Raw genomic sequence first — 288,358 nt, 5'->3', positions numbered from 1 at the left:
ATCCCTTTGGTTCATTGAGATCAGCTGTCCCAGCTGTTTCCCTTCCCAACTTCTTGCCCACCCCCAGCTTGCTTGCTGCAGGGGCAAGTGAGAAACAGATAAGGTCTTCACTCTGTGCAAGCACTGTTCAGCAATAACAACCACTGGTGTGTTATCAGCATTCTTTTAGTCACAAATGCAAAGCACGGCACTATATGGGCTGCTATGAAGACAGTTAACTTTATAACTTCATCTCAGCCACAACCCAGTACAGCAGTAAATCATTACTATCCCTGCTTTCTATGGCTGAAAACAGAGGTTTGCCTCACTGTAGTGGGAGACTGGCTGAGCTGAGGCTGATCCTTGAATTGAGAAAGCACAACCGAATTTTTCAGAAGGATGAGAAGATAATGCCTTTCTATTAAGGTCACAGAGCTTTAGAGGCAAATTTCATACGAGAGCAACCACTCAAAAAAAAAGGAGCACAGCTGTCAAGCAAAGAGTTATTTCCTCACTAAGGTTCTGACTCAGCCATGTATATTAGATGCTTTAAGCATTTGCATACAGTTCTGATAAATTAGGCCTGAGATTTTTTTTTCAGTCACGCTGTAAGCAAATATATCCTTTCCAGAAGATACTTCCTGCCTCATTGTAGTAATGCTATGTGGTGGGTTATACCCTCCACATTTCAATTTAAGTTTACTTATGTGCTGTTAAAACACTGGAGAGAGATGTTTTTCTGATTCCATTTTTCTAAGGTTCCAAACAATGTTTTTTATCTCAATGGCCATATACAGTAGATACAGTATTCTTTATGTTTCATTTTTTTGTCCCTCCCTATTTCTTTAAACCTATGCCTTGGTCAGGCTCTGCAGAAAACAAACGAAAGATGTGCATTAATCTGAGCAGAAAGTGGCTCATGGTCTGAATTAAATGCAAAGATGCAACTAGAATATTTTCAAAGGGTAGAATTGATATGTCATTCTGACTGCAAGATATTATTTGCTTGTTTTTTTCAAAAGGTAAACAGAAGAAGAAAAGTTTAAGTATGAACTGTTTTGTTCTTTCTTGCAAGATTGATAGTTTCTTTTCACAGACGGATTTGTGGTGGTAAGTGGTCCCACTGGTTGTACTAAAGAACCAATTTCATCACGTGCCTCTGCTTTTGTCAGGCTGTTGCTACCTGTTTTGAAAAAGCAATCCCAGATCACATAATTCTGCTCTCTGTGCTGGCACTCAATTCAGCAGGCTCCAGCTCTGGGCTACAACCCTGATTACCAGAGCTCTGGGATGAAATTCACAGAGGATACAGCAGAAGGGATCCTCTTTGATCTCCTAGCTGGACTTTTTGTGTAACACAGAAAAAAACCTCACCTGATAGTTCTTGCATCAGTCCTGGAACCAGTGGAAGAAATGGGGCATGTCTTAAAAGTACGTTCAGCACAAGTCCTAGCTCTGTTAGAAAAAACTCCCTCCTCAGTCAGCGCCCCCTTTGACAGCAGGCTTCCACAGATATTTCCCACAGTAAGTGAAGCTAGACACACAAATGGCAGAGAGGATGGGTCACAAGGGAAAGTGATGACATTTCATGAGAGCTAGACTGACTGTTAGAATCCAATACTGGAAGACATAAAAATAACTTCCTCTGCAAATCCAGCTCTCCTCTTATACAAATGTTCTCCTCCTTATTTTGCATAGAAAGAAATAGTGAATTGTCCTGGTTTTGCAGGGCTAAAATGTATAGACTAAATTTTCTGTTACATTTTATTTCAATTTGTGGCCAGCTGTGGTATGGTGATCAAGGCCATTTGCAGTTAAATCAGGGCAGCTGACCCAGGCTGGTCCACAGGTGTATTCTGTAACATTAACATCAGGTTCACTATAAAAGGGAAAGCTTGGTAGGGAGGGGTGGGTCTATTTGCTATGTTCTCTTTTCAGTTCACTCTTTTCCATTCTCCTCAGCAATTGCTATTCCTAGAGTAACTTGCCACCATTCTGTGGACTAAGTATAATTTTGTTTCTTTTGTATTAGTATTGATATTGTTTTACTTATTTTATTAAATCTGTTTAAATTTTAACCCATGAGTCTCCCTCCTTTTCCCAATTCCTTTTCTCAGTCGGGGAAGGGACATTGGTTGATAGAATAACGGCTTGTTGTTTAGCCCTGGGTGCGGGCTAAACAAAGGCACTAATAAATAAATAAAATCCCATTACTCCTCTTTCATGAAAAAAAGTAGTCATTTGTTATGAAAGAGAAGTATCTTAGGAAATTACAACTGTAGACATAGTTTTGGGATTAAAGTCAAAGCTTCACAGCTCTTCTATCTTACGCCTAAAATAACTTCTGCTTAGTAGTTCATTGAAATGGAAATACACCGAATGCATTTCATCCACTGGAACTGTGGAACGCTTATGCTGATTAACTCATGCTTTGGCTTTTCTTCTCATGGTGCCAAATCTTGACATCTCTTCAGTATTTCCAATTGTATGTACCATCACAAAGTATAGATATTCAGTAAGCCCCACTTCAAACTAGTTTTGAATTTGACTTGTGCTGCTGTTTTGCATGAAGAAAGTTTCCCTTGTGGAGCCTTTATTTTGACAAAAAGAACTTTTATGCGGGCATCTTCTTTCTCTACATTTTCCTTGACACTCTCATTTACCAAAAGAAAGTATCTTGCAAGACCTGGAGCTCTTTCTTCTTTTGGCCTCATGACATTTTGCTTGCATTAATGTTGCCTTTCCACTGAAGATAAACTTGCCTATAATACTGAACCACAGAAGGAATTGTCAGGCGTTTCTTTTTGGAATAACCAAGTATCTGCCATTACAGGCTCTGCATTGATCAGTTGTCAGAGTTCAAGTCCTTCCTCTTTCAGTAGGGCTCTTCACAGATGATTATTGATTTGCTACACTGAACCAAAATAGCTTAAACCACATTACAATACTCTAGAGACCTTGTCTGCTGCGTTGACTTTTATGTAGTGTTCTGGTGACATTCACACTAGAGCTCTTGATTTCTATTCCAGAGGCCTACCTAAAAGTCAGAGTTTGTTTTAAAGGGTAGTCGGCATTTTTGTCTCCCATACTGCTTTCCGCAGCTGTTTAGGAGCACAGTGCTTTTGTCTTATTTAGCATTTCAGCAGCGCCAGGCATGACAGAATGCAGATCCTCAGCCAGCTGCTATACAAATGCAATGGCTGCTGCCAGTTAACACTGCGTTCACTGTCACACAGGTAAAGCTGGTACATGGGCACTTTGCAAAAATCAGGGTCTGTCTCTTTCCATCTCTGAAGCCTCTGCTGAGGTATCATAGGCTCTCTCTACCCTGCTGAGTGAAACAGATGACTGAATATGGAGTGCTAGGCTGCTGACCATCCATGTTTGTCAGGATGGCTCTGGAGCAAAACTGCTGTGGGACACTCCAGAGCATGGACATCCAAAGAGCACTGGGGTACAGCTCCTGATCTGTGGCTATGGGCAAAACCAACAAAACTCATCTCCAGCATTACAACCTAGGTGAGAACAGAAAGCTGTGGGAGAAGAAACCAAGGCCCAGCTCTAGCCCAACACCATGCATAGTGCCCTCTTGGAGGAAGGACCCTCACCTGGACCTGTTTCTTTAACTGCTGTTTGGTCATTAATAAAATGAAAAAATCTGGGCTGATACTTGGATGTCAAGCAATCTGATGAAATGCACTGTATGTCACTGATCCCATCTTCTTTGGTCTATGACAAATTAGTTTTGTTTGGGAGCCACCTGAAGCCAACAAGCTTTGAATCAGACATGAAGGCTCAAGTTAGCCACAGTAATTTGAATATAGAAAAGTTCAGATATGCTATGTGCTAAAGATCTACATCATATAAGGCCACAAGAAGCTGAACTCCATGTAGGAGTAGCCAGTGGAAAGCTGCCCCAGACACCTGGCCCATGTCTCTCCAAATGTCCTAGCCTTTGTAAGCTGACTGGAGACTGAAAAAAATACCAGAATTTTCTTCCAAATCCTGACTCAACAGTTGTGCTGGTAGTAAACTTCCAGAAGAGGGACTTCTTATAGTGACGGTTTTTTAAATGAGAAGCATGTTAAAATAGCTTAGTGCTGTTAAATAACTGAAAAAGTAGAATAGCTGATAAGTTTTTGTAAAAGTGCCATTGCAAGTGGAAGGACTAAACCTTCTCGGTGATGTATTAAGAGCACAGGAGTGGCCAAACTCCACAAGATGAAAGTAAGAAGTTTTGCATGCCGTCTTTAGCAGGACCTACTGCTGGGTCTTCAGGGAACAGGGTGAGAAAGGAAGATTTTTTTTACTGTTCTCAAAGGGACCGAATCTCATCAGAGGTTTTTTTTAAGATCCTGACCTTTCAGAATGTTTGTTAGAAGTCAGTTTAGTTTATTCTGAGAGTTTTTTCCTGGTCATACAAAAGTCAAAATTCCTTTGAAAACTTGCAATAAACTTTCCATGACAGATCTGTCACCACACACAGAAAAGCTGCACTGAAACATGAAGAGTTTACCTGTTCTTGTTAGAGGCTTGCATGTAAATATATAAATTTCTGTATTTTTTTATACAAAAGGAGAGCATATGGTCAGTAAAGAAAAAAAACAAAACTCTTGGTTCTCAAGTGGTTTAACATGTCCCTTTTTTGTGCTGCTTTGTGCTTCATTGCTGCCAGAGTGCTTTATTCTTATTATGTTTATTATTTATGTTCCCATGGCAACCAGGAGCCTTTGTCAAGGAGACAGCCCTGTGTGTCTCCCTTTGAGAAGTGTCTCAGACAGACAGTCCCTACTCCAAGGCACTTATAGGCTACAGAAATCTGCCAGGGAAGATGTGGAAATTAGATGTGTGAATCAAAGGAAACAATGGCGGCTGTGCACCCCATTGTGAAGGCATGCAGGAATGGATGTTCTCTCAGAGGAGGAAAGGAGCAGAGCAGGGAGTTACAGGACCATTAGTGCTGGGGAACTGACGGATGTGGCACAGGAGCCATTCTTCACTGGGATAATCTTTCCTGGTAGGGCAGGCGTCCCACCCCTTGTTCAAATTCAAAGGTGACATGTTGAAAAAAGAGATTGAACTCAAGGAGACAGCAGCACAGCTTTTGGTTACATGTCTGTCTGACTTCCATCAAGTTCATGAAGAAGACAGTTGTAATCCTAAAAACTATGCTATTTCTTGCTGAATGTTTCTTTTGTTGAACATTTCTTAATTTCTAAGATATGACTAAAATTTGGGAACATAAATTATAGTTGTTTACAGAAAGTCTAAAAGTATGTTATGGGGTTTTTTTGTGGATTGAATCTCAACTGGGGGATTTCCAAAAACCACCAGGAGCACAGCAGTTCATATTGGCTTATTTATGTTCATGTAAATAACCCTAATGTGTTGAAAGTCTTCAGGAGTTCAGCTGGGTTCATATAAACCTCTCTTTCTAATATTCATACTACGACTGTGGCTGGCAACCCATAAAAAACATTTGGTATATCAAAACATCCTTACAGACCACTTTTTGCCTACAGTATTAAAACAGCTGTCAAACTAACATCCCCTAAGACAATGTTCATGCTGTAGAGGGACAAAAGTCATTTCAATGGAAAAAATGAACTAGGTTATTTTGGTTTTATTTGATTTCTAGCTTTTTAAAGTTTCATACATCTTAATAAATGAAAACACTTTAGACAAATGCGCTTATTTGCCATTAAAAATCTTTGAGATTCTACAAATAGGGTTAAGGCAAAAACACTGGTAGGAAGTTTTTCACTATTGTGTACTAGCCCCCACTGCACAGCTTACACTGTCTGCCCAGACTGGCTGAGTTCTGCAAATGATGACACTGTGCTGTAGAACTCCTTAACTAGCTCTTTAAATGTCCACAGTCTTTTCTTGCAATTTATAATGCATTAGGAAACAGGTTGCACTAATTTTCTTACCTGGCCCACCTTAACAGGGATCTTTAGCAAGTGGCTTCTTGGGATTTTGAAATAAAGGACAGCTTCTATTACTTATGGGAAAGAGCCAGCCAAAATCTTAGCATTATATCACAATGCATTCCTTCTCCTCCATTTAGTTGTAAATTGCCTTTCCTGTCATCGGATGTCTCTCAAAATACAGTTGCCTAGGAGGAAACTTTACAGCCATATCACAGGAGATACTTATTCTGTATATTTACATTATAAACAGTTGAATCTAGAAGCCCACCACCAAAATGTTGTGTGGTTGCAACATTTCTGGAGGACAATAAAAGTTCTCATTAAAATAAAACACTTGAAGTAGGATAAACTTTCTTCACAAGTACATCAGGGAAACTTCTTGCTCTGGACAGTAAATTGCATAGGTTAAAGCATACCTAAGGCAGTCCTTAGAGTGTCTATTCAACATTTGAGAATATCAGGACATTAAGCTGTCATGTGCCCTGCAGAACTCAGTCGAGTATATTTCCTGCCTGCTCTACCGTGTGGGTATACAGGAAGCCCTCTGGCAGCTCCCATGAGGAACTTATGGGTGTTTGTCAGAATGTGGTTTATACTGGTGTAAGATACCCTCCATCCTATGGGAAGCCAAGGACTATGGGACCAGGGCTTGTGGAAGCACTTTCAGAAAGTCTAGAGGCCAAGGAGAAAGCAGGATCATACAGCCAGCTCATGGCAGTTCAGGATTACTAGACAGTATATCAACACTGTTTCCTGCTGCACTGTGTGCCCACAGGGCAGGGATCAAGCCTGGTAAACAGCTGTGCTCCGAGCTGTCTTCTTTTGCCTACAGTCTCAAGCAGTCTTTACTGGAATTTCACATCCTTGCTTCTGGACAGGGTCAAGTTTTCTTGCCTCCCAGATCTCAAGCCCAAATAACATTTTTTGGCTACTCTTCTTTTCCTGCACTCTTCACTAAGGATCTAGCAGACTGTTCCAGCTCTACTGTGATCCTTGCAGCACGCGTATTGCTGCTTTGATGGTGATGCAATCTCTCTGAGTTAAATGCAGGAGGAAACAACCACCACCAGTGTATTAATGCTGCTTATTGTGTGTGTGGAGGGATCCAGTTAACCAGAAGGCCTCTGCCCTGTTGCTGTAGAAGTGTGATGGAGATAGATAGAAAACATCCTCTGGAAACAAAAATTGAGTCCCTTGCAGCTAGACTGGGAGCACCTTTGTCATGTTGGAAAAGAACTGTTGTGGATCCACATTAGAGGATCTGCATGGAGTGCTTTCCCAGGAGGAGTAGGACTGGGACCTTGTGTTCCAACCTGATATGACGGGGGATAAAACAACTGTAAAATTAATCTCCGAATCTGGCCCTTAGGTAAAATGTGGCATCTTGGAACTGCAAGTGGCATACAGATCAGAGCCTGCTGTACACAGTTGGATATCCGCACTGCCGAAATTAGATTCTTCTCCACTTCTTCCCATATAGCTCACAAACAAGGAGATGAATGGTGACCTTTCACCTGAGAAACACAAATATTTGTAATCTTCAAACAACTACACTTGGGGAATATATGGTAAATTTTGCCCATGTCATCCATTATCATCTGAGTCACAACATATGTAGTTGGTGGGATCTTCAAAACATCCTGAGAAACACAGAGCATAGAAATTCATAGTTCATGCACTGTTTGTGAGAAAGTTCTGTGTTGCATGTTCTTCCTCGCTCAGGGCTGCTGGGTAAGAGTAAAGCTTCATAACTAGAGGCAGGTCAGGGTTCTGCTACCTGAGAACAAGAAATGCCAGTGGGTTTCCATCCAAAAAGCCACCCAAAAGAGGCAGCAAGTCTCATTGAAGGCTCCCATCCTAGGCAGCAAATGAGACATGAAGTATGTCTCTGTATCTTCCTTCTTTATCTTCCTAGTGTAAATCTTTGTCCTTTGAGTAAGAAGCTGCTATTCTGGTAGATCAGGAAAGACATGTGAAAGGAAGCTGATGCTCTGGGATAAACACCTGAGCTGCTGAGGGGTGGGAGATGAAAGGGAGAGGATCTCTCTGTGTTCATGCTTTGCGCCCTATTCTCCTCATCAATATCCACTAATGACTTCTGTTGGACACAAGGTTGATCTGAGTGGACCACTGGTCTGACCAAAGCCAGATGTTCTCTCTGCAGATGAACGGATGTGGGAGTGCTCAGCAAGCAGGCACTGTTCAGAGGAACAGTTCCCTCCTCAACACAACAGGGGATGTGTTGAGGAGGGAAACTTCTGAGTAACATGAGGAGGTGGAAATGGTCTTCAGTGCATTCAGTGCACGGCTGCACTTGAATTGTTGTTCACTTCTTCCTCCCCTATGACCCATGCATGAAGTAAGCTGTCAATCTACAGAGTCACTGGCTCATTCAGTCCTTGTGGATCCAGCCTCTTACACTGAAAGGCACTGACACAGCTTGGGGTGCAGTAAGAAGAGTTTATAAGCTTATGAGCCTTCTCCCCCAAGGATCTGTGCTGCAGTAGAGAAAAGACTGTGCTTAGATACCTCCCGATCATCCACTGTGACGCAGGTGTGAGTGTCCTTGACCACACCACCATGTAATGGTTCTCATTGAAAGAAGAAATGTTGGGGAGGTTTCTTCAGATTGGATGCTGATGTACCTGTTATTCCCAGGCTCACTCTCTCCAGTTTCAGTGAGAGCTATGGAAGGTGTTGGCTACCAATGAACACTGAAAATTTACACAGGAATTTCCAAAAGCCCAGTGGTTATGACCAAAGGGCCACAGTGCAGTTGAATCCTTTCCTGGGAGATGCTGGCTTTTGCTAGCTTATCTGCTCTCTACTCTCTTAAAAGTTCAGCTTTGGAAACTAAGCTGGGAGCAGAACTTCTTCAAAAATGAGTGTCCCCACTGCTCTCTGATTTGTGGTGATGAGTCCCTTGCTTTTAAATATTACAGTCATGAAGATTTTACTGACTTTTATTTCATGCTTAATGTGTAACTGTTACTAGCTAATGGTAAGCTAAACAGGGCCCCATGTAGTGGGATTTCTGCTTGGAGGTGAAATTTAAGGATGCCTTTTGAACTAATAGTTTCAGAATTTTGTTAGCATGTGAATGCCACTCACTATGGCACATTTGGTTTGCTCATCCCAGCAGACTGGAAAATGTGGCAGGAGTGACTTTGAAGAAATTACTTTACTTAAGGTGCAAGGAAAATCCAGCAAGAAGTTAAAGCAATGAAGCTATGATGAAGATCTTGCTGTCATTTCCAGACAATGCAAGATGTTTAGCAGTACCCAAGCTTCTTCCTTGTTACATCTGTAGTAATAATCTTTGTCTGGGCTACAGCACTCAGGAGAGGGTGGCAGGCAACGCGTGTTTCCCCTGCTCTCTTTGGACCTAGTTTCCAATTAAAACAATGTGCTTTGCCGCTTATTCCCACCACATCTGTCTTGACTGCTTGGTTTTAATAAAGGGAGATACAAAGGTAATAATGTGGGGGCATGAATTTGGTCTCTACTGCTGTAACACAGTGACTAGTGCTAACACTTTTCTCTGAATCTCATTTTCTCTCCCCTTTGTGATGCCCACAGCTACGCTCCCGTCTTGTCTGCCCCTCACCTCTCCTTCAGTCTCCTTTCCACACATTACCTCGATATCTCCCTGTAGCTCATTCATGTCCTCTCTTTATCGAGAAATGAGGCTGAGAAAGGAGCAGAGTGGAAGTGGAGAACACCACAGGGCAGATGCTGGACTTAAAATGATTTGACAGTCTCTTCAAAAATAGCAAACAGGTACATTGATGAATGCTTATTAACAAAAGGCAAGATATTCCTTTTTCTTCAGGTATTTTTGTGTTTAGGCCTCAGTGTCCTGAATTTCTTTGCCAGTGTTGCTGTAAATGCACAACTGCAAATTCACAATTTAATTACACTTTAATCACAATTGTAAATGTAAAATTGTGATTTCCAGTGCTGCTGTAAATGTTTCTGATGAAGTGTGTCCTGTAACATTTCTTTCCTCATAGTATTTTAGCTCTATTTGGAGGATCATAATGCTACCTGTGTTTTAGGAGGTACTGTCCATTTTATTACCTGACTAACCTCATGCTTTTTCCAGTTCTCATAGGAACAACTGGATGTCTGTATTAGCTGCCAGGGCAAACCTAGTGGGCTGTGTAATCATCTCCTTCTTTTACATAGAATCACAGAATCAGCCAGGTTGGAAGAGACCTCTGGGATCATCAAGTCCAACCTTTGACCTAACACCACTGTGTCAACTAGACCATGGCACTAAGTGCCACATCCAATCTTTTCTTAAACACCTCCAGGGATGGTGACTCCACCACCTCCCTGGGCAGCCCATTCCAATGCCTAATAACCCTTTCTGTGAAGAAATTTTTCCTGATGTCTAACCGCCCCTGGCACAGCTTGAGGCTATGTCCTCTAGTCCTGTTGCTAGTTGTCTGGGAGAAGAGGCCGACCTCCATCCCACTACAACCTCCTTTCAGGTAGTTGTAGAGAGTGATAAGGTCTCCCCTCAGCCTCCTTTTCTCCAGGCTAAACAATCCCAGTTCCCCAAGCCACTCCTCATAGGACATAACCTCTAGACCCTTCACCAGCTTTGTTGCCCTCCTCTGGACTCACTCCAGCACCTCAATGTCTGTCTTGAAGTGAGGGGCCCAGAAATGGACACTGTACTCAAGGTGTGGCCTCACCAATGCCGGGGACAGTTACTTCCCTAGTCCTGCTGGCCACACTATTCCTGATACAAGCCAGGATGCTGTTGGCCTTCTCCTACGGTTGCTCCTGGCACAACACCCTCCTTGCCTGATTGGCAGGCGAGGGCTTCTGGATGCTGATGGGGCTCGGGGCTGCTGCTCCAGTGTCCCTGAGCGTGGGAACCCCCTGTACAGCCCAATCTAACACTCGTCCCCAGACTCACCTCAGTCGTTGTCATCGCTGCTGCTGCTGTCACTGCCGCCCCACTGACTGACATATGCTTTTAACTGCTTGACTTCCAGTCCAAATTCATTTGCACAACACAGAATCATATTTGTATTCACTGTAAAGAATAGAGCCATTTGACTTTTATCCCATACTTTGTGGGAGCTGGACAGTAGTAGATCTCACCTCCTCTCTGACCTTCTTGAATTTTAGCCTCTTCTCTGTTCTATTTTTTGGCACATCCAAAACAGTGATACAACGGTACACGGCCAGGTACCCAGGGTCTGCAAGGCGAGAGTGGGGAAACTGCAGTACACCTATGCAAGTCTAACTTATATGTGTTGTGCAGTCAGCAGAAAGCAGAGTTAAAAAGTCTACTTTGATTTTTTAAAAATTTTTGGTCTGTTTTCTTTTTTTAAAAAAAATTTTATTAAGGTCAATATGATTCCTAGTGCAACAACAACCCTTTTGAGAGCAAGAGCCTCCATGGCCAGAACTAACCTTCCTCTGAAAATTATGATAAAAATAAAATTGCTAATGATGTTTTGTTTAAACACCCCAAAGGCTCTCATATTTACAAGACGCTTAATAAAGCAATGACTTGTTTTTTTACCAAACAAAATCCAATCAGTTTATTTGTGTGTTAGAGACAATTTCTAGAGAAAAAAGTAAAAATCAATAGAACTAGGGTACCAGCTCATCACAGCCAAATTTACTACAGTGATTGCGTAAGACAGCTTCAGAACAATGGGATATCCCTCCCGGGACAGAGAGGGCTCTTTCTACTTGCACCAGGTATTGTTTTGCCAGCTACCTCAAGTGCAGTTCCTACTAGTCAAAGGTATTTTAAATGCACACGACAAAACCAGGCCTGCTCTAGTGGCTAGTTAAGATTCAGGACTGATCTAATGGTGTCAAATTAGTGATGGCTAGTTGTGAAATTAGGTTTTCACAGTGCTGGTGCCTAGCAGAAATCTTATAGCAGGGGTAAAGGACCTCATGTCAAACTCAATGATTCTATTTTGGCACATAATCAGCTTGCAAAGAAGATATTGCTTACTGCAGAAGCTTGTGGACCAAATATAAGATACAAAGCATATGGTGGAAAAGGTGGAAGGAGAAGAGCATATAGTACTTATCAGCACAGTAGTGAGAAAGTCGTCTTCTGGAGGGGACCTACTGTGATTGTGATCAGAAGACCATTGTATGTCGAGGAGTGAGGGATTCACAATACAGTTAACCTGAGCATTCCCAGGCCTGTGCTATGCTGCTCTGTGCAACACATATAGCGTGGCCTTCATGCTTCTGTTGTGCTGCACAATCCCTTGGCTGCAGAATAAACTCAGCCAGCTCATTGAAACTGCAGGCAGCTCCCATTTGGCGCCAGTGATTACTACACCTGCATGGCCTTGCTTTTTTCTTATAGAGCAGCAAGAAGCTCTCATGAGAACATCCTTTCTGTTTGATGGTATAAATAGTGAATAGAGTGGTTTTTCTGTGACCAAAATTGAGGAAGATCTCCCCACAGATGAGATCAGCACAGCATACCATCAGAAAATCCATCCAGGGTCCATTCGATGCTGTGCAACCGTGGGGTTCCCAGCATCTGAAGTGACGTAAGATTTACTTGCTACCTATATTCCTCATTTTATTCTCTCTTATTAAAGCAGCTATTTTATTAAGCCATTTTTTTTGTCAGACCTTTATTACTGAGATGCAGAAAGAGCCCTGCACCGTCTCACTCTCTTTCACCTTCTTCCCACTTGCCCTCACCTTCGCACTGGTGCAGAACATGCCCAAACCCAGCCTACAGTGGAGCAGGACCCTTGGGTTTGGCTCGCTGTGCCTAAATACTTGGATGGGAGTGAAAGGATGATAAAGATTTGGCGTGCTATAAGGGGTGGTAGTGATACCAGACGGCTCAATTTAGCAACAGTTTAGCAAGAGTAGGCCTCAGAGTAGGCTCTAAAGGCCTGCTGCTCTGTGTTACCTTTACACAGAACAAACTTTCCTGTCAATAATTTTCCTTTTAGCTAGAAAAATAACAATAGGTTCTGAAGCAAACTACATGTGTTGTAGATAGAGTTTGTTTATGGGATTGATAACAAGGTTCTAGTAAATAATGATTCATGCTGTTTACGCTTAGTCCCAGAAAAACAAAGGTCTCTGCTAATTATATAAGGCCAAAAGACAAAACAAAACTGTGAAGAACAACTTTGTGATGTCTAAATTAACTTGATTCATAAGCTCTTGTGTCAGAGGAGAGATAAGTCCAAAACGATATCTTCTTCTTGGGAACACATGTACTTGTAAACAAGAAGGCCTTGACCACACTTGCACAGAAGCACGATTAAAGGGGGATTGTGACCACCAGCGACCCCCAGAGACCACCCAAGACCCCTTCCCCAATTTAGTACGCATGCGTAAAGACATTACGTAATGCATTACATAACGTATTATGTATAAGGTTTTTTTTTGGAATGCGTGGGCTTTTCTCGGAATTGTGTATATAAGGAGCCAGCTTTTGTTCTTAGGTGTGCATGCTAGGAGGAGAGATCCCCCATGCACCCAGCGCTGCAATAAACCAATGTCGGCTTTCTAAACTATCATTTGGTTTGGAGAGTTTTCTTGGTTACTATTTTCCGGTAACAGAATTTGGCACCCCAGATGGGACCAGCTCTCCGGAATCTCCACAGACCAGAGGAATCGTGAGGACTCCAGCACGCACCGGAGTATTTTCGGGGAAGCCTCCTGTAGGTAGATTAGGGTACGGCGACCGGAAAATCTCGGGCTGTAACGGAAGGCAGGCGTGGCGAAAGGAGCAGGATGTGTCATTATCGTGCGAGTTCGTACGGGACAAGATGACTATATAAGGCTGTTGCGCTGTTAAATAAACGCCATTTGTTGCATCCTCACATTGGTGTCAGTGTTCAATGGCCCTGGGGTGCGGATAGCCTCAGGCCAGCCAGCAACCGAACGGAGCTTGCTGCAGACAAGCGGCAACAAGTGGTGACCCCGATGTGATTGCTGGGCTGGCGGACTGCAGGCGGTCGGAGTGAGTTCGTGAACCACGGAAACCTTGATAAAGGTGATTTCGTTACTGGGCGGGGAATTTAAGATTTCTGTGAAATCGAAAGACGTAGCCCAGTGTGTGGACCGTCTCGTTAAAGGTGGGGGCGGTGGCAGGACCGGCTGATTGTTTACAGCCGAATATCTGGGAGCGGTGCTCGATGCAGCTCGCTGAGCGAGCTATGGCAGCGGGTTCTGCCAAAGAATTAAAAACATGGGGAGTTATCTTGTGGCTGCTACGGACTGCGCGGGAGGACTGGGCGACATGGGATGCGGCTCGGACGTGTTTACATGGGGTCTACCCTGACCAAGACAGAAGTGACAGTGGTGAAACTCCTCCAACATATACTCTCTGAGAGAGGAATTAAATATGACGAAGCTGCGTTAAAGCAGTTACTGTTTTGGGCAAAAGATAAAGGACATTTTACAACCTTTAATGATGTCTTTGAAGTGCCTTTATGGGAGAAGATTGGTGACTCTCTCTGGAATGCGGTGTCAAGTGGTGATAAGGAAGCCTTTAAATTGTCTGCTACATGGAGGCTGGTTAGTGAAGCGTTAAAAGGAATAAAAGCAGAGAGAGAAATCACACATACAGCTTTTATGGCTTTAGGACCACAGGCGCCTACTACCCCCTCACTGTTTGCGGGACCAACACCTCCCACGGCCCCGGTGGCTGTACCGGTGGCAGCTCCTTTATCACCGTGGGTACGGACGGCTCCGAAAAAAGCTGAGGAGCGGGGAGTTTGAAAAATAGATACAGATCCATCAGAACCGGTAGTGCGCCCTAAAACACGAACTCGATTTGGACTAATTGATTCAGACGCTGAACAGGAGATTTGGCCGAAACCCCCTCCGAAACCCCCTCCCTCTCATTGATCTCTCTACGGATGAGGCTGAGCAGGAGGACAAGAAGGAGGGTAAACATGCTTTGTACCCACCTTTACCGGATTCGCCATTTACAGAGTCAGCAGTACCAGAGTCACAAGGACTTAAAGGACTGTTACCATCACGAAATGGACACGAACTTGACATGACAGAGCTTGGTAGACGACTGGAAGAATTAAAGACAGAATTGCAGCAGCATCGTTCAGCCAACGCCTCGGGACACGTGACTATGTCTCCCCCAAAAACACCCCTCTGTGTTCGAGACAAGTATTAGGGCCACCTCAACATCCTTTACAACTCCCTACTCCACCTTTAGATCAGGGCCGGGGGGGAGGTTTGCGTCCATCTGGTAATATGGGAGGTGAGGGAAAGGGTCAGCTTCCGCCCGCGTATACGGGGGAAGGGGGGGGAGGTGAGGGAGGAGTGAAATGGAAAGGGGTCATTCGAGATGTGTTATTAGAAGGAGTTGTGATTCCACGGGCATATGCGGTGATTGTGGGTGCGGGTCCTGAGGGAAGAAATATTTGGCAACTGTTAGATTGGAAAATTGTAAAAGAAGCATTACCGCTATAGTTAGCGAAAGACAGCACAGGTGAGGACTTCAGAAAAGTTGTTGCAGGAATGGCAAATAGTAATGCCACCTTAACTGAGCTAATGGATGCTTGTGAGAAAGTAGGAACCACCACATTTCAGATGGAGCATTTAGCAAAAACTTTTGCGGCGGCAATTAAGGTAGTTCATCGTTGTTATACATGCGAACAGGAAGGTCACTTTAAGAAAAACTGCCTTAAGAAGTTGAAGCTGAGTGGGAGAGATAACTCTGTTTTGATGTGTCATTGCTGTGGGAAGCTAGGGCATTTTGTGAAGCTGTGCAGGTCTCAGTATAATGCTCAAGGTCAGCTGATAACAACCAGCTGCAGAATACAGGGAAACTGGAGAAAGAATGTGGGGGGGGAACCGTATGCTGACACAAATGAATCTTCCCAACCAGTTCCAGGCCTATGCAGTTAACTCGCAGCCCAAACCGCAGGGAGCGCAGGACTGGTGTTTCCACACGGGGTTAACCTGTGCGGCTGCCAAGCCTTGGACCTGTGGCAAACAGGGATAATGCTAATGCTGATTGTCAAAAGATCATTGAAGATTTACCTGGAAAAACAGATTTGAATGCTATGATAAAGGCATGTGCAAAAGTGGGTACTGTGGAACATAAGGCTCAAGTTATGGCTGCGGCCGTACTTGGGGCTTAGGTTGTCACAATTGCAGTCTCTATTCCAATTGTTAGCAGGGGACAAAACTTTGACAGCGCCACGACTCACTACTTCAGAGATACAGCAACTGATTACAGAAATAGAAAGCAGGCTACATTCCAAATTTGTACATCGTATTGATTTGAATCAGGAAATACAAATTATCACTTTGTTTGATAGGCAAATTCCGTATGCAATAATTGGTCAATGGAATTCAGAATGATCAGATTCGTTACAGAGCTATTGGCACAGATTATTCATCAAAGGACGGATGCGATGTCGGGAGCTTGTGGCCAGAGATCCCTGCATCACTAACCGTTCCTATTTTGCAGCTCAATATTTTGCGTGGTGTATGGCTAATAGCTTTGCTTTTCAAACAGCTATGGCGAATTTCTCGGGACAGGGTGTTTACCACTTGCCCTCCCATCCTGTTATAAAATTGAGTGTGGAACTTCCAATTGCCACAGGAGTGTGGTGCGCAGACACTCCTGTGGATGGAACTACCATTTTTACGGATGGATCTGGGAACAGAGGCAAGGCGGGCCTTGTCTGGTATTCTGATGGCAAGTGGGAATCTATGGTAATACAACAAAAGGGTTCACCTCAGGTGGTAGAATTACGACCTGTATTAAAAATATTTCAGAATTTTCCCATTCCCTTTAATTTGATTGCTGATTCAGCATATGTAGCTGGCATTATAAAGCAATTGGATAGATCTGTTATAGAGCATATACGTAATCAGTGTGGTTTTGAATTGCTGCGAGCTCTGTGGCAAGAAATTCAAATCCGAACTGCATTGTTTTATGTTTTACATGTAAGAAATCATACTAATTTGCCTGGGTTTATTGCAGAAGGCAATGCTCGAGTGGACTCTGGTTTTTCATCCTAAAACAACAATTTGTACCAGACTGGAAGCAATAGCACAATTGCTTGTCAAAGTGCATAAAAGGATTACAGACGTTACCGGACTAGACTCAGATGGTATCTATTTACCTATCAGAAAGGAATATCTACAGTGGTTAACAAATCAGTCAACTCTTTTTCAAATGGCCTTACAGGACTTTACTGGACAATTGGTAACACATTTGCCAAAATATAAAAAGCTACAGTTTATTTGCAAACAGGATTGGGAAGAAAAACCTATCAGATCAGAGATACCTATGACTGGACTAACTGTTTTTACTGATGCAGGAAAGCGAACACATTCAGCAGTTATTACCTGGCAAGAGGATGGACAATAGAAACATTGTAAATTCTCAGGACAAACTGAGGACTCATTGCAGACACTTGAATTTTTTGCGATATATCAGGTTTTTGTAAAATGGACCAATAAGAAATATGCGACTTTACACTATTTTGCTACAGTTGCATCAAGCAATAAACCTCAGAGAGATACCTTATTTTGTCACCCACATTCGTAGTCATCAATTTGATCAAAATTTGAGCATTGGAAATAATAAAGTAGACACACTTGTATCCTGTATGCAAATATCACCAAATTTATTTGAACAAATACACCTATCCCATCAATTCTTTCATCAATCAGCGAAAATGTTAGCGAAACAATTTCACCTGACCATGGCACAAGCACGTGAATTAGTTACTGCTTGTCCTAGTTGTCAGAAAATTGGCATGGGAATTGGAATAGGGGTAAATCCTCGAGAGTTGAATGCGTTGCAACTGTGGCAAATGGACGTTACTCACATTGCAGAATTTGGAAGGCTCAAATATGTTCATGTATCTGTTGATACGTTTTCACATATAATATGGGCAACAGCACAAACTGGGGAAACAGGTCGTCATGTCAAATGACATTTACTTGCTTGCTTTACAAGTCTTGGGGTTCCACAACAATTTAAGACTGATAATGGACCAGCATACTGTTCATAAATTTTTCGTCAATTTTGTCAACTATGGGGTATTACACGTCACCGGGATTCCTCATTCGCCTACGGGTCAGGCGATTGTGGAACATGCTCATAGTACATTGAAAGAGCTTCTGCAAAAACAAAAGGGGGAGAGGAAACTGAACCTTCTGAGAGACTTGCAAAAGCTGTTTATGTACTTAACCATTTAACTTTAGCGGGAGATAAGGAGCAACCCCCAATAGCAATACATTGGGAGGCAGTTCGACAGGGAGCAAGCTATGTGCAAAACAAAGGCCAAGTGTGGTATAGGGAACCAGGTACTAACGAGTGGTTGGGACCAGGGGAACTATTACTAATGGGTCGAGGTTATGTTTCTGTCTCTACAGGCGCAGGAGTACGGTGGATTGTTTCTAAAAGGATGGTTAGCCACATTATTAGAGGGAATAGTTTATATAGTTGTGATTATAATTATCATAGGGATCTGCATGGTTTGTGTTGAGGCAATCATTGAGAATAGTATATGGAAGTAGTGAGATAATAAATCTAACTACTTCCAAAGGGGGAAATTGATACCGGATGGTTTAACAACGGTTTAGCAAGAGTAGGCCTCAGAGTAGGCTCTAAAAGGCCTGATCTGTGTTACCTTTAAACAGAATTAGCTTTCCTGTCAGTAGTTTTCCTTTCAGCTAGAATAACAGAGAATAACAGTATGTTCTGAAGTAAACTGCATGTTCTGTAGATAGAGTCTGCTTATGGGAATGTTTATAATAGGCATTATCCTACTTGTGTTACCCTGTTTGTTTGCATGTTTGCAGAAAACTGTGCAATGTGGCTCAACAACAGAGAGCAGGTTTTATGGGTAACCAAGGCTGGGATTCTCTGACTGGGCTCTGCGAGACACAGGGAACCAGGTTTAAGTAAGAAACAAAAACACAGAATTAAGATTCTTGGGGAGGGGGAAGGATTCCCAGACGTAGTTCCTGTCAACTACCAATCTCACATTTTACATCGCCCTCTTTATTCTTTAAATCATTTTGCCCGGGGAGACCAAGAGCGTGCCCCAATTGAGCGACATTGGGGTCCAGGGGTGCCAGAAGTGGGCCCCCCAGTCAAGGTTCGGTTCCCTGGGACAGCGGAGTGGGAAACAGGTTGGGAGCTGCTACATCACGGGAGGGGGTATGCCGCCATCAAACGGGATGATGCTATACAGTGGGTCCCTACACGCTGTTTGCGCCCTGATTTAAAACAAAATCCTAACCCGAAGTAATATGTACGCTGTCCGAGCTTTATGTTTTGCAGGAGTACCTGTGGGGGAAGCCGAAACAGCACCAGCCTCGACCTTCAGACGTGAGGAGTCATGACAGTACAGAGAGTCTGGTAAAGCGGCGGGGTGCCAAGAAAGATGAGGAACGGCGGCCATTGCTGAGTGAAACAAAAGCTTTAAACAATGCGCTTATGATTAGCTTGCTTTTGCTTTGCATCTCAGGAGTTGCAGGGGAATCTTACTGGAGAACCTGGGCTCGGGATGTTGTATCCGCCAGCTACGCTTACGCTTTGATACAAGGCTCCAGAATCAGTGATATGCTTTACTTTGCATGACTTGAAGCATGGGGAGGGGGAAATGTAGGTAGATTAGGGTACGGCGACCGGAAAATCTCGGGCTGTAACGGAAGGTAGGCGTGGCGAAAGGAGCAGGATGTGTCATTATCGTGCGAGTTCGTATGGGACAAGACGACTATATAAGGCTGTTGCGCAGTTAAATAAACGCCATTTGTTGCATCCTCACATTGGTGTCAGTGCTCAATGGCTCTGGGGTGCGGATAGCCTCAGGCCAGCCAGCAACCGAACGGAGCTTGCTGCAGACAAGCGGCAACACCTCCGATTCCCTGGTCGGGTGAGTTTCCAAGACAGCTAACAGCTACCTGGGATATTAACGACATTGGTTGTGAGTATTGGTACCGGTATTTTAATTTGGTTGCTTGGTTGCTTACAAATAAGTCATACCTGAATTAAGTGCGTGTTGTTAAGCTATTGGTATTGGTTTGCACAATTGTGATAATCCATACGCTACTACGGGGAAGCACGGAGTCCGGATTTTGTGTTGAATATTGGTTTTGTATATATTTGTATATTCATTGCCGCTTAGCGAAACTGCTTTTGACATTCGGCTTGCAAGTTTCTCTCTGTGTTCTCTGTTCCTTCCCCTTCGGGGAAGGGAAAGGAGGAAAGGGGGGGGGAGCAAGCGGCGTTTGCCGTTTACTGTCTGCCACTGGGTTAACAGCCAGTCCGGCTTTGAACTGTGACAGATTTATTTGTAATTGTGGTAATTGTGGTACTTGTATAACTTTGTTCGGGTATTCGTGTTAATTTTGAAACTTTGTAAAATGGGAAACAAACAGTCTACTGAAGGGGTGGGTTAGAGTCCCACTGAACATGGTACAAGGGGTTTGAGTCCCCAGCATCTTGTTATTTTGTGTTAAGTTGTTGGTTTTTTGTCTGTGTCTGTGTTAAGTCGTTGGTTTTGTGTCTCTGTGTTTTAACACTGCTTTTGTGTTCTGATATTATTTTGAAATGGGTAACAACCCCTTGGTGGAAGGGGGATTCTGAAAAATCTCCTCTAGGATGTATATTGAAACATTGGAAAAAGGGGGGGGGGGGGGAGAGACACTCTCACCCAGAGGCAGCTTATAGAATATTGTAATCACTTTGTATATCCTAGATGATAAGGAGAAATATCCAAAGAACGGGAGTATAAGTTACAACACAATACTGCAATTAATGCTGTTCTGTAGACGAGAGGGAAAGTGGGATGAGATGCCGTATGTGAATTTGTTCTTTGCATTACAGGATGATTATGATGTGCGTAAGGAATGTGGTTTGATTGTAAGCGAAGGTGAAGTATTGGTGTCAGAGGCAGGGAAAAAGAAAGTGCCTAGGCATTGTTGTTCAGCATGCAGCATTGGCAGGCGGTGCAACAAGTATAAGGAGAAAAGAGAGGAGGAGGAGAACGAGAAGGATGTTCAAATGTTAGTTGGACCTAGAAGGAATAATGAACAGAGTGATTCGGATAGTACTGATGGTGAAGCAGGTTTTAGTCCGGTAGCGGGTAGGACTAGGCAGAGAAATGCTAACATACAAGTCCCTCTCAGACAAGCAGCAGGACCAGAGGGGCCAGTTTGAGTAAAAGTGCCGTTTTCTATATCGGATTTAAAATCCTGGAGGGAGATGGCAGGAGTATATAGGGAGGACCCTGAATGGGTAGCAAACTATAATTGAAAATCATGATCCAGATTGGAAAGATTTGCAAATTATCTTGAATAACTTAGTGATTTTCGAGGAAAAACGACTCATTCTGGCCAAGGCCAGAGAGGAGGCTGAACGAGTGCATGTTCAAGCTGCACAAGCAGGATGCATAGATGAACATTTTCCTCCCAATAACCCTAATTGGGACCTCAACGTTCCTGCTCAGAGGTTGTTATTGACCGAATACTAACGATTGATTTTGCATGTTGTTCAGAATGCTGCTCCAAAGTCAAACAATTGGTCTAAATTGTATCAGGTCATTCAGGGAAACAATGAGGATCCCTCCTCTTTCCTTGAAAGACTAACAGAGGCTGCAAGAAAATACACTGATTTGAATCCGGAAAATGATGTAGATGCTGTCTCGTTAATACACATTTTTATGGGACAGTCTAATGCAGATATAAAACGGAAACTGCAAAAAATAGAGGTGGCAGATGCCCGCTTACTAGACAAAATGTTGGAAAATGCCTGGAAAGTGTATAACAACAGAGAAAAGTTAGAGGAAAAAAAAAAAAAAAAAAGGTGTTTAAAAACAACCAGCAACTGGCAGCAGCTATAGCCCAGGAAAATAATAAGGTTAGAGAATGGAATTATTGGGGGAGGGCAAAGGGAAGAAAAATCTTCCCATGAAGTACCAGGTGCTGCAAAGCAATTAGAAAAAAAATCAGTGTGCTTTCTGCAAGCAGAAAGGTCACTGGAAAAAGAGTGTCCACAATTACGTCGGCGAGGCCTTGGGGAAATGCCAAGGAAAGCTGCTAACATGATGACTTTAGATTCAGATTGAGGAGGACCGGGAGAAGAATCGAAACCCTCCCCAACAGAACCCCTGGTTATAGTAAGATTGGAAAATGAGAAAGTAAAATTTTTAGTAGACATGGGAACTACCTATTCAGTATTAAATACATGCAAGGGTAATTCGAGTAATCAAAGCATGCCAATTATTGGTGCCACAAGGCAGAAAGAAGATCGGCCATTTTCCCAGCCTTTAAAATTTGGAATTGGAAAAAGGGTGTTAACCCATTAATTTCTCTACATATCAGATTACCCCATGCCGCTGTTAGGATGAGATATTTTAAGTAAATTGAATGCACAAATTACTTTTACAAAAGGAAAAATCCAAGTCCATATTCCTGAAAATAAAGCTTTGGATGCCCAAGTTTTTATAATACAGAAGGCAGCCGAACTACTGGAGATACCAGAAGAAATTGAAAACGCTATAGCACCTTTCGTATGGGCCTCAGGAACACCAGGACGATCCCGAGCGGCAGAGTCGGTAATCATCCAGTTGAAACCAGATGCCCGACCGGTAAGACGAAAGCAGTATCCAATTAAGCTGGAAGTAAGAAAAGGACTAGAACCACTAATAGAACGATTTCTAAATTTTGGGTTACTAAGAGAATGCCAATCAGAATACAACACTCCGATACTGCCGGTTAAGAAACCTCATTCAGAAGAATATAGATTGGTTCAGGACTTACAAGCGATAAATCAAATCGTGCAGGATGTCCACCCGGTAGTGGCAAACTTGTACACTCTTTTAACCACTCTGAAGGAAACAGATAAATGGTTTACCGTATTAGACCTAAAAGATGCGTTCTTTTGTCTCCCACTGGCAGCTGAGAGTCAGGAACTGTTTGCTTTTGAAAGGGAAAATCCCATGACTGGTAGAAAAACTCAACTGTGCTGGACAGTGTTGCCGCAAGGATTTAAAAATAGTCCTACAATCTTTGGAAATCAATTGGCCAAAGAATTAGAGAACTGGCAGAGGATGCATGAAAACATCACCTTACTGCAGTATGTGGATGATATACTGGTAGCAGCAAGTAACAGGGAGGATTCCATACAGATAACAATGGAACTTCTAAACTTTCTGGGGCTGGCAGGGTACAAGGTCTCCCGGAGAAAGGCACAGATAACCCAGCAAGAAGTAATGTACTTGGGATTCACAATTTCCCAGGGTCAACGTAATCTAGGAACTGAAAGAAAAGAGGCTATCTGCCAAATCCCGGAACCCAAATCAAAGCGGGAGCTTAGAGCATTTCTAGGGATGGCCGGATGGTGCTACCTGTGGATAATGAATTTTGGACTCATTGCCAAACCCTTATATGAAGCTGTACAAGGGAAAGGAAACCTCCTTGTTTGCACTCAGAGGTGCATTTGCAAAACCAAAACAGACTTTAATGAGTGCTCCAGCTCTGGGCCTCCCGAACTTAGAAAAACCATTTGAACTATTTGTACATGAAAGACTGCATATTGCTGTAGGAGTGTTGGCCCCAGAAATTAGAATCACGGAAAAGACCTGTGGGATACTTTTCAAAACAACAAGACAATGTCAGTAAGGGATGGCCAGCATGCCTCTGAGCAGTGGCAGCTACAGTACTACTGATCCAAGAGGCCTGAAAATTGACACTCGGGCAAAAGCTAACTGTGTTTGTGCCCCATGCAGTTACAACTGTTCTAGAACAAAAAGGAGGACACTGGCTGTCACCGAACCGGATGCTGAACTATCAAGCCATCCTTCTGGAACAAGATGATGTGGAGCTGAAAGTAACCAGCATCCTGAATCCAGCAACCTTTCTAACTACAGATCCTGGTAGAAAAAAATAACACATGACTGTTTGCAGGTGATGGAACAAACATACTCCAGCAGAGACCTTTATCAGGAGCAACAAAGAGAAGAAACAATCCAGAAGACTATTGGCAAATAGACTTTTCTGAATTACTGTGACAAAATGGGTATTGGTGTCTTTTAGTAATGATAGATACTTTTTCAGCCTGGTTGGAAGCTTTCCCCTGTCACACCAACAAGGCAAGAGAAGTAGCAAAAATATTGCTTAAAGAAATAATACCGAGATTTGGGGTACCTATGGGACTATCTTCAGACAGGGGCCCACACTTTGTATCAGAAGATGTTCAAAGTTTGGCTAAAGTGTTAGGGGTAAACCTCCGTACCCCATGGAGACCTCAATCAAGTGCAAAAGTAGAAAGAATGAATCAAAGCTTGAATAAACAGATGAGTAAAAATTTGCCAAGAGGCTCAGAAAAAATGGCCAGGTGCTTTACCCTTAGCTTTGCTATGAATCCTAAAACTAAAGAAAAGGTTAATCCTTTTGAAATCATTTATGGTAAAGCCTATCAGGTGACAGAAACAGGAGTTGATCCTGAGATCATGGGGAAACATTATCTGAAAGAATATGTTATCTCTCTAGGAAAGGTTTTGTCCTCCCTCCACAGGTACATCACATTGAGTGCACCATTATCGCTGGACGTGCCTGTGCATCAATACCAACCTGGAGACTGGGTGTGCCTGAGGACATGGTCAGATGAACCGCTAAAAGAGAAGCGGAAAGGACCTTTCCAGATTTTGCTCACCACCTACACATCTATCAAGCTCGAAGGAGTCACTCTGTGGTTACATCGCAGCAGGATCAAACCAGCTTCATCACCAGAATCAGAATGGACTGTAAAACAAGGACCTTTATGTTTAAGATTAACCCGGGGATCACAAGGTTCTGGGTTATCTCCCTTGCAGTGATGTTTGGAAATGCAGAAATTGATACAGATGGAGAGGTCAATACAGACATAAACGAGAACTTAATTCTAACTCTGATACAAGGGTTTGGTAGAATGAACAATCTTACTAGTGTAACAGCATGAATCCCAATTCCTCATTCAGCCAGTCAGCCTATCCCCTGGGGTCACAACTTGAATGGGGATTTCAAAGTTTCCTTTTACCAGGACTGATGGCTTTAGAAAACCGGATGCTAATAGAAAATCTAACGTGGCAAGTAGAATCTTTATCAAGAGCCACTCAAAAGGGATTCCAAATTGTTAACAAACAGATCCAAGCCAATACTAAAATGACTCTGCAAAATAGACTGGCCTTAGACTTGCTATGAGTCAAAGAACAAAGAGTGTGTGGATATCTTAAGTTAGACAAAGAGCACTGCTGCATCCACATCCCAAACATCACTGATAACCTGCAAGAGCAATTGGATAAAATGAAGAGAGTAGCAAAAGACAGCAGGGCAATCAGGGATGCAGCAGAAAATAGTTGGCTCAACAAAATCCTGCAAGAATTAGGTGGATTGTCTTTAAAAGGATGGTTAGCCACATTATTAGAGGGAACAGTTTATGTAATTGTTATTATAGTTATTATAGGGATCTGTGTAGGTTGTGTTAAGAGAATCATTGAGAAAAATATATGAAAGTAGTGAGATAATAAATCTAACTACTTCCAAAGGGCAGAATTGATACCAGGTGGTTCAATTTAGCAACAGTTTAGCAAGAGTAGCCCTCAGAGTAGACTCTAAAAGGCCTGCTGCTCTGTGTTACCTTTACACAGAACAAACTTTCCTGTCAATAATTTTCCTTTTAGCTAGAAAAATAACAATAGGTTCTGAAGCAAACTACATGTGTTGTAGATAGAGTTTGTTTATGGGATTGATAACAAGGTTCTAGTAAATAATGATTCATGCTGTTTACGCTTAGTCCCAGAAAAACAAAGGTCTCTGCTAATTTATATAAGGCCAAAAGACAAAACAAAACTGTAAAAATCAACTTTGTGATGTCTAAATTAACTTGATTCATAAACTCTTGTGTCAGAGGAGAGATAAGTCCAAAACGATATCTTCTTCTTGGGAACACATGTACTTGTAAACAAGAAGGCCTTGACCACACTTGCACAGAAGCACGATTAAAGGGGGATTGCGACGACCAGCGACCCCCAGAGACCACCCAAGACCCCTTCCCCAATTTAGTACGCATGCGTAAAGACATTACATAATGCATTACATAACGTATTATGTATAAGGGTTTTTTTTGGAATGCATGGGCTTTTCTCGAAATTGTGTATATAAGGAGCCAGCTTTTGTTCTTAGGTGTGCATGCTAGGAGGAGAGATCCCCCATGTACCCAGCGCTGCAATAAACCAATGTCGGCTTTCTAAACTATCATTTGGTTTGGAGAGTTTTCTTGGTTACTATTTTCCAGTAACAGTAGGAATGAAGAAAGAAGAATCTGTCAAGTACCATGGTAAGAGGGCTCTGTGAACATGAACCAGGAGGTCAAGCACAGGCAGGTAGAAAAGCTATCGAAAAAAGCAGCTGTCAAGGGTTGCATTGTGTAGACTGGGGATGTGGGTGTTATTCAAAGCCGTGGTTACTGATCCAACATTGGATATGGAGCTGGGATGTCAACCCGGTCTGTTCTGTGCTATTACTCTGCTAGCCTCTGTCAGAGGGAGAGTGGGGGGAAATCCCAGCATTAAATCTTTTAATCTTTTGTCAAAGGCAGAAAAATAAGTGAAACCAGATAAAGTGTTTGCAATGCGCATTATAGCATGGGGCCTTCATTCAACATTATCCCTTGTTCTATTTAGCTGCTGAAAACCTTTTATATGGAAAACCTGTCTGGTAATCCGATAGACAATATTAAAGAGACAGGGTGGAAGGCAAGAAGAAAAGGTCTCTTTAGATGTCTGGCGCTGCTGTTGTCAGTCAGTCATCTGTTTTCCTTCAGACATGCGCACAAAAGTGTAGATAGACAGCAAAGATAAGTGAGATGCTGACTTTAATTTGCATCCTCACTGCTGGAGGTGCAGAGACATTCCATGTGACCAGACACTCTGCAAAGCAAGAGATCAGACTGAAACATTGCTTTTAACTTGCCTTCAGATCACAGCCTTAAATCAGGGATGGAAAAGGTAAAATTACGATGGTTAAAACAAAATGTATCAGAGGTTAAAGGAGAGAATGTGCCATAAGCAGCAGGTGACAGAACTGGAAATCTAAAGATCCTTCACATAACCATGCTAAGGAATGGGAAACATCATCTGATTTCTTCTTCTTGATGGCCTGGTGGTGTGGAGATCTGTGTAGGAAGGGAGGAATGGAAGTGGGGACAAGCTGCTTGCAGAAGTATTTCCCATTTATACATGAGTGAAGGCTCTGTTTTGTCAGGTGGTGGTGACTTTAAAAGTATGTGTAAGACCACTCTTTCAGCTCTTTCTCTTTGTCTGCTGAAACTGCTGAGCACTGCTGAGCTGGAGCTAGGGCTTGTGGACATCTTATTAGATTCTGGGCTCCCAAAAATTAGGGGGAGGCTCTACCACAGCCCTTTAAGTGTCTATTTCCTTCACAGGCTGGGCTAACTGACCTCTGAATGAACAGTGTTCAGGTGGCCTGGTGGTCTCTTCATGCATTTGTCAGCCCAAAACCCACCACATTCTCTCATCAGCTTCTCCTCCCACCTGTTCTGCTCAGTTGCTATTCCAATTCATGCTTTTATAGCAGCACCCACAAGAACCCTTTTAATGCCATTCCCCTAAACCTATGCTGCTCCAGTTTTGGCCCAGCCATCCTGCCTCTAGCTTTTGTTGTTCCTCATAAAGAATTTTATGGAACAGGCTAAGACGGATTTTTGTTGCTATGGAAAATGTAAGCAGGCAGGTCTTTGTACAGCAGGAGCCAAAGGAAGCTTTTGAGAGCAACTTAAATTTCTGCACTACACATCTTTGCAATCCTTACTATTGTTTTTCACAGAGGAGGTAAGAGTGTGTTTCTTCCGTGTAAACTTATATTGTGAGTTCGGAAGGAAATTAAGTGTGCTTATAAATATGCAGCAGCCTGCCTAATGGTGGGCCATACAATAGGTCAAGGATGGAAAGTGGCTTGCTGTATGCAACTTTATTTTGCATTTGATCACAAGTTACCTTCCTCTGTAACTGAGAAACAAAAGCATTTGTCATCTTGTTAGGAGTTACCAGCCTGCCTAGCACAGAGATGATGTGGCAGAGGGAAGGAGCTGCCATATCTGGGATTCTGGAAGTGGTGCCAGATAGATTTGGTCTCTGGCAGTCCCAGGGAGGCAGCAGGACCTAGACCACTAAAAGTCAAAGTGCTGCATAGCATATTCAGGGAGAAAAGGCCCTCAAGGAAAAACTCTCTTCTGCAAGTGGATATATCCATGAAGAACTTTCTCTGTGACTGTTCTAGGAGTCAGACAACTCACAATAGCATTCTCTGCTGCATGCAAGAGAAATGATTTTTGAAGTCAGACAGCAATAATCATATAGGAGGTTTTCCTCGGTCTGCTTCTGATCTCAGTCAAGTCACTTTCTCTCCCAAGGCCCCAGTTTCCTGCTCTATGAACAGAATAAACTGTCAGGTTCCTCTGTGACTTGCTTTCAGCTTTACCAGTATATATCTTATAAAATAGCAATCCCTAGTTGTCCTTCCTTAAGGAATGGATTAGTTGTCTGTTTCATTTGTGGCAGTCCTGTTACTGAGGCAGAGGATTTATTACAGGTGATCATAAGATGCCTGTCAGGACGGAGCTCTCCCAGGTGAAGAGAGAGCCTGGGGTAGAACCAGGAAGAGCTCTAGGACCATTGACTCTTTCTCAAAGGAGCTGCCTCATTGTTTGATAGCCTGTGAGAGGAGAGACTCGGGCTGTGTATTCATTCACTCTTCTCTTTCCATTTCCAGTTTACTCAGGGAAGTGTTTGGCTAGACCACTGTTATGCTGGTGGAAGCTTACTCAGGTAGTCAGGGAATATCTCTCAAAAGCTGTAGACTTAAATGCATTCTTAGAGTGAAACTCGTGCTTTGAATGTGGTGGGCTTTTTAGCAGCTCTTGCGTATTTTTGTTTTTTTCCGTAAGCACACTCTATAATCATCTTTTATTTTTGCTGTCAACCTTGAGCCTATTTTTAGCTCTCTGTATATGCATGCAGGCTCATGATTATTTTAAATGTCACATATAAATGGAGGAGTTATTTTTCCATATCATACTAATCACACAGCTGGTTTCAATCATTCCAGGTTCAAGCTAGCTACGGTCAGCATAGTTAAAAATTCTACCGAGGATGAGTTTATTAAAGAAAGATTCATGGCAACAGTAAAAGCTTTGCCGAGACTACAGATCATGATACCTCCTGTGAATTTTTGTTTATTGGAGTGGAGTCTTCATGTCTATTAATTCTGATTTGGTATGAATTTCCTGTCTGTGCTATTTTCTCATAGCCTATCCCTAATTTTTTCAGCTATCCTGATCTTTCTTTGCAGAATTAGCTTGCTAACTCTTCTAAATTAAAGTCAGGCAGTCTGTGACAGACACAAGGAACATAGTTAGGAGATGTTTAATAGCAGTATTCAATATTCACATATGTGTTTTTTCCCATGTTTTTCTCTCCTTATGAAATTCAATTTTCCATAGCTCCTGAAGCACTCTTCAGCATGATACAGCATAATATAATAGAACTTACTAGATGTAATTAAAAACTCACAAATCTGAAGTCAAACCTGTTGCAGAAAGATTGCCTCACGCTTCTAGAGACTTATTAAACACCCACAACAGCAAGCAGTCTGTTGCTTAGTACAGCCTGCTGGGAGACAGCTCTAATCCTGAGTCTGTGACCACCTCAGACCAAGGCTCTTTAATCTATCAATGACTTAGCTGGCTTTGCTGAGATGCTGAGAGAGGAACCACATCTGTGGGGAGGGTATATGGCTGCCTTTATGAGGATCTGTATCAAAGTAGCTTCATAGCTGGACATGAAGCATGCTAGTATATGCATGCTGGGGGTAAAAGACAGAGAGGGGAGAGAATCAAGATCACTCAATGCTTTTTCTTCTGCTACGGACAATGTGAACAGGTTTGTTGATATTTTTAATAGCCTTTCTGGTAAAGCACTGTCTGCTCCCTGACCACAGAAGCCACAGTACCAGGATTGCTGGTTTTTGCCTTGGAAATTTGAACTTGATGTGAAGAGCCTCTGAATCTGTTTTCCCACCACAAAGAGCCTCACAGGAGGTTAAAAACATGGGTGAGAGGTAAGAGAAAGAACAGTTCACTGCATCCCTTCTCCTCATGCTGTAGAGCTGGGCTCTTCTGGGCAACACACAGGAACCTCCTCTTCTCCCAAAGCTGCTTCTGTTGCCCAGTGTCCTGGGTTATGGCCAGACATATTGAACTAGCCAAATCAGTGGGATCTTCAGAGTGCCCAGACTTGCTATTCAGGACAGCATAAGTTACAGGTGCACCCTTTTGTGAGACGAATAAAACTGATGGGAAAGGATCCACAGGCTGTAAACTACTTAACTTACAGTCTGGAAAGTACTTCATATGGTCTGTGGTGTACTCTAAGATGAGACAAGAGGTAAGTTGATAGCTGTTCAGTATTCTGACTTAGTTCTCCCTAGTGTCTTGCTTGACCTGCTGGTAAATTGGCTTCCTGAAAGAAGATGACAGTAGGAATGAGAAGATGTGGGTCTCCCCTGCATGCTGCCTGAGGCTTAGAACTTAGATAACTTCTAGTAATAACAGTTCTGCTTTTCTCTTTGAACATTTGCCCACATGGGTAGCTGAGGCTTGGTGTAATCAAGCTAACTACAGACACACACCAGTTGGGGGAGAGAGGCAGAAACAGATCCTGCAATGTCAACTGGATGGTTTAGGTAACAGCAAGATTTCCATACTGTTTGAGGATTTCTGACTCAGAGTGGACTGGAGGGAGGTAAGATTTTTTTCATGGCTTCTGGAGGAGATTTGGTCACCCGGATTAAAACACTGAGACAACTGGTAAAATATATGTGTCAGGATGGGTGAGTGGTGGTACTAGGGGTCATATTATGCTCTAGGGTAGAGGGATCTTGGTATACTTCCTGGCGTGTTTGAAGAGGACAGCCTTTGGTGAGAAGCCACTTTGTGTCATGCACAGCTGCATCAAACTCTGATCCCAGGTGCCAGCAATGCAAGTCACATCTGTGGCGAAGCAAGGCCTCAAACCCAGTGTACAAACTCACTACCAGAGCAGGTTTCCTCTCTGCAAGTTTTACCATGTACAGTCAGGGGACTGAGTTTGTTAAGTGCTGTTGGGAGCACGACCACCTCCTCCTGCAGCCCAGGAGTCCCTACTGCCTAGCTGTTGGAGCCCAGCCCAGTGCCCAGGGACCCAGGATCTCTGCCTAGTATAAGGGACAAAATTGCTGCTTTCCTATTTGCACATTTGAATAGCTGAGCACATATCCCAGACATGATACAGACACACACAGAGGACACTGACATGGCTAGTCACACACACTACCACAGACAAGGCACTGCTTTCAACAGCACCCACATGCAGGACACACATAAACACAAAGACAAACAGCCAAGTCTCATGGGCTGGTAGAGACAGAAGTTCACAAGTGCAGGCACACACACACGACACGCTCCAGGTTCACAAGCACACACATGTTCGTAGGTATCCCAAGTACCATCATGGACTCTCTGCGTACTTGGCACTCCTGCCCTGACCCCGGGCCCCCTTACCTGCCCCATGGGTCCTCAACTTGCTGTCTGGTCCAGCTCGGTGCTCGTTGCAGACACACAGCACCCACACACTTGTCCCACAGGCACACCACACTCGCATGTCATGCTCAAATACCAGCATGGACCCTCTGCCGACTTGATACCCCAGCCCAGACCTGCGGCTCCTCTGCTCACCAGCTGGTCCAGCTTGAAGATTGCCAGTGAATACACACCCCCCCCACTATGCACAGCAGGTTTGGGGAAGATACAGACATTTGTCCCCCTCCAGAAGCCGGCACCAGGCACACGGGCTGTGACCAGCTCCAGCCACCAGTGCTGAGCCCCTCACTCACACCAATCCCCCAGAAGCTAGTTTTCAGAATACAGACTGTTCCCACCCCAGTGGTTAAAGACCGCCCTCACTCCAGGTGCTGGCACTGAGACCCCCACCGACTCGCTGCAGTAGCAACACCACAGGCCAAGGCCACCCACACCCCCGGTCTGACTCCAGCAGCTGGTACCTGCTCCTCTCATGCTGGTACCCCTGCAGCTGGCACAGAGTCCCTGCAGCACTCACACACATGGGACAGAGAGTGAGATTATGCAGAGAGGTAGTTAAGAACAGACAGGACAGACTGCAGTGCTCAGGCGTAGGGCTCAGTCAGACAAATGTGCTGACCGGCCACGGTTTACAGGTGACGGGCCCCTTTTTGTACCCCTGTTTGTCTACACCACCTCTTTGCTCCTCCCTGACCCCTCTTCCCCTGCACATTGCCTCCTCGGCTGGCACAGTCCCACTGACCCCCCTCCAACATCCTGGACCCTCAGGTCTGCAGCCTTATCCGTTGCAAAGCTCCAAGTTTGCCTGCGATTTCTTGATAGCCCATCAGCTGCTGTGACCGGTCAGGTTTTTTTTTCTGGTTATTGTCTTCAGCAGCACTAATTGCTCAGATTTTATGACTCTGATTGTCTCCCTTTCCTTATTGTCACTGCTGAGAAAATAAATGTTATAGAATCGTTTTGATTGGAAAGGACTTTTAAGATCATCAAGTCCAACTCTTTACCTAACACTACCAAGTCCACCACTTAACCATGTCCCTAAGCACCACATTTACATGGCTTTTAAACACCTCCAGGGATGGTGACTCCACCACTTCCCTGGGCATCCTGTTCCAATGCTTGATAACCCTTTTGGTGAAGCAGTTTTTCCTGATATCCAATCTAAACCTCCCCTGAGGGCACAACTTGAGGCCTTTTCCTCTCATTCTAACATTCTCACGGTCCACATATCCACACATGACTGTCTCGTTTATAACCTTTTCTACCTAGTCTACCCCCTTCTTTGTTCCTTCCTGCCCCTTCCCCTTGTGTGTCCCTACTGTTTCTGTACAACTCTATTTTAAAAAAAAACCCTCTATATGTTTTTTCTATAAATGATATTATTAAACAAATTCAATCCCACAGCAAAATATGCTTATCTATATTTTAATTCCAATTCAGGGTGGAATAAATTGATATTTGAAAAATTGGTGTTTTTCCAGAGGGTGAAAAGTACATTTTTTAACCTTCTTTTGGTCTTGACATAGACACTTTTTGGTCTTCATAGACACTTGGAAAAGTGATAACTCCACTATGCAGAGACACATACTAAGGAATGATTTACCTTTTTTCTTTTTAATTTTTGGAAGCTCTGACTCTTTTGGCTCACCACAGAATTTCATAAAGCTTGCTAAGTGACTGATTTAAGTCGAAAAGTAATACAGTTGTAGAAAATAATACATTCGTATAGAATGAGCGGAGGGGTTTGCTGAGTATCCTGGTAAAAACATTTGCACCAAAATTGGGCAGATGAGCCCTGATTCATTATAACATGTCTATCTGTGGTTTCACTTTATGAAGAAATATTCAGTAGTTTCTCCTCAGAACTGTTTAAAAAAATGTATCAAGAAAACAGAAGAGATCAGACAGGAGCTTGTAAAAAGTTTGAGTATAACATGATATGACCTGAAAAAGATTGAATCGAAGCACACCCTAGAATGAGCAAGGAGTTAAATTTTTAATTTTCCATAAAGTCATTCCTAAATTTGAGGAAGTATTTTACCGAAAATAAGATGTGACTGCCAGCAAAACATCAATAGAATCTGTGCAAAGGAGGACAATTTGGGGGTTTGTCTTTGAAAAGCATATCCCTGAACTGCACATCAAAACACAGTAGTTCTTACTAAAATCGTATGCATTTTTGTCACAGACAAAATCTCACAGCTATCAGAAAACTCAAGACTTTTCTGTGTAACCTCACTGAAAACACGCAGATGAAAAATATGCAGGAAACAGCAATCAAAGAGAGGAAAACTAATTGTGTATTATCACACCTGACAGACTGATGGCTGAAGAAGGATCCCTCCCTCAACCGGCAGGCATCACTCCCCTTAATGCAGCCCAGGACATTGTTAGCCGCTTTTGTGGCAAGGGCATATTCCTTGTTTATGTTCATCTTCATGTCCACCAGGACCCCCAGGTGGCCAGTCCCTTTCCAGCTTTCCAGCTGGGCAGTCTCCAGCATTTGCTAGTACATAGGGTTGTTCCTCCCCTTGCTGGGGACTTTGCACTTCTCCTTTTTGAACTGCATGATGTTCCTGTCATCCCATTTCTCCATCCTGTTGATGTCCTTCTGGATGCTAGCACAACCCTCTGACATATCAGTCACTCCTCACAGTTTTGTGTCATCAGCAACCTTGCCGAAGGTATACTCTGCCCCATCAACCCAGTCATTAACGAAGATTGGAACGCCATATTGACACCTAGGGTACACTGCTAGTGGCTAGTCTCCAACTAGACCTTGTCCTGCTGAACACTACCCTCTACGTCTGGCCATTCAACCATTCCACCTCATTGTTTCCTCATCCAGCCTATGCTTCATCAGCTTCTCTATGAGGATCTCATGTGAGACAGTGTCAAAAGCCTTAAGGTCAAAAGTCAAGGTAGACAATATCCACTGCTCCCCCCTAGTCTACCAAGCCAGTCTCTCTTCACAGAAGCTTAACAAGCTGGTCAAGCATGACTTCCCCTTAGTTAATCCATGCTTCCTAGAAGTGTCTGGGGGATTTCCCCATAAAGATGCCCTGTAAGCACTATCTTGCTGACATGGAAATGCTGGAGGTGACCTTGCTTAAGCCCTGTTTTGTTGATTTTTGTGATCCCTTCCTGTCACACTGCCTTTTCCTTTTCAACCCTGTCCACCACGCCTTCACAGAGCTGCTGATTACTCTCTCCCTCTCCTGTCATTCCTAGTTTAAAAATCTCCTTGCCCAGTCAGCCATCCTCCTGGCAAAGATACCTTTGCCCCGGTTCAGGAGGCAGATCTCATCTCCCAGAAAGATGCTGATCTGTGGACAGTGTCCCATGGTTTTAGGACCATACCTGTCGTTAACACCACCTCTGCAGCCAGTTGTTGACCTGCATTATCAGTGCCCTTATCCTCTCGCCCTCTCTCCTGATCGGTAGGATTGAAGAGAACACCACTGGGCTCCCTATGGCCTTGAGTACCAGCTACTATGGAACTAGAGTGACAGAGATACCCACATGGAACGAAGATTTGAACATAGCACTTGACTCCCTACACAGCATTTCTTCAAGGTATTTTGGGGCAGTATTTAGAGTGCCTCATGTGACCCCTCTGCGAATCCCATATCTTTATATAGAGGTGCAAGTATAAAACCTGGATTCTTCTGCAAGCAAGGGTGAGAATGTGGTCATTAATTGCACACAATTACCAAGTGAACCCACAGAATGTCATGAGAACTCAAATGACAAGGCTTTAGTTTGGGAAATCACAGGAGCTCTGTATCCAAACACTTTAAATCAACCAAAGCCTTAGGGCAGAAGTCAGCTTCTAAACATATAGTGACTAGGTGTTACCTCCCCCAGTAGAGTCAAACTGCTTCTTTCCAGCTCTCACAGTTTAATAGATAGCTTGTGGAAAACACAGACTTTAAAAATAAATGTCAGCAGAGACTTTTCTTCAGCACAAGACATCTGTATTTTGAATGATCCTTTTATCCTGATTTGTCTTCTTCAGGAATAGCTACAATGACCAGTGTAATAAAAATGTCGCCTATTGGTCTCTGCATTCTCATTTGTCTCTCTCTGTTTATCCCAAAACAGTGCAGACCTTCAGAATGGATCTGGACAACATTTCACCTATCAAAAAATGGCTTCTTCCTTCCCCAAATATTTTTTTTTCTCTGAGCTTTTCCTTTGTTTTTTTTCAGAATGGAAACTGAAGAAAGAAGCAACAAAATTTCCAAAAAAGAAAAACGCCTCTGCTGCTCAAAGCCCCAAATCAAAACACAAATGAAATTTCTGAAGTACTTCATTGAAGAAATTGTTTACGTTTTCCTTAGGGCTTTCAGTACAGAAGGAGCAGTGACAGGTAGGTGGGAATCTTTGTATGGCATACCACATAACAGGTCCTCTGCAAACCTGACACTCTTCAAGTGGTGCCCATTCTCCTTCTCTCTGTCTCTCCCATTCACATGTAGCAGTGTTTTTCTTCCTATGTTTTTCATCCAAATCATGTTTCAGACCTTCCAAATCCATCTGCTTTTTTGCCTCCAGCCACTGACTTACAGAGCGTTACTATTGTGCCATGTGATGTGGACATCATTATGATCTTCAGTAGTTGACTGGCACTAGACCAATTCAATCAGCTTTTGAACTGATTTTATGAAAATGCAACTGATACAGAGAAGTGTATTTAGATTCCCAGATCATGCCTACTTGAAGCCTTGTGTGGAATCTATCTCGTACTGGTGTTCCCAGACCATCTTCTGTCAGCTTACTCAGAACATCCTTTCATGTTAGATATCTGCTTTTTTAATGACATTTAGCTTTGGTTTTAAGGCTTATTCTTTTTCTAGGTGTTTGATTTGTTCTGCCTTTCGTTTTAATGGACAAATGAAAATTACAGAACCCGGTGTCATTGTGCCCTATATTTGTGAGCAGTTAGAGTGTTCTTAGGGATTTCCTTTATGTAAAGGACAATCTTTTCTTCAATTGGTTTTTATTGCCTAATTTCTCCCTGATGAAATGTATCCTTTTTTTTTACTGTTTTGGGGTACTTTTTAGCATTTTTCTCTAAAGGTTAGTCAGCTGACCTGGGAACAAATAACAGATTTATGATTCTGTGGCTGATTCAAAAAAATAGAAGAAAAATCCAGAGTGAGTATAATTGAACATGTGTTTTCTTTTCTAAATGGGAACCCAGACCCATTTAGCTTCAGTCTGTTCTGTACAGATTTTTGATGTTTCATAGAAAATATGGATTATATAAACCCTTCTCTAAAGCAGTTTCTCCTATTAATTGAAGATAGGTCCAAAATACTATCTGTAAAAGAAGAGTGTCTTTTACTTGCACAAAAAATAGCCAGAAGAACATTTTTATTGACTGAAAGCAAAGAATAACTTGGAAAACAGCAACAGAGATAGTCTGATACTTTAAAAAGGTATTTGTTTTTGACAAAAGCATTTGTTAAAATTGACTTGCTTTTTGTCCTTTTTTTTCTAATCACATTCTCTGTTCACTCCTTATGCTTTGCCTAGTTCTAGTTACATTCTGTTCTGTATCTATTTCATATACAGTGGTATCTTTCTGCTGGTATGTGCATATTCACAAAACATTCATTACTCATATGAAGGTGCTTTCCCATGTCTACCCTATACAGTGTGCTTTTCCCCGCAGTTTGGCACATATTTGCAGTAGCCAGTGACTTAGAGAGCCATTTCTGGGGCTTTGCAGCACAGTGAAATTGATGGAGAGCACTGAGTTGGTTTCATGCACTTATCTTGATTCTCAAGGGGCTGAGCAACAAAGTAGCTCCCTTCTTACATGTAGTGAAGCAGTTGTCCAGCCAGAGCTGGAGCCCTCCATAGAGGGAAGAAATTGTTGTGAGATGAGCTGGGTAAAGCACAAGCCTCCCAAGCCCTGAGAAGAGGGAGTAAAGCTGTTGGGGAGACTCCAGTCAATGATCACTTCTCAAGGGAGAAGAAATCTAGAAAATTTCACTGACCAAAGGATCTGTGGTGTCAGTTCCTGGTGAGCAGTGCCAGGGACCCTCTCAACTGTGTGGGCTGGGGCATGTCTTTAGGTTGGGTTTAGACTGGATTTCAGGAAGAGGTGGGTCAGAAAATGGATACTCTGAAATGCTATGTGGAGCCAGTCTATGTGGGAGCATCACTCTTCCACGTCTGGATCAGAGATCAATGGATGGTTCTCACATTGCATCCTGGGACAAGGGTTTCATGTCATGCAGCAGGGAAAATGGGTGAAATCATTGCAACCTTAAGCACACTGCCCACGTCATTTCTACTGTCATGTACTTATGTATGTTTTGGCTTCCTGTCCTTCTTACCACATGAAGTTATTTCACTGACACAGAGTCTTACCCCTTGAGAAGGACAAAAAGTGTCCTTTAAGCAGTGACCTGGCTTAGTATTGATTTCATCAGTGGTTGCCCTTGCTAATATTGCAGCAGTGATGTCTTCCTCTTCTCCATACAGATATTTGGAAAGCATTCAGCCCTGTGTGTCGCTCAAGAAAATCAGGAATATTTAATTCCTACACAGGCAGGTTCAATTAGCAGTGTCCTGAGACATAAATGTATTTTTTTCTATTGTTTGCTCTGGTATTTGATTTATAATTATCCTTTTAATACAACTCATGCTACAGGAATTTGTCTTTTCTCTATTATTCTTAAATATTACATACAACCAATCAGCGATTAAATATTTTTCCTTTCCTTTAACAGATGGCATCAAAATCCTCTTGCTATCTGTTAGAACCAGGTCAGTATCTGTCAGCAAATGGTCTATAACTTCTTTTTTTTTTTTTAACTGGAGGCTTTTTGGCTTCCTCATCACACTGTGCATTACAGATATGCAAACAATCCCACTGTATTAGAAATCTTACTGTAGACATTTATATTTGGAAATGAAAATATTGTCTGATCACTGTAAAGGCAACCCAGAGAGTTAATATGATATGGTAAAACAAAGGAGATATAGAAAGAATGGCTTTTCAATGTCAGAAGGAATATCTGGGGACGAGGAGGCATGAAAAGAGAACTACAGAAATTCATGTTTAGGCAGAAAAAAGACTGAAAATTACAAAAGAGCCGACTGTGTCTATGGCTGAGCAGTTCCAAATGGAAGTAACAGCTAAGAATTATGTCTACTTTTTTACAAGTAATCCCAATGTCATTTTTTTCCGTTTAGTGCTAGGTGTATCTCAGGAAGTTCATTCCTGACAAACACTTGTAAAAGTAATGTTTCACAGAAAGATGATCTGAATGAAAATGCTCACTTCCTTTCCATCCATCCAGCATGGTTCTCATCAGGCATGGGTCTTCCTAGAAAATCAGGTGCTAGAGTGACTGTATAGGAGGGGATGACTTACAAGCAGCGATAGTCTCACTTCTTCCCACTCCCATGATTCTCAGGAGAACTGCCTGCCAGAATCCTTTGTAACCCACATCAGTCACGATAGCATAGTTCTGTGGGAGAGGGAAAACTGAGTTCCTGGGCATGGTACCTCCTTCACTGGCAGACCTGGGTGTGGAAGGGCATACCTGTGTACAGCTTCTTGGTGACAACACAGCCTGCTAATAGATCTCATAGAAGTGGCCTGTTTGATATGGAAAGAGGTTGCTGCAGTTCAGGGTCCACCTGCAGCGACTCAGCTTGCAATTATTAGTATGAATCCCTCAGGTCACAGGGCAGTGAAGATCCTGGAAAGAATGTTAGCAGGCATTTCCATTCCATCCTCCCATTAAAGGTATTCCCCACTGCCTGGTGACTGGGTTGTTGTTTTCCCATCACTGAAGAGCAGGTTCCTATGTTCTTTGCAGAAGATGATTACCACTGTAGTCCAACAGGCCCTTCAGTGAGACATTTAAAGTCTTCCTTGCAACATTAGTGTCCCTGAAAGACCTTGGATCCAACTCACTACCAGTGATGTGAATTTTCTAGGTATATGTGCTTGGCCACAGCTATCCAGAAGTGACTTGATCCTGTCTCTCTCAGACACCCTTTTTGAGATTCTGCCTCTTTACAAAGGGATCTTAAGTGGGTAATCTGAAACAGACACCTGACTTTCAGAGAGCTGCATTTGAACCAATAGAATCTTCACCTTAGGAGATCCATAGCCAGCTACTCTGCAAAGAGCATCAGTATATCTCTATGTTTCATGGAACAGGTTAAACACTGACTTTAAGCTGAAATGACTGTCTCAGCACTTTAACATGGTGTTGTCACAGTATAATACAGTTTATATCCCCATTCCCCTGGCTGATAATTGGTAAATCAATGGAATAATTGCTTACGGATGTTCTCTGCATCTACAAAGAGAAAAAAAAAAAAAAAACTACCCAGAATCTTCAGGTGCATCTCAGAGACATACTTGACCCACTTCAGGCAAATGAGACAGGAATAACCTGCAGTTCCAAGTTGTTTGAAAGGGAACACTGGCTTCTATAATTATCTTCACAAGGAGCACATGGTTTCTGAAGACTTCCCAGAGTTATGAAGGATTATTAAGAAAAGAGATACTAGAATGTATCACAATTCCATGGCAGCTGAAAATACAAATTAAATTACAGAATCACAGAATCACAGAATGTTAGGGATTGCAAGGGACCTCGAAAGATCATCTAGTCCAATCCCCCTGCTGGAGCAGGATTACCTAGATCATATCACACAGGAACGCGTCCAGGCGGGTTTTGAATGTCTCCAGAGAAGGAGACTCCACAACCTCTCTGGGCAGCCTGTTCCAGTGTTCAGTTACCCTCACCGTAAAGAAGTTTTTCCTCATATTTATGTAGAACCTCCTGTGCTCCAGCTTGCACCCATTGCCCCTTGTCCTGTCAATGGATGTCACTGAGAAGAGCCTGGCTCCATCCTCTTGACACTTGCCCTTTACATATTTATAAACATTAATGAGGTCACCCCTCAGTCTCCTCTTCTCTAAGCTAAAGAGACCCAGCTCCCTCAGCCTCTCCTCATAAGGGAAATGTTCCACCCCCTTAATCATCTTTGTGGCTCTGCACTGGACTCTCTCTAGCAGTTCCGTGTCCTTCTTGAACTGAGGGGCCCAGAACTGGACACAATATTCCAGATGCGGCCTCACCAGGGCAAAGTAGAGGGGGAGGAGAACCTCTCTTGAACTGCTAACCACACCCCTTCTAATCCACCCCAGGATGCCATTGGCCTTCTTGGCCACAAGGGCACATTGCTGGCTCATGGTCATCCTGTTGTCCACAAGGACCCCCAGGTCCCTTTCCCCTACGCTGCTCTCCAACAGGTCTGTCCCCAACTTGTACTCATACATGGGGTTGTTCTTGCCCAGATGCAGGACTCTACACTTGCCCTTGTTATATTTCATTAAATTTCTCCCCGCGCAACTCTGCAGCCTGTCCAGGTCTCTCTGAATGGCAGCACAAACTTCTGGTGTGTCAGCTACTTGTCCCAGTTTTGTGTCATCAGCGAACTTGCTGACAGTGCACTCTATTCCCTCATGCAAGTCATTAATGAATATATTGACTAGAACTGGTCCCAGTACCGACCCTTGAGGGACTCCACTAGATACAGGCCTCCAACTGGACTCTGTCCCATTGACCACCACTCTCTGTCTTCTTTCCTTCAGCCAGTTCACAATCCACCTCACTACCTGATCATCCAGACCACATTTCCTTAGTTTAGCTGCGAGGATGCTGTGGGAGACTGTGTCAAACGCTTTACTGAAATCGAGACAGACCACATCCACAGCTTTACCATCATCTATCCATTGGGTTATGTCCTCATAAAAGGTTGGTTAAGCATGACTTCCCCTTGGTGAAGCCATGTTGACTGCCCTTAATGATCCTCCTATCCTTGATGTGCCTAGAGACAGCACCAAGGAAAAGTTGTTCCATTACCTTTCCGGGGATGGAGGTGAGGCTGACCGGTCTATAGTTACCCAGGTCCTCCTTCTTGCCCTTTTTGAAGACTGGAGTGACATTTGCTTTCCTCCAGTCCTCAGGCACCTCTCCCGTTGCCCACGACTTAGCAAAGATGATGGAGAGTGGCCTAGCAATGACTTCCGCCAGCTCCCTGAGCACTCACGGGTGCATCCCATCAGGGCCCATGGATTTATGGATGTTGAATTAAAAGAACTTGGCAACATCATTCCAATACACAACAGTGTTCACAGTGTGACTGTCGCCAATGGGGTGCTGAAGATCATTGGCTAAATTAGTTACCTCTAGTTGTGGACCATACTTGTCCTGGGAGTTGAGAGGTATATCCCTCTACATGTTGATGAATATGAATGAGGTGGTATCTAACACTTGCCACCCTTGTGGTGTCATGGCTTCACTGTGCAGAACAGCACCAAACAAGTTGGAGCAGGAATCACTAGGCACAATTGGCTCAGTGCAGCACCATGGACCAGGTTAAGTTTCATGATAAACCCTCATGCTAGTACCATTTTTCTCCTACCCCTTAGTAGCCCAAGGATGGGTGGCCAATCAAGATTCTTGAAGAAGAGACAATATTACTGATGGCAAGTGATGAAACTCCTTTGAAGCTGGGAGTAGGTAAAATTTGCCACTGTGGCTTTTTAATTTTCTTTGCACCAGATGTTCTATTTTACTGCCTTTATCCAAATGTTATATTTCAGTTAGAGATGCATCTGGTATGCAGGATGCTCTACTACCAGTACCTAGGCCACGGTTTTCTGCAGCATACATTATATACGAACAAAATTAAGCCTAATATGCTAGAAATCATGATAACAAGGAATTATAATACATACACATCTGAATTCCAGCCATTACTGGACTTTTTGCCAAGTCACCAACATGCAAGTAGAATGTATGGTTATGAATAGATGGGACAAAGTTTGTCTCAGACAGAAAAATCCCTAGGGCTAAAGCTTTCTGTGTTAATGAAAGAGAAAGAAGGAAGGGACAAGTGAAAATTTGCAGGCTTGATCTAATAACTGCTGAGTAAGAAGGTGCTCCATTACCAGCAATTCCTACAGTTCTGAAAAAATGAACTTGGAGCCTTTTCCCATGCTCATTCTCAGCATGGGAGAAGACTATAGTTCAGTGGTTACATTTTGTACTTAAGTGTGTCTCTACCATTAACTGTAGCTGCACACCTTCCTCATTATGATGTTTCAGATTAGTTAGATTTCTGAAAATAAGCAGAGTAGAAAACAGGTGTATAAATAGAAACATAGAATCATAGAATTGTTTTGGTTGGAAAGGACCTTTAAGATCATCATGTCCAACCATTAACCTGGCACTGCCAAGTCCACCACTAAACCATGTCCCTAAGCACCACATCTACACATCTTTTAAATACTTCCAGGGATGGTGTTTTAAAAGATGTATAGATGTGGTATTAGGAGTATTCAAATATTGACCTCTACCGAAAGTGCAGCTGATCTGGGTAACAAAAGCTGTCTTACTCTGGACTCTCTGGCAAAACCTCCAAACTTGTTCAAAAACTCAAGCACTGTTCTTGGTGGGAAGATAAGATTTTTTGCTTTCTGTGATTGGGTGTGGGGTGAGGGAAGAATTAAAAAAAAAAAAAAAAGTAGACACTCTCTGAGAATCCAGTGCTCCTTTCCCAGGGAAACCTTGTCTGCGAGCATGCTCAGTTCCTGGGAAACAAGAACAAAACAAAATTATGATGTGCTATTAAGGGGAAAAAATAATCCCAAAAAGAAATGACAGCTCTCTTTATCTAGGGAGGACAAAGGAAAGCAGTGTCCCTGACCGACAGGTGGACTGGCTTTGGGCTGCCATTGAAATTCTTCCTTCTACAAAGGAGGCAATCCTATACTTGAAATGAGATGAAAGAAAGCAAAGCAGTGGAATATTTTTAAAAGGAAGTCACACAAAGCACAACAGTAGCCTTTGCTCAAGAGATGTTTGTGCATCCCTGGGGAAGGGAGAAGGGCTTAGCCACTTGAGCCTGTTTGAAGCAAAAGACTTATTTTATTAGGTGGACAGAAAATGAATATTGCATGTCATGTGGCAAGTAAGGACTGGTGTTTTGCAGTGGTCTTCATAGAACGAGGGAGGGAGGAATGCAGAAGGTAGGCCTACATGTTCCAGCATTTGAAAAAATAAGTTTTCTGAAACTTTGAACCTAAAGTCGTCCTTATGTTAGCTGCAAGACTAAAATGATCAATGATACTAAAAACATGTCCAAAGAGGTACAACCTAGGGAAGTAGAAGTCTTGTATCTTGCCAAGTCTTCTGCCACTGGATTGCTACATGATTTCAGCTGGAGGCAAGTGGGGGGTCACAATGTCTTAAACTTAACTTCTCTTAGATCCTGTTTGCAGACAGGAAATAATCCAGAGAATAATTAATTTTTCTCGAAGTATAGTGCTCCATACTGGACACAGTGCTACAGGTGAAATCTTTTCCCCTCCCCAGTGTGTGTATTCAATATTCCTATTAACAGATCCCAAAAGAGATGCAGCAGCATCCTGCTGCTATTTGTGAGCTTGTTTCACACTCAAAACCCCTAACGCTGTACTAGCCATCTGGCTACCTTTTTTGTAATGACACATTTGTTTTTTTCCCTCAAAATGTATCACTTGTCTTTGTGGCATTTCATGTTGTTGGCCTCAGGCCACCTTTCCAATTTGTAAAGATAATTTTGAATTCTGATCCAGCACTCCTGAGTGTCCCTTTCAGTTCTGTGTCATTTGCAAATCCTATAAGTGCACTTACTCTTCATCTTCCTGGTCATTAATGAAACAATTGGATAACACAAGGCACAGGACAGACTCCCATGGGAATCAGTTTGCATCTCTCTCCACAAATGACAGTGAATCATCAGCAACTATTCTGACTGTCTTCTTAAAAACAAACAGACCACCCCCCAGCCAGCTGTCTGTTCCCTAGATAGCTCATCAGAGCCATAGGTTCATTGTTTGCTAACAAGGAAATAATGTGCAGGTTTACTGAAACTGATATATATTGCACCCAGTGAGCATATTGTACCCTTATAAGCAAGGCCAGCTACTCAATCCTCGACAAATGTCTGCTGCCTGTTCTTGCCTTCTTTTCCTCCACAGTGAACGTCGTTTAGTCCCAAATTCTGTGGTTCCTGGGGTTGAAGTTAGAGTGATTACCCCAGAGCTCTCTAGGATCTCTTTTTCCCTTTTACAAAAGCGGGTGTATACTTGCCCTGCACTTTCATGTTGGCTTTGCCTTTCTTCTACAGTTCTCAGAAACAGTAACCTTTAAGATTACTTTGGCTGTTTCTTTCAGCACTCAAGAATCAGTTTCTTCAGACTTGGCTGACTTTCCCAGTATTTTTATTCTGTTCTTTTCCTTACCCTAGTCAGTGTTTGTCTTGCCTTGTAACATTGGTAACAGTTTTGTGAAGATTAGAGAGAGAAAAAAAAACTAGATTATTTGTTTGTGTCACCCATTGTTTGCTCTCTTTTCCCATGAAGAAAGAGACCTATACTTTGCTTTGAACAGTTCTGTTTTACTTGAAGAATGTTTTCTCATTGCTTTTTTGGTGTCTCATACCTATTCCTCCCTATCCTGGTATTGTAGCTTTTGAGCCTCTAGGGTAACATTTGGAGTATATGTTTGCACTTTTCTCCACAGCTGTGAGTATTTCCATCTGTGGAAAGGAAATTTTATGAAAACTACTCTGCCCCTGAAGATGGAGTACCAGTAAAATCCAGATGTGATGACATATAATGTCAAACTGTGAGGAACTGATGGGGTAAATGCTCAGTATGGTTGGTAAGGTCATAATGGAGTGTCGTGTAGACTAACAGGTCAGATCTCTGAGAGGTAAGACTAGAACACACCCTCACCATTTTGCATTCACTTTGTGTTATTGTATTACTTACTTCCTCCTGATTAGGATGTGGGCTAGTATAATCAGAGAGCGGATGGGAAAAATAAGAGAACTTGGGGAATTTAGAAAGGACACATTTTTCTGATGGTGTTCCTCTTCCAGCATCTTTTTTCTAAGCTACAAACTCAAATCCAGCCAGTTCATTGGGAATAATCACATGTTGTTGCTCTCTGAAGACAGCTGAATATCTTAAATGGCTTGATGGCATAAGCGTTCTATGTATCTCTCTGAATGATATTTGAGGCTAACACATATGGCAGACTGTGGAACTTCGAACATAAATTCCAGCAGAGTAACTTCAAGAAGTTTAGGACTGTGACATTGATGGAGAAGCAATGTCTGCAGTTTGTGAGATGAATTTAAGCAAGTGCAAGACCAGTCTTTTTGGTGGCCCAAAGTTAAAAAGTAAACACCCACACAATGAGAGCGCAGATGGCTTGCAAGTATTGTATGAGAGGACTGGCATTAATTGCAAGGCTGAGCTGGAGAGACAGTCTACGCTTACTCTTCTGCAGGGGTTTCTTACCACATAATTACTCATTACATATCTTACTGGGTGTGGAGTAAATATCCATTGGCTTGGTACCCAGTGGGCAGAGATGTGAGTGATACTACCTGACCGCTACAGTGCTAATTGCATTTGCCAGCAGATGCTACAGGTCCGTTAAACACTAGAAAACTACTTTTTTTCTTAGTGCAGGTGACTGGCACAGCTTCTTGTGCCATGTGCTTCTCTATTTGGGAATGCTGACCTAATGGCCTTGCGCAGCACACACCATGGTGTTGAGCGGGAATGATTACATGTGAGAAGGTTTCTTCAATCAGGTCAATTTCTCTTCATGTGAATAATAATACAGAGGCAGTTGTGGTCATTTTCAGCAGGGTCATGTCTGCTCATCTGCAGAGCTGGTAAACTGACCCTTTCATTTATTGGGGGTAAGTATGGGGATTAGTCCAGATGGCTCTCTTGTGGATTTTTATTGAGATTATGGGCATCAGACATCTGTGTTGAGTAGGCAATAGGCAGCAGATGTGAATATATACTGAGCTGTCTGTTGTGGTGTGGTTTAGTCAGTTTAAGCATGGTTGGAAATTTGTTTTTATTGTAGGAAATTACTTGTTTGAAGAATTAGTTTCTTTGTAGACAAGATGAGAAACTAAATGACACTCCAGTAACAGTCAGTATTTAGTTCTGAAATGAATGTAATTGATCTACAGTTACTACTGAGATCATTAAATTTTATGTTCTCCTGCAATGCTCCTTGCTGTGAAGTAATATTATGCATGGGATACCTTTTGCTGTCATTGCAATTCGTTAGGTATATACAGCATGTTTGCTTGTTAAAATTACTCTTAAGTATGAATTAGAAGAGCCTTCTCCTCTTCTGACAGCATTATTTTGAACATGAAGCCAACTCCTGCTTGTTTAATGGGATTTGGGTTGTGCACACAGGAATGTGGAGCTAGAGTCAAGATGGGAACCCATTCAGCCTTGCCTCAGGTTTCTGTTTAAAGCTTCATGCCTTCTCTCCTAGAAGTTCTTCTCCATTGGAATAGGCAGTCTGCAGTCATGGGGAATCTGTCTATTTCCTCCAGCATGTCTCACCCCTGACAGCTGATGCACTTGCTTTCAGCAAGTTCCAGACTATCTGGTTTTAGTCTGGAGGGTACAATGCAGAAGTATAGCCTGTAACTTCTAACTCTTCCTGTTCAGCGGATAGGCACCTTCTTTTGTCCCTTCTGTCAAAGAAATAGGCAACCTGAGTCTCTGGTACTGACTTTGCCTTTGGGCAGTCATCATGATTTTTCTGCAGTTGTTCTGGGAGAGATAAAGGACAGAATGAAGCAAGACTAAGGAAAACGTTTTTTCCATGCTTACTGCCAATAGGACTCTTTTCTTCCTCCAGTCTACAACCCTGAAGGATTCGTTTTCTTCCTTTTATTCTCCTTTCTTTTTTTTCTATTTCTTCTCCTTTTATTCCATTAATAACCCTTAGTTATAAGAGAAAATTTATGCAGAGGAGCTGCAGTCTCATTCACTCCAGGGCAACTGGATGGGAAAGTGCCAAGAAGGAAAAACAGTTCTTGATGACAATACCATAACAGAAGAAAAAAGAAGTTATTCTGGAAATGTTGCCCTTTCACTGTGTTTCTTTGTAATATCCATGAAGACTATCTTCATTCCAGGTTCCCCAAGGACAAATTTACCAAGTACGCTTCAACAGGAAGAGAAGAAATTGAGAAGTGAATTGCAGAATTACAGAGAGTCCTGCCTTGCAGATTAGGTCCATGTGGGACTATTAGAATGTCTTTAGCATCAAACTAGAGGTGAGGTGTTGTTATTACTGGTGAACAATAAGTCCTATTGGAAGAAAAGTGCAGTTGCCAAGGAGGAAAACCAGTTTCATGAATTTGCACTTAATTGAAAAATATAATTGTTTAGAAAAAAAAATTAAGGGAAAGGGACTTGAAACAATATTTTTAAGCTTTGGGGTTTTTTTGAAGTTTGACTTTAATGTCAAACGGTTGCAAAATAAAAAAAAAGCATTAAAGCTGTTTATTTGCATTAAAGCTGTTTATTTCTTTGTCGGGCTCCCCACACATCAAACTCCCAGCCATCTTTTGCCATAAAGGGTAGAAAAATTAAGAGGAGTGGAATAGTCCTACAGTTCTACCCTGTTTGCATCTGCAACTGAACTAATACAGTGAGAAGGGAGGTTTGCACATCTCTGACTGAGTGCATTACACCAACATACGCAGGCGTCCAGCACTTCCTGCTCGTGTATGCTTTACCTTTCACAATAAGCAGGTTGCCTCCTTGTACACAGTTTGGCACAGAGTTCAGATTATACTGGGCTACTTATATGTAGCATTAAGAAGGCACTTCAGGGCACTGATGTGGTTAGCGAGCGATACTAATGCACAATATGAGTAGAGAATACAACGCTGCAGATGTTTTCTAGGTAAGAAGGTGAAATGGCAGGACTCTAGGGACAGCTTTGGACAGTGATGCAGGAAGTCATGGGGTAAAGAGCTGAGGAAGGGCTTCAAATACCAAGTTCTGAAGAGGACAGGGCTAGAAGAAGCAGCATTTCCTAAGGAATGTGTTGACCTAGTCATAAAAACCTTACTAATTTTACAGCTGTTCATTTATTAGCACTAATGAAATGTATCCATAAATAAGTAAAATTAAAAGGGAGTTTGGGGATATCCTTAGGAAGTTATTAAGAAGAAAGTAACTAAACCACCTCTAACTCAATCCTGTGCTTCAGCTAACATATAGGAAAAAAAATGGCTTCACATCTTTGCCATGAAATGGGATGAAGTATCAGCATTTTGGAAATGGAAGAATTTGAAAACTTTAGACATTTTAGGAATTCGGTTTTGCAGCAGCAGTGGTTATATTTCCTAATGAAAAGTGGTTTTGAATGAAAACAGGTTTCTTTTTATGGCAAATATTTTCTTTTGACAACTTCAGAGATTTTTTTTTCTGCCTTTGCTTGGGGAAGAAATATGTCATCAAAAAATTCCTGATCAGGCACAGTTAAAAAATAGAGAGATTGATTTAGTCTTCTCTTGTATAATATTAAGTTCAAATGTTATCCATGTAAATGTGTCTTTTGAACATTGTGCTTCTCTGATTGACAGCATAAATCACCAGGATTCCTGTGTCCCTTGAAGGAGGAGAAACAGTGAATATGAGAAGTCAACTAGGCAGCGCTTTAGTATCATCACATCGAGACATAGCAAAGAGGCCTGTTTTCCAGCCAAAAGAGTTGGTCCAAAAGAGTGAAGAGTTGACAAACCTTTAATCAGGGAATGATGCACAATCCAGGTTATATAAAGAAGTTGGGATATATTGGATATGCAGTTGAGTCTTTCTGTTTGATTGTGATAATAATGGATAACCACTGCGTCAATTAAACAGCCATAAATCACCAACTTTAAGCTAGACACCGGTAGCAAGAATAGGAAATAACTGATCACAGCTCTGCAACCAGTATCTTATTTGCTGGAAGTGAGTGAAACTAAAGGTATGAAAACAGCTTAGAGCAGGCTGACCCCTCTGTAAAGTGTGCTGTGAAATGCTGTACCAGTTGATGTATTGTGAATGAGAACAGCTGTAAAGCTTTGCAAAAAATGACAAACTGTTTTCCTTTCTCTCATACCACTGCTGGAGTCTTCTCCACATGGGAGAAGGCAGTCTCTGGCCTTTGGATCATTTGCCTTATGAAACATTGTGAGGGCCATTTGTTTTGTTTCTGGTGTTATGTAGCTTTGCTGTTAACTTTCCCTGTTAATGGAGCTGCTTGGAAGAAGAAGAGTATTTTCTTCTCAACAGTAAAGAATTAAATACTGGGTTGTTTTTTTAATAACATCTTGATGAAATTAGTATTTTATTTCCCTGTAAGTTTCCAGAGGGGAATTTCGTTTTGCTCCAGCTTGTGGGGAAAAGAAACTTCTGACTGGCAAGTTTCCTCAGTAAAGAGGACACCGAAAAGCCTCAAATGGCATGAAATATTTACCAAAATAAAGCTGAAATATTTGCCAAAAGAACAAGAACACTTTTGATGTGCAGTGTAGTACTGCACCAAGCACATTCCCTTTTCATATTCTTTCATCTTGTCAGAAAACTCAGAAGGGAATGAGAAGTATTGTGAAAGAATTCTCACTGCCTCTGATAAGCCCCTTTCTACTGAAATGGTTTGGGCCCCAAGAGCAAGGACGGTATTGTAAATACCTTAATTACTCAACTATCCTGGGTGCTCAACTAAACAAAGGAAAGCCTTTGAATTTGGAGAGCGGTAATGGCTGTAAGCTAAGTAGGCTCCTGGATGTTCTCACAAGGCTGGGCCTTGGGATGGGCATGTGCACGGAAACATAGAGATAAGGGAGTTGCAACAGCTGCCTTGGAGGACATGGCCTACATGATCCCTGGACTGAGTTTGTGCAGAAGCAGGGGCCAGTCAGAAGACACAGTGAGGAAGACTACAAGTCTTCATCTGAATACCCCCGACAACCACCAGGGAAGATGACTGCGCATGCAGAGTGGACATTTGCATATCTCATGGCTATGTAAATGAGTTCTCAGAAATCCTATGACTATGTATAACGTTATGGTATATATTCTCTGAAAATTTGTCAAACCGGTGGAGCACTCATGGTGGATAATCCCCAGTGCTGCCCAGCGCTGCAATAAAGAATTCCTGCTTAATAACACTCTATAGTGTTATTGAGTTTTCTTTCGGACTCTTTACCCAGCCGCACCTAGCTTCCCACTTCGGTGAGGAAAGTTAGAATGCAAGGGGGTTCAGAAATTTCCAATTTTTGTATCACTACTTGCTCTAAAATCCAGAAGATTCTTTCATTCTAAAGTCAGCGTTTTTAATGAGTTCAGAGCATTCCAAAGATATTGTTATTTCTGGGATAAATTTGCCAAAGTGAAAGGGCCTGCACTGGGATTTACTTTGTTGAGCCCATGAAGGAATCAGGGGGTAATTACCTACTGCTCCTTCTTGCCTGCATTAAAATTAATGTCTAGAGTGTCATTCTACTCAGGAGTGAAGGAGTTTTTTCTACAGTCCACCTCTTCTTCCTAACAGATCTGCTTTCAGCAGAAGACTCTGCAAGGAGGAAGCCTGAACTGAAGCAATGACAGATGAGGCATAACTTTGAATTGGGGAGCAGACATCCCACTTCACCTGCAGGGCCCCTGTTGAGCATTGCAGCATCCCTGAGATGGCTTATTATCCAGTGCAGCTGGGATTTACAAGGACGAATACCTAACAGAGTCTTTTTGTGTGAGCTAATGTGTGATCCGTTCATTTGGTTCCCTATTAAGCCTGGCACAGGCCCGCTGAGACCAACAGCTTAGAGAGCTCTTTCCTGTGAAATTCTGTGATGGTGAGTCACTGGGGAACCTGGTAGGAACTGGTGGGGACAGCAGTTTCTTACCTTCAGCTGTGCTTCTGGAATATTTTTGTTTAACGTACTTTGATGTAGCAGGTTGTTTCTTTTTGTTTATTAATTTTAAGAAATATATGGCAAGAAGAGTAACCTTGCTGAGTGCTTTCAGAAGCCTCATACTTGAGCAGTTCCAGCTCAGAAATTGAAATTGAAGAAAATACTTGGGTTTGAAGGAAAAAGTACCCATTTAGATTATTGTCCCAGCCTTGGTGGATGGTGACAGACTGACACCTGTACATACCCTTGGAAACAACAGTATTGCAAACAGGAAGGTGTCAGACTTCCCAAGCTGACATGGAAATTATTAAAGCCCTAAAGCCTGTCAGAGCACTGACTCCAGAACCCAAAATTTCTAGCACTGTGCTCACACTCTGCTGTCAACCCAGTGCTGGGGGGCAAGCTAGTGCAGGTGTCAGCAGCAACATGACCTCCTGAAAGACTGACGAGAAGTTGACTAGAAGTTGTTTGTGCTGAATGTCATTCCTACACAGCTTGAGGAGGTCTGTGCTTCAGCAGGCACTGTGGAAAGGAGCTGGGCGACTGTCTGTACTCAAAACATTTTCCTACTACTTCTGCTGTGGGACTGTGCTTCCAAATAAATGATAGCTGCAGTCCCCAGCTCAGTTCACATGGGCCTAAACCAATTTCAGACCAAGGTCAGTGGTTTTTCTGTGTCAGTGAGAATTATCAGTTAGCTTGACACGTTGGGCTAACTGGTCACCACAAACAAACAGTATCTGGACAAGCCCCTCTCAAGTTAGCCCCTTGAGCAGATAAACTCAACAATGCCTTATATCAACTGTTTTATTTTGTTTTGTTTGCAATTTCATTGAAACAGTCTGTTTTCTTTAATTTATCAAGGACTCCACCTTAATGTTTCCAGAGAACAAAGCAGTTAATGTTTGCTCAAGGAAAGGACCTGCCTTCTGCTGCAACTCTGCTTCCCTGTACTGAAAGACAAGGGCAAGCCACAGTGATATTGATGGGAAAAAATGCTGTCAACAAGTAATCTCACTACGGATTATAGACTTATACTTCAACGCCTCTGCTGGATCTGTCTCTGGTACATATAATGCTGTATGGGCTGAAGGATTAATTATATACTGTACAAGATGAACTAAGCAATGGATTTCCTATGAGTGTTTTCTAAGTACCAATTATTATAAAAGCTGGTATTTTAAAATTATTTTTGCAATTATATTTCCCGTGCAGTGACTAATCTGCCTGCTCTGTATCACTATTAAAATAATGTCCAAAAACTGCACTCTTGCATCAGGCATTGGTTGCAATGTTGTTGTTCATCCTTGTTAGTCAAAAAGAGACTGAATTCATGTATGGGAATAAAGAACGGCAGCAAAAGGACCCAAGACCTCTTCATGAAAAGAAACTCCAGCTGCCTGAAGAGGCTGGCCTGGTTAGTACCCAGTGCTAAACTTAGACTAAATAAACTGTTTTCCCTAGCTGTCAGCTGGGAAGGTCCATGCTCTGTAATCCTGTCCACAGCATTATTCTGTGTGGGTTGAGTCACTATGATACCAGACGGTTCAGTTCAGCAATGATTTAGCAAGAGTAGGCCTCAGAGTAGGCTCTAAAAGGCCTGCTCTGTGTTACCTTCACCCAGAACAAGCTTTCCTGTCAATAACTTTCCTTTTAGCTAGAATAATAAAGAATAACAATAGGTTCTGAAGCAAACTACATGTTTTGTAGATAGAGTTTGTTTATGGGATTGATAACAAGGTTCTAGTAGACAATGATTCATGCTGTTTACGCTTAATCTTAGAAAAACAAAGGTCTCTGCTAATTATAAAAGGGCCAAAAGACAAAACAAAATTGTAAAGAACAACTTTGTGTGATGTCTAAAGTAACTTGATTCATAAACTCTTGTGTCAGAGGAGAGATAAGTCCAAAACAATATCTTCTTCTTGAGAACACATGTACTTGTAAACAAGAAGGCCTCGACCACGCTTGTGCACAGAAGCACGATTAAAGGGGGATTGCGACCACCAGCGACCCCCAGAGACCACCCAAGACCCCTTCCCCAATTTAGTACGCATGCGTAAATACATTACGTAATGCATTACATAACATACTAGCATATTCATAAGTTTATTGGAATGGGTGGGCTTTTCTTGGAATTATATGAATATTCATATTTGTGATGTATATAATGAGCAAGCTTTTGTTCTTAAGTGTGCATGCACCCAGCACTGCAATAAACCAATGTCGGCTTTCTAAACTATCATTTGGTTTACAGAGTTTTCTTGGTTACTATTTTCTGGTAACAACTATACCAGGGAAAATTAACAGGAAAAATAGAAGCAAAAGACGGATTTGTGGCAACCCCTGTGTTGAAAACACACAGCTGGCCCAACTCTGGTGTCTTACCCATTCCCTACAGCCCTGGCAGTGGTTACAGCAACACAGTAACCCTGCCGCGAAGAGTAAAAGGCAGACTGAGGAGGCGTGGAGAGGCTGAGCTGTCCCTCTCCATGCTCTTTGAGCCCTAAGGCTATACCATGTAATCTGTGTACATGTCGTTATTTTCCCTGTCTGGTTTTTATTCCTGAAGTTTTCACAGAATCACACAGAATGTTAGGGATTGGAAGGGACCTCGAAAGATCATCTAGTCCAATCCCCCTGCCGGAGCAGGATTACCTAGACCCAGGAACGCGTCCAGGCGGGTTTTGAATGTCTCCAGAGAAGGAGACTCCACAACCTCTCTGGGCAGCCTGTTCCAGTGTTCAGTCACCCTCACCGTAAAGAAGTTTTTCCTCAAATTTAAGTGGAACCTCCTGTGCTCCAGCTTGCACCCATTGCCCCTTGTCCTGTCAATGGATGTCACTGAGAAGAGCCTGGCTCCATCCTCTTGACACTTGCCCTTTACATATTTATAAACATTAATGAGGTCACCCCTCAGTCTCCTCCAAGCTAAAGAGACCCAGCTCCCTCAGCCTCTCCTCAGAAGGGAGATGTTCCACTCCCTTAATCATCTTTGTGGCTCTGCGCTGGACTCTCTCTAGCAGTTCCCTGTCCTTCTTGAACTGAGAGGCCCAGAACTGGACACAATACTCCAGATGCGGCCTCACCAGGGCAGAGTAGAGGGGGAGGAGAACCTCGCTCGACCTGCTGACCACACCCCTTCTAATCCACCCCAGGATGCCATTGGCCTTCTTGGCCACAAGGGCACACTGCTGGCTCATGGTCATCCTGTTGTCCACTAGGACCCCCAGGTCCCTTTCCCCTACGCTGCTCTCCAACAGGTCTGCCCCCAACTTGTACTGGTACATGGGGTTGTTTTTGCCCAGATGCAGGACTCTACACTTGCCCTTGTTATATTTCATTAAATTTCTCCCCGCGCAACTCTCCAGCCTGTCCAGGTCTCTCTGAATGGCTGCGCAGCCTTCCGTTGTGTCAGCCACTCCTCCCAGTTTTGTGTCATCAGCGAACTTGCTGACAGTGCACTCTAATCCCTCATCCAAGTCATTAATGAATATATTGAATAGAACTGGTCCCAGAACCGACCCTTGCGGAACTCCGCTAGACACAGGCCTCCAGCTGGACTCTGTCCCGCTGACCACTACTCTCTAGCTTCTTTCCTTCAGCCAGTTCACAATCCACCTCACTACCCGATCATCCAGACCACACTTCCCCAGTTTAGCTGCGAGGATGCTGTGGGAGACTGTGTCAAACGCTTTACTGAAATCGAGATAGACCACATCCACAGCTTTACCATCATCTATCCACTGGGTAACATCCTCATAAAAGGCTATCAAGTTTGTTGAGCAAGACTTCCCTTTGGTGAAGCCATGCTGAGTGCCCCTAATGATCCCCCTATCCTTGATGTGCCTAGAGACAGCACCAAGAACAAGTTGCTCCATCACCTTTCTGGGGATGGAGGTGAGGCTGACCGGTCTATAGTTACCCGGGTCCTCCTTCCTGCCCTTTTTGAAGACTGGAGTGACATTCGCTTTCCTCCAGTCCTCAGGCACCTCTCCCGTTGCCCACGACTTAGCAAAGATGATGGAGAGTGGCCTAGCGATGACTTCTGCCAGCTCCCTCAGCACCCGCGGGTGCATCCCATCAGGGCCCATGGATTTATGGACATCCAGGTTGCTTAATTGGTCCCTGACCCAGCCCTCATCAACCAAGACAGATTCCTCCTCTATCCTGACTTCTTCTGAGGCCTCAGGGGTCTGGGGCTCCTCAGGACAGCCTCCAACAGTATAGACAGAGGCAAAGAAGGCATTCAGTAACTCCGCCTTCTTTTTATCCTCTGTCTCCAGGACCCCCACCTCATTCATCAGTGGGCCTACATTGCCTCTAGTGTTGGCTTTACCTGCAATGTATTTGAAGAAGCCCTTTCTGTTGTCCTTGACCTCTCTTGCAAGGTTTAATTCCAAGGAGGCCTTAGCTTTCCTAGTTGCCTCCCTACATCCTCTGACAACAGACTTATATTCCTCCCAAGTGGCCAGCCCCTCCTTCCACGATCTGTACACCCTCTTCTTCCACTTGAGTTTGCCCAGCAGTTCCCTGTTCAACCATGCAGGTCTCCTGGTACCCTTCCTTGACTTCCTACTTGTTGGGATGCTCTGATCTTGAGCTCGGAAGAAGCAGTCCTTGAATGCTAACCAACTATCTTGGGCCCCCTTATCTTCTAGTACCTGTCCCATGGGATTTCCCCTAGCAATTGCCTGAAAAGGCCAAAGTTGGCCCTCCTGAAGTTCAGGGTTGTGATTCTGCTAGCTATTCTGTTCCTGCCACATGAGATCCTGAACTCTGCCATCTCATGGTCGCTACAACCAAGGCTGCCCTCAACCTTCACCTCTTCAAGCAGACCCTCCTTGTTAGTGAGGATAAGATCCAGCAGCGCTCCTCTCCTAGTTGGCTCATCCACCATTTGCATCAGAAAGTTATCATCAACGCACTGGAGGAACCTCCTGGACTGAGGATGGCTGGCTGAGTAGGCCTCCCAGCAAATATCAGGGTAGTTGAAATCCCCCACAACAACCAGGCCCTGTAATTGAGAGACTGCTCTCAGCTGCCTGTAGAAGGCCTCATCACCCTCCTCATCCTGATCCGGTGGCCTGTAATAGACACCCACAACAGTATCACCCCTGCCAGCCTGCCCCTTAATTCGCACCCACAAACTCTCAACTCGCTCCTGATCCGCCTCTGGACAGAACTCAATACATTCTAGCTGCTCACTCACATAAAGAGCAACTCCACCACCTCTCCTTAGCGGCCTGTCTTTCCTGAACAGGACATAGCCATCCATGACCACATTCCAGTCATGCGAGGCATCCCACCAAGTCTCTGTAATTGCCACTAGATCATAGCCCCCCGACCGAACATGGATTTCTAACTCCTCCTGCTTATTCCCCATGCTTCACGCATTGGTGTACAGGCATTTCAGGGAGCGAGCTGGGCACACCGATTTCATCCCAGATTCACCCCCTGATTTCACCCCAGGGGGATGGGGGGCCTCCTGGTCTACCTCAACACTAGAACGTTGCCCCAGTGGTGCAAGCCCAGCTACCACCCCATCCCCCTTCGAATCTAGTTTAAAGCTCTCCGAATGAGCCCTGCTAATTCCTGTCCCAGAACCCTTTTGCCCTTACGACATAGACCTTTCCCATGTATCACTGTCACGCCTGTTGTCTTATAAAACCAGCCATTATCAAAGAACCCAAAGCCCTGCCTGTAGCACCAGTCTCGTAGCCAGGCGTTAATAGAGAGAATCCTACTATTCCATCCCACGTCATCACCTGAAAATGGAAGGACGGAGGAGAAAACAACTTGTGCTCCAGACTCTTTCACCAACCGTCCTAGGGCCTTGTAGTCTTTCTTCATCCCCCTCAGACTACGGGATGCAGCTTCTTCCCCACCTGTCTGGAAGATCAGCAGGGGGTAGTAGTCTGTGGCCTTCACCAGGTTGGGGAGTTTCCTGGTGATATCCCTGATTCGGGCTCCAGGCAGGCTGCAGACCTCCCTGTGATGGGGGTCAGCTCTGCATATTGGGCCCTCAGATCCCTTTAGGAAGGAGTCTCCAACCACTAAAACTCTCCTCTTCTTCCTTGTGGAGGAGGTAGCTATACGCCTGTCAGGTTTTTCTGACTGTGGTGGGACCTCTGATATAGGTTGCCTCTCCATATAACCTGATATAGGTTGCTTTCATCTATCATTTCTTCTCACCTGTACTGCTCACCCTCAGCCTATCTGCAAGCTCTGAACACACTTCAGAGTTCTCCATTACATCTGTAACACCTACCCTTGCCTTCCTATCTCCCAAGAAAATTCCTTGTGTGTTTTTCTTCTACCTTTACCAGTATCCGGTTCTTGCTTATTCATCCACTGCTAAGCTTACAAGCTCTTTCCTTTTCTTCTTTTTTCTCCCCAACATTCTGGTGCATCATTCACAATCTTTTTTCCAACAGCTACTTTTCCTTAAATTTCTCTTCCCTTCCTTCCATTCAGTAGGTTCACTCAAAATAAAGTAGCTTTTCCTGTCCTCATGGTGGTTTATCATTCCCGTGACTTGACACAAAAGTTTACTGAATCTTCCCAACTTTCCCAAATGCAGGTTATATAAACACATTGTGGTATATTGGATATGCAGTTTCCCATTCAGGGTTTCCCAGCCTGCCTGTCCAAATTATCTTAAGTTTCTCACCAGGGGATGTCTGACCCCAGTGTTTTTATTTTATAGAAGAATACAAACACTTTGTTCTCATTCAGGTTTTGCTTCTGAGCACGGCATTGTGACTTAGGAGAGGCCTGAACACATCTAGAACAATCAATATCGACATCCTTCAGTAGAGTTCATCAGGGAAATTGTTTGTGAAAGCTCCTTTTGCATGAAAATGGCAAAACAAACTGATTCACTCTACAGCTGCAATTTCAAAGTATCCAAAGGGCTTTGCCCTAGTATCAAAGAACATACTGGGTGCTTCATCTCAGCCAGCAACAATTTTGCAATGAGCTGTGCTCTGCCTGTGTGCAGTCTGGGGTCCTCACACCCAGTTTGTGGTCATGGGATCTGTCACCAGTCACAATTGCTTCTGATTTTCTGCTCAAATCTGGAGTGCTCTCATCACTATGGACAGCCTGGCATGCCTATCTCTTCCATAGCTAGGTGTTTTGTTCATATTATGAAGAACATGGGGGGTGGGAGGAGGTAGTGGGGGGAGGAAAGATCCAAGACAACCCTGGATTAGCAGCTGTAGTATGAGAAGACTTGCTTTCGGAATCGTGCCAGGAGGAATTTGGCAAAGTTCACATGTATCAGAAGGAATGCCTTGATTTTCAGGCCACATCACAAGGACCCTTGTCTTTGTCTAGATCTGCATCACATGGCCAAGAGTTTTATGATTTTACCATCCACATAGATAATATTTCCACCCAGCGTGCTGGCATAGGGATTATGTGAGTGTCTTTTTTTCCTGTAGTCTCTGTGGCTGCGCTTACCTGTGAAGAGAGTTCACGTTCAGTCTTTGTGCAATACAGTCAGCTTTTGGCCACAATATTCTTGCAGCCTGCCTGTTTGTTGTTTCATTTGTTAAGCTGCTGATGGGTATCTGTCTCTCCTAAGAAGGTCCCAGTCTCACAGGAATACAAGCATCCACATTAGCAGGAAGAGAGACAATTCATAGCCAGCATAGAAATGCACTGTGGTCGTAATTTTGGCTGCCACGTCCAATACTCACAGACAGCTTGTTCCTCATCAGAAGCTTACCAGAGCTTCCTCCTATCTTGGGAAGATCACGCTGTCTGTGGCTTAACATCTGCCACTATAGAATGGTTTCCGTCAGCAGAGTTTTCTCCTCAGAAGCTTTTCATTGTCTGCTCGAAAAGAAATTTCAGTGCTAAAAAAAGATTGTCAGTGTTTGTGCTTCAGAGGACATGGGTTAAGGCAAGACCTTACTATTTGATTTCTCATTTGACCATAGCAAGTTACAAAGCCTAAACGTTCACTACTGAAAAGCCTATTGTGACTCAGATGTGACCATTAATTTTGGGGTCCCTGGTGTCTAGAGATGCTGTAGTTCTTGAACAGGAGCAAGACCCATTCCCCATGTTCCATGTCCAAATCATTTGCATACAGGATTGTCTAGCCTTGCTTGCAAACTTCTTTTATTGAATCCTCTCCCCCATCCCACTTGGCAGGGAGTAAGCAAGCTGCTGTGTGGTGCTTGTCTGCCTACCAGGGTTAAACCACATTAGTCAATCTTGTGCAATAGGCAAGAGATTTTTGACTTGATTCTCTGTTCTGCTCTTCAGCCATGCCAGGAGTGGAGTTCAGAACTAGCTGAATCTGTTCACTACAACCTTTCTGAAAGATGACTGGAGACTTCTCTGAGGAAGAAAAAGAAAGATGCTCAAAAAATTAGGCAGCATGCGATGAGGCAAATTCCAACTTTATTCCACAAGGAACAAGTATCTTTTATGCCTAAGCCTTGTGAGGGGAAGCAGAGATCAGAAAAAGACCAGTGAACAGGCCAAAGGAATGGGAAACAGTGCAAAGTGGTCCTGAATCCTAAAAGCTATTAGTTGTTTGCAGCATCCTGTTGAGTGCACTTGTCCTTTGAGTGCCAAGAGTTTCTTGTGTTGTGGGAATGCAATTCCCATTAATACACTGGTGCTCCAAGGTACTGGAAAGAGTACCAGCTGTGAGAATACCAAGCAAAATAATTATTGCAATAGCTTGAAGGTGTCAGGAGTCACCTCCACTGATTGTCACTGACTCACAGATAGAACACTAATGAGCATCCACATCAGGAGAATACCTAAGCTGTGCCAAAGGGAGCAGCAGGGGGTGGAGAGATGGCTGGGGTGGAAGACAGGTGAAAGAGGTGGGAGAGGGATAAGCTGTCTGGTTCAGAAATATGACGCATAACCCTTGAGCCAGTTGATCCATCTCAAATTATTCCTGGGATTTCTGAAGGCAGAACTTGCTTTGTCTGGCGCAAGCTGAGTGAGGAACAATCCTGAACTCACTGCCCTGTACCATACAGCTGAAATATTAGAGAGAATCAGCTAGTGTGTTACTGGAGATCTTAGGGATAATTAATCTTGAAACTCTCAACTCACTGTGACTGTGCTGGCAGACTACAACATAAGCCAAATAAAGCAAATTCCAACTGTGTTTTTTTGTTAATGAATGAAGACGTTTTCACCTAACGTCTATTCAGCTAACTTCTCACAGGCTATGATTTTTCACAGTGGATATTTTTTAAGCAAATCAGGCTTAGTTAAACACAAAGCTCAGCACAGGAACAGATATTGGTGACAGATATTAATCGGTCAACCCTTGGAAAGCAATTAACTGATTTTCCTTGAAACTCCTTAGACATTTCAAGTTTTATTCACAGATAATAGGCTGAAAATATGGTGAGGGGTTTTTTCCCCTTCTGACAATAAAAACCACAGAAACTCCCTTCCTGAAGCACAGAAGTGAATGTATCTTTAACCATGACAGTACAATAGTAGCATCATTGTTGATAGTAGATCACAAAGAGTAGAAAACATTTTCCTGATGGTCTTGTTACTTTCTGAATTTGAAATTTACTGAGGCTAGAGTACACACAATCTAGGACTAAATTCCAGCATTGGCTCTGTTAAATTACTGTGCCTTCTCAAAACTTTACCTATAATTTAGAGGGCTGTTAAACTGTGCAAATGACTGTAGCATTTGATGAGCAGAGTAGTATTTGGCACAGGCGGCATAGGTGTTTCTGTCATTGCAAAATCTCTCTGTGAAAAAATCACCAGATTCAGCTATGCTTTCATATCCATTTGCAAGGTTATCTGTTGCCTGGAGGAATTGAAAAGGACTCAACAAGGGAAAGAATCAAAGAATTCTACAGTTGAGGCTTTAATTCAGCAAGAGTACAGCACAAGGTCCAATGAGGACTGTGATGGACAGTGGGTTTATTTTACAAAGTGATTTTGTCAAACCCGAGTTTTCTTCTCTCCCGCAAAACTCACTGGTCCTTTGAATACTTCATTTCCTCATGGAAAATGCATTCATTCTGTTAGAAATACATTACTCATTGCTTCACCTTAACTACAAAGGCTGCAGATACCTACAAATTACAAACAAAGCACTAATGTGAAATGGTAACTTCATGTTACTATCTATAAAAAATACCTGCAGGCAGTAAAGGTCATTCAGAATAGCATTTCAAAACTATAATTTTCAAAGCTATCTAAGTAATGCTGAAGCTTTTTTCCTGATTCCTCAGCCTGAAAAATCTGTTAAGCTTCATTCAAATCTCAGTCCTGTCATTCAGAGAAAAGGTGTGAAACAAGGTGAAAATTAACCTGAACACCAATGTAAGACAGGGCTGGATTGTCCCTCTTTCTCTACATCTTTAAGTAGGAAGTAGAGTGCTTGCCATGTGAAAGTGTGAGAGGACAAATACAATTTTCTTCTGGTTATGGGAAAAAACGTAGAACAAGGAAATTCAATCAAGAAAAATCTTTTTCACAAAGTAGTAGCTAGACCAGTGTTTTTTTACATGCAGTCCATGGAGGACGAGTTAACAGGCATACCATACACAGTGGTTCCCACTTTTCAGAAGACCAAGTGACTAACCATGGGCAACAGTTTTTCAGTTGTGGGCAAGACTCAGTACTAGTTACTGAATTCCTTCCTCATCTTGGATCATTTTTCACTTTCTGGCTGCAAGAGTCTGAGACCAACACCCTGGAAAGGAAAGGGATCTGTCCATTGTTCTGAGAACTACGTAGATTCAGTGGATTTTGGAGCACAGCTATGAAGACAGGATCTTCTTGAGCATTGTCTCGGCTTCTGTAAAACTATCAGGAGAGGAGTGGGAGAGGCAGCATAGATAAGCCAAGAGTGGGGACTTCGTCAAGCAGTGAACAAAGCAAAGATCTTCTAAACTCGATCCTGTTTGTCTTGGTTCCAAAGCACAGAACGTGGTTTCAGCTCTGATTTTTCCAAGCATAGGGTTTGTCTATAGCTGGGTGCAGGTTATAAGATTAAGCTAGAGCAGATCATGCTCACCTGTTCTGGGCATAGGCTCCTGTCAGTGCTAATCAAAGCCTTCACCATACCTTTCTAAAACAAAAATTAATTACTTTTATCAGATTGTCACCAAAATTGGGAATAAAACCTCTTAACACTAATGTAGTATTAAGAAGCAGGCACACCTTTATTGCAGCGCTGAGGACATGGGGGATATCTCCACCTTACATATCCACCTTAGCATCAAAATTTAAGGGTTTTTATACACTTTTTTTCAGTCAAGTCATTGTTACATAACCTCTATATCAATTGGTTTCACCCATCATACGATCACATCAATATTCCAATCTTACTATAATCATTGGTTAGCTCTCCATCACACGATCACATCAACATTTTAATTTTATTATAATCATTGGTTAGCTCTACTGGCCAATATCCTTAATATTTAAATCAAGATAGGAAGGGTAAGGGGATTTCCAAGTATCATTACTGGTGTTCATTGTATTTAACTAGCATCCATGTTGGTCTCCTAACAAAACAAAAAGTCCAGTAACTCCATTGTATTCAACTAGTGTCCATGACGGTCTCCTAACAAAACAAAAAGTTCAGTAACTTACCTAGTAGGGTTTCTATGGTTACCTGTTTAAAATTTAACAATCCTATAGCTAACTCTATAGATTCTAAAGCAGAACACAGCACTTCTTCTATTATTATACCTATTCTATTAAACTTATCTTATGATTTTAAATTAAATTTCATTTAATTTCAAATATTTATAACAAGACAATTAATATATCCTCCTTTTGATGATGTTAAGACTCTGTAAATAGCTTTTCACCTTTAACTTTTACCCTTACTACAGCTCAGGTGGAGCATTAATGCAGTGCACACTGCAGAAAACCATATAAGTCTGCATACCTCACCCGGGAGAATGTTGTCCCTTCTGTGCCTTCTGCAGCCTGCTTTCTCCTGGCAGGCTCATTCAGATGATTGATTGAAAATGAGTCAGTCTAAAAATATATTGTTTTTAAAATCTTCTTGCAAATTCAAGATTATTTAATAACGCAAATACATCACTGTGAGAAATTTAATTAAAAAAAGAAAAAAGGACAGATTAAACCAATGTCTTTCCTAAATGATATGAAGTGACTCTCAGCCATTATACAATTAAATGATGTCAGCTTTTGCTAACCGTTTTCTTTGGAGGTACAATTAGAAAAAAGACCCCTCCAAAGATAGTTCAGAATCTGCAGAAGATGTTCTCATGTTTGCTGAAATGAAACTCTTTAAACTCCAATTTAAAGCTATAATTTTTAGAGTACCAGAGAACTGATGCCACCCCTTTGTGGGACTGTCACTGCAGAAACCCATTCGCCTTTCAAAAAGGTAAATGCCCCCACCTGAATCACTTTGCACGTGCTTAGAGTGTAGTGATTCATTATATTATCAGAAAGTTGTCTCAGATAGGTGAGATTAGCTGGGGTGTGATGCTGATCTGACCTTGGCAGCATGCTGTGTTGGTTTGCTTTAGAACAGCTTCCTTTACTTCCTTCTTCTGTGGGATGAGAACTGAGAACTGGTACTGTTTGAGACAGAATTGGCTTAGTCTCCAATACTTATCCCAGCATGATCCCAAAGCAATGTTAAATCCCCAGCAAACTTGGGCTGGAGGAGGGGAAGACCAGCAAGCCACGAGGATTTAGTCCATGAGGAAGCAGGGCTGAAAAGGAATTCAGAAAGAGCAGATAGTGGACCTGAAGGCTGCAGGGTGAGAGGTGTTGAGGCAGGAGATGGGATGCTCAGTTGTCTGCTGGAAGTGCTGGGACTGACAGCTCAGAGCAGTGCAGCCAAGAAAAGGCATGTAAGATTGGTATCCCATGAACCTTCACCAAATTTTCTTGCAGAAAGGAAGCTCTGAAAAAGCAATGAAAAATTATAATTCTTTAATTGATTAGAAGCTTACAGCAAGCACTTACCAGCAGCAGACAGTAATAGTTTCCTTCACCCTGTAAACATGTTCATATTTTTAATTCAGTTAATGTTTGGAGAGAGACATGGTATAATACTCTTCTACTAAACTCCACCATGGAATCTGTTAATACCATAGGTCAATCTTAGAAAAGATTCAAGGATTACAAAGTTTAGAGATGGTTTCGGTTTTATATAATTTTACCTTAGTACCATATGCATAACTTTGTAAATTATTTCACACACCTGGAATTAATATTTAACACAAAAATTAAATAGAAATTGATTAATAAGAGGAAAACTTCAGTAACTTACTGTCTATCTGCACCATTAGAAATGCAAGAGCTTTTCTGTTTTCCCACCTCATACTCTATAGCCTGTTAACTCATGATCCTGTCTTTGCTCTGCTGCACTTCAGCTGCATCACTCCTTCTTTATTCTGATATTGTCACCAAATTAAAATAGCGCTGTCATTTCTCGGTATGCATCACATAGTAATGCACAATAAGCATGTGTTTAAAACTCAGTATTGCCTAAGTTTTAGCATGTTTTTCACTCCTGTGCTCATTCAGTTTGTTTTGGTCTCAGCCATATAGTATCCTGAGAGCTGGATGAGACAGCAAATGCTGAATCTTCGCCTTATTCTAATCATACATTTTTCCAGGCAGGTCTCAAAACCAAGAACGTGTTACTGGAAAAATAAGCATGCATCTCGTTTGCTACTGTGAAAGGAGACTTTTCTCCCAGGAACTCCCTATGCCTTGTGGACTTGCTGGGCAATTTTAATAGGTCAAATTCTCTCATAGCCAGCTCTGACAGTTGCTCTCATTTGCAGCTTCTTGTTAGCCCTCCAGCATTCAGGCAGTCTTGCCCTCAGAAAGGGAGGGAGGTTTTGAAAGCTGTGTTTATTGCTGTGGGATTAGTTCCTCTGCTACTCTCATTAGCTGTAATTGTTAGCTTCATGCAGCTGTTTGACAGTGACAAAAACCATGCTTGGCTACAGGTTTTCATCCACAAAACTGTGATTACTATTAAGACCAGACCTGGTCTGTTGGTCTGTGCTAATTTTATCTTTTGCCCAGCCTCCGAAGCAACTGGGTTTTATTTACAGTCCTGGTGAGCTGTAATGCTGCACTTCAAAGTAATGCCTACCTCTAATGTTGTGGCCCTGCTGGGCTCTTTTCTGTGGTGATTGCTATTAAAATAACAGTGCTTGGTAGTGGCTATTACATGTGTGGGTCATTCTAAAAAGTAGAGTAGACACGGTTTGGTTATTGTGTATCACACATTGTGAGCAAACATTGTCTTTCTACTGTGGGGTTTCTATGTGGGAAAGATCTAAGGCAGGGGTTAAAAAAATGGCTATTAGTTCATTTTTTACAGTTTTACGTGTAATGTTATTAGAAAGAAGCCTGTGCTTTTAGTTAAGTCTGAATTTAAGAGACTGTTGGTGAGCTATTGTCAAATAGATTGATAGATCTGGTCTTTGGAGAGATGGCAGGGGAAGCATCGCTAACTGGAGGTTGAGTTTGTCACTTCTTAGTTTAGAGGATGTGTTCACAGAAAATGTGCTGGACTTTAAGGATAGAAGTAGCCTTGTCCTTATCCTCTGCTTATCCCATCTCATATTCCCCTGGAAGACATTAGCTACTCCAAATGAAGAGGTTTGATTTCCCTGCTTCCGTGGGCCCTTTGTACCAAAGAAGACCCAGGCTGCATCTGGTGACTCAGAGGGACATATAATAGTGTATTCTCTTCCTAAAAAGACATTTCCACATCAAGCCTGACCACAAGGCAAGATTAAGAGCACAGAGCTATGAAGAGAACCCCTGCTGTGTGGAGTCAAGTCTCACGTGTGCCACAACCATTCATCTTCTGCCTTAACCTTTCACACAAGCTCATCCTGCTCCACATTGACAAGACACAGCTGGAGTATGTTCACTGGTAACATGTCCTTGGAAGGCAATTTGTCCTTAGCAGTCAGCATGCAAAAGCCAGTAGCCTCCCAGTGCTGTCTGGTCCTCCCTTTTCTTGTCTAGTCACGCTGTCATTTGTACCACATTCTGCCCCATGCACCATCTGCCATAGGATGGCAGGTGTTCAGCCACAGGCCTTGGTTAGGTAACAGCTTCCATTTGGCACAAGAGTATGCTACAGACACATAGCACCCGTGGTCCTGCAGGAATGGGTTTCTCCATAAACATAATGAGTCAGTGAAGGTGGGAATCAGGCTGATCCTCACACAAGTACTTCTGTTCTGCTCATGTAGATATCTGGTGTGATGGCTACCACTTGTGGGGGAACTGTTGTGCATACAGTTTGGAGTTATGTTAAGCACCCAGCAGAGACTGCCTGTCCCAGAGAAGACAATGGGAGATTTTTCAGAACTGTCTTACACCACGCTATTTGTCAGCCAAAGGCATGACGACTTATGTTACATTGACATCTAACAGTACTGCAAGGTACAATAGTGTCCCTGAGCTGGCATCCCAGTTGCTCCAACAGTAATAAAAGGTGCTCCTGCAGAAATTCGGCAGGGCATTCTGAGAGCAGCCGTTGCAACGCATGATGAGAGGGAGAGTTTTCTTCCATGATCAGCAATAAGGACATCACTCCAGCCTCCACTGAGACCATAGTAGGGAGGGCCTTAAGGGAACGTGTGACACATTTTAAACCCTGCTGAAGAAAGGCTCATTTGAGAGGATGAGAGAGTAACATAGTCATGTAAAGAAGATGACTGCTCACATGACCCCAGTGCTACTCAGAGCTGCTTTGAACTTAAAAGACCTGGCTTTGGATGTAGTGCATTTTCTGTTTAGACAAAGTAAAGTTCTAGGATTGGAGGGTTTTGTCAGATCAGTATCTCTTTGAACCCACTGGGAAATGGTCGGGAGAGACCATTCTTTGGTGAATCAATTAAAACTAATTTCCCAGCAGGCAAGTTAGCTTCAGGCTCATTAGTACGGGTAAATTTCTTGTTGGTCTGTCATTTTTCATCACATTTTTACAACACCATCCCAATAGTATGGAAATCCTAGGTATAATTAATTCTCTTGAAGAAGAGAGCTGTTGCTAGATCAGGGAGGTCTTCCTTGGAGAAGCATGAATAGAGTTTCTTCACTGTCACCTGCCAAAGTCCATTGGCAATAGCAAGGAGGTCTGTGAAAGATATAGGCTTGTGTCCAGCAATTAATGAACCAGAGTGATGTTAAATGCCTGCAGAGACTTAGGGTGGACCAGAGCCAGACGTTCTCTGCCAAACAGCAACACACTGGGGAAAAGCTGTTGTGCATTATCTTCAAATACAAGCTGACAGATGTTGCTGTTATTTTTCTTATCTGAACACTCTGTGGTGACTGCACGCAAAAATGCTGTATGAGCCTGGATGAGGAACTCACTCTGGGGACAGAACTGGAGCCAGCCTGTCTGGGAAATACGTTTCTTAAGCCTACCCCTCAGGAGAAGCAAGTGCTAGGCCCTTAGGTGCCCCTAGGCACAAGGAAAGCCCTAGCATTTTTTTCCCAACAGCATGGAAGCTCAGTGAGAGCTCATGTGTCATATCCATGAGCAAGGATTTCAAATCTCCCTTCCTGGTGCTCTGATCCCAGGAAGCTGGAGAAGGTCCCAGGTCCTCACCAAGTATGTTGGCAATCAAAGAGTCAGGATGCTGTTAGGCAGACCATCGAAGGAGGTATGGATGGGTGAGGGAAGGAGGTATGGAAGCAGGAAGCAAAGTATGAAGGTCCTGCAAGCTGTCACTGACCTTTTGTGTTCCAGTGACATTTGGGGAACCTGCTGGTGCAGTGTGAAGTTTCTGGGGTGGTCTCTCAGCACAAATTTGGATATCAGCTTGCAAAGCTGCCAATGAAGGCCAAGCAGAACCATCTGCTCCACTGCCTGAAACTCACTCCTCACCATCTTCTTCTCTGCCTGGGAAAAGCTTCACAACATGCCTGAGATGGCTGGCAAAAAGGACAAGGGAACAAAGAAATTACTAATCTTACGAGCTGGCCACAGTGAGGGTAGGGGTCCCAGCTCTACATCAGCAGAAATGCAGGGAAGGAATGAACCCTGCAATCAATGTGGCAATGGAGATATAGCAGCCATTTAATGCAAAAATGTAGATGGTCAAAAACATTTTCACCTGGAAATGTCTCATCCTTTCACTTTCCAGGTAAAAAGGAGAGAGGTTTGAAAAGGGAAATATGTGGGCTGTAGGCACCTGTGCTTTAGAGAAGGGTATGTGTTGCTTTGCAGTCACTATGCACAGCTGGGAACGGACCTTCTGTGCTGGGCAAGGAAAGCAAACGGGTTTTCTGGCAAAGTTTAGTTGACAGCAGGAAAAAACACATACTGCTTCAGCTCTGGTCAGCGCTTCCGATATGCCCGCACTCAAGCCCTGAGCTTCCCATGCTTATGAAACACTTCCCCTGGTGACTGCAAGTCCATCACTGCTCAACAAACTGGAGCGCTGTCAAGAGTGACTGTGCAGAAAAACTCACAAACTGTAGAAAGAGGGATGAATATTTATCTCAGCCTTGCCTCTCCAGCGCACCTCAAGTGTCCCTCAGGCTCGCTGAGAAGCCATTCCCTGTCTCATCATGTGCCACACCACTATTAGTATGTGTTTGTGCCATTTCTTACAACTTTTGTTTTTATTTAGTCATAAAATCTGGGTAACCTCTTTGGACAGAGGGATTTACAAGCCAGGACAGACAGGGTTTAAGACTTTTACAGTCATCTGTGGAGAAGTGTGTTTTAGCACAGTAACTCACTTTCTCAGTGCGATGCTCTCTTTCTCCTTTCTGGTCTCTTGTTCAGACAATAGTGTTTTGGCACAGGACGATGTGCTGGGAAGCAGGTCCCTACTGGCAGTCCTGTGCTCTTCCCCGACAGCAGCTGGTACCATATCTGAGATCCTGGATGTAGCCCAGCCTGCTTCCATGGGGAATTCGGTCTTAATTGGAGACTTTCAGTCACCTGACTGACATTGGCTACTACTAGCCACTATATTCCTTGGATATTGTTGACATCTGAGCTGCAAGAGTCCTCAGAGAAGGCTGCTTATGTAAAGGACAGTGTGTCTCATTGCGACATCTCAAAGAGGGGTCAGTATCCTAACCTCACCAGTGGGGGAAAATGAGGAGCTCTGTAGGTCTAGCTTCTTCTCAGGCAAGTGAACTCAGTTCCAGTAACTGGGCAGTGTTCTCCCTTGTGCTTTGCATGGGGATGGCTCTCCACCACCTGTTTTTGTGCACCACTGTAGTGTTCCTGCTGAGCTATCCCTCAGAACCTCAGTGAATAAGACAACTTGTGTAGACTGCCTAGGAAATTTCCACTAAAATGTTCTATTTTGACTTTTCTCCCCAGGAACGTAGTGCAGAGCTGTATTAAGCTGACCTAAAAAAACCATGAGCAATCGCCATCTGTCAGCCCGTGATTTTAACTGAGTAGTGAATGTTTTATTTTGTCACTCTTTGTCACAGTCTATTAAGCCAGTCTGGCTCATCTCCGCACTAAAAACGGCTGCCATCTCACAGAGGATGAAGGTGTTTTTTTTTCAGGTAAAAATGAGACATTATTAGGAGACTCCTAATGCTATACTGTAACATGATGTGAAAAACTTCCAAATGCCTTGCATCTCATCCCCATTTAGTACTGTGAAACTCAAGTCTTTATTTAATAATCTAAATAAGAAGGGCTTTCAATCTGTAATCTGATTGTCTGCTAATAGTTGGCAATAGATGTGTTGGAATTTCTTCATGTGTTACTTAGAAAGAAACAGTTGTGGGTTTTGACCCAAGTCTCCCAGATGAGTTTCAGTACCAAGATATTTTTTCAGAGTTAATGTCTATTTATCTATTTATTTGTAAATGCATTCACCTTAAAATGTTCTCATTTGGTCTGAGATTTGCCATGCTTAATCTTCACACGAAAGAGTATTCTTTGTGGCTGAGGCGTGAATATCTGATGAGCGTCTCTGCAGCTGTTGATAAGATAGGGAAACTTGGAAAGGTATTTAATTTTCAAAAGTTTAAAAGCCAGATGCTAGATATTGGGTATGCATAAAATTCACAGCTTATCAGGCTATGAAACTGGAATAGTAAAGAGTCCCATCTCAGTCATGCGTGGGCTTCAGGATGATGGTTTACATAACAATTTGAAGTGATTGTACATATACTTTGGCTATTTTCAGCACCAACAAAGTGAAAATCAAAACAGAATATGAAGTCTTAATACCTTCATTCCATTTCAGTACACATTCTCCCTTCTCATGCAGATTGGCTTTTGCTTGGGTTTAACTTCTTTGACCAGTAGCTGACAAATTGGAAAGATGATGTTCCATTTTGTATAAATTTTAAAATACTTTTTTATTAAAAATTAAATAGAACTGAACTATGTTTTCAGTCAGGCAGTTGTTGCTTGCCGTGGTCTAAACCTTTCATAGCACAGATGAAATATTCACCATAGAAGTTTTAAAGAAGTCCTTTTTTGACTCAAAACACCCTTAGCTGCTGCAGCTTGAGCTTGCCAAATACACTGCTATATCTGACCCGCTAGTATAAAAACAAGGTTTTGGAGGAAAGCAAATCTCATACGAAAAAATTGTTTCCATCCCACAGCACTAGCAGAATTCTGCTTCCCTCTAAATACTGAAGGCTTAAGAAAGCATGGGTGTTTGACGTTACATGCTCCAGCCATTTGTCTTTCTCAGTTGTGCTTTCAGCACCTATTTCAAACCATCTGCAAAATCACCAGAGACAGGCTGTAGCAGAGCTATCTTCAACAAGGATTATCCCAATGCAGTTGTAACCTTGTTTTTCCTGAAGAGAGGAGGGATGGTTGGAGAGGGAGAATTAAAACTCTTGGTTGAGATTTTTTAACTGAGGCTATTGATGCTCACCACAAACTTCCTGGGATGCCAATACACAGGACAGCATTGTGCCAGCATTGTCCAATAGCCTTCATTCAAGTTTCATTTTCAAAGAGAGCTTTAGGAGGCCTAGATTGTCTGTGGTACTTCAGGAAGAAAATGAAATTAAGACATTAAAATGGACTTATTCAGGACAACCAATGGTGAGTATCATTGCACCCAGCTTTTCATTTAGAAGTTTAATATCTGCCCCAAGCCAGTAGTCTGTGCCTCCATTTCTCTCAGTGAAGGCTGAGGACTTGCAGTAGGGCTAATCATTGCATTCCAAGACCATCTGCTGAGAAGTAGATCAATAATGCACCTCCCTAACTGGAGTGATTTTTGACCAGAACCACTCATAATGTGTCTGGTGATTTCTTTTTGTCTTGTTCTCCTCTGCAGAATGTTTTACCTAACAAAGTGTACTTTTAAAGTGGGAAAACTAAGATTGCAACAGCTTAACCACTGGAATTATCCATCTGTGTCTTTTTAATAAGAAGGTAGAAGCTGGTTCCAAAGAGTAATTTTACCTCCATTGCAAAATGAAGCCTGTCAAAACCACCTGCTTTCCTTCTTCGGTATCTGAACCCTCTCCCCTGACCACGCTCGTCTGACATGATTATTCTGGTTCCCTTGAGCTGGCTGTTTCTTAGGGGAACCAGTGAAAAATACTTTCTTGCCCTGTTATCTTCCTCAAACACAGACGTCACCTGGAACTCGGAGTTAATGAAGATCCTGTCCTTGAACTCACAGGCTGCAGTAGCATTAGCATGTGTTGGCCTTAGCAGTGCTGGGCTTACAGTCTGAGTAAGGTATTATGGGATGTAAATAATATGGGTTGGTTCTCTGTGACAGTCCTGTGGCTGCTTCTGTTAGCTAAAAAAACCCCACATCATCATGCAATAGTCCCAAGGAAGAGCTTTCCTAGGGGAAAGGGTATCAGCATTTCTTATAACATATATGGCTTTCTCTTTCTTTTTCTAACATAATCCAATGCTTCTATGCTGAAGGTAACAACTACTGATTTGTCCATGAACAAGTAAAATGAGGCTTAGCAGTACACAACTTGCCACCCAAAGAGTTTTGTATATATCAGAAATTCTGGATCCAGAGATATAGTTGATGTCATTGCAATCAGCTTTTTACCTTTTTGGTTTTAAGGTTCAAACATATTCTCACTATAGTTAGATGCCTATGTTTCTTTCAAAGGAATATTGTTCTGCTCTTCCTAAAGAAAACAAATTCCTAATAGTAAAACTTATTTAAAATCACCTGTAGATGTCAAACCTCATCAGTGTTCTTGACAAATGAAAAAATTAAAATACCCATTCAAATAATATCCATGTTTCTCCTCAATTCTGTTGCCATTCTATTTATATACCAGCATTGTCCTGGTTTGGCCTAAACCAGGCCAATTTTCCTTTCAGTGATTTTGACTTTCAGCTAAGTCTCCTCTAAGTAACTGCACTTTCTGAAACTAACTGCATGTTTTGCAGACAGTGTCTGCTTCCAGGACTGATAACGCTCAAAGTTTGTAGTTATCACTGAGGCACCGGTAGGGATGTTGTGCAGAAAGGCTCTTGCTGTACTTGTTCTTAGAGAAACCAAGGTCACTGCTGAATTCCTCACTGCTTACGAGTGAAGAGCCGAAGGGGGGGTCGCAGCTGCAGGGGGGAGCGGACAGGGCAGGTGACCCAAAATTGACCAACGAAGGTATTCCATCCCATACACGTCATTCTCAGTATAAAGCGGGGGGATCACGAGGGTCTCGCTCTCTTTCTGCTATGGCCGGTGTCCAAGGAGGACTCCGTCTGTTTTCCTGCTGCCCCCGATCCCAATCCGTGCGTTCCTGAATCCAGCTCTCGACCGTCGCTAGGCCCAGCCTGAGCCTTCCCGGAGCCTGCCCTGCAGTGCCGGTGGTGACGTAGCTGACTTCAGGGGAGCTCAGTCTTGGTTTTGTATATATATTTGTATATATTTGATTATTTCTATTATTGTTATTATACTCTTTTTCATTATTATAGTTTATTAAAACTGTTTTAACTTTCCAACCCGGAAGTCTCTCTCCCTTTTCCCTTTCCCTTTCCCTTTGGGGGGAGGGGGGAGGATAACAGAGAGCATCTGCCACAGGTTTAATAGCCGGCCCAGCTTTAAACCGTGACAAGCATTCATACTTTGATTTCCAAGTGTAGCCTGGTAGGAATTTCACAGGAAAGCATTGCAAAAAAATGTATGAAATCACTAGGTTTTTTATTGGCTGTGATTCCATTTTAAAAGAACATCATACCGTTTACCTATATCATGCAGGAAAAACAGCAGGCAAATAACAAATGAAACTCACATTGACAAAGTCTCTACCTGAAATCATCTTCTAGCTGCTTGGAGAGTACTGCATGCATCTGAAAGAAAGGTGGGGACCATTTCTACTACAAAATGCATGGCTAAGTTGAATTTTGCTCTGTGTGTGTGAGAGAGAGAGAAAAAGAGAGAAAATAAGCAATTTTTTAATGACAGTACTGAAACATTTTACTAACTGAGCACATGAAGAAACAGTTATCTTGGTAACATATATTCAGAACAGATACAGACTACTTTCAGATACATAAGACATTACATTGAGGTCACAACAGCAAATTTCTAACTATGCTTATACTAGCACAGTAAGCTTGCCAAAAAGATGTATTCAGCAGATTTGCTATGGTCTTTCTTGACGAAGTGGAGGGACCTAAGCCAACGTACGGTACTAGAAACACAGACAGAGGAACTCCAAAGTGATTTAGCACATGATCTTATTTTTTGTTTGTTTTTTTTTTTTCTTTCAAACACAAGAGTAGCATTCATAATTAATATTGCAGTCTAATTTCATATGGCTTTCTCTAAAGATAAATGTGAGTTCACACGGTCAATGGCAAACTAAATCATTTACCCTCCAAACGTGGAGGCCCTTTGACTTTTTTTTTATTAACCAGTAAGGTCTTGGAGCTGTGAAGGAAAATGGCTGCAGTGTCTAGCCACCAACCTTTCTGTGTAAATAAAAACTAGTTAAAAAAAAAGACCTCATTTACCTGAGATTGAACTGCCTAGTGATGTAAATAAAAAAAAATGGCATGGAAAGACAAAGAGATATTCAGAATCCAAACAACGAACCATGCTTCTCTTTGGTCTTGTTTAAGTGCTTCAACACCTGCTTGACTGCTGATGGGGAAAGGGTCTGAGACAATGCTTCTCACATCCATACATGAGCCAAAGGTGTCTGTATTCCACGTTGCCAGTTCAGAATGGGAAAGGAAATGGATGGGCAGAAGGGAGGGGAGAGTGCCTGCTCTCGAGTCTGTTCTGGATGGCTTAGGCACTTCAGGGACAGCAAAATGACTTGAGAAGAGGTCCAGAACTCACGCAAGCTGCCAAAAGTTACGTGAGGCAAAAACCAAGTAAAACCTGTCCAGTACCTATGGTAGATCTTCTGTCATGTTTCTTTATTAAAAGAAAAGGAAAACTGAAATGGGAACTACCAGTTCACACCTGGCTGAAGTCTCTGCTGTCCAGGGAGGAAGGGCTGCTGTGGATGTGGAGAGCTGAGGTACAGAAGTGATGACATGTCTGGGCTGGGAAGTTCCCACAATGAAAAAGACTCAGCAAACATTATTTAATAAACCACTTTTCCTTTCCCTCCTGCTCTGTGAGCCTGGCATGAGGCTTAACAAACTCAGCACAGAGTTCTCATGGCCCTCTTCAGGGTTTGGATCCAGATGTTCACACAGCTCAGGAGGTCAGCTCACAAAAGTAGTATTTTTCATGCTCTGAACCCAGGGATAGCACTACCTGCTTACAAAATTTGAGCACAGGCCACACAAGATCCTGACTTAGACCAGTCATTCAATGGCACAGATGCTGAGGCATAGTTAGGAAAAATAATACCAAACACTCATCCCTTCTCTCTCTTCTCCCTTTCTTCTCCCTTTTCCTCATCTTCCACACATATGTGCGCACACATGCACATCAAGCTGCCAGGAAGACTGAGAAAACAAACATTTGACAGTACCATTCTGCAAGGAGGACACTAGGCAGAAAATTCTGGCTCTATGACAGGAACAGTATTTGACTGAATGAGGAAGTGAGTCCATGGTGGGAGCTAGGGAAAGGTCAACAAGCAAGTGGTAGAGAAAGGCCAAAGCAAAGCAGAATAAGCTCATCCTCTTTAATTATTTGTTTGTTTGTTTGTTTGTTTGCAGAGTTCTCCAGCACATGGCCATGAGAAAATATGAATGGATGTGTTCCTTGTAGCAGGGGCATGTTTCTGCTGGTTCTGCTTACATATTAGAGGATGCAGGCCACAGAGATTAGTCAGAGCATTTTGAAAGTATTGATGTCGGTGTGTCAATGTGATCTGGGCTAGAAGATTTCACTACCAATAAGTGGCTGAAGCAAAGAGCCAGCCTCTGCTTTTTAGCTTTCAGGGGTGTTGGATTTAGTTCCCTCTGTGGTAGAACATCAAAACCAGATGCTGCCTTTGTGACAGAAGGAGAGTTTTCAGTTCTTTGAGGTTTACTTAAACTGGCTCAAATGACTAGTTGCTGAATTTGCATGGGGTGAGTAGGACCCTAGAAAATGATAAATAGCTCAACACTGCTATGCTATACCCAAGCATTGATTCAGAGATAAAGAGTGCTCTGGGTCATTAAAGTCTTAGGTGGGAGACACTCGTTGTGCTTTGAATGAAAGTTAGGGCAAAAAAACACTGACATTATCTGAAAGAGTAAAAGCTGTCTTTTCTTTCCTCTGGGAAGTCCTTGGCAGCTTGTACTTGAATGAACATGTCTTGTTTGTAGATCTAGCCTGAAATAAGTTGCAACTTTATCAGCTGGTTCTGACCTGTAGATCAGTCAAACTTCCTCAGTCTCCACCTTGGATTCAGTAGAAACTTATGGTTGAAGTTATTTCTGAAGAAGTAAGGACTAGCATATCTGAACAGGAATTGGGTGAGGAGGGCAAAATAAATATATTTCTTCTTTTTCATAATAATTTTCCCTATTATGAGAGATACTGCTAAAAGGTACAAAGTTCACAAGCTTGCTGCCTTAGCCATGGTGTGGATTTCTTCTGCTTACCTGAAAAGCTTATAAATACCTTTTAAAATTTCTTAGTCAGGAAAGTACTGAGATATTTGCCTAAACTCAGTTCCACTGAACTAGTGCATCAAAGAAGTTCCATTGAAGTAAAATGCTTCATTTAGATACATAATGAAGTGTCTCAGATTGCTTTCCTTTTTGTTGTCAGTAGAAAGCATGTAGTTGCTTCCCAATCTCTTCCATGTACTTAGAAAACTTTTGCTGTTCCCATGACAGGGACACACAATGCTAGTTCTGTCAGGCAAACCCTCATCCTCCTACAAGACTCTGAAACTGAGGTGACATGATGCTCTCACTGCAGCAACTACAGAGACCTAGTCAAATGCAAAAACTCCAGGATCAGCTCTTCAGATGACAAGCCAGATACCTGATCATGAGGTTCTGTGTTCAAAATCAGTCTGTTTATGTATGTGAGTCTGTGTCTGTACTCACAAGTCAACATCTCCAGTAGAATTTGACTTATCTTATGCAGTTACTCAGTACCCACAGTGCTGTATTGAGAAGCCCTCTGCACCTGTGTCTGGGAAAGGCAACAAAGATAATAGTGAGAGATTTCCTCCCACCCTACTAGCATCAAGGGATGCCACACACTGTTATAATATTAATTAGCTCCTGCACAGCACTGGAGAAGCAGCCTCACTTTATGCCTTTATAGTAGGTAAAGACTGAAACCTACTTTTTACAGCTGGAGAAGCTGGGTAGGGCAGAAAAATAAGTGACCTCCCCAAGGCAATGCAGTAATTTAGCATGATACATAGCAGGCATAGGATTTCTGGATCTCCAGGGCCATGGCTAACATTCAGGGTACCACACTCTCCCACACACTGCAGGAAGGAGTGGGCAGGACACAGCCACAACAATACACTGGAAACCAAATGTCCATCCTGCAAGTACTGCTGGGAACAGGACAGCTGAATATGGCACTGGGTAGAAAGGGAAAGTTAGTTAATCAGTGCAGCCTATGTACTTGGTCACTGGTTTCAAAGGGGTTGGGGATGTCCTCTACCACAGCACCACACACTCTCCTGTGGTTTCAGCTCTCTGTATGGCAACTGTCTGACCAAATCTGCTCTTTCAAGTTAAGGGTATGGCTAATTCCCAAAGTAACATGACTCTTATTTAGATTCTGAGGCATTTAACTTCTACCAGCTCCTGAGGGCAGATGACTCACTTCTTCCACAGTTCTGAGTGATGTCAGCTGTGTAAATCATGCGTGATTTACCTTCCAAATGATCTCTTATTTATGCCACTGGTGGAATTAAAACAGAAAACCTCTGCTTCCATGGGAGAACTGAGATACCCCTTCCAAGGGCAGATGTGCTCAACAACAAATGGCTAGTGTGAGCCAATCAACAAGAACATTAATGGTAATGACTAATAATTATTATCAATAATAATAAAAAGAGAGTGAAAGAAAATTACAGAGGCCACTGTTCACATTTAGTGAACACTCCTTCCTGCTTTGAATGGAAACGCATGTGATGTTGTTCCTTTTCTATGCTTAATGTACAGTTGCCTTATTTAACATATATAGTACTATGGCTTATAATAAAATTGTGTAGTCTGCAGCTTTTTAATTGTTACATCCATTCAGAGGCATCTACTGGATGTGACTATGTACAAAAAATGAATGGATGAGTCTTGGGGTGGAGGGAACGGAAAGAGGCAGCCTGAAGGCAACAGGAAGTGAAGGGACTCCTAGTGAGCAGTAGAGGGCAGAGGTGGGGAAGGCTGCGTGAAGGATGGCAAGATTGTAAATCCCCATTGGGCAAAAGAGAAATCCTTTGCAGTACTGTTTATGCCCATCTAACAGCCTGCAGCTATTACTTCTTGAACATGTCCTGCAGGGGCCCTGGTAGGTATTTGATGACTGTGTCTAGAATGTTCTCTTCTTCCTCCTCCTCTTCATCTCCACAGCCAGGAGGGATCGCCTTCTTTGGGCGCGTCAGACTTCCTTCAGCATTAGCTTCCAGTGCAGCCTGGGCCTCTGCTTCCTTTTCTTCCTTCTTCTTTATCCCATACTGCAGGGGAGAGATAACACATTGTCAGTCACTCACTGAACAGGATGACTGATGAAGCCAGCCATCACACATGGTGCCTCATATTCTGCAATAGGAAAATCACTGTTAATAGCTTACTTTTGCTCTTTTACACAGACACCCAAATTATCAATCCTAACAACTCTCCCCTAAGCACAGCCCAGTGTATGGACAGCTCTCACAAGACAAGATGGTCAGAGGCACATATCACTCAGAAACAAGCACAGGAGAGAATTTGGGACTATACAGCTGTGAGCCTAGCAAAGACAAAACAAGCTCTGTGTTAGTAAAGTTTTGGGGTGGTATTCTACTGGTGTTGATCCTCCTTTTTTCTGTTAACAAGTCTGATGCTCAAGTCCATCATCCACAATGATTTTGAAATTCCATCTGCAGCATTTTATAGTAAAGATTTACGGATGTGGCAAAACTTCAGGAAAAAAAATTATCAACAAATGAAACAAACAGGACAGGATAGACAGGCAGACTGCAGTGAAAAAGACACAGTTTTAGATATATCCTAAAGAACTTCATCCCTGTTCTCTTGGTATAAGTCACACAGAAAGACCTCTTAGTGAAAATAAACCTTCATGAGAAACTCTGTATTTGCATGCTGAATTCTGCACTTCTGGGGGTCAAGCTGACTCATATTGTCTGAAGAGAAACATCCTTAAGCCTGTGAGTAGAATGTATACCTGAAATGTGCTACTCCCATTGAGAATTACAGGCACGTCACTAAGACTTTACATGAGTAACCAGAATCTCATTGTGTGATTTTATATTCAATATGCTAGTTTCAGTAGAGGAGTAAAGATATGCCTGAGTGAATCAAACTAGAGAGAGAAGTGCTGTAGTATCTCAGCTCCCACAGTGACTAGGACTTTCTTTCCAACTGCTAGTTTGAAGGCATGTCCAAGGAAAAAAATTTCTGCACCACCAATCTTCATCACTCTTCAGCCTTCATACATTTCAGTAATTCTCAGGCTTTGCTGCTATTTCCATAAATGCTTGCACAAAAATTTTGGAGGTTATGGTGATACATGATAAAAAAAATATCAACTCAAACTGTCACATGCAAATCTATAGCAACAAGGATATCTGCAAGCCTCTTTATTAATTACTACCATTTCACTTCAGCTACATTAGGGAGGCATTTGACCTTCATAAGGAAGAGGAAAGGCATTCAGGTTTGCTGTAGCAGCTATTAGCTTCAAAATTATTGCTCTGTAAAAGCCATTCCTTCATTTCTGCCTGAATTTTAATTAAAGTACCAAATGGAATTAAGATTGCTCTCAGTACATGAGAACCATAAGGTAACTAACCAAAACCCAAGCAAAGGCCAGCAAAACATTTTGCATGACTAAGCTTGAAAAGAACTTTGAAAAGAAAACTAGATATGATTTCAAAAACATCATAGAATCATGTTGGTACAAAGTACTCAGTATTTTCTAGTATCAATAGTATGGTACTGCCGAATAGATGTGAAGTAGATGCTCTTTTCATTATTTTCTCTTCTCATTTTTTTCCATCAAGAATAGACCAAATTGTTTACCAGTAAAGCAAAAAATGCATTTCTGCTGTCATGACTTCCTGATTTCAAAGGGCTCTTGGGTTTGACAATAAACTCCTAAATATTTCTGAGCAAAGGCAATGTTTTTCTTCCTTTCTCCATCATCATTAAGACTTAGGATGACAACATGTAAGATTGAAACCAGTAAGTTCAAAAACCCCTAGCTATCCAAATCAATTCTTCCAAGCCAAAATGTTCATTAAGGACATCTGTCTTACAATTTTTATACCTAGTGGATGCTAGTCACACTAGATTTCATGGGAGAGATGTTCAAGACAAATATCTCCGTTCACATTTGAGTCTAAGAAAGCATTTGATCAACTTGTAGTTACAGGGCTGAACGTCACAAAGGAGATCCAACATAGGACCAGCAACCACTACAGGGGGAATGACATACACTGCTAGGCTGTGAACAGTCTACATGGCTGGCTGATACTCGCTCTGCCTCTCAAGTCACAGGTGGATATCGCTAGGTGATTCCCAGTGCAGTTTATCCACAGATTTTATCTTCCTTTGCCAGATAGAGGAGAAGAGCAGCAGTGGAGACAACACAGATCATAGTAACATACAGGTCCCCTGCATGCTTTCAAATCCTCCATCTCAAAACCAGTATCCTCTAATTCATGAACTTGTTGAAGAAACATCCAGGCCACAGGAAACTGTGGAACAAAAATAACCACTCAAGCACTACTGTGTGCTGAGACAGAGGGAAGCTCAAAGATTGTATGAAGGAATCAGCACTGTACTCCTTAGGAAGCCTCTACTGATTGCCCTTAGAGAATTGCACAGTGCTAGACAGACTTTAGCTCTTACAAGATATGGCCAGTCTTATGGGGCAGCTGCAGAATGGGGCAATACATGGCCTGGAAAGAGATTTTTCACTGTAAAAGGGCATTAAGAAAACCCAGATTCTATTGTTCCAGCTTACTGGCACAAATGCCAAGTACAGAAGTTAATTTTTCTTGGTTCCTACCCGTAGCAATGCTACAACATGTAGAAAAAAGCCATTTCCCCCTAGTACATATGTAACACCAAAACACAAATTTATTTTGGACAAAAGCATTCTTCTCTTGGAGAAAGAGACATTGCATCAAAAGCAATTTTTATAAGTAAGGATCAGTTTTGAGTATTCAGTGTTACCATTTAAACTTGGTGGTATTTTGTGATGCTTTACATTAATCAAAATGTAATGTGATGATTCATAAGTGAACAAAATGGCATTTTTCAGATTTGAAATTGTTTCAGAGGAGATCAAATTATAGAAAGGAAAGTCTTAATATGAGTAAAATTTTAGAAAAGCATCTTAGTGTCTTCACATGAAATCTTTTAGGTGAAGTTGACAAATAAGTTTTAAAAATATAACTAATAATAATGAAGCTTTTTCGTCTTCTAGATTTCCTGAGGATGGAAAATACTGCATTACCCCAAAAAAATTGAAGGGTGAGAACAATTTCATTTTTTTTCATGGTTCAACCTCACAAAATTTAATATCAGAGGCTGTATTTGTATCATTATCTGCTCGGCCTTCACTCATGCCTCCATATACTTAATAATGTAGAAATATGGACCTAACCCAGCAAGATACTGAAACATTTTAAGTATGTGAACCACCTTGCTGCTCGTAAAGTCATTACTATGCTGTCACATGAGGATTGTTTTCACCAGGTCATATGGAATGACATACACTGTTTATGTGGCAATGGAAACAGCATATTTTTATTCCCCCATGTCTACTCCCTCCAAGCCCCTGAGTTGGGGACGTTGCAGAATGTGAGAAGAGTTTTCCTACAGGAGATGACAGTACTGAAACCCAGAGCCCTGAGTATTCTGTTCTCAGCACACAGAGCCTGCTTTGATGCGAATCTGGCCCAGCAATGTGCACTGGCTCTTCTTCCACCTCAAATTAGGGATGTCTTGATTTCATTTGTGTATGGACTTTGGCTCTTTTTTGGTTGGTTCATTTTGTTGGTATACTTGTCTTTCTCATCAGTTCATTTATCCTTAGCTTGATGTCCAAGGAATTGCTATGGAGAGGGGGAGAGGAAAAATTCTGGGGAAGCCTTTTAACACATCTGAAAGGAGGACACTATCTTTGCCCCTCAATTTATCTGTTTAAGTCTAAGCTCTGCCATGCACTGTTAGAATTACCCAGACTACCTCAGGCAGATCAGCCATGATGGCCCTAGTTAATCTCAGTGCTTTGTGAGGAGTAATAAACAAAGAATCATTGCCTGTCACGTGGGGAACCATGCAACTTTCCAGCTGTGGCAGAGAACGAAAGGTAAGAGAGAGAGTGCTGGGTGTCTCAGTCCCTGCCACTCCCTGGTGGGGTATGGGTGTGTATCTGAGTCAGACCTTCCCAAGCCATCTCCTTGGGGGGCCATCACAGTTTTTGAGCCAGCTTTCCTGCAGAGATTATTTGTAGACATGGCTTCTGTCTTTTGAGTCCTTTACCTCATCCAAGGCTCCATTTCCCAACAAGTTCCCTGTGGCTGCATGTGCCTTGCTCCTCTCTGCTAGCTCAGGCTTTCAGCTCTGTCAAAATCACAGCACCTCTTCTCTCATCACCTATCTTAGTTCAGGTCTTCCAGTATGTGTTTCAGTCTTATCCCCTCTATCTCTTAGGTGTCTCCCTTGGCAGGCACACAGAGGCCTGCAGTTTTCACCTTGCACCACATGCACAGATCAGATGCAGATGTGGATTTCAAAGGTCTCATCCGATCTTCATCTGCCATCAGCATCTTATGCTGGTGACACTGGAGGAATCTGCCAGTCACTTCCTTCTTCCCCACGGCAACATGGCTGCTTGAGAACTACACACCTGTTTTCCGTTCTGATTAGCTGCAGGATTGCAATACATTCCTATGGAAATGCCCATTGCCCCCAGCATCCAAGAGTAGTGCTGCCCAAATCAATAGATTTGAAAGTTGCTTTTCTGCTGTCCCACAATGGAGACAATGGAAGATAAAGCACTGTTCTCCTGAGCAGATCTGATCTGCACTCAATAAGCCTAGCTACTTTACCTTGATAGGAAGCAACATCACATCTGTCCGATGCTTGCTGCTTGCATAAATGTAAGTCAAAAACAGAGCTCCATCTGGCTCCTGGTTGCAGAGGACACTGTGAATTTGCTGCAAACTCAAATCAAGGGGAATGTTTCCATTGCTCTCAATGGAGGTAGGACCAGACATATTTGGTTAACAGAGAGAGATGGGAAACATGTTTTGGCTTGATCCGCTATGGATGCTGACTCTATGCTGAACGAAAGTGGCCATTCTGCTCACTTCTCATCTGCCTGGACTATGCTAGGTTGTCACAGTCAAAATGGTTCTTTCTTTCCCATTGCTACATTCAAGTGGTGTGAATTACAATTCGTGAACAAATTTACTCCTCTTTAGGAAGCAAGACTCTATGAGAAAGAACAGGCATAGGTATCACACTCACGAATTTTTCAGAATACTCAGCAGAAAACATGTTTTCTTTTGCTCTGTGTTTGCAAATATGTTAATTTGCTTCCTCTTGCATACCCAGCATCCATATTAAACAATGCCTTACTGCATAATGGTCAGCCTCAGCGAGAGGGAATGAGGTTTAGAAAGTTTCAGGAGTGTAAGTAATTAAATTACTGTTGAATAGCAAAGACTTCCATCTTATAATCAGAGAAGAAATGTCGAGAGTAAGCAGAGAATATCTGACTCATGAAGAAGAGCATAGGATCAGAGAATCCAAAAATATTGATTTTAGGTACCTGGAGGTTTGACTTAAATCACCGCACTGACTCATGACCAGAGGGCCCAAGATAAGTACTGTTACATGTACTCATAAGCCTGTGTTAGGTGCTTTGGAAAATCTCTCCCCCAGAACATGACCTGCAGCTTCAATTTGGAAAATCTATTCTATTCTTCAAAGCAGCTGAGACAGGATAAGAAGAGAGAAAAGTTACATATTCCATACTAATAATTACAGTTTAATAACTTACAGAGAAAATTTAGTTTTGCTCCATGATCATCAGGACGGGGTCAAGCTGCAGAAGGTTCTCAAGAGAACAGAGGCTTTTTCCACTGATGCAGAGCAGGTGTGCTCCTAGCCAAAATGGGACATGATTTCTTCTTTTTACAATGTCTGCATTTAGTTTTTTACAAGAAAAACTTCCCAAATGCCAGTGGCAGGGGCTTTGGAAATGCACAAATGCAGTCACGTGTGTAAGTTCAGAAGAATTTATGTAACAGCTATGTATCTGACAGCATAAATAAATCCATAGGATGTATCTGTGTTTATGTGTGCACTTTGCAAGATCAGAATATAGAGTATAAGCTGCTCCTCCTCCCTTCTGCCTCCCGCAATTATTTGCTTTGCCAAATGAAAGTCTGCCTTTTAGTACAAGGCTGGTAAAATTAATTCCCCAGGATGCTGCAGTATTTTAGATTACAGCGAGATATTTTTTTCCATAGCCTCTGTTTACCATATGTGAAAAGATCTTTCTTCTTCTTCTTTTTTTTTTTTTTTTAATTCTTATTTTTGCATTTTCATCTTATTTTGAAAGCTCTAGTCCAGTCAGTGTAGGTTTGGGCTTGTGTTTCTACAAGTACCTAATACAAGTGCTCCAGTGGATGAGAAGTGGTTCATTGCAGGATGAGGAGTCAGCTTTGTCTTACAGTGAAAAGCATGGTAAAGACACAGATAACTGCCGAAAGAAATATTGTTTATTCTCTCCAGGGGTATAGGGAACTCATTGACTGCTCACGAGGCTTAGAAATTATCATCCTGCATTGCTAGGTTTGTGCGTGCTGGGGTTCATCATTTCATTGCCTTTTTGCTCACAAGCACTTTGGCAGACTGGAGGTTGAAGCCAACTGAAATTCAGAGGCTGAACCCTAAACGGCTGATTCATTTCAAGTTCAGCTCTCAGTAGCTAAACTATGTGAGCTCTTTGAGTTTGACCTCTTTGCAAATCTCTGAGAGACCACTAAAAGTAGATCTAAAAAAAAAACACTTTCTGAGTGCTAGTTTTGGTGCATTCATTTGTCTGTGCGTGTGTCAGCCCTTGCTATTATGAACTTCAGGTTGTCCTTGGCATTTTATAGTACACTAAAACGTGCTCTTGAATATGTGGGAGTGTGTTACTAGTAAAGAGAAGTGGCAGGTAACAGAGCGTACCATGGCAGATCAAGAAGGAGCTTTGAAAGCATTCTGGAAGTGATATTGTTGTACATGATTGAAAGTATGCTCCAGCTAAATTTATGTTCCCTGTTGTAGTTTAGCACTGTGAGGGACAGTTGCATTCAGTTGTACTCTTCTATTAGATAGCAGATTTGAGGGAGATGAAAAAGATTAAATTCTATCTAAACAAAGACCACAGATCACAAACATAGTTTAATTGTTACACAAGAAAAAAAAATTCAAAAATATTAGAAGAGAGTCAACTAACAGTCCCAGATATAAAAGGAGTACTCATATCACCACTGCTAAGAATCCTGGGGACTAATCTGGAAGGAAAATAGTCCCCTAGACTGACATTTAGGTATGTATCTGCATTTTTTTTCCCAGCTTTCTGTATGACCTGTACAGGAGAGAATTAATTCTTTCTTTGTGGACAGAGAACTTAAGTAAGATTTACCCTTCTGAAGGGGCTGCAGTGACAGAGTCTGCTCTGAAACACAGTCATTGTTTATAATGATGCCACACTGAAATATAACAGGTTGCTTCCATGCCATTCTTATAAGGTTATTCTGTCCTCAGTAACTCCGCTGGATTGATAGGATGAGTTTGACAGGACATTAAGCTCCCTCAAATTTTTCACTAAGAATTTTTTTCCCTTCAGAAACCTACACCAATGTTTTCAATGTTAACTTTGCTGACAGCACAAGACAATGTAATTCTGCAAAAGTAAGAGCTCAGGAAGGATTAGTTAGCCAATTATCTTTAGTCCTCGCTATGAGACTATTTAATTTTTGTCATCAACTCCTTGGGGATTCTTCTGTGTGGAATAAATCTTGCCATACCCATTGTGGCTAGGATCTAATTAGCACACCCACCCTGACAGTACATCTGTGGAGGCCAAGGCATTGCCACAAACTCAGAGCCAACACTCAGTAAAATCAAAGGTAGTTAATCAATTAGTTTCAAACCGTTGACACACACCTCCCTCTGAAGTACAAAAAGTACTTCTCAATCCTGTTAGCTGGCAACAGAGAGGAGAACTCTGACACCAAAATGCTTTAAAAATGTGAAGAACACTTTTGACACCCAAAAAGAGCAAGTAAGAAAGTATGAGTGCTTATTCACATGCTGTAGCCCTTCACAGGGACATGAAAAAATGAAGGGGAAGTCACTTATCTTCCTCTAGCCCTTTTTGATATGGCAAACTTGGCTCTCCCTTTTGTAATTCAAGGTAGTTTTCTTGTTCCCCAAGAGGCTGTGGAAGTCATGTTTGTAGTGAATGAAAGTTGGTAAGGGAGAATATCTGGTGCAGCCTAACAATCCAACTGAATAGCACGGATGCTGTTACAGTGCTAGAGGGACCCACTCAGGTTATATAGTGCTGCAAGGTTGGGTTGCTATTACAGATTTGGAGAACTGCTGTCACTTGTGAACAGCCACTGCATAATAAAGCTCCCACCATTCCAACAGCCTGCAAACAGCTTGGGCTGACAGCTCAAAACCCTCACTAGAGATGAGGCGCCTGTTTCACATTGCTTCCAGGTGGAATCAGCTGTTGACCTTTTCCCATCTTTGTTTGACTGGCCGTGGTCAGACAACAGATGTTTAGCATTGTCAGTGATAGATGAGCAGGGGCAGATCCCGTGAAGCTCACAACCCACATCAAGCTAAGAGCTGTGTAGCTAAAAGGAGAGACAAACCTTGCTGACTCCTCTGTGCATTACCCATAGGCATGCCTTTGTTTGATGGCAACAAGACAAAGGAGTTTCATTTCACTCCTACCAGCTTCTATTTGCTAAAGTAAGAAAAGGAGTCTTTTCAAGGGAGAATAGTTACTATAATAATTTTCAAAGGGTCTTGAGCTCTTGGTTGTGACCTGCAGTTTTTCTCACCCTCTCTATATATGCAGGACCTCATAGCAATTCAGATGTGAGGGAACAGCTGAATTGTTAACCTGTTGCTGTGTGGAGGCACTCATCCTCCAGATAGTGAGTCAGGACAAGAGTCACAAGCCCATTTTCTTTCTCTCTCGATCTGATTGGGTGCTTCTTTCTGACACAGCAATGAATGGGATCTTTTGCAGTGGCATGTTGGCTTTCTGTTGTGTCCATTTCAAAAAGCAGCAGCTTCTGTAAGTACTCACTTATGGGATAAGTGATACGCAGCCATGCTTATGTTATGCTCCTCAAGCTAGGAAATGAAGGCTGGCTCTCTTTTTATATTGTCTGAGCACTTTGGCATCATTAATGAAACTTCCAGTGCTCTTGCAAAGTCAGGGAGGGGTGAGAGAGGGACCTTGCGATCACACGGAAATTGAGGCTTGGATGATACGAAGTAGCAGGGAGTGTTGGAAGGAAACACATCAGTAATTGAGCCTGCACATGCATGTGACCACGCACATCAAATGCACTCAGCTGATCATCCTGTTCCATGCCGCCAACCACTATTTAGCACTTTCCTGTAAATTTTCCCTTCATAAAATATCTATGCATGACTAACAGAGCCATAAACCAGCCGGAATGCTATCACTTCAGAAATTTCCACCTCTTCAGGCTATTAATGAACAGTTATTCTTCAAATGTAAAAAGAGTAATTAAAAAGAACAACTAAGAATACACCTCACTGAAACACAAACGAGCTTTTTTGGATCAGCTGGGTTTTTTTTCTTGCGGCCAAAGCCTCAGCACATTTGGGTAAAGGCCCCAGATACCCAAATTGCTGCTAAAACCTGGAATCTTCATGTAATAGATTTTGCTGAGAAGCAGGGAGAAAACTCCTTTCAAATCTCAGTGTTTGCTGCCACAAAGGAAGTCCTGCATCTAATAGTAGAGTACTTTAAAAATGGCTACCGTGCAAGTACACACAGAAGAAGATAGCACAGATGCAGTGAGGAAACTCCGATACTGGCGGAAGGAGTATTGTTGCCTCTGAGAAGCACTAGAAAGAAAGGGCTCTCTGTGTGTGAAACAGAGAAGCCAGAAACCAACTCAGCCCAACCTAGAGACAGGGCAGGATGTGCGAAAAGGACAAGTAGAAATGATGCTCTGTGTCTAAGCTGGCTGAGTTGCAGGACTGATAGGAGATGTTGTGTCACGCCCACTGATGGGCAGCTCCTGGCACCATGTCAACAGGTAAAGCAGGTATATTACCCTGTGATTACCTTTCAGATCTTGCTTAGCAGGTGCTGAGGTGTGTGTTCTGGCACTTGTTGCTCTTGATCTGATGTGCTTTGAGGGTGGAAATACTCCTTCTGCAGGATTTCTACCAAAGGGGCTTACAGAGTGTGTGAGGATAGGTAGTTTGCACATTGGCAAAAAAATTGTGCGCAGATTTTTAAGCTGGGCACAAGGTTCTAATTCTGGAGTTCTTTCAAGGACAGTGGGAAACATGGTGTGCATTTTCTTGCTGATAGAAAATTTCCCTCTTATTTATATATTCACACATTCTGGGCATCCTTACTGGTAACAGCTTGCCTGTCACTTTCCTATTGTGGCAGGTTCCCCAGCCCCAGTTCGTGCTCTTGTCCGACTTGGTTCTCTCCCCAGAAAGAAACCAACCCCTCCCACAGTTGTGTCAGGAGAAAAAAGCAGGAACCTTAGAGACACACAGTCTCTGATTGTCTGAAAACAGAACAACTCACTGACAGCATGATCATAGCTGGTTCTAAAAGCACCCGCTTGCTCTCTAGATTACCTATCTACATTCCATCACACACCTGCTTCCCAGCGCAGAACAGCAAGCCTGAGGACACTGTGTTATTATTCAGTAATGCTGTATGGAAATGTTACTTGCCTGGCTGTTCAGGCTTATGTTTGGAAAATGACTTTCCTGGGATGGTAACTTCATCACCCTTTATCAGAGCAGGTTTGGGGCTCCCAAGAGAAGAAGGTGCCAGCTGGTGCTGGAGGAGGGACAGCAATGCTGCAGACAATGAAGAACACAGGAAGCAGGAAGCTACTTTGTTTCAATGAATTTAGTTAGAAGACATTAACAATATTTTTCCCACTTTGCCCTGTCGCTTTTCCTGCTGGGATATTGTCTGGAAACTATATTCAAAACAAAAAGCAAAAACTCCAGACACTAGAGCAATTCCCCTCTGCACCATGCTTTAAAAACACAGGGTATTTCTACAGCACAAAGGATAAAGCCTGGGAAGCCACACTGTACTGGGTTTACATGTCCAAGTGCTGGCAGCAGGATTCTACAGGGGTGGCCTCTGTGAGAAGAGGCCAGGGGCTGCTCTGTGCCGGATACAGCCAGTTCCAGCTCTAAAGGGAGACATGGACTGAAAACTGGTAGTTAGTTTACGGCCATGATTAAGAGGAACTAAGGTGATTATTTAGCAACATGTTCTCCCATTTGGGTCACTCCTCCCCACAAAGTCTTTGCAATGAATCTGGTAATAGAAAAAGAGGCTCCCGATGAGCACCTTGCTCAGTTTGACAGCTACAAGTTAAGCATCTGTTCTGAGCTTTTCTAGTCACTGAGGAGAGACATATACTGTGGACAGCAACACATCCTGTCCCAAGGCAGGCACCTAGGATATCATTCTTTGAGGTATGCATTTCTCCCTGTTGAGTACTGAGGAAGAACTGACCACCAGCTCAGGTGGACACAATGAACAGTTTGATAGCTAAAGCTCGATAAGGCAAACCCACTTCATGAACTTGATTATCCCTAAAATGATAGCAAAATATTCCCAGGGCTCCCTCCTCAGACGAATTAATTTCTGTCTCACTCAGAACCCTGTAGGTTCCCGTTGTGAAGTTCTTTAATTTTTTAAAAATAGATACTGAATTACCCATTCTTATTCTGACCAATTCACTAAAATTAGAAAGCAGCAAGGTTCCTCTTCCTTTTCCTCCTTTGCTCTCTCTCAATCTCCCTTCCCTTAGGTGTAATCAATTCCTTCTGCAGAAATGGAAACAGCCTGGAAATATATTTGAGTTCTGCTGACGAAAACTGGCAATAGCTGTGAGATTCACCGTAGCATGTCCCAGCTAGTTCCAATGTATACTATGTCACAAACTATCATTTCACAGCTAACAGGAGCACAAAGGAAAAAAAAAAGTGCCTTTTAAAACAAAGGCCAAACTACCTTCATTCAGTGCTGATGAATATACTTCTTGGCTTACACACACATGGATTCAATTTAGATGTAGTTTCAGGATAGTCTTCCTGCAATTCTCATTTCCTTATAAAAACACTTTTTGTTGCATGCCAGATCTTAGCTCTTTTTCAATGTGGGGCCTATCCCTTTGAGGAACTAAAGATCAGCTTCACTAGGTCCCGTTCTTGCCGTCTTTGGGAAAAGGAAGATACGTCTCCCCTTACTAATAGGAAAGACCTTCTACAGACTTAATGGCTTCCCAGTCAGGATGATAATACTCGCTACCTGCCACTCAATTGAAAGATCATGCACAAAATTACTACTTCAGCTGGGGAATGTGCAGCAGGAATAGAAGAGCTCTTGAGATGTCAAGCCTGATGGCCCACCTCACTATCCCTGTTTCCCTCAGTGACCTGTGGACCTTTTTCAGTGATGCTGCTAAGCTGGAGAGTTCCTGCAGGGAAAAGTTCAGGGAACAACCTTTGGCTGTTTTTCTCTGCACATCCTGAGCCACAGTGCAGTAGGGTCATCTCCCAGCAGCTCTTTTCTTGGGTACTGGTCTGCCACGACTACTGTCCTGCAATCTGACGCCCTCCCAGATTGAGTCCTTGAAGGGAGCTAGTGGGTCTTAAGCTTTAAATGGTTGCAGGGTACTTCAATCTCATTGGCCAGTCAGAGTTCTGGAGAACATTTTCAGTTTCTGGAGAGAACCGAGATTTTGCTATGAAGAATAAGGTTTCATGAAGTGTCACTTTATGACAGTCTGAAGAAATTATGCCAGTAGTTGTGCGTTGCGACAATCTGTTAAACTGAACATTGTATGTTTCTTGCAGCAGAGATGGGGAAATAGCAGGGAGGGGTACAAGACTGGAAGAGAAAGGAGCCTTGCACAGAGTGTATGGAGATCCATAGTTGGTGGAGTCAAGTGCAGAAGGATAGAGCATAATGCTGTGTAAATATCTCATCCCCATAGTATTTTGCTGGTATGTAGAAAACTACAGCAACTTTGTTTGTCCTCCAGCCGATACCTTAAACTTTCCACAGCCCTACCCCAGTGTCCCAAGATCTTCCCAGCCCTGGCACTCCTCTAGCAACAGCTTCCTTCATTGCAGAAGATCAAAAACATAACATGTTCTTCTGCTGGGGTTTGAGCAGAATAGTTGTGCTGTGGTTTGAACAATCAACCCTATTCAGGCTCTTTCCTTTCTGTCTTCCAGTGTGACACAAGGCCCAGACATATCACCTAGAGTCAGAATGAATCAGGATGAATTTTGAAGTAGAAAATATGGATTTGTGGTAGAGTCATTTCTGTACCCACCAAAAGTGGAACTGCTTTTGTCTTTGAGTTTGTTCCTAAACAAACTCAAACAGATTTTGAGCAAAACTTGATGGCTGAAATTAAGTCTGTTCACAGCATTGTTGTTGTCACATGACAATTCATGTGAGTTTTTCATGGGATGTTATTTCTCGCTCTTAATCTGGCCTGCAGAAAAGGAAACAGATTTTCTGTTCTTTCTGTACACAACTGTCTTTATCTCCTTAATAACAACATTCACTAGGTCTAGGGCCAAGGACTAATAATTCACAAGATTTAGAAGCTACCTATTTGACAAGGATTCTGTTTTATCCATTTAAAATGTATTTAAGGCTAACAATTCAGAAGTGATATTGTTCAAAGCCTAAACATGTCATGTTATATTATGAACCAAACTTCTAACTACACAAAAGAATCAGTTCTGTCTCCAACCTCAGACTGTTAAATGCAGGCTCACTAGTATTATCTTACTTGTATTTCCTTTTCTGATTTATCCACCTAACTCACCCGATCTCTAGTATCTACATTATAAGTCATCTTAGTTTGCACTTTTCACATCAGGGTGGTGTGGACATCTGTATGTATAGAGCCTCAGAGATGGGCCAAGCAGGGTGGAAATACTCTGGCTAATTAGGGACAAAGCTGTTTGGCAGAGCACTGTTTTTACATTAGTTTATAAGCACTATTACCGTTTCTATACAGAGACAAACGAGAGCCAGGAACTGCTTGGTAGCAACCAAGAGACTGTAGACACATGGAAGCGGCTCATGTTCCTAACTTTACATGGCATAGAGGAGATCATGGTATGATGACCAGGGTCTGAAGTAGAACTGTAGGATACTTTACGTCTCAGGATTGTAAGGCTGACAGGTATCACCAGAACCTCTGTTGTGTTTAAGCTCTGACAATAGCACTCCACTCCTGCACCTGACAGAATCCAGAAGCTCATGGCAGACACAAGCCTGCTGTCCAGAAAGGTTCTGAGGATCAGGAGTGACGGACAGCTGCACAACTGGCCTCGGGAACAGGTGGCAGAGATCTACCATGATTTGCACACACTTTTAAGTTCCTTTTTTATGGAGGAAATACCTTTAAATCTTGGCTTGACTTTTGCATTTTGCTCCTTTAACTTGCATAATTTAATGACATAAGTTCAGCAAAATTTAAGTTATGACTTAAGAGTCAAAGGACAGAGAAAATATTATCAACTCCATTTCATGTATGTTTCTAATCATGTAAGAGGATATTACATACAACATGAGATTCTGACATTTTCTTATCAGTTGACATGTAGTGATACTGTTTCAGAAAGAAAAACCACCCACAGGCTGTGTGAAAAGCAGTCATGAAACAGAAAGACTGGTATCTTGAGTAAGATAAACCATAAACAACCATCCCATGCACACATACACAAACAAAACAAGTTTAACTATCCACACAGAAAGCATTGCAAAGCTTCCTCCTTTACAGTATGTGCAATATCCATGGCAAAACAACCCTGCATTTTTCCCAAAGAATACTTTCATTGGTTCAGAACACAGAATCAGAGCATACCAGCACTTACAGAAGCAAAAGAAAGGGAAAATCAGCCTTTAGTGGAAAAGATGAAAAATGTTGTGATTAGCATAACAATATCATTGTTCCTGTATTAATCTGTAAATTTGCATTTAAACAAGTTAAATACTGCAGAACATTTTTCTGCAGTTTAAGAGTTCTAAATAAAATTAATAGTTACTTCAATTTGTAGCTAGTATTTTGGGTGTTTTTTTAAGTGCGAAAAAAAGTCCATGCATGCATTATCTTGTTCGAGCTTATAATCAGCAGCCTACTGTGACTTTGAAATAATTGGGTTTCTTTTTTTTTTTTTTTGCTCTGGGGGTGGGAGGCAATGGGTAGTGTGGAATCCAAATTCCATAAGGGACATCATAGACTCAAAAGAAGCTTGTACCTGTTTTTGCTAAGCTCTGTAATGGTTTTCACAGTGGGATGGCTCCTTAAATGAACAGTGTACCACAAGTGATAGGAAGCATGATAAATTTAGGTTCTGCTGTTATCATTAGGATAGCAATCTATAGCAGAATCATTAACAACACTTCTCTGCCCCAGGGTATTTTTCTCCTAGCTGTGGTATCACCTTCCTAAAATGTTTTGTCTCCCAGCTAAAGTCAACTGGCTGAGTAAAGGAGCCAAAGACCTGCAGTATCATAAACCAATTTTTCAAGCAGGATGGAGGAAACAACCCACTAGTCTGTGACCCAGGCCCTGTCATATACCCAGCCCACACCACAACCCCTCTCTGCATCTGCTTTTCCTTTCACTTTGGCACATCTGTCTAGCAGTGTCCTCAGGACAGGGACAACCCTGACACCAAGAACACGCTGGCCTTCCCATGTGGGACTGTGGAGACCAAACGAACCATCTTATAGCCCTAACTCAGAAAATTGCAGGAAACAGAAGAGAGGCTGTCTCTTGAGACTGAGATCCTCTTCTTCAGGCTGCACTGGAGGTGAATTTATCTGTATTCTTATCTGTTACTTCACCTTTCACCCTGTCACAAAAGCACCGCCATAATTTCTGTTTTAGAAAGTGTGAGGCTGCTTACTCGGGTGGTACTTATCATATGTTGCAGATTATAAAGCCACTATAACTCTTGAATTTTTCCAAGCACTATCCGTAACTACAAGTGAGATTCTTGCCTTGAGTTCTACTTTTGTGAACCAGGAACCATGAGCAGTTTTAATCAGTGTGGTCAGGACTATAATGCATGCAAGACTGGAGGTTTTAACAGGAGGGGAGCATCACTTAAGAGCATGACCACTAGAAACTGCATAGTTCAATCAGACTTGCGAAGAGTGTGTTCTGTTTTATTAACCAAAATAATGATAAATCAATCCAATGTAGCCTTTTGTTAGCTCTGCACCAACTTACAAATTAGTCTGTTACCACAGGCATACCATTGTGCAGCTTCCAGTTTGATTTTTCATTCATATTGCGAAGTTGTTTGGTGTGCCTTTGAGTATAGTAAAGCCAGACTGACCTGGCATCTCCTAGCAAGACCCAGGTGCTTTAATAACTATTACTCCACTTAGCCAACACTTCAGAGCTTTCAGGTTTGATTTTAATCAGAGGAGCTCTGACATTTTTAGTATCTTTTAAGCAACTGCCTTACTTCGCAATCATGAAGCTCTGACTACAAAAGACTGGTGGAACAGGAACTGCACATTGCTGTTGCAAGATAGCTGCACTAGGAAGAGCCATAGTTTTGTCCTGTGGGGTTCTTACCAAACTACTTCAAAGACATGCTTACCTAGTGTTGAAGCTTTGAACTTTTTATTTCAGACTTCTTTGTCAGAATTGTGTACAAACTTACACATGCACAACAGTACAGGGCTTACCACATTGTTTCGGAGCCATCACTGAGCAAACGTCAAGAAACTCTCCTAAAAAAGCAGAGTTCCCTTCTGTGTTGAAAGCTTACAGGATGTATGTGTGGATATGGGAATGGATTTAATGCTGTTTGGTGCTATCAGGACAGACATTTAGTGATCTCTCTGCACCTGAATTACCCCCACACTCAGTAAATCAATAGCTGGTTCCTCAACTCCATTTCACATCAGACTTGGGATAAATTGATGAATTTTTACATTTAGTTTTTGAACCAAAAATTCAAATTTCTTTCTAAACAACTTCAGGCCACTAGAGGAAAGCAGTTAATGTCAGTCACATAAATCATTTCACTAAGCCTGAAGCATACTTTTTTCATTTCTGGGCATCCTTACTAAAAGCAGACAACAAATCACAATCTTTCTTAGAGCCACTGTGGTTACGCCAGTGCTCTTATTCACACTTCTCTATTTAAGACACTTGCTGAGATTAGGACTTAGGACTACCATCTCCTGCCAGGATTTCAAATATTGTCTCTGCCTCAATAACATGTACGAACAATACAGGAAAACAAAAGGGGTGCCCAAATCACTGGGACTGGAAACAAAGATGTCTCAAAACTGTCCAAGTGGTGAGACTTCTTAAAATCATAGAATCATAGAATGGTTTGGGTTGGAAGGGGCCTTAAAGATCATCTAGTTCCAACACCCCTGCCACAGGCAGGGACACTTCCACTACACAAGATTGCTCAAGGCCCCATCCAACCTTAAACACTCCCAGGGAGGGGGCATCCACAACATCTCTGGGCAACCTGTGCCAGTGGCTTACCACCCTTGCAGTAAAGAATTTCTTCCTAAGATCTAATCTAAATCTACCCTCTTTCAGTTTAGAACCATTACCCTTCATCCTATCACTACCTGCCGTTATAAAAAGACCCTCTCCAGCTTTCTTGTAGGCCCCCTTCAGGTAATGGAAGGCTGCTAGAAGGTCTCCCCAGAGCCTTCTCTTCTCCAGGCTGAACAACCCCAACTCTTTCAGCCTGTTGTCACAGCAGAGGTGCTCCAGCCCTCTGATCATCTTCGTGGCCCTCCTCTGGACTCGTGCCAACAGCTCCATATTCTTCTTATGTTGGGGGCCCCAGAGCAGAATGCAGTACTCCAGGTGGGGTCTCACGAGGGTGGAGTAGAGTGGGAGAATCACCTCCCTCGACCTGCTGTCATGCTTCTTTTGCTGCAGCCCAGGATATGGTTGGCCTTCTGGGCTGCAAGCGCACACTGCCGGCTCATGTTGACCTTCTCATCAACCATCATCCCCAAGGCCTTCTCGTCAGGGCTGCTCTCAATTCATTCTCCGCCCAGCCTGTATTTGTGCTTGAGACTGCCCCGACCCACATGCAGGACCTTGCACTTGGCCTTCTTGAACTTCATGCATTTCACACGGGCCCAGCTCTCAAACCTGTGAAGGTCCCTCTGCATGGCATCCCTTTCCTCCAGTGTGTTGACCGCACCGCACAGCTTGGTGTCGTTGGCAAACTTGCTGAGGGCGCACTCATCCCACTGTCCATGTCTCCAACAAAGATGTTAAACATCACCGGTCCCAATACCGACCCCTGAGGAACGCCACTTGTCACTGGTCTCCACTTGGACATCGAGCCTTTGACCGCAACTCTTTGAGTGTGACCATCCAGCCAATTCCTTATCCACCGAGTGGTCCATCCTTCAAGTCCATGTCTCTCTAGTTTAGAGACAAGGGTGTCATGTGGGACAGTGTCAAATGCTTTGCACAAGTCCAGGTAGATTACATTAGTTGCCCTTATCCACCAACACTGTAACCCCATGGTAGAAGGCCACCAAATTTGTCAGGCATGATTTGCCCTTAGTGAAGCCATGTCAAAAATACAATGTCACTGAGCCTAAGGCTTTTTACCAAAAAAGTTTGATTAAGGATATGGTTTCATAATTGTGTTAAGCATATTTAAATTATTTTAATGGGTTCAAACTCTATGTTACTGTCGGATATTTGCTATTGTTACCTGTCATGTGGTATCTATCTCTAACATTCATGTGTTCATGTGGATTATTAAATTGAAAAGAAGAAACAGAAAGGTTTTAGGCAGGTCACTTCCCAGTTCTGACACATTGTGGGAGTGCTGAATCTAAGGCAAAGCACCCTGTCTTCTCTCTTTTGCCTGATGCCTCTGTAAGTGGTCTCAGTATTCAAAAATCCCAATTTTTCTCTTGAGAAGTAGCTGTATTTTGCAGGGAGAAGCTGCCTTTTGGAAACTCAGGACCAGTGAGTGGAAGGAGAACAACAATTTCATTTGTTTGTTTTAAAATCTGATTCTGCATTTGTGAGGCAGGCAGAGATAAAAAGCAGTGCTGCAAACATGAATTGACCATTTTATGTAAACATCACAAGTGAACAGCCAGAAGGTGAAAGAGAAAAATCAATACAAATATTTGCGTGTTGAGTTCTCCCATAATCTGTGATTGCTTTTGCCCCACCACTGTGATTGCTTTTGCCAACCAAATTCACTCAGAGATTCTTGGCAAAAATGTCAGTGAACAGATCTGTGACTCCAGCCTCTGGAAGGGCCTGGAGGGTGCAGAGTGCCTTTTACACAGGCTCATATGTGACATATCAGAGTGAGAGGCAGAATATGACTAGCATAAGTGACCAGCCTTTCTCCTTGACACTCACTGAGCCTGTCAAATGAGGTTGAGTGCTAAATCTCTGAGAAAATGGAAGCTTAAACAAGGGACCACACATACCTGTCAAGTGAAAGCACCTCCAGAGCAGTTCTGAGCCAGTTAGATTCCTGCTCCTTCCCTCACAATGTTAGATGCCCTGCAAGAGCAGGGATATCCCTATCTCTGGGCATAGCTTGGCAGTTTCTTATTTTAAATTCTCCCACTACCTGTCAAAAGTGAAGTCCTGAAACACCCCTTACCTCCCTCCACCTCCAAATCCACACCTAATGCATGTGGCAGTACAGAATCAGCTTAAACCACTTGCCAAACACCCAGTCTGAATGACAGAAGAGTGGCCATTCATCCAAAAGCAGATCTGTGCTTTTCCATTTGTTTCTGTTTGCAGATCACCCTTCCCTAGCAAATCTCTTGGAGGAAGATGAGACTCACCATGCATTGAAATTTAACAACAGCACATTATTTTCCTTTGCAACAACATGTGAGAAGTAGAACATATATCCTCACCCTACCCCTACACTGAAAACCATTGGTTTTGGGATGGGATGACCACTTTTCAAATTCTGGTAGAGACATGAGTCCACATCTCTCTCACTGTCCAGGTCAGACTTCCCCAGCAAGAATTCAACACAGAGCCTCCTTTGCAGCTCTTAGCTTGATCTGTGGTCCTTAGCTCCTCCTCTGGAATCTGCCTCCTTTCTCAAGACATGGGAGAAAAACGAATAAAGAATGAAAGCACACACTCTTTCAAGGGCACATACAGGTTATTGCCTCTTATTGAAGGAGACAGCATAGTTAGGAGAACTGGCCCTCTAAATTAGAAAGGACAGATTTGCAAAGGCTGGAAGATCAGCTGGTACATGGATAGAAGGCATTGGTGTTGTACTTCCTGTCTTATAAAGCACTGTCCAACTTTTAGGAGTTAATTAAAAGTAAGCCTGCTTCTATTGAACAGCATCAGACTGACAGGGCCCTGTGTGAAGTCAGGGAACTGTTCTCTCAGATTTCCAGAAGGCTCTGCATCATGTCCAAGGCTTTGTGGAGATCTGAGCATGCCTTAAAACCATCTTTCCCTGTTTCTGTCTTAAATCTTCTCATTCATCTCTTCTATCAGAGCTGGCCAGGAACAAAAACACTGTAGAGAAGAGTTGCAGTAGTAGCAATGAGGTATGGATGGAGAAAATCCCAGAAGCCTTGCTCTCCTAAAACTCCCAGCTCAATTTCAGATCAAAATTCAGCTAAATGCAAGCCACAGATTTAATTTCCCCCTTGAGCAAAAAATTGATGTTATATGAAACTAACTCAAAGTGGGCAGTGGCAGAAAAGTTTTCCTTGTCATTCAACTAGAGATTGACTGCGGAAAGTGGAGGTGCTGTCCTTCACCTCACTGAAGGCAGTTTACTAGCTTCTTCCCTTCTAAAGAAACCTAATACCTGCTGCAAATTACAGTGCATTGAAATCTGTGATTACAACATCAGAGCACAGGAAATGTGAAGATTACAAGTGAGAATTTTCTGTCCAGATATGCAGCTGGACCAAGCACTCAGACATGATGATTGCAAGTGAGAATTTTCTGTCCAGATATGCAGCTGGACCAAGCACTCAGACATGATGAAGCCAATCCTCTCCTTCTCTGCAATACCATTTTGCCGCGTTTGCATTTGCTGGCCAGGTTTATCGTTTAAATTGGTAGGTTCTGCTTATAGCATCTTCAGTGCTACAAGCCACTCATTAGAGAGAGGAAAGAAATGCTTTCAGCACCACCCACTAGTCAACAACCAGGGATTCAGCAGAAACATCAGAATGTGACAAAACATTCTAGGGTTTTCAAGAGAGGTACACTGGGATATCTCCATCCCCAAAACTCCTTGGCAGCAGCTGGAATAAACTTCCAAGAAGGAAATCAGGCATACAAGTACTGAATAAATAACCCCTACAAGCCCCATTGTGATTTCTGCATTTGAGTGGATGAAGAGTTCTATTCAAGGGGCAATTTGTCAGCTGCCTTTCCCACATCAGGGCTTTGCTTGGACTATCTTTCTGTTTTGATCTCTGGCTGAAGAATCCTTCCTCTAATTTAGGGTCAGCCTGTTTAACAAGGCTCAGCCTGTTTAACAGGGAGACAGAATTTACATCCCTCTTACTGAGCATGACAGAAATAATCCAGCAGCTGTAAAATGACTACTGAGATCCTACAGACCTGTATGGTGCCAGTTTTAAAAGTCAGTTCAGCGCTGTTATGACCCTAAATTTTTAATGGGCTGCTTGGACATCTGGCTGGGACCAAGAGCATAAAAGCACTGTACCTGCTCCATAGTACTTACTTTAGGCTGATGGACTTGTGAAGACCATGCCAACAGTTCCAGGAAATGCTGGGGAATTTGAATGTGGTGGCCTGGAGCTGTCAGGCTGCATTCTTCCTCCCTTCTTCCTAACTGAGGAAAAGCAATTCCTCTGTGAAATCTCCCTCTCAGCAGATAACGAATAACCTGAGTCTGTGATTCCCAGCAGGAGTAGGCATAGTTATGTGCTGTTTTGGCAAAGGAGGAGGCCTACGGCAGAGACAGGACTCAAGGTTGTGCTAAAAGGAAAAGGAGGGAACTCTAGAAAACCACATCTCATGAAAATGAGGGCAAACGTTTCCCCAGATACCCTACTTCTCCCCCAGCAGCAGCCAGTCTGTCTTCCCCAAACTCTGACACGGTGGAAGGAAGACCACAGCCCTTCTCCCGCATCAGCAAGAGGGCTGCCCTGGCCTGGAGCCCCAGACAGGGCACCCTGCACTGAAGTCTGATAAGATTAAGTCAGCTCTGCTCATGACTGCCTCAAAGCTGGCCAGTGAGGAAGGGAAGAGAACTCCCAGGGCCTGTCTCAGAACCTCAGGAAGGCCATATGAATTGGCAGGCACTAGGAATGGGGCTTGCAAACCCTCCCTTCTTTTTCCAGCTTAACCATAAGCAACAAGCATCCATGGGGAATGAAGACACACACAGCAGGCAAAGGGTACACAACTGCCACAAGCAAAGCATGCCCTAAAATTTATCACCCTGTCCTATGCGTGAACTCAGATATGGCCTTATATCAGCCCTTCTTCTTTCAGGCATGTGGAGTGACCAATTCTCCCTGACAGTCTTAAATCCCAGGCTGATGAAACTGAAAGCAATGTCAGAATAGATGCAGAGCTTCGTGGAGAGGCGAGCACAAAGTCACACCTTGCTCTAAGGAAGCAGCCGTATTTTAAAGGCTGAGCCTGGCTCTGCTGACTTTTTACAGAAAAGAATGATGCATTTGTTAGCTGAGCCATAAAGGCATCAAGCTGCATTCTCAGGCAGGCATAACTCCACTGGTCTCATTAAGTCCTGGTGAGTTATCTGATCGTTCAAGACTCAGATAACAAACTGCCAATATATATGACATAATGTGGCTAATGCCTGATTTAAAGCAGTAATAGGAGCTCTTTGGCTGCAGCAAAAAAGGAACAGACCTTTAAATCCTGTTTGGTGACCTTCACAGTCCTTGAATTAGCTTGACATAAAAAAAGAACTAAAAACTGTACAAGCTCTCCCCCTTGTATCTGATTTGGAAGCTAGGGAAAAAAAAAAAAAAAAGCTACATGAAAAAAATTGGGTAGCTGTACTTATTACAGGCAATGATGCTGATCAAATTACCCGCATGTTATTGTCTCCATTTTGAGGCTGACACAAGCAGCATGATCCAGGACAGAACTGTCTACCTTTAAAGATGAGATGAATCAAAAGATTTGGGGAGGGTGTGTTGGAAAAAACTCAGAGCTCCTCCAACCATTTAGCCAAATTTTATACCATCCTGACTAAGGGGTTTTTCTGTTGAGGAAAGAATATTTCGTCCCCCAAAGCAGCCGAACAGCTAATAGCTGTTCTGCCTCTTGATGCATTCATGTTTTTGTTGGGATTTAGCCAAGAAATGATTCCATGTAGTCTTGGCTCTACTGGCTAAAGAAATTCCAAGTGGAAGGGTGTGGGCATGGCAGGCACTTCTACAGACCAGTGGCAATGGGAATGTGGGTCATAAAGGCTCTGGCACGGTTTTCACTTCTAAGTCTTGAACTTCTGTCACGGACTGCTGCCTGTGGAGGTGCCCAGATGTTTGGGAGGAGAAGAAACCTCATTTACACAAGGTTCAGACTATCCCTAGGCCTCCAGCTCAGAAAATTGATTCCCTGCACAACCACTGCATGATTTTGTGCAAGTTGCTCAATTTCTCCACCTGTAAAACATAAGCAGTAATGCTATGGAAAAATTAATAATAATGAAATTATTTATTACAATATGTAAAATAAAATATACTATATAAATTATACATTATATAAGTTATCTAATTAATATATAACATATATAATATATAGAATTAAATTTAATAATAATAATTTAAAAAATTTATTTTGGAGATCTCTTGGGAAAAAGCCCTTCCTCTGTGCACCTTGACCTTGCTGACTGATATGAACAAGGAGCACCATTTGGCCACACAATCACAAAGAAGCATCAAAAAGGCAGAAACAGAACTAACTGGTATTTCAGAGGTGAATGCATATTGTTTTATGTTTCTCACAGGGAGTCCAGGCAGAAATCCACTGAAAAGACCTGCCATTGTTTTCTTCATACAGGTTCTTAGATCCCCCCTCAGTCTTCTTTTCTCCAGACTAAACAGACCTAGCTCCCTCAGCCTTTCCTCATAAGAGAGATGCTCCAGTCCTCTAATCATCTTTGTAGCCCTCCAGTGGACTCTCTCCAGTAGTTTCTTATCTTTCTTGAACTGGGGGGCCCAGAACTGCACACAGTACTCCAGATAAGGCCTCACTAGGGCAGTGTAGAGGGGGAGGATAACTTCCCTTGACCTGCTGGCCACACTCTTCCTAATCCACCCCAGGATACCATTGGGCTTTTTGGCCACAAGGGCACACTGTTGGCTCATGGTGAACTTGTTGTCCACCAGAACTCCCACGTCCTTCTCTGCAGAGCTGCTTTCCAGCAGGTTAACTCCCAGCCTGTACTAGTATATGGGGTTATTCCTCCCTAGGTGCAAGACCCTACAGTTGCCTTTGTTGAACTTCATTAGGTTCCTCTCTGCCCAGCTCTCTAGCTTGTCCAGGTCTTGCTGAATGGCAGCACGGCCTTCTGGTGTATCGGCCACCCCTCCCAGTTTTGTGCTGTCACCAAACTTGCTGAGTGTACACTCAGTCCCTTCGTCTAGGTCATTGATGAATAAGTTAAACACGACTGGACCCAGTACTGACCCCTGGGCAACACCGCTAGCTACAGGCCTCCAACTAGACTCAGCACTGCTGATCACAACCCTGTGAGCTCTGCCATTCATCCAGTTCTCAATCCACTTCCCTGTCCACTCATCTAACCCACACTCCCTGAGTTTTTCTATGAGGATGTTGTGGGAGACAGTGTCAAAAGCCTTGCTGAAGTCAAGATAGACAACATCCACAGCTCTCCCCTCATCTACCCAGCTTGTCATGTCTTCATAGAAGGCCATTAGATTGGTCAAGTAAGATTTCCCCTTGGTGAATCCATGTTGACTACTCCTCATAACCTCCTTTTCCTCCACATGCTTAGAGATGGCATCCAGAATGAGCTGTTCCATTACCTTTCCACAGATGGAGGTGAGGCTAGCCAGCCTGTAGTTGCCTGGGTTCTCCTCCTTGCCCTTTCTGAAGACTGGAGTGACACTGGCCTTCCTCCAGTCCTCAGGCACCTCTTCTGTTCTCCATAACCTTTCAAAGATGATGGAGAATGGCTTGGCAATAACATCTGCCAGCTCTCTCAGCACTCGTGGATGCATCCCATCAGGGCCCATAGATTTGTGGGTATCCAGTTTGTCTAAATGATCCCTAACTTGATCCTCATCAACCAAGGGAAAGTCTCCCTTCCTCCAGACTTCCTCTCATACCTCCAGGGTCTGGGATTCCTGAAGGCCAGGCTTAGCAGTGAAGACTGAGGCAAAGAAGGCATTCAGTTGTATTGCTTCAGTTGAACAGACTTGCGCAGTTCCTGTTCTGGAGAGCCAGCATGAATGACTCCAGCCAAAACTCAGGCAGACAGTGGGCTTTGCCTGCTCTGCTGGGGAGGTAGGCTAAGACAAGCTTTGCAAAAAGAGAACTCTGGATCCAGCATGTGCACAGGTAGCTTTCCTTTGTTCTTCATGTAGTGAATTTGACCTCTCAGTGACTGTGAATGCTACTACCCAATAAGCTGTAACTCAATAGCCTCTTTATGCAGTTGCTAACCACTGCTAGTCCGCTGAAGAAAGGCAGGTCCCTCATGGACTTCCTCAAGCTGTGAACTAGACATGGTAAAGAGTGAATGCAGAGTGCCACTGAGACTGGAATAGTAAGGCTTTGTCCATGATGCAGACATTCCCTTTGCATTCATCTTCTCCTATATGAAAAGAAAAAAAACCCTTTCTGATTAAATAAAGCCTATTCAAACTCTCTCCTTATACATTCCTCTGTGTGTACATGCACACAAACTGTGTAACATACAATGGCTGGGTATATTGTTTTCCTGTAGTAATGATGCTCTGTAGAAATTAAGCAGTGCTTCACAGATCACACATTCTTGCTCTGCAGTGCAGACAGTCTGTCCTGGCTCTGAAATAAAGGAAGGCTCCTAAAACAGCAGTTCAACCAGGAAAAAAAAAAGGCACAAGGGAAAGAGATGGAGGCTGTACTGTGTGATCAGACAATAAATTACAAATAGTTACTTCTTTCCCACCTTTCTTGTCCTCTGGGTGGTAACATAAATAAATAACTGATGGGGTGAGGGAGGGCTGTACTTAAGAGTTCCTCATTATGAATACAGAAGAATTTGTCAATTAGAATTGTTGGATATTAGTTTCCGAACAGACCTTCTGGTAATGGGGCACCCTAGTATGAGGGCCAGAAGTGTAAATTGGGACTGTGAGGTGGCAGAACAGCACCTCCAACAGAGTAGTAATGTCTGGCTGTTCAGACACCGATACTCAGTTGCAGTAGTACTGGAAGAGAACTTGCAAAAGGCCATTTGTTGGGGTCTGTATTTCTTGTCTTTCCAAGTAGGTGAGTCAAATGCTTGGAGTTCCAACAAGTCACAGACAGGAAGGTTTGAGACACCATTCAGATGTCCTTCCTAGCTAAATTCCAGCACAAATCACTGTATGTCATCTGCTTGGGTTTATTTTGCACCCAGTCCTGACTGCGTGTATCCACTCAGCCCTGTGCCAGCAATATGCATAGGTTTTGCCAACCAGCTCAATGAGACTAAAGTTGCGTGAGGATTTCAGCTGAACGACTCTACAAGACACTCTAGTCAGCACATTAGAGTAAAAAAGGCTGCATTTCAAGAGACATTTCAGTAACTCCAGAAGCATCACCCCGTGGGATCTCATTTGCAAGTATCAAAAGTGACATCTACTGGTCTAGATTTGGATTAGCGTGAAACATATAAACAAAGTTAGAGCAAGGCAGAGCTGCACGAAGAAGCTGACTAATGAGCCCCAAAAGGTATTAGTGGGAGAATAAGCAGCTGGAAACTGAACCTGCTGAGTTCTGCTTAATAATTGAACCTCTAACTATTATGGAAGCAGATGAAAAATATGTCAATTTTCTTCCAAGCTGCAATGATCTGCTAATGGTTCCTCCCTTTTCTGAATTTTAAAAATGGCCTAAACCTACACTACAGGAAGGAATCCATGCAGCTTTTCCCATCAGGGCCATCAGGGAAGCTCTGGTAGTTTAATGCCAAGAGGTAAGACCTGGCACACACACTTTCATTCAGACCACCTGGAGAATTCTATACATGTAAGTGGCTGGATTCACAAAGACCAAAACATGTTGCATATCCTGGGACTTCCAAGGGAGTATAAAAATGAAACCACAGGGTTGAGGTAGGAACAGATTTCCTAAAATCACTCTGAAGATGACTATGTTTAATAATAGCCTTGGAGGTCCTTAGCAGGTACATCAATCCCTGTTCTGTGCTGAATGCACCATTCTCTCTCTCTCAGCTTTCAAGAGAGACTGCTGAACTTAGGCATACCCAGATCACTTTGTTAACCTTCGGCTTTCTAGTTGTGCTTCATCTTACTGGAGGAGACCAATTTGTTCATGTTTTCGCAAAAGACAGCCTGCCTTGCGGACAAGAGGACTTTTTTGGAGATGCAAAGCAGAAAATTAAACTTGGCTGGAATTTCCAAAGGTTGAAAGTATTGGAGAAGATAAGTGGGTGATTTAGTAAAATTGCAAAGGGCTGTAGTGCAGAAGCAATTTTGATGCTAAAGATCTGTACTCTAAGCTATGGAGAAAACCAATATGGAAATTCAAGAATCTGGCTTAGAGGCAGCACAGGCCAGTCAGAACATCCTCACATACAACTGGTTGGGGTACAAGTTCTGGCAGGAGGTCAGAAGTCTAGTCCAAGTCAAATCACTTTATCCATTTAGATGTGTCCAAATACCAATATGAAAATGATCTGCAGGGTTATGGTGCTCTTCAATCACCCTGCAAATATCCTTTCCATCTTCCAACTCCGCTTGGGCTTACACCAGCTTTCACTGTCCTCAATAATCAATGAATCAAGTGTGTCCAGAACACAGTAAACACCACAGGACGTTGCCTCTGCAGCCTTCTTCACTCAGAACAGCCCATGATTTAATTGCTGCAAAGTGCAATTTTTCTCGGTTGTCGTCGTTACTGGCATTATTACTGTTCCCACTCACCCCAGAGAGCACATCTTGGAAGGCACAATATAATCCCTGTCTTGCAAAGCATCACACTGGGAGTGTCTTAGCCAGGCCTATTGCTTTCTCATAGCCAGAGGACCTGTGTCCCAGTTGTAAACACTCTTTGGTCTATAGCACAAAGACTATCTGCACTGAACTAAACTAAGCAAGGAATTTTTTCTTTGTTTGTTTTTTATCCTGAATTATCAAAAGTCACTGTGAAAGCAGGAGAAGAGTCAAGTTAATGATACCTCTCCATCTGCACAATACACATACATCTCTGAAAATCTGTTTAAGGCCCACACACTGAACAGTAGTCACAGCTTCATTAGATCACAAGTGTTGGATAAAAATTCACATCACTGGTTTAATATCAGTCATTTAAAATGGATGAGATCAGACAGAATGTTTCTGTTCATTGAGATATGAATTTTATCATTTGAATTACAGAATATGATTCATTGCTGAGGAAAATCTTTTCTTTGTTTGAGATGCTTCACCTTTTGACATACAAAGAATACAGTTTCTGCACTTTTTTCAGTTGTTGATAGCCTCCAATGAAAAATGTAGTATATATCTCTTCTCACAAGGAAGACTACACCTTCAAAATTGCATTTTCAGGCAGCCAAATTTCATTCCTTTGTATATGAATTTTTAAAGCCCTTGGCAATATCTGCACCTGAAGTTAGACAAGAATGAAACATCCCATGGATGTACTAACACCGAAGAGTTTAGCTAACATTGTGAAGGTGTTTTATAGCAACAAAGTTTTACCAAAGTTAAGTTTGCACTCCTGAGCTTGGAGCTTAGTTTCAAAGGTCTGATATTGCTGGAGAAGAGAGTCAATTCACATTCTGGTATTTTTCCTGCCCTAAGACAGGATTTTCACAGTTATGCACTGGTTACGTATGGAAATATGCAAAAGAAACATTAAAAGTAAATAATTGTATGATGTTGCATGATGATTATCTCACATAAGAATCTAGGATTGCAGATATAAAACCTGACTGCCTTTTTGTCTGAGTGATTTAGTGTCAAAAGTGAGTTCAGCAATCAGATTTAAAAAAAAAAAAAAAAGGCAGCATTATGAGAACACTTTCTCACTGGAGAGAACAAAGACCCTAACATAGGACTTCTCTCGTTGCCAGCAACCTGAATGTTCTCACTTTCCTAGAATTAAATTCCGATACCACCTACCTTAAACCATGGAAGACCTGGAAATTACATGTCTTAAATATCTACAAAGAACTGAACAGTTTTCATGGTTTTCCTGGGAGGTGGACAATTCCAAATACTGCAGAGAATCTTACTGCCTAACCACTGAGAGCATTTAATGGCTCAATAAGAAAAACGGGAAGAAATAATGGTACACATCCAGAGACAGAAGGACTCACACTTAAACAGAGCAAGGACTGCACATTCTCCTGCTGTGTGATATGCTGCCCATGGGGACAAACATCAAACCCCAGACTTCACCATTTACCTATTGCCAACAAAGGGACAAGGGAGTTATGAGCATTTCTTACTGTACCATAGAGGCTCGGTGATGCAACAAGATGTTAACATTCTTCTGCCACCAAGGCTTTAACCACATAACGACCTTTCTGGTTTTGTGCATTGCAAACAGAAAAAACTCAAGAAAACTCTTTGTCCCCACCCAGATAAACCTCATCAGAAACCATGCTTGGAATGAACTCATCAACTATGTTAGTGAAAGCATAATAATAATAACAAAGAATTAAACCCTCAAATGATGAAATTTATTGTACTGCCATCAGAATTTGGTTACCGCATAGTAAATGAGCTTGAGAACACACATTGGAAGGCATGGCAGAGATGAAATACTGAACATCGGCTTATTAAGAAAACAGTTGGCCTCACCTTGTGCAATGGGAGAGCTGAGGTTCCTAGAAGCATTATGACCATGCAATTAAGCACTGTGCCACTAGCTTTAAACAGCATCCAACAGGGTCGATTACAATTGTAGAGGCAACCTTAATTCTTTCAGCATTTGAATTTTCCACTTGCCACCTTTCCATACTTGAAAGATTTCATGCTCAATTTGGAGGGCAGGAATCCTTATTAATATAAGTAAACTTCTGCTTTATTCCCCACAGCATATAACTGGCCAAAGACAAGCTGGGCCACTCTGAGAACTGAGTATACAATAGCTAGTGAAACAGTTCATGCTCCATCTCAAGCATGGACTAAATTAAAACTTAAATTCTGTCTTAAAGCCAAGTTATTTGGACAGAGGACCATGCTTACATCCTTTTTGGTTGAAACCCACCATTGTGAGGCTAGCCTTGAGCTCTTGCCACTTTTCAGCATGGGCTCAGCGATGCCCACCCTCTAAAGCACGTGTAAGATTTGCAGGAAGCCAAACTGCAGGCATTGTCTCACTAGTGGCTAAGACAGGTAGAGTGTTAATTACAGAGCATGTACTAGGGCTCTCTCAGGCCTGGGTTGTACCACAGTGGTGGATATAATTAATTATGTAAATAAGCAATTATGGAGCATTACATGAAGAAAGGAATTAGCTTTCACTGCTGAGGTATGCAGGTATGTAACACAAACAAGGTAATCTGTTAAAAGAAGGCAGTATGCCATCCAAGAGCACTGGAAACAAGATGTCTGCTCTAGCACAGCAAGCTGATAGTACTTGGTGTTAGGAAGGTAACAGGGACATTAGCTATCCACAGCCTCACCACCAGTGTGCTGGCAACAGACCCTGACCTACCGAGGCACGGGGGCACTGAAGGCCTCTCAGCAGGCTTGCCTGTGTTGATCAGGTGTAGCAGCTCTCCTCGGAGACAGCTGTGGTAGGGCCCAGAAGATCTGTGAGGCAGTACTGTAGAGATCAAGCCCAGACCAGATCAGAAAGCAAGCTGCATACATTCACCTTGGGGTAGAAAGAAGCTGGAGTATAACCCAGTTATGTTCTTTACATTCTTTCAATCCATTTTCAGTATGAGATGCAGGACTTTAATACTGGGTAGGAGCTAGCAGACAACTGGTGGTCCAGTTGTTTCAAAATGTCATGTCCAAATGTCATCCTTAAATATTCATTTACAAATGAAAATGCATATTTTTAATGAAAAAATATTTGATTGTTGCGTAATTCATTCTACCCTTTCCCTAAGTCATTTCTGTGCCCAGCTGCCATGCTGGGCTGAGGGCATATGTATCTAAATTTAACAGATTGGATTTAAAACCTCAAGTTAGCACATGCTGGAACATATCTGTGGTATCTGTCATCATTCCTAAGTCATTTCTGTGCCCAGCTGCCATGCTGGGCTGAGGGCATATGTATCTAAATTTAACAGATTGGATTTAAAACCTCAAGTTAGCACATGCTGGAACATATCTGTGGTATCTGTCATCATTCCTAAGTCATTTCTGTGCCCAGCTGCCATGCTGGGCTGAGGGCATATGTATCTAAATTTAACAGATTGGATTTAAAACCTCAAGTTAGCACATGCTGGAACATATCTGTGGTATCTGTCATCATTCCTTTCCAGCTCTGCCATGGCTCCCACATTTCCTGAAACCCTAAACAAGAGCGTGTTTTCATCACACTTGTTGAAGAGCCAAGGCAAAAAGTCCAAACCAACAAACATGACAAGCCTGTCCTTTCTGTAGTCCTTACCTCATATTAACTAACTGATGAAGCTGTGATTTCCTGGCTTGTTTCCCCGATGTCCTGTAGCTGCATTAAAGGAGTAACTTTGTGACTGTGGGTTCATGACCCAGGACACACACTTTCAAACTTGTATTCTGCATAAATAATCTGTTCCTACTCACTCAACACATGCTCATTTCTCACTTGTTTATGCGAGAAATGAGCAGATATCACTTGGGGAGATCTCTAATACTTAAAACTGCTTAAAACTTAAAACAATTTAATTTGTACCTGCTAACAACAACTTGCAAATGTATACATACCAGACAGAATCTCTGTTTCAGTTTTCTTCTTGTCTATATTTCTGCTTTTACTGGAGTTGGTGAAGAAATTAAGGTAACTTGTAAGTAAACAAGTAATAGATGAAATAATTCAGCCCTTTTTTCCATTCTTTGTACATTTGTTTCACATTTCCACCCACCAATTCACAATACTTGGAGACAGTGTCTTGTATATTGTCAAATCCATCTTTGTCAGGACAATGTAATCTCTCTCTTTCATGGAACTCTCAAACTTAAAAAAAAAATACAGCTGCTTTCTACAGCTTTATCCATCTTTTCTGATTCTGCAGAAAAGAGCTTCATCTCTCAAATGCATGCTACCTGGGGAAATGGTTTTCTACCTATCCCCAGGAGAAAGAAAACCACAGGGAACTGAGCTCCTGTGTTTTCACAAGCTGGGTACATTCCCCAAAGCAGGACTTCCTGTTGCTAATCTCAAAGGTAACCCACCACATCACTAGAAAAACTGCAATCCAGAGCTTTGACAGAGGCCAAATAACATTCCTGCAAGTATCCCTGTTTACTCTCTCTGCAGAGCCAACCCTTTGCCATGTTGCTCAGGATTCAATGCATTTCCAAGAGACTTCACTACCAAGTACTCAGCCTGACTCAGCAAAGTCTAGATAGCTGACAGTATCCCAGGGAAATCCCCGTTGGCTTCATGTTTGATCCAAGCTCAGGCTGTATGCATCCTACTCATAAACATGTTAATTCTAGTCTAGATCACCTTGGATTTATAATAGAGGGCATCTCAGATTTCTTGAATGCTTTTACAGCGGTTTGCCCAACTGCAAGAAAAATGCAACTACCATCTACCTCTGGGAACACTTCAGTGGTCTAGCAGAAGAGACAGCAACCAGTGAAAACAGGGCATTAACCCATCTGCCTACAACTCAGAAATTCACTACTCTTTTTTTTTTTTCCCATGTGTCTAATGCAGAACTATGTCATTGCTTAGAAACAGTTCCACCTATAAACATACATTAAACATATACTGCACACATTGATATGTTTATATTATTACACTATCTAGATATACATTCATTAAATTAATACATTATAAAAAAACACAAATTTTGATCACATTAATACCTTTCTCTGGCAGTGTCACAGGTAGACAATTCCCTGTACTTTCTTTTCTTAGAAGCATAATCTCGTATTTCTTTATTTGCAGAACAATTCTTGATACCTCTTTACAACATGCACTGTGCTACCAGAACAATTCATCTTTATCTGTGCTTCCCTCCTGAATCGTAAGGATTGGGTCAGAAGTTCAGCCCAGTGCAGACATAGTTTTGTTTATGGATAGCCACTCTCAGCTCTGTGACAAGACTTTGAAGCTTTTTCCCAGACATGTTCTTAGGGCACTGTAACCTGTGAAGAGGTAGGCACTGCACAGTGAACATCTCTTATACTGAGCAGGACTTCCTCATTCTGTCTACAGGCATTTTCTGTTGTTCTTTGGTATGTGATGTAAGTCAACACACAGGCTTTCATCATCAAAAATCCCTTCTCCAACCATTACCCACATTTATTTCCAAGTTATCTGAGCTCCAGGACCTCTTCCTATAAAACCATGTTATTCTAAAGAGACAGTTTTGACCCTGTCTTGATGGTGAGGCAGCAAAACTGCCTTCTCCCTCCACACATCGATCCCTAAAAGCTAATGTACAGTAGCAACGGGTTCAGCTACCTTAAATTAAGCTCATTTCTCTAGTAAAGGTTTGTTTTGTACATTTCTTTTGAATCTCATTCTCAACCCTCACAATTATTCATTTCCTTATCATGCCAAATTATATCATTACAAGAATCAACTTAAGTAGAAGAGAGTGCTTCCCAATAGTTAAGACCCTCAGATAAATGAAACTCACTCTTTCAGATGAATCCCCTAAATACGAAAACTACAGTAGATTTGTCCCATTTCACCTGTCAACACCAAGAAAGCCTTGGAAGCAATATAGAAGATACTTGGACTGTATCTCTCAGAAACACACTGAATTATGACCCTTCTCACAAACCACAAATGCAAGCTTGGAAAGCACCCATATAGGTACAGAGAAGCCTCCAACATTTAAAATAATGTGCGCATTTATCACATGATGAGAAAAATAGACATTTTTCTCCCCTCTCTTCACTCTCTATTTCAACTTTGCAGGGCTTTTCAGTATGGGAGGGATGTTTAAACCGGGACAGAGCTTGAGGGACAGTGCACAAGATTAGAAAGTTCAGTGTGGCGAAGTAATTGCTTGCCCTATCCAGGTGCTCAGGTAACTGGTCACAAATCAGCTGAAAACAGTAGTTCACCACTGAGCATTATCGGTTGCCATGTGCGTGCTGAAAGCCAGATCCCTACCTTGTCTCGAATTCCTTGTCTCATAACTTCTCTTTCAGCCTCCATCTTGGCATATTTGGCTTTCCTCTCCTCCTCTTCTTGCCTGAGGGCTTCCTGTCGTTCCTCTTCTTTCTTGGCAGCATCTGGGTCTTTCTCCTCATCCCCACCCAGCATCTTCCCCATGTCTTTGGTAGCCCCTAGAGAAAGCACAATAGAAAGTCAGCCCTCTAAGACTGTGGGAAAATCAACATGATGACAGCTCTTTCCTTCCCCACACTCAGGACCTCCTTCCACTCCCTCTGCATCTGGAAAGGTTTCTCCTTCCACTGAGGAGAAGGCACACTCCCCACAGAGGCAGGAGGTGGGCAAAGCAGGAGATTCCCTGTGACTGGTGGGAGAAGCACAGCAGCAAGAGGAACAGACTACATCTGTAGACCTGCATGATGGCAATACAATTGGTCTGCAGTCCTGAAGGGGACAAGCTGCCATCCACATAGTTTTCACTCCATCAGCTCAGTCAAGTGACTGAAGATTGATTTTGGAGGGTCTTTAATGTAACAGGCAGGTGATACATCCAGAAAGAAATGACACCAGGGCTAGGAAAGGAAATCTCGATTGCAGGGGTGAGAAATCACAGTCTTAATTGATGCCAGAAATTACACATCCCATGACAGGTAGGAGCACACAGCATTAGCAAACATTTGGAGTTGATGATGATTTCTGTGCTCCTACCATGGATCAGAAAGAAGCAGCATCTCTGCATGTCACTTAGCTACCCCTGGGCACCACTGCCTCTAATGCTTAGGATGTAGGTGGGAAACTGGCTCTGCTTGGTCCTCTTTCTACCCCTGCATGCACATTGGTCTCAAATTTTCAGCCCCTGTGTGCTCCTGAGCCAGCTCTTTGTTATTGTGCACAGCCATGCAAATGGGGAGGCTTCTTGCAACTCTGTCACCACAGGGCTGCATAAAGGCCATTTACTCTGTACTTCAGAGGCACTTTTATTGACAAATGATTGGCAATCATCTGGGGGGTGAGGAGGAAGGCAGGGGCTGGAGAAGGGAGAGGGCATTTTCTGTGATACTTCATCATCAGGGCACTGGAAGGCTGAAGCAGGATCAAGTCTGGTTACATGGATGAAGTGAAGACACATATCCTTTGGCAGTTGTGCTGGACTTTGCCTGGAGCAGGAAAACACCCTGCATCATTTTCTAAAAAAGGTACCTTCACCCTGGAAGAACACTATAGGTGGCTTGTTACTCCAATCTCTTGTGTTACTTTTGATATAGAAAAGCTTTTTTTTCCATCTCATTTATTCTTCATCCTAAACTTTAGGTTTTGCTGTTAACATTCCCTGGATAACAACTTCTGGTTTTAACAGTTCAGCAGTGGAGGCTCCAGAGAATTCATCTGCATGCAACTGAGATGCTGCAGTTACAGGCAAAAGCAGAAGGAAAGAGCAGAAGTCTGTCTTCAAGCCTGTTTTCGAAGCTTCTAAGGTAACAGAGGGGAAGGACACACTTACTGAATCTCTTCATATGGTAAGCCTGTGTCTTTTTGTTTTCTTTCATATCCCAACCATATCATCTACCTTGACATAAAGAGAACACAAAGAATGTCGAAGTAATTACTCATCAGTAAGGAGGTTCAATCAACATTATTTCCAGCATCTCTAGATGAGGCCACAGGAAGAACACGGAAATGGATAAAGCTCCAGGACAACATGTGCAAACTGTCACCTTCCTGGCTGTAATAAACAGCCCTGCCCCTGAAGGATAAAAAATTTACATGAGGAAAAGCATCTCAGATGTGGTTTGTTTACAAGTGGCATGGCAGGCATTCCAAATTAATAGTCATTCTCTTTACCCATATGGGCTAAGAAACTAGGCAATCAGGCGTTAAACCAAGTACTATGAGCCCACTCAGATACACTTTCATGTGAGATTCACTGGTTTAAGTTGTCATCAGCTGTCTGAAAAACAGTAATTCAATTGTTCAGGAACATGTGGGAGACATTCCCCAGTGAAACAGCTGGAAAGCAGGTCAGCTGTCTGGCAAGTAGCTTTGCAGCAAACGCTTAGGAGTCCTGGTGGACAACAAGCTGACCATGAGCCAGCAATGCATCCTTGCAGCAAGGGAGGTCAACAGCCTCCTGGGCTGCATTAGGAGGAATGTTGTCAGCAGATTGAGGGAGGTGATCTTTCCCTTCTATTCAGCTCTGGTGAGACCAAATTTGAAGTGATATGCCCAGTTCTGGGCTCCCAGATGCAAGAGAAATATGGAGCTACAGGAGAGAGCCAGCAAAGGGCCATGAAAGACAATTAGGAGAGTCGAGGATCTCTCGTAGGAGGAGAAGCTGAGAGAGATGGGGCTGTTTAGCCTGGAGAACAGAAGGTACAGGGGCATCTCAGTAGTGTGCGTAAATACCTGATGAAAGAGAATGAAGAAGAGGGAGCCAGACTCTTCTCACTGGTGCCCAGTGACAGGATATGTATACAAACTGAAATATGAGGAACCCTGTTTAAGCATAAGAAAAAAATTTTGGGGTTGCAGAAAGAGGCTGTGGAGTCTCCATCTGTGGAGATATTAAAAACTTCATAGGCTACAGCTGTGAGCAACCTCCTGTAGGTCACCCTGTTTGAGAATGGGATTGGACCAGACAACTCCTGTGGATCCCTGCGAACCTCAGATATTCTGTGACTCTGTGAGACCTCACAAGTAGGTGGTTTAAATGGCAACTGAAAGTGACTGAAGTGAATTTCGCAAGGAAAAGCAAGAAAAGGACATACTCAAACAGATCCTGCATCTGAACTGACGGAAAGTAAATTTTTAAACTGCCTGACCTCTGTCACAGGAGCACCACCTCCTATGACCTAATCCTTCAATAGCTCACTGACATCCATCCAGCTTTCACACAGAAAACATAAACTCACAGAATCAACTTCCAGGAGCAGTGCTCAATTTCTTACTTGTTAAAAAAAAAAAGAAAAGAAAAAATTTATCCTAAATATTGCCATGCAAAGTCATTAGCCACAAAAGCTCTATGGAAGAGGATTAGGATTTTTAAGCATGACTTACAGAGTTTAATAGGAACATGTCGGGCATTCTTAATTAGGCAAAGAATGAAGGAAATTTGCACACACCATTGCTTCAGGTAAGGTAATTAAGTGAAATCAGAAGAATTTCTTTTGCACAAATCTCATTGCATATTGCAGACAAATAACACCCCATATCTGTCTTTCAAGAGGGCAGCGTATGTGTGTGCTTAGATCTCAGAGGATGTTGCAGAAGTTCTCCCCTCAATCACAGGTGTCAGAGGAAGCAATAAGAGGTTTACCAGAAACAGGCATGCCCTGAGAAAATTTTGCAGGTGTTTTTTTGGTAGTACTATTTGTGGCTGAGCTATATTTAGATCAAAGAGACAGGACGATTGATGTCTCAGCGTTCCTAAATCACAGCATGATTTTTATCACATCATCCAAACATCTGGAGCTAATCACAGAGTACTGTCCTGGAGCAGGAATGGGTCACTCATTTTTGCAGCACCACTTCAGAACCAGAGCTAAGAATCTTTTATTGGTATCACTGGAGAGATACCTTTTTTATCAAGGCCATAAAGCAAAGCTTATGTCTGGTATACAATAAGTCCTTCCCCCATTTTAAGGCTCATGAAAAAGGCAAACTTGCCATTAAGAAAAAAGCCTTATAGCAATCATTATGGGACTCCTCACTCTGTCCGGAAGTCAAGATACTTAATCACTAATTTGTCAGGAAAGGCTAGGCTGGCTTTTATCAGAAGACTTCACTAAACAAAGGACTTTCATATGCAATTTTTTCCCCAATATGAGTCATATCTAAAGGAATCAGTCTTTGTCCAAGTGTTTTTGTCCAAATCCCTTACATGTTACAGAGTTGCTTTCAAATTATTCCCCCTGGCTGCTGTGACATAAACTTTGTCTTCTGTTGCAGCCAGAACACACACCAGCAGGTAAGATTCTTTTAGACAAAATACAAACTGAGCCTTTGTTCCCCCTGCCCTCAAAATATGGTGCCATATTTCCAACCCGTTAACATTACTTCGGCAAAGTCATGACATCTGCTGATTACACCTGAATGAACTAGACTGGCTGAGAGAGCAGTTCTCACCACCAGGGTGAAATCCAGCTCTCAACAGAGATGGCTAGATTCAGGTTTCCGCTCGGAGGTGTGTCCGTGTGTGCTGGGTGTCTGGCTTTCCATTACAGTAAATGGAAGCTCACTGTGACCTTCACTTGTCTCTTGTCTACCACTTAAGGGTGAGGTTTCCTACAGAGCCTGAATCACAGCCCAACAAATGAAGTCCAAAGCTGCATCAAGCTTCAGGTAAAGCACACTCCCACCTTTAGTGAATTTAGATACCTATTTGCCATGTAAATACCTCATGCAGACTCATTGGACTATGTGTCTTACACAGCAGGATGCATCTCCACCTATTCTGATCTAGTAAACAGACAGCTAAGTGGCATGCTGAGATCCAGATTTATATACACATCTTAGTCGGAGACAGAGTAAAAACCACAAACTACAGCCTACAGGAGTAGAATGGAAGGGTGGAGGATGAGTAGAACTTCTCCCTAGCATAAAATATAGTCAAGAAACAGCAGGCTCCCAGACATGTTATGTTTGGACAGCAATCTCATTTTAATGCACTTCCTTTCACCCTTAAAGAAGAAGGAGTTTTTTCCAGCATATCACCAACCGCCCCTGCAGCTAGGACAAAGTGATAAATGAATGATCACTAAACAGAACTTTACGAAGAAGCCAGTTCAGTCTCAAATAACACAGAAAGTAAGGAGTATATATTCTACAGCCAGACGTAACCCACTGATCTCTAGGACTTGTCTGGATTTTTTTGTTGCTACTGCAACACACTTCCATTCCACAATGACTTGCAAAATCAATTGATGATCCACGAGTTGAATGACTCCCAAAAATTAAACAGCCCCAAACTCACTACTCATAGCTCATTATCTTGTACACAAATAGCTCCTGCAACTTTGTTTAAACTCAGCAGGAATGTAAATTTTCCCTCTTAGGTCTGGGTGAAAAAACAATGGCCTTGGGACTTTAAGCAACCAGATGGGCCAAGCAGGAAGGAATAAAGAGCAGGTGATGATGGGTCAGCTGCACAACTTCATTTTTTCTTTCACACTGAGAGTTCTTTACATTACAAGATTGTTTTGATGACTTGCACTTTCCCATAGTTTTTTGTCTTCCTTTTCTTTGAAAACAAGGCTGGGAAAAAATGAGTGAACTGAGCTCTTCAGGATCTCTGCCCAGTAAGATCTCCTGTGCTCCCTTCTGGGTTCTTTTCTGAGACTTACAGTCTGTATATTGTGAGCTTTTCAGTTGTACCCTGCTGCATCTCCTTTCTTCAGTCTCCCCATCAGTAAAGCAGTAATGAATCGAGATGCTAATCTCACTCCAAGACTTTGTGTTCTGCAGAGGCACACAATGTAAGGCATCTCCTGATTTCTTGCTTTTTTTGAGTCACCTTCCACCAAGCGATGCCTGTTTCAATGCAGAGCTTGGTACAACAAAATGGAAAGATATCAGAGTTGACATGAGCAAAAGAGGTTACAAACTATGTAACCCAAAATCACTGTATTCAGACTAGGGCCAGTCAAGAGGCCTTAATTGCATGGTGCCCTGGTTTGGCCTAAAACAGACCAATTTTCCTTTCAGTGATTTTTACTTTCAGCTAAGTTTCTTCTAAGTAACTGCACTTTCTGAAACTAACTGCATGTTTTGCAGACAGTGTCTGCTTCTAGGACTGATAACGCTCAAAGTTTATAGTTATCACTGAGGCACTGGTAGGAATGTTATGTAGAAAGGCTCTTGCTGTACTTATTCTTAGAGAAACCAAAGTCACTGCTAAATTCCTCACTGATTACGAGTGAAGAGTTGCAGGAAGGTCGCACTTCCATGGACAAGCAGACAGCACAGGTGACCCAAAATTGACCAACAAGGTATTCCATCCCATACACGTCGTTCTCAGTATAAAGCGGGGGGGATCACAAGGGTCTTGCCCCCTTCTGCTATGGCCGGTGTCCAAAGAGGACTAAGTCCGTTTTCCTGCTGCCCTCGATCCCGATCCATGCATCCCTGAATCCAGTTCCCGTCCGTCGCTGGGCCCAGACTGGGCCTTCCCGGAGCCTGCCCTGCAGTGCCGGTGGTGACGTGACTGACATCCGGGGAGCTCGATCTTGGTTTTGTATATATTTATATACATTTAATTGTTTCCATTATTATGGTTATACTCTTTTTCTTTATTATGGTTCATTAAAACTGCTTTAACTTTCCAGCCCATAAGCCTCTCTCCCTTTTCTATTTCCCTTCCCCTTCTGGGGGGGCGGAGAGGAGGATTAATAGAGAGCATCTGCCACCAGTTTAACAGCCTGCCCAGCTTTAAAACGTGACACACAGACACATTTTTTCTTATCAAGGATGAGATCAGAATAACTCATCCACAAAGAACTAGTACATACTGTCAGCTGGTCAGAATAAAGCCTTTGACTTTTCCACACCACTGGGGCTGCCTGGTTGTCTGCCTGGTCTTTCTGTCCCATTGACAAAAAGGGGAAGGACAGAGAGGGGCCTGGCATATAGGGATCCAGGCCACCACACCTGTCTTGGAAGTAAAAATCTTCCTCATATCAGTACAATAAGATAATAGCCAGGAAAGATTTTGTTGCCTATGTCCACATTAGCCTGCTGCTCTTTGCAAGTACAAAAAGTACAAAAAGAGTAGCAGAGGCTCTTGATCCATTTAGGAGCAGAACAAAACAATGCTTTTGGGAATGTTTTGGAAACAAAAGAGTACAGCTTCATGCTTGTTGTAGAAAGCTGTTTTCCTGCAAATGTTTGCACATTTCTCCAGTGATAAGAACAAATATGCCTCTGTTATCTGCCTCCTACTCTTTCAACTGGGAGATAGAGGTGCAAGGTCTTTCCCTTCTGCAGTTTTATTAGCCACCAGACTACTATTTTCCATCAAAAAAATAAATGCCACACCAACTCGTTCAGCTGAAAAAAAACCCCTGACTTCCTCCTGTTAAAATTTCACTAAAAATGTAACAGTCCTTCAGGAGGGTATTGCATGAAATTCCAAAGTGGTATTTGCATGAATGAAATACTGTGTTTACATATTAGTACTAAATAGCTCCAAAAGAACCATCACAATTTATTAATTAACTATAACTAATACACCTACTGAAATGCATTAGTGATTCCTCTCTTTTATAAACAAGGAATTCACGCCAAGTTCACTTCAGGAGCTCACTTGAGAAATCATAATATCTCTGAAAATGCCATTTTCTGGTCTTTTTTGGTACAGTGGGGATCTCTGATAAGGATCATTACATTGTATTAAATTAAGAAATTCTTAATTAAATTCAAATCTCAAAGTAGACACGGAGCTCTTTCTCTGTTTACTTTTCCAGATCCACTCAGCACAAGTGTCTTACACAACTGAGAAGGGGCATGTTTATGTGCATTTCTGGTCCCTGGGCCAATCTATGGTTTTAGGCTTATTTCCAGGTCAGTGAGATGCCTATCCATTTCAGCGTTAAGTTTTCTGAGATATCACAGAAAAATAATACCGGAAGGATGCCAGTGAGGTCCATCTGAACATATCAAGTGGTGAGCCATGGATCATGGGTACTGTGCAAGTTATGTAGTGGCAGAACATAAATGAGCATGAGGAAGGAGTAGAAAAGAAGCACTGGATTTGTTTTTTTATTTTGTTCCTTTTCCCACACACAAAGTGGTTAGATTACCTTCCAAACAAATGAGAATGCAAGACACCAGTCTGGTCTATCCCTTGCCCCAGGGATCAGCCTTATGCTATTGCTGCCAGCCCTTTGTCTGACCTGCTATCAAAGGACTGTAGAGTTGAAGGCAAAACAGTGAATAAGGCTATGGTCAACAGCTAGCTGGCTGCTGCACTGCTCACCACACTTCAATACAGACTTCGTCTGCTTTCAGTCTTTTCATTTTTCCTCCATCTCCATTTTCCAGGTTGTTGGTCTGCTTGTTATGTTCTCAGCATCTGTAGTAATTCCCATTCCTCAAACTAGCGGAATTGACTGACCCGCTTCTTTCTGTTCTCTGAGTGCTCATGCTGGGATCTAAAATATTCCCTACCATCAGCTACCCAGGAAAGTCATGGTCTGAGGATACCCAGCACATAGAACAAAGGCTTCACTGAGACCAGTCCCATGTAACAGGTACAAAGGCAAAAAGATAGAGGTAATAGTGAGAAGTTGTTCACAGAATCAGCACTGTGATCATTTGGTTGATCAAGACATTAGGGTGATCATTAGCACAACATCTATTGTCCATCTTTCCTTCTTCCAGATCCTGGGATTTTTTACCACACCTTGGTCTGTGTTCATGGTGTAACACCAAAAAGCTCTCAAGCCTTGACATTCCCTGCCCCTTCTTCAGAAAAGGGTCCTGAACAAGCAGGCATTTGCTCTGACTGTCCATGTTTAGACAGAGAAGCCTTTATTTTACTGTCTCTAAGGACCCTTGCTTCTGCTGTTCCCCTTCCCCAGACTCAGATTTCTCTGTCTCTGGTATTTTACTTCAGTCTTTCTCTCTCTCCCTCTGTATCCAGCCAGACAAACTGCATTGCTGAGAGCTCTTCTTGTTGGGAAACAAACTGGGAAGTTGAGCAAACTCTTTGTAAAGGTACTTGAAATATTTAAGGATATTTGGAGGTATTTGAAACTCCAGCTATTTGGACACAAATGCCTCTTCTCAGCACCATGGTAATGTTTCATTTCCCTTACACACCCCAAGGCAGACTTCAAAGGCTGATGTTGAAGGGCCCTTTTCAAACTTGGTACAAATCCATGTGGAGGCACATAGAACTTTTCAGGAATTATTTTTCCCTCATTTTTCTGAGATAGTAGTAGGTTCTAACATGTGCAACAGCCATGTTTCACTCTGCAGATGGATATTGAAGCAGAAAACTGAATGAGGTAGGTAACCATGTTGACAGAACATAACGATATTCCTACTTTACAAGCTGCTGGAGCGTTTCCTTTGGCAGACGAAAGTAAGTATTCTTTTCAAATAAAAGCCCTGCCAGCCTCATCAGAATAATTTCTTTGGCTAAAATCTTAGTCTATATGGTTTTTCCTCTGTGAAGTCTCCATCTCTGCATCATGACAGTTTCCTTCTAGCTATGTAGAGCAGTACAGTACTTGCACACAACCCAAAATCTAATCTCAATGGTACTTGTGCATTTGTGCAACAAATAAATGTTATAAGTCCCTCTTCTACTTTCTCTTTCTATCTTACAAGTATCTATTCATGTATTTAAGTGAATTCTTCAGTTCATATATGATTTATTCCTTTGCACTGGTGCTAAGTCCTTTTTATACTGCTCTAACTAGAACAATAAAGTTGCATATGCAACATATGTGGAGAAATAATTTTCAGGTGACATTTGTATGATCAGATTTCACACCCACAGTGACACTACCCTGGACATATTTTCATAGAATAATAGAATCACACAATCATTTCAGTTGGAAAAGACCTTTAAGACCATCAAGACCAACTGTTAACCTAGCACTGCTAAGTCCACCACTAAACCATGTCCCTAAGTACCACATCTACACAATTTTTAAATACCTCCAGGGATGGTGACTCAACCACTTCCCTGGGCAGCATCTTCCAATGCTTCACAACCCTTTCAGTGAAGAAATTTTTCCTAATATGCAATTTAAACCTCCCCTGGCACAACTTGACGCCATTTCCTCTCGTCCTATCATGTGTTACTTGGGAGAAGAGACCAACACCCACTTCGCTACAACCTCCTTTCAGGTAGTTGTAGAGAGCGATAGGGTCTCCCCTCAGCCTCCTTTTCTCCAGTCTAAACAACCCCAGCTCTCTCAGCCACTCCTCATAAGACTTGTGCTCTAGACCCTTCACCAGCTTCATTGCCCTTCTTTGGACTCGCTCCAGCACTTCAATGTCTTTCTTGTAGTGAGTGTTATAGAAATTTTCACATAATTAATGTAAAAGTTCTTATGAGTTAGAGAGACAAGAATCAATAGGGGTGAAATAGAATAGTGAATAGAATAATTAATATAAGTCTATCTGAATAAACACAGGTGGGCTTTCACAATGCATGAATATTGTTCTCAAAGCTCCTTGTGTAATCCTGACCTAGGACTGAAGAAATCATCAATCAAAGCTTAATGAGTAGCTAAGCAGGAGTAGGCCTAGAAGTATTACCTTCTGATGATTTTAGTAAAGGGGATGTATGGTTAACCTTTTCTTTACCTTAAAAGAAATATAGGACACTTAGAAATAAAAATTAGTATAGATAAGGTTTTAAACATAACTTCAGTTGTTTTTAAGGTTGAATGTTTAGGAGACACTGGCGGTGGGAACTGGACTCTGATCAACCTGGATCAGGACGGGACGCTGATCACTGCAAGAACATTAAGGACGCCGATCACAGCAAGAACATCGAGGACGGGGTGTCGACCGCAGTCGGAGCGGAACCAGAACATAAAGATCAGCTAAACAATGGAAAAGAATGGACTTTTGTGGACTCTTGATGAAGGAAGAAAGAGGAATTGAAATAGTTAGTGGATTATTAACAGAAGCTTATGAAATGTTTATGATGTAATTGATTATTAGTTTCTATATAAACCGATAGTGAATTTGAGTCAGGGACCATTCACTGCGGTGGTGGTCCAACTCTGAGTTGTTAATAAAACCAGCAAACCTAGAGACCCGGACTCTGCCAATTTTCTTTAACAGTGAGGGGCCCAAAACTGAACACAGTATTCAAGGTGTGGCCTCAGCAGTGCCGGGTACAGGGGGACAATCACTTCCCTTGTCCTTCTGGCCACACTATTTCTGATACAAGGCAGGATGCTGTTGGCCTTCTTGGCCACCTAGGCACACTGCTGGCTCATATTTAGTCAGCTGTCAACCAACACCCACAGGTCTTTTTCTGCCAGGCAGCTTTCCAGCCACTCTTCCCCAAGCCTGTAGAGCTGCATGGGGCTGTTGTGACCCAAGTGCAGGACCCAGCACTTAGCCTTGTTGTTAGTTATTGGTTTTGTTTGTTTTTTTTTTAATTGCCAATCACAACTTTCATTTCATGACAAACTAGAAACAGCCACTGGGCTAATACTTATCTGTTATTCAGAATGACCTGATTGATAGGGCTTTCTGCAGGTTGAAGCAGGTACTGCATTTTAGAATCAATTTGTGAAAGATGCCAAACACTGCTGATGGCCTATCAGTGGTATCTCGTTTGTATGCATCACAGTCAGTGCTCTTCTCACCTCTTACTGTGCCATGCACATTCAATTTAGTATACTTAATATCTCTGAGCAGTGATATGTTCACTTCAGTTGATTCATTAGCTTGCAAACCTCCTCTGCTGTAAAAAAATTAAGTGCACTTCCTAGTTGAAATAGTTTATATTCCCCGACGGACTTTCATTCATTCTCCTTCTGCTCTGTGACCTCCCATGAAGCCTACGAGGCAGCATGAACAATTATTCTCTGATATATAAGTGTATTGCATGCCAAACAGCTATTAGTATCCTAAGATGACACCATTTCATGTCAGGAACTACAAGATGGTGGTACACAATGAGAAGATTGAGACAAACACACAATGCAAATGTGGGAAAACAGAAGCTGTGAGAAGGTTATCATCTACCTCTGAGCTGGGGGTAAGGTTTTGCAGCAGAAAGAAACCTAAGGCTAGTAGAGATGTCTTGGTGAAGCCAGGGAAGCGAACACAGTGTAGCAATACAGGAATCAGAGAGTTAAAGTTTAAATGTAGGCTTTAAGAAAAAACTTAGAGAACTTAGTATTAACAGCGGAGGTAATAATTCACCGAGGAACAGGACGCTATGACATGGCCTAGGACGCTATGACATGAAGCAGGAACAGAGAAAGCTGAAAAATGCTACCATATACAAAAAGGGGAGATAAGAAAAAGGATGAGCCAAGAAATCAAGTATTCTTGCCAAAACACTAGGAATCCTTACCAAATACATAGGGAAACCATCCAAATTAGGGAAAGTTCAAGAGTTTATGAAGATGATGATGAAAGGACACTGGGTTCATGAAGCTGAAGAACGGAACAACCCCTCAAAATCTCCCCAAATTGAAGACCACACCTATAACTCCGCCTGCTATGAACATTATAATTAGATGTTGCAATAATATGAATATGCATGTAAAGATGTTGTAATCTCTTATGCAAATTGTATAAATAGTCTGATTTTCACTGACTGCTGTGGAACTCTTTTGTCCGGCACGAGACGGGGGTTCTCCAACGTTGCCTGAAATAAATACCTCGCTGCTTAAAGACTAAACTTTGTCTCTGAGCAGTTCCATAGAGCCTTTTGGGGCATAATTTTGGCATCATTGGTACAATCGGCTTCACTTTGGTTTTGAAAGGTTAAAAAAGTCTCAGTTCCATACATAAACACATCTCACATTCTGCAGGAGATTGGTTTTCTTTTCATCTGAGTGCACCATTCTGCAACACTCAAACCACAGTGAAGCACTTCTACCATTGTCTTTTGTAAACACACAGGCCCTTAGGAAAGGCTGACTATTACTTTGGTCACTGGTAAAAGTAATACTCCTGTTGATTGCAAATAGACTGTCTAGAAAAGTGGTGAGCTCACCTATGCAGGTCCCATTGAAGATTAGACCAGAAAACCAGCTCAAAATTAGAGTTTTTCTGCAATATTCCAAACATAATTTGTAGAGGCTTGGTTAAGTGAGAAGGGGCACGATCTTGTGCCACTGAGCAGTCTGAGTAACCCAGGTTTTGAGCTACGCAAGAGTTAAGTCCAGAGCTCTGAGTATGTAAATCCATAGACCAATCACAAGTGCGATCGGGACGTGTGATTAGCATGTACTCAGGTTACCGCCTATATATTCGCGGCGTGCTTTGCGAATAAATGAGAAACTTCCATACTCACATTGAGAGCGTGTCGTTTACTCCGGACCGTCACCCAGCACCTGCGAGCGCGTCCCCCCCGTTTTTCCCCTTACTTCAACTGGTAGCAGAGGATGGTTCCCTTCGGCATGCTCTCTCCGAGACTGCGGTAAGCAGCGATAAGGAGGTGTTGGGAGAAAGACGGCTGGGAGAGGTGCTGTTCGGGTCAAAAAGGCAGACCAGACACTGGAAGAGCTGGCCACTCAGCTCCCAGAGTTCAGGTGCTGCTCGGGTCAAATAAGGCAGAGCAGACACTGGTTGGTGCTGCTCGGGTCAAATAAGGCAGAGCAGACACTGGAAAAAAGGGCAGCCATGGAGACAGAGGCTGCAGCCGCGTTACTCGTAAGTATCCTCTCTAAGAGAGGGAGCGAGACGGCGGAGAAACAGCTAATTAAGCTGATAAAGTTGGGCCAGCACTGGGGACATTTTAAAGACACAGCGCTTGTATTTTCCGTGGAGGAATGGAGAGAAATGGGAGACATTATGTGGGAAAAGACTGTTGAGAGGGACCCCGAGGAAAAAGAAATTAAGGAGGTGCGTGGACTCTGGCAAAACGTGATAGAGACTTTAAAAACTATGAGGGCAGAAAGAGAGGTCGCCCGCGTGGCTGCTGAGATGCAGCCGGCGCCACCGGAGTCCACTCCCCCCGCTAAAAAGGAAAAAACTCCTGGGGGTCTGGCTCGTTTCTTCGGGTTACCGGCAGTTAAGGGCATGTCGGCGCCGATACAACCGTCTATAGCCGAAGCCCGCACGGTGGTAGAGGCGGCGGTCTCCCGGGAGCGATGGCGCAGTAAGAATTTAGAGGAGGAGGTTGCAAACAAAGAAACACGTGGTGCTCAGAGGACCACGCAGCAAAGGGAGTGGAAACAGGAGGGGGAGGGGTGGTCAGCTCCTCCAGACCCTGTGCGGCTGGCCGGCGGAGAGGGGGGCCGGCCCCTCCCCTCCGTGCCACCGGAGTACCCGCCCCTTCCGCCCTCGCCCTGTCAATCAAGATCGACGTCATCTAGCCCACCTGACCGTGGGAACCCGGAAATGGACGCGACCGGCCTTTTACAGCAGGTCTTGCGGGAATTACAGGATTTAAAGGTACAGCGCCTAAGCGATGGGGGAGCGCCGTTCCAAAAGTGGTCTAGCGGTTAGGATTCCCGGTTTTCACCCCGGTGGCCCGGGTTCGACTCCCGGTGTGGGAACCATGTGATTGGAAAATTCTTCGACAAGCAAAAGCTGCAGTTACACAGTATGGGGTAAAATCAGACGCTACATAAGTGTATTTGCAATACCAAGTATACAGGTTTAGTACTTTTGCCTGTTAGTGAATGCTTTACATGTGTAAGGTTTTGGTTGAGATGTTAAATGGTGGAAGAGTACTGTGGATGTGAATGTGGGAAGTAATTTTAATCATGTGTAATTGGTCACAGGGCCTAAGTTGCAGTAATTAACTTTTTGCTGACTTATTTAACAATGCCTTGTTGCTTTGTATGCAGTAACGTTTGGGTGTAAAGATTGTGTGTATATCCAACAGAGAGCCACAGTATTTAAATTGACCAACCTAATGTTACAACTGCTTTGAGGTGGCCTATGACTGAAGAGCGACTGCAGATTACTAAGGGACTAGTAGAGGAACAGTTAAAAGCAGGACATATCAAACCCTCAGTTAGTCCTTGGCATACACCCATTTTTGTCATCCCTAAGAAAAGTGGAAAGTGGAGATTATTACATGATTTACGGGAAATTAATGAGCAAATGCAAGCAATGGGAGCATTGCAACCAGGTATTCCGTCACCTAACATGTTACCAGCAGGATGGCATATATTGATTGTAGACTTGAAGGACTGTTTTTTCACCATATCTTTACATCCTCAGGACACCATCAGGTTTGCCTTTTCTATTCCTGTTATCAACAAAGCGGAACCAGCTCAGAGGTATGAATGGGTAGTTCTACCGCAGGGCATGAAAAATTCACCTACGTTATGTCAGCTCTATGTAGCATGGGCGCTGAAACCATTGCGCCAGCTATGGCCACAGACTATCATCTATCATTATATGGATGATATTTTGTTATGCCAGGCCGATCCTTTTTCAGAAGAAAGTCTCCACAAACTAACAACAACGTTGGCGGAGAAAGGTCTCGTGATTGCACCAGAAAAGATTCAACGAACTGATCCCTGGAAATACTTAGGATGGACAATTTTGGATGCTCAAATCCGACCTCAAAAGGTGGAGCTACATACAGATTTGAAGAACCTGAAGGATGTACAAACGCTTCTCGGAGATATTCAGTGGGTCCGTAACTGTGTCGGTATCTCGAATACAGTTACGACCCCTCACCGAACTGCTGTGACGATCACACCCTGCTGACTCCATACAGCTGTCTGAGACTCAACAAAGCGCGTTGCGGTCAGTCATCGCCAAATTACAAACTGCATGGTCATCGCGACGCATTCGTGAACTACCTGTGCCTCTGCTTGTAATTAACAGTGAAAATATGGTTTGTGGTGTCATATGTCAGTGGCAAAACAAAAAGGGGGAACTCCCCCAGGGCTACAACCAATGCCGCTACAAATGCCACGATAAAGATGAAGCTTTTTGGGTGTTGGAATGGGTATTCCTTAGTGTACAACCGAAGACAAACATACAGACTAGACCAGAAGCCATAGGGGAACTAGTGAGAAAGGGTAGATCTAGGATTATAGAATTAACGGGACTGGATCCAGCAGATATTAGTATTCCTGTCAATGCTGCAGACCTAGACTGGTGGTTCCACAATTCTCGACCTATTCAGGAGGCGTTTTTGGGGTACGAAGGAAGAGTCCATTCACAGCAACCGAAAGGCAAATTATGGTAGATATTACAGAAAAATCAATGGATAAAAAAATCTAAAGTACAGAAAACACCAATAGTGGAAGGGTTAACAGTCTATACAGATGCGGGAAAGAAACAGCACAAAGCGGTGTGCATGTGGCAGGAAAAAGGGGATTGGGTACACCACATGCTGTATGGTCAGACCGATGATACCTTACAGACTCTGGAACTATCTGCCGTAGGCTGGGCCTTGACAAATTGGCTGGATGGGGCTATAAATATAGTCACGGATTCTATGTACGTAGCAGGTGTCATCCCACGCTTGGAGGAGGCATTCCTCTGAAACACACAAAATCCCCGCCTTGGGCAGTTATTCTTGCAATTACGGTCTATTACGCGACAACGCAGTGCGCCTTGTTGCATAATACATGTGCGGAGTCATCAATGGGATCTTGGTTTGGGGAAGGGCAATCAGGTGGCAGACTCTCTGGTTAGTCCTGCTTGCCATATTCCTCCTTTAGACAAATATCAACAAGCCAGACAAAGTCATGAGCATTTCCATCAAAATGCAAAAGGAATACAGAGACAATTTGGAATAACAGAAAATGAGGCAAAATCTATTGTTCAAGCATGTCCGAGGTGTGGGGCTCAGGGACGAGGCATTGGTATTGGTGTAAACCCGAAGGGTTTGGCAGCACTTGAGCTATGGCAGATGGATGTGACACATATTCCAGAGTTTGGGAGACAAAAATATGTACATGTCACAGTAGATACTTTTTCGAAGTTAATCTGGGCATCCGCGATGTCCGGAGAAAAGGCGCAACAGGTTTGTAAACATTTGTTGGCGTGTTTTGCTGTTATGGGGGTGCCAGAACAGATCAAAACAGATAATGGACCAGCATACACCAGCCAAAAGTTTCGTGTATTTCTAACACGCTGGGGAGTGAAACATTTTACTGGTATACCACACTCCCCGACAGGTCAAGGGATCATGGAACGTACCCATAGAACCTTAAAGGAATATTTGAGGAGACAGAAGGAGGTAGATACTGATACTTTGAATTTTCTGTGTTTGACAGGGGACCGAGAAGAACCACCGGTTGTTGTACATCACCAGCAGTTGAAATTTAATAATAACACCATTATACCTCAGTTACAGGTGATTTATCGGGAACCTGTTACAGGGGAGTGGAAAGGACCGGTGCCAGTGATCCTTAGTGGACGGGGATATATGTGCGTGGCCACCGACCAGGGACCACTTTGGGTGCCGAGCCGATCAGTAAAACCACACCTCCCCGAGAAATCGGATGGGTGACGGAACTGGTAAAAATGGTTCTTACGGGAGTTTTTGTGATTACAGTTATCTTGTTAGTGTTACCATGTTTATTTTCTTGTTTGCAGAAAGCTTTAATGAAACTTGTAAATCAGGCCTGGCTTGCTCACAAACAAGAAGGGGGAATTGTAGAGGCTTGGTTAAGTGAGAAGGGGCACGATCTTGTGCCACTGAGCAGTCTGAGCAACCCAGGCTTTGAGCAAGGGTTAAGCCCAGAGCTAGCGACCTTGGACTCCCCTTGAGTGGTGCAAAACAAGGAACCCCACGGTGCCTGCTTCGGCGGGAAGCAGAGCTGCGTCTGGGGGGGGGGGGAGGGGTGGTGTCACGGCTCTGAGTATGTAAATCTATAGACCAATCACAAGTGCGATCAGGGCAGGTGATTAGCATGTACACAGTCTATATAACCGCTGCGCTCTTTGCTAATAAACGGAGAGCTTCCGTACTCACATTGAGATGGTGTCGTTACTCTGGACCGTCGCCCAGCACCTGCGAGCCCGCCCCCCTGTTTTTCCCCTTACTTCAGAACAGGAGCTATAAAAAGCCATTACCTTCCCTCAAATAAAAAAAAAAAAAGAAAAAAGAAAAAAATTACTGCAGAGATGTGACACCTTCTGAAATCATTATGTCATAACCCCAACAGGCTTATTAACAGATTTGACATCATTTGAGGTGACAGGATTCTTTGTAAATGCCTGAAAAGTTGCCTTGACAAAGAGAGTTGTCTGGCACCTTTCACAATCCCTGTCCTTGCATAACACTGCCAAAGCTGACCCAGTCAGCAAAGGGGTACACACACATATCCGTGCAGAACAGAAACAGTGCGATTTGCAAAGTCTTTTGGATGGAAGTGCAAATTAGGAGGCTGCAAGGGTTTCCTTGGTGAAACAGAGGCAGAGGACTGTGTTTTTGGCTTCACTTGAGAGATGCTTCAAAGCCCTGCACCTGCACTGAGTGCCACCTGTGTCATGTGCTGCTCAGCCCTAGGCCATTCCCTCCTCTGGGGTCAATTGACGAGGCAGTCCTGCCTGCATCCCTCCAGCAGCCAAGCCCAGTCTGACCCTCCCCTGCCACTCATCGCTGGGCTTTCCCATCACTGTGTCTTGAGGGAGCTACCGCTATTCTACTGTTAAGCTACGCTGTCCTGACAAAGAAGCCCTGCAGATGCTCCCAGCCCATTCTCACCTCCTGCTTCCCTTGGTGCCACTGTCTTTGATTCACACAAAAGTTACGCAGCATGAATGGTCTCCTCTCTCCCCCTACATGCATATGCACTTTGTAGCCTTTCCACTGGGGCAACAGTGAAACTTCAGCATAAGGGTTTCCTGAAACAAGCTGACAATGTGCTACTACCTGCAGGCAAGCTTAGAATGCAGCACTGAGTATCCCAATCTGCTGAAACAGACATGCAATGGATAAACTTGCTTTTCTGGCCACCTCTCTCTGTAATTTTAAGTTATTAGCAACTGTAGACAGAATCAGTTCATGAAAGAACTAGCATATGCTGTCCAGTGTTTTCTAAACACTGTTGCCTGTCCAATGGCCTTGGGTCTGGTTGCTACTACGGAACATAGTAAGATGGTTGCCTAGCCTTTTCAAGGATTCCATGCAGGTCACTAAATGGACTATTTTCAGGAAGCTGCAAAAATGAAAAAGATCCCCAAAAGGTGGAGAGGAAGCAGTGCTGGAGTAGTTGGACCCCGATGAGTTCAAAGCTTTCAAGAGATCTGAGATGTCAAAACCCTGTCATGCGAAACAAAGAACTGAAGTCTCTTTCAGCCTGAGACATATGGCTTTATTTGTAAAAAAGTAATAAAAAATTGCAAAGGCAAGGCAGTAATTAACATATTACATTGCTTCATATTCTAAGAGACTGGAAGTGCAAATGGAAGGCTGAAAATACATTTCAAAAAACTAGAGAATAAAAAAATAAAAAAAAGAAAATTCTCTTAATGTCTAACTTAAAGGAAAAGTTTGCTGAACAACAGTTCATGCTTCCTAGTCTGATAATTAGATAAGATGTGTAAAGTTATTTTCAAAACTCTCATTCTTGGGTTATTCTGTCATAATTATATCTATCTCATCTAGAAACCTTAAAATCTTTGTCCTGGCAAGAAACAGATTCGGTATGAAATGTTTGATCTGCAAGTTCTTTGCAGTCTGTATCCACAGAAGAGAGACCTGAATAAGTTGCCTTCACAAGAATGTAGCTAGAGAGTGCCAGAATCTGGATCCCTATACCTCCTCACTCAGTAAACACAGCTCCTGCATTTGGCCTGGCTAGTGTCTCTTTTCAGGTGCACCGCACTCTGGTTTAGCCTTTAGTGTTGATTAACACAACTCTGCACTCCACATCACTATCATCCCTTCTACCAAGGCGACATTACACTTTTGTCACTGTCTGCAAATACTTTTCAAGAATCTCATCGCACTGTCTCAGGCCTTTGAATACCTCAACAAAAAACTTTGCCATTTTTTCGTGATAGACTGTGAGCAGTAAATCTACTCTGACATCCACAACACCATCTCTCAGGACTAAGAACATCCCAAGGTAAGTCCATTTCCTTCAAAAATTTAGAAAGAACAAGAAATTCTTCTACTCCCAAACCAATGAATGTAGAATTTCTGTTGCACACCTTCCCAACCTGGAGGCAGGCCTTCTCGTTCACCCCAACATTTGTGATTCTGGGTCCTGCAGACCCTAATGTGCAACACCCTTAAAACAAAGGCTGCTCTTTTTTTTCATATTGACAGAAACAGATTTGTGAGACAGTCCCTAAGGTAGATTTCATCATTTCCTGACAAATCTAAGGACACTCCAGCTATCTGACACTACCAAAGTTTGTACCGTAGGCTGCTCTAAGGATGCCAAGGTCAAGTTCCTTCCCTTTTTCAAAGCAAAAGTCATGAATGTAGTTTAAGTGAGAAAGACCTATATGGTCACCTGAAGCACCACCCAGAGCTTGGCCACACACTAACCCAATACCAAAGACAGTCCTTTCTTGTCCGAACAGCACAAGAGATGTGAGGGAAATAGAGTAGCACTATTACTATATTCAAAAGAACTTCCATTTATAATTTAATCTAAACATTTACTTCATCTGAAAGCAAGAACAAGGCAAGATTTCCCTCCTGTGAGGCAGAACATCAAAGGACTCACTGAAATATCTCAAGGCAAGGCCATCAGGATGAGAGGCTGCCCAGCCTGCCATCAACTTCTTGGACCTTCCATCAAGACCAGGCTATATAATCTTGTCTCATATAATATAGCCAGGCTGCGTAATCCTGAATCATACAAAATCCTGATTCAGCATCACTCTTCATGCATCACTCAGAAGAGAACCCACACACATGCAGAACAGATGAGAAGAGTCTAAATAGCTTTGTTCTTGGTGCCTTTCATATCCTGGTATCTTGTTCAGTTTCCATCTTAGTGAGACCTGCACAACCCTTCTAGAACATGCAGATCTCATCACAAATATCCTTAAAGGAATGAAGGTAAAGTTTCTTGCAGAATTTTACAGTAATTTACTTCAGGAGACAAAAGCCCCACAGTGTTGTTAACCACCAAGGGAGCAAAGACCTCTTGCAAGGCACCTTACAGCCTTGATAGTACAAGCTGTGTTTGTTCTATTTTCAGTCTTCCATCAGCAGCTCTTTCTCTCATCCTTTTTAATATATAGGTCATGCCTGCTATTGATCCATGCATTTTTCAGCATGGTATGGAGTTACTTCAGTCTATAGAATTACTCAGAAAATCTCACGGGATCGGGAGATAATTGGGTAAGAAAAATAATTGCTGTCATTTCTGTACTTTCTTTTTACTGCAGGAGAGTCAAAAGAAAATTGAAGGGCATGGAATACTTTTGAACCAGAAGAAAAAGTTTCTTGTAAACTTTTCTATAGAATATTTTTAAACATTGCCTAATTTGAGATTTCACATCCTCATCTAGGGATGAAAGATTAGGAAAGCAATATTTCAATGGCTCACAGCTCTAGACCGACCTCAACTTACAGAAATACTAGATAAATGAAAGAGCAAACAATGCAGTCCTAAAACAAAATATATTTTTATAAATGCCTACCTAGTGAGAAAGACAAGGAAACGGTTCTGTAAAACTGTCGCCCCTTGAATTCGTGTGTATTTACAGGGGAACAGCTTACTGTCTAAGCAACACAGCCTCATTAACCCTGCATTCATTGCTTGTATGAACGTTGCCTTCTCTTGCGCTCTAGAGCAAGTATTGCAAATGGCGGTCACAATTGCTCAGACACCAATTATACCTCATGGAAACATATTTTTTTCCTTTGGGAACTGCTGTCTGTTGTTGAAGGTCTACTAAGCCTGTTCTCCAGAGGCACTCTGTCCCTCTTGCTGTCCTGCACAACGGAGGGTACAGCAGAACAGTACAAAGCAGCCCTCCACAAGTCTGTCTTTAAGAGCCACAGCCACATCTGTTACCTTATCTGAGCAACAGAAAAGTCAGGGTTTGAAAGAGACTGTGAGGGGATAGCCATGTCCAAAAACTTGATCACTATACTAAGGTACAGGCCTGCACTGGGCAAGGAGTATAGCATATGGTTCTACATAGCCTAGCAGCAAATACGGCACAATCAACTGGAATTGCATCCTGCTCTTCTTTCAGCATTTTAAGGTGGGAGGAGCAGCATCCCTCACAGCCATGAAGAAGAGACCACCATATTCACTTGGTGTATAAAATGACTACTTCATAATCTGAGATTCCAATATCACACTAAAAAGCTGCACTTTTCTTGGGGTAAATAGATATTCTATGCACGCGTAGTCTTTTCACTGGACCCTTGTATTCACAGATCTTTATCTGAATTATTACCAAACTGATTGTTTCACATTGGAAGTGTGCAATATTCAATGCTTGTTCAAGTAGCTTAATCCTGTCACAGAAGAATGACAATGAGGTCTCTCACCTAGAGGAAAGATGACCATTAAATTCTATTATTCCATTTTTTTTTCCAGTCCTTCCCCTATGAACTATGCTGAATGCAAATATGACTTAACTTATCATTACTGCCAAAATGGAACTGGAAATAGCCTGATGCAGATTTAAGAATGGAGTAATTCAAAGACAACATAAGATTTTGGCAATAGCTGACTTTGAATGGAAAATTCTGCAGCTCTGAGTTTGGTCCTGGTGTTCCTGTCTCCTCTCCTATAGACTTAAGTAGAATCCACACACAGCTGATTAGCTGCACTGACCTCTCTTTGCTGTGAACCTGAACACTGCAGTATTTGCAGTAGGTAAGAGGAGAGAATACTGTTGTCAGATGTTAGGCCAGTATTTTTGGTGGCAGCAGAGCTCCTGTACCTGTCTAGATGTGTGCTCATGATAGTAGCTGATTCACCTGGATGAACCCAGCTGGGAGGTATCCAAGGTAGGTCCTCCACCACACTCCTTTCCAAGCTCTTGGTGATGTTAGCAGTGCTACTGAACCCAGACACTTGGGAGCCCTCTGGCCACTCAAGCCATCCAAGAGAGAGCAGGGGAATTCCTAAGAGCATCTCAACACACCTGTAGCTATCTACAAAAGGTCATCAGGATCCAGAACCAGAGTGTTTACTGTATGTTAAAAGTGTTGTCTTTCCCTGCCCCAGGCCAAGAGAGAAAACAACTGGCTTTTTACTACCTACTTTCTATGATAGAATGTGGAATTAGCATCTCATAAAAAAACCTTATCCTTGGAGGGAATACTGCTATTACACCACTTTGCTTATCCCCATGCCCACAAGCCTTGACACTCAAGGGAGATCAAGGACCAAATATAAAGCTTTCAGTACCAAACAAGAAAACCTGATACATAGAGACCCCAAGCTCTCAAGCTTCAACTGGGATAAGCTAGCACTGGAGAAAGAGACTGTTTTTAACTCCACTGTCACCCATGCAGTAAAGACATATTTCTGCAGTGCAACCCACTGCTGACAAGCACATACATCATTCACTATGGCAGAACTAGTTCAGACTAAGTCTTTTGTACCCTTAGTACTTGCTCTGGAATCAACAGTCACTGGAGCAAGGCTGACATGACAGCACAAATAGCATTGTTTCAAGGCTGTAGCTTGCTTGCTGTTAAAGACATAGCCCAATGTGTGGCCTGCTGTACTTGGCCCTATTCTTCCTGACCCATCATGAGTCCTACACAGAGACCATATGCAGGGGAAAGAAGGGAAAGGCAAAATTAAAAGTGTTACATAGAGAAACAAATGCTGTTCACTTCAATAGCCAATTAAATACATTTAGGATCCTCATTTACAACCCAAAACTGCAGGCATAAGGAAGGACATCAAAAGGACAGTTTCAGCATTGAGATGTTTAACAAATGCACACCAGAAGAATTAGTAGGAGGCACTGCTATTTTCAATCCATCTGCAACCTCAGCTGCAACTGGATTCAGTCTCATATTTGCAGACACTTGGGCTGCAATACTGAGAATCTGCCCATTTTTTCCCGTGAAAAGCTGAGAGCTCACCATTCACTCTATGCATGGGAAAAAAAAAAGGATAAAAAAAGATTTAAAGATAACATTCTCAGCTATAGAAAGTGATCATCTTTTAAATTAAGTCAAAAGAAACTTGCTGATCAAAGGTTATAAAGATCTTCTAGTCATAAACCAAAGTTTATCAATGTTCACTAACAGAATGAAGTGGTAACCTGAGAGAAGCACAGTGCATTTTGTCGTGTGTGTATGCAGCCAGCATCTGTTATGAATAGGTATAGGTAACACAAATGTGTAATTTAGACTCCGTTCGCACTGCAGGAAAGATCTGTGCAGCTTGTCAAGGTAAGTGAGATGACATGAAAGTAGGTCATCAAGGATGATAGGGGACAGCTTCGATACAAGAAACTATTAATAGAGTGGAACAGTCCAGTCAGGGGACAAGAGACTTTGCTCGAGCTCTACAGAATTGGGAATGACTGGGAGAAGGAATGACTCTTCACTGTCTCTTTAAATATAAAAGCTAAGCAGGAATTAACAAGGAAGCAAGTTTCGAACAAAGTTGGTCTGAGGGAAACTCCAGAGAAAGAAAAGAATGTGGTTATTCATAAAGCAAGTAACTGACCTGTGAAACTCCTCGCCACGTTAAATCCTACAAATTTTCATAGCATGGAGAAGAGAACAGAGAAGATCAAGAAGAAAAAGAGGGCTGCCAAATAGAAAGAAACTACTTTCTGTTCAGTAAGGCCTGAGCCAGCATTGTTGGAAGCTGGGAAAATATTTGGGGAAACATGATTCTAAACTTCCTCTATTTTTATAGCTTTCATTATGAGCAGCAACAGGATGAGGGGCTCAAGTAACCTGTGCTTTTATCCTGTTGGACTGCTGTTCCAGCAATGGGTGATGTTGAGCCTAGATTAGGATTAAGGTAAAATCGGAGTTTATACCCATAGATTACTAGGTTTCAGCACTAGGCTGCGGGCAGAGGAATAAATGGAAATTGAGGTCTTTGTGCAAGAGTCCTTTAGAAAAAGTAAACAAAATGTGACTTTACAAATTCTATTACAATTTCTGGAAGCTGAGGCACATCATCTTCCCTGATGTCCCATCAAGACATCATTGCCTTTGTTGTCTTTTATTCCCCACAGTGAAAGCAGGATCTGGATATCCTGAAAGCAGGATAAAAAGAAGGCGGAGTTACTGAATGCCTTCTTTGCCTCTGTCTATACTGTTGGAGGCTGTCCTGAGGAGCCCCGGACCCCTGAGGCCTCAGAAGAAGTCAGGATAGAGGAGGAGTCTGTCTTGGTTGATGAGGGCTGGGTCAGGGACCAATTAAGCAATCTGGATGTCCATAAATCCATGGGTCCTGATGGGATGCACCCACGGGTGCTGAGGGAGCTGGCGGAAGTCATTGCTTGGCCACTCTCCATCATCTTTGCTAAGTTGTGGGCAATGGGAGAGGTGCCTGAGGACTGGAGGAAAGCGGATGTCACTCCAGTCTTCAAAAAGGGCAAGAAGGAGGACCCGGGTAACTATAGACCGGTCAGCCTCACCTCCATCCCCGAAAAGGTGATGGAGCAACTTGTTCTTGGTGCTGTCTCTAGGCACATCAAGGATAGGGGGATCATTAGGGGCACTCAGCATGGCTTCACCAAGGGAAAGTCATGCTCAACCAACTTGATAGCCTTTTATGAGGATGTTACCCAGTGGATAGATGATGGTAAAGCTGTGGATGTGGTCTATCTCGATTTCAGTAAAGCGTTTGACACAGTCTCCCACAGCATCCTCGCAGCTAAACTGGGGAAGTGTGGTCTGGATGATCGGGTAGTGAGGTGGATTGTGAACTGGCTGAAGGAAAGAAGACAGAGAGTGGTGGTCAATGGGACAGAGTCCAGTTGGAGGTCTGTGTCTAGCGGAGTCCCTCAAGGGTCGGTACTGGGACCAGTTCTATTCAATATATTCATTAATGACTTGGATGAGGGATTAGAGTGCACTGTCAGCAAGTTCGCTGATGACACAAAACTGGGAGGAGTGGCTGATGCGCCAGAAGGCTGCGCAGCCATTCAGAGAGACCTGGACAGGCTGGAGAGTTGGGCGGGGAGAAACTTAATGAAATATAACAAGGGCAAGTGTAGAGTCCTGCATCTGGGCAAGAACAACCCCATGTACCAGTACAAGTTGGGGGCAGACCTGTTGGAGAGCAGCGTAGGGGAAAGGGACCTGGGGGTCCTAGTGGACAACAGGATGACCATGAGCCAGCAATGTGCCCTTGTGGCCAAGAAGGCCAATGGCATCCTGGGGTGGATTAGAAGGGGTGTGGTCAGCAGGTCGAGCGAGGTTCTCCTCCCCCTCTACTCTGCCCTGGTGAGGCTGCATCTGGAGTATTGTGTCCAGTTCTGGGCCCCTCAGTTCAAGAAGGACACGGAACTGCTAGAGAGAGTCCAGCACAGAGCCACGAAGATGATTAAGGGAGTGGAACATCTCCCTTATGAGGAGAGGCTGAGGGAGCTGGGTCTCTTTAGCTTGGAGAAGAGAAGACTGAGGGGTGACCTCATTAATGTTTATAAATATGTAAAGGGCAAGTGTCATGAGGATGGAGCCAGGCTCTTCTCAGTGACATCCATTGACAGGACAAGGGGCAATGGGTGCAAGCTGGAACACATGAGGTTCCACATGAATATGAGGAAAAACTTCTTTACGGTGAGTGTGACCGAACACTGGAACAGGCTGCCCAGAGAGGTTGTGGAGTCTCCTTCTCTGGAGACATTCAAAAACCGCCTGGACGCGTTCCTGTGTGATATGGTCTAGGCAATCCTGCCCCAGCAGGGGGATTGGACTAGATGATCTTTCGAGGTCCCTTGCAATCCCTAACATTCTGTGATTCTGTGATATTTGTGTGTGTATTTTGCAATGTTACTACATGGTATGGATAATTTCTTTGGTGTTTGGATGTTTAAAAAAAGCTGTTACCATCAGAAGATTTAGACACACCAAGTCTGTTCCACAAGCGAGGTCCTTTAGTAAGTAAAACAAGATATCACTAAATATAACATACTACATTATTGCACTTGCTTCCATTCCTTTCCTAGCTGGGGAAGAATTCCTTCAAGCCATAGGAATGGACTCTGTCAAAGGAAGGATGCCTGAGCTCATGACGACATCACTTGCACAGACAAACCAAGTGCTGCAACAAGTCTCCTGCAAAAAGTTGACCTAGCCCTCTTTGCCCCACATATATACCCACTTCTAAAGGAATCACAGAATCACAGAATCATAGCATGGTTTGGGTTGGAAGGGACCTCAAAGATCATCTAGTTCCAACCCCCCTGCCACAGGCAGGGAATCTTTTCACTAGACCAGGTTGCTCAAAGCCTCATCCAATCTGGCCTTAAACACTGCCAGGGAGGGGACATCCACAACATCTCTGGGCAACCTGTTCTAGTGTCTCACCACCCTCACAGTAAAGAATTTCTTCCTAAGATCTAATCTAAATCTACCCTCTTTCAGTTTAAAACAGTTACCCCTCATCCTGTAACTACATGCCCTTGTAAAAAGTCTCTTTCCAGCTTTCCTGTAGGCCCCCTTCAGGTACTGGAAGACTGCTATAAGGTCTCCCCAGAGCCTTCTCTTCTCCAGGCTGAACAGCCCCAACTCTCTCAGCCTGTCTTCATAGAAGAGGTGCTTCAGCCCTCTGATCATCTTCGTGGCCCTCCTCTGGACTCGTTTCAAAACCTCCGTGTCCTTCTTGTGTCGGGGGCCCCAGAGCAGAATGCAGTACTCCAGGTGGGGTCTCAAGAGAGTGGAGTAGAGGGGCAGAATTACCTCCCTCAACCTGCTGGTCACGCTGCTTTTGGTGCAGCCCAGGATACAGTTGGCCTTCTGGGCTGCAAGCGCACACTTCCGGCTCATGTTGAGCTTCTCATCAACCATCATTCCCAAGTCCTTCTCCTCAGGGCTGCTCTCAATCCATTCTCCACCCAGCCTGTATTTGTGCTTGGGATTGCCCCAACCCACGTGCAGGACCTTGCACTTGGCCTTCTTGAACTTCATGCGGTTCGCACAGGCCCAGCTCTCAAGCTTGTGAAGGTCCCTCTGCATGGCATCCCTTCCCTCCAGTGTGTCGACTGCACCACACAGCTTAGTGTCGTTGGCAAACTTGCTGAGGGCGCACTCACTCCCACTGCCCATGTCGCCGACAAAGATGTTAAACATCACTGGTCCCAACACCAACCCCTGAGGAATGCCACTCATCACTGGTCTCCACTTGGACATCAAGCCATTGACCGTAACTCTTTGAGTGCGACCATCCAGCCAGTCCCTGTCTCTCCAATTTAGAGACAAGGGTGTCACGCGGGACAGTGTCAAATGCTTTGCACAAGTCCGGGTAGATGACATCAGTTGCTCTTCCCCTATCCACCAGTGCTGTAACCCCATGGTAGAAGGCCACCAAATTTGTCAGGCATGATTTGCCCTTAGTGAAGCCATGTTGGCTGTCACCAATCACCTCCTTGATTTCCGTGTGCCTCAGTATAGTTTCCAGGAGGATCTGCTCCATGATCTTGCCAGGCACAGAGGTGAGACTGACTGGTCTGTAGTTCCCTGCGTCTTCCTTTTTTCCCTTCTTGAAGATAGGGGCTATGTTTCCCCTTTTCCAGTCATTGTGAACTTCACCAGACTGCCACGACTTCTCAAAAATGATGGATAGTGGCTTAGCATCTTCATCCGCCAGTTCCCTCAGGACCTGCGGATGCACCTCATCAGGTCCCATGGACGTGTGCACCTTCAGGTACCTTAGATGGTCTCGAACCTCATCTTCTCCTATAGTGGGTGGTTCTTTATCCTTTCAGTCCCTGCCTCTGCCTTCTGCGACTTGGGTGGTAAGGCTAGAGCACTTGCTGGTGAAGACTGAGGCAAAAAAGTCGTTGAGTACCTCAGCCTTCTCCATATCCTGGCTAACCAGTTCTCCCATTTCCTTCTGGAGAGGGCCCACATTTTCCCTAGTCTTCCTTTTATCACTGACATAGCTATAGAAGCTTCCTTGTTGTCCCTGACATCCCTGGCCAGATTTAATTCTATCAGGGCTTTAGCTTTCCTAACCTGGTCCCTGACTGCTTGGACAATTTCCCTGTATTCTTCCCAGGCTACCTGCCCTTGCTTCCACCCTCTGTAGGCTTCCTTCTTGTGCTTGAGTTTATCCAGGAGCTCCTTGTTCAACCATGCAGGCCTCCTGGCGTTTTTGCCTGCCTTCCACTTTGTTGGGATGAATCACTCCTGAGCCTGGAGGATGTGGTCCTTGAATACTAACCAGCTTTCTTGGGCCCCTCTTCCCTCCAGGGCTTTATCCCAAGGGACTCTCCCAAGCAGGTCCCTGAAGAAGCCAAAGTCTGCTCTCCTGAATTCCAGGGTGGTGAGCTGCCTGCATGCCCTCCTTGCTGCCCTATGGATCTTGAACTCCACCATTTCATGGTCGCTGCAGCCAAGGCTGCCCTTGAGCTTCAAGTCCCCCACCAGCCCCTCCTTGTAGGTGAGAACAAAGTCCAGCATGGCATCTCTCCTCATCAGTTCCTCTATCACTTGGAGAAGGAACTTGTCATCCACACATTCCAGGAACCTCCTGGATTGCTTGTGCCCAGCTGTGTTGTCCTTCCAACAGATATCAGGGTGGTTGAAGTCCCCCATGAAGACCAGGGGCTGCGAACGTGAGGCTATATCTATCTGTCTGTAGACGGCCTCATCCGCTCGGTCTTCCTGGTCAGGTGTCCTGTAGCAGACACCCACTATAATGTCTCCTGTCCCTGCCCTCCCTCTAATCCTGATCCATAAGCTCTCCATCGGCTCCTCCTCCATCCCCAGGCAGAGCTCCATGCACTCAAACTGGTCATTGAGATAGAGCACAACACCCCCTCCTCGTCTCCCCTGCCTGTCCTTCCTAAAAAGCCTGTATTCCTCCATTCCAGCGCTCCAGTCATCAGAGTCATCCCACTATGTCTCTGTGATGCCAATAAGGTTGTAGACTTGCAGATATGCGCACATCTCTAGCTCCTCTTGTTTGTTCCCCATGCTCCGTGCGTTTGCATAGAGGCATTTCATTTGAGGTCCCCGATGAAGCTGACTTACTGCCTGAAATTCCTTTCCGCTGCTCTTCTGGTGCTCTCCTGCTGACCTGCCATCCTTCTCCAGTCTCTGGGCACCTGTTGCTGGCCCTGGCATCGGACTGGCTGAATTGCGATGGACTGAGGTTCCCCTTCCCCAGCAACTCTAGTTTAAAGCCCTCTTTACCAGCTTGGCTAGCCTATGACCCAAGACACTCTTGCCCTTCTCTGACAGATGGACCCCGTCGGCTGTCAGAAGACAGGTTTCTCGAAACGAGTCCCATGGTCTAAGTAGCCAAACCCCTGGCTGTGGCACCAGTCCTGTAGACATGTGTTGATTTGCCTAAGTCGACTGTCCCTTTTAATCCCCTTCCCTTTGACTGGGAGGATTGATGAGAAAACTGCCTGGGCCACAGAGTCCTTTACCACTGCTCCCAGGGCTCTTTAGTCCTCCTTGATATGCCTCGGACTGCTCTTGGCTGTATTACTGGTGCCAACATGAAACAGCAGCAGTGGGCAATAGTCTGTGGGCTGTACTAGGCTCGGTAGTCTCTCCGTGACATCCCTGATGTCAGACCCCGGTAAGCAGCGCACCTTTCTAGAGAGTGCATCAGGCTGGCAAATGAAGACCTCTGTGCCTCTCAGTAGAGAGTCACCTACCACTATCACCCGTCGCTTTTTCTTGGTAGCACTGATCTTTATACAGGGAGCACACTGGGCTGCCTTACTGGGCTCCAGTGTCTCTCCTGATGCGGCCGGTCTTTCCTCCTCAGACTGCAGAGGACTGAAGCGGTTCTGCAAGGGCACCTCAGGCTTCAGGGGAAGTCTCTTCCTCATGCTAATCCTTGCCTTTGCATCCTTCCATTCCTCTGCAGTTTTATCCCCCCTTCCTTCTGTGTGTGCCACTGGGGGGTTTTGTAGGGGCACCTCAGACTTCGGGGGAATTTTCTTCCTCCTGCTGCTTCTTGCCTTTATGACCCTCCGTTTTTCTGCAGTTTTATCCCCCCTTCCTTCTCTGTGCCCTGCTGGGGGAGGTTTTCAGCTGTTTGGTGATGGACTGTGGGGCCACTGCAGACTGCACTTGGACCCCGTTATGCAGGTCCTTCTCAGCCTCGTTGATGTTACACAGCCTCCTCACTGCCTCCTGCAGCTCTGCCACCTGCTGCAGGAGGCCCTCCACCTGGGCACACCTAATGCAGGCAGGTCTGCTGCTGCCCATCCCTGCCCCAGGCAAAAGATCAAGGCACTTACCGCAGCCTGAGGTCCACACTCCAGCACTCTGCACTCCTTCAGCAGCTCCATCTGGGTGGAGGCATCAGTCACAGCTGGGGTCAATGGTGCAGATCCCTGAGCCGGAGCTGCAGCCCTTGCTCTCAGGCGAGTGCCCACCGTTCTGCCTTGAGGGTCAGGTAGGGTGTCTGCACCCTCCCTGTGCTGCCCTCCCTGCGTGCCCTGCCGCACAAACTGCCACACCACATGCAAACTGCCGCGCCACGCTCTGGCTGACGCGCCACGCTCTGATTTTGTGCTTCCTGTTCAGGAAGGAACTGAAAACCAACACTAAGGGTACAAAGTGAGGAAGATATATTGACAGCCTGACTTTACATAGCTAAGATGGACCTCCATCATTTCATCACGATGAGAATAATCTTCCAGCTTTCTTTTTCTCTTTCACATAAATGGACAGCATATGTGGATAACTAAGTAGAGAAATGGGCTGTAAACCATGTAATAGTCACATAACTGTTAGTGAAGGAGAAAATAGAGCTAGACTAAAAAGAATATCGTCCTTTAACAGGTGGAATATGTCTAAATACTGGTTTATGAGTTTAACAAGACCGATACAGCATACTGCTCAAGATCAACAGCTCTTTGGTTACAGACATTCAAATTAAGCGTTCGGATATCTATTTCTGCTAGTAATTTAAGAGTACAAGCAACATATTCACTCAGGGAAGGCATTTGGGAGATAATATCCCCAAAGCCAAATAGAATCATTTTACAAGTTCACATAATTTTGTTTTGCTTTAGGAATTAACACATTGTCTTTCTCTGTTATGTGAGGAATGTGCTTTTATTAAAATAGGAGCTTTGAAATAACTAGAACAACTAGATATCCAAGTATGCTTCAGGCTTTTGGAGTTCACTATACAGACTAACACTGCATTTCAGTTTAAAATTGAAGGTCACAACAGAAATTAAAAATGCCATCAGCCTTTGCAGCAGGACAAGGAGATCCTTCCAAGCCCATCATCAAACACTTTCTTTATCCATAAATAGAGAATTTATACTTGAATTTATACTTGAACAGAAAAAAAGATAAGTTGCTTATTCGTTACAACTTCATTCTTTTGCAAGAACATAAATGTATCCTCTTTAATCCCAAGAAGTCCTGAAGTTTGAAAACAGTTTCATATAAAAAAATATTCTTATGATGTAAGCCTACTATTTTGATACGCTACATTTTGCTTCATCAGTATTTTTCCATTAGCAGTTGCCAAACTTCAGCTGTGAGGGTTCATCTGTGATGTGGAATGTGCTGTCTATATGAAATGCAGCAAGCAATAACCCTTCATCTCCCCTTCTGCTCGCTGACAGAATTATAGGGCACCTTACTTAGGTCATGCTTTGTCAAACACTGACACAAGTACTTTTCATATGAATTGCAAATTTTTTGGACTTATTTATCTAATACAAATTCTCTTCAAAGAGGCATTTACAGCTAGTGGACTCTTCCTTCGAGTGGGAAGAAGGGAAATATGTATACTCAAGAGTTTTATATTTTATTTAGGCATCTGCTTAGGTCCCAGGTTCTATCCATGTACATGTATGTGACACTTGACTGCAGATCATGCTGTTGTACTGAATGCTGTACTGCAGTGTAGCTGAGATATATGGTTGCAGAAGAACTTGCCATGACAGGGCCTGGAACCTTCATTCTGTTCTGGGAGCAGGTAGAGTCCCCTGCCAGACTAAAAATTTCTGCTGTTATTCATCAAATTATACACACTGGCTGAGGTTTTGCCTTCAATCAGAGTTGGATTAAGTATTTCCATCCTCCTGCTTCATCCCTCTTACTCTGTCCTCACACTGTAACCCCAAATGTCCCTGTGCAAGTCTTTGCAGGATTTCTCTGAAAATGGATGGGAACCTATGACAGAAGGAATTGCTATGTTGAGGACTGCCACCATCTGCCATTCCTAGAACCACAGCTTCCACTATTTGTTTCACAACATGTGAGGCTGAACATAAAACCAGATGATTTTTCAAAAGCCTCAAGAATTCCACAGCTTATTAGCCCTCGGTATCTTTTCAAAGCAAGCCTCTTCACTGGGCACAGACAACATACAATATTGCTAGGACTCACTACATTCTGCCATTCATTCCTGTCCCTTCTTTTTCCTACCAGAAATTATCTTCCTAAACTCTTCAATTCCAGATTGGCTGCAATCCAGGGTGAATCTGTGAAACCAAACTGGCCAGTTTGACTGGTCTGGGAGGCCTCAACAAAGCAGCCTGAGCAAAAATTTTCTGAGCCTTCAATATACTCAGCTGTCGAAGGAATCTCACCATGAAACAGCCACTAATATAAAGGTTTTTCCAATCCACTGTTGCTCACTCCAAGGCCAGGAAAAGACGAGGTTGAAAGAGTGCAAGGCACTATTATACAAAGGCTGAATGTGTCTTTGAGCGTAGTCAAAAAACCAGCATAATTGTGCAAACATAAATTAGGTAATTATACCGGTATCCTCTCAACCAATTTTTATTTGACACCACACTGCCTAGAGTACTAGGACTATACAAAATACAGTTGCCTAATGATAGAAGTTGAGTTACCTTTATTGTAGAGTCCAGGCTAGAATAAGAGACTCTAGCCTAGTATTCGGTGACTATTCTCAAGGACAGTTACTGTTGCTAGATATAGTGATGTCCTGCTGCCCCAGGCACCACAAACAGCATTAATAGCCACAAAAGGATGACACATTATTCCAGAAGACTCCTCCTGTAATACACAATGGGGCATCCAGTCCTGTTGCCAGTACCACTACAGACCATTCCTGGCAGTATATTTTTCCCAGCTCCAGCCAGATCATTAAGCACTATCAAGCAAAAATTTTTCACAACTAGCTGTGTCCTTATCCCTTCCAGGCCAACCAAGCGGAAAACATGTAATCTGCTCCAACACAGAAATATTAACAGTAAGATGTTTAAACCTGTCTGTACAATGGTAGGGTTTGTACAGGTAGTCTTTCACAGACGACCTTTGTTTAAGGAAACAGGGGGAACAGACATTAGAAGGAGAAAGATTTTTGTGAGGTACTGGGACAATCTTCAGATGAAGCAATGCAGCTTGTTAACCTGTGCAGGCTAGAGTGGGAATTCAGGCCAGTGAAAGTCTGAATCATGCTGAAGCAAAAGTTATACTGAAACCAGTAAAGAACACTCACTTACTTCAGTGAGTGGTGGAGCAGGTTGCATCTGTGAGCACTATTAAAAGCATGGACTTCCTAATCACTGGAAGCCTGGTGCTTGTGATGTCTTGTCAGCTGAATGGAATTCTGTGGGGAAATAAAAGTGCAGCCACCCCTCTGGTGGCTCTGCAGTCTGAAGTGCCACCTCTTGGTGCCTCTGCTCCATTTAGATCACTGCACCTTCATTTGCTGTCTTCTCCTGACACCTTTTTTGGGTTTGACTACACTATTTTTCCAGTCCAGAATCTGCCACTATTGAACTTTTCCTCTAACCCTTTGGACACCTCAGTGTCTCTTGCATTGGGAACTCTGTCCCTTGACAGGTCTCCCAGACCTCTAATTACACACCAGAGGGCAAGACAATTTTCAGATGTGTAATATAGAGCTTTACTTGGAGAAAGAGTTTCTTCAGACTGGCTTCTAGGTTACTATGGCATGCATGCCTTGTACTGTTCTGGCTTTTGCTTTTCTTCTGCTCCATCTCGTTTGCTGCTGCCAAAATACACAATGCCTTGAACATCTTCTGGGCTTGACATACAGGCTCCTTTTGTCATTCCCTGACACATCTCAAAATGTATTTGTTCCTACCAAATTCAGCAAAAATCACAACCACCTTCTTGCCCAAACTGTGTAATGAAGGGATTGGCCCTGATAGCTCCAGCTCTATTCTTTTACTAAATAAACATAATTTCTGGATCACCTCATTTAGCTGACAAATTCCATTAAGCTTTCTGATGATCTCCCTGCATTGTCAGCTTTCTTTTTCTCCTTCTGTCATACAAGTTTGAATTTTTCTTGTGCATAATATAAAACACGAACAAGGTTTCAGAGTGACTCGACAGCAGCTTTACTTATAGTGTAGGTAAGACACTATATATACACTATTATAGTGAATGCAGCCATCAGAGAAATCTACTCTGAATATTAATCTGATATTGCTAAAAACTAATTTATTTGTACAGCAGCTTTTAAAGCTGTGGTACATATTATGCTCAAAAATATAAAGTCTATCTGACCTCTAATTTCATGTTTAAGTATTAACAAAACAGTCAGATTTGCTTCCCATTTTAAGATTCAGTGTACCCTGGAAGGACAAAGTAAGATTATTTGACTTGATTTTGTTTAAATAAACAGGAGAATTTTCTCAGCAACTAGCAAGGTTGTTTGGGCTTTTTTTTCTGTCATAGCATACAGGCATGAGCTCTAGAAAACAAAAAATTGTACCTGGCATTGAAGAACTAACCCTTAAAAACCCAGAAATCTGTTAGACTCTTGTCTCTCTCTCTGAAATTTGCTGAAGTTTTAGTTGGTGGAAATGTGTTCTGTGCTTTGGCGAGCTTCCAAAAGCTCTCATTATTTCATGGTCCACACAAGACTGATTCTGTGCACTAGCAAAGTCTCCTTCCTTGAGACTCGGTGGGTGGAAATACTAGATTTTCTTGTATGGTTTCCAAGAAAGAATGTCTGAACAAGCACTTAACTCCATATTGCATCATACTGGTCATGAAGAGGGAAGCTCTTACAAGCTCTCTGCAGGTCTTCCATCATATTGATGCTATTTCTAAAGCATTCCTGCAGTCATGTGATGGGAGATGGAACTTTTTTTTTTTAATTGTGTACTGGGAAAAAGATATTCCAAGTAACTCTTTAACAGCTCAGTAACTAGTAAGCACAGTGAATCAAAAATGACTTTAGTATGACTTCTACACTATCCTCACAATACATTGAGCCACGTGACTCAGGCCTCTGCAATCCTAAACTGCCTGCTGGAGTGACTTGGCCCCGTAGATCAGGAACCACCTGCCCTGCTGCTGTCGCTTCTTATTCCACAGCCTCGGTATGACTCTAAGAGAGGACTAAGCTTTTAAAGTGCTGGGGAGGCAATAGCAGGCAGAACTGCTACCTTCCACCCCTCATACGTGTCTCCTTCCTGCTGCAGAGCAGGCCCAGCTAACGTATAGGTCAGCAAACAACTTCCAACACAGCTAGAGTCAAGCTTAATATAAGGATTCCTGCTCTGCATCCAGAAATCTTGGGGTGTGGGAGGGAACGGTTCATCAGGCTGACCACATCTCCCATCTTTACAGCATTCAGTCTTCCGCACAGATTGCTTTGCAGACAGATATAACATATGCAAAGGTGCGTCTCAGCTCGGGCAGTACAGAAGATCTACTGACAAGGGACATGGCCAATGCAACACTCTCTGGCCTCTTGAATTTGGCCACTGGTGATAAAGCATCAAAATGACGTCTTGAAGCCTGCAGGGTTCACCCAGTGGAGAGGGCCCTGCCTAAGCAGAAGAGCTTTTAGATCAAGTCATTCATGTCCAGATATTTTCCTTCTGCTACTCTAATTTCTTCTCTATCTTGCACCTTCCTGGAACATGACGTGAGGCTATGCAGACTTTGCTACGTAAATAATGACAGAATGGCCTTCAGCAAGGAGAAAATGCAAGAGTTAAGGCAAAGGTGAGGATATGTGAGATCAAAGCTTCAGCATCGAGTCTGCAAATCAAACCATTGAGAAGATGAACTCTGCAAGTTTTATGACTGGCAAAAATTATTCTTTATTTCCCTGATCATTCAGGCTAGGAACCTGGGCTTTGCATGAAACGTAGTCTCTCTTTGAACTTTGGAAAAAAAAGAAATTATAGTCCGGCAGAGTCCTTAAATTTCTCCATGGCAGGAAGACTAGGACCCAGTGAACCTACTCTTCAAGCCTGAAGTTTTGAGCAAGCTCAGTTGATTTCCTGGTTAGGCCCTAGGCCTCTGAAGCATTTTTCTCATTAGCTTCCCACTTTTATTTCAGTCTCTCCCACTATGGAAATCAGATCTGAGCAGGCCAGGAAAAAACTAACTTCATTCAAACTATCGGAGACAATTTCCCTTTCCCCTCTTTAAATGAGAAAAAGTTGGAAAGAGAGCAGCAAGACTAATAAAGAAAACTTTGCAATCTAATCATAAAATATTTCTATATATCCAGATGTTCAAAGAACTGTGGCAAGGGCCATGGTTACCAAAATACAGCAATCCCTTGTAAAAAATAATAATATTTCAATCAGTGTTCTTAACAAGATATTGACAAACCAGCTGGTTTATTCATCTAAAGGCTTTTTCCTACATCTTCAATTACTTGTTACAACATTACTTTCTGAGGGAATCCTGAGAAGCACTCAAAACACAGTACATATTCATTAAAAATCTCTAGAATAGTTGGAGCATTGTCAAAGTTCTCTGAAAGACCTCCCCTAGGAGGACTAGATAGGACATCTTCATCTCCTCAGAAAAATACCAGCTATATTACCTACTGCATCTTTTGGTTTGTTCTTTTTTTCCCCTGATTTTTAAGCTTGCTTCCTTGGAAGGTTATTTATACGCCACCACAGTGTGGTACATAAATATTCCACACTGACCCTCTCTCTGCTCTCCCACTGACAAGGGGACATGCACAGTTTCAGCCCTGTTTTCCAGTTGTGAACAGATTAGATGGAGCAGGCCAGCTTGAAAGCTCTTGACATGTTACATAAAAAGCAAAAGACAGGGAAAGATTGATGAAATGAAATTAGCACCCAGAGAGACAGAGATGATGACCTTTCCTATCCCAAGAGGCAGTGATCAGAAGATCAGTCAGCCTTTCTTTAGCCACCAACACTGGCCATACAGATGGGCAGTATAGGAAAGAGCAAAGAAAACTGTGGAGTGGGAGCAAAGAGGATATGAGAGGCAGCTGGGGTACTGTTGGAAAGCTAGTGCCCAACACTATGAGTTGAGCAGATTGCAAGGAAGCAGAGATAGATTAGCTATGAAATGAGAGACAAAAAGATGAGTTCACCAAGCTGGACTCCTAATTTCACATCATGACAACTTACCAAACTTCACTGAATAACCCTGGCTATGCATTCTTGTACTGGGCACTTGAGAGCCTTGAAGATGAAATGCCAAATCAATTCACAGAACACTGCAACCATTCCAGTAGAGCAGCAGTCTACTGAGGAAAAAAAAAAAAAAAACACCACCCCCCAAAACCCTAAACCACTCCTTAAGCACGTTTAAAGATAACAAAAAACATGTGACACCAGGTGCATTGTATGGCAGGACTCAGGCTAACTCTACACTCAGGGTGAGAGGACTCCCATTCACAGGGCTCTTAAAGCAAAGTTTGGAAGTCATTTCTCATTTTTACAGTCAGTCCATCATAGATCCATACTTCTTCTTGCACCTATGACCTGTCTTACCAGAAACAAAAGGGCCAGGGGGAAGAAACTGAGTGTAACTTGAACATACCAGGTGAAAATGTATGACTCAAACTGCACAGTGGGAACAAGAAACACATCTGAAGGAACAAAATCAATGGCAAACAAACAACTGGAAAAAAAGTACACTAATTCCCAAAGAACATCTTAATTATTACTAATAAAGTAATTAACATTTTTTTTAAACTGCTGAAAAATTAAATTAGCTATGCAAGTTCTAATTAATATTGTAATAATTTATTGCAATCTAAAATGAGAAATATTTGTTCCTCATTAAAGCAATAATTCAGTAGAATTGTATCAGGGAAAAGCAACCATGAGAAATAGGGCTGGAAGCAGCCCAAAGAAATAACACACTCCATCCTCCTACCATGACTAGGAAGCTGGTTCTGCATCACTTTATCTGCTGGATTGTTTTCTCACCTGTTGCTAATCCTTCAGAGAAAGAAACTCTACCACAGCCCACCCCCAAGAAGGAATTTACATTTTCTCTGTCAGATATCTGAACCCTGTCCACTTTTGCCCTCCCCCTCCTTAAGTCAGCATAAACCAGTACTTTGTCATCACAACATGTATGGAGAACAGTTCCTCTCTTCCTCCAAGAATATGTATGGAGATATTCCAAACCTGGCTATGCACAGTCCTGGGCAGTTCAAGCTGACCCTGCTTGAGCAGGGGAGTTGGAGTAGAAGATCTCAAGAGGTCCCTTTCAATTTCAGCTATTCTGTGCTTCTGACAGTACTCCTCCTAAGTGTAGGAATTAAGACCCAAGCCAGCAGGCACTATCCTTCAGGTAAAGGTTTGGTCTAAGTCATAGCATTGTGCTTTTCTGGGATGGAAAGAAGCAACTGAAGACTTCATTACTTCTCATTCTCTGACACTCATTATAAATTCTGTCAGACAGATCTGTCTCTATGTATTCATACACATCTCATCCTGGAATCTGTCTCAGTACAAGATACTGTGATGGTATGTGAGCAAAAACTGAGCTCTAAAAGGCAACCATCATTTCCATGTCCCCTTGTGCCGCAAGGGACTGTGCTGTCATTGCCATGACACCTCACCTCACAAAATGAACATAGCACATGGCCCAGATGACAACTATGCTCAGAACTGAAAAGACAAGAGCCACAGAAGGACAAAGAAAAGATTCACAAAGCCTTTTCCCGAGTGCAAAGGAAATTCTGGACTGTTGGTTACCTCATAAAGGCCAGTTTGCTGTGTGCCTACAATAACAACAAAACTTCTAAGCCATCCATTCTCCAAGGTGTATTCCTGACTTCACGAGCACTTTAGGACAGATTACTTACCATGAAAAAGTAAAAAGCAGAGAAAAAGCAGTATTTCTCTTTTCTATTACTAATTTATCCTTTGCCTTCCTGTAGGATATTTTTGCCTCATCACAGTGAATTATAAGCAAGTTCACTGCCTAAATATTAGAAAGGGATTTTCATTTTCTGCATGTCCAAAATTTCCTCAGGGATGACACATGAAAAGCTGCAGGTCAGGATAATTTGTAGTGCACAAGAGAGCCATGAAAAGTTGGATACTTATGTTTCCTCAAATCTGTTATCCTTTTCATCATCCCACTCATTCCTGCTGAACATCAAATCTAACTCATGTTTTCTTTCCCTTGCACCCTGGTAACTGAACTGTAGACTAACATTTTTGTATCCAATCAAGACATCCTATCAAATGTGCTATAGCACCACGTCAGGAGAGAGAAACTAACAGTTCTCCACTAAAACTACTCAGATGAGGGAAACAAGTAAAAGAGCACTGTCAATAGTATCATCTGTCAGAACTCGTATGTACAGGTAAAATATTAAGGCAAAAGCTGGAACCTCTCTGCTTCAAAAGAACGAGAAGCTACATTAGTATCATTCCCCATATAAACTACCTTTTGGTTGTGACATACATACTCACAAAAATAAGCCTTTAGTCAGGACACTGTGGCCTGCAGAGCAATGTGTCATTAATAGGATTTTCTCCAGGGAAGAATACCAGTTTGAAAGGCACAGCCGACACAGTCACCTTGAGACTCTCCAACAGGTTGACAAGGACTGTGGCTGTTTCATAGGCAAGACCATCTGTGCTTACCCCACAGAAGCATGCTAGCACCTCTAATGAACTAAATTTCACTTTGCAACATCTTCTCCATGGAACATATCTCACATCTAGTGAATTTAACTCCATGAAATTCATTTACACTGAAATATTTCTGTTCCAAAGAACAGGATGTACTACCATCCTGGAAAACCCTTTCTAATACACCTTGGCTAGAGAAAGGCAAGAGAAGCCAGTTCTATAATCAGCACAAAACACACACTCCTGGCAAAAAAAAAAAAAAAAAACCAAACCCAACCACATGTGCATTATACTTATAGACAGAGTTTGCATTTTTAATGACAGAAGTATTCTACAAGCTAGCTCAGGCAAAAAGCCAAGACTTGTCATGATCCAAACCCCATCCTTATACCTAATGCTTTACAAATACTCTGCACTAAAATTGTTATGCTGAGTTGGAGAAGAGAGGAAATCTGAATTCCCAGCCCAAGGAAGTGTTCAGTGGCTTAAGTTATGATTTCACCAACTGCAGAGTCTCTTGGAACTTCTTTAGGTCTCACAGCCACCCGCATTCCGTACTGATATTTGTGCATAGTCATGGGTCTGGTTTTACCAACTAAGGCAGGGGGTCATGAATAAATCTGTGCTGGCAAATGTGGCGGGTTGAATTTCATTTAACCAATGCTACCCCTACAAAGCACAAACACCACTTCATGCAGAAGCAATTTTCACCATACAAGTGGCTCTCACACAAAGCACTGTGGAGGAAAGATGCAACTGCCCATTTTCTACTCTTTCCAAAACACTTCCCCTCCTCAGCCTCAATCATTTGATTTGCACATCTGTTGTCAGCACAAGGACTGATCCTTTTTCTCCATTTTTTCATTTCCCCAGACTAACTTAAAAACTGTAAGTAACAACAATAATAACAACAACAGCAATAACAGTTTAAAATGACCAAGAGGGAACAGTCACTTTCATCCAAAGGGAAAAAAGATGGAGATAGCTTATGATTCTCCTTTTTTTTTTTTTTCATTAAGCACCTTCTTTTTAACCACACAGGTGGGGCTGTGATCTGGGTTCCCATCTCAAGCCAGGCTTAGACTTATATGAAATCAGGTCATCCTACCTGAGCAAGTCACAGAAAGAATAAACAAGTCAGCCCTAATCTAATTATTCCCAATACATATTTTTTGCTTCAAGCTTAGCAGTATCACTCAATCTTCTTGCTAATTTCTGGAGGTGTTGCTGTTAATTCTTCACATTGTCAGCAGACCACAAACAGAGAATTGACAAGTGATGGAGCTTTCTGAACTGTTCATTCATAGTTACGCTGCTGCTTCTTTCTTACATCAGAAAGGTCATTATTTTCTTAGGTCACACAGCATTTTCTATCGCTCCTTAACTGAGATATTGAATAGTTAGAGACACCTTTGCAGAAATAGAAAGGTTTCTGGGAGGTAGACAAATACCAATGTTTATGAAGGCTGAGCTTGCTCTTGTATAGCAAGAAAACTATACAGAGATTGTGTTCTTGATGATTGATTAAACTCAGCTACTGCTCAGGATCAGAGCTAATGCTTTCAAGAGTCCCTTTACTACAAGAGACTTTCAAGAGTTTTGCAACCCTGCTCCAATGGTACAACAGTGCTATCCCCTGTTCCTTTCACAAGTCTTCTTCATACCAGACGGTTTAGTAAAAGTAGGCCTCAGAGCAGGCCCAAAAATGCCTACTCTGTGTAACCTTTAGACACAAACAACTTTCCTGTCAGCAATTTTCCTTTCAGCTAAAATAACTGCACTTTCTGAAGCCAACTGCATGTTTTGCAGACAGTGTCTGCTTCTGGGACTGATAACGCTTAAAGTTATATCTATCACTGACTCTTGCTTGTGCTTAGTCTTACAGAATCCAAGGTCTCTGTTCAATCCCTCACTAATTACAAAGAAGGGCCAAATATAAACAAAACTGTGAACGGCATCTTTGTACGTCATAAATTACTTGATTCACAGCTCTGGCGCCAGGAGTAGAGAGAAATTCTGTGAGAACCAGAACAGTATCTTCTTCTTGGAGCCACCTGCACGTGTGTTACGACCTGGTCGCAACTAGTTCATAAATCCCTTGGAGTAAATTAAGGTGAAACGACACCAAATAACTGGTATGAAATTAAGAACAATTTATTAATACAGGGAAAGTGTCATGGTTGTAAGTGTCTTGGGTTTCTAAAGATTGCTGCCAAAAGAGAGAGGGAAAAGGGAAAAGAGAAAGAGGATAGAGATTATGAGAGAGAAGGAAAGAGATATCACCACCCTGGGATCCAGCGATGTAAGTTGTTCATAGTGTTAGTAAGTTGCTTGCAGAGTTGCCCCTTTGGTAAACCGCTTGCAGGATTGGTCCTCAGGTGGCGGGCGGGAGCGCGCACCAGCATCCCAAGTGAGAAGGTCTAAATACTTTAGGTCATTTGCATGCGAGATAGGAGAGGATGGTAACATCCCTCTTGTCTCCCCCCCCTCTGCTCGCTTCCCATGCTAATTGGGACGCCTGCGCTTTGTAGTCTTAGATTGTTCTTGAAATGAGTCGGTGGTCCCCCAAGGGGTGTCTGGTGGTCGTGATCCCCTAGTTGTGGTGTCCACTGTATGACCCCGCTTCTGCACAAGCGTAGTTGAGGCCTTGCAAAGTTGTTGCACATGTAGGCTGGCCCCAAGGGAAAAGATACCATCCAGCCTCCGCAGGATTTATCTCTTCCTCCAGCCAGAGTTGTAAATCACAACAATTAAGGCACAGCAGGGGTATTGTTCCGTTCCCAAGGCCCTTATATTTTGCCAGACTTGCAGGCCTCTGTAGCACCCATATCCTGTCAAACAAGTTGTTTAAGGCATACAAACTCTGTCCGTCACGTGTCGACAGAAAGGCATCAACCACGCTTGCATGAAAGCGGGGTCATACAGCGGATAGCATCACTATGGGGGAGTTACGACCACTAGAGACCACCAGAGACCCATTCCCCAATTTAGTACGCATGTGCAAAGACATTACATAATGTATCAGCATATGATAAAGTTTCTTGGAATAGGCGGGCTTTTCTCAGGAATTGTATGAATATTCATTTTTCTATAGTGTATACAATGAGTGTGCTTTTGTGCCTCAGTGGACATGTTAGGTGGAGCAATCCCCCACGTCTCTCAGCCAAATAAAGTAATGCCTGCTTATTAATGCTAAAACCCGGTGTTAAGGAGTTTTATTTCTGATTTCAGTGACATTCTCAGACTAGTAGAAGATAATACGGATTTTGTCAGTGAGGATGTCGTTTCCACTTTTGATTATGCAACCATTTTCAGCAGCAAGTTCTTGAATGCTTGAGATGTGCACTGGGAATCACGCCTCTCAGAAGAATTCCCTTATGTGTGGGGTCATGGGAAACAACAGACCTCTTCAGTGCAGGAAAACGCAACTCATTTCCCCTGTTACATAGACTTAAATTCCAGAAAATCAGCTGAGAGAGCAAATGAAGGTACGAGGAGCAAGATTCAAAGCCGTCAGAAAGAACTGGATCTTCATGCAACTGGTAGCAGGCTGGTGGAAGACCTGCATGAAGTGCTGTGGATACTAAGAAGGTGTCACAGGTTCAAGGATAGGCTGGACAAGCTTATGGCAGATAATTCCACTGAGGATCATTACACATGGAGAAATTAATTACAGCCCAGGAAGCCTCTGGACTAAAAACAGGGAATGAGAGAGATGATAGAATATATGGGGAAATTATTGTTTTGCCCTGTACTTACACTTTCATAAAGTATCTACCTTTGGCCAGTACTGGAGACAGGATACTGAAGAGACAGACCATTGGTTTGATCCAGTGTAGACCTGCCGTCCTACATGTATTTCTGGCATACTGGATCCCAGAACAGTAAAAAGGCCCTACTATGAGCAGATGATGTGAGACATTGGTGAAACAAACAGTGTGAGCTGCCCACACCACACATAGGATCAGAAAAGTCTCTGGTTTTTTGCTCAGCCTTTTTAGGACTTAAAAAAACCCACATTAACTTCAGTGGTGCATGATGTAGGCAGAATCTGCCTACCTCTTTGCAGAAAAGGACAGCCAAAGCTAGCATCTAAATGACAGTAGGCAACAGATTTTGGTAAGATTTTCTAAATATTATGTAACCTTGTTACACAAATGGACAGCCAATGAGTTGCAAAATCCCCTGTAGAGTCTGCCTAGCACAAGATCTTTTAATTCCACCTTTCAAATAAGTGATTTCTAGGAAACATGCTAGATTTCAGTGCTGACTGCAATCAGGCCCCTTATCCTTACAATGAGCATGATTTATAGCAATTTTATGCTAATAGCCCTCACCCATCATTATTAGAAGAGAGAGTATATGTCAAAATTCTGTATCCACCCCAAATCATGCATCACCCAGGCTTTCCATCCAATGTCTTTGAGTCTTTGGTTGGGACCTACAGAAAAAAAGGCACAGAGTGCTCCACACAATTACTTTCATAGCCTTTTAAACTCTCTTATTGCTCTGGACAGCCTATAAAATGGCAGAGCTTTGTTTTGAATTACTAATCCGGTTCAATACAAAACGCAGATTTGGGGGTGGAGATCCAGTTTTAGAAGACCAATGAATAACAAATTTTTGTTTCTATTCAAATCCCATACCAAATTAATTTTTGACATAAACACTCCCTTGCACACAAATAGGGAATCCTCATGTCCATCAAATATATACAGAGGTAGCATGTCTGGATCTGAAAGCCACAGCTGCTGGAGGCTGGGCAGTGTTCTAGGGTAGATGCCCACTACACTTACGCAGTTTCTGTCTTCCCAACGCATCCACTGTTGGAGGCAACACTGGGATACATAGTCCTTTCGTTTGATCTGCTGGAGTCCTGCCATCTAATATCCTTTTGAACTGACTATAAAAACAGTGAAACTGATTCCACATACTTCTGGTGTGTCCATTGTTCAAACAGAAGGATTAAACTTACAGCATGAGGGAGTACAATAGGAATTAAAGCTTGAGGGAATTTCAGTGATGGTAGGCACAAAGCAGCTACTAGGAACTAACAGGAGCTAGGGTACAGAAACAGACTTCGCTGCATTAAGATTTTTCTGCCCAGTGCTTGTTCCAGCTGGATTTGTAGTGAAGATTTTCAGCTTACATGACTGCAGCTGTGTTGGTTTCAATGATCCTGGCCAATCCCGCTGCATACTGAGCAGTGTTGAGTGCCACAAGGCAGTATCTTTCTCGCTCAGCACTTTTTCAGTTCCTGTCAGGATCCCCTCTGTGTTCATCCTGAGTTTATAACAAATGCTTTCCTACAGGCCTGCTATACCAAATACCAAAAATTGCTCCCACTCACTGCAAGACAGAAATTCCATCCCTATGTAATTTATTCTGTCCTTACATTTCTAATCTAGAGTACAGAGCATATTCAAACCGTTTGCAACCTTTCATCATTTTCAGATATTGTGCATACTGCACTAATCTTCTCCCACATACATTAGACAGCTTGCATCCCCAGTAAGTGTGTGTAAGGGGGACACAGAAGTTGCTTTTTCACAGGTAAAAGCTGAGTTCTTACATTCTGTGAACTAGCCTGCAATTCTGTGAAGTCAACATCAACGGAGAATATGCCCTGGTGATTAGAGACCTGTGATCTATTTTGGTACATGTCAGATGAAGTGCAGGATGGGTAACCTACATGCACAGTGAAAGTCAAAATTGTAGCTCATCCTCAGAAAAAAACCCTGTCTTCAGACATGTGTCCTTGTTGCATAAAACTTTGGACTGGGTACGGCTGACTAGAAACATAATCAGCGTTTGATCAAGAGGCTGTGTATATGCTTCCTGGAATAGACTTCCTAGCTATTTAGTATCAGTAAAGATATTTGTATCCTTTCTTTTTCCCTCCACTTTGTTCTTCTTTTTTATCTTTTGCAACTAGATTTTGGATGTTGCCTGCTCATGCATAGAGAAGTTTTCTTCTTCAGTGCTCTAAGTTTCCACATGAGAGCTGGGCCCCCTCTCAAATTCATAGCAAGTTGTCATAGGAGTCCCTACCATGGGTCATCTGAGATGACCTTCTGCTGCATCTCATATGAAAACAAATTGCAACAGTAAGACAATGCAACACTCACATTTTGATACACATGGCAAACACAGCATCCTGCAAATGATATAGAACTCAGTATAGTGTTTACTACACCATATAACGCATTGTGCTTCCCCCTGGAAAGTCTCCACAGCAAGATCTTGGTAACAAATACTGTCAGATTCAAGTTTTTGTTGATTATGGCAGTCATGGAACATTTCCAACATGGCTTTGCTAAGCATTAAAAAACAAGTCAAAAAAAAAAAAAAGAAAAAAAGAAAAAAAAAAGGGAAAAAATCTGAGCCCTAGATCACAGGTACATGGGTGTAATCCTCATCTGCATGAATGATAGGTCAGCATGGAGAGGTCAAGTCATTAAAATGCAAATGAAATTAAATTTGTGGTAGAGCTAAAATTTCCCTCAAGAGAGCTGAAAAAAGAGCTGTTAATGATACTGTAAGAGTAGGATGTCTCTATTGTGTATTATGCAATACTAAGTGCAGTTGGAGAGAGTAAACGTGAAAAAACGAACAGGCTGGGGCAGGAAGCCACAAGAGCCAGAGACCATGTGTCCTGCTTCACTCTGGCTAAAGACTTGTGGCTGATGGAGGCAGTTTGCAACACTGGCAGTGTGAGTACCAGAGCACAAATTGTGTCATGAGTTTGTGTGGCCTCCAGGCTGGGGCTTGTCAGGTCTTCTTTGTTTGAACTGGTTTTGACCCTCTTGGAGTTACAGTTATGCTTGGTTTAGCAGCAGTTTTTCTAATGACCAGGTGGCTATAGCTAATTTGTCTTACTTTTGCTTATCTTTCTTCAGTAAAATCATAATTTTTAAAAAGACATTAGAAGCAGGCGGTTATTCTGTGTAGTTGTATCTATGAGTCTAGCATAATTTGGCATAGTTTAGGAGAAAACAGATAGCAGGGGCCTTAAGAATTGGAGACAGGATGTTGTAGAGAAGAGCTGATGTGGGCAGCTATAAAGGTGACCAAGTAAACCTACTGACAAAGATGGATATCTACTTAGCCAGGGCCTCCCCACCCCACACTGAGGCCTCCCTGATGAGCTCGGCACTCTTCTGAACTCAGCAGGAGTCTGAGATATAGCCCCAATGAGCTCAGTGAGAGGCCAGAATATCCCTGATAAGCTCTCCAGGGGACAAGACATACTTGATAACATACAGCTGGCAGAACAAAGAAACTGTGATGATGGCAAAAGCTGGGAACTACGACCTATGCCCACTTATGTGTCTACACCAGAACTGTATAAAAATTAACTGGCTATCTACCTAAGATGAGTTTCTCTGTGGGAGCTTCTCTGCATGAACTTCTCTGAGAAAGCTTCTCCGCACGACATCTCCCAGACAGGACCTTCACTGGGGATGCTTGGCTGGCTCCAAACTCCATGATGTGGACCATTTATGAAGAGATACGTTTCCGTCATTGATTAGCCACACTCCTGGGAAGTGAGTTTGGTGACACATTAGCCACACTCCTGGGTTTGGTGAGTGCTGTATTGGCAAGACCTCTCATTATATATATAGGTGTTCATAAAGGTGAATGATCATAAGTATATACTTCCTTTTGGTAATTCTGTAATAACAACAGGTTGCCCAGAGAAGTTGTGGATGCCCCATCATTGGGAGTGTTCAAAGTCAGTTTGTATGAGGCTTTGAGCAACCTGAGGAGAGGAGTTAGAAAAAGAAGATCTTTGAAGTTCCCTTCAAATGCAAAACAGAATTCTAAGAACTTGTTTTATATATATACACACATAGCAGTGGTCATTTTGTAGTAACCTGTAATATATACTTGCTTTACTATTAGAAAATTGTAGTAATCTATAATAAAGAAACTCACAGAAACTCAAACCTGCATGCCTTGTGCGTTAGAGAATCCTGAGAACCCCACAGTCGCAACCTTACGTACCCGCAGGGCGGGTAAACCCTTGTAGGTCATGTTTGTGACTGTTAACAGGAGCATGGGATAGAAGATGTGGCACAGATTAGGACTGGAGATCCTGCAACTCACTAATAGTCATTGAAGAAATGCAGATCTGGAGATGGACAAAAACAGTTGCAGAGATTACAGAACAAAGAACATAGGTGCATGGCATCACACAGAGTTTATCTGAATACAGACTGAAAGAAAAAGCAAGGTGTGAAAGTCTGCTACTAAACATATTAAAATGACCCCAGGTGGATCCTTGCGTGAGGAAGAAGAAATCATTAACATCACCATCATGTTTCTCCTGGTGAAAGACTCCCAGTACTGACGACTCAACCTCATCCTCAATCAGATTGAAGCTATCCTCTTTAGGACCTCAAGGAGCTGTGGAACAGCAAGCATACCATCACAAAATGGAGTAGGAAGATAGATACTAGAATGTGTGTATGACAATTTTAACTGTATTATTATTACAACTGAGAAATTTTCTGTATAGCAGTATTCATTTCTGGTTTTCTTTTTCTGTGAGAACTAAATCTGAACTAATAATACATCTTTGATTAGACAGTTAAGTTTTCAATTATACTAATAATATATTCTTGGCTTTACATATATAACATGTTTCCTTTTGTGCTCATGACTAGATTTTGAGATTAACAGCAGGGCATGCTAGATTCCTATTCAGGCTGTAAAACAGCACATCAGACAAGAGACAAGTTCTCATCTCTAGTTTGTCTTCACTAGGTGTTCTCTCCAGGAAGACTGACGTGAACCAGCACTGAGCAGACTTCATGCACCACATTATCACAGAGCCACTTGGGTGGGAAGGGACATTGAGATCTCTCTAGTTCAACCTCTGCTAAAAGCAGGCCTGAATTCAGACCTGCATCCTTTTGCAACATGTTTGCTTAATTTGAGTTTCTAGCCAGAGAAACTTCAGAATATCTCCATTCTTGTCTCCTTCTCTCATGTGATGTTCCCATTTCCTTCCCCACTCCTTTTTGCTTGCTGCAGACTCTCTTGCCCTATCATAGGGACACTACCCCAAGTGCTTTGATGACTAAGTTCATTTCAAAGCCAGTCAGTCTACTAACTGCTGTTTCAAAGGCTAATACCTGGGGCTGAAGACAGGAGCAGAAGAAAACCATCTTCCCAGCCTGTGTCAGCCCTCTATAACTCCACACATACAACAGGACAGATGAGCACTGGGGACACAGCTAGTTCTTAGTCAGGGTGGCAAGTTCATCCTGCTCACATCCGAGTGAGTGGGGTTTACCTCTGAGCCTTAGCTCTTTTCCATGAAAAGCATAAAGACATTCCCATACTTTGGAGAATACCTTGAGCCTAGTGAGTTCTAAAGAAGTAGGATCCATTGTTATTACTGAAGAGGTGTCCCAGTGCATGCAGGAGGGATAGGGAGGGTACCACCTTTGTGGCTGGTTTCTAAACAAATGGTTAATTTTGCTGCTACTTATCAAATGAGCAGAAAAACAGTGGCTACTCAGCCCCAGGAGGACGGACAGCCTTCAGACGTTGTAATTGCAAGGTATAATAAGCTCCTCTAAAATGCAAATGAAAATATAACTGTCTCTGTAAGCTAATGAGCCACTAAGCATCAATTCCAACTAGCACCTGCTTATCATAATTTTAAATCTGCTACACAAAAGAACCCAGAAGCACAGCTGCATCTGAAGCAATATTGGAGACAGAGGCTGATGCAAAGAAAGATGGGATATGACCTAGAAGAGTGGGCGGAAAAATTTGTGACTGCACACTCTTCAAATGGGCCAAACACCAAATGTTTAAAATAAGGGTCCAACAGGGCTTTCTGCTGCTAAGAATAAATGCCAGTGGCTGCAAGAAACAAGGCTTAAAGACTGTTTTATAAAGGGAGGTAGCAACCGATGACTGTAGCCTGGGTCTCCTCACAAGTCTCAACACATCATGGTTCTTGCCAGCTGTCGATAGCTCTGCATTCGTGTTCAGCTTTCTGTCATGCACAGACCTCAGTCTAGGCCAAGACAACAAGGAAAGAGTGGCTATAAAGGCTGGGAAAGTTTTAGTTTTCTCATTGTGTACAGAAAATGATAGAGCCCCAACCTAGCAAAGGAGCTATACATACGCTTAAATTTTAGCCCGTACTTTTTACCTTACTGATGCCAAGGGTGAACTTTTGAAACGCTTCTTTCAGCTAGAGACTTGGATATATTCTGATGGACCATAATTTAAAGCATCTCCACATTAAAGCCAAAAATCATCAGCTAGGATCACGGGAATCCCACTGATCTTCATCCCCTTATGCTAAACAACACAATTATTCAGCTTGCAGAGAAAGTCATGCCTTAATATTGAGCTAAAACTTACATTGTTAAGGCAAGACCCAACACAATTGCTAAAAGCTGATGCTTTTTTCCCCCCTTTTAAGTCTGTGGCAAGGCTGACAGACAGTGACTTAGAGAAAGACGGAGAGATGGGGGGAGCTGGGGAACAGGTAGCAGCACCAAAATAGCTCTTTGAAGTGTCATTTTTGCTTAAAGCCAGAAACAAATCTCCAGCTTCAAACATGATTAAAAAAGAGAGAAGACCACTAATAGAAAACAATTTGGATGCTCTTGGGGTAAACCTTTGTTGAGTGCCATGCCTCAACTATGACTACTGCCACAAACAGGACATTCTGATTAATCCTTGAGTCATTTCCATTCCATTTTTTCCTTTCGCAAACACCAGCAACAAATTTCTAATTTTAAAAGAACAGAACGGGTTCACTTGTTTTATGAACTCAGTGCACTGTTCTCCAGTATAGAAAGAACTCTTCCCCCACCACCATGTAGGCAACCTACACACAAGGGGATGCTACATTGGCCACAACTGCTGGGAAATCACACCTCCTCCTAACAGCTGTCATGAAAAAAAAAGAGATTAAATACCAAAACTGCTAGAAGAAAGCTCCAATGTGGTCCCAAATCAGCACACACCTGAATACTACCATGGGTTTAGATGCCTTTGCAGAACGGAAGACAGAATTAAGAAGAGCTGCCTGCCTCTTTAGGCTGGAAACTCGAAGTGCTGTTAGACTGGTGGGCATATTCAGAACGAATGAGTCACTTATAAGTTCAGGTCAGTTACCCCTGTTCAAGAAAAGTGCAACTGTGACAGACAGTCAGAAAGAGAGGCAGCATATCTTATTCACAGCAGCTTTGGGCAACTGCTCAAGGGACCTACTCCCAGTGCAAGCCACTGTACTCTTTTTTCAGCTCCTGTAAACCATACTTCTCTTCCTGTCAACATTGCATTTCAGCTACTTTCCCCCATATCCTCACCTCTCATCTTTATTATGTTGCCCCTACATAAGATCAGCCCCTTGTTGATTCTGACAAGGGTTCTGAATTTGTCTCAGAAGCACAACTGATGATCCAGTTGGAAAGGACAAAGCAAAAACAGGACTATCACCATTGTTGCTCCCACAGACCAGCTACCGGAACACCCAACCTCTGCTTGCCTTGTTAGATAACTTGCCTTTGCATTCACCCAGCTGAGAGAAGAAGTCCACCATATGACACGTCATTTTAATTCCTGCCCTGGAAGGAGCTTCTAGTTGGGCTGCACCGTCTCCTTGTGTGGCCACACTCTCAAAGGGAAGCTGTAGGTACCCAGGAAGGGAAGTGGGGGTAATGAAAACATAAATAGACTCATAGGAAACATATCCTTGAACTGCTTTCAGTTTAACAGCTCCAGTTCTAACTGTAGTGTGGGCCCCTTGGACACACTATGGAGCAGAAAGCCTGCTGCATCTCTGTGCTTTCAGCTCATCACTGATTTGCCCAAATTGTGTGGTTGTGGAAGACAATTCCCACAAGAGAGTCTGGAGGGAATTTGTCCGGTATCTGGCTGACATTCTGAAGACTTCCTTTCAGCTTTGGAAGTGAAAAATATGTGAGGTGTCTTTTTCTCGCACTTCACCTACCTCAACTTAAGATATCTCCAGTGCAGAAACACTCCCTGTACTGTTTCAGAAAAAAATACTCTCCTGTTTGTTGCTATAATTTCTCCAAGTGACTGGTATATATATGCAGCACTGAAAAAGTTAAAGGGAGTCACAGCACATAGAAACGGCTTATGCTGGTTATGTCTTCCTTGCTATCAAAATAAAAAACAGTGTCCCTGAAATATGTGAGACCACATCCATGCTGCCTCTTGCATACTGAATTAAGGCTCAGCTGCCTCTTGCTTTAAATGCTACACTTTATGAACACACTACTCCTTTGAGAGGACTTCCATACTGATAGAAGGCTTTAGTTTGCTCAAGAAAAGAGGACCAACATCCATCAAACCAGACTGAAGAGCACACAGAGAGAGGTAATAGCTACAGTGCCAGCATGTAATTAATAACCTGTTCCTTGCACCTATAAAAGATGCAATACATTAGAAGACATAACACAGATAACAACTTGGTTTATTGGCTTGAGTATAATACCAATCACAAACCTTACGGATGCTTTGCCAGCATTATTAACTAAATTCTGGAAGATTAGGGGCATGTCTCAGTTTCTCTGGATATCTACAGCTCCGAGGCAGCTAAAAATACAAGACCGGTCAGACTCCAAATTCTGCTGGCAGGATACTTCCTTGTTCCTCTCAAAACCTTCTCTAGTCTCATGGTACCCCTCCTTGTTCCATTTGTCTACTGAGCTTTAACAGAGGCAAGCAGAGGAATAAAAGGGTAAACTGATGCAATGAAGCTATAAAGCTGACTGCTGGTTAGCAGACATGAAAGCGAACAGACCTTCTTCTTTTTGCAAACATTTCAAGCCAACCTAAATTAGGTCTGTAGCTGTGACCATTTAGGGCCTTCTCCCAGGAAGACAATCTTAATGGGATCCATCTCAGCTAATATGGGCATCCAGCAAATACGGTAAAGGAACATTGCCTATGCTCTCTCCATTCTCCTGAAGGGAAGCCAGTGCCTCTGGGACATTCCTTAGAAGGTTAGTTAATGTTCCTTCTTTGACGGGACCTCATAATCTGCTGGTTAGCTCTGTTAGTTGTATCTATCAGTATGTTTGCAGAAGCAACAATCAAAAGGTTCCTGGAGACCACCTGTATTATTTTGTTAAGTCTGGAAGCTGATGCACAATTGATTTGCTGTCAGTTTGGAAGCATGTGCTGCAGGGAGAGTGTTCTCCAAGGTCTATCCCTCATTTTAATTAATTGCTTTAATGACAACATGGACACTTATCCCATTGTTGCAGTACTGTAAGTGTAAACCGGGTAATGTAAGGAAGAGATGCATGGCTTGTTAGAAGACAGAATACTTTGCATTACCAGGGAAAAAATCAGAGCATCTTTCAAGCACACCAGCCTTTCTGCAAACCTTTATCTGGATGATGGCAAGTTAAAAGGGGCTGCCATACAGGGCAAAATTAGCATTACAAGTGGTCTGAAATAATGGCATGAAACTGACGGGGTGCAAAACCAAAGTATTTTACCAAAAGACGAATATTCATGTGCACAAGTACAAGTACAGTCCCTGCAAGGGAGTGGGGACTCATCAAAAGTTCTGCTGAAAAGGAGATGACAGAGTTCTAAACTACTGTCACAGCTAAGGCATGGAAGACACTAGAAAAAGGAGACTAGATTAGGTTTTGTACTGCCTCTACAGTTATTACAAGATCACAATGAGATGGAAATCAATGCAATGCACCAGGAAATAGCTCATATTGCAGATTAAAGAGAAGAGCTATTAAATACAGCTCTTCTTCATCCTGACCCAGTGTGAGTATATCAGGCAGCAAATCATCCTGATGTTCTGAGTGATTGTGTTCTGCTGAAAATGTTTAAATGACCTTCACTCTTTGCTTTTATTGGTGGCCAGAATACATGCCAATGCTGTATTTCATTATTCTCTAGAAAAGAACTACTACAGATGCTGTTAAAGACTTCATTATCACCTTTTGGGCCAGAGAAGGAACACATGCTTACAACTTGAATGTTCCCCAGAGGTGCTGAGATCTGCCTGAGAAAAGCACATTTTTAAAATGTTACATAATGAAACAGTCTCTGTTAAAATGATTGGTGTGGCTTTCCATTGTCAAGCTGGTCTATCTATTTGAATGCTATAACGAGCTTGTTCGGGAACTCCAATTCTTCAGCTGGAAAGTTAAGCAGACAAGTCTGTTACAAGTTAATTAAGCTGAAGTTTAGATAACAATGAACAGTTTTTCATTACAAATATATTCTTCCACCAAAACCAGTTCAACTCTCTGCGTCCTTCAATGTTGTGGTGGCTGATCAGTTTGCAACACACAGCCACGTGTCTGTGCTTGCGCTTGTCTGTCTGACGCAGATCCTGCAGCAGTGAAACCATAACACCATTGTTTTTTGGATAGGCAGATGAAGACCAACCTACCTCTGCCATGACACTGCACTGAGACTACAGGCCATGCCCTGAAAAGCAGTAACAGTGCCACTGCCTGTCTGATTGGTTTCCTCTCACACATTTGTGGCTATAGCCATGATCTTGGAAGAAAGGCATGTTGGGTTCAGGTATATACCTGCATTCATCAAATGACTAAATATAACCATACTGATACACATAACAGTCAGTGCAGGTATAAGCAAGATTGAACTTGTTAAAACCCAGAGGCCTGCTAACAGTTCATGGACAGTGTTGAGAAAATGTCTATCAACTGCCATTTGGGACCAGAAGTCAATGACATGCCAGGAATGAGACCTAAAGGAGAAGTAGCTCTGCTTCTGATAGCAGGCCAAGGTAATGGTGGACAGGAAGAAGAAAGCTCTCTGCTCACAGCTTCTGTTCCCCAATATTCCTCCAGGGCCCAGAGTATGCTGTAAAACAGATAGGACCTCCCTTATTGCCTGTGAAAAATTAGGTAATCCAACAGGCCAGAAAGGGAGAAAAATCCCTGGATAGGCAATTCTGCATCATTTACCAAACTGGCATACGCTCATGCCAACAGAGTCAGACAAAAGTCAGCCAGGTCTCTGACTGGTTGATCACAGGTGTTGTGCTCTCTATTCTTGAGCAACAAAGGGGGCAAGCATAGGCCAGCTTCTCCAGCTTCTCCAAGGAGAAGACAAATTATGCCAGTGCTCACCTCTCTTCTCACTGCCCCAGTGTATGCTTCTTGGTTTGTTTTTGAGAGCATGAGAGTGGATTCGAACAAGAGAAAAAAAAAGACAACAAACCCTGCTCTGCTCAACACAAATAATTTCTTATTTTTTCAAGAGCAGTTATTGCCAGTTTTAATACATGTCTTAATAAAGACTAACTCATAAGTCGGCTCCCTTATAAAGGCTTTGTAGTTAAAGAGAATGGGAATAGGGTCCTTGTTAAAACAAAAGCTCTATTGAATGTTTCGCATTTCAAGCCAGTTACCTCTTATCACTTTCTTTACTTCACTCTCTAATTAAAAGGTTAACAAATGTGAACAGCAAGCATTTGCCAGAACATAAGGAACCTTAGGCTGAACCCTGAACTGAATTTAACTACTCAGAGACTGTTAGTGATATAATCACGGCAAGTCTCTTTGATTCCCTGATACAAACTTGCACATGGAATGAAAATCATGGGGAATGGTAGATAACAGGGATTGTTCTCCTACCTCTGAGCCTACTGTTCTCATATAATCAATACAGTCAAGGAAACGTTCCTTCTTGCTCATATTCAATGCCCAGTACAACAGTACTCTGCAGTTATCGTGTACACACACTAGTGGGAGGCACAGAGAGGTCACCTTCTCAGCAAGGCTAGCAGTTTAGCAAAGCCAGCTTGGAGGGTTTTTTGTGTGGCAATGAACATTATCTAACAGATACGGAGGGAGAGGAAATGCTCTCTCAGCACAGAATGGCTATTCAAAGGGTGACCATGGGCTTTCCAGGAGGAGAGATCAGCTGGAACTGAGGTTGTGAGCAGACTCCGTCAGCTGTGGTCCACAGTGCAGTACACCCAGGAGCAGGACAGGGTACCCTGTCACCACATGAACAAGGTCCTGCACTTACTGCTGGGAGCTCCGAAGCATGCCCCATGCATAAAGGAGACCATTCTCTCCCTATCCTCGGTCAGGATGCACATTTCTGCCACAGGTCACCATGCTTTCTCATTAAAACCAAGGCCAGGTCTTTCTCAGGGAGAGCTGCACATACATTGCCTCAGTATAAATTGCTACAATTCCACTGTGAGTCCAGTTCACCACAAAATTACCATATCATGAGCAGAAACAGAACCAAAGCTCACTGGATGAAAGTCTCTGATAGCACTAACCTCTACATGTATGGTCCACTGGCAGTTCACACCAGCTCTTCAGCAGCACCATGTGAATATTAACCCTGTCTGTAACCCAGACTGCTGAGCTGTGTAAATTCACAGGATATCATTTGTCTTCATTCTCACTGCTGGGCCCAAGAAGCACCTGGCTCTAGATAATGGCAAGTACCAGAATCTAGGCACATGGTTGCAGGGAAGAAGTTGCAGCAGTCCAAAGAAGGGTAACAGATTTATTGGTGGATAAATGAGGTGCTGAGCCCTTGAACAAGATTTGTTGTTTCATTTCTTGTCCTGATAAGAGGTCCCCAGGAAGAACAGACCCCAGCATTTCTATGAAACACAGACAGCAGCTCTGGCAGTACCAAGTAGCATTAGCAAAACATCAGTAGATTCATACTGTCACTGCCTACCAGCTGCACCTTTAAAAAATGCCTGCTCCAAAGGAGTACATGAGAAAGGGATCCCCAACAGTAGGTAGAAAGGGTGATTTACTCCTCTGTGCAGGGTGATAACACGGGAATGAATCACCAGGTGCCTTCAGAGAGCAGCTAGACAAGAACTTGCGTGACAAGGACAGGCAAGAAAGCATTATCAGGGCCAAGGCCTGCCTGTCTTTCTCACATGAAGGACTATGTAGAGCATTCCTGATCCTGTGGGAGTGACTAAACAAACAGATGCTCTCCGTACCTCCTCAAGGCATAGCAGCACTCCTGAAGTAGCTGAGACAAGCAATGCCAATGAGATCCTTCTGCTAGGCATTGCATATTAGACAAGGAATACCATACAGATAGTCTGATCCTGGTGGATACATCTCAAGAAACGGTTCCTAAGCTCACCTGTTAAGTGGATTTAGAGCTATCCTAGCACCAAAGTAAAACAAAGATAACATCCTGACAGGAGGGTTCATGAAATGAGGGAAAAAAGAAGACTGTAAGATAGGCCAATGTTTGTGTCTGTGTGTGTTAGCTATTGAGAGAGGACAGAAAATTAACCATGAAAGTCAACATAAAAGCACAACATAGAGGAGATGCAGAAAAGCATCTGAAATCATGGGCAAGTGTGTCTCAGACGCTTTCCAATTTCAAATGGCACTCAGACTATTTGAAATCAAGTGTGGCCTTCCTCTTGATGTCAGTCATCTTTAAGTCAAGCCCTCCTAGGGCCTTCAAGGCCCTCAAATTACATGACTGGCTTTTACCTTCTGTGGTATCTTTGATTAATCCTTCCTAGTGGAGGAAAATTTCCCTATAAAGATGAAGAGCACTTCATTCTGACAAACTGTTTGAAGATAGAAGAGTAATCTTTCTCTTTTGCTCTAAATGAACTGCACTTGGAGCAGATCTGGCTCTTGTCATAACCAATGAACTCAGCCATCTGCCTGGTACAGTGTCTCCCAGAATATTTGCATACTGCTTCCTTATCAGCTCACTCCTCCCTGATACTGGAAAGTTCAGCACAAATACAGGAAGGAGGTTTTTCCCAGGCCCTTCTCCCTGAGCTCTTCTCTGATCCCTGAGGAACTTCTTTAAGCCCCAAAGTATCTAAGGCAGATTTTGGCACAGATGGATACTTCTTTCATGTGTTGCTCAAGCCAAACAGGAATCCAGAAAGATAAGGAGAGCATCCGTTTCACACTGTATCAAATAGACTTTGCAGCTCTGAGACCACTTTCAGAGACTGCAGTAGTAAGTGAGCAGCAAGACAGCACATTACAGCTGAACTTGGGTAATGGGACTGGAGCATCTCTTATGAGAAAAGGCTGAGAGAGCTGGGTCTGTTCAGCTTGGAGAAGAGAAAGACTGAGAGGGGATCTTATCAACACTTACAAATACCTTAGGGGTGGGTGTCAAGAGGAGGGGGCCAGACTGTTCTCAGTGGTGCCCAGTGACGGGACAAGGGGCAATGGGCACAAGCTGAAACATGGAAACATCCATCTGAATATGAGGAGGAACTTCTTTACTTTGAGGGTGACAGAGCATTGGAACAGGCTGCCCAGGGAGGTTGTGGAGTCTCCTTCTCTGGAGATATTCAAAACCCGCCTGGATGCATCCCTGTGCAGCCTGCTCTAGGTGAACCTGCTTTGGCAGGGGATTGGACTAGATGACCTCCAGAAGTCCCTTACAACCCTTAACCATTCTGTAATTCTGTGACTTTTCAGAGGAGGAACATGTAGGCTCCCTCTGTCTTGCCATCAGGAAATGTATTTAGAGCATCAGCTTTCCACACTGTCAGAAATAAGAGCAGAATGCTTTTTCACCTGGCAAAGTCGTCATGCTTGAATATGCAGGTGGCAACAGTGTTAGGCACATTGCTCAGCTGCAGGTGATGCGATAATACAGCAAGAAGTCATGCTAAACACTCAGCCCAAAGAGACAGAAGGTACTCCTCCCACCACTTGGAGTCCATGCATAAATCTGGTGCTGGTTTACATTCACAGCTTCATCCCTGCTGCAAATATCTACCTAGAGGTATTTTCCTAGAGATATCTAGAGTTTGACTCTGCAGGTCTTCACTGATTAAGAGCTCTCATTGGATCCTTTCCCTCCTTGAACTTCATGGGAAGAGGAATTTTACTTTCCAGGTTGTCGCACACTGAATAGCTTTTGTTCTGTTCCCTGAGCTTTAAGTGAGAAGAGAAAATAGATGAGGAAATAAATATGACACTGAGCCAACATCAGTTTCCATTAAATACAGTATTCTTTAGCATCGACCATGTTATCTGGCTGTCATGTCGTTAACCTAAAGGATAATTCTGTTACCAAAGACTCTGTAGGATGTTTTCAGCTGGAGTTTGGTCACCTCCTTTGCAAACTTTACCTGGATGACTTATTTGCCCTCCTGATGCCTCTAATGATTTATTAGAGAATTTGCAGGTATATTAAAATTATAAATAATGCACAAGTGTCAGATGTGTTTTATGTATTCACTTCAAACAAAATATGAACCATGCTGTCACTGCATTTGCTGACTTTGGGCTTATTTTGAATTTGACACTTATTTTAAATCTTTTATAAATTAGACCATTACCTTTTTTTCTTACCATGAAATGCACAACTTTTCATCGAATCACTCTTGGCATTCCCTACTGTCAGCCAAAGCTGAGATGTCTGTCACCCAAAAGCTACTAAAACTAATGCTTGTCATTTAATCCCAACCATAATTTCCAGCTAACCAAGGCAAAAAAAAATACTTTATCAATTCCAGTCTCTTTACATCTGCTTTATTCCCAATTGTAATACAACCCGTTATTACTGAGTTGCAGTTTAATCAACTAAGTGGGCCATCTCATGAGGAAAAACAAAATAAAAAGAAAAGAGAAAAAGGAAGAGAGAATCTAGGTCACTCTGTTCATAACACAACAAAATAGATAATTGCTTCACTCCAAAGCATCCATGCTGCACTTTGGATATGTTTGAGATCTTATGTAACTAATACCATCTAAGGGTTAGCCAGCCCCTCCCTAATAATATGTCACAAATGCCTCATCCATGAACACGCAGCAGTGGAGATGATGGTAGATCTGACCCATCCTTTTCAGACTGTGTGGAAACAAGAAATACTCCAGCCCATGAGATTTTGAGGGGATTTTTGTGAGTTTTTAAGGAGAAGGGGAAAAAAAATCCTGTGATTATTTTACTTGCACCTGAAAGAAATTAGAAGAAATGCTGGTCTTCAGTTGCTGTAGACTGACAGATTGTCAAAAAAAGACATGTTTAGAACAGCAGAAATTTGTAAATTACATTATGCTGTATCAGAGCAGTGCCTATGAGGGCTTAGGGCTCTGTTGTGCAGAATCAAGCCCTGAGTTTCACTGGTCATCCAGAGCTTGTCTCTGTTGGGCTAGATTGGCTCAATTGCTGTCTTTTAATTAAGAGTAATTTTTAAGCACACAAAAAACACATAAGAACCAGCAATAAGACAGCATGTCTACAACTGAGAGAAAAAATAATGAATGTTCTTAACTCAGAGTGGCCAATTCACAATGGCTGGCTGGAGTTAAAACAACATTGAAGCTGACATACCCAGCATTTAAGCCAGGGAGAGGATTCAAGATGTGAAGCAGAGTTAAAACTGTAGCAGCTTTGTCTTCACTTCAGACAGTGTGGAAGCAGAATACTCTTGTCTGTCGTGGTGATTGAGAAGATGTGTTTTACCCACTTATTTTAAGCAACTTTTAACGCAGCTGCCAGCATAGCAGGAACCCACACAATACTGTCTTGGAGTAGAGGAACTGAGGTCCAGATGGTAGTAGTACCACCTGAAAAGTTTTACCAGATGACAGTTAGAAAGCAAAACTAGAAAGTCCCAATAAAGCTCCGTAGTCAAGAGGCAAGTCATTGTCTCCAGGACAGGAGAACTCAGACCACACGACCACAGAAAATGGAGCACCTTGGCATAGTGTTCAGAGATATGTGAATTGCACTGGGATCTCTGCCTGACAGAGTGCTTGCTGGCAATACAAGAAGATGCATAGTCAGCAGAAAGGGATGGCACGTTCCTCTTCTCTTCCATCAGCCAACATCTTGCTACAGCAGTGATCTGGTGTGCTGCTATCTGCCTGTGTGCCCTTGCTGCAGGTTGTCTTTGGGTAGGCACTCCTGAAGTAATCAGGCAGTTTTAAGGAGACTTGGGTCGAAAGTTATCAGCCATGTGGACTGCCTCACAACGCTACAGGAGACATTTAAACCCAAGGGATTCAGTCATGCATACAAAACATGCCTCTTTTCCTGGGTGCTAAGCCAGCATAAGGCACCCTCCTAAAGTGCATACCTAGGCAGAGATTTATGTCAGATCGGAATGTGAGCCTGAGTCCACGATATTTCCAGGGTAGAGATCAGGAGCATAAAGTGAGGAGCATAAACTGAGTCTAACAATCTGCCATTGCAAGTAAAATAGTAAATATTGGTACTGAGGAAGACAGAATAGCTTGTTCTTAGACAACTTCAAAACTGGGAAGAGATTTCAGGAACACCTAGTTCTGAAATTATTTATTTCTCAACTGTAAAACAAACAAATGAACAAACGTATTGAAACCAGCTGCTTCCATGTGAACTGCAGGTAGACACTACCATGGAGGGAATTTCAAACTATATTGTTATGTGAAACTCAAAATCTCTGCCCGGACCGAAACACCACAGTTGGAAAAATATCCAGTGTAACTGTGAGCTTGCTTTACTCAGAAGCAACCTGACCAGCTATTCTAGAAATTACTTTGCAAAACCACCAAGTCCTTTGAAATAAAGTCACTTTCAATCTGAATATGATAGTTGATTTCAGATCATCCTTGGAGCAGTGAAATTATACAGCTGGCAGACCTCTCCTCCTCTCATATAGACACAACAGGGCTATAAAGTGTTCAGAAAAGGGAAAATTAACTACAGCTCTGTGACAACCTCACCTAGAGGGGCACATTGCTGGTTCCCACTGAGCCGGGCCAGACCCCTGAACCCCATCAGAGACTATTACATATTGTAACAACATCAAAATTGAGTGTAAAAACTAAACCTCTTTTAAAGATGATTTTGTTATTATGGACAGTCTTACAAGTGAAGAGTCAAAGACGTCGTCTGCTTTCCATGGATGTACTCAGGATAGAAAATTATTTCCTGCCTCACTGGCCCTATCTGTCTGGGCATGCACAATTACACTGATACATTATTTGAAACTCACCTGAGACCCAGCTTCCATTTCTCCCCCCTTCCGCCAGCAACAGGCTGCCCCAGCACCTCTCTCCTCTTCCGCTAGTCAGAACTTTTTCCTCAGCATTTTAATGCATTTCCATGTAATTACAAATGTCCTCTTTCATGGCCCTTTTAATCTGTCACTGTGCAACTTAGCTGACATGGAACAGGAACTGCTCGTATTTAAACTGTGCAGTAAGAAAAATACAGAGGAGAAAGTTGCAATTGTCACAAGTGTTTTAAATATACAGAATGCAAAAAAAAATCTAAAAAGACTTGTCTATTTCTAATGGAAAGTGGGATTTTTCTAAACACTCACCCAAGCAGTTTTATTCCCAGCTAGAACTGTGCACAGGAGCACCTATGGTGATGTGCTCGCAGTTACCAAAACCTCTGAATAGTTTCTCCTTCTCCTCAATTTTTTGTTTGTTTGTATTTTGTTTGTTTGGGTTTTTTAAACTAAAATTTCTTTTATGTAATGAAAAAATAAATCTGAAGGAAACTGCAAAGAGAAGTTGGTTCATTCACAAACAAAACATTTCACTCAGTAAGAGCCACACTGATTCAGGGAAGAGTGGCATGCATACACTTAACTCCAGAATAAAATCAATGGCTGTCACAGATTACAAATACATCTGTTTCGATACAGTGTCTTAGTCTCATTCAGTCTTTCAGGTTTGTGATGAGTCTTTCTCCCTTTGATTGCTGAGAAAATACAAACTGTGTATTTAAAAGCTTTTCATGAAAAAAACATGTTTTAGTAAAACCTTTCCAAAGTCCTCTTACAAATTAAAATTTTAAATAACACATGCATTTTCAAGGAATTTAATGGACATGTACACTTAGGACAGGCATTGGAACAGAGACCAAGCAGTCCCACACAGTTTCTGCCCCTTCAGGGAGCATGCAGAAAGTCTCACACTGCATGCAATAACATGGTGGGAGGGAGGCAGAATGAACAAGAAAGTTTCACTGCCAGTATCTAGTCAAGGGCAAACTTTCAAGTCCATTAAATATACAAGTTCAGCTCTGCCAAGCACCACGAAGCAGAATAAGGAGTGACAGAAGGAAAAAAAAAATGCTATTCTCTTCCCACAAAGGAACAGTGTTCAGGTGCCTGTGAGTCCCACTTGACTCTGTTCTGCTCTTGGACAGAGTCCAAGGGTAATGGAGACACATACTGCTTCCTGTGCAAGGGGACTGGGAGAGACACCATCTAACCTAGACAGCAAGTGACATTCCCAACAACACCTAGGGTTCTCCCAGACACAAGGCCATCATTTGAGACAACCACCACCCACTCAGTTTCCTTAAACATAAGGTTCAAACTTCTTTTCCACTGGTCAACTTCACCTATGCTTGCCAGCAAAAAAAGAAGAGATGGATCCAGGGACACAGAGACATGGCAGTTGGGCTATCTGCCAACCTAAGCATTGACACACATTTCTTTGCCATCCTTTTTCCTTTAATTGTTGTCTGCCTTCCCCTACATTGCTCCCATTCTCACAGGAGGCAAGAGTTATCAAAAATTGCTCCACCATTCCAGACTTGGGTTTCTTTATTTCTTTCCTTATTCTCCACAGAAGATAATTCAGAGACATTCGAATACAAATTTTTTTGATGTTGCATGTTTGATATTCCTTCAGAGTCAGTATCACTGCAAATAAGCCACAAGACTCAAATCATGCTGCAAAATCTTAAGTAGCTGCTAAGCAGCTTCTTTCTTGTAGGTAATGACAAATTCAAATTGTAAAACCATGCATATCAAAGTCAGCAGATGATTGAATATATTGTTTGTATTAATGCATTTCTGCAGTGACAGCACCCACGCAATTTGAAACCAGCTCATTTAAAACTGCGGGGGAGGGGGATGGGACATTTTCAAATTGCACAGTGTGATCATCGATTTGTCCCTAGTTGAGAGACACAATTTGTTTAAAGTATTTTGTTTCTAATATGCACTGTGATTTGTACCAGTGACAGGAAGATTGCTAGTAACCTTTGCCACGTCTGTAATTGCAGCTGTTACACTCTAGCAAACCACATGATCATCTGCTCATCAACCTGCGGTAGTTCTCAGCAAAGCTCTACATCCTTTGAGACATGTAGTCCAGCCACTAAAGCCAACCTACAAGAAACAGAACTGGCTATATTGAAGCTCTCACAATCAAGCTGTAGGTGAGAAAATAAGACAGCAACATAGTTCTCAAAGCCATAACTTAGTAAATGTTTACGGTTCTCTGTAGTCTTGAGCAAGCACTTGATTTCAGCACATGGAATGAGTCTACAAAGGCAGTGCAGAGTTGCAACCTCCCAAAGAGGAGCATCCAAGGCTAAGGCAGAGTGCTCTCTGCCCCACTGTTACCAATACTTAAAAATCAAATAAAATTCATTCGTAAAATGATAAGTTTAATAAGATAGGTATACTGGGAAAAGGGGTACTATGTTTGCTATAGAGTCTGCAGAGTTAGCCGTAGATTGTTAAATTTTAACAGGTTACCGTGGAAATCCCATTAGGTGACTTACTGGACCTAAGAGACCGTCATGGACACTAGTTGAATACAATAGGGTTACCTGGACTTCCTGCTTTGGAACCAGCTAGAACTGGTCTTGAGGATTGACCAAGAGCCAAGGTGCTAATACGCCTGCACAAGAAGGAGAGGTGAAAAGTGCACAGCAAGGAAGACATACGGCTTTCATCACGGAGACCCCGGCCCATGACCACCAGAAGAAAATACGCATGCGCAACTAGGAGGAGTTAAAGGCGGAGACTATGGAAATGATTTCTTGGAACTCATTATAATAAAGACCACCTTTTCGGGGAAAAGTTATGCATATGTATAGGAATTCATAGAATATGTAACATTTTACTACATAAATACAGAATGATTTCTCACGGGATGGTCGCACGGTTTTGGAGGGACTACCTCCTCGTGCCGCCCAGCTGCAATAAAGGTGTGCCTGCTTCTTAATGCTACATTGGTGTTAAGAGGTTTTATTCCCGATTTCGGTGACACCACCACTGAAAGAGGAGAGTCAGAGAACTTGGAAGAGCCTCAGCATGCTGTGTCTGCAGCTGTTGGAAGTGGGAATAGAAATTCTGCAGCTTTGAGGGACTAATGTACCATAGTCACCACTTTGTGAACAATATCCCCTCTCCAACGGCCTGAAAAACTGTGGATTCCCATCCTAGGGAACACTAGAACGTGTATCTGTTTCTGAGTCTCAGCACCAGCCTCTATTCCCTCTCTTTCCTCTCTGAGCACTATCATGTAATGTCAAAGGGGAGACCATGATGTTCAAACAGAACAGCATGCATTTGCATGCACTTAGTGCCATGGTCTAGTTGACACAGTGGTGTTAGATCAAAGGTTGGACTCGGTGATCCCAGAGGTCTCTTCAAAACTAGTTGATACTGTGATTCTGCATGTAGCACTCTGACATGAGACAAGCCAGTGGCAACACACTAGAGATTTGTACCTCTCTTTCTGCCAGCATTTCCTGCTTAGTGCCATTCCTCTTCCAGGCCTTCTCAACAATTTGATGGCCTTCAAAAACTGCTAGAGAACTTCTAATCTCTATGCAGCTGCCACAGATTTCATACTGCAATTTCCCATGCAAACATCTTGCTGCTAGAATGAATTTTTGTGCTGTTGGCATTGGTGGTGCTCCAGAATGAAAGAAACATTCCTGTCTTCCATAAAGGCAGGGTGCCTGTCTTCCCTTAAGGATGGAGAGCCTTTGCAGAGATTACTTAGGCCTTTTTGGAGCCCTGTACATTACTGCAGTGCTAACAGAAACAGTCCATGCATTCTCAACTTAACTCAGCAAGATTTCAAAACCCATGTAGCCCCCACGGACTTGATTTCATAGTTTTATCTTCACTTCTAATCAAGCACAAAGCCCTCCCATCTACATCAGCATTCATATACATCAGCCTTCTCTAATGGCTGTCCTTTTGCCAGCAGACAAGCAAGTGAATAGGTCTCCACAGGTAACAGCTGAACTATAGTCTGAACTTCTCTCCCCAAGGACCAACACAAAGGCAAACCAGTAGCTTATATTTTCAGAGTCCCATTTCACCAGGAAGGTCTGAATAACTGTAATACATCATGCACTGCTCTTGCCTAGCTCCAAATCCACTGCTGCAGATAGTGTTTCCTCTGCAACACAGGCCAAAAATTCAGCACTGACAAACTATTTGTGCCAAAAGTATGCAGCTGGCAAGAAATCACCACTTTTCTTTGTCCCTGTGAGACTATTCTTGTCTCAGCAACAGACATCATGATTGCACTCAATCCAATTTCTTGAAGAAAACCTCTTTGCCAGGAGTATGCATTAGAAAAAAAGGCCTATAAAACCATTCCTTGTGAAAAATGTATCCGTCAGATGTCAACGCTACCTCTTCGTCTTCAAAATGTCATTAAAATGCATATACTCAAAGCATCAGACAAAAAAAAGGATCTAGAAGATAACAGATCAACAACACAACCATATGACAACACTGAGGCTGCAGTATTCATTTTATACTCTTACAGACTTAAGAATTTAGCAGAGAAGGAAGAGCAGAGAAGGAAGAGCAGAGAAGGAAGAGCAGAGAAGGAAGAGCAGAGAAGATTCAGTGGAAGGGACCTGTAACAATCATCTAGTCCAACTGCCTGACCACTTTAGGGCTGACCAAAAGTTAAAGCATGTTATTAAGGGTATTGTCCATATGCCTCTTAAACACTGACAGGATTGGGGCATCAACCACCTCTCTAGGAAGCCTGTTCCAGTGTTTGACCACCCTCCCAGTAAATAAATGTTTCCTAATGTCAAGTCTGAACATTCCCTGGTGCAGCTTTGAACCATTCCCAGGTGTCCTGTCACTGGATCCCAGGGAGGAGAGATTAGCACCTCCCTCTCCACTTCCTCTCCTCAGAAAGCTGTAAAGAGCAGTGAGGTCACCCCTCAGCCTCCTTTCCTCCAAACTAGACAAATCCAGATTCCTCAGCTGTTCCTCTTTGTTGCCGTCCTCTCAATGCATTCAAGTGCCTTAACATCCTTTTTAAATTGTGGAGCTCAGAATTGCACACAATATAGGCAGAAGTTATCTGAGAACAAAGGTAAATGGAACTTCTTTACTTTGAGGGGGGCAGAGCACTGGAATAGGCTGCCCAGGGAGGTTATGGAGTCTCCTTCTCTGGAGATATTCAAAACCTGCCTGGACACAACCCTTTGCAACATGCTCTAAGTGAACCTGCTTTGGCAGGGGGTTGAACTAGATGATCTCCAGAGGTCCCTTCCAACCCTTAACCATTCTGTGATTCTGCGAGATGGGCCCCCAACATCTACCACACGTTACAGCGGGCTGGGGACCTCCTGTCTTATCTCAGATTCTCCAGTCTTTGTGATTTGGAAGCACCTGACTGCAAAATGAAAGACCTCATGTGTCATGGGTTTCAAGGTTTACTGGCAAAAGAGACCCCAGAAGTAAATACCAACACTGCTTGTTGGCACTACAACTTGCAGTTCTGCATTACAGGTTCTGTCCTGCTCCAGGACTTCATACATTAATATAAGCAGTGGAGCACAGCCTAGCTGATACTTGAGGTCGCAGAACAGGAGAGAGGCACAGCAGAGAACTTAAAATGTGAGAAACAAGAGCCTGAGTTGGAGGAGAAGACAGAAAACACTGTGTTTATTTCACTGTCTGTTCCACTTTGGACAGGTCTGTATTGCCTCTAACTGCACTCAGTCTCACTGACCTCTCCAGGGAAAATCAAGGACTTAATCCTCACATCACAAGCAAGTAAAGTGAGGCAAATGCAGCAGCAAAATATATACTTCGTAAGCCAAACAGAAGGCTGCTGCTAAGATGTCGTTAAACAGTAGTGTGGTTTCCATTCAGGCTTATCTGGCATTCACACACACTCACATCTTCACTAATACAAGCTTAGCACTGGGGCTGCTTTTTCAGAGCTTATGGACAATGACTTAAATCCCATTATCTTTGGGACAGTTCAAATCTCTGCCTACCTTCTAGAACAAGGGGATTCCCTCTGTACTGAGTTTTGTGGTATATCTAACTGAACCAAAGCTGCCGGTACGGGACATGAAGTAGGCAGTCCCCGCTGCTGACATATTCCAGATGGCAATCTGGTTGCATTTGTCTTCTACCTACAGCATTTTAAGAATCCTTATGAACCAAAACAAGTCTCCACTGAATCTTGACAGATAAAAAAGTGAATGCCAAGCAGCAGTCCTCACCCTAAGCTCCTGCCAACAAAACAGAAAATCATGTATAATATAGCCCAGTGAATATCCATCCAGAAACTCCATCCTCCTGTACCCTTCCTCCTGATGAGGCTTGCATTACACAATGAATTCAAGGGTAATGAAGAATTGGCATTCAACTGGCAGCATGAAGAAGAAACAGTGCCATTCATATGTATCATCATATACGAAACGAGTTACACAGGCTGACATTAGGAAAAGTCACTAAGGCAGGCATCCCAGCTAGACATTTCTCTTATCCATGGCAATAAAAGGAGTGCATTATAAGGGCCCTGCACAACACCGTATAATACAGAGTTAGAGCTATTGTGCCTGTTCTGTATACCCATATCTTCACAGCCTCTGGTCTGCACAATGCTAGTTTCTGCTGTAAAAAATCTCACTGTCTTCAACCACATCATGATCCCACCTGAGACAAATCCTCCTCACCTTCCCATGGGCTTTCCCATTCTCTTTTTCCATATGAAAATGCCTAAATTGCCTAAATGTCCTGGCCCTCAAGTCTCCCAGTAATAGGATGACAGCCAGCAGGCCTTCATAAAGTTTAGTAGTGTGTCTTCTACTTCAGTCCAGTTTCCCTATTTGTTCAAGCCATCAGTGACAGAGGAAGTGAGACAGTGTAGTATGACTTGGGAGTCAAGTGTTAATGCACCCCTTGCTTTCACACAAACTTATGAAGACATAAGTGCCCAGTGAAAACCACTATGGCTAAATTCCTCCAGGGACCATTTCAGGTCCTCCACTTCCAGCTTTTTCCTGGGAAGTCATACACCTTGGTCAGGACAACAGTGCTCCAGAGCTCTCACCTAGCTTGGTAAAGAGCACTCTTAATGTAAAATACAATCATGAAATCACTCTGGTTGTCTTCATTTAGTGAACTGTCACAGGAACAGCAAAGTGACCAGTCTGGCCACTTGGGAGGAATATAAGTCTGTTGTCAGAGGATGTAGGGAGGCAACTAGGAAAGCTAAGGCCTCCTTGGAATTAAACCTTGCAAGAGAGGTCAAGGACAACAGAAAGGGCTTCTTCAAATACATTGCAGGTAAAGCCGACACTAGAGGCAATGTAGGCCCCCGGATGAATGAGGTGGGGGCCCTGGAGACAGAGGATAAAAAGAAGGCAGAGTTACTGAATGCCTTCTTTGTCTATAATGCTGGAGGCTGTCCTGAGGAGCCCCGGACCCCTGAGGCCTCAGAAGAAGTCAGGATAGAGGAGGAATCTGTCTTGGTTGATGAGGGCTGGGTCAGGGACCAATTAAGCAACCTGGATGTCCATAAATCCATGGGCCCTGATGGGATGCACCCGCAGGTGCTGAGGGAGCTGGTGGAAGTCATTGCTAGGCCACTCTCCATCATCTTTGCTAAGTCATGGGCAATGGGAGAGGTGCCTGAGGACAGGAGGAAAGCGAATGTCACTCCAGTCTTCAAAAAAGGCAAGAAGGAGGACCCGGGTAACTATAAGACCGGTCAGCCTCACCTCCATCCCCGGAAAGGTGATGGAACAACTTGTTCTTGGTGCTGTCTCTAGGCACATCAAGGATAGGGGGATCATTCGGGGCACTCAACATGGCTTCACCAACGGGAAGTCATGCTCAACCAACTTGATAGCCTTTTATGAGGACATAACCCAGTGGATAGATGATGGTAAAGCTGTGGATGTGGTCTGTCTTGATTTCAGTAAAGCGTTTGACACGGTCTCCCACAGCATCCTCGCAGCTAAACTGAGGAAGTGTGGTCTGGATGATCGATCGGGTAGTGAGGTGGATTGTGAACTGGCTGAAGGAAAGAAGACAGAGAGTGGTGGTCAATGGGACAGAGTCCAGCTGGAGGCCTGTGTCTAGCGGAGTCCCTCAAGGGTCGGTACTGGGACCAGTACTATTCAATATATTCATTAATGACTTGCATGAGGGAATAGAGTGCACTGTCAGCAAGTTCGCTGATGACACAAAACTGGGAGGAGTGGCTGATGCACCGGAAGGCTGCGCAGCCATTCAGAGGAACCTAGACAGGCTGGAGAGTTGGGCGGGGAGAAACTTAATGAAATATAACAAGGGCAAGTGTAGAGTCCTGCATCTGGGCAAGAACAACCCCATGTACCAGTACAAGTTGGGGGCAGACCTGTTGGAGAGCAGCGTAGGGGAAAGGGACCTGGGGGTCCTAGTGGACAACAGGATGACCATGAGCCAGCAATGTGCCCTTGTGGCCAAGAAGGCCAATGGCATCCTGGGGTGGATTAGAAGGGGTGTGGTCAGCAGGTCGAGAGAGGTTCTCCTCCCCCTCTACTTTGCCCTGGTGAGGCCGCATCTGGAGTATTGTGTCCAGTTCTGGGCCCCTCAGTTCAAGAAGGACACGGAACTGCTAGAGAGAGTCCAGCACAGAGCCACGAAGATGATTAAGGGAGTGGAACATCTCCCTTCTGAGGAGAGGCTGAGGGAGCTGGGTCTCTTTAGTTTGGAGAAGAGGAGACTGAGGGGTGACCTCATTAATGTTTATAAATATGTAAAGGGCAAGTGTCATGAGGATGGAGCCAGGCTCTTCTCAGTGACATCCCTTGACAGGACAAGGGGCAATGGGTGCAAGCTGGAACACAGGAGGTTCCACATAAATATGAGGAAAAACTTCTTTATGGTGAGGGTGACCGAACACTGGAACAGGCTGCCCAGAGAGGTTGTGGATTCTCCTTCTCTGGAGACATTCAAAACCCGCCTGGACGCGTTCCTGTGTGATATGGTCTAGGTAATCCTGCTCCGGCAGGGGGATTGGACTAGATGATCTTTCGAGGTCCCTTCCAATCCCTAACATTCTGTGATTCTGCGATTCAGTCACCCTGGCTACACGCCTATGTCAATGCCTGCTGGTGTGGCAGGGTCAGAGGTACAAGACATCCCTTTGCTGTCTTTGTTACTTCTGTGGAAGAAGCAGCTGCAATTTTAAGCCTCTAGGCTTCCTCTTGTTATTTTCTTCCTGTCATCCTACACAGCTACTCAGCATCATAACTCCATTTCATATCAATGGCGTGTGTCGCTGTCAAACAGTAAGTGGATTGACTTTCACACAGGGTGCTCAAACATCTGAGGAGCATAAAAAAAGCCACAGAAGCAAATTGGTTAAATAAGCTAGTATTTTGTACTGCTTTTCCTGGACCATAGTCCACGCTGCTAATGAAAGTCAAAGATTTTACCTTGAAGAGGCCAGGGATTTGCAAAGACACATTTCAAGCTTGACAACTGCCAGGCAAAGACATTGAAGCCAACACTAGCAACAAAATCCCCAGTGCTGGCAGCACAGCGGAGGATGGCCTTCCACTGCACAGAAACAGCAGACTTCTGCAGGCCCCCTTTAACAACAAGTCAGGGAAGAACACAGTCTGCTTCAGCAATACTATAACCTGCCAAACTGATTTCACAAAACCTAAATCCCCTAGTCATACAGACTTGCAAACAAAGCAACTCTACACAACATAACTGCCTTTCCTTGCTTGCTAACTTCACCCACCTACCTTTGAAAACACCTTCCTGCCTTCTTCCCCTCTGACTGGCAAAACTCCAAGGAAAACCAAATTTGATTGTCCTGTGCCATTAGAGACAAAGGAAATTTCTTCACAGATTGCTTCAAAAGCAATGGGAAAACTCCTACAAGAGTGTTCTGCTAAGGCTATTGTATTGCTCATTAAGCAGAGTGTGAGACCTCCTCTTCCTCAAGAAGAGGAGTGAGGAGGTGGGAGAGCAATGATGTTTTCCTTCCAGTACCTCCTCTGATCACTCCAGTATGATGAAACCTGGTCCCAAAGTCCTCATATGCTTCAGAGCCCTGCACAGCCCCATCCAGCAGGAAAATGGCAAAAGCACCTCACCTGCAAATGGTTCTCAGATCAGGCTCTTAGCTACCATAAGCTCTGGCCTAAGACCCACTTTGGTGCTGGATGCTGGGAAGAGAAAATGCCATGCCCATAATGCTCAGGCAAGGAAACACAATTGGCCTTGGGACTTTGTGAATTGTCCCCAGCTGAGACAGTGAACAGGTTACGCTATCATAGCTGTAGGTGGTCTGCAAGCAATATCTATAGCAAGTCTGATTCTCTGTAAATTGGAGGGGACCATACTGACAAAACTGCAATTTTTTTTTTTTTTTTTCTTCCAGGAGTGCCAGAAAATATTTTGAGGATGTGATAAGAACTTCTGCACCATTCAAAAAATCCCAGGCAGACACCAAAATTAATTCAGAGTTGTTCTGGGAAAAGCCACATTAAACTAAAATCCAAGAGCCATTAAATCCACAGGAAGATCTGAAACTGGGTATAATAAAAAAAGCTCAGTAGCAGATCACACCATGTATCCTAGCCAAAGCAAGCCTGTCACCCACCCGAGGTTTGGTGCTTTGCTTAATTTCGGCATCTGCCTCCGTATGTCAGAGCTGGCAGACAAAAGTGGTTCTGGCGCCATAATTAAGGAAACAAACTGTAACCTTTAGTCCCTGGCTTGCTGTGCCAGTGCGGCCAGATTGCATGCTTGCATCAGCTTGGGCTTTAACTCCAGTGGGAAACAAGTGTCCAAAACCACCTTTACTTTCCATGTTATACTTGCCCTGGAAGATCTTGTTTTTCCTCTTTGAAACTATTTCTAATTTTAAAATAGGTCTCTGCTTAATGAATTACTATTTCCTGGATTTTACCACTCTGCAGACTTCTTGTTTATTGAGTAAGTGGGCAAGTTCCAGACACATTTTGCTAATACATTAAGTCATCTGGCAGAAGAGTTGGTGCCCTGGGCAGCATCTTGACAGACATCAGAAACTCAGGCTTCACCAAAAGGTGCTTTTGGAATTTGCCTTCTCAGCAGCTCCTATTATAATGCAAATCCTGACCCTGGCATGCAACATGATGTTAGAATGAATGTCTGCCCAGAGTAAATGCTGTTAAGCATGGGCAGACACTGCTTCCAACTCAGGTTAGTCACTAAGCTGCAAGAAAAGGCATGCATCTCAGCTCTTACTCCTTTGCTGCAACCCTCCTCCCCCTGCCTTTAACTGCAGTCTCTAAGCAGTTACTTCCGTTTAGCGGATTCACGCATCTCCAGCTGCAGTGGCTAAATCTCCAGTTTGCACGTACACTTGTTCATTTCTCTGCAGGCAACCTTACTCCCACTGTAGCAAACAGTGCAAAATCTGCTCTTCTCAAAACTTCAAAACAGGCACTGAAGAGTAATGAAATCTAACACTGGTACCATACAAACCATTATCTTCTCACATAGATATCTTCATGTCTTGCTGTTTTGCACAATGAAATTAGATCCTTTCTTCTCCAGTTTGACCTTCCCATTCAAAAAAACCCAACCAAAACTTCAGTTGCTTGCTCTGTTCTTAACTGAGAATTTTGCTCCCTTGGTGGAAAAAAAAACAAACAAGCCACAGTTCCTTTGCTTTCAAAGATGAAAATCATGTTTCCATGCCACGGGAGAGTCCTGTAGCAAATGTTGAAGTTACATATGACATCAGTCATATGCATGCATGAAACATTCCCACAGACCCATGACTCTACAGTTCCTTCAAAGTAAAATGAATGGAAAATGCACACATGTGATACAGTACAAAAGAAAATTATTGGAACCACCTCACTGACTTCCTCTGAGGCCAGCTATTCCAGTTCCCAACAGCAGCCAGCATTCAGCATTGTCTCACTGACAGCCTTGTTTTGACTGAATGTTCAGGCCAAGCAGCCCAGAAAGGCAGCATAACTGTGGCAGAACGCAGGAATCTCATTTCCAAATTGTTCTGCATTGTTTTCAGTTTCTCTCCCCCACACCACTGCCTTTTCTATTTCCCCACTGTTAGGTTAAAACAATTTGTCACACATGGAAGGAAATGTATTGAAACCATATAAAAGGTAGGCCTCAAACCTTGCGCACTGTACAGAAGGATGTGCAGCCAGCTAGTAGGGTGCTAGATTAGGCATGACCCAGGGCTTGCACACCTTGTGTGGAAGGTCTCTCCCCTGACACAGGGCTTTGGTCTCTGCTTGTTACTGCCCTCTCCTGCTCAGATTCTTCAAACACTTGGCTCTGGGATCATGAATCAGTGACAGGCATGCTCTTCTGGGTCCCCAAACAACTCTTCCAGCTGCAGACCCTACCAGAGGCCCATAGCAGTCCATCCTCTCTCTTGCCACGTGCAAAGGGGAGGGGGAAGAGGGATGCAACGCCTCTCATGTGCCAACTGCACTTACCTCCTAGAGCCTGTTTCATAACAAAATCCATAGTGATGGCTTAGGGGTGCTGCCCACCTTCACACCTCACATGCACAGAGACCAAGAATCCTTGGAAGGCAGCCTGCAAAGAAGTACAATCAAAAGAGGAATGGTGCCTCTAGGAGGAGAAAAAGCCTGGTCTTACTCAGCTCTCTCCTCACAGCTTTTCTCCCCTTGTCCAAGCTCAGGCAAGTTTCCAACACACTTCGCACCCCCCCCACCCCCCCCCGCGCCCCGCCCCATCCCTGCAGAACCTGGCTTTGCAGGACAAGGCAGTCCCTGGCACCTGGAGAGCAGAGCTTCATGCTGGCAGCCAGGGAACGGGGGCGAGAAGCAGGAGGTAAGGGGACACGGTGGTTCCCCCAAGCAAGGCAGGTGGCCGGGAGTGAGCCTGGAGGATCAATGCGGTGCTCCTCCCGGTTTGTCTCCTGCAGACGGGCAGGAAGGCGTTAAATCTTTGAACTTTCTCGTTTCCCCGCCTGCTTCTCGCCGTCTCGGTTTTCAGAGGCTCCGGAGCGGCAGCTCCGCCGGAGACCGCCGAGGGGGCATTTGAAGGTGAAGCGCTCCGCAAGTGCCCGGGAAGGCAAGCGGGGGAAGCTGGGTGACTCGGATGCGGATGCAGCCCGGGCGGCGGAATGGAGAGCACGCATGCGGAGGGAAGGCTCCCCCACCCTAGCCCCTCGGAAACCTCACCCAGAAAGCCCCCAGCGCAATGCCAGCGAGGGTTGCACCTCCTCAGGAAGAGCCGGGACGTCTCAAGGTTGAGACCGGCCGGCCCCAGGTGCGGCACAGCAGCCCCGCCGCGCAGGCTGTTGCCTCCCTCTGCTCGCCCCGGGAGCGGCGGGCTCGGCTCCGGGGCAGGCTGCCACCGCCCGCCTGGCACCGGCTCCGGTACCGGCTCACGGCCGTGCCGTGGAGCGGCGCGGCCCGCCAGCATCTGGGAGGACGAGGGCTTCCGCCACCCCCGCGGGCCCACACCCCGCCTTTCCTCGCTGCCCTTCCGCGCGCCTCGGCGCCGATACCTCGCTCAGCGGCGGGCGTTTCGCTGAGCTGGGGCGGGCCCGCGGCAGGTGGGTGCGGCGGCTCCTTCTCTCTGCTTCTGGAGGCTCCGGCCGGCGCCCGTGTGCCTGAGGACTGCCGGGGAAGTTGCGGGCGCGGAGTGGGGGAGAGAGAGAACGAGTCCAGAGCTTCTCCCTACTTTTCCCCCGCGCCCCTCTTTTTATCACAGGATTTCCGGACCATCCCACCGACACGGTCCCTCCTTCCTCCTCCCCTTGTTGCGGGAGCTGGGCTCTCTCCCTCCCCCTGCCTCTGGCTCCCCCGCCCCTTCCCCGCGCCTCCCTCGCCTCTCGATGCTCGCCGCTGAGGAGGCCCCCAGCGCTCCCCAACCCCTCGGAGGGGTGCTTGTGTTTGTATGTCCCCCATCCTCGGCTGTCAGCAGCAGCCAGGTGTCCTTGCGCTTTGCCATGGGGGAAGGAGGGGAGGTTGCCAGCATGCTGTTGCATTTTGCAATTGCTTCCTTGCATCGGGAGTCATCGTGTGTGTGCCAGGGGAAATCTTCCTGAAAAAGGGGGAGGGCGGGAGAGCGATCTGCGTCCTCTGTTCTGGGTCCTTCCCGGAGATCCCCTCTCATCCCCTAGGTCCTGGAAGGAGCTGGAGAGGCAAGGAAGAGGATAGGGAGGGAGCAGACCTTTATCCTCCCTCATCCTTCGCTTAGGATTTTACTGTGGCCGGAAAGGTCGCGGGCTGCTTGGCTCAGTTCTCTCGCTATCCATCGGTGCTTGCAGCCTACGAGGAGGCTGGGAGGTGGTGGAGTGGGGGGTGTGGGGGAAGTCCCCTCCCTGCCGTTGTCGTCTAAAGGGCGCAAGTGCAGCGATCCGTTGTCCAGCCCGGGTTCGGGACAGCATCGAAGGTGAGGAGGAAGGAGCTGCGTGCGGTGCGAACGCTACGTGGCAAAGCAGAGTGATACCCCGTCGGCACCGGCACCCGCCTTGAGGGATCTGGCAGCCGGCTTGGGTCTGGGTAGGGAGGGGACGAGCGCTGCTGCTGATCGGCCTTCCTGTCGCCAGCAGGAGAGGTGGGACAGCAGCCCCCAAAGCAACCGATATGGGGCTAAAACGGGGCTGGGCGGGGGGAGGCGCGGAATGGTGCTGGCAGAAGCGGGAGCCCGGGAGTGGAGGAGCAGCGGGGCCGGCATGCTGGGGAGGCGCTGGCACGGCCCGTTGGGTGGCCTCGTCTGAAGGTCAGGAAGGGCGTCGGGGCCGCCCCTGGCACCGTGGGGAAAGGCATGCAGGTCCAGCGGGCATGGCTGGCAAAGCGATCCTTGTCAAGGCAGCGATGTCAGCCACGGAGGCTCTGCAGCCTGCAAAGCTCTTGGGTGCCAGCTGCAGCTGCAGGAGAGCATGCTTCTACGCTCAGGACAGTGTCCACCCACCTGAATCTGCCTTCGTGCTCCAAGCCTGTCAATGTTTAAGAGGCATTTGGACAATGCCCTCAATAACATGCTTTAACTTTTGATCAGCCTGGAGTGGTCAGGCAGTTGAACTAGATGATTGCTGTAGGTCCTTCCAACTGAACTATTCTATTCAAAAATCTCCCAGAAAGCCACTTTTCCAACAGACACTAGTATCAGCCTGGGAAGCTCAGCTGGGTAGACAAGTGCTGCACTTCTATTAAGAAACGTCAGAAAATAAAAATTAATACCAAGAGGGGATGGGGAACCCTCTTGTTTTAAGCCTTAACTCACTCCCAGCATTTCCAGTCCAAAGGGCATATTGGTACCTTTTTGATGCTCTGTTTTCCATCCATACAGTAATAGTGGCTCAGCAGGGATGTCTGTACCCAAGGAATGAGCCTGGGAGCCCGCTGGAGTTGTATGCCCAGGTTTCCTGTACAATTAACACAGTACTTTCAGGTCTGTGTTGCCTCCTCAAGTGTCCATATAATTTTGAGCAGGGCTTATAGTTTGAGTCTGTCATACAACATCTCACATTCTTCCTTCATCATGTGATTGCTCTTGGAGAGGAGGATAGTGTGCCTGCCTCACATTTCTAAACCTCCAGGTGCACACCTTGGTCTTATATCCTAGAGTTTGGGAAAGAACAATTCAAATGCCCTCAAACAAAAGGATTAGAGAAGTGTGGGCTAATAGTCAAAACACCTAATTTACTAAAATCAGGTTTCTCCTCCCTACTTTGGGGATCCTGGAGCATGCTATGTCAATGAACTCCTGTAGCAGCCAAGGGTTAGCAAAGCCAAGTAGGGCTGCTGAGAAATGTCATCTTTCCTGTATATAGCCTCCTTACAAGCTTTGCAATGGCAAATGCCCTCCCTCGTGGCCAGAGAATAAAGTGATGTCATCCACAGGGCCTTTCACAAGCCAAGCAAAATTATAAGCACATCAAGGAGAAGACCCTGAGAGGTCCTTGAGCTTCTCGTTGACTTGTTGAGAGCTGCCGGTCTGTCCCCAGAACCAGCTGGCTCTCCAAAGGTCATGTACCCGTGGTTCTGTCCACAAACTACTCCCATGTTTTCCAGATTATACAGCTGCCACAGAAAATCAAGCCACATGAGGCAGTGAAACATGACCCCAACACCCACTACTTCACAGCTCCCACTTCTTCAGGAGAACAAGGCACAGGATCACCCAACCACAAACCCCACTGAGATACTCCTAGTCCCAGCTTCAGCACCTCTACTACCCTAAGTGCCAGCTTCCAAGCAACTCCCACAAGATATACTTTGAAGATGAAAACCCAAATGCTTGTGAGCCTTATTTGAGTATCTCCTATTCAGGTGGTACCCTGACCTATGAGCCAGGAAAGATCCCACCAGTACCCTCCTCACCACACAGGGCTCAAGCACAGAGGCAAGATAGGACACGGTCAAAAAGAGGTGATGCAGTCTCTAGACCTGTGTCTAATAATGGTCTCAGAAAGGCTTCTGGAGAACACTTTTACCTCCGAAATTAAAACAGAGGGGTTCTGACTCAACCTTTCCTCAATTTGCTGAGAAACTCACCTGGACGGATGGACTCATGGGGATCTGTTATGTGATTTACCTGAGATACATGACTTCTGCTACAAGAGAAATAACAACTTGCCCAGTCATGGCAATGATATAAGCAATGCCCCATGGATATTCTTTCTGATGGCACATAACAATAGATTGTGTCCAGAATACTTTATGAATATGAATCTGGCAGTAATGCAATTTAATAGCATGTTTACTGGACAGCAACAAATCTCAGGAAATGTGATGTTTTCTGAACAGGGCAAGGGATAGAGATTTGTGGGATCTGTCCCAGCACCACGGACAGAGGAGAACTGCTGCACACACCGAGGCTACTGCTGACACCTCCAAAACTTCCCAAAATACCAAAGCCAGCTCTTAGCCTGGTTTGCACTGTGTGACTGAGATATACCTGCTCCTGATTGTGGGAACAGTCTTATTCTTCCTTTACAGAACCAGAACAATAGGAATCCAGTGTGTGACCTTGCTTGGTGCATATGAAAAGTACAGAAAACTCAAAGAAAACATCTCCTCCATGGAGTTTTGTCCATGGAACTCGGACTGCTTGGCCACCAGCTGGGAATCTGTGCATTCACTGATGTCTGTGTAAGAAGGTGGAATAAGCCAATAATCGGTTTTGGTTGCATTTTCCATACCAAAATGGATATTCAGGTTTCCAAAAAGAAGGAGAAGAGTCTGTTTCCAGAAAAAAAAAATTAGTCAAGATGTTTCATTTCAACATCTTTAAATGCAATGTTTGATTATTCAATTCCATATGGTGTTTGACTGCTAAACTGAAATCGATGCCATGTAAAAACAATACTAATAAGAAAGCTCACAAATAAGAAAATACTTAAGCAGCTGCCCAAAATGAACCTACTTTATTTCTCCCACACCCTTCCTTTTTTTTTTTTTTTTTTGCCACCTTATTATCAACTGACACTGATGTAACTGCAGCACTGTTCAGTGCACTGCAGGCAGGACCTGGACAGCAGTAAGATGATTAGCTTTTAATAGATACAGCTATTTAGACAGAAGAGTCAGGCCCTTGCTAAGGGTAGTTTGTGGACAGCAGTTGCAGTCCCTCCAGCAGTTTAGTTTACTGAACACAAACTTACTGCAAGTTTCTGCTTGCTCTTCAGCTGTCACTTATGGCTGTCAAAACATTTCAAAATTCAAGCATTTTTCTCTCTTCAAAAGTATAAAAGGCTTTGAGTAAGCTCTTTATTTTCCAGCCAAATAGGAAAAAAAAAAATCTATATTTTAAAGAAGTAGGTGTTTCCCTTAAGTCCAAATTGTGAAAGGACATTTTAACGATTTGCGCTAGTTCTGAAGAAAAAGTCACTTCAGATTTCTTGAAGATGACGTTTCTAGATGAGCATTTGCTGCAGCTATCACAAGACAAAATTTTAGCTGCCTGCACCTATAAACCTGAAATAAACATGTATTGATTGCCCTATCTCCATGACATACAGTCACAGGCATACATATTAGACTTTCTTTTTTGTAAGCACAGGTGTCCAAGCCTGGTTTACAAACAAGCCCCTTGGTAGGCTGCCATTTACAGCTTCTAGCTCCTAAGCTGGTGGTTTCTTGTTTGTATTCTCCCTTTTCTACTCCCCTTGTCCCTGTAGCTCTGTCCATTTCTCTGTTTCTTGTTCCCTGAACAAGTTCTTGCCTTGCCAGACAGGTGTTCCCCAGGGCTCAGTATTGGGGTCAGTTCTCTTTAATATCTTTATCAATGATCTGGACAAGGGGATTGAGTGCACCCTCAGTAAGTTTGCAGATGACACCAAGCTGGGCAGGAGTGTTGATCTGCTTGAAGGTAGGAAGGCTCTGCAGAGGGATCTCAACTGGTTGGATCGATGGGCGGAGGCCAACTGTATGAGGTTCAACAAGGCTAAGTGTTGGGTCCTGCACTTGGGTCACAACAAAACCATGCAACGCTACAGGCTTGGGGAAGAGTAGCTGGAAAGCTGCCTGGTGGAAAAGGACCTGGCGGTGTGGATCAATGGACAGCTGAATATGGGCCAACAGTGTGCCCAGGTGTCCAAGAAGGCCAACTGCACCCTGCCTTGTATCAGAACTAGCGTAGCCAGCAGGACTAGGGAAGTGTACTTGGCACTGGTGAGGCAACACCTCAAATACTGTGTTCAGTTTTGGGCCCTTCACTACAAGAAAGACATTGAGATGCTGGAATGAGGCCAAAGAAGGGCAACGAAGCTGGTGAAGGGTCTAGAGCACAAGTCTTATGAGGAGCGGCTGAGGGAACTGGGGTTGTTTAGTTTGGAGAAAAGGAGGCTGAGGGGGAGACTTTATCGCTGTCTACAACTACCTGAAAGGAGGTTGTGGCAAGATGGGTGTTAGTCTCTTGTCCAAGGTAACAAATGTTAGGACAAGAGGAAACAGCCTCAAGTTGCACCAGGGGAGTTTTAGATTGGATATCAGGAAAAATTTCTTCACTGAAAGGGTTGTCAAGCATTGGAAGATGCTGCCCAGGGAAGTGGTTGAGTCACCATCCCTGGAGGTATTTAAAAGATGTGTAGATGTGGTGCTTAGGGATAAGGTTTAGTGTTGGACTTGGTAGTGTTAGGTTAGTGGTTGGACTTGATGATCTTAAAGGTCCTTTCCAACCAAAACGATTCTATGATTCTGTGATTAGGAGTCCCATCTCAGCAGGGCTCTGATTCCTGCAGATAGGCATGATGGGGTAAAGATCCTGTAGCTCTTATCTCCAGGATTCACTGCCTTACTTTATAAGGCTCTGTGGTAAACAGCTGTTCACAAAGCTGAGAATCCATCTTTATCACTTGGGTGATCAAATATGATAACTCTACCCAAAGCATATCAAGCTTCCATTGTGAGATTACTATTTCAAGTATTTTTGACAGGAATTTTTCCATCAATAAATAAGAGTCATTCAAATCGGTATATTCTGTGGAAATGTGTCAGGTTATACAGAAGTTTAAAGGCAAACAAGCTAAATAAAGTATTTTTACCTTCTTGTATTTTATGCTGTCGAGTCATTCTGCTTTTATATGGCAAATATGCTGCACTTTGGCAATGACTAAATCATTTTGCCTTGACTCTTCTGTTCTAGCAATACCTGTCTGTATAAAAACTAAACACATAATCATGTCAGAGTACCTCTTTTTTCGGATTTTCCATGTAACGGGAGAAGAAAAGAGGTCACACTTTTCCTCTTTGTTGCAATTTAGAGTGGAAGCAAGATTCAAAATGTCAAACAGACTTTAGAAGAGAACTTCATTTCACCAGCTAGTTCTGTGCCTCGCCTGCTTTTATTACTCTACTTCTTGGCAAACAAAACCAACAGAGGGAAACAGCATACTCAGCTGAGACGTTATCTTGATATCAGATGCTATGGCCTGTAATTCTTTTCTTGTGTAAAAAGAGTAGTCCCAGGTTCTAAACTCAACTTGAAAGGGATTTATTCACCTCAGTAGGCATAATTTCCCAGCCATAACAACAGCTTAATTGTTTATTATTTTTAACTTTTCGTTAGGCATGAAGTGAATGTGTGCATATCTCTTTAGATACTTCACATACTTGTAGAGCAATTACTCTTAGGGGTGTGTGTGTTGTGTTTAAGAGGGCTAAATTGGCAGAAGGTAAACCCCCCTGCATTCCACCTTGTCCTCAGATATTTAACGGCCTCGGGGGGGCTGATCTTAGCTTCTGAGTGATGCCCAATTTGATACCCTAAATTTTGGCTGAGATAGGCCAAAGTCAGCACTATCAGTCCAGCTGCGTTCAACAGCTGATATGTTGAACCCACACAGGTCCAAATGCACCAATAATGCAGGGCCCAGTCACGGTCGATGAACTAACACAGTTCCAGATTATGCCATAAATCTGGGCGCATCCACTGAAATATAATCCTCGTAACCGGTTCCACAGTTAAGGTAATTTATTTAAGCAACAGATACAGATTCAGATTGCTGGTGATAAATACACTGCCTGCAAAGCACACTTAGGTACCAAGGAACATGTATATGTTGCAAGATGAGTATATAGCGCTACTAATACAATTACAAATACAAGCTTGATTTTTAAGTTTCCTGGGGAAGCACCTGATATAACCAAGTGTACGAGTCTTACCCAGTGGCATCCCTGTGGGTGGGGAAGAGAGGTTCAGCCTGTCGACTGATCCCAGAAGTCCGTAGTGATGTCTTCTTGACCTCTTAGTACTGGTATCTTCCCCACCTTACCTGTTTCTCGAAGGCATTTTGTACTATTTTCTACGTTTAGGAGGAGCTTGTGTGACTCTAGTCATACATACCTTTATTTTTGATTGGTGTAAAATTCTATTGCTTCAATTTTAAAGGTATAGACTAAGAAAAATTCAGAGAGCATGCTCAGGGGCAGAGGGAGGCAGGTAGCTTTTGGGATGGAGGAGTGTTTTGGTATTGAGATTATAACGAGCAAAGTTCATCCACAGGACACAATTTCACCACAATCGTTGGCTCAGTGACCAGCCTTCTGAGTGGAATGGGGTATTATTTCTTATTTGAGAGTAGCTATGTGATTTATCAGCTAGAAGGTACCACCTAGTTCCCATACCTGCCTCATTTACACAGAGCCTGGCCACAGTTATCTCCACACCTTTCCACCCTCCATTCTCTCAGAGTTAGCACACCAAGTTCCCTTGGTGCCGAACATCTAAGAATGCAGGCCAGGTTGCCTGGGGAACCATCACAGAGCAGATTCCTTACATGGCGACCACGTCCCACCCTAGACGCTTTCTCAGTTCCATAAGATGTGGATATAACTTTACTCTCAATAAGTGTGCCTCCAATAATTAGTTTCAACAGGTTGCCCCCCTGTAATTACTCCACAGTGTGATGTGTGATGCTGGCAAATGAAGCTGTTAGAATATTACGCTGTTTACACACAGATGTGTCCGAAGAGACCATAATAGTTAGATGCAATCCAACAGTTCAGGAATCCTCACACCTTCCTATTTCAGTCTTGAACTTGCTCTCCACCGCCTCACTTTGATAAGGAACATAAGCATGTGATGAAGTAATTTTCTAGGTAGAGAGTACTAGCTGAATCAGGATGAGGGAAACAGCAGTACCTGGAAATAACAAGTCTATGTAATCCACAAAATGTAGGCTTACATTTCACCTTATAATGAGCATTTTTTCCCTCAGTGGAACTGTAAAATGTAACTTGTAATGTCATATACATTATGTGTACGTATATGTGTCCAACCAACTCGTTCCCTGCCTTAACTGGTGTGATATTTCTTACACTGGTCTATTCAGTGTCAGTCAACTAACAGCTCCACAGGTGTTGCAGGAACAAAGTGACATGCAGGTAGCTATGTTGGATTTTCTATCCCTTCAGGTTGCACAACCAAACACAAGGTCCACAATGCGATGAGGAAACCCGTCTACAAGTGTGGCCATAGCCTTATATAACAGGCTGTTCTTTCATCAGCTTCTCTCCAAGAGGCTCCAAGGACATCCACTACCATCCCTCTTCCTGCATCATCCTTGTCTTGCCAGTCGATCATATATGTCATAGTCCCTATAATGTTTTTTTTCCTTCTGATACTTTTTAAGACTTCCCCTCTTTAGTAAGTGCCACACCCTCCCAACAATACTGTTAAGTTTGCATTTCGTCTCTCTTGCTCTGAAGGTAGGCACATGTGTGCAAATCTGTGCAAGTGGAGCTGAAATGTTGCATCTATTCTTGATTCTTCTCTTACTAGCATGTTTTTTACACCACATTAGGCCTATAATATTATCCCACTGTCTTCTTCGGTTATAGCAACTAGTAAGTCAGACTCCAGCGATTTATTCTGATCCTGTAATAAATTTTATAGCTAAAATTAAATTTAAAAAAAGAGCTAAACTTTTTATTCTTTCCATTTCCACATCCTCCCCACGCCCAGTGCAAGCAAGTGAATCCCTTAGCAAAAAGGGAAAAAGTTAGCTGTGGTATACAGTGTCTGTGGAACACATCAGCTGTGACCCTATTAAACAAACAGTCACAAAATGGAGAGTAGCCATAAAAAAGTTCTTAAATCTAGATAAGATGAGTATTAGAGAAGAATGGCCAAAACAGAAGTTCAAATTTAAGCTAAAGCACCAGAGAAGGAGTTTGACTTAAAGCACCTCCTTAAGCTACATTGAAATAACTGGACTTAAGCAGATACCTCCATTAATGCACATGTGTAGGTGCTTTGCTTGATCCAAATTAGCTCCTCCTGGCCTGAACATCTCAAATTATAAGTTTCCCTGAATACAAAAGACGACATTTGGAAACAGGATCTGTCAATTTAACTCTTACCCAGGGCCTTCCTGTATGACCAGTCTTTGCTAAAATTAGTTACGGACTAAATGAGAAAATTCATTGTGTTTAATGAATCTTCAGGAGATACAAAGAGGAAAATGTCCTGTGTTGAGAGTCAAAGCATTTCAGGATTCAATAACTCGAATTCTTAATCATTAATGTGCCTGAATCTCTGTGAAATACAAGCAATGTTCCATACACTTGTCTGCCTTTTAATTCCACATTGCTTGCCACTAGTTAGTTACATGCTGTTTCTCATCTAATCCCCTTTTGTAGAATTTAATCTTCAAATGATAGCATTTATCAAACACACAAAGCCAGCTGATGCACATCAAGCAAAGCAGATAATTATTCTTGCAGATAAAAATGCCTCTCTGTGAGCTCCCCCTTACTGTGCCAGTTACAGTTTAGCAGAGTGAGGTCATTTACCCACGTTCTGAAACTAAATAGCATGCAGGGGCAGGGAAGGGGGAGCTGAACTGAAGAGGCCTTGTTGATGATGCATTCATACTTGGCCCATACAGGACTGAGAAATGTGTGTTCAAAGCAGAAAATTTTGTTTTTGTATTCCATTTGTGTTATTTCTCATCTGGATTTCCAAGCTCCTTGGGAAATGTGGAAGATTCACTGCTGGGCCTTCCTCTACAAATTACTCAGTCTGTATCATAATTATACTTTGGACCAAACCACTCACTCACTTTGGAGAGTCTCCTGCTCCAGTATCATGGTGGAATAGTGATAAACTTCCAACTAATGGGTTAAGACTCAGTGGTTAAGCACACACTTAAGCAATCTGCCTGAAAAACAGCTGTGGCTTGATTCAGACCTCAAAGGAGTAAGAAGGAATCAAAGTTTTTTAAGATGGAAATAAGACTTATAAAACCCAACAGTATGTTCATTTGCAATAGCTGCTGCAAATATCATCTGCTGCATAATCTGTTCCAGCCCACCTTATTGACAGAGGCAGGAACAATAGCAAAGGCAGGCCTCCAAGCACAGGACCAGGTTTCTCTGGAAGTGCCCTTTCAATTCCAAGCAGTAAGTGTGATTTTCAACGTCCTAGGTCTAGACAAGGTGGCAGTCCCATAGGATCCCCTTAGGAGTTTGTTTATACAAAGCAGATACGAAAATACTGATAGTGCATGGATGGAGTCTTGTTCATGAACAGACACCTCAAGGAACAAGTAGGATTCGACTGCCTGTATAAGGCCAGACCAGAGCCAGCCACTGGATTTTGGCTTGTGTCCCAAGGAAACTCTTATCTAGATCAAATCATGTTCATGCCCACTAAAGGAGGGGTCCTGCTTGACCTGTTGTTTGTGAACAGAGAAGGACTAGTGGGAGATGTGAGGGTCGGTGGCCATCTTGGGAGTAGCGACTACGAAATGTTAGAGCTTTCGATAGTGGGGGAAGTAAGGAGGGGCAAGAGTAGAACTTCTGCCTTAGATTTCCGGCAGGCTGACTTTAGCCTGTTTAAGAGGCTGGTGGACCGAGTCCCTTGGCAATCGGTCCTGAAGGGCAAAGGAGTCCAGGAAGGCTGGACATGCTTCGAAAGGGAATTGCTAAATATTCAGGAGCAGGCTGTCCCAGTCTGTAGGAAGACAAGCCGTCAGGGAAAAAGACCGGCCTGGTTAAACAGAGAACTTAGGCTAGAACTTAAGGAAAAAAAGAGAGCCTACTTGCTCTGGAAGAAGGGTCGGGTAACTTGGGAGGTATGTAGGGACGTGGCCAGGTCGTGTAGGGAGAAGATTAGAAGGGCCAAAGCTCAATTAGAGCTTGATTTGGCTGCTACAGTCAAAGATAACAAAAAAAGCTTTTACAAATACATCAACAGCAAAAGGAGGGTCAAGGAGAGCCTGCACCACTTGCTGAATGAGGAGGGTAGTGTAGTGTCAGGGGACGAGGAAAAGGCAGAGGTGCTCAATGCCTTCTTTGCCTCGGTCTTTAATGTCAAGACTGGATGTCCTCAGGAGACTCGGCCTGAAGTTAGGGACAGGGGCCTGTGTGAACCTCCCATAATCCAGGAGGAGACGGTTAGTGACCTGCTGTGCCAGTTGGACACCCACAAGGCTATGGGCCCAGATGGGATTCACCCCAGAGTAATGAAGGAACTGGCAAATGAACTTGCCAAACCACTCTCGATTATCTACTGGCAGTCCTAGTTAACTGGAGAAGTTCCAGCTGACTGGAAATTAGCGAATGTAACGCCCATCTACAAGAAGGGTCGGAAGGACGATCCAGGGAACTATAGGCCTGTCAGCCTGACCTCGGTGCCAGGCAAGGTGATGGAACAGATCATCCTGAGTGCCATTACACGGCACATGCAGGACAATCAGGGTATCGGGCCCAGCCAACATGGATTCATGAAAGGCAGGTCCTGCTTGACCAACCTGGTCTCCTTCTATGACAAAGTGACCTACTTAGTAGATGACGGCAGGGCTGTGGATGTAGTCTATCTAGACTTCAGTAAGGCATTTGACACTGTCTCCCACAGCATCCTCCTAGACAAACTGGCTGCCTGGGGCTTGGATGGGTGGACTCTTAAATGGATTAAAAACTGGCTGGATGGCCGAGCCCAGAGAGTGGTGGTGAATGGGGCAAAGTCCAACTGGCGGCCGGTCACTAGCGGTGTTCCCCAGGTCTCCGTTCTGGGGCCGGTGCTGTTCAATATCTTATAGATGATCTAGACGTAGGGATTGAGTGCACCCTCAGCAAATTTGCAGATGACACCAAGCTGGGTGGCAGTGTCGATCTGCTGGATGGTAGGAAGGCCCTACAGAGGGATCTGGACAGGTTGGATAGATGGGCTGAGACCAACGGCATGAGGTTCAACAAGAACAAGTGCCGGGTCTTACACTTCAGCCACAACAACCCCATGCAGCGTTACAGGCTGGGGGAAGAGTGGTTAGAAAGCGGCCCAGTGGAAAGAGACCTGGGGGTACTGATCAACAGCCGGCTAAACATGAGCCAGCAGTGTGCCCAGGTGGCCAAGAAGGCCAATGGCATCCTGGCCTCTATTAGGAATAGTGTAGCCAGCCGGTCTAGGGAAGTGATCGTCCCTCTGTACTCAACACTGGTGAGACCACATCTTGAGTACTGTGTTCAGTTCTGGGCCCTGCACTTCAAGAAAGATATTGAGGTGTTGGAGCGAGTCCAGAGGAGGGCGACCAAGCTGGTGAAGGGTCTGGAGGATATGACCTATGAGGAACGGCTGAGGGAGCTGGGGTTGTTTAGCCTGGAGAAGAGGAGGCTCAGAGGTGACCTTATTGCAGTCTACAACTACCTGAAGGGAGGTTGTAGTGAAGTGGGAGTCAGCCTCTTCTCCCGGGCAACTAGTGATAGGACAAGAGGACACAGCCTCAAGCTTCGCCAGGGGAGGTTCAGGTTGGACATTAGGAAGAATTTCTTTTCGGAAGGGGTTATTAGACATTGGAATGGGCTGCCCAGGGAGGTGGTGGAGTCACCATCTCTGTATGTGTTTAAGAAAAGACTGGACATGGCACTTAGTGCCATGGTCTAGTGGACATGGTGGTGTCAGGGCAACGGTTGGACTCGATGATCCCTGAGGTCTCTTCCAGCCTGGTTGATTCTGTGATTCTGTGATTCATTCGTTGGCTAGACCAACTGAGGTGGCTAGATGTGTCTTGCTGTCAACTCAAAAGTGTGTGGATACGCAGGGAAGATCCCTGGTCCCTAAGAAGCTGATCACACTTCCGGGGACCATGCAGAGCAGGATGCTGAGAGAGTCAATATTTGCTAAGGTGGATAGTGGTGGGGTGGGGTTAATTTGCAGATCAGAACTAGTTCCTTCTCAAGCAGTTTCATCTTTACAGAAACTCGGAATTTTTCTAGTCAAAAGAATATAAATAATTATTTTCTGTGTTGTCAAAGTCTTATAAAGTGAGGAGGCTGGAAAAATCACAGGTAGGTATGTATGTTCTCTTTACCCTGCTGAATATTTACTTTCTTCCCTTGGCCACTGATCAAGCTATAAATGTATAGACACACCAATGACAAGTAAGGCGGTCTTCAGAGGAAGAAAGGTTTTGGGAGCTTTCATGGAGAATGACTGTTCTATGATGATGAGTAATTTTATACAGGGTGTACAGGTATACAGGGTAAATCTTGTCACATTGATCCTGCCACATTCTTTTGGTCCTTGTCTGTCAAGTTATACCACATCCAGTAACCTAGCTCCTGACGTCTAACCTCCTAGCACATCCTGAAGAGTGCAGGCCTCTGAACTGGGCCTGAGATCCTGCCAGCATCCTGTGTTTGTGGAGGTGACAATTGTTGAGGTTCTGAAAAAATTACTTTCAGTGGTGGAGTACTGGAAATCACTGGGCAAAGTCAGTTGATGCCAGTGGAGCCAATCTCAGAGACATTATAATAGAGTAGAGTGGGAGATCAGTCAGCTGCACTGAAAAGTGCAGTGTTCTTTGTGCTCAGCATTGTGCCACCATAGACCAAGTATTCTGTGCTCTCCGATGCCCGATTTTATTGTTGCTTCCCCACTTTACTTTTAGCAGCTCTCCACAGGCCTAGTAAGGGAGGAAAAGGAACAAACAGGCACAAAGCTTACATTTACAGGGCACACTCTTCCTCCAGGGTATACTGCCCTACAGGACTATTTCCACAGTCTTGCTGGGTGTGGTTTTATGACCAGTTTGCATGCCCTACTATGTGCTCATCCAGAAGAAGTCCATATTTCTTCAGAAACTGACCTCCTTCTCTGTGTGTCTTCCCCCTGGAGAAGCTGATGCCACACTGAAAAAATATAGCTAGTTTCTTCATGCTCGTCTTCTGGCTCAATTTTCTTTGTATGCTGATTTGGGAGAAAGTTATCCACATAAGGTCTGAAGGAGAGAGACCCTGGGTCTGATGGGCTTAGTGAAAATGCTTTGGTCTGAGTGCTAGAAGAGTGAGCAGCTGCTCTGACTCTCAGAAAATTCCTTGACTAGGAAAAGTTGCTTTTTGCTAATTCCAGGAAACTTCTTGTGAGTCTGTATTCAGCAGGTACTTGTTGTACAGCAGAGTGACTTCATGTGTGTGTGCACATGCACATCACTGGGAGCCCATTCAACGTCCTGTGAAACACAAGCTGACGTGTTATGGATGCAGGGGTTTTTGTGACAGAGGGAAAAACACTTTCCAGTAGGAATAGTGCCAGGATGGAGGGGATACAAAACTCAGCTACATCCAGGAATTCCAGCCACACACCCTTGCTCTGTGATAAGCAGGCAGTGCATTGGTTATGACTCATAGCTGTTCCCTTTGAACATGGATGGCGTATTCCCCCACACACCCAACAGAAAAAGAAAAGCAGAATCAAGGATAAAAACTAATTGCCACTAGGGTGGAAATGAAAAAAAACTCCACCTTTAAATTTGAGAGTTGAAGAAGGAGGGTTTCCTGAAGTGTTGCACATTGCAGTCACAGCAAGTTTTGACTCCTTCCAGTGCTTTTATGGACATTGCTTTCAGCCACTCCGAAGTCCTTGCTCTCATCAGAGAATCACAGAAGCATTTACGTCGGAAAAGACCTCTTGACATCATCTAGTCCAAGCCACTTGCTCAAGCTGGATCACCTAGACTATGTTACCCAGGACTACGTGCAGTCAGATTTTTAATACCTCCACAGATGGAGACTCCACAACCCCTCTGGGCAACTGGTTCCACTGTTCAGCCATACCTGTGGTGAAAAGGTGCTAGATGATCAGGTTTTGAGATTATTCTGTAAAGATTTTTAACAGAAAGAGAACAATTGGTCTGAAAGATGAACAAATGAAAAGATGTGTATTTGTGTGTGTGTGTATGTGTGCATGCACTAAGAGCACCAGAAGAAACAGCAGAGTAAGTTTTACAGGAACAGACTGTACTGGTAACCAAGGACATAAGTGACAACAATCAAACTGCTGAACACTGGCAAGGTGGGGGTTTTTGCATTGACCCCAGAAGGGGAGTGTTCTTGTAAGGTCACAGCCCACAACTTGTCACTGACACCTTTCTTAATAGGAAGATGGCAACATGGTTATAGCACATCCTATGTGGGTCCTCTTCCTCCTATCTCAACAAGAACACAGACTGTACTCTTAAAATGATCTAAAAATAAGGAAACAAGGACAATGGGCTTGTCTTGTTTGGTATTCATGGAGGATGGAGTAAGCAAGTCTCAGTGCAAAATAGCTGATGACTCCTGAAAGGGTATGAAAGGCCTATCCAAACACAAATTTGTCCAAGAATCTATTAAGGCAAACCCAAAAGATGCAATGAAGACTCAGCAGTGAGCATCCATTGTCCTCTGTGTCGTACATAACTGATCTTATTTAGAGCAGCTGGGCACATTCATCTTGGTGACGACAGCTGGATGTGAAAGTGTAAGTGCATAGCGTTAACCCAGTCAGAGATTATTTAAATAAAAGTTCATCCCCCTTCCATAAGGTCTTGCACTGAGTTTTGTCACTTTTATCTCCTACAATACATATCAGTGGAAAAGTACAGACTAATATGGTGTGCACTTCCTGAAAACCCAAGGAGAAGATTAGTGGGACATGTTAAGCCACTTTGAGACAGGAAAACAGCAGAAATGTCATGCTTAATTGGTAACCAGTTCCTTCCTTGGCTCCCTGCATAGGATAGAACTTCATAATTAGCAGACAAACAAGTTTGGAAAACCTTGTTACAGGTCTGGTACTGAATTATTTTCAGGCTAGAATGAAATGAGTATTCAGCAGGTAAAGGTCAAGCTTTCACCGTTGTACATCAGTCTAGAGGGAATGGAGAAATACATCCATTCAATTCACAAATCCCAGATGAAAATTCAAGTCATAGTGATATATTTAGTTGGCTGAAAAGGGCATTCCCCGTGATGCAGCTGAGACAAGAGATTTTCTGACTTCATGGAGGCTGCAGCTTAAAATATCAGAGGAGGCAGAAACTGAAATCAATGAAGCAGCATTTACCAAGCAAGCACTAATGAGAGCTTAACTCCAAACAAAATAAACGCAACTTGTGAGATCAGCGTTAACCCCCAGCCCTAGAAAACACAACTGAAATAAACCCCACAGGACGATAGTATTTTTCATGAGAGTTTCTGTAGAACTTTCTTGCTTTAATTTGATTGTGCTTTTTTCCCTTGTTTTTGTCAAGTTTTAATTCAAATTATTTTTGCTCATGTTTTCAAAGAGTTCAAGGAATGTTAAACTAAAAAAAAAAACTACCAAAAAACCGAACAACTTCTGTTTTTCAGTACAAGTTTTTGATTAAAAATAGTTGTAATTTAATTTCTGAAAACTGTTTTGGGTATAAAAAAAAAATCCAACCTCACACATTTCTATCAACCACCTGAAAATCAAAGACTTCAGCAGACAATGTTATAGACAAAATCTGACATTTTAAAAAGTTATTACTCATTTCTGCTTCCAGCTTCTAGAAGAAAAAATATTTTAAACCACAAAAGAAAGTTTTCTTCACAAAATATTTCTCTTAATCTTACAAGGGGTTGCTTTGATCACAAAGAAGTCTAAAACTATTTTGTTTTTGTAAAGGGATTCCATGGAGCAAAAGGTAAGTGTTTGATAACTGTTTTCCTAGGAAAGATTGCTAAAATACAAAGGTAGGACCCTTTTGTGAACTTCTGAGACTAGATTAGCTTTTAGAGAGGGAAAAGGATAGGAACACACTGTTCTTCCTTTTAAACTAAGGGCTTCCAGAGCGAACAAACAGACACTGTCAGAAACCCAATTCTCATCAGACTTCAGAGGAGATAAAAATGTCTTCTACCAGTTTAGCAGTAAAAGGAGGCCTGAGACTTATCTGGAAAATAGTTCTGTCTTCTGACAGGATACTTCGAATTTGCTTGGCTCTTACTAGAAATTCAAAATTGAGGGGCTTAATAACTAAACAACCTTTTCCACATGATTACCAAATTGTACACAGAACTGCAACTGAGTTATTGCTTGATGACACTACAATTTCATGTGGGCCCTATTTTAGGCTGATTACTTGCATTGCTTAATTATAAGGTACATAGCTGCTTGAACTGATTTACTGTTTTGATAATTGCAACATGTGATTGCCTGGTTCACAAAAGCAGTTATGCTCAAACAAAATCACTACCAGAAGCTTGGAAGATTGAACTCCTGAAGTGAGCAAACTGCGTCTTCCCATGTGGGTTTTGGTTGCTGTGGATTTTTTCTTTACCCTTTTCATTTTTAAACCTTGTGCTTCTTAGGAAAGATAAGTATGATATAGCACATCATTGATTATTTGTTCTGGATGGATTGTGTGAGCTCATCTTTTAAGGTGCATAAAGCAGCATAGGTGAAAGATAATCTCAGCTGCCAGCTGAAATCAGATAGGTCTGACATTCTTGTCAATGTGTCAGGAACAGGTGGTGGATGACAGCACTTACAGATTGCCATGTTATCACCCCTCCTCACAGGAATTTGCAATGATATTTTCACCTGTGCTTTCCTGCACCCAGATAAGAAGAGATAATGTATAAAAGAGAAACCACAAAACCTCCAAACACGGTTTCCCTTATCCCAGTCTCCACTGAAAATGTGCTATTTTTTTAAATTTAAAATGAGGAAATTCCAGGGACTTTTTTGGTGAAAAATTGTCATCCCCATATGCACACTCAACTTCCTGTAAAACCATTTTCCTTTTCTTCTTCCCTTGAAAAAGTTTTTCAATACCATGGGAAAGGAGCTAGTGTGATGCAAGAAACCAAGAAAGATGAACATTTCATGTGTGTCAGGATGTTCACCAAGACAACTCCACACAGCTAAGAAACTCAGACAGACTTTAATTCATAACCAAAATCAAACCGCCAAAACCAACAAACAACAGCGATAACCAAACCAACACTCCAATAACATTTAACAAGCTGTGGGTTCGGTATACCTGTTGGGGATATTATTACTGCATGACATACCCAAGAATTGTGATCTAAAGTGTGCACACAGTCACTCACAAAGGGGAAATCTCTCGCTCACTGGCACCCAGACGACAGGATCACTCACCCAAAGGGAAAAGGGGTGAGGGCTCACTCAAGGATATATCCAGAAGGAAAAATCACTCACCAAGAAGGAGGTGAGGACACTCAATCCTGGGAAGTTTCCTTGGGTGGCATCCCAGCCCAAGGGGAGGGTTTCCATTCACAGACCCGCTGCTCCGAGGAGAACCACTCAAAGTGGGTCTCTGGCAGGGACCCCATTTATGCCCTGGTCGGATCTGAACTGTGGTCATACATGGTCATGGTCCAGAACCTGCTCTGGGCTGAGGCACCCCATTGTCTGGGACCCTGTCTGGTGATCCGAGGCGGGGGGGGGTCCCACCTTTCCTGGTCTCCCTACTGGGGGTGCAGGGGTGGGAGCAGGGGGGGCTGTACATGACCATCAGCACTTACCACCCTAAGGGCGCGAAAGTAAGGTACAAAGGGTGAGGACGCTGTGGTACTAGTGCCCTTGTTTTTTTTAGTCAGGGTGAGTGTACCTGCCACAATGTGGGGGGAGGCAGGTAGAGGTAAGTGAGCCCCAAACATTCACCATGAGAAATTGTCTCTTTTTTTTTTTCCAAGCAAAAGTACCAAATTTGTCAAAGGTAGAGAAGAGTCTGCCTTTTAGGGGTTTTGAAGGAAGGCTGGAGCATAGTTTGGAAAGAATTTGGCCTAAGAAACCTGAAGATGAAGTTATGACTAAAGCCAAACGTGATGTTGCACGCTTTGTGGTGTGCAGATTTCTGCTTTCTCACATCAAGGGTTAAATACAGTCTTAGGAACAGATCCTGACCCTTATCTGGGAAGGAAGCCACAGCAGAGGAAGGAGAGAATGAATCACTGAATCCTTTGATGTTACTGAAATGGAAATACATTAAACTACCTGTAGTAGTAATCCTCAGGAAAATGCCTGTCTCTCACATCCAGGACTGATCCATCTGCCTTGCCAACAGCATTTCAACCAGGATTCACAACTGCAGCATCCAGGGAGGAACAACACCAAAAAAATAATGCCAGTGGACAGGTGAATAGGAATTCAAAAAATGCATGCCACAAGCAGAGCCTTGTTTAATGAATCCCCCTTTCAAACTGGCATCCATCCAAAAAGTGGTGGGTGGGATGTTCTCAGGATGGATTATTTCTGGCACAACTCTGAATATTTATCAGATAAAACTATCTACTAGTAGATTTTCCAGCTAGACTGTTAGTCCTGACTCTGTGGTGAGAGCACACAACGTACCCAGAGGGAAGAAATGGCAGTGCATTTACGTGTCACAGGGGAAACAGTCCCTGTCAAACTTGGGAGACCTTGCTGCAAGGCGTACATTTAGCAGAAAGCTGCTAAAGTTTTCACAGTTAAAGTAAAAGAAGGAAACATGCTGAGTGTGATGTTGAAGGGCCTGTAGCTAGTGGTGTTCCCCAGGGGTCAGTACTGGATCCAGTCTTGTTCATCTTATTCATCAACGACCTGGACTAAGGGACAGACTGTACCCTCAGCAAGTTTGCTGATGACACAAAACTGGGAGGAGTGACCGATACACCAGAAGGCCGTGCTGCCATTCAGCAAGACCTGGACAGGCTGGAGAGTTGGGCGGAGAGGAACCTCATGTAATTCAACAAAGGCAAGTGTAGGGTCCTGCACCTAGGAAGGAATAACCCCATGCAGCAGTACAGGTTGGGGGTTGACCTGCTGGAAGGCAGCTCTGCGGAGAAAGACCTGAGAGTTCTGGTGGACAAAAAGTTCACCATTAGCCAACAATGTGCCCTTGCGGCGAAGAAGGCCAATGGTATCCTGGGGTGCATTAGGAAGAGTGTGGCCAGCATGTCGAGGGAAGTTATCCTCCCCCTCTACACTGCCCTAGTGAGGCCTCATCTGGAGTACTGTCTGCAGTTCTGGGCTCCCCAGTTCAAGAAAGATAAGGAACTATTGGAGAGAGTCCAGCAGAGGGCTACAAAGATGACTGGAGGACTGGAGCATCTCTCTTATGAGGAAAGGCTGAGGGAGCTAGGTCTGTTTAGCCTGGAGAAAAGAAGACTAAGGGGGGATCTTATCAATGCTTACAAACACCTTAGGGGCGGGTGTGAAGGAGGTGGGGACAGACTCTTCTCAGTGGTGCCCAGTGACAGGACAAGGGGCAACAGGCACAAACTGAAACACAGGAAATTCCACCTGAATATGCGTAAAATCTTTACTTTGAGGGTGACAGAGCACTGAAACAGGATACCCAGGGAGGTTGTGGAGTCTCCTTCTCTGGAGATATTCAAAACCCGACTGGACATGACCCTGTGCAACATGCTCTAGGGGAACCTGCTTTGGCAGGGGGTTGGACTAGATGATCTCCAGAGGTCCCTTCCAACCCTAACCATTCTGTGATTCTGTGATTCACTTAGCCCGTTAGTCGCATTCAGTATTGAAGGTGTTATTGTATCAGCCTCAGTAACACATTTGCAAATACTGAAAGTGAAGTCTTTTCACAGTCACCAGGGCGACTGAGTTGTCCTAGGCCAGCCATTTCTACCCTTGGACACACCTGTCTAGGACCTTGCTGAGATGAAGGGATATAGACATGCAGGCTGATGAGATTTGCTACGCACACAGCTCTCACAGATGTCACTAAACTTTGCTGGTTCCCCCTGTCTTTCCTGCTGAATCTCATGTTCAGGACAATGGGCTGGTTTTACATAGGTGCTCAAGTGAGTCCTGATTAATCATAGAATCATAGAATGTCATGAGTTGGAAGGGACCCACAAGGATCATCAAGTCCAGCTCCTGTCCCAACATAGGACAACCCCAGAATTCACACCATGTGTCTGAGGGCATTGTCCAAATGCTTCTTGAATGCTGTCAGGATTGGCGCCATGACTGCTTCCCTGCGGAGCCTGTTCCAGTGCTCCACCACCCTCAGGGTGAAGAACCTTTTCCTAATATCCAACCTAAACCTCCCCTGGCATATATTCCTGACATTCCCTCGAGTTCTGTCACTGGTCGCCAGGCTGAAGAGGTCAACGTCTACTCCTCCACTTCCCCTTGTGAGGAAGTTGTAGACTGCAATGAGGCCTCCCCTCAGTCTTCTCCAAGCTGAACAGACCCAGTGACTTCAGCCACTCCTCGTATGGCTTCCCCTCTAAACCCTTCACCATCTTTGTGGCTCTTCTCTGGACACTCTCTAATATCTTCATACCCTTTTTATACTCTGGCGCCCAAAACTGCACACAGTACTCCAGGTGAGGCCGCACCAGTGCGGAGTAGAATGGGACAATCCCCTCCCTCGACCGGCTAGCAATGCTATGCTTGATGCACCCCAGGACACGGTTGGCCCTCTTGGCTGCCAGAGCACACTGTTGGCTCATGTTCAACTTGCTGTGGACCAGAATCCCCAGATCCCTTTCCGCAGGGCTGCTCTCTAGTCTCTCGTTTTACATCTAAGGTTGCCATGTCCCAGGTGCAAAATCCGTCACTTTCCCTTGTTTAACTTCATGCAGTTGGTGTTTGCCCACCTTTATAATTTATCTAGGTCTCCCTGCAGGGCCTCTCTGCTCTCAGGAGTATCAACAGCTCCTCCCAATTTTGTGTCATCAGCAAACTTGAATAGTAGTCCTTCAAGTCCTGCATCCAAATCATTAATGAAGTTATTGAAGAGAAGACTGAGAGGCAGGATGTCTCTGCACACTTCTACTCTTAACAAGGCAGTGGGAAGCATGAGACCTATGCTTGATCCACCAAGGCTGAAGAGAAATTAAACTGTATGCTGACAAAATGTTCCTGACTAGGGCTAAGACATGTGATGGGATCAGAGCTGAAATTCCCTTTGTTTCTAATCCTTTCAAAACTTCAGTAGACCCCATTTGATTTGCCCTTTCTTGCAACACTGTCTCCTCTGCATTCATAGATCCCACTCCCATCAACTCCCTTCTGATAAACAATTTGAAGCAGGTAGGATACTGAGATTCCACATTTTCCCCTTCAAAGATTGTACAAGGAAGGTGATATTTTCTTCCAGCTTCATGCAGATAAACAAATATCAAAGATCATCACCCACCTGCCCAGATGGGGTCAGCATATTCCAGTCAGTTCATTTTGTATTTATTGGATCTGGAGGATGGACAAAGCAAAAGGCTAATTCCTGATAATTTTTTGATATTGCACTTTCAAGGAACTTCTGTATGAGTTATTCCACTGGGAAGCTTTAGTATCCAATTAACTACAGATAAAGAGGATTTTTTTAACAAAAGTCTCACCTTTTACAAAACAAAAAAAAAAGCTTGATAATTTTTCCACTCTTTAAAACTTGTTAAGTCTAAAAAGAACCATTTATTATAAAACTGGAGCAAGCAGAGTATAAATATATGAAGCTTTGATCACTGCCAAATTACTCAGGGTTTCGTAAAGCTGACCTTTCCCCTCGATTTGAGCTTACCAAAGTCTATATTAAAGCAAAGTTTTGGTAGCTGTGAACTTAAAAGCTAATTAAAATGAAATTACTTGTAGAAGTGAAGACATATGGCTTTACCAAAGAAAATTACAAGTAAGGTTTTAACACAGCAGAAAAGAGTTGTCCCATGACTCATCTCCAATTCCAATTGCTTGACAATCTTTTTACCTTTCTTTTTTTTTTTTTTTTTTTTAAGGCTAGTAGTTAACAGTTTTCTCTGTGAGTTTATCTCAATAAACCTCCTTGAGGTAATTCCCTTGACATTCAACTACATAGCATAAGGGTATGCAGAAGAAGAGTGTTTGCTCCTTTAAGGGTATCTGGTCAAAGGAGCCATAAATAAAAACATACAGAGACAGAAACCTGACTAACAAATGATAAGGGGGGTCATGATAAGACCAAACCTGGTCAGTCACACGAATAAGTAAGGATATGTAGAGTGTGAGAATGTTTATTTTCTCAGTAGTGACAATAAGCAAAGGGAAGGAGACAATCAGTCATAAAATCTGAGCAATTAGCATTACCGAAGACACTAATCAGAAACAAACCTAGTCAGTCACACTAGCTGATGGGCTATCAAGATATCGCAGGCAAACTTGGAACTTTGCAACAGCTAAGGCTGCAAACCTGAGGGTCCAGGATGTTGGAGGGGGTCAGTGGGACTGTGCCAGCCGAGGAGGCAATGTGCAGGGGAAGAGGGGGCAGGGAGGAGCAAAGAGTTGGGGTAGACAGACAAGGGTACAAAAGGGGCCGGTCACCTGTAAACCATGGCCGGTCAGTACACTTGTCTGGCTGAGCCCTGCGCCTGAGCACCGCAGTTTGTCCTGTCTGTTCTTTACCTCTCTACATAATCTCACTCTCTGTCCCGTGTGTGTGAGTGGTGAAGGGACTCAGTGCCAGCTGCTGGGGTACCAGCGTGAGAGGAGTGGGTACCAGCTGCTGGAGTCAGACCAGGGGTGTGGGTGGCCCTGGCCTGTGGTGTTGCTACTGGAGTGAGTGGGGGGTCTCAGTGACAGCAACTGGAGTGAGGGGGGGTCTTTACCCTCCAGCCTCTGGGTCAGGAATGATGTGGGTTCCCAAAACCAGTTGCTGGGGGGATCAGTGTGAGTGAGGGGCTCAGCAGTGGTGGCTGGAGTGGGACTGCAGGTCACGGCCCATGTGCCTGGTGCTGGCTGCTGGAGAGGAGTGAATGTCTGTATCTTCCTCAAACTTGCTGTGCATGGAGGGAGTGCATGTATTTTCTGGTGTGGTGGGTTGACCCTGTCTAGATGCCAAGTGCCCACCAAAGCCGCTCCATCGCTCTCCCTCCTCAGCTGGACAGGGGAGAGAAAATATAACGAAAGGCTCATGGGTCAAGATAAGGACAGGGAGAGATCACTCACCAGTTACTGTCACAGGTAAAACACACTAGATTTGGGGAAATTAATTTAATTTATTACCAATCAGATCAGAGTAAGATAATGAGAAATAAAAAACAAAGCTTAAAACACCTTCTCCCCACCCTTCCCTTTTTCTCGGGCTTTACTTTACTCCCAGTTTTCTCTACCTCCTCCCCCTCAGTGGTGCAGGGGGACGGGGAATGGGGGTTGTGGTCAGTTCATCACACATTGTTTCTGCCATTCCTTCCTCCTCAGGGGAGGACTCCTCACACTCTTCGCCTGCTCCAGCGTGGGATCCCTCCCATGGGAGACAGACCTCCATGAACTTCTCCAACGTGAGTCCTTCCCACAGACTACAGTTCCTCACAAACTGCTCCAGTGTGGGTCTATCCACAGGTGCAGTCCTTCAGGAACAGACTGCTCCAGTGTGGGTCCCCCATGGGGTCACAAGACCTGCCAGCAAACCTGCTCCAGCATGGGCTCCTCTCTCCATGGGTCAGCAGGTCCTGCCAGCAGCCTGCTCCAGTGGGGGCTTCCCACAGGGTCACAGCCTCCTTAGGGCATCCACCTGCTCCGGCGTGAGGTCCACACGTTGCACTGCAGGTGGATATCTGCTCAACCGTTAACCTCCATGGGCCACAGAGGGACAACCTGCCCCACCATGGTCCTCACCAGGGGCTGCAGGGGAATCTCTGCTCTGGCGCCTGGAGCACCTCCTCCCCCTCCTTCTTCACTGACCTTGGTGTCTGCAGAGTTGTTTCTCTCACATATTCTCACTTCTCTCTCTGGCTGCAATTGCTGTTGTTCTTAAATACATTATCCCAGAGGCACTATCACCGTTGCTGATGGCGTCAGCCTTGGCCAGTAGCAAGTCCGTCTTGGATCTGGCTGGCATTGGCTCTATCAGACATGGCGGAAGCTTCTAGCAGCTTCTCACAGAAGCCACCCCTGTAGTCCCCCCTGCTACAAAAGCCTTGCCACACAAACCCTATACAGCTGTCAATCTTCAGGCTGGACTAGCTGGTGAGTAGGGGAGCCTTGGGTCCAAGCTGCGTATCAGGTGGGCAGAGGGTCCATGCTGGTATATGGGGGACTTGTGAGTGTGAGGTGCCTGTGGGATGAGTGTGTGAGTGCTGTGTGTCTGCACTGAGCACCAAGCTGGACCAGCCAGGGAGTCAGGGACCCATGGGGCAGGTAAGGGGGTCTGGGATTGGGGCAGGGGTGCCAGGTGGATAGAAGGGCCAGGATGGTACTTGGGTTATCCATGACTGTGCATGGACTTGTGAACCTGGAAAGTGTCATGTATGTGCTGCACTACTGACCTTCTGTCTCTGCCAGCCCATGAGGAGGAAGGGACTTGGCTATCGGTGCTTGTGTTCATGTGAGGCCCATATGTGGGTGCTGTTGAAGGCAATGCCTCATCTGTGGCAGTGCATGTGACCAGCTGTGTCAGTGTCCTCTGTGCATCTCCGTGTCTGTGTGGGCATCTGTGTGAGTGTGTCTTTGTCTCTGGTATATATGCTCGGCTTCACTACTGGCTGAACCTGCAAACAGGCAAGCAGCAGCTGTGTCCCTCAACTTGGGCAGAGACCACAGTTCCCCAGGCACCAGGCTGGGGTCCAGCAAGGCCTTGGGTAGGAGGTCCTGGGACTGAGCAGCTGGAAGAGGCAGCCACTCACAACAACCCTTAATATCTCGAGTAGTCGGCAGGTTCATCCTTAACGTCCCTTAACACATACTAGAAAAGAAAACATACGATGTATTTTACCTTTATACTTAATATTAATTGACAGCTTTGTGGGAGGAAGCAACAAGGAGGCTGCTTTTCAAAGTGAGCTGAGAGCAAAGCAAAATAACAAGGCAGGCATAAGCAGGTACCTCACCAACAAGGAGCCAGGATGCAGAGCAGCAAGTCCAGGTCAGGATCAGAGCCAGAGACACTGGTGAAGGTTAGATACAGTCCACTGATCATCCAGCATTTCTGTAGTGATGAGGAAGGTCTGAGCTCAAACCAGGAAGCCAAGCTGTTGGGTCTATGTCAGGGTCAGAACTGAGGAAGTACAAGACCAGGCACAGATGTGTGGCTGCTCAGTTGTGTTGTAGAGGGCATGCAGGGGACTGCTGTAAAGCTTCTGCTTAAAAATAGTTCCCAAGGGGAAAGAGAGGCAGGTTCTTGTTTCTAGATTTCCTTACAAGCTGACCTTGGACTCAGCTACATTCTTTAACTTATCCAGCTAAACTGGAAGGGGGAATGTGCTCAAATCGTGTTCTGTCACTCAGACTTAGCCAGGCTTTGCAGATTTAAAATGTGCTGATGTATTGAACATTGTCAGACAAAGCCTGGCATCTAAAGGAGAAGAGACTCTTCACACCTTGGAGACAAGGCTGGTAAGGGCTCTGAACACGTTCTTCCTTGCATTTTCAAAGCTGCTTCTGTCAGAATCATTTGGAAACTTAAAGATCAGACCTAATTTTGATCCAAGCAAAAAATGAACAGCTGGGTTCACCATACATTAAAAATAGGGTGTTGTGGTGCATTTATGTTTGCATTTACCTGTTGGTCAGAACACTTATCTCTGGAGTATGTACATCATTGCTCACCAGCACTTTTCTGACTCACCAGCATGTTGCTAAACCTGCTTCTTTGAGAAGCTCTTGCAAGGGGTAGGAAAGCATTCAATGAGTTCTTGAGGGTGATAGTATTTGACTTGCTCCATAGCACAAGACATAGGGGGAAACCATGCCTCTAATCCCTGCACCAAAATCTACAGGTGTGTTTTTTCTCAGTATGGGAGAAAGAGAGTATAGCAAGGCACAGAGTTGAACAAGGACTGGCATAGGCTTCTTGGGCCCAACAATTCAAGGAGGCAAAGCACAGACAGAGACTTTCCAGGCCACCCATATGGCCAGTAGCAGAAACAGGAGTTAATTACTTATTTTATGAGTTGACCACCTGCACCAGCTGATTTTTGAAATATTTAAGGGTCCTCTGTCAGCTACAGGACAGACCTGGCTACCTTCACAGACTACTTGTCTTTGTCTTTGCCTTTGCCCCTTTTGCCTAAAAAGGACATCAAAAGTCTTTGGCCAGAAGATGAAAATTATGATAGATGCCCCACAGGCAGCCCACAGCTCTCCAAATCAGCCCTTTGGTCCCAGTAGGACCTCTCCCACATCGCTCCCAGCCCAAAAAATCTTGCGGACAAGAGGCAGAGGAAAGAGACTAGGTGTATTCAAACACACTCTTCTCCCCATCTCCATTGTCTCCAACTATGGATTGTATACAAGTCCAGACTCTCCAAGGAATACAGCTTTGAAAACTCTACCAGCTTCTTCCCCTCCACTCAAAGTGACAAGCCTCAGTATGGGAGAGAAACTCCACTTCACTCTAAAGACAGGCTGGACTCAAAGAAACTCTTAAGGCTAATTAGTAAACTCTTTATATTCACCAGAAGAAAGATCTGAAATTCCCAAAGCAATCCAAAAGGGAGAAGGGAAGTCCTAGTTGCTTTTCAGAGTCAGGTTACACTGACTGACTCTGTAACAAGGGCTGAAATTTCCTGCTGATCTCTTGTTTCTGCACCTGGATAGTGCTGAGACAGCAAGGTGCAGAGCAGCTCAATCATTTGTTGTTTAGCTACCAGCTCAGAAATCTCCTTAAGAAAGCTTTCTGGGCAGCGCTAGATGAGGTTGCAGGAGGCAAACTAAGTAGAGCAATGCTGCTGCAGATCTTGCTGACCTTCATCTCTTTCTCCAGCTGGTGATGAAAACAGATGTGACCAGATGTACATCAGAGGGACTGCAATTAGTCAGTTCTCATTTGTGTGGAGAGTTCACATTGTTCTGGAATAATGATATTGTTTGTCTTCTGAGACTGATAGGAGCAAGAGAAGACGTTGGAAATTTTCCAATTCTAGAAGTCGACAAAGTGTACAAGTACTTGGGGTAGAAATCTTTTAAAAAATAAATTACATGAAAACTCCTTTAGAGGGCTATATGAATATCCCCAATACATATGTACCAATATTTGTATTTGTATTAATATTTGTATTCATAATTCACTATGTATACTTATATATTTACATATATATATGTATTTTCCACAAATATTTTAAACTTCCTGAAAAGGATGTCACAAGCTCAGAAAACATCCCCAAAGGAGGCCAAAGTTATCAATCAAGCTCTAGGTGAACTCAGCTAAAAAAAGAGAATGATATAATGTAAATTGGCTTTGACCACAAATGTATTTATAATTCAGAGTAGTTGAAATATCTAATTTTACTTCTCAAAGAACAATGTAAGAGGAAGCATTTCTGTCTTGCTGCATTAACTGCTGTGAGTACTGCAGTGGCATAAATGGTATGTTCTATTAACAAGGAATTTCCTTCTTGCAGGATGTTCAATGTAAATCTGACCATGAACATGCTTGCTTTTAACTTGTGAGCTTTACATTCCTCTTCATATTGTCTGGTTTTGAAGTGTCAGATTCTTTAATGACCCGTTCGTCACCTACAGTTTCATCTGAAATTCATAGAAATGCAAAGGAGTCTTATGCTGTGCATCACTGCGATTGTTTAGACACGATTCCCGGTAACAATAAGACAAATTTGCAAATACAAGGCTAGGAGATTTCCGTTGCCCTTGGGCAGCTAGGGAATTCCCATCTCAGACACCTTTCCGTACAAGAAAGGAGGAGGAACCAACACTGCTGGATCAGAATGCTTACTTCAGCTGACAAAAGGACTCAATCTTACTGAAAGCTTATTCCTTGATTCCATGCGATGTTGGAGCAAACTATTGAACTGATATTAGGTTCGGTACCAGTGTCAATAATCACAGAATCACAGAAACACAGAATCAATCAGATTGGAAGAGACCTCTGGGATCATAGAGTCCAACCATTGCCCTTACACCACCATGTCAACTAGACCATGGCACTAAGTGCCATGTCCAGTCTTTTCTTAAACACATCCAGAGATGGTGACTCCACCACCTCCCTGGGCAGCCCATTCCAATGTCTAATCACCCTTTCTGAGAAGAAATTCTTCTTAATGTCCAATCTGAATCTCCCCTGGTGAAGCTTGAGGCTGTGTCCTCTTCTCCTATCGCTAGTTGCCCGGGAGAAGAGGCCAACTCCCACTTCACTACAACCTCCCTTCAGGTAGCTGTAGACTGCAATAAGGTCACCTCTGAGCCTCCTCTTCTCCAGGCTAAACAACCCCAGCTCCCTCAGCCGTTCCTCATAGGTCATATCCTCCAGACCCTTCACCAGCTTGGTCACCCTCCTCTGGACTCGATCCAACACCTCAACATCTTTCTTGAAGTGCGCGGCCCAGAACTGGACACAGTATTCAAGGTGCGGCCTCACCAGTGCCGAATACAGAGGGACGATCACTTCCCTAGACCAGCTGGCTACACTATTCCTAATAGAGGCCAGGATGCCATTGGCCTTCTTGGCCACCTGGGCACACTGCTGGCTCATGTTTAGCCGGCTGTCGATCAGCACCCTCAGGTCTCTTTCTGCCAGGCCGCTTTCTAACCACTCTTCCCTGAGCTTGTAGCGCTGCATGGGGTTGTTGTGGCTGAAGTGTAAGACCCGGCACTTGTTCTTGTTGAACCTCATGCCGTTGGTCTCGGCCAATCTATCTAAACTGTCCAGATCCCTCTGTAGGGCCTTCCTACCCTCCGGCAGATCGACACTGCCACCCAGCTTGGTGTCATCTGCAAATTTGCTGAGGGTGCACTCAATCCCTACGTCTAGATCATCTATAAAGATATTGAACAGCACCGGCCCCAGAACGGAGACCTGGGGAACACCGCTAGTGACCGGCCGCCAGTTGGACTTTGCCCCATTCACCACCACTCTCTGGGCTCAGCCATCCAGCCAGTTTTTAATCCATCAAAGAGTCCACCCATCCAAGCCCCAGGCAGCCAGTTTGTCTAGGAGGATGCTGTGGGAGACAGTGTCAAATGCCTTACTGAAGTCTAGATAGACTACATCCACAGCCCTGCTGTCATCTACTAAGTAGGTCACTTTGTCATAGAAGGAGACCAGGTTGGTCGAGCAGGACCTGCCTTTCATGAATCCATGTTGGCTGGCCCCGATGCCCCGATTGTCCTGCATGTGCCGTGTAATGGCACTCAGGATGATCTGTTCCATCACCTTGCCTGGCACCGAGGTCAGGCTGACAGGCCTATAGTTCCCTGGATCATCCTTCCGACCCTTCTTGTAGATGGGCGTTACATTCGCTAATTTCCAGTCAGCTGGAACTTCTCCAGTTAACTAGGACTGCCAGTAGATAATCGAGAGTGGTTTGGCAAGTTCATTTGCCAGTTCCTTCATTACTCTGGGGTGAATCCCATCTGGGCCCATAGCCTTGTGGGTGTCCAACTGGCACAGCAGGTCACTAACCGTCTCCTCCTGGATTATGGGAGGTTCACACAGGCCCCCGTCCCTAACTTCAGGCTCTGGGAGCCGAGTCTCCTGAGGACATCCAGTCTTGACATTAAAGACCGAGGCAAAGAAGGCATTGAGCACCTCTGCCTTTTCCTCATCCCCTGACACTACACTACCCTCCTCATTCAGCAAGTGGTGGAGGCTCTCCTTGACCCTCCTTTTGCTGTTAATGTATTTGTAAAAGCTTTTTTTGTTGTCTTTGACTGTAGCAGCCAAATCGAGCTCTAACTGAGCTTTGGCCCTTCTAATCTTCTCCCTACACGACTTGGTAACATCCCTATAGACCTCCCAAGTTACCCGACCCTTCTTCCAGAGCAAGTAGGCTCTCTTTTTTTTCTTAAGTTCTAGCCTAAGTTCCCTGTTTAACCAGGCCGGTCTTTTTCCCCAGTGGCTTGTCTTCCTACACACCAGGACAGCCTGCTCCTGAATATTTAGCAATTCCCTTTTGAAGCATGTCCAGCCTTCCTGGACTCCTTTGCCCTTCAGGACCGACTCCCAAGGGACTCGGTCCACCAACCTCTTAAACAGGCTAAAGTCTGCCCGGCAGAAATCTAAGGCAGAAGTTCTACTCTTGCCCCTCCTTACTTCCCCCACTATCGAAAACTCTAACATTTCATGGTCACTATTCCCAAGACGGCCACCGACCCTCACATCTCCCACTAGTCCTTCTCTGTTCACAAACAGGGCCCCACCTCTAGTGGGCTCATTTACCACTTGCATGAGGAAGTTGTCCTCCACACATTCGAGGAACCTCCTAGATTGCTTCCTCTCTGCCATGGTGTATTTCCAGCAGACATCCGGCAAGTTGAAATCGCCCACGAGTACAAGGGCCGGCGACCGGGAGGCTTCTGACAGCCGCTTGTAAAACGCCTTGTCCGCCTGCTCATCCTGGTTGGGCGGTCTATAACAGATTCCCAACTTAATGTCCGCCCTGCCAACCTTCCCCCTGATCTTTACCCATAGACATTCAACCTTGTCATCCTCACCATCTTCCTCAATTTCGACACAGTCCAAGGACTCACTAACATACAACACTACCCCACCGCATCTCCTGCTTCGCCTGTCCCTCTTAAAGAGCTTATAGCCATCCATAGCAGCACTCCAGTCATGAGTCATCCCACCACGTTTCTGTGATGGCAACCGCATCATAACCTTCCTGCTGTACAGTGGCTTCTAGCTCTTCCGGTTTGTTGCCCATACTGCGTGCATTGGTGTAAATGCACTTCAGCTGGGCTAGGGGTCTTGCCCCCGGTGCAGGCCTGTCGCCCCTAGGTTCATTTGCAGTTGCCCTGGTCTTATTCCCCTCCCCCATCGAACCTAGTTTAAAGACCTCTTGATCAGCCCTGCCAGCTTCTGGGCCATAACCCTTTTCCCCTTCTGACTCAGCTGTTCCCCATCCGGCATAAGCAGGCCCGGTGCCATGAAAGCCGCCCCGTGGTCAAAGAACCCAAAATCCCACCTACGGCACCAGTCGCTTAGCTACATATTAAACTGTTGTATTTTCATGGTCCTTTCCCTATTTTCACCTAACACCAAAGGAATTGAAGAGAATATAACATGTGCACCTATCCCCTTTACCAAACGCCCCAGGGCCCTGAGGTACCTTTTGATTGCCCTTTTGATAAGAACCTGTCCCCTTTACAGTACAGCAAAAATTCACTCATGGATTTCAGGAGAGCAAAATGTCAGCCTATCTATTTCGTCTGTTTCCTACTTGGTATTCTAGATTCCTAAATATGGTTGGGTTTTCAGCAAGGTGGGTGGAAAGAGTCCTCTGAGGATACTATGTCTTTTTTCAGACATCTGCAAATATGGGCTTCATGCCCTACTTTGCCATAATTTGTGTGAGGATGGGAAAAACACTTTGCTTATCCACTAACAAGATAATAACATTAAACAATATCTCCAGCTGTATCAGGAGGATAAAAACAAAGTACTGTAGAGCAGATTCACTTGCATGAAGTAACAGGAGTCACGTGGAAAAGAGGAGAGAGGAGGAATTCTACAGGAAGGAATTTTTTTCTTGGTTCCTTGTTGTTTAGGTCTGGACTTGATTGTAGCAGGACAGAAAGGTATTTTCCTCTGTGAGCCTTGTTACATTTCTTGTTGCCCACCAGTAGTTGAGATACCTCTTCGTTTATTAGTGAAAACAGCCCTGAATCTCCCCAAGCTACATGCATTTTAACTTGACTGATGCACATCAGAAATGCACTCACATTTCCATGATATTTTTAATTCACTGTTTTATGGGAAATGTGAAATAGTTAACAGGCTTATGGATTCAATCAAGACCCAGGAAAAAAACTGATAAAAATGCCATGTACTGTGAAAAGAGACCAGCACACGGATTGCACTTGTTTGCAAGTGATTTACAGTGCAAAAGAAAGTGCTCAGTAATTGATTCATCTTGAAGGATGTAGCCAGGTCTAGCTGGAAACCCTTTGTTAGAATACCATGGTCTCATTTGTAACCTAAACTACTTAAAAAATCTAAATAAAAATGACAGATATTTCAAAATGCTTAGAGAAAATTAAGCAATTAGCTCTGTTTAGGACAGCATGGGCTTAATCTTTAGCCAGTGTTTAAATGAATACCATCTGGGTTTGAGAATTGCACATCAGAGCCCTTACTGGACAATCCCCATTCCCATGATGTCATTAATGGCAGATGTGCACTTCAATAGCTCCCATGCATTCTGCAGTCTGTTTCCTTGGATTGATTTCTTGTATATTTTCAGGTGAGCAGGTACTATCTCCTGTAATTTTGGCATTGCTCCAGGGCTTCATCTGGCTTTTCTAGATCAATCCAGACAGGTAAAGAACAGACATGTTTTGCAATCTTTTCATAGAATGGTTTGTGTTAGAAGGGGCCTTAAAGATCATCTAGTTCCAACCCCTCTGCCATGGGCAGGGACATCTTTCCACTAGACTAGGTTGCTCAAAGCCTCATCCAACCTGGCCTTGAACTCTTCCAGGGAGGGGGCATCCACAATATCTCTGGGCTACCTGTTCTAGTGCCTCACCACCCTCACAGCAAAGAATTTCCTCCTAATATCAAATCTAAATCTACCCTCTTTCAGTTTAGAACCGTTATCCCTTGCCCTACACGCCCTTGTAAAAAGTCCCTCTCCAGCTTTCTTGAAGGCCCCCTTCAGGTGCTGGAAGGCTGCTAGAAGGTCTCCCTGGAGCCTTCTCTTCTCCAGGCTAAGCAACCCCAACTCTCTCAGCCTGTCTTCATAGGAGAGGTGCTCGAGCCCTCTGATCATCTTCATGGCCCTCCTCTGGAGTGGCTCCAACAGGTCCATGACCTTATGTTGGGTGCCTCAGAGCTGAATGCAGTACTCCAGGTGGGTTCTCACAAGAGCAAAGCAGAGGAGGAGAATCACCTCCCTCAACCTGCTGGCCACACTTCTTTTGATGCAGCCCAGGATACGGTTGGCCTTCTGGGCTGCAAGCACACATTGCCGGCTCACGTTGAGCTTCTCATCAGCCACCACCCCCAAGTCCTTCTCCTTGGGGCTGCTCTCAGGGATGATCTTGCTAGGCACAGAGGCAAGGTTGACTGGCCTGTAGTTCCCCAGGTCTTCATTTTTTCCTTTTTGAATATGGGTGCTATGTTTCCCCTTTTCCCATCAGTGGGAACTTCACTAGACTGCCACGACTTCTCAAAAACGATGGATAGTGGCTTAGCATCTGTCGCATTAAAAGGGAATTTGGCAGAAGATAAACCCCCTTGCTTTCTAAGTATCTTCACCAAAATGGGAGGTTAGGTGCGGCTAGGTTTAAATTCTGAGTGATGTCCAATTTTCTGCTATCAGTCCAGTCGCGTTTAATATGTATATGTATATACCACGGGTCTGGATACACTGATAGCAGTCTGCACTGCCAGTCCAATTGTGCTCATGAACTAGCACGGCCGCGTAGGGTTTGGTCGCGTTCAGTGAGAAACTTTGACAACTGGCTACTTAAACAGTGCAGTTTTATTAGCAACAGATATACAGGTTTTTGGATTGCCGGTGATCGTGGCTGTCTGCAAGAAAGCACGTGCAAATATGATATGATCAAGAATAACATGCGTGAAAAGTTTACAATAATACAGCCTGGCTACAAATGTTAGGAAGTAACTCTTTAAAGAGATTTCTAAGATTCCCGAGAAAAGCGCTTAGCATAAATCTCACCCAAGGCGTCCCAGGCCAACGATTGGACTCGATGATCCCTGAGGTCTCTTCCAACCTGGTTGATTCTGTGATTCTGTGATTCTGTGACTTAGCTTTACAGACAAATATATCACTAGCTTTGAAAAATCCAACAGCCTGGAGGACACAAACATAGTAACAGCAACAAGAAAATAAATAATTTTTGTATGTGTACAACAGTTCCAACTGCAGGTCAGCACCTTGGTTAACAAAACTTCTAAACGTTGCCATGAAGATACTAACAACTTCTGCATTTTATCATTAGAAAATAGACACATCTCACCAGTCTTATGCCCAGAAAAGGGAGTGCATATGTTGGCATCTGCAGTATTCCTTTTTTTCCAGCAGTGGGACTCCATTCAGCTGCACAAAACCACCTGAGTGCTCGACTCTAATTCAGAGAAAGAGCTGTGGGCGAAGGTAACCATACTGCACAGCACCAGAAAAGATGAGAAGGAGATGAGCTGTATCACATCTAAGACACTGCAGCTTCCAGAGCCTGAACCTTCAGCTGTAGCAGAGAGGCAGGAAGAGCCTGTGTCTATGAAGTAAAAGTGAAAAACTCCTGTCATGATTAAGGCTGGAAGCTGGTGACTACTACATTTTGAAGAAGGTCCTACCCCACCTAAAGACTTGCAGCTACAGAATACATTCAATGTCTGCTTTGCTGATGAGGAGCTGGGAGTGCTGCCAAATGGAACTTTTCTTGCAGCTGAGTCTAAGCCACTCAGGACCACTAAAAGGAAGCAGTGAGTGATAGTGGTAGGAGACTCTACTGCAGGTGATGAAGGCCCCCAACCTGATTTGCCATCAAGGGAGGCTTGCTGCTTCCTGAAGGCTCAAATTCAGGATGATGTGCAGAAATTACCAAGGCTTGTCCAGCTATTACCTGTGCTGGTCTTCTACATAGGCATTGCTGGGGGTGACCAGGGAAGTGACTACAGGGCTCCGGGGAGAGCGATCAAGGGCATAGGGAACTAGGTGGTGCTCTCCTCTATCCTGCTAGTAGGGGGCAAGGACCTGAGGCAGACTGGATGACTCCTACAGATCAACAATTGACAGCTTGAGTGGTTTTAGCATCAGGATTTCAGTGTCTATGACCTTGGGACCCTCTTTGAAGGTCAACAGCTGCTTGGAAGAGGCGTGATCCACCTGACAAGGTGGGACAGAAGGATCTTTGCCAACAGGCTTGCCAATCTGACAAGGAGAAGTTTAAACTGGGAATGATGGTTCATAAAGAGTTTCCTGAAATAATAAGTGAAGGAGTTGTGGATGATGTAGAAAAGCCAAGGGCCCAGGCTGACTGGAACAGAAGGGAGATAGCAATCAACAAAATAGAGGTGAAATGCAATCGCTTCAAGCATAGGCACGTAAATAAGGAACTGCCTGCAGAACAGCATTACGGGGAAAGCCCTCATGCTTGTTCTGGGGGAATCAGTATGCTTGGCTGTTTCTCTGAAATGTCTACACTAATGCATGCAGCATTGGGAACAAACAGGAGGAATTAGAAGTCTATGTGCAGTTACAGGGTTATGACCTCATTGGGATTATGGGGATATAGTGTGATAATTCGCATGACTGGAGTACTGTGATGGATGTATACAGGCTTTTCAGCAAGGACAGGCAAGGAAGGTGAGTTGCCATCTGTGTGAGAGAGAAGCCAGAATGCATGAATGCGTACCTGGGGATTGGTCAGGATCAAGTCAAGAGCTGATGGGTCTGGATTAGTGGGCAAGAATAACATTAGTGAATTTGTAGTGGGTGTGTCCCAGTTTGGCCTAAACCAGGCCAATTTTCCTTTCAGTGACTTTTACTTTCAGCTAAGTCTCCTCTAAGTAACTGCACTTTCTGAAACTAACTGCATGTTTTGCAGACAGTGTCTGCTTCCAGAACTGTTAATGCTCAAATTTTGTAGTTATTGCTGAGGCACCAGTAGGGATGTTATGCAGAAAGGCTCTTGCTGTACTTAGTCTTAGAGAAACCAAGGTCACTGCTAAATTCCTCACTGCTTACGAGTGAAGAGCCGAAGAAGGGTCGCACCTGCAGGGAGGAGAAGACAGGGCAGGTGATCCAGAAGTGACCAACGAAGGTATTCCATCCCATACACGTCATTCTCAGTATAAAGCGGGGGGATCACAAGGGTCTCGCTCTCTTTCTGCTATGGCCAGTGTCCCAACAGGACTCTATTTTCCTTCTGCCCCCAATCCCGATCTGTGCATTCCTGAATCCAGCTCTTGACTGTTGCTAGGCCCAGTCTGGGCCTTCCCGGAGCCTGCCCTGCAGTGCCGCTGGTGACATGGCTGACATCGGGGGAGCTCAATTTTGGTTTTGTATATATATTTGTATATATTAGTATATATTTGATTATTTCTATTATTATTCTACTCTTTTTTATTATTATAGTTTATTAAAACTGTTTTAACTTTCCAATCCGTAAGTCTCTCTCCCTTTTCCCTTTCCCTTCGGGGGTGGGGGAGGGTTAACAGAGAGCATCTGCCACGGGTTTAATAGCCGGCACAGCCTTAACATTAGTGAATTTGTAGTGGGTGTCTGCTGTAGAGCTCCTAATCAAGAAGATTAGGCTTCCTGCAAAAAAATGGAAGCAGCCTCTCATTCACAGGCCCTGGTCCTCATGGGGAACTTTAACCACTCCGATAGCTGCTGCAAAGAGACACAGAAGAGCACAAACCTAGGAGATTGCTAGAGTGCACTGATGACAACTTCCAAATATAGGTGTTTGAGGAACCAGCAAAGAAAGGTGCTTCACTGAGCCTAATGTTTATAAACAAGGAAGTACCGGTTGTGGATGTAAAAGCTGGGAGCAATCCTGGCTGGAGATGGTGGAGTTCAGGATTCTAAGAGAAGGCAGCAAAGCAAAACCTAGGGCCACAGCCATGGACTTCAGGAGGGCAGATGTCAGCCTCTTCAGATATCTGCTTGGAAGAATCCCAAAGGATACAGCCCTGGAGAGAAGAGAAGCCCATGACAACTGGTTGGTATTCAAGGAACCACCCTGAAACTCTAAAAAGAGCCATCGTGAAAAGTAGGAAACCAAGCAAAGGCAGCAGGAAGACTGCATGGATAAGTAAGGAGCACATGACTGAACTCAGATGTAAAAGAAAAAAAGTATAGAAGATGTGGAAGTGGGTGCAGGTGACCTGGGAGGAGTACAGAGATGCTGTCTGTGTAGGGATGGGGTTAGGAAAGCCAAAACACACCTAGAATTGAATCTGGTGAGGGAAGTGAAGGGCAACAGGAAGGCCTTCTACAAGTATATCAACAGAAAAAGAAAGACTAGGGAAAATGTGGCTCCTCTGCCAAATGGAGCAGGGACCATGGTGACAAAGTAAATGGAAAAAGCTGAGGTATTCAATGCCTTGCTTGCCTCAGTCATTACTTCTAAGACCAGCATTCAGGAATCCCAGACCCTTGAGACGAGAATGAAAGTCTGGAGCAAGGAAGACTTACACTCAGTGGTGGAGAACCAAGTTAGGGAGCAGTTAAACTGGATATGCAAGTCCATGAGACCTGACAGGATGCACCCACAAGTGCTGGGGGAGCTGAACTGATGCCACTGCAAGGCCACTCTTGATTATCTTGGAAAGGTCATGATGAAAGGGAGAAGTTCCTGAGGATTGGAAGAAAGCAAATGCCACTCCCATCTTCAAGAAGGGAAAGAAGAAGGATCCAGATGATGTCAAGAGGTCCCTTCCAACCTAAACACTTCTGTGATTCTCTGATGAGAGCAATGACTTCCGAGTGGCTGTAAGCAGAGATCATGCAAGCACTGGAAGGACTCAAAACTTTCTGTGGACTGCAATGTGCAATACCTTAGGAAACCCGTCTTCATCAGCTCTCAAATTTAATGGGATTTTCCTTTTCCATTTCCACCCTAATGCCAATGTTGCATAACAACACTTGATGAGAATCATCTCTGAAATTGGCTACAGTTCTTAAAAGTTCTTACAGGGTGCCTGATGAAAATAAATGTTTTCACCTGATGAAATACTTTTCATCAGATAAGACATTTAAAAGTATCATATAAAATATTTTAAAATAAACATTTTCATCTGGAGAAACATCACTAGAAACCTCAGAAAAGATTATTCTTCTTTAAACAGTGGACTTTTCTACAAGTCTGAAGAAACTCTTAAACCTCAGCTGTTCATTAATGCTTATCTGTGCTGTGATCCAAGATCTCTAAATCTGGATAGATGGGAGTTTGGAACCTTTTTTTTGTAAGTTTTTTTTTGAAAACCCACATATGCAATGTGATAAAAGGTCCAGCTAGCCAAAGAAGATACAATAGTCCCATCAGTCCTGCTAGAATATCAGCAAGAATAAACCCAGTCTTTCCTCATCTCCACAAGTTTCATTTTTGATTGTACGAATGCAGTAACTGCTGCTGGAAGAAGAAATGTTATTCTGTCAATAAATATCCTTTAGCAAACATTCTTTTAAATAAAGGGGTTGAAACCTTAAAAAAAGATACGTTGTCATGACTCTTGGCAGAAAACTGGGCTTCAGTATCCTCCCCAAACATTGAGTGGAGACTGTTCAGGTTGCCGGAAACCTTGGTGGTACTGAGCTCTTGGATAGCCAGATGAGTTGAGGCAAAGTGCATACAATCTCAGACACTGAAGAACTATTACACATCTTGTGGTGTTTGCACCATTCATGGCCCCTATACTGTTTGTTATTTTATACTATCTATATTAAGTATTATATATAGTACGTGTGAATTTTTATGCATATAATATAGAAAAAGCTATTATATATACACAGAGTATAATATACTATACAAAATATATATGTCATATCCTATAAGGAATAAATTGATATTGCTTGTTTTATACATGTACATGCTAACTATGTTTATCATGCTTGAGAAGGCTTGCTCAGCACAGCAAGATCACTCTTAAAGGCATTATTATCAGTTTGTCTTTGAAGCTTTCCGTTTTCACATACAAACTAGCTGACAGTCTGTCTGCTGGGAAGAAAGTTGATTTGCATGCACTTGCCCACCTGTCAAGGATTTTTAAAGAATGAAAATACCTAAAATATTTAGATGAAATATGTACCATCTACTTTCCTTAAATTTGTATTGGTGGAAGCCTAAATTAATTTAAATTGAACAAGAAAAAAGAAGACAAATATTGACTATGACACACTCAAGCACAAGTAGTTTCAAGTTCCAGCCACAGCAACCAATCTCATTTCTCTTTCTTCCCTCATATAAGAGCACAAATTGAAGAAAGGAAAAGCACACATAAATTGTGTTATCTCTCTGAAGACATCTATGTGCCATAGAATATTACATAGCCTCAGCTTTAAGCAATCCTAATGAAGAATAGTTTTGTTTTAACCATTTCTGAGATGGCTATTTTTCATGCAAAACATTTTTCCCACTCAAAATGAGGTAAAATAAAAAGTTCAGATAAAGTAGAAACAAAATCCAAACATATCTTTCTCTTTTAAAATTCATTCAAAATGTTTTGACTAATTTATTGGCAAATTCCTTACCAGGATCTCAGTTGCCCTGTATTCAGGCATTCAAGTGAACCAGAAGTGTTGTACCAAATCAAGCCCAGACAAAAGAGAGATGAAAACACATAAAAGAATCAGGCATTGGTTACACCATACCTAAATGCTCACGGTCGTTGACTGCTAAAAGATTAGTTATTATACTTTCAAAGCAGTAACAGGATCACAAAAGTTTTGTATATATTTTCAAAGATATCAGAGGTTTCGGTAAAGCTGGCTTAGAAATAGTGTCTCCAAGACGACTGAAAACACGGAGGTTCTAAGCAATCAAATGCTTTTTTTTAATCTTAACTTAAAAAAGGGTTTAATTCCAGAGAGTGAGTTGTGTGTGAAGGAGAAATAGAGATAAAGGAAACTCGAACAATTTCAAACTGAGGTTCAGCAAGTGCAAAAACTTGCCTAGTCAGTTTTGTTTGTTTAAGGTGAGAACATTGCTCCTAAGCCAGCCTTGTCCACATACATTTTTCTTGTGAGTCAAATGGCTCTCCAGCTAAATGATGACCACCCACTCTTATTGGAAATCCAGTGCCTTCAACTGTAGCTGAGGTGATCAGTTTGAGCTTGTGAAGCATTAGTAGAGGCAAGTAGGCACCAAGCAGGATGTGAGGATTCCAGATGTGTAGGCATTATAAAATCTCTGTCAGGGTTGTTAACGAGTCATGAACATGTACGCATTAAGGGAAACTAGTTGTGCCTAGTCTGTACATCCTGAGATTTGAGACAGAAGGCAAATTGCTGGTTCAAGTATTTACTGGAGTTAATTCATTCAGCTCTTGCTAAATATCCAAAAAAATGGGCTTTATAATAGGAAGGCTGACAAGGTCTTAATTAGACCAGCAGGGATAGGTATCACAGCAATAAATTACATCCCTGCTCCATTTCAAAGACATGAGGATATAGGGCTTTACCTGTTGTAAAAATATCTGCATTTGCTGTTAGTGCCTGAGTATTTCTTGATAGTAACCACTGCAAAATAGCACTGACATTACCCACATCACCCATGATACTGCCAGTGACTGTCTCTGCATTAGATGGAGTCCTGCAAAGACCCTAGTTTATAGCACTTATTTTCTATGACATTTTCAGGCCGTATTTTCCATTACCTTTACAGGCTGTATTTTTCTTTTTTCTGCAAAAGCAGAGGAATACTGTTGTTCCTTTGGTGTTGGAGGGAATTGAAAGGAAAAAATAATTTAGTGTGGGCTCTTTCTGGGATCTGGGAGCTACAGGCTGTGCATAAAGTGTCACACAGCAGTAGTCCCCCCTCAAGAGCTTACTATCTAAATGGGGTAGAGTTGGCAACCAAAGCTGATGTCCAGGGTACAAAAGAGTTCCCCCAAATCCTTTCCTTCACCTGATTCTCATTTCAAGAAGGCTTCTTTGCATAGCTCTGACAGCACTGCTTATTTTACACAGGCATGTGTCACAGCCATGTTCTGAGACTCCTAAAACTGAGCTGGTTACTTCCCTTGAGAGAACAACAGGAGAGAGACTCTACCACCACACCATACAGATCAGTTAAGACCAGGACAAGATCTACAGAGGGCAGGAGTCCACACCTGGCTTTTGACCAAGAGGAGTCAGTGCTGCTTCCAGGGAGGAAGTGAAGATCATGATCCTGATCCACTCCTGGTCCATTGCATTGGATCTTTATGTAACTGCCTTAGTTCCTGCAATGAAGCTGCCTCTTCTTTAGGGATCTTTAGTACCAAATTGTTTTCTCTTCCTTCTTAGGCTGCCTAGCACAGTTCAATGCATCTGTACGAGGTATAGCAACAAGGCTCATTAAAGCTCTACAGCACTTCTGGACTCCAACCCCATTCCTCCCTCTCCCTTCCCCCAGTAGCAGTCACACAGCGGTCACTACGTTCAGAGTGACAAAATGTCCTTGCATGGCAGATGTCCTCTGGGTTTAATGACCACTGAGTTCCTCTGTGGTGTGTGCTGGCTCAGTCACTACAAATAGAAAGATATGGTTTTGGTAGAAAATAAGACCCTCCAAACAATTCTGTGACCTGGGAACACTCTGCAGTCTGCAGCTTGAAATATTGCTCTTTCTGCCGAGATCAGGCAGTCTTTGACAGGCTTAATGCCTCCAGGGGGGCAAGTGTGAATAGAAACAGACCCATAAGCCCACATTTTTAATTTAATGACTATTCAGCTTCCAAAATTCTTCCATGAGGAAAAGCTGGATTAAAGATGGGCACAAAATTTGGATCTCAGATATCCCTTCAGAACTGTTCTGGTCCCTTCTCAAAATCGGCTCACAGCTTTGATATGTCTAAAACCTGCCATGAATTCAAATAATTCACAAACACCTCAAAAGTTCTCTCCTTCTCCTCAGACCGAATTCTTGTCAGAGGTTATTGGAACACGAGGGAGAAACTGTGAGCCTGGATGAGCCATGACTATAATAGCAGTGATCATATGAGCTGAAATGCTAATGATAGGTTTTTTGTAGAGTTTCTGTCCTTAGATTAATAAGTCACTTGGAATATCCAAGCTTATTTTATGCAGAAATGTTTATTTATTAAAGTTTTGGTGGTAATCTCATCCAAAGTGAAATATAGAAATAAATGAGAACTTCCCTACATTCTTAAATTTCATATCAAATACTGACCAAAGTGTGTAGTATAGTGTCATTTTAACTTAGTAATATTGTCTGCTCTTGCTTAAAACTTAGAGACTATTTTGTCTACAGACACAAAAGTGAAAAAGAACAGTAGTATATCTGTATTCTATCAATGACTGAAAGCCCCAAAGTCCTATATCCATGTCTAACACAGTTTGCTAGATAACAAATAAATATTTCCCAAGCCTCCTCCTAAGCCAAACTTACTGTCTCTCATGTATATTATGGAGGGCTCTTCACAGAGACACATTTACTGTCCCAGTTTGAAACAGAGGTGTTTCTGTGTGAGAAAAATCCCTTCTGCCATGTCCCAATTCATTCCTCCATTCACAATTCCTTTTGTACCAGCTCACAGTAGTCAGCTGTGACTCTGTGCATATCAGTTCCTAAGCTGCAAGGAGTTACTGCACAACCCTGTGAGATTTCTTTGAGTTGTTTTCACTCAGAAACCCTTTCTGATTTCTTCATAATTTTCCTCTACCTTCCTGTTTGTCCTGCTGAACTAGTCAACAGAAAGACCAAGTGTGTATCTTTATGGCCTACTCTTCTTCCATGAGACAGAGAACTGCAAAACAGATGGGGAGTCCAGGTGGCAGAAAGTTGAGATGTCTAGAAGATGGACATTGATACCCATCAGAATGACAGAAGTATCGCATAGTACCCAGCTAAGAACTGTAGTTCTTCAGAAAGTCAAGCTATCTCCTCTGCTTTCCACCTAGTAGCTTCAGACTTTTCTGAATGTGACTGGAAGCACCAATAGAGAATTTTATGAATACATGCTGGTAATAATAAGGAAGCACAAGCACTCCAAAAACCTTGTAAGAGGCAAGAATGAGTCAGATTTGTGTCTCAGGAACACAAGTTAAAATCCTTTGCTATTCTTAGAAGTATGATCATACTGTAAGTACCCTGTATCTTGCCTGGTAGTGTCACCTGTGTGCTGCAAATTAGCCCTGTGGGTCATTATCACTCTTAACTTTCTGTAACACTGTCTTGAAATCCATTGGGGCAAACTGTCATGCCAAATTGCATGCTCTCCTACAAATGAGCCAGACTTTTAAAAGCACTGGAGTTAATGAGTTGACAGAATAAATCAGGACAATGTCCATTCATGTCCACACCTATTTCATAAACAAACACAAATAACTATAATGAAACCTTTTCTGTCTAACCCTATTTGTAGAAAGAAATGCTCTGTATGATTTTTTTCTCCACTGTATTTCCAAGTTAGCAGCAAGCTCAGGGTTCCTTTACTTCTTGTAGCTGGGCAGTTAGGAGTAGGGCTTTATGCAGCTGATGGCTTGTTCGGGATACTGACATCACATGTAGAGTGTCTGCTTCAGTCAAAAGGCAAAGTGGATGGAGTAACCTTTGAGGCTGTGGGAATGTGGCTTAGACAAAGCAGGTAACACTCTACGAACAGTTTATGCCAGTCGGTATGAAACAGGCCATAGGCAAGATTTTTAATAGCTTCCATCTCTCTCCATGTAACTTCCAGTGGGAGAGACTTGCTCCTTTGGGTGGATGAGACCAGGTTCTACCCTTCACATTCAAAAAGGGAGTTTGTTCTCTCTACAGCTTTCCAAGGCTGCAATATCTAAACAGCTTGCTGCTAGGAAAGGGTTCTTCACTCAGAGGGTGGTCAGTCACTGGAACAGGCTCCCCAGCGAAGTGGTCACAGCACTATGGCTGTAAGAGATCAAGGAGGGTCTGAAAAACGTTCTTAGTTATATGGTTTAGTTTTAGGTAGTCCTATGAGGAGCAGGGAGTTGGACTGAATAATCCTCATGGATCTCTTCCAACTTAAGGTATTCTATGATTCTACGATTCTGTGAGCCAGGCCACAAGTTCCATTTCTTCCTGTTCGTCATGCTGTTGTATTCGTAAAATCCACAGCTACTCAGTAAGAGAATCTCTCTCTACACAAGCATGCATTTTGTCTGAGTTTGTTGTACACTTCATCTTTGCACAGGCAGGGAATTACTGTCTTCCAATTTTAATACTGGAGATGGGTAGCATTTGCATGTGTAGATCTTCCAGTGGCTTCAGAGGATGCCCTGTAAAATGCCAGAACACGTAAGTATATGTGGGGAGTCTTCATACCAGTTGGACATCAATTAGGTACACTGAAAACAGTCCCAGGACAGTCAGCAAAATGTGACCTTGAGAATGATGCCAGAGATGTTGCCTCAGGAAAGGACTGATGGGCCAAAGAAACTGAGTGGTTTGCAGAGATCACTGAGGGACAAGGCAGTGCTCCTATGCACACAGGCATACACACACAAACTCATTCACACACATAACTAGTTTTCAAGTAAAATTTCATTATTTTTAAGGCCTGGCAACATAAATAGCAGGATAAACAGTTCCACAAGCCAACTTTCAAGAAAGAAGACAGAATATGTTTTTACATCCATGCCTGAAAGCATAAAAAACAACTAAAAGTTAGCACAGGAAAAGAAAGTACGTATCAAGGGAGTTTTCTGGATAAAACCAGACCTCGCAGACTCTCTGTTTGTTAGATTTGCTATCAGTGCTGATTAGGAAAACACAGAGCCAAACTTCCTTTCCAAGCAGCCCAACCACTGGAGCACTTCATTTGTCACAGCCACTCTTGCTGTGGTGAGTAGTGGTACTACCCAGGTAGTAGTACCAGTAGTGGTACTACCCCAGCTGAGATGGGCAAGAAAGCAAGTAGGGAGTACTGGGTTTGGCTGGGATGGTGTTAATTTTCCTCATAGCAGCTCATATGGTGCTAAGTTTTGGAATTGCAACCAAAAATGTGTTGACAATATAGGGGTGTTTTAGTTATTGCTGAGCAGTGCTTGCACAGTCAAAGCCTTTTCTGTTTCTCACACCACCCTGCAAGCAAGTAGGCTTGAGGTGCACAAGAAGTTGTGAGGAGATATAGCTGGGACAGCTGACCCCAACTGACCAAACAGATATCCCATACCATATGGTATCATGCACAGCAAAAAAAAAAACAAACTGGGGAAAAGAAGGAGGAAGGGGGGGTGCATTCAGAGTTGTGTCATTGGTCTTCCCAATTAACCATTTCGAATGATGAAGACCTGCTTTCCTGGAAATGGCTGAATGCCTGCTGATGGGAAGTAGTGAATGACTTCCTCATTTTGCTTTTCTTGTTCATGCAGCTTGTGCTCTGCCTATTAAAATGGGTTTATCTCAACCCGTGAGACTTATCACTTTCATCCTACTGATTATTTCCCCCAATCCTGCTGTGGAGGGGAGTGAGTGAGCAAGCAGCTGTGTGGAGCATAGCTGCCCACTAGGGTTAACCCACAACACAGGAATTAACGAAGAAATGGAACAGCTTGCCTCTGGGACAGAAATGGACTTTGTCAATTTTCACTGCTGACTGGCATGCCGTAGTGAACAACTAGGAAGACAGCTGGATGGCACTGGAGCAGCTACTGACACTGTCCCATGGACAGCAGAACACAGTAGGCAGCTGTGGAGGAGTACCTGTACTCCTAAGAGGTGTGGAAGGAAGTCAAGAGCCTCACTTGCCCCCTACTCCATTCCCAGTGTCCACACTACTCTCCCAGTTCCCCTTCTTTGCTCTCCAATACCTTGCATTACACAGCTAGCTGCAAGGAGAGAGCCTGAAGCCCTTGTCCCCTTCTCCTGACAACGACAAACTATTCTTCTTCCCCACTCCTCTCCAACTCACCAAGCACTGTAGGAGGCTCTAATCATGTTCAAGTGGAGCTTTCAAATTTAGCATCTACCAGGTAGGCATCTGCTAATCAGAGCAAATTAATTTAAAGTGGCTTAAACACCACTGCAATCAGAAGGAACCTGCCACAGACCACCCTTCTGTATGCAACACTCTGCAGAAACCCTACACTCTTAAAAGCCATGTTTTGTCACTGGCAGTTTTGTCTATGTGTATGCCCCTATTATGTTATTGGATAGACAGGGTTGGACATGGCAGCATTTGCTACTTCAGTTTTTGTCCTGTCACACAAAGACAAAAAATAATTCTCAAAATGTTCTCTCTTAAATAAGGAGCATCCCCTTTCCCCCCTTCATAAACAATTACAGTGCACTTTGTGCACTTTCCAGGTAAGACTTCGCCTTTCAGTCTGCCCCACCTTCAGTAAGTGCAATATGTTAGAGCATTAGTGTTCATATTGGCTTCTTTCGGACAGTCTAGGAATACCAAGTGAAAGAATCAGAGAAAAAAGAAAGAGTCACCCCATGGTATATGTATTCTGCTTACTAGGTATCATGGTTTAACCTCACTGGCAACTAAGCCCCACACAGCCACTCACTCACTTCCCCCTAGTGGAATGGGGGAGAGAATCAGAAGGCTAAATGTGAGAAGACTCATGGGTTGAGATGGAGACATTTTAATAGGTAAAGCAAAAGCCATGCATGCAAGCAAAACAAATAAGAAATTCATTCACTAGTTCCCATCAGCAGGCAGGTGTTCAGCCATCTCCAGGAAAGCAGGGCTCTATCATGCGTAATGGTTACTTGGGAAGACAAATGCCTCTGCTCCAAACGTCCCTCCTTCCTTCTTCTTTCCCCAGATTTACACGCTGAGCATGTCATCATATGGTATGGAATATCCCTTTGGTTAGTTGCGGTCAGCTGTCTCAGCTGTTTCCCTTCCCAACTTCTTTTGCACCTCAGCCTACTTGCTGGTGGGGGAGTATGAGAAGCAGAAAAGGCCTTGACGCTGTGTAAGCACTGCTCAGCAATAATGAATAACATCCTTATATTGTAAACACTTTTTTTGGTCACAAATCCAAAACATAGCCCCATACTAGCTACTATGAAGAAAATTAAATCCACCCAGCCAAAATCACCACACTAGGATAGTGGTGGAAACAAAGCTTTACTCCTAGCATTAGTGAACAAGACAAAGACTTAGCAATCACTGCCCACTACCTGGCACATTAGATGTTAGTAATTTTCTGATTATCACATCCATGCTCCTGGTTTCAAAACCCAACTCCTTTAAGAACTGAGAACCCAGAAAATGTAGTTGGGTACAGGAAAAATCAGCAGAAAGAGTTCCAATTTTGATCAGTCAACATTTTTCAAGATATATGGCTGTGCTGGGAAGCTCCTGAGTAGCTTGGTGGTTGAAGCCTAATATTGATAGACCCCTAGCAGATGAGCCAGAGAGTTCAATCCATGACAAATATAGCATGACAAATAAAGGCGGTAAGAGCAACCTTCACTGAGAGAGCTGAGGTGAGCGCACAGAAGGTGATTAACCATCTGCCCAGGTTTCGCTGGGATAAAATAATGGAATCAATTTTCTGTTACATTTTGTTTTAGTTTGTGGCCAGCCATGGTATGGTGATCAAGGCTGTTAGTGGTTTTGAGCTAGCCGGGTGTTAAAGCTATGAGAAGCAAAAGCCAGGGCAGCTGACCCAGGCTGGCCCACAGGTGTATTCTATAACATAAATGCCACGTTCACTATAAATTGGAAAGTTTGCGTGGGATGGCTAGGGCTCTTTTTGCTGGTCTTCTCCTTTCTCTCTTCTCTCAGTGGTTGCCATCCCTGGAGAGTTTCACCGCTACTATATGGGCTAAGAATAACTTTGTGTATTTTGTACTCGTATTGATATTGGTTTTCTTATTTCATTAAATCTGTTTAAATTTCAACCCACAAGTCTCCCTCCTTTTCCCAATTCCCTTTCTCAGCTAGGAAGGGGTCTTGGGTGAAAGAACAACTGGCTATTGTTTAGCCCTGCATGCAGGCTAAACAGAGACACCATCGTTTAGATGTTTGGGCACATATGGCTGTCAGACTCATTTCTCAGCTAACAGTCAACAGCAATCGCAACTCATAATTTGCAAAAGCACTATAAGAAGGCATTGTTCTCATGGTGTTCGGGTTAACAACGAAGAGGAGATGGTAGAAGATTTATGTATTTCAGCTGGGAGACCTTAGCAACCTCCTTTTCACAGATGACAGAAGAAATGTATGTGGGAGTGAAAGGAATAGATAATTCAGCAACCAGAGATGATACTCTTAGCAGAAAAAAGAGCCGAGTCAGGCGGCTAGTTTAGTAAAGGAAAGCTATACAGGTTCTGAAGGATATTGAAGATTCTTCATGGTGAACAGAGGTGAGACAGTAAAGTAGATTACTGAGGTGTTAAGCTGGAGATGTGAGCAAGAACCAGCATCAGTAGCAGTGTATTTAATGGCCTGCTGTCACTAGGGTGCTCCAGGCCTACACAGGGTTTTGGCCAGATGTTCCAGCTGTTGAAACCAGTAACCAACAATACCATATCCTTACCAGGGACACAGCAATGACAACTGAAGCAAGGCTTAGGTAACAACAGGGAAAAACACTCAGGTCTGAATAACGAGATGGGATGGATTGGAAGACATTTGCAGCATGAAGGCTGTGGGCCAACATCCCTCACAGAATAAACAGACAGTGTTTTAAGTAGCATCATTCACCAGCCAACAATCACATTCTTTCCCATAGACAGAGATGTTCAATGGCTCTCCAAAGCAGTTCATTTGTGTGGGAGGTGGACTGTAAGTAGACAGACCCATGCTTCAGGGCATGTGCCAGGTTGGACAGTGGCTTGCAGAAGACCAACAAAACATGTTTTGTTTCACAAACATGTGAAACAAACACCAAAAACAAGACCCATTTTCCAGGACTCACTTCACCAATTTGTGTACACTATTCTGCCTGGACTTGGTTCGAACATAAAATACAAACCTGAAAAGATTTCTTTCTTACTTATATGCTCTGGCTTAGAAAGTGGTTTTAAGAGTGGATTCAAGTGATTAGTCTGGTCCTTTGAATAGTTTCTTTAGAAAGTCAAACATGGTATCAGTGTATTTGCTTTCTACAGGCTCATGAATAGAGGAAATGTTGAGAATTACAGCTCTTCCAGGCTACCCAGAAGTCATGCCAAAAACTAAACCCTGATCTCACTATCAGTGCTATACAGACACTGGGCTCAACAGGACTTGGCAGGAGCAACTGGAACTGATACTGGCACTTTGTCTCCCGCTAGTAGCACTCGCATTTCCTTTTAAAGAGAAGGCCAGCAGCCTGTTCAAAAACAGTTCTACACTGCACAGACCACTACTTTGTTGCCCTTTTGGAGAAGCAAGTTTCTGTCTGGCAACAATGGGTCTCAGTCTTTCCTGCATAGAGCAGTTTTCCCACCTGGGCTGCTGATTCCCAGGATCTCTGCAAGTCATTTTTCCCCAGAGCTAGTGTAAGAAGGAGCTCACCCCAGTTTGCTCTCCTCTCAGTGCATCATGAGTGTTCATGTAAAGACTTTGCTGAAAGAGAGGTGTTCTTCTTTAACCCGTCTCAGTGCCAAAGCTCTTACACCAGTGGACTACAGCTTTCAACAGCTGACCTTCATTTGGGCTGAAGCTCTGGCAAACCAGCATGGTAATTTAATCTAATCATTTTATGTGTTGGAGATTTGTAGGGTAGACAGAATGCAAAGCAGACAGTGGCTTTGCTAGACAAACACAGGGGAGTGAGGGCCAGGCTTCTAGCAACATCAGATCTATTGTAAAGTATGTATTTGAAAAGGGCTTTGAAGACCAGTCAGCACTGTGCATTGAATGGCAGGATGTGATTACAAGGGAATCAAACTCCAATCACAGTGTCATTACACTAAATATGCTTTTTTTGATAATGTACAACTAATTAATCCAAACTAGACTATTAATTACATTTGCAAGACTAGTGCACCTTTGCTTTCATACTCAATACATGTGGCTGGGACTGTCACTGGAGCTTAAATGTTTCCATTTAAGAGCCTGGAGGGGCTATGCAAATCTTAGCCTATGTTTTTGTGACTTAGGACCATTAACTATATTGTCTTGACACAGAAATAGAACTCATCGTCTGGTTAATCTTCTGGTTGTATGAAACCACTAGTAACTGTGACTATTGAAAACTGAGTTGCAGCATAATTAGGCACTGTCTTGAAGAGTAAAAGCAGAAATTTATACTATGTATTTTTTCTGCCACTTCCTCTGTGTGACACCAAATTCCTTCCTCATTGAAACACAACAAAAAACAGGCACTCTTAAATACCGTGGTTCAGATACAGATTCAGTCAAAAGCAATCACTTTCCAAGTCCTTCTAGATGAAGAGAAGTTGATTTAGGTTTGAACTGGAAAGGCAGCATATGAGGAACAAGACCACAACCTCACAAAAGGCTTGCAATATGAGAGCTGTGGATTTTCAGTCTTGCTCAGCCACTGCAGAGGAAAGGCAAGCCAAAAAAGTTCTGGTTTGGACAGGGTTATCTGCAGTTTTCCCAGCACTCACTTTTGCTCATTGTCTGTGCAAGGTTGAGAAGAGAAATCCATGGCGCACACTGGCTTAGGGATGTCTGGCAGTTCTTTGAGAGAGTGGCAGATGTGCATGACAGTTTGTAATGGAAAGACAGCTTTCCATAGATCTGGGTTGTGACTATCTGCTGGACAGCAAGACAACTCTGACAGCCAGCCTTCTCTGGGGGCTTGGCTTGTTCTTCTGAAGAGGCAAAGCTCTTTTGTTTTAAAGAATGGTTTTCTCAATCCTGTTTATTAAAAGAAACCAAAAAAAAGAAAATGTCTTTGAACTTCAGGCTTTTAAAGCCTTTAAAAAAACTTACCTAGTGCTGTTGTTTTTCTGTGGCTCATACTCGCTCCTCGGAGAAGCCATTCCTTCTTTTGCTTTTTTCTGACAACTCTTTCATTCTTGGGATGGTAGGCTAGTCTTAGCTGGACTTACAGCTAGCAACTTATTTCTGGCATCAGTTCAACATGGACCAGAAACTGGCTGGTGGCCTTTTCTGTATTGTAGTAGGATACATTTGTTCAGTTTTTGTGACAGCACAGAGGGGAAAATATTGACTGTGCTTTCTTCTCAGAAGAGGCAATGGAATGACAATATGATTCTCCTTCAGGCTGAGCGATGGACACCATCTCTTAATGTTCCTTTTAGGTCCGATTTCCAACACCTGAAGTCTTATAGCGATGAGGCTGAATAAGATTTTTCAGGTGAAAGGACTTTCCAATGAAGATGTGAATTGGTTTGAAGCTCAAATTTTTTGGTAGTAAACCAGCATAAAATCTCAGTGCTTAGATTTTCCCCCACTGTAGACAGTTCCCATGATGGGAAGACACCCACAAGAATGAGTGTTTTGTGCTCTGTTCTGACAAGAGGGATGGGAAGACTGCCAGGGAAAAGGAGTTGCTTATACAAGTCTCACATGTTTCCAGCTATCACAGATCATGGGTTCCCTTTTACACCTCAGCAGCAGCATTTTTGATGTCTCACAGTCTGATTCTAATTCAGCTTAAGTATCCAACATCCCAAGAAGTTTAATTGTGTTTGTCATGGGATATCATAAAATAAAATTCCCTGAAAGGATAGAGTCTTTAATTATGATCACATTTCCTTTGACAGCACATTTGTGAACTGTGTGTAATCTGGTTATTGTTTTGACAACCCGTAAAGAGGATTAAACCATTTTTCTGCACAAGTGAATTAAAGCTGCCCCAAGACTATTAGGTTCTGGTTATTTATTTTCTGACTAAGTAGATCACTTGGCAAGACTAAGCTGCTAACAATAATACAGTTGTCCTCTTGCCTTATGATAATTAACTTGAAATATATACTCTTAATATTCTCCTTATTAGCCCACAAAGCTGAGTCACAGCATGGAGAGAATAAATACAACATAGTTTTCTATCCTCTTTTATAGCTAATTGCTTCATAAACCCTACCACACTCGTTGGTTTATGCAATTCTCTGAGTGCTCATCTGGAAGGTCAGGGTAGGCCTCTGATCAGGATGAAAGAAGCTGCTGCTGCACTCATTCAGGATCCAGAGGATGAGGAGTTTGCTCAAGTTTGGCTTGGGGGATGGAGCACCATCTGAAGAATTCTAAAAGCACGTTGCATTAATGGAACTTGGGCCAGCACTATATTTGCCATCAGAAAGTTTCTCTTAATCACAGAATCACAGAATCACAGAATCAACCAGGTTGGAAGAGACCTCAGGGATCATCGAGTCCAACCGTTGCCCTTACACCACCCTGTCGACTAGACCATGGCACTAAGTGCCATGTCCAGTCTTTTCTTAAACACATACAGAGATGGTGACTCCACCACCTCCCTGGGCAGCCCATTCCAATGTCTAATAACCCTTTTTGTAAAGAAATTCTTCCTGATGTCCAACCTGAACCTCCCCTGGAGAAGCTTGAGGCTGTGTCCTCTTCTCCTATCGCTAGTTGCCCGGGAGAAGAGGCCAACTCCCACTTCACTACAACCTCCCTTCAGGTAGTTGTAGACTGCAATAAGGTCACCTCTGAGCCTCCTCTTCTCCAGGCTAAACAAACCCAGCTCCCTCAGCCGTTCCTCATAGGTCATATCCTCCAGACCCTTCACCAGCTTGGTCACCCTCCTCTGGACTCGCTCCAATACCTCAACATTTTTCTTGAAGTGCGCGGCCCAGAACTGGACACAGTACTCAAGATGCAGCCTCACCAGTGTTGAGTACAGAGGGACGATCACTTCCCTAGACCAGCTGGCTACACTATTCCTAATAGAGGCCAGGATGTCATTGGCCTTCTTGGCCACCTGGGCACACTGCTGGCTCATGTTTAGCCGGCTGTCGATCAGCACCCCCAGGTCTCTTTCCGCCGGGCCGCTTTCTTACCACTCTTCCCCCAACCTGTAGAGCTGCATGGGGTTGTTGTGGCCGAAGTGTAAGACCCGGCACTTGTTCTTGTTGAACCTCATGCCGTTGGTCTTGGTCCATCTATCTAACCTGTCCAGATCTCTCTGTAGGGCCTTCCTACCCTCCAGCAGATCGACACTGCCACCCAGCTTGGTGTCATCTGCAAATTTGCTGAGGGTGCACTCAATCCCTACGTCTAGATCATCTATAAAGATATTGAACAGCACCGGCCCCAGAATGGAGACCTGGGGAACACCGCTAGTGACCGGCTGCCAGTTGGACTTTGCCCCATTCACCACCACTCTCTGGGCTCGGCCATCCAGCCAGTTTTTAACCCATTGAAGAGTCCACCCATCCAAGCCCCGGGCAGCCAGTTTGTCTTCTTGAATTATCCTTCTGGCTTTCAAAATACATTTCTAGTTCTCCATCCCCACTGAAGACAGAGAAGAGCTTATTCCTTTACTCACTGTACCAATCTTCTTTATCTAAAGAACATATAATGACCATACCTTGCTGGGGTCCATGCGAGGAACGGACTACAGCACACCAATATGATGCTCTAATAGTCACTTTATTGTAGTTAACACAGCTCTTTTATAACATACATACTTCCTTATCTCTCGGTCACACCTTAAGCTATTGGCTGCAAGCACTGTGCACGCTCTGTCCACGCACCACTTCTTCTGTTCTGATTAGATAGTTGCTATGAGCCTAAGCAAGGCCACATCCTTATGCTTTCTTGCTGACTCATGCTCTTACATAACAGTGTACTCGTATATTCTCTCTATAGTTCTTCCACGATCCAGGCCCCAACTTCTCCCCCTTTCTTTCTTAATACAATGGCAATGGTTCTTGATATCATTCCCTGCAAACCTTTTATGATATAGACTACCAAGACAAAGATGAATAGCAATACTTGCTCCAAGCCTTTCACTAGACTGGCTATCCACCCTCCAATCCCCAGATCACCCAACAAGTCATCCAAAAACCCATGATGTTCCCGAATTTTCTATGCTGGCTTCAGATTCTGGAGCCACGGCCAAATGATATGTGCAAGGCGGTGATCACGCCTCCTCAAGGCTTCTGGTGTTAGAGTTGGCTGGTCCTGTAGCGTCGGCTGGTTCATCTAGCCATGGCTTCACCCATTTGACCGGAACCCATTGGCAGTTATTTCCTGTGGAGACACAAGCATACCCTCTGCCCCAAGTTATCAATTGCTCTGGCCCTTCCCAAGTGCCTGATTCCGGGATGAATACCCTTATCGATACGTTTGTATTACTGAGGTCTTTTTGATTTCCCTGCCCGTGAGCTATGACAGGTGGTGTTTGCGAGTCCTGCTTAGGGTTTAGCCAATTTAATACAAACAATGTTTTATGTAGCTCATCCTGTGGTCCCATCTCCCCCTGTTTTCGAATAATTTCTAAATGCTTTTTTAATGTGCGATGCGCACGTTCCGCAATTGCCTGCCCTGTAGAATTATATGGAATTCCGCATACATGTGTAATACCCCATTTCTGCATAAACTCTGCAAATGATTCAGAGCGATAGGCAGGGCCATTATGAGTCTTAATTTGTTCCAGCTGGCCCATTACTGCAATAGCTTGCAACAAAAGTTTGTTAACGGCCTTAGCCGTCATGGAGATCAGGGCTGTAGTCCGAATGTGACAGGAGCAGGTGTCAATTGATACATGGATATATTTGGGTCGACCAAAGGCAGCATATTCGGTGATGTCTGTTTGCCAAATCTGTCTGGGTTGGATTCCCCTGCGATTTGCTCCCGCAATCTGTAACACAGGTATTCTAGCACAATCAGGGCAAGAAGCTATAATCGCCCTTGCATCAGTCTTTGTCAATTGGAACTGCGATTGCAATGCTGCTGCAGATTGGTGAAAAAAACTGGTGAGATTGCTGAGCCTCTGTTAATTTTGCCTGCGGGGATCTGTCCACCGGAAACGTGGATACCAACTGATCGGCTCAGGAGTTTTCTTCCACCAAACCGGGTAAACTGGTATGGCTTCTAATGTGTGTGACAAATACTGGGTGTAGACGGTGTTGCATTTCATGCCATAGGTCGAAAAAGGCTTTGAACAGCAGTTCATTGGTGATATGGTGAAGCAACGATCAGTGTATGCATTTCACAACCCCTACCATGTATAGGGAATCCATTACCAAATTTAAGGGTGCTTCGCACCACTTTTGTAAGGCCGGGAGTACAGCTTGTAATCCTAATACCTAAGCAGATCCTTCTGCTACGATGACATGTTTTCTCCATTCTCCCTGTTCTTGCCAGACAAATCCGGCTTTTCCGGTGCGGCTACTTGCATCGGTAAACACCACGATTGCTTGCAACGGCTCGCTGACGACAAGAAGCCGTTCTTCCAGCAATATGTGAGTTTTAAAAATGGGGTGTGACGGATAGTGATTGTCAATCTGCATCGTCGTGTTCAATAGGGCTAAGGACATAAGTTTTTCTCGTTGACATACTTCTGGTAGGTAGCCGAGGCTGATTGGAATAACAAGCTTGTCAGGTGTTCGTCCAGCCACAGCTAATAGCCGTGCAGTCCCTTTAAGAATGACTTGAGTGATAGCTTCCCACCTTGTAGTGATAGTCTTTTTACCATGAGAGGGTAAAAACACCCATTCCAGCACTTGAAGTGGCTTTGACTGAGATGGGTCCCATTGTCCTAATATGCCTGATACTTCAAGGTCCATATTATAAATGTACAAGTCCACGGGTAATTCAGGCACTACTCGTGAAGCATAAGACAAGGCAATCTTTTGAGTTATTACTTGCAGTGCAGATCGAGCTGCTTCTGTGAGCTCGCGGGATTCTTGAGGTGCGGAACCCTTCTGAAGCATTTCGAAGAGAGGTTGAAGGTCTGCATTGGTGATGACGCACACAGTCCTTATCCACTGAATGTCTCCTACTAGTTTCTGTACATCTCTCAGGGTCTTTACATTTGCTCGAATCTCCAATTTCTGAGGTCGAACAGTGGATTCGGTAAGCGATATCCCTAGATATTTCCAAGGTGTTGACAGCTGCACCTTTTCCAGGGCTATGACCAAGCCCCACTTTTCCAGATCCGACTTCAGTTCTTCTACCACCTTGCTGGCGATGGTTCCCTTTTGATAAAGTAGCAAGTCATCCATATAATGGTAAATCAGCATTCCCTCATGCGTCTTTCGAAATTTCTGTAGAGCCAGATCCACATACCACTGACAAATTGTTGGAGAATTCTTCATACCTTGTGGCAATACCACCCAATGATACCTTGTCGCTGGTGCTGCACGATTTATGGAGGGAACTGTAAATGCAAATTTTTCACAGTCGTCCAGATGCAAAGGTATCGTGAAGAAACAGTCTTTGAGGTCGATCACGAAGATATCCCATCCTCGTGGTAACATAGTAGGTGTAGGGAGCCCTGGCTGTAATGGACCCATGTCTTGCATGACAGCATTAACGGCCCTTAAATCTTGCAGTAATCTCCACTTCCCTGACTTTTTAGGTATTGTAAATACTGGTGTGTTCCATGGACTTGTTGATGGTACTAGGTGACCTGCATCAAGTTGTTCTTGCACCAATTCCTGTAAGTGTGTGAGCTTTTCTTCTGGTAGCAGCCATTGGTCCACCCAGACGGGTGATGTTGTTAACCAAGTAAGCTTCAGTGCAGGTAACACTTGCGGATGTAAAGCAGCTTGTGTCGCACCATCGGCATATAGACCTCTCCCTAATAGTGCGTCAATCGATGTCAGTCTCAAGAGGTCCCCGTCAGCTCGGCATACGTTCTTAACAGCGGCTATCTCCACCTTTTGCTGCCACTTTTCCAAAAATAACAGGTATGCGGTGGGTGGCAACTTCAGTTCGCCAAGAGCGCATATGTCCACTTGTATTAATGTTTGGTTTTTAAAGAATGATGTTAGCAACTGCATCACATGTTTATTGTCCATTCCATACTGCATCACCGCTTCTTGTCACTGCTTCACAGTTTTCCAATCAAACGGTGCCCATTGATGACGATCTCTTTGTGTGAAAACTGGCATTGCGGTGATGCTATGCGGTAACATTACGCCTTCAATGGTAGCCTCTTGAATGACGCCCAGCCATTGTTGTCCTGCATCATAACTGGGTAATGCTCCAGGCCATGTATTCTGTTTGTCACCAGGATTGTCGGAATCTGAAGAGTCTGGCAGTGGCGTAGATGGGGCTCGACCTCCCCCTGCAGGTCTTTGAGTGCTATGCTCTTGTCGAGGAGGGTCAGTCAACCGGCGCATGCCCGAGCGAGAAGACTATGACCTGCCCAGGGAAGATGATGGCCCGCCCAGGGAAGACGATGGCCCGCCAAGGCCACTCCCATATCTGTCGCGTAGGTACGCGTCAGCTGCTGCCTCCTCCCATATCCCGTCCTCGACACACTGTCGCGCCCACTTCTGGATTTTGTCCTCTTTGTGCTTTAGCTCTTCTGGAGTTAGTTCCGCTTCTGCTGGCGGACCTTTCTGCTTCTCGATAGCCTATCCAAGAGCCTCTAATCCACTAGATATCACCTGTGAGGCTTTATTGTAAGCGAGTTGCCGCGACGTCTTACTAGCTCCTCCATCTAGCTTCTCCATTTTTTTTAATACTTCCTGCTTTGCTGTTCTTGTCGCTGCAGTAACTCTTGCAAAGATGCGTAACTGTCCGCTTCAGGAGCGGCGTCTGACTCATTTGTTTCTACTTCCATGGGAAGGGGTACAGTTTCAGGATTCACTGGTGGCTGTTTCCTCCTGTTATCCTCCAGAGAGGGTACCGAGACCCCAGATGTCGCCTCCGGCCCCATTTCATGAGGCATTAACGGGGCTGACGGGACTGTTGATTCTCCACCCCAAAACTCTACCTCAAGCGCAGGGTAAGCGGCGGGCACTGAGTCTGCGGGGGCGGGGGGGCGGAGGAAAAGGTATCGGCGAGTCCTCATAGGGAGGGGCTGCCTCTACAGGGTCCATCAGTGATCGCTCTTTTTTCTCTTGTTTTGTTAGTGCTTTTTTGAGAGCGGATTGCACTTTCGCCTCAGAGGACATAGCCTCCAGCATATCCCTCACCTTCTTCCAAGATGTGGCTCGCTTTCTAGCCTCTTTATTTCCCACCGTAATTGAACTCTAAAGTTCTTGCCCTACATTGTCCCAGCAAGCTGCAGAAAAGAATTGATCAGTGGTTTTTAGCAAGCCTCTTCGCTGGCCCCATCCCAGCAAAGTTTCTACTTCTTTTCTTTTTATCTCAGTCTCAGTTTGTGCGGCTATCTGCAGAATACATTCCACCGCCGCCTTTTCCAGTGCAGATACTGCACCACCCATCCTGTTGTTAGTCACGTAGGCCTACGATTCCCATCTCTCTCAAACGGCCCGGCTTACCTCCGCCGGCACGGCAGTCACCCTCGCATTTTCATCTGGTCCCACTTCTTCTCCATTGCGAAGATCACATCGGGGTCACCACAAAGTTGGGGTCCATGCGAGGAACGGACTACAGCACACCAATATGATGCTCTAATAGTCACTTTATTGTAGTTAACACAGCTCTTTTATAACATACATACTTCCTTATCTCTCGGTCACACCTTAAGCTATTGGCTGCAAGCACTGTGCACGCTCTGTCCACGCACCACTTCTTCTGTTCTGATTGGATAGTTGCTATGAGCCTAAGCAAGGCCACATCCTTATGCTTTCTTGCTGACTCATGCTCTTACATAACAGTGTACTCGTATGTTCTCTCTATAGTTCTTCCACGATCCAGGCCCCAACAATACCTCTACACTATAATTGAGGTGAGCAATCTCTGGCTTAGGTGGCAGCATGTTCCCAGCTTTGAAGAACTACTTGAGACACAGCCTATCCACACTTGCTGGATTCCTGCAGAAGTAGCAATCTAAAGGAAAATCAGGAGAGAGATTGTAAGCCTGAAAACTAGAGGACATGCACCACTGCAAACATTATTTTAGAACAAGATGCCAGCAAAATATTTTTTAAATGGTGGGAGAGTTTCATGTGCCAAACTGCCGTTTTCCTGTTTTGGATGTCTACATTTTATCTGAGTTGACATCATGGAAAATGCAGTGTTCTCTGACTCCTCTTGCCTCAGGTAAGGAAAGAAAATTCCTCCTGACATAGCAAGGTCTCTCAGTGAATCAGGGGAAAAATGTGAAAAGAGAAGTACTAAGAAAGAAGACAGACTCACCAGGTGAAATGACCCTGAAAGTAAAAAATCCATAGTATCTATCATTGTTTGGTCATGTGACATTGGAAGCAAGTGAGAGAAAGCTCAGGGAAAGTGGATTATTTTACACCCTTCCTGTCCCAAAGCCAGTGCTCCCTGCACAAGGTCTTACAGCAGAGACCTCATACAGACTCACACCTCAGGCTTGATAAGAAACATCTCTCCATAATGAGGACTCTCCCCCAGTTCTCAGGGCCCTGCCACTCTGTGCCAGCACTCTCTACTTTGGGGTCAGTTGCAAGTCTCCAAAATCAGGCTTGATTGTTTTCTCTCTCTCCCTCAGTCAAGCTCTGTACTAGAGAGCGAGACTGTGGGAGGAGTGATTATCACTGGGATATAACTGAGTGTTTGTTCAAAGGTCAGTTGGGTGAGGGAAGGGACTAAGTGCTTCTGCCGAGCCACCTGTAAAAAAGTTAAAGGTAAAATTGGCTGAATAAAACATAGGACCAAGCACTGCAGCTCAGAGATAAAAAGAGAAGCAGACGTGCTCATATGGAACGAGGGTATATCTGTAGTGCTCATAATTTACACAACAGATATGAAGCTCTAGAATTGGAAGGACAGGGACATGATAAGGTGGATAACGATCCACCTATGCTAGAGGAGTCACCAAGGTCAGGTCAGCTTATTCTCTGCATCGTGACCACTTCTATGAAGAAAAGATAGTGGGTTATTTTCTTAAGTGACTGACTTCTGAAAGGAACAGAGGGCCTGATTTGTCAACCAGAGCTGCCATCCAGGGAAGTTTGCTGCCTCCATGGGACTCGATTTAAAGATGTTTCCAGGAAATTTCCTAGTCTAGTAAAGTGCTCAGATTATTATCTGCTATTGCTGTCATGTGAGTACCAACAAAGTCACAATGAGAAGACCAAGGGCAATCAAAAGGGACTTCAGGGCCTTGGCGAGATGGCTAAAGGGATCAGAAGTGCAGGTAGTATTCTCCTCTATCCCCATAATTGTAGGAAATGGCATCCAAAGAAACAGCCAGACCCAGCTTATCAATACCTGGCTCTGAGCATGGTGTCACCAGAAGAATTTTGGGTTTTTTGATCATGGGATAATCTATACAACACCAGACCTGCTGGGCCTGGCAGGATTCACATTGCTCAATGGGGGAAAAATATTTTTGCTCTCAAGTTAGCAGGGATGATTGAAAGACCTTTAGATTAGGTTCAAAGGGGGAAAGGGATAAAACCAGGCTTACTAGTGATAAGGTATGGGATGCCATGACAATGTTTGAGGGATGGTGTGCTGGTGAGGGCTTTCACTCTGCTCCATGATGTACTGAGTACACTGTAGCACTTTTGAAATATTTGTGCATTAATGCATGCAGTATCTGCTACAACATCACTGGTATAAATGAGACTTGGTGGGAAGAGTCCTATGACTGGACTGCTGTGATGGATGATTTTAGGCTCTTCAGGAGAGATAGGCAAGGCAGGTGAGCTGTAGACGTAGTACTGTATGTAAAGGAGGGGTTGGACTGTACAGCACTTACAGTTGAGGATGACAAGGTTGAGACCCTCTGGGTAAGAATAGGGGAAAAGCTAATAAAGTGGATGTTATTATGGGAGTCTACTATAGATCACCCAGCCAGGATAGTGACACTGATATATTATTATTCAATAAGGAATTAAGAGAAATCTCTAGTTCGGTTGCCCTTGTCCTTACAGGCAACTTCAACTTCTCAGATGTTAACTGGGACTAAAATACAGCAGATACAAACAGGTCCAGGAGTTTCCTGAATAATACTGCAGATAACCTTTTGATACAGGTACTAAGAGAGCTGACTAGGAAAGATGCCCTCCTAGATCTGTTGTTTGTAAATAGAGGTGGTCTTGTGGTTAATGTGATGATTGGTGGTTGTCTTGCTCACAGTCATCATTAAATGGTTAAGTTTAAAGACTTTGGTGGGAGTGTTGATCTGCGTGAGGGTAGGAAGGCTCTGAAGAGGGATCTGGACAGGTTAGGTAGATGGGCCAAGACCAATGGTATGAAGTTCAACAAGGCCAAGTGTCAGGTCTTACACTTTGGCTATAACAACCCCATACAGCACTACAGGCTGGGGGAAGAGTGGTTGGAAAGCAGCCCCATGGAAAAGGACCTGGGGGTATTGGTGGACAGCCGGCTGAACATGAGCCAGCAGTGTACCCAGGTGGCCAAGAAGGCCAACAGCATCCTGGCGTGTATCAGGAATACTGTGGCCAGCAGGACTAGGGAAGTAATTGTACCCCTGTACTCAGCACTGGTGAGGCTGCACCTCGAGTACTGTGTTCAGTTTTGGGCCTCTCACTACAGGAAAGACGTTGAGGTGCTGGAGCGAGTCCAAAGAAGGGCAACAAAGCTGGTGAAGGATCTAGAGTGTATGACCTATGAGGAGCAGCTGGGGGAACTGGGATTGTTTAGCCTGGAGAAAAGGAGGCTGAGGGGAAACCTTATCGCTCTCTACAACTACCTGAAAGGAGATGGTAGCGGGGTGGGGGTTGGCCTCTTCTCCCAGACAACTAGCAAGAGGACTAGAGGACATAGCCTCAAGCTGCACCAGGGGATGTTCAGGTTAGACGTTAGGAAAAAGTTCTTCACAAAAAGGGTTATTAGCACTGGAATGGGATACCCAGGGAGATGGTGGAATAACCATCTCTGGAGGTGTTTAAGAAAAGACTAGATGTGGCACTCTAGTGCCATGGTCTAGTTGACACAGTGGTGTTACGTCAAAGGTTTGGTATGATGATCCCTGAGGTCTCTTCCAACCATTCTGTGATTCTGTACGACAATAACTGTCAGCAGAGCTACTACCCTGGATTTTGGAAGAGCAGACTTGGCTGCTCAAGAAGCTATTTAGTATGATCCCCTGCGAATTTTCTTTCGAGGGTATTGGGGTTCATAAATTCTGGTCACTTTTTAAGAGCCTTCATTTAAGAACACAGGAGCAGGCAGTTCCCATGTGAAAAAATTCCAATAAGCAGGGCAGAAGGCCAGCTTGGCTGAACAGGGATGTCCTTCCAGAACTTAGAGGAAAAATTTTATGGACTTTGGAAGCAAAGTTGGGCTACACAGGAGGACTACTGAGATACTGTAGAGAGAAAATTCACATGGCCAAAACTGAGCTGGAGTTGAAGACAGCCAGTACTGTGGTGAATAACAAAAAAAGCTTTTTTAAGTATGTTAACCGCAAAGAGAGGACTAAAGAAAATGCTGGTCCATTACGTGATGAGGTTGGTCACCTCACAAATAGAGATGAAGACAAAGCAGAGACATTAAATGCCTTCTTCACCTCTGTCTCTAACACCAATGATGGACCCTGTGGCCCCTGGAACCCTGGGTGGAGGACCACGACTGTGGGAGTGATATGCTCCCAGTCAACTTGGAACTTGTACAGGATTTGCTGCTGAAACTGAATGCACATAAGTCTATGGGGTCCGATTGGATTCATCCCAGGGTACTGAAAGAGCTGGCCGATGTTACTGCAAGACAGAAACAGGAAGAGTCAGCAGATCAATACCTGGCTCCAAGCCTGGTGTCACCAGCAGAATTTTGGGTTTTTTGACCATGGGTTGGTTTGCACAACACCAGGCCCGCTGGTGACAGACGGGGTACCCTGTCTCAAAGGGGGAAAAGGGTCTTTGCACAGGAGTTAGCAGGGCTCATTGAAAGACCTTTAAACAAGATTTGAACGGGGAAGGGGATAAAACCAAGCTTGCTAGAGATAAGCCTGGGGGCGGCACAGCAATATTTGTGGGACAGTGTGCTAGTGAGGTCCTTTGGGCTGCTTTGTCAGTGGAGGTAGGGGATGGAGAGCCATGTGACACAAAGATACAAGGGTTATTGATGGGTTAGAAATCACAGAAGTGCCTGGAAATGGTCACATAGGAATTAGGGCTTCTTCCCCCAGAATGGTACTGGGATCAATAGCCCAGCTGAAGTGCATCTACACCAATGCACGCAGCATGGGCAACAAACAGGAGGAGCTGGAAGCCATTGGGCAGCAGCTAAACTATGACATAGTTGCCATCACAGAAACATGGTGTGATGACTCACAAAACTGGAGTGCTTCAATGGATGGCTATAAATTCTTCAGAAGGGATAGGCAAAAAAAGAAGAGGCAGTGGGGTGGCCTTGTATGTTAGGGAATGTTTTGATTGTCTAGAGCTTGATGATGGTGACGATAGGGTTGAGTGTTTATAGGTAAGAATCATGGGGAAGGCCAACAGGGCATATATCATGATGGGAGTCTGTTATGGACCACCAAACAAGGATGAAGAGGCAGATGAAATACTCTATAAGCAGCTGGGAGAAGTCACAAAATCTCTAGCCCTTGTTCTCGTGGGGGACTTCAACTTACCAGGTGTCTGCTGGAAATACAATAGAGCAGAGAGGAAAAGTCTAGGAGGATCCTGGAGTGTGTGGAAGATAACTTCCTGACACAACTGGTGAGTGAGCCAGCTAGGGAAGGCACCCCACTGGACCTCTGTTTCTTGCAACAGAGAAGGACTTGTGGGTGATATAACAGTTAGAGGCCATCTTGGGCATAGCAATCATGAAATAATATAGTTTTCAGTTCTTGGAGCAGTAAGGAGGAGGGTCAGCAGAACTGCTTCCGGAGGTAAGACTTTGGCCTGTTTAGGAGCCCGGTTGACAGAATCCCTTGGGAGGCAGTCCTGAAGGGCAAAGGGGTCCAGGACAGCTGGACACTCTTCAAGAAAGAAATCTTAAAGGCGCAGGAACAGGCTGTCCCTATGTGCCGAAAGACAAGCCAGCAGGGAAGAAGACTGGCCTGGCTGAACAGAGAGCTTTGTCTGGAACTCAGGAAAAAAAAAGGAGAGTTTAAGACCTTTGGAAGAAGGGGCAGGCCACTCAGGAGGACTACAAGGATGTCATGAGGCTATGCAGGGAGAAAATTAGAAGGGCCAAACCCCTAGAACTTAATCTGGCCACTGCCATAAAAGACAATAAAAAATGTCTCTATAAATATTAGCAACAAGAGGAGGGCTAAGGAGAATCTCCATCCTTTGTGGGATGTGGGGGGAAACATAGTGACAAAGGCTGAGGTACTTAATGCCTTCTTTGCCTCGGTCATTAGTAGTAAGACCAGTTGTTCTCTGGGTACCTGGCCTCATGAGCTGGAATACAGGGATGGGAAGCAGAAAGAAGCCCCCATAATCCAAGGGGAAATCGTTAGTGACCTTCTACGCCACTTAGACACACGCAAGTCTATGGGACCAGATGGGATTCACCCAAGGCTACTGATGGAGCTGGCAGAAGTGCTCATCAAGCCACTTTCCGTCATTTATCAGCAGTCCTGACTAAATGGGGGGTCCCAGTTGACTGGAGGTTAGCAAATGTGATGCCCTTCTACATGAAGGACCAGAAGGAGGATCGGGGGAACTACAAGCCTGTCATTCTGACCTCAGTGCTAGGGAAGGTTATGGAGCAGATCACCCCGAGTGCCATCATGAGGCACACACAGGACAACCAGGTGATCAAGCCCAGTCATCATGGGTTTATGAAAGGTAAGTCCCACTTGACTAACCTGATCTCCTTCTATGACAAGGTTTCCACTTAGTGGACTGGAGAAAGGCTGTGGATGTTGTCTACCTAGACTTTAGTAAAACCTTTGACACTGTCTCCCACAGCATTCTCCTGGAAAAACTGGCTGTTCATGGCTTGGATGGGCATACGCTTCACTGGGTAAAAATCTGGCTGGATGGCCGAGCCAAAGAGTTGTGGTGAATGGATTCAATCCAGTTGGCAGCCAGTCACAAGTGCTGTTCCCCAGGGCTCTGTATTGGGACCAGTTCTCTCTAAGATCTTTATCAATGATCTGGACAAGGGAATCGAGTGCACACTCAGTCACTTTGCAGACGACACCAAGTTGGGTGGGAGCGTTGTTCAGCTTGAGGATAGGAAGGCTCTACAGAGGGATCTGGACAGGCTGGATTGATGGGCCAAGGTCCATTGTATAAGTTTCAACAAGGCCAAGTGTCGCGTCCTGCACTTGAGTCATAACAGTCCCATGCAATTCTATAGGCTTGGGAAGAGTGGCTGGAAAGCTGCCTGGTGGAAAACAGACTTGCAGGTGTTTGTCAACAGCCAGCTGAATATGAGCCAGCAGTGTGCCCAGGTGGCCAAGAAGGCCAACAGCACCCTGCCTTGTATCAGAAGGCACTGATACTAGCATGGCCAGCAGGAATGGGGAAGTGATCATCCCCCCATACTTGGCACTGGTGAGGCCACACCTCAAATGCTGTGTTTAGTTTTGGGCCCCTCACTACAAGTGGTGGACTTGGCAGTGCTAGGTTAACAGTTGGTCTTGATAATCTTAAAGGTCTTTTCAAACCAAAAAGATTCTATGATTCTAAGACCTCTCTGTTATTTATCAATGGTCTTGGAAATCTTAAGAGGTCCCAGTCAACTGGAAGCTAGCAAATGTTATTACCATTTTCAAAAAGAGCAAAACAGAAGACCCTGGTAATTACAAGCCTGTTAGTCTCACTTCAGTGCCTGGTAAAATTATTCTGGGAATTATTGAAAAACACTTCAATGAAAATGCAGTCATCAGTCAAAGCCAACATGGGTTCATGAAGGGAAAATAATGTCTTACTAACTTAATATCCTTTTATGGCAAGGTTACCCACCTAGTGGATGAAGACAAGGCAATGGATGTGAGGATTTTATTTATTTTGGCAAAGCTTCTGATACTGTCTCTCACAGTATACTACTGGACAAAATGCCCAGCATACAGCTGGACATGTACACAGTATGATGCGTGAACAATCAGCTGAAGTGTCAGGCTTAAAGAGTTGTAGTAAATGGGGTACCATCTAGCTGGTGACCAGTCATTACTAGTTTTCCCCAGGGCCCAATTTTAGGGCCAGTTCTCTTCAATGTTTTTATCAATGACACAGGAGTTGAGCACTCATTAAGCAAGTTTACCAATGACACTATGTTAGGAGGAGTTGTTGATTTCCTCAAGTCTTGAGACGCCTTACAGATAGATCTTTATAGATCCGAGTGCTGGGAATCACCAACCGTATGAATTTTAACAAGGACAAATGCCCACTTCTGCTCCTGTGATGGTGTAATCCTGGATGTATATACAGATTTGGGGACTAGAGGCTGGAGTGCAACCATGCAGAAAGGTATCTAGGGGTTTTGGTTGATGGTTAGCTCAATGTGAGTCAACAACATGCCCTGGAGGCCAAAAGGGCATTAAGGGGAGCATTAAGCACACTAGAGCTAATCGGTCAGAAGTAGTGCTTGTCCCATGATACTCAGATTGGTGCAGCCTCAACTCAAGTCCTGTGTGCGGTTTTGGGCTGCACAATATAAGGAGGATATACATATATTAAATGTGTCCAAAGGAGGGCAACAAAGACGGTGAAAGGACTACAGGGCATGACTTTTGAGGAGCAGCTGAGGATACTAGGTTTTTTCAGCTTAAAGAAGAGGAGTCTGAGGGATGACCTTATTGCTGTCTACAACTTCTTCATGAGGGGGAGCAGACAGGGAGGTGCTGATCTCTTCACTCTGGTGTCCGGTGGTAGGATGTGAGAGAAAGGATTAATGCTGCATCAGGGGAAGTTCAGATTGAATACTAGGAAAAGACTCTTTACTGAGACAGTGGTCAAGCGCTGGAACAAGCTTCCTAGAGAAGTGGTCATGGCCTCATGGCTGTCAGTGATCAAGCACTGAGCATGTTTCCTTGAGTTGGCACAGGAGATACTTGCTTCATGAAAAAGTCACAGAATCATAGAATTATAGAATCATAGAACCATAGAATGGTTGGGTTGGAAGGGATCTTTAAAGATCATCTAGTCCAACCCCCTTGCTATGGACAGGAACATTTTTCACTAGATCGGGTTGCTTGAAGCCCCATCCAACCTGACCTTGAACATTTCCAATGATGAGGTGTTGCATTAAGAGTATGGAAGTTCGGCAGAGAATAAACACCCTAGTGTTCCAGCTAGTCCTCAGAGCACAGAGGGGCTGGGTGAGGCTAGGTTTAATCTCATGTTATAGCCAATTCAACACTATAAGTCTGATCACATTCAATAGAACATTTATGATTACGGATTCACAGATAGCGCGGTTTATTGAAGCAACAGAAATAAAGATTGAGAGGTGCCATTGATAAATGCACTTACTGCATTAGCGCTAAATATCTTAGATCTACCCAGGTATCACCTGACATAGTTGGAGGTGCAAATCTTACAAAAGAGGCATTCCTGTTTTGGGGAGGAGAGAGAAGCAAGCCCATCAACTTGTCCATGAAGTTGGGTCATATTCTCATCCTCTGCCATGAAGGATTTCAAATGCCAAATTTATACTTTTGGGAGAAGTGGAGGTGAGACTGCAGTCAAATTACCTGTTGATGCCATCATAGTGTGGGGGGGGTGGGCAGACATTTTCTCATTTTGATGTATTTTTTCATATGTGAATGAGGGATAACGAGAGTGTCAATTACCTCCTGTCAGGCTGTGGGTCTTTGGCAAGGGCGGAACAGAACCGTGATACCTCTTCCATCCAGCTGATACAGCAGTAAGGGCCATCTGGCATCCGCCTGATAGCCTGTCATCACCCCCATCAGCAGCCTATTAATTCCATCAGCATGTTGCAACTACCACATCTTGTTAATCCCCTCATTACATATCTCACAGCCTCAGGCCTAATTCCTACATGAGGCATCCAAATTTCTCTGGGCCACCTGTTGCAGTGTCTCACCAGCCTCACAGTAAAAATTTCTTTTTTATACTTAATCTGCATCTGCCTTCTTTCAGTTTAAAATTGTTGTCCTATCACTACAGGTCAAAAGTGTCTCTTCATCTTTCTTATAAGCCCATTTTACATATTGAAAGGCCACAATAAGGTCTCCCTGGAGCCTTCTCTTACTCCAGGCTGAACAACCGCAACTCTCTCAGCTTTTCCTCATAGGAGAGGTGTTCCATCCCTCTGATGATTTTTCTGGCCCTCCTCTGACCCACTCTAACAGGTCGATGTCTGTCTTGTGCTGGGGGACACAGAGCTTGATGCAGTAGTCCAGGTGGGCTCTCAGGAGAATAGAGAAGGAGAATCGCCTCCCTTGACCTGCTGGCCACACTTCTTTTCAGGCAGCCCAGGATACAATTGGCTTTCTGGGCTGCAAGCGCACATTGCCAGCTCATACCTAATTTTTCATCTACCAATACCCCCAGGTCCTTCTCCGCAGGGTTGCTCTCATTCCCCAGTCTGTATTGATATAGGGGATTGCCCTATATCAGGTGCAGGACGTTGCACTTGGCCTTGTTGAACCTCATGAAGTTCACATGGGCCCACTTCACAAGACTGTCAAGGTCCCTCTGGATGGCATCCCTTCCCTCAAGCGTAACAACTGCACCAGTCAGCTTGGTGTCATCCAGAGTCTTGCTGAGGTTCCAATCAGAGGTTCCACTCAGTCCCACAGTCTATGCTGTTAATAAAGATAATAAACCATACCGGTCCAAATACAGACCCCTGAGGGACACTACTTGTTACTGATCTTCATTTAGAAAATAGAGAGTTGTCCAAAAGAGATGGCAGAGATGTTTAAATTGAGAGGTGTCCAGAAGAGATAGCAGAGGTGTTTAAAACTCGTAAGAGCCACCTCTTTAGATTTTCAAAAAAAGTAACAGCTTTCAAACTATGGAACATGTGATGTAGTGAATCTGTTCTGAGTAGACTGCTGAGAGTGGGGAAAACAGCTAAGTGGGATGGTACATGTGTGTGTATCTGTCCATCTGCAGGTGAGCAGATGAGCTCATGGTGGGAATATGGGAGAGCAAATTCTTGGCAGCATAAGAGCACGTCCTGGAATTTCACAATGAGCCACTTCCAGAATGAGAAGGCAAGGCAGGAGAGGGTGTTTGTAGATGACTCTGCTGATTCCCTTCTGCAGAGTCAGTCAAGGGAGGAATGCCAGGGAAACACGGAAAGAACCAGACAGACAGAGACAGCTACACTTTTTCTAAGGCATTTTGTCTAGAGATGAGAAAAGTGAGAGGCCTTGGTCTCTAAATCATCTCAAGGGCCCAAGTTCCAAGGAAGCAGCAGGTAAGAACAGCTCAAAGAATATAGCTAGCTGAGGAAAATGAAGCAAATAGAGATTCAAAGAAGTATTTCTAAGGATTGTATATGCTTACTTTCTACTGGCTCCTTTGTCCAGGATTACTAAAATGCGAGGTAGCTAGGGCATTCTCTAATCCTGAATCAGAATCCACTATGTGGCTAAAAGATTGCCCCCAGGAAGAAAGCTGTATTTTGTTTCTAAGAAGTGTCAAACAACAAAGGTTAAAGCCCTTCCCTCTAGTACGCAAATAATTTTAAAACACAAATTTTGTTTGTTATAAACAAGGAAAAACTGATTTATTTTGCTTTACTCATAGCCTTTTAAAAGATATATAAATATATATTGCTAAGTCTATATGAGCAGAACTCAAGCTCATTAAAATCTCGGCCCAATAGAGAGAGAATTCACAAGTTAGGGCTCTTAGTATAGAGGGATTCATACAGGAACATACTGCTCACTGCTATCTCCAGCTGTCACTGCAGTATTAAATATTCTCCTGTCTTTGATATTTTCTTGTCAGAACATCCTGAGACTGCCTTCATTACTGGAAGCATTTGATGCTCCATGCCATAGGTCAAATTCTACCCTAAGAAAAACCCTTGCAGCCCATTTAAGTTGTGGGCAAGAGAACAGATGTGACTGAGGTCAGAGCAGCGCACACTTAACATTATACCAGGACAGTTTAAAAGCATTACCAACTTATTCCACAATGTTGGTAAGCTGACCAGAAGCAGTCTAATGGCTAGCATAGCTCTAAAAGAAGGCAGTCCATGGGAAAGGACTATTCTAGAAATTAAGAGCAAATAAACTCCCCTTGCAGGCAAACTTATATGGAAGTCAGCTCTGGGAACAGTTGTTAAGTAACTTAATTGCTCATTTAGAAAGCAGCAGAAGAAAAAAAAACAACTCACCTTTAAGCCATCAGGTGGTTTGTGGTGTCAGAGCACGTTATGGAGTCCCACACAAGTGGCATTAAGATGGAGTTAAAGGGCAGAATACATATTGGTAAATTAAATTGCACAGATGGTGTAATTCCCCAGAAATAAGCATCAGAAACACAGGGAAGTTAGTGTTGCACTTAAAATGAGATCTTGATATGTGTAAATGCAGTTAAAGCGCTCAAAGAAGCATAATTCTGCCTTCTCCTATGAGGGAGAAAAGGGAAAGGGAAAAAAGCACTAAATGAAATGTGCCTTCAAATTCACTTGCAAAATCTACAGTATTAAATGTGTTTATCATAAACTTATGGGCTTTCTCTTCCCCTACAGCAAGAGAGGGGATCAACAGCTTCCAGCTTTTCATTGCTGCTAGATTACAGGCCTAACCCTTTCTCTAATTTAGGGGACAGATTATAAGATCTACAGGTCTTATGCAGAGGAATAACTCTTCTTCTCTGTGCTGAATCCTAATATTTGGCTCTTTGACATTCAGCATGAAGACGTCGGCATTTCTAGACTTAGTGACAATACTTTTAAGTCACATGATTTTTAACAAGCAGAGGAAATTACAGACAAGCAGCTACTGGTGTCCCTGAAGAGACTGAAAGGTATGGTGCTGGAGGCAAGGAAACAGCCTGGGAATTGAGTATTACATAATGAAGGCAGGATCACAATCAGCTCTCTGCAGCTTCGTAGCATAGGCTACTGTTTGAGATCTTCTGGAGTCAAATAGCTGAAGGTCTGCAATGAAGGGCCAGCATCAACTCAGCAGGCTGTTAATGCCCAGGTTGTTCTTTTGAAGAAGAGTGACATCCATATGAATCAATGGAGAGAAAGAACCACAGATTAAAACAGAAGAAACCAGATGAAAAAATAACTTTTGGTGTCAAGAAGGAGGGGAAGGATACACATCTTGCTATATGCTGTGAGTGTTTGGGTATCTAGAGTTGTTGCTTTAAATCAGCAGAGACAGTTCATGAAGAGAGAGTCAGAGCCACAGACACAAAGCGTTTTGGTTCATATGTGTCAGCTAACCAGGCTTCCTCACACCCCTGCTCATGATGAAGCAACAATCTTCTAGTACAGGGAAGTTATGACAATACAGATTATCTCACCTTGCAAGACATTTCACACACGAAGAGCAGATGTAATGACAGAATGAAGTCCGCAAGTGGACTATCCACCAATCAGCCCTCCTATAAGATCATATATGGAAAGTGGGAGGTTGCTGGGAAGGACTAGAAAGCTGGCTTCCTTTTCAGTACACCACCTTCTACAGCTCCACTGCCCCTTCATGAAAAAAGTCTTAGCAGGTTAGCAGTGTTCAATGCACTCAAAGGCTTTCCTTTCCTCAGGTAATGATTCAAACAGTACCACCTCTCCCTGGCTGTTGCCAGCTGCCATTTCTCTAGTTCAAATATTCTCAAACAAACTGAGGTCTGTCCTTGGGAGACCTCCTACAAAAACAGAGATCCTGGTAAAAGCCAGGGAGTGGCCCATTAGTCACTCAGCAGCTTGTGCACCTCCTGCCCAGCTAACAGCACTCGAGCATTTGGAAGGTGGTGTGAGAACAGAAGCAAAAGCCATCCGACTTTAAAGCTACAGAGACATTTTTATTGGCACCATGAAACCTAAGTGAGTTTCCACCCAGCAAATTCATTCCGTATCTGATTTTAGTCACAGTTATCAAGTTCAATTTTCATTTGTCCCAAAGCTACTTCTTCCCTCTTAGCCAGAACAGCTGAAGCATATAGGTTCACTTCCCTCCATGATCTGAGGTGTTTCAGACACTTGTCACCTAGCAAAGCACCCCCATGTGCCAGGATTTGTTAGTGAGGAGCAAGGAAAAGCACTGAGAGGTCACAGATTCTCACCTGCGACTTGTGATCCAGCCTTTGTTCCAGTGTGTCATCCAACAGCAGGCCTTGGAGATACCCTCAAGAGAAGGTGATAGGTTGTGCCTCTAGAAAGATAGGAGCAGCTAAGCATCCCACAGAGATAAGATCTCAAGACACATATGCTAGCAACTGCTTGCTAATGTGGGTGTATTCCAAATCATTAGGCTAGCTGTCATGTGCGCACTGCTCTCTGAAGTACACAATGCATATGCATACCCTTCAAGCAACCTTCAAGAAATTCTGGGTGCCAGGACCCTACCACTTGGATATCTTGCCTCTAAATGCCTTGGAGAAGTTGGTCTTCATCTTTCTGAACCATAGTTCTCACTTACAGATGTAGTTAATAGCACTCCATCTTTTGGGGAGGACTAAATTCATTAGTGCGAGGAAGCAAATGTGGTAGAATAGATCAGGTAAAACCCTCCCTAAATCAAACACAATGCAAGTGCAAGAACTATGACCTCAAAAAACAGTATAGGTAAGGTATAAGTATAGATAAGTATAGGTCAGGATTTGAGCAGCAGTCTCACACAATAAACACAACTGATGAAAGATGTGGGCACCATTTGCTAAACAATACTGATGTCTTATTTTATTCATCTCAGCAGTGAAAAGAACTAATCACAATCAAAGCTGAGTATTAAGGGGAAAAAAAAAAAGAAAACTCTAGTTGACAGCTGCCTCCTTTTCCAAGACTAGGCCTTGCTTTGCTAAATATGAGGTCTTTTCTTGTGCATTCATTGACTTTATCAAACTGTCTAGATGGAGGGAAGAGACTATAATGATTAGCTACTGAATATGTTGAAAAAGGAGTGAGAGAAAATTGTGTGTGATCTGAAATGGGGTTTAAACATTTTGAGTTTCTAATTTCATTTTCATTTAACACATCAGAAATACAATTCGTCCTGCAAGCTGTGGTTTCAGTAATATCAATTATTGAGCCTCAGGGCATGTGTGATTATCAAGAGACAGACATAACCTTTGGAAGATGGGAAGGTTTTTGTCTGCTTATTGCACCTCTTCCATGATACAATTATCTCTCTACAAGAGTATCTTTTGCTATTAGTGCTATTTATTACTGTTTTTGCAGAGATCAGCAGAGAGAGTTCATGAACAGAGAGTCACAGCCACAGGCACAAATCAATTAAAGCAAAAATAGAAAAATAATTTTATTCCTAGAGCCTCAGCACAATAAAATTAATGGTGTATTAGAGATTGCACAGATAACCAAGATCTCTGCTTGAGAAATAGAATTTGGCTATTACCAGTGCAGTCACCAAGGTGACAATTCCATCAGCAATCAGAATTTGCACCTGAGCCATCATGGAAAAACCTTCTTTCTTCTCCAGTCATGGGAGACTCCCCTAAACTTTGGATCTTTCTCAGCAAAATGGCCACTACTGAAAAAGGAGGAGAAGGAGAATTTGTTCAGTTTGTGCTATATGCTTTGGAAGAGAGTAGGAGTCAGACAGGTTTTATGTATACATGCCCTTCCTCAAGTCTGAAGCAGAGTGAGTAAAATTGGAAGGAGTGCCACAAGTTGAAGTCCTAAATGAGAAGTGGAATCTTTTTGCAGAAGTGTCCTTGGAATTCATCTTACACAAGCCCCCCCTTACACTACCCCTTAAACAAACATGGTAGAAAAAAAACCCGAAGTTACCTGGCCACAAAAGTATGCAGGCTCCATAGTGGTACAGGTGTCTTGTCACAGTCTTTTTATTCATTACCTGTTTTCATTGAAACTCTCAGCGTTCGACAGACCTTTGCATAAGGACTGGGTCTTGAACTTCTGTTTTAGCTGAAGTCCCTAGCATGGACAATGAAGCGCTTTGTTGGGATCCTGAGCTAGAAAGGCCAAGATCTGATAAAGCCTGTAAAGTTTCTATAAAGTTTTGTTCTCTCAGGACACACACGGTGTCTCAAAGCCTAGCTAGTAAATATGTACATCTATGTCCTGTCATCCAGCAACCTTTCTCAGATAAGTGACATCTATTTCAAAGACAGTTGAATTTCTTCTATCCCACCTAGTGCTAAGCAGATCATCTGTTTGTGCTGACTGTTGCATTGGGAGGCGGTGACCATTGCTTCTTATCTAGCTTCCAAAGGTCTCTGTGTCTTCCCTCAGTAGTAATTACTTGATCCTCTAGAAACACTCCCCATCACAGTGGGAGATCCAAAGAGTGAACCAGTGGTGTAACTCCTTGGGAGAAAAAGTAATTGCTCTAGTCAGCAAATCAGCAACCAGAAAGGCTGGCTTCCCACCCAGCCCAAGCCTTAATTTGACACACTCAGGCAACCCCAGTTCTGTGCACAATCTCTTCCTTTGACAGAAGCTCGTACATGATAGCCTTCGGTTGTCCTTGACGTAGACTTAATCCTGGCTACATTTCTTGTAAAGAATCTGGAAGGATACACTGCTCTGGAAGCCATACAACAGGAGAAAATAGTACCAGCAGTCACAGCCATTTTCTGCCCAAAACCAGGATGCTAGGAATTCCCCTGAGGGCAGAGTTTTCTTTCATTTCTTTCATTGTAAGCCTGGCAAGCTACCTCAGAAACAGGCAGCACCTGCCCACAGAATGCTACTTTTACTCTCTGCTTCTGAAGTCCAAGCAGGATTTCCAGCTGGTTTTGCTCTAATTAGTGCCAGGAATCTCAATGCCAGCAAGCATTCACATTTCCCAGCTACTAGCTTGTATGATTTTAGGGAGCATCAGTTGAATGGCCTGTGTGTTATGCATGTGTCCTCATGCACAAATTGAATTAAGACAGATCTGAAGGAAGTATGATGTGTCATAAAAATTTCAAATATGCTGGGCCTGGGCTATATCACAGATGTTTCTCTGAGGTCCTGAGATCAGACTGATGTTAGCAACCTCTCTGGAAAGAGAAGAGGAACAAAACTTTGTACTCTGTCTGAGGAGTTAAGACCTGGAATTAAAGTCATCTTTACCCTCTCTCCCCCAGGCCTGGTTGGTAGTGCTTTCTCACATTAAGCCTATTCCACATTCATATGGACTTTCAGCCAGCAGCAGGAGAGCTGATAATGAGCAAATAATTAATTAAAGGCAGCAAATGAAAATCTATCAGTCTCCTGGGAAATTTTATCAGTGAATATTGATAAAAGATGTGCACTAGGCCACTTAAGAGTCTAAGACTGCACTCCTAGCTGCAAGAGTTATTTCTTCCTGTCACATGCAACTTACAGAAAGTTTAGATTTTAAATAAATGCTGATTGTTATATTTAAATGTTTATGAATTCATAACCTTCGCCTCTCTTGAGAGAATCCCAGTCAGGATTGGAAGACCAATTTGAGAAAATAGATCCATATTATTATACATGGATTTTTTTTTTTAATTTTCAATGAAAGTGGGAAGAAAAGATAAACATTTTGATAAAGCAATTTCCCAGAGGAGAAAAGAGCATTTTTCACAATCCACTGGGAGAGGAGAGCACAGGAAAGAGTTGACATGAAACATTTCACCTAATTATTGTCTTTATTTAGACACGGCCAGTCACATCCAATGCACCTGATTTCAGAGACATTTGAAAGGCCTAGCAAACGTCAGGGACACCAGAAAGATAAACACAAATGTAAACTCAGGGATAATGAAGTTGTGCTTAGAGTCTGAGGTACCATGGCTGACATCAATGCTGTGCCAGAGAAAGTGAACAAGGAAACAAATATTGTCCAACATGTTTGATCGGGTTTGGTAACAGCAGAAAGCTGTATTATGTCTCTTGTTATGCTAGGATCTGTACAAACAGTGCCATGAATTTAATGTCATACATAAAGAAATATCTAACAAAAAGTTCTCCTACCAGTGGAAAAGCATCTGTGTTTTCATAAATTTATTCACAGTCTGCACAAGATTCATCTGATACATACACACACATCCACACCTTGCCCCTTTTGTGCCTCCTGGATCCCTACGTGGGGTTAGGTAGTCAATAAAATCCAAATACAAGAGGCACAGCTGGGCGTCTTTTGTGTGGCAATCTCAGAGCAGTGGGTTTTATTGCTTGGCAAAAGGCCCTTGCTAAGGCTTGATGTGTTTAGTCAAAACCAAGGGTAATTATTGTAAAGATTTAAAACACTTATGGTGCCATTTTTGTTCTGTCCTCTTGCTTCCTCTTGAGATGAATTGTTTTAGCATGCTAAAAAAATTGTTCTTGAGGGACAGAAGATGGGAGGAAATGGTCTTGAGTGACGGAACTAAAAAAGCTTGCCAAAGGGGTATCTGTAGAAACTAAGTCCCAAATACAAAGGCCTGATGCAAGAGCTGCTGAAGTCAGCAGAAACATTGCACTGAGGCAGTTCAAGTATCCCACTAGTAGGAACCTATTCACTCAAGGTCAGTTGCATCGAGTTGGACATAGTGAACTTGGTTTAAGATACAAGAAGAAAATGGAATATGATTTTTATGACATAATTATCCTTCATAGGACCATTACTGTTTAAGATGCAAGCAAAAGATACCCACCCCCAAAATACAGAGAGCTCAATTCAGAAACAAAGTATGGCTTATCATTTTTGTGACTAATTAGACCAGAGACATGGGAGTTTTCTAACTTGTTAACAGGATGCAGATTCAATTTTTTCAAGAGAATAACCACTTTTGCTAAACTCCAAGACTTCTTTTCTCCTGAGAAAGAAAAAAATCAATTAAGAGTCAGAGCACATTCCCGGTAGCTACCTAGAGATGGAAGGCTACCTAGAAATGAAAAGAAAGGGTATTGACTGGCAATATATGAACTCACTGGAGAAAGAGTAAATTCCATTACCTAGAGTAGTGCCTTGAAGATACTGCTTTACTATGCCTGATAGTTCTAATACCAACTATAGTTGCTGCTTGGCATGTTCTGGGGGTACAGGGCATAACACAGATAAAAATCATTGCTCCCCAGAGAAGAACAGAAGGGTGCATGGGCTGAGTTCTGCCTTTGGAAACAAGGCAGCTTTTGTTTATTTTTTTCTTCTTCAATGAGAATCACTTATGAATGTCCTAGGCAAAAAGATGCTTTGCAATGGACCTCAGCAGTCCAAAAAGCTGTCAAACTTGCAATGCTGGATTGCTCTGTTGCTCAGATGACTTGGAGATCTATCTTATGTCTAGATCCCATTGCCTGAATTTACTTTGAATGTGTCTGGAGGCTCAGATGATTGACTGTGGCCCACACCACTCTGTGAAAATGCATGCAGACATTGCATAGGGTAGCATCTGGCTACTTGATTTATGATGCTGGCAACAGGCTTATAACACATGTCTAGTTAGTCATACACATCAGCACAAGTTCTGACTACCTATTGCCTCCTTAGAGATAGTTACTTATGGTATGCCGACTCTATGCAGTAGAAAGCGATGCCCGTAGCTCTGACCAAAGCTGGGATGCCTGTATGGTGCAGTGCTTGAGTCCTGGAAGGAGCAATGCACTGCTTAGAGTTCTGGAGCTGGACAGGCCTCAACCTACTGCATCTCTGGAGGCAAAGGCATGTGAGCCACTCCTTGTCACCATGTGCCCACCTGGTGTATGTAGGTTAGAAAAAGATCTGCTACCTTAAGGGTGCTATTAACATTTCACTTCTTGTTGTTTAACTTAATTAAATGGCCCTGGGTAGTAACTGCCTGGGGAATAAAGGTGAATGTGTTTTTAAAATGAGTGCAAAAATACAGCCAGTAATGCCTGTTGGAAAAGGTATTGCAAACATCATTTCCCTGCTTTTTCTGGGGATCAAGCCTGCCTTTACTGCTCCAGACTTAATGGTAGAAGACTTGTGACTCCCGAGGACAGCACTGACATGTAATGTGGGAAGGGCCAGAATTTCTTAGTTACAGTCACACAGCTTCCTGTTCAGTATAGTCCAAACTAGGTTGAACCTAATACCATTCGTGGCATTATTGCTGGTTTATGGACCCTGTGTTCTGTCCCTCTCCAGCCCCCATTGATTTGTCTGATTGGCCTTATGTTGAGCTGTGATTCTGGACAGCAGAACACTAGTGCATCAGCACACCACTTCTAGGTGTCCCCCCAAAACCCCTTTATTTTCTAACCAGGTCAGCACAGTTAGTTCAACAGTCCTACAATAAGCATTATCCTACAACATGTCTACATTAGCTCATACAGTGTGGCAGACCTGAAGCACTATTAATCATTTAGATAGTCAGACACAGGCTGTAACTCATCAGTAGACCTGCATAAGAATAACTTTATTTCCATTCCTGTTTCTCATCCTTCAGGATTCCTTCTGCCAGGAATTTGCCCAGTATAAATATTTAGGTCTGAGTTAATTTCCTGAAAATAAACCTTTGCAGGGGAAATGGTGACAGAACTGTAACTCTAATGATGTAGCAGGCATCACTGTAATATTCCTTCAAATCAAATTGAAATCTAAAAACTGACTGTAAAGAAATGTAATAATCACTTCTTCTTATTGTCCCTAGCCAGGTAGCTTGTACTCCTAGGTAGATTTTCAATGCAGTCATCACATAAGGATTACAGACACAGCTCTCATTAAGTACACTTTTAGAAGAAAAGCTTTGAGAATTACTGTCACGCAGTCAGAGAAAAATTATTTTCTAATTTCATGAGTACTACAGTTTCTTCATCACTTTTAATTCTTTGACCTCGCTAGTTTTTGTCCATAACTTCAGGAGACTTTCTTGATTTATCAGCAATTGGTGTGTCATCCTCACCTTCTGTCAAAAGCCTTGCCTGGCAGAGAAAAGCGCAGCTATAGGAATCAACCCAACTAGCAGCTGATATTTCGGGTTTTTTTTAATTTCTGAGGCACAGTACTATGGATGGGATTTATTTGAAAATTTCTGCCATTCACAAATTACTGTGATACAGAAGTATTGAAAAGACAGAGAGGAGCGTTGTGACTGGCTATCTATCTCCCACTCTGAAATAATGACAGAGTTGGCTTTACCTAAGACATTCCTCTGGAATATATGTATCTAGCATGCTCTCCAGCAAGACTTTCATCATCCTTTCACCTCTCCATCTCAGTACTCCACCATCTTTGCTGTAGAATGTTTTTTTTCATGTCTAGGTTTCTTTTGTTGCAACTTAATCCATTCTTCATAATTTTTAGGAAATCATAGTATTTCAAATGAAATTCCTACCTGCAATTTTGGGCAAGCTATCTTGGTTAAATCCACAGAGGAACAAAAGAAGACTTTGCCTCTAAGACCATTTAGTTATTTCATTTCATTTGGACTGGGTCAGCCATAACAGAGTAGAAGCTTTTGAATCAGGAAGCAGAACATAGTGAAATAAATGTCAGCCTTGTTTTACACTTGTAACAGTTGTTAGCGTCTGAAATTGGGGGTTGGGTTTTTTTTTCCAATTTTAATTTAATCGTTGGTATTCAGAAAGCCTTCACAATTACATAACATATATAGAGAGCGCCTTAATTTTATTTAGTACAAATGCATCATACATCATAGTTTTCTTAACAAAAATCAGGTTTTTAGTTGTGCCATTATGTCAAGTTGTGTTTGAACAGAAATTGAAATTAATTAGAAGTCTGCAAAAAAGCTTTTAAAAATCTGCTTTTATTTATATTGTCTGCCTTAAGTCTGTTGAATGTGCAAAGGGAAAAAAGTTAATCAGAACAAGATTTCCATCCTGAAATTGATTTTTAAACAAAATAATCACAACTAATAAGTAAATGGGTTTAATTGCCCAGTTGCAATCACCATGTCTTTTAAGATCTCTAATTCAGTTCCCACTTCAATAACACAGAAAAAAATACATTCTCCTGCTCTTTCTCCGTACTTCAACCAGTTTCCCCAACTCCCAGTAAACCAGTCACTGAAACAAATTTGGTAAATAAAGGAAAATGACAAAGACATTCTTGCTGCAGTGTGTACATGGGTGTCAGGCTGTCTGCCTTCATACACAAATACCACCAGGTATTTTGTCAGAACCTTTCACAGGTCAAGTTTAGCCAGTGTTTTGTCCCTGAAAATGCACACTAGAGGTAAATCATTACAGTAAATGCTAGGAAAGGTAGTTACCTTCAGAGTTTATTAAAATATGAAATTTATTCTCAGTGAGTGAGTTTTCTGTATTTCTATTCAGTATTTTCATTTAAATTTCGAAGAAAAATTGCATTCACTTTGAGTTAGAAAGTAATATAGTAGCCTGAAGGAGACAACAGAGACATCTTCTCTTCAGGCAGGGATAATTGTCTTTCTCTGCACACACAGAGATTGCACAGAGCAACAGACCTTTATAAGTCACAGCCATTCGTAAGTAGATGAGGTATCCAAAAAAGACTGTATAGTGATAGATCTTTTTTCTGGTACCTTTGTTTTTCTCTGGAGTTGTTATATCGTGAAGACATGATGCCTTTTTGGAAACGTAACTACCAGAATCAGAATCCACAGAATCACTATGAAATTCTCATCTTGGTTCACGTGTTTTCCTGTGGCCATTTTCCCATGGAATCTTTTCTCATTCCACTAACACCATCTACATGTCTCTTTCAGGACATTGATGTCTAGCCAAGAGAAGCACAGCGGCTTTCAGCTTCCAAGTGACTTGTAAGAACCATTAGCTAGTCACACAAGAGAGAAAATAAAAAAATGATCAATCAAAGATTATCAAAAGTGGCCTTGCAGTGATGTCACTCAGCTCCCTCAGTACTTGTGGGTGCATCCCATCAAGGCCCATGGACTTCTGTATGTCCAGTTTGCCTAAGTATTCCCTGACCTGATCATCTTTCACCAAGGTATGTCTTCCTTCCTCCAGACTTTCCCCCTGGTCTCTGGGGCCTGGGATTCCTGAAGGCCAGTCTTGCTGGTAAAGAATGAGGAAAAGAAGGCATTGAGCACCTCAGGTTTTGCAATGTCCCATGTCAGCAGGGCTCCCACATCATTCAGCAGTGAGCCCACATTTTCATTGCCTTTCTTTTGTCACTATGTGCTTATATAAACCCTTACAGAAGCCCCAGTCTGGATCCTGAATCTATCATTCCCTAGTTAATTACTTGTGGTTAATAAATCAATAAACCACTTGTATCTTGATTTGAGTAAAACTGAAAGAATTGATCAGTTTGCCCTTGAGATATCTGTCCAGGTAGATGTCGCAGCAATAAGAGCTCCCCTTCACATCCTTATCTTTATGCCGAGCAAGGGCCCTTCCTGCCTTCTATCTTCAAACAGCTCTCCAAGCCTGCCCTCACCTCAGTTCCCTCCACTGACTTGCCATGGGAATTATGAGACATCTTCTTACTTTTCAGCTGTTTTCCTGCTATCATTTTTTAATGGAGATCTCTGTCCCTATACGTGGAGACCCATGTTACCAACCGCCATACTACATGAGTACAACTTTAAGTCCTGGGAACATGCAGCTGCTGGCAGAGCGTATAGCATTCCCAAGTACTTCAGTATCTGCTCATTATTTTTGCCACTCCCTAGAAAATGGAGCACTTAGCGTTTCTTGTCTCAGAGAAGCAATTTTATTCTCAATAATGTTGAAAGCTTAAAGTGTATTTTATTCTGTCAAAAGGAGGTTTATAACAGACATTTACACCAAATGGGAACAAACATAAAAGCAAGCACATAAATAAGATACAGATTATAAAGAAGTTATCTCAACTGTTTAAATGACTCACCCAAAACTTATTCCTGTATCACATTGCTACTATTAGGCAGCCTTCCATCCCTTCTCCAGGAGCAGGAGTGGTAGGTATCACAAAGCTCTACCTGTTTGCTCTTTGCCAGGCCATGACAACCCATCTTATTTTCAATTCCTTGCAAAGTTTTAACTTTGTGGTGCTGGTGACAGGTATGGGATGTCACATGGCAATCCATACAATTCTACTTTTTCCTTTTTTTCTTGTTAAAGTTTCTTCATTAGTGCGCTCACAGTATCCTCATAATCGTTTTTCTTCCTCAGCTGCAGCTGTTTGCTGGATTATCTTGTAAGGATCTCTGAAGACAGAGTATCAAAACACGATTTATGACAAATAAACAAAACAATCCTTCTATAAATCACATGATTTAACTCAGAGACATTTTGTGAGCATTCTTTAAAGAGCTGTCACAAAGGAAACCATGGTGAGCTCAGGAAAGGAGTATTTTCAAAGTGTCATACCTTATCCTGCTTTGCATTTTCTATATGTCTTGGTAGTGTTCTTGTGGAAGTGGAGACCTAGAAGCTGAACCATGGAAATGATCATAAAAACAGTGTTTGGAGGTGCTGACTGTTTCTCCATAAGTACAAGTTAAACTGTCCAGGATGTGAAGAGCTGGCAGCCAAGCTTGATAAGGGTACTGAAGTAGTCGTACAAGCAGTCCTGCAAACCAGTGAGTACAGGTATAAGCTCAAGGCTAAAAGGACCAGTTTGTACACAAAGAACATGATCAGATCTTTGAAATCAAGACCTTCATTATAGACTGAGTATATCTGATAAGTCAGCCTGTGCTGCTTTGTTTATTACAGGTTTGTTCTTACTAAAAAAAATGCATGATTCTCAAGAGCTGTCCGAAGAGTCAGAAACAGGCACAATTTTCCTGTCTTGGCTTTCATGTTTTTTCTCCAAAACATCAGTGGCACTTGACATTTAGCAGATATTTAATCTACTAATGTGTGCATGCCAGTAGAAAGAAATCTTTCAGTAGGAGGGGGAAATCAGGCTGCAAGCCACGCTTTGGGAAAATACTGCTTGAAGGCTTCAGCAAAAAAACTGGGAAACTGCACAAAAAGATTACAAAGTGAAAGAGAACAGCAACTACAAAAGCAGCGCTGACCATCATAATAAAACTAAAAATATTAATTGTTGTAAATACAATGGCCAGCCTCTTTAATGAGGAACTCAAAGCAATAACAACTTCCATGGGAGTGATGTCACTGACATCAGAGCTAGGAATCTGATCTGGTATAACAGGGATTGAAGTAAGTAGGAAATCAGATTTCCCAAAAATGTAGTACAGTCTTTGCCCCTGGCACAAGACAGGATGGGGTAACGATATAGCTGGAACAACTTTATGCAGTCATTCTGTATTGAACACAAGCAATCTAGGTAAAAAAAACCTTCAAACCAACTACAGGACAATATCGAAGATCCTCCAGACCAGGCATCAATTAGAAACATGTTGAGCCTTTTCCTGTGAATACGAAGATCTTATGATTCACTCTCAGAAAGATGGCATGGGGAACTTAGTGAAATGAGCAAAGTTCAAAGGAGAAGGAAACTGTCTGTCCCATTGCCTAAAGCTGTATTCAAAGTGTAGTGGGAAATATCCTTGAAATTATTTTTATTCCTATATAAAGTCTTGATCTACTGAAGTCACAATGGCAAATATTCCTCAGTTTTAATAGGTCAATTATTTCCTTCACCCTTCCTCATGAACGACTTAACACAGTTTAGCATCTAAGCAGACTGCTCTTATACTATCCCTCGAATCAGCTAAGCCACTAGCTGGTCAAGGCAAAAAGGGCAACAGCATCATGTGAGGGAGGGCTACTGTGCTCTATTTTGCTTTTCTAACAGCTGCGCCTATCTATCTGTCATTAGAATAAACTTGATTAATATGGATTCTCTCTCTTCTAAGGACAAAACAGAGGGCAGAAGCAGATGCAGCCACAAGACATGAAAAGTTTACAGTTGAACTGCTCAGAGTGAACAGCAGTCTGGGACCTAGGTGTAGAACTAGAGTCGTTTGCCCTCTTAAACTCGAGGAGACCATATTCTTATCATCCAGTTCATGCAAGGATCTGAATTAGAAGAGGAAAGGGTATGAAATCCTATGTAAAATTTAGAGTTTCCTCATTAAAAGCAGCAATTACTATTTCATTAAGAAAGCTAATAACAGGTTAGAGGAAAAATAGCACCTCTTCCCTAAGTCAGCAATAGTCCTGGCAGCAGCACAGCTATGAGCATGATGAAAGTTTAAAAGGGCTCTCAAAGACATGCTGCTGTTTAGCAGAGTTCATATGTTATTTGTGCTTGTGAGAAGTAGTAATGCAGATCTTTCCCTGAGCAAGCAGCTTGGGATCCCAGCTTGCACCTTGGCAGTCAGAGACAAAATAGGAAGAACTGTGAAGGAGGTTAGTGATGATACATTTGATCAGTTGTCCAGATTGGCAAGTGGTAACACAGCTTCACCATACACCAGCTATTTTCCCACATACAGAGCTTTCTGTAAATAACTGGATTTCTTTTGCCTTCTGATTCCTAACCCAGAGAATCTTCTTCTCGTAATTCAGCTCAGACTTTCTTATTGTTCTCTGGTCATTCTGCCCTGCAATTATCACTGGCCATTCCTTTCCATTAACTCTTGCAAGCTAGCGCTTCCATTTTTGCAGCTCTTGGTGCCCCTCTAGACTTCATCTAGCCCATAAAGAGAGAGATCTTTGCAGATGTAGGCGAAAAGTGAATGGGTTTTGTTTGCAGCAGACTGCCTACAATCCCATTTAATTTGGGGTCCTGGTGGCCTGCTTTCTGCTCCCAGCTTTCTCTTTTGCATAGCTGACTATACTTTCTCCTCCTGCCTCTGTGCCTTTCTGCCTCATAACATGATCCCCAGACAGCTCTCCTGCTTTTTTTTTTCCCCCGCCTTCTCACTCAGCATATATTGGTTTTAAATACCTCTGATTCATGAAGATGTTTGTGGATGCTGATACTGCCGCTGTCTGAAGGGACATAAACAAAGCCCATTAGAGCAGCCAAAAGAGAGGCACAACACCTCAGCTCTGGGTGTTCCTACACAAAATGCAGACTTTTCCCTAACCCAGTTCAGTTGTATGTTGCTAGCAAATCAGCTCTCCTGTAAAGCAGATGGGTAGGAAAGCAGTGACAGTCATCAGAACATCCTCTCTGAAGCAGAGCTGTGGTTCCAGCTTGTGAAGCACAAGTAAAGGGACACAGAGAAGGGGAAGAAGGCTGCAGTTCATCAGGACATATTCCAACCAAATGGTTTTGAACCCAGAAAAGTCCAAAGTACCAGAAGCAAAAATATGAATTGCAGACATGTCATTTCAGGGAGAGGAATAAATAATCTTCAATGGAAATCTGGAAAAAGTCTTTGTTTGAGTGCAATATGTTCATTTTGACCATTTTGAAACTAAGGATTTCTAACTGGAACTTTTTTACTGCAGAATCTTCTGCAACAGTTCTGAAGGTCAAAACTCAGGCTTAATTCACTTTTTTGTAGTGGTGTCTATATTGCTGGGTGAGAGAGGAAAAGTGCCATGAAAAGCATTAACTGCTTATGGTGAGTTGAGCACTAAGAACAATTAAAAAGAACGTAACAAAGCAGAGAGGGACATCACTGAAGGTGCTAAATCTCAATTTTTAACTTTTTTGATGCATGTTGTTACAGAAATCAAACACAAAAAGAAATAAATTATTATTCCCAACTCAAACAGGCCACAGATTCAGTTCCTTTCCAGCACCCATATCAAAGACAAACAGTATCTAGGAAGAATTGCAATGAATTATGAGGGGATCGAGTGTACCCTCATTAAGTTTGCAGATGACACCAAATTGGGTGGGAGTGTTGATCTGCTTGAGGGTAGGAAGGCTCTGCAGAGGGATCTGGACAGGCTGGATTGATGGGCCAAGGCCAATTGTGTGAGGTTCAACAAGGCCAATTGTTGGGTCCTGCACTTGAGTCATAACAGCCCCATGCAACACAACAGGCTTGGGGCTGGAAAGCTGCCTGCTGGAAAACAACATGGGGGTGTTGATCGACAGCCAGCTAAATATGAGCCAGCAGTGTGCCCAGGTGGCCAAGATGGCCAACAGCAACCTGCCTTTTATCAGAAATAGTGTGGCCCTGTACTCAGCACTGGTAAGGCCACACCCGAAATACTGTGTTCAGTTTTGGGCCCCTCATTACAAGAAAGACATTGAGGTGCTGGGGTGAGTCCAAAGAAGGGCAATGAATCTGGCGAAGGGTCTAGACCACAAATCTTATGAAGAGTGGCTGAGGAAATTGGGGTTGTTTAGTCTGGAGAAAAAGAGGCTGAGGGGAGACCTTATCGTTCTCTTACAACTATGTGAAAGGAGGATGTAGCGAGGTGGGTGTTGGTCTCTTCTCCCAAGTAACAAGTGATAGAACAAGAGCAAATGGTCTCAAGTTGTACCAGGGAGGTTTAGATTGGCTATTAGGAAAAGTTTCTTTAACAAAAGGGTTATCAAACATTGGAACAGTCTGCCCAGGGAAGTGGTTAAGTCACCGTCCCTGGAGGTATTTAAAAGACATGTAGCTTTGGTGTTTAGGGATATTGTTTAGTGGTGGACACGACAATGCTAGGTTAATGGTTGGACCTGATGATCTTAAATTTCCCTTGCAAACAAAATGATTCTATGATTCTATGAATATGTGTTTACCAAAGCATTGGAGACAGGACAACGGGAGGAAGACTACGAAATGTTTGGAGATTTCCTCTGGATCACCGTATGGTCATCTCACCACATGGAGCAACCAACAAAAGAAAATTCTTTTTTGACACCCAGTCTTTCTGCCTGTCAGGATAGGTGTTAGTGACACTGCAGAAAAAAATTATATCTAAATAAAAAAATGGAAAAAATGTTTGACCCCTCATTATTATCATTGCCGTCACCATCATTATAATCATTGTCATTGTCTTTATCATCTGAAACTAAAATCTTTCTGGGCAAGTGTAGAAGGAGCTGGACTTTTTTGGCCCAAAACTTTGAATTTCTTCTGTTTGTTCCTGGTGTTGGAAAAACTAAACATCAGACCAGAATTAGCAACATAGGAGCTAATTATAGGAATCATATATATAGGAATATATATGACATATAACATATATAACATATATAACATATATATGAATATATAACATATAACATATATAACATATATAACATATATATGAATATAACATAGGAATCATAGGAGCTGCGCTTCTCTCTTGGGGGGTTGTCTTAGTAGCCATCAGCCTTTCCTGTGTACACACATGCACAAGCTAAGTACTTTCACACCAGACAAGCCCAGACAATAATGCTCTGACATAGCCTTATCTTGTGGCACTATGGGACTACAGCTGTTTGATTTGCACTGCCAGCATCAAGCCAGACACTCTCAGGCTTCCCCCCACAGTGCTTCCTGGGTTCCCTCTGGGACCGCCAGTATGGACCTCGGGGGCACAGCCCACAGCTGTGGTATCTCCATTGTCAACCCTGCACCCTCTCCCTTATCATCCCATGCCTGTATTCCTCTACACAACATCCTCTGACTCCACTTCTCAAGGCCTGTGTTGTCATACCAAACCTGTACTTCTCTACACTACATCATTATGTTAAAGTGATAAAACCATACAAAGCTAAACAAAACTAAAACAAATTAGCAACTGGTCAATCAGAAAAATTGCTGTTACAGCTCAATCAGGTGAAACAGTCTCTAGGCACATCTCATTAGGCTCAGGTAAAGCAAGCCTGGTAGTAACTTGCTACCAATGATTACAAAGGTTATGGCCTGTTACTACCAATGGCAATACCATATTATAGGGCTTCACAGTAACAGACTACAACATATTAACCCCGTACATCTCTTGATCAGAAAGTCGCCTGGCCCGGGGTCTCATATAATGGCCAGAAGTCGATATGTGCAGGACAGTTCAATAACAGGGGAAGCAAGGAGCAATCCTTCCTCAGAATATTCTTCCAGCCTTCAAAAATATGTGTGTCAGGGCTTTCAACAATGTTCAATAAAATCTATATGTCCTAAGGGTACTAGCATGAACATTAACTGTCCAGTTTCATGGAGAGAAGAAGAAAGCTAAGGATCAGTCTTAAACTTGGTAATTACAGTCCTTTCAGGGGAGGAAATAATAGGAGCTGTGTGTCACTTTCCTGTGTCAGGGAGGTCATTGAAAGAGGGCTTGTTTCGAGTTCTTCTGCTGCTGTTTTTATATCTAAGCAGTGCCAGGAGCTGCACACAGGCTTTTGGTTGGATCTAACCCATGTGCACTTTCAGGACAGAGTGCTCCCAACAGGCAGCAACAGCTCAGCAGAGGAGACAGGCAGAAATATGCAGGGCCTGTATTTTGCTGCTCCTCTGCGGATGTTTGCAGGCAGGATACCCAAAGTCTAGTGCTCTCTAACAAAGACCTGAATTTCAAGCAGGAGTATTATGCCAGACTTACTGCAGCACCTGAATTTGACCTGAGGTTAAGGCACCATCTTTCATATACACACTGCTCTTTGCTTCTTTAAACCATCCCTCTGCCCCTACCACCAATCCCTATTTGGATTTCTCTACTGAGATGCATGAAGCAGGAATATAGGCTGTGTAAGTCCCAAATTGCTGAGGTCCCAATCTCCTCTTTGCTTTTATAAACAAAGAACATAATTATAAGAGATAGAGATTTGGTGTTTCAAAATTCATTTTCAGAAGGAATCTCTCTCTGGATCTGAAATCACAAACGACCTGAGTGTCTTTTGTTTTATATCTTTGTTCAGAGGCAAGAAACAGTGTCCTGTGAGGAAGGCAACTTTTAGTTCTTACACAGACAGCTTGATATAGTCCATGAATTAGGTGGTTTGTATCCAAAGGAATTTCACATATCAACCAAAGTATCAGAAGTCATAACCATAGCAGGATATTAATGCCTTGGATATAAAAATACAATAAGGTGTGGTGGTGGTCATGGTGAATTTCCACCACACTGGGCACTTGCAGATGCTTGAGAATGATTCAGAAGTTGAAATGCAAGATGCTGTTTCAGAGGGAGGTATTTTTAAAAGCCACATTTTCTCTGTGTTAAATAAATTAATTTTTTTCAGATTGTCTCTTCCAATTTACCATGGCAGCTTAAAAAACAGACTGAAGGTATACAAATCCCTTATTTGTAAAGAAGAAAATCCCCTCTTTATACTTCTGCCAACATATCTCAGCTTCCTCAGTCTACGAACTTTCAGGAAGTTTACCCTATGGAAAGACTTCAGATATCTCTAATACTCCTTGGGTATGACATAAAACGTATGTAGGCACAGTTCACTTGAAGAACAATAAAGAATAACAAATAACAGTTCTTTTTGAAAGGATCGTTAAGATTTTTTAACTTGGAAAAGTAAGAGAGGCCCTGAGCACAAACTACTGTTTACCTTCAGAGAAAAGATGGGATTCATGTACAATGATAACAGGAATCAATTGTGACAGTGATAAGGGTGACCTCGTCACTCATCCAGACTTGTGTGATGATGTATCTCCTTTCAAAATTCACAAAGTTTTTAGATGCCCTCTAAACAATTTAATTGAAGACACATATCCTTCTGTGTTACCAGGACTTTCCAAGGTGTGACTTTGCTTCCTGATTGGCCACTGAAAGATGACCAGAGCTAACCTACAGCGCCATCCCCGCCCGCCTCTCCTATCTTGCTTATCCCTTCTGAAGGGAGGATTGCATTGCAGCACTCCAGTTGTGCAACCATGTTTCTGTGAGAGCAACTATGTTTTCCTGTTGCGCAATGCCTTCCAGCTCCTCCTGTTTGTTGTTCATGCTGTGTGCATTGGTGTAGATGCATTTCAGCTGGGCTATTGATCCCGCCCCCTTTGGGCTTAATTCAAGGGTTTTTTTGCCTTCCTGTATGTTTAAAATATCCGTGACTATGTGATTTCATTACACTGCACTTATTCAGGCAGTGTGTGTAAGGAGAAAAAAGTATCTCTACTTAAACCACCCAATAGTGCAGGAAAAAACAGGGAAGTTTTTGGGAGAAGTCCTTATTCACATTTGAGCAGTTATTTAGAAAGACAGAGACAGTGACAGAGACAGGAAAGTGAGAGAGGGTGGGCAGGGGTGAGTGAGAGGGGGAAGATGGGAGGACAGAGAGTCTGAGAGAGGCTAACAGAAGGAACAGAGCAACACAGTTCCAAAGTGTAAAGGGAGAAAGAAACAACAAGGTGCGGGGAGGAGAGAGAGGCAGACAGCAGAGAAAGAAATCCAGAGACAGGTTGAGACAAAAAATTAATCTGCCGAGGCAAATACTTTGATGTTCCCTTTTTATCAAGTAATGTCATAGCTAGAGTTTGCCCACATTTTGTCATAAATGCCTGAGAGTTTATTTGTTACGCTAATTATTTCTCTCTATTTCAGCATTCTTCTACAACAAGGTTTGTGAAAACCTATTAAAGTTCAACCTCTTTTTCCATAAATATTCCTGTTCAGCCTTCAAACTCAGTTTAAGGAATTTAATTTTTACTGTTGCATGTAAGGATCTATTTTTAGTGCCTTTTTCTTTTCAGAAATCCAGCTTGTCATCTGAAATTCTCACAAACTCTATTCATTATTTCAGTCACCCAAGGAAGAAACTCAAATATTCCTATAGAGCCTTCAGGACTGATCAAAGGCTGTGAATATCTACAGTGAAACAAGATTAGCTAAAGAAAATTCACAAATGCTTGCCAAAATAATGAGGATTTCATTGTCATTTCACAGACAATTCATGAACTAGAGGGGGGGAAATGAGTGTACTTTGTTATATAAATTTTACACTGTAAATCATTATTTACTGATATCTGGAAGATACAAGTCTGGCAGGGGGAAACAACAGGCAGATTTTTAAAGAGCTTTAGAAGGAATATCAGCTCCCTCTATGGAGCTTAGCAAATAATTGAGTAAATATTATAGATGATGAACTCATTTTTTTTTTTCCTCTGTTTGCAAATTGTCTTGAACAGCTTACAGCTAACTACGGTTAAAGCCAGATTCTACTCATCTAGCCCAGTAACGGACAGGGCTTTTTAGACGTGGAATTTTTCTTCTTTTTCCTTTTCCACAGAAAAGAGAGGTATTCTTTTTTTTCAAAATTATTTTTATTATACTTTTAAGACATGTTTTAGGCTGCAAAACGTATTTTTGAGAAATATTTTAAGCTCCCAAGGTAACCTGAAGCATGTCAAAAGTGACTACAGACCTCTTGGTCAAGGGTGAAGGTAAAGGGGGTGCGTGCCCAGGTAGTCTCCTCAATCCCACCAGTAAAGGGGAAAGACTCAAGCAGAAGTGGACTCATTGAGTGGGCCAACACCTGGCTGCAAAGTAAGTGTCAAAGGCAGGCTTGTGGCTTCCTTGACTTTCTGTAAGAAATGAGGAGTATTGAGCAGGGACTTGATACATCTGACAAAGTGGGGCAAGACTTGTCTTTCTAATCAGACTTTCTAACCCAGTGAGGAGTGCTTTAAAATAGCTATGCCCAGGAGAGCTACTGTAACCTGAAGGGAAGTGAGGGCACATGGGGCTGAGCAAATGTGGGAGATGGTATCATGACAGGGGAAGCAGAATTTGAATTGATCAGATATCTGCCTGCAAGAATCCCAAAGGAAATTGCCCTGGAGGCCTGGGACAACTGTTTGATCTTCACAGCCAGCCTCCTCAGAGCACAACAGTCCATCCCAACATACAGAAAGTCAAGCAAGCATGGCAGAGTGCTAATGTGAATAAACATAGAGATCCTGACTGAGCTCAAACACAGAAAGGATGTACACAGCAGGTAGAAGCAAGGACAGGTTAGCTGGGAGGACTACAGAGACATTGCCCACTAACAAAGGTATGGGATCAGGAAAGTTAAAGCTCATCTGGAGTTTGAAGGCCAAGAAGAAATGTTTGATAAAAAAATGGGCAGCAAAAAGAAGACTAAGGAGAGTGTGGGCCCATTGTTTAGGGCAGGAGATCTAATGAAAACAGTCACAGGAAGTGCTGAAGTGTTCTCTGCCATTTTGCCTCAGTTTGGCCAAGAAAGGCTTGTTCTCAGGCCTCTCAGCTCCCTAAACTTCCCAGTAGAGTCTGTGGGAGTGAAGCAGTACCCACAGAAAAGGAAAATAGGGTTAGGTATGACTTCAGCATACACAAGCCCATAGGTCCGTATGGAGTGCATCCAGCAGGATGCAGATGTCATTGCAAGGCAGCTCTCTCTCATCTTCATTCCCCATTACAAGAAAGATTTTGCATTCTGGAGCCAGTCCAGTACAGGTCATTAAGATGGTCAGGGAACTGAATGGCATAGCATGTCAGGAGAGGCTAAAGGAACTGGATCTGTTTAGCCTACAGAATAGAAGGTGAAGGGAAGTCTTCATTGCTATCTGCAACTACAAGGTCAGAGAGAACAGAGAAGACAGAGACAGGCTCTTCTCAGAGGTGCATGGTGATAGGGCAAACTGTAATGAGCACAAGTTGGAACATGGGATATTCTGATCAGATACTAGGAAAAAAAAATTACGATAAGGGTCATCAAATATCGGATGATGTTGCCCACATAATTTAGGGGATCTCCATCCTTGAAGGCAGTCACAACTCAGCTGGACACAGCTTTGAACAGGCAGTTGGATTACATGACCTCTGGGGGGGTCCCTCCCAACCTAAGTTATTCTATGACTCTGTGACCAGATTGGCCTTTAGAACAGATGCAGACAAGTCTTGCAGATAAGGTCTGAGCTGAGTTCCCCTTACTGAAAAAAAAAAGCATGTGGGCTAGACTCACACTGATATTTAGGATCAATCCTGGTTAGCCCAGCCTTCAGGAAATATCCTTCCCTTCAACGTCCTCACCAAAACTGCAGTAAGTCCTTGACATATGCTCATCCTTTGCACACCAGCATTAAGCTGTAGCACAGAGAAGAGAAGAAAAAGAAGCAGGGCTAAGAACTGAGCAAGGGCCAGGTCAACTAAGTCTAAGGCAATCAACCTGCCAGAGCTGTTCAGAGTGAGCTATGAGGTTGCCAAGTCTTTGAGAGAATCTGCTTAAAAAAGCAGCTTTTTACTTCACATGCCTACTTCAGAAAATTTGTCCTTTCATCCTAATTTTGGCTATAAAAGACTACAAGCCATGCTGTTCACAGTATCATGATCAGCCAACAGCATTGCCACAATACCAATGTGTGGTCACAACTCAGCAGAGCTGAATTTTATATATGACATAAAAATGCATTTCAGTAACAAGTGATGAACTTGAAACTCCAGTTTCATCAGCAGTTTAGTGAGCACCACATCTAATTAAAAAAGCTTGAGAAGACCATAGCTCATGAAAATGACTAATACAAATCTGATCTAAGCAGTTAGATTTGGCCTAAATAAAATTATTTGCTAAAATTGAGTTCACATAAGCAATGACCTTTTACAGCAGCATTCATTAGCCAGATTCTGGATTGATCCTTCTATCCTTGCTCAATATCCTTGCTGTTGGAGTTGAGTGAGGTGAATTAAGTTTTGAGCTACAGAGTAACTCATAAAATCACTGGATGAGAGCATATATCAGAGTAGCAATGATCCCATTGGCTTTTTTAAAGGGGTAGGGATATGCTCACTGCAGAGAAGTATCCAGCATTACTGTGGAAGAAAAAAATCTGGCTATCTGTCTTGAGCACATCACAACTAGTGCAACCATAGGTAAGACAGCTCTCTCCTAACTTTTCTAGTAAATACTGTAGGGAGTTTCTTTTTCCATTTGGAAAACTGTCTCCATTGGGCACCTTTGGGTCATTTAAGAGCAAAGTCTTTGACATCCTCTTAAGTGGTTACAGAGTGTATCTTCTAGCAGTTTTGGGAAAATTTGCCATCTCGTTTCTTTTTAAAACCTGCAGTTTCCTTTCTCTCTCTGGCAGGGAAGTGTCTGACTTGCAGCACAGCAGAGAACCACCTGGAATCCCAATGGACCATGCCTACCTGGAGGACAAGAAAGAACCGCTCCCAGGGAGGCCTTTTGCCAAAAGCACACCCCAGCATCTCAGCCCTTTCTGTTCTTCTGCCTACTGTTCATTGCACTTAAGATCTGGCTGATGACTTGTGGAGTTCTTACGAGACAATGGTCACGTACTGAACGAGCCATGTCCAAGGGGGTGGTAGGAGGTGGTGATGAACTGACCAATCATAACGACGAGCAAGGACCTTGGCTATTGAGACAAACAAGATATGTAGAAGTTGAAACAAGATTGAAACAAGAAGAATGCTATGACAGCATGGTATGGCCTTTTAGCATAAACCAATCAGAACTAATATAGAGGCGCGTGGACAAAGCATGCTCACCAATCATATTAGTACAAGTAAGGTATGTTAACCAATTAGGATTAAGACGACATGCACACGGAGTGTGCACGATAGTGGAATAGTATAAATGTACCCTCAGATACGTGAATAAACGAGATCTGCTTAACAACTGTATTGGTCTGCGTGCATTTACTCCGATCCCTCTCGTGAACCGCATCATGGGAGATACGACAAGTGGCGCCCGAACAGGGACAGTTCGGATTCTTCGGCCGGAGACTGCAGATAAGCAGCGGACAATGGACCGAAGAGGGACGAGAGGAAGCCAGCTGTAGAGTGCTGCCCCGGTACTGGATTTTCGCACGGGCAGGAATGGATGCGGTAAGACCAAGAGTTATCGCTAGCGGAGGAAAAACCTGGGTAGGGCTGCCCAGGCGGCTGGGGAGGAGATGGGGGCTACCCTGACCAAGACAGAAGAGGCAGTTGTGAAACTCCTCCAATATATACTCTCTATGAGAGGAATTAAATACGATGAAACTGTATTGAAGCAGTTACTGTTCTGGGCAAAGGATAAAGGACTTTTTGAGACTTTTAATGATGTTTTTGAAGTGACCTTATGGGAGAAGATTGGTGAGTCTCTCTGGGATGCGGTATCTAGTGGTGATAAGGACGCAGTAAAATTGTCAAATACATGGAAGTTAGTAAGTGAGGCGTTGAAAGGAATGAAAGCAGAGAGAGAAGTTACACACACAGCTTTTATGGCTCTAGGACCGCAGGCGCCTGCTACTCCTTCACCTGCTACTCCCTTGCCTGCTGCTACTCCCTCGCTGTTTACAGGACAGATAGCTCCAAGGGCCCCAGTAGCAATGCCAGTTGCAGCTCCTTTACTGTCACAGGTACAGATACCTCCGAAACAAGCTGAGGAGCCAGAAGCAGGTCCAGAGTCTGCAAACGATGACAAGGAGAGTCAGCTGAAATCTCCTCCTCTCATTGAACTTTCTACGGATGAGGTTAAACAGGAGGGCAAGAAGGAGAATGAATCTACTCTGTATCCACCTTTACCCGATTCGCCATTTCCGGAGACACCAGAGCCAGTAGTTCCACAATCGCATGGATTGAAAGGGAAAGGATCGTTACCTTCCCAAAAGGTTGCAAGAGACGGACGTGAACTTGACATGGCAGAGCTTGGTAGATGACTGGAAGAATTAAAACAGGAATTGCAGGGCCGTCCAGCCATCACACCGGAACACATGACTATATCTCCCCTAAACCCTCCTCCGTATTTGGGACAAGTGTTAGGGCCACCTCAACCTCCTTTACAACCACCTCCTACCACTCCCTTGGACATGGCTCGTCCAGTACATGACCATTGTCTCGTAAGAACTCCACAATGACTCTGTGGCTCTATGGCAGAAACACAGATGAACAAACACTGCTTTCCTTATGACTCAATCGAAAAAATGCTCAAAGGAGCAAGTTTGCATGTTATTTCTCTACACCAATAAGTGAAAAACTATTTACTGTTACCAGTGAAGTTCATGCTACCTATTTTAGTATTATGCTGTTATGGAAAAGGCCAAGGCACTCAACGCCTTCCTTGTCTCAGCCTTTATTAGTAAGACTAGTATTCAGCAATCCTAGGCTTCTGAGACCAGAAACAAAATTTGGAGCAGAGAAGACTTACTCTTGGTGGAGGACGGTCAGGTTAGGAAACACTTAGACAAACTGGACATACAGAAGTCGATGGGACCTGACAGCTTGCACTCACAAGTGCTGAGGGAAGCTAGTATATATCATTGGGAGGACACTCTTGATTATCTTTGAAAGGCAGCTGGGAGAGTTCTGAGGATTGGAAAAGAACAAATATCAACACTATCTTCAAGAGGGCAAGAAGAAAGTATCAGGGAAGCACAGGTTGGTCCAGATCTCCTCCGTCCCTGGAAGGTGAAGCAACAACAAGAAGGTGATCAGGAGTAGTAAACAGGGATTTACGAAGAGGAAGTCATGCTCAACTAATTTGATAACGTTCTCCAACAAGCTGACTAACTTGGTGGATGAGGGGAGAGCAGTGAACATTGTTTACCTTGACTTAGGTTGGCTTTTGACACTCTCTTCCATAACATCCTAAAAGAGAAATGGGAAAAAAAACAGGTTAGCTAAGTGGGCACTAAGGTGGATTTAAAAACTGGCCAAACGGCTGGCCCATAGGGTTGTGAACAGTAGCACAAAGTCCAGCTGGAGGTTGGTCACCAGTGATGTACCCCCTGGGGTCTGTACTGGGGCCAGGACTGTTTAATATCTTCATTAATGCTCTGGACAATTAGGTAGAGTGCACCTGCAGCAAGTTTGCAGAAGATACAAAAGCAGGAGAAGTAGCTAATACACCAGACCAGATCGCGATGCTGCCATTCAGAAGGACATCAACAGACTGGAGAAAGGGAACAACAAGAATCTCACGAAGTTCAACACAGGGAAATGCGAAGTTCTGCATCTGAGGAAGAGTAACCCCAGGCATCTGAGCAGGTTGAGGGAGGTGATTCTTCCCCTCTACTCAGCACTGCTGTGGCCACAGCTCGAGTATTGTGTCCTGTTCAGGGCTCCTCAGTAAAAGAGAGACATGGACATACTGGAAAGAGTCCAACAAAGGGCCACTAAGATGATTAAGGGACTGGGGCACCTGTTATGTGAGGAAAGGAGTGAGATGGGACTGTTCAGCCTGGAGAAGAGAAGGCTTGGGGTTCTTATTAATGTGTATAAATACCTCATGAGAGGAGCACGGAAGACAGATCCAGACTCTTTTCAGTGGTGCCAATTGACAGGACAAAAGGCAATGGACACAAATTAAAATACATGACATCCCATCTGCACAGAAGAACAGACTTTTTTACTGTGAGAGTAGTCAAACACTGGGACAGGTTGCCCAGAGAGGTTGTGGAGTCTCAGCCCCTGGGGCTTTTCAAAATCTGACTGGACATAGTCCTGGGCAACCTGCTTTAGGTGACCGTGCTTGGGCAGAGGGGTTGGACTGGATGCTCTCAAGTGGTGTCTGCCAGCCCCAGCACTTCTGTGGACAGCTGTAGGCTAGGGAGGCTGCACAGAAGCTGCCAGCTTTGACTGTAATTTTGTAGAAAGGTGTTCTCCTCCTTGCACATAACTCACAATTTTCTCAAAGCAAAAAGGAAAAGGGAAAAAAAAAAAAAAAAAAACCTACTGATGATCAGACTAACTGTGATCAACTACTTGCCTGCTACTGCAAAGATAAACTGGCCCGAGTACAGCACAGTGTAACTCCTGTCTTCCTCAAGGTTTGCAAAGATGTTTTGGTCAGCTCTGGGCTACATTGTTAAAAATCACAATCATTTCAATCTTCTGTTACTTGTTAGGGATTATAAACTGGGTACAGCTAATTTAGGGGAGTCATTTCCTTTACACACACCCTGCTACTAAGATCTGATCTTTCATCTCCTAGAGATGCTTTATTCTTGTATGGTGCAATGGTGCAACCAATACAGCTAGCACTTGATTCCACAGTTCTCAGGAGACCAAAGAAATCTGTGGCTCACGGTTTGTCTTGGATGGCTGAGAGGTGTGAAGGAGCTGGATGAGGTTGTCTGCAGAGCTTGTGTTTCACGTTACTGCACCCTTTATTTAATGTCCCTGCAAATGCACCGAGGACGCGCAGGGATGGGAGGAAGGTGGAACTGAGGTGAAAAGGACTTTCCGAATTTATTTAATGGCCACTGCGTGTCACTGCTACTCCACAAGAGGTGATCGCCAGCATAGTAACGAGGGCCGGTAATTTCAGTGTGGAAATTCAGCTGCGCTCCTGTTGCCAGTGACAGAGGCAACAAGGAGCAGGAAGTTCAGGGACTCCTGTACCTGCTCAAAGAAGATACCTTTTTTAAAAGGACTGTGACGGCTTGATGAGGGGTGAAGGTGAGTTGGAAAGGAGCACGGCCTTCTGAAGAAAGGGAGGTCCTTATGAGGTAGGAATGGGCTAGGGGGATTCACAGAGAGCACTGGAGTTCAAAGTGGGGTTTCAAGCAGGTCATCAGCAGAAAAGCTGTCTCTTTTCTCTAGAAAGAAGGGCAGTCCTGGAGAGAGTCACAGTTTAGGGGGCTGTAGCTTTGCTGTTAGCATTACACAGGGTGCTGTACATTCCATGACAGCACAGGCTGTGCAAGCTCTCACTCATGCAGACTTGCAGCTGTGCTATTGCTCCAGTTGGCCTCTTCATCAGTGGGAAGCTGCTGGGATCTCAGGACCAGCTCTAGCCACTGTACCAGCCTGCCTAAGACATGGAGCAAATGGTCCAACTTGCTGCCCAGCATCCTGCCATTTTAAGTGATTAATGCTGAAGGCCTCACAAGACACTTCCTGGTATTACCACTTCCTCATTCATTGCCCATGATCTACCACCTTCCTTCAATATGTCCTTCCTCAATTGCAAAACATCCCCTCCTTATGCCAAGCATCATACCAGGAGTGTCCTGGGCCCTTCTATGTTCTTGACAGCCAAGAGGTTGCAATAGAGATGCAATCTAGAGATGCCCATCGCTCAGATGAGAAAGTGATACTCTGACAATATAAGTGTAATTGGATGCACTCCTGCAATCAAATTTTTCAGTTGTACCAAAGCAAATCTCAAAATGGCATTCAATCAGTGTGAGAGGGTGGAATTTGCCTAGGTGATGAATGAACTGAAGCCTGAGTGCTATTTCTGAACTCTGTAATGGGAGAATCACAGGGTGGCTGACACTGGCATGTACAGTGGA

The 288,358-nt window shown here is 43.5% G+C and overlaps 1 protein-coding gene and 1 long non-coding RNA gene across 5 annotated transcripts; one reads left to right on the top strand and one right to left on the bottom strand.

Annotated features, from left to right (window-relative positions):
- Positions 1–73,516: 73,516 nt before the first annotated feature.
- Positions 73,517–190,588, bottom strand: CPLX1 (complexin 1). Of its 4 annotated transcripts, none has more exons than XM_068422330.1 (4): positions 190,567–190,588; positions 187,765–187,867; positions 112,756–112,931; positions 73,517–78,435 (listed from the first exon to the last, which is right to left on the bottom strand). In XM_068422330.1, exons 2-4 carry the CDS (start codon positions 187,793–187,795, stop codon positions 78,238–78,240), a joined length of 405 nt encoding a protein of 134 aa, XP_068278431.1. In that variant the 5' UTR covers positions 187,796–187,867; positions 190,567–190,588; the 3' UTR covers positions 73,517–78,237. The 4 variants fall into 4 exon arrangements, with proteins under 4 accessions (XP_068278431.1, XP_068278428.1, XP_068278429.1 ...); XM_068422327.1 differs by lacking the exon at positions 190,567–190,588 and adding an exon at positions 188,808–189,098; XM_068422328.1 differs by lacking the exon at positions 190,567–190,588 and adding an exon at positions 188,479–188,754.
- Positions 188,240–194,929, top strand: LOC137675964 (uncharacterized). Its single transcript, XR_011050034.1, has 2 exons — positions 188,240–189,697; positions 191,323–194,929. It is a non-coding gene; the product is annotated as an uncharacterized lncRNA (long non-coding RNA).
- The last annotated feature ends 93,429 nt before the right edge of the window (positions 194,930–288,358 follow it).

The sequence above is a fragment of the Nyctibius grandis genome, chromosome Z (genome assembly GCF_013368605.1).
Source record: "Nyctibius grandis isolate bNycGra1 chromosome Z, bNycGra1.pri, whole genome shotgun sequence".
NCBI classification, from domain to species: Eukaryota; Metazoa; Chordata; class Aves; order Nyctibiiformes; family Nyctibiidae; genus Nyctibius; species Nyctibius grandis.
Note: the sequence above shows the minus strand (reverse complement) of the source record. Positions and strands in the feature narration are given on the sequence as shown.

Bases quoted from the DNA above. Each gene is read 5' to 3' on its own strand.
- CPLX1 (XM_068422330.1), bottom strand. From the start codon at position 187,795: ATGGATTTTGTTATGAAACAGGCTCTAGGAG. The intron at 112,932-187,764 runs GTAAGTGCAGTT...TGCTTTCTCTAG, and splicing joins TATGAAACAGGCTCTAGGAG to GGGCTACCAAAGACATGGGG. The intron at 78,436-112,755 runs GTAGGGATCTGG...TCTCCCCTGCAG, and splicing joins GACAAGGAATTCGAGACAAG to TATGGGATAAAGAAGAAGGA.